The following is a 217,546-nucleotide window of genomic DNA, read 5'->3' on the forward strand; positions in this document are numbered from 1 at the left end:
CTTTTTACCACAACTCAACCTAATTACGCTGCAAACTTCGTATTCCACTATAACCTTCCTTTTTCACTACAACCTTCCTTTTCAACCAAACTACCACCAAAATCATCGCCGGGCCGCCCGCGCCGCCACCATCGCCACTTTCCAATCCGCCCGCTAACCATAGGCTTTTCACCTTCAAATACGACGCCCTCGACGATCTAATTGTTGATTTGGACGAATGGGCTGCTTCTGCACGGTTCGGTATGTGCAAGCTACGAGGCGCCAACTATGCCAAAGACTTCAGCGCAACAAGGGTGCATTTTGGCTCTTACCAAGGGAAAATCGTAAAGTCCAAGGCAACGGAGAACATCACCACCACCGATCACAAGGACTACCCCTGGCAGGACGTAACCAAAGTGCTTATTTCTAATAATAGGAAATGGACCTTCGAGCTTCTTCCTGAGCATACCAGCCATTAAAATCATCCGCCTATCGAGAGAGACTTCAACAAGTTAAAGCTCAGGTGTAAGAGAAGGCAGGTACGCCTGATCAAGGTGGTCACAATAGGAGCAACAAGCAGGGCGAGCAATGACTGGTATTGGCGTAAGACTTCAACCTGGCCTGAGCTAAAGAGGTGTGCGAAGGCCATGGTCTATATACACGTGAAAGGGGTTACGAGTCATCCTTGCGTGGCCAGGGTGGTAGTGGCGATAGTGCGTGGCCCTGTTAGCGGTGGCGATAGTGGCGATGGTGGCGAGGGTGGCCCTGGTGGCGGTGGCCATGGTGGTTACGAGGGTGGTTTCCTTACATCAGGGTAGTCTTTGACCCTGAGTACAAGGAATTTATTGCTTCCTACATCGACCGACCAGCTGTCCCCAGCAGGGAGATTGCCAAAGACTTACGAAAGGCTTTTCTGGGCCTGGATTTTGAGCATTGTTACCTACGAAAATGCCGCTCTTGTCTTCGTAGGCTTACACGCAAGAGATATTCGCCATTCCAGGCCACGAAGAAGATTCTTGACGATGAAAACATCCGTTACAAAGTCCTTTAGTCAGTTGATGAACCAGACAAGCCGAAGGGCTCTTTTTGGTCTCTACTGGTGTGAGGAGCAGTAGAAGCGTCACCCCTGGGTCCAGCTGTACGATAATACGTACAGCACGAACAACAAAGGCCTGGCTCTCTTCCAAGTAGTCCTCAAGAACCACCTAGGTAAATCAGTCAGTTGTGCGTTCGGCCTGATCGATAACGAACGTGAGGAAAGCTTCAACTGGCTGATAGACCGGATCCACGAGCATCGCGAAGAAATCGGCGCGCAACTCCCTATGGTCACGATTACCGACTTTGAGAAGGCTATGAGGTCTGCAATTGCGCGTGTTTACCCTGACGCTCACCCACAACTCTGCATTTTCCATATCAACAAGAATTTGGTCCATAACTTCAAGAAGAAATGGAACAAAGCCGCTGTAAAGGAGGTTGCCAGGGCTCAGGCGCAGGCTCAGGATCCAGGAGGGCAGCAACAGGAAGAAGACAACGAAGACGAAGAAGACAGCGAGGAAGAAGAAGAGCAGGTTGTCTTTCACACAAGAAGACTTCGTGATGGAGAGGAAGTCGACATACGTACCCTACCGGCCAAGACTCCTTATACCAAGGCAGGAATGTACCTACTTTTGGAGAACATGATGTACTCGCGTGGCCTTGATGGCTTCAAGAAGGCATAGGAGATGAAGTCTACTTTTTCCAGCCAAATAGCTGAACCTACATGCCACTTGTGAAGGCAGGCATAAACGAGAGTCAGGGCTGCAATAAGAAATGACTGAATTCGTAAATAACTAAACTAAAGAAAGGAAAAGAAGAAGAAGAAGCCTGCGGTTCCTGCAGGCCGTGGTTTTGTGGTTGGCAGGGGCGATTAGCCTAGTCCTAATCGGGAAGAGTGGGACTACGGGGTGGAACCTGCAGCCAGGGCATGGTTGCGGCACCACGGACCATAGTTCGGCCGTGCCGTGACACTCTCAGTGCGCCACTCATCCTTCTTTTCTTCAACCATATCGATGACTGCTTGGGTTGCTCCTTGAGGTGCCTGTAGCTCGGGAACATCTCTTCAATGTACTTCTCTAGGTCTTGAAGCTCTAGAACACCGAGGTGGGAATTATTCCATTGGCTAAGGTTCTTCTCGCCTAAGAGGGAGACAGTCCCAATCTTGAGGTTGCCGCGGGTGTCGCTTAGCTTCATCTTGTCGGTGATGACTGTGATGACTGTGATGACTTCGTAGCCAGGAATTGGTTCAACTATGTGTTTTTAATAGGCTTCAACGCTCGTTGAAATGTTCCGCTTGACGATCGGGAATGTCGCCAAATTACCTCACAGTCGCTCGACTACGATCTCAGAACGCGGTTTTAGGGCAACTGTGCCTTGCGCGCGCGCTGAATGCGTAGACTACGCGTTCAGGTTGTTAATTGACTAAACGCTCAATACGCTCTTGAATGCACCAGAAAGCAGTTGCGAATAGATTCAATGGAAGCAAAAAGAGGGCTTCATAACCTGTTGGAGTGGACAATATGTGCGTTAGCTAGCTAATTCTAAGAGGAAATCTCCTTACGAAATGTGTGGGCGAAATCTCCAAGGCGGGGCTAATGCCCATGTGATTTATTACGTGTGGTGCAACCCCGCCACAGAAACAAAGTTATACGTCATGCTGATAGGAAAACTGAACTTCTAAGCGAGAGCCTTATACGTCAATGATGCCGCCGAGGCCGCAGCACTAACTAGGCTTCAGTCTAGGAGGTCCGCGGCCATCACCGGACATGTGGTACGGCCGCTCCACCGCGCTTCGACTAATCCTTTCCTTCAAATAAGATATACTATATCAAACAACAACACGCTTTCTTTATACTATACGCCGTGCGTGTCTCCTCCCGTCCTCCTCATAACCTGCGTCAACTGCTCACACTGTCACATACGACCATAGGTGCTAGAAAACTCGGGATCCCGTCTGCTCTCCCCTAGATAAACTGGCGACCGCCAGACTAGTAGTTGGGTCGGTGACGACCAGCGAATCCCTGGTGTTGTATGTTATTTTTGCCACTTCCTTCCTTTCTTTCCACTAAATTTTGCGGGGATAATATGGGGTGGTTTGACTCTAAATTCCCGATTCTTCTTTGAAACTTGGGAAGTTCCCTGTTTTGGGGAAAACTGCAGCCGCGATGATAACGTTTCGCCAATCAACGTCTGAGAAACTATAGAATTCACCAAGCATTGATGAAATAATTACAGGCAATTATGATAGATGGCGATTCTATAGGGAAGTTCTAATCATATCAAATCTGGGGATCAACCGAGAAGACGCTAACGCGAACACTATTGTTAACATCATCCCAGTTATCCCTCCGGCGGCACAAACTCGCCGTCGTCGGCCGTCTGCAGGCGGCGCGGCCGGCGCTCGGCCAGCAGCGCGAGCGACAGCAGCGCGGCGGCGCAGAAATACAGCATGGCACGCATCTGGCCGCTGTAGCCGGTCTCGTAGACGGCGCGCACGCGGTCCTGCACGTCCGGCGCCAGCGCGTGGATGTTCTGGAACGACTGCAGCAGCGCGCCCGTCTGGTCGGCGCTTAGGAATGCGGATGTCTCCGATGTGATGTGGTTGTTGAGCAGCGCTGAGCACACGGCCAGCCCGATGGTGCCGCCCAGCACGCGGATCTGTGTCAGCCAGCCCATCACGACGGCTAAATAAGTGTGAGTTTGTCAGTGTCAAAGCTGAGAGGTTCGTGGAGTGTTGGTGACTGGAGTAAGGAGGGGGTTAACGCAACGTACCCATGTCCTTCAGCTGCACCACCATGGGCGCCATCATGAGGATGGTGCTGAGGTTGAAGCCGAAGCCGAACCCCATGATGATCTGGTATCCGTACTGCGCCGGCTGAATGTCGGGGCCGTGCTGGTCAAGCGAGCTGAAAAGCCCGACGCCCACAGTCTGGAGGACGCCGCCTACGACTAGCACGTACAGGGGCGGCAGCCGGAGCTTGGAGACGGCCACGCCCGCTAGGGCGGTCGAGAAGGGCGAGCACAGCAGCAGCGGCAGCATGCGCAGGCCGGCCTCGATCGCCGTGGTGCCGTTGACGGTCTGCAGGCGCTGTGGGATGTTGATGATGGCGGCCATGAAGGGGAAGCCCGTGAGGAATGCGTTTCTGCTGCCGTCAGTCGGTGCCAGCTCCCGGCGGACGAGGGTAAGAAAGAAAGCCACAAAGGAACAACACCAAAGAGAGAGAGAAAAACTCACAACAGCAACCCAACCACAAACCTGTTCCGCGCTAGCCGCCACGGGAACATGGGCTCGCAGACGCCGCCGACGCGCAGCGACAGCCTGCGCTCCCACGCCACGAAGCCGGCCCACAGCAGGCCGGCGAGCACGAAGCAAGCGACGACGGGCGCGCTGCGCCACGGGTACGCGACGCCGGCCTGCTGCAGGGCGAAGACGACGAGGATGGACGCGGCGAGCGACGCGACGGCGCCCAGCGCGTCGACGCGCCGCCACGCGCGCTCCGCCACCAGCGCGTCCAAGAACCCGCCCGGCCGGCGCCGGTACGGGAAGCTCAGCGGCGCCGAGACGGCCAGCAGGATGATGGCGACGGCACCAGCGGGGCCGCTGAATCAGTGCCAAAGTCAGCGCTTTGCATTTCTTCCTATTCTAGATAGGCAGTTGGGGAAGGAGAGCCAGCGGAACGCACTTGAGGAAAAAGACCCATTTCCACGTTGTGTGGTCGGTGATGGCGCCGCCGAGCAGCGGGCCTAACACGCTGGACATGGCGAAGACGGACGAGACAACGGCGATGTAGATGGCGAGCTTGGCGGGCGGCACGAGCAGCGGCGTCATGACGGTGACCAGCGAGTAGATGCCCGAGGCGCCGACGCCCTGGAACGCGCGGAACACGATCCTAAGTAATTGTTCAGGAACGGTCAAGGACAACCCCAGTGGGAGGGGGAGAGAGAGTGTGTGTGGCTTACAACAGCAGCATCGACGACGACAGGCCGCACGCGATGGAGAAGACGGTGAACACGGCCACGGCAAACATGATCAGCAGCTTGCAGCCGACAATGTCGCTCAGCTTGGCGTAGACGACGAGGAAGCCTAGCAAGACACGACGCAGGTAAATAAGCCGAGCTGAAACGAGCGCGATGTCATCCAATTAATTACCACTTACCGGTGTAGGTGAGGAAGTACGCCGTGACGACCCAGCCGCTCTGGCTGAAGCCGTCGAGCGCGTTGACGATGGACACGAGCGATGTGCTGACGATTGTCGTCTCGAGCGTGGACAGCAGGAGCGACAGACAGAGCCTTCGCTGTCGCTGTCGGTCAGCTGTGTCAAGGCTGATATTAACAAAAGGAGCTCGGCTCGCTTACCCGGCTGTTAGAGTGTGCAGCCGCCACCCTGTGAGGTAGACCCTTTGCTTTTCCTGGTCGGCGCCGTCACTGGCCGCGGGCTCTGGTATCCTGGCGCCATTCTGGCCGTCGGCAGAATTTGCAATTGCGGCATCGCGCTTCTCGTCGGGCTCGGGATTCTGGAGCGTGTTTTCTGTCATCAGGAACCTCCGCTGTTCTGGCAGCTCTGTGTTCTGCTTTGAACTGTGGTTGGCTGATCACTGTCCCCGTTGCTCGTTCGACTGGAAAATACGATTTGGACAGTTCGCGGTCCGGACCCAGAATACGCGGACGCTGGGCGGCAGGGCAGGGGGGTTGGAGACCAGCCAATCAATGGTTGCATATTGACTGTGGTTTGTCCCAGGGGTAGAAGCACATTGACGGCACAAGGTAGCATGCTCTTAAATGACTGTTATTTTTTTATTTTTTTTGCGCGGAATCTTGCCTTACAGCCAACATGCCTTTCTTCGTATATTGAAGTATACATTCTAGTCAATATCTCAGGTATCTCGGCTAGTTCTACTAGTTCCTCCCTGCATCAAAAAGAACAGAACAATTAACCACGAGACATTGGCAGTGGCTGAAGCCGCCAAAACTGGGTGAAACCCTTGTTGATTCGATAATCTTTAAATTCTTGTAAATGCAATGCCGGCGAGGCTGGAATGATCAGATACACACGCCGTCACTCAACTCCACACGGCCGTCCACAGCCACTCGCCTACTTCCCGCTGGTACGCAATCGTCTTCATCTCGGCGTCCATGCGCGCCTCCTCATCCCCCCACAGGTACTTGTTCCGCCATGCGACCGAGTCGAAGCCGTGCACGACGTCGGGCACCAGCAGCCAGCGCGTGCTGCCGCCGCCCGTGTGCGTCTCGGTCCAGCCAAACTTGACTCCACCGCTGTCGCCCGCCCCGTCGTCCAGGCACCCGCGCCACTGGCTCGGGCCCCGCCTCCCCACGGGGACGTCGGTGTCCGGCACGGCGCGCCCGGCCCACACCGACGCGGCCCGCCACGACTCGTGCGCCAAGCAGTCGAGCTCGGCCGCCACCACGAACACGTGAGGCGGTAGGTCGGCCCGCGACGCATACGCCGGCGACAGCAGCGGGTCCGAGATCTCGTGGCCGTACGGGATGTAGCTCCACGCGCTCGACGGCAGCATGCGCGCCATCCAGTCCAGCCCGGGGCCCCAGCCGCGGGGGCCCCGCAGCTGCCGCTTGTACGGGCGCGTGCGGGCCTTGCGCGACGGCGACATGCTGAAGTCGAGGATGCCGCAGATGGATATCACGGCAGCGGGCGGCGGGTTCGAACGCGGCGGCTGCGCAAAGTAGGGGTACGACGGGTGGATGGCGTTGGGGTCGCAGCCGGTCCGCACGCTAGGCAGCTGCGAGAGGCCGAGGGCGAGGTTAGCGCCGGCGTCGAAGCCGCAGAGCGCCGTGCGCATGCGGTCGATGGGCAGCGACTCGTCGTTGAGCACGGCGTGGTAGAGCGCCTCGGCGTCCAAGAGCGGGTTGGGGAACGCTGCCCAGGGCGCCTTGGCGTAGTTGAGCGATATGACGAGCGAGGTGAACGAGTCGCAGAAGTTGCGGTTCCATATGTCGTCGTCGGACGACGCGCCAACGGTGAATCCCCCGCCGTGGATCGTGAAGACGGTTGGGAGCAATGCCGGCGAGGTCAGGTCGTAGAGGGTAGGGAAGAAGATGCTGCCATGTATTATCAGTATCACGTTTTCGTCCAAAAAAGCCGCAACAGAAGAGGCTCATTGTCTTACCGAACTGGAAGCCGCCTCCTGACTGGGTAGGCCTTGATGATATCAGGTCGGCCGGGCGGAGGGTAGTACAAATCCCGCAGTCCGCGATACAACACCACGGGGACAGTCAGCCCCTGGATCATACTGACTGAAGCAGCGTGGATCGCCCTCTCGATGACGGGAGGCGCATCCCATTCGTGTCGCTCGGGTTGGCGGCGTTCGGTAAATCTGCCCCCGCCATGCTTCTGCCGCGTCCTGCTTCGTCTTCTCGGCTTCGTCGGCCGGGGCCCCTCGTCCTCCTCAGGCACGTACGCCGCTGAAGGCGAAGGCGGGATATCAATAGCCCATTGCCCGACACCGGCTCTGCCCGGCTCGTCGCGTGGATGCGGGTACCGGTCCAGCGTCTGCTGCGGCTGGTACGGCGTTGCCACCGCCGACAATTGGCTTCGAGGAAGTTCTTTGAGTGGGGTCCCGTCGAGCCTGGTGTTTCCCGTCAAACTCTGTCTCGGGCCTCGGGTAGACGGTCTTGATGGCAGAGGGAACTCCGGCGCGTAGTCTGTCACCTTCCAAATCTCATGGTAATGCGAGTTGGTGTCATTGGCACTGGCATTGTCGAAAAGCTGGACCGGCGCAGGTGCGGCTTTTTTGGTACGGCCTTGTTCCACTACGGCATCTATAAGCAGATCAGAAGGCAGATGGAACTGCTCTGCGGCCTCCGGTACGGCCTCGTCCTCTAGCCGCCGTGGACCTGGCGCAAGAGCTGTGTATGGGATTTCTTGAGGGGATAATGGGCTTTTTGGGCTCGCTGCCGGGATCTCCGCGGGTGGCTGGGTATGCTTTCGTGGCTGTTCCGGGGTAGCTTCCGGGGTGAGGGGAAGTGCAAAACTCCGGGTCGGAATCGAATCGACTGGTGTTGACGGCATTGACATTGGGGTTGAGGGCTCCTTTTTGGCATCTCCTTTCCAGTCTTGTGCGGGCTCGTCCTTGGTGAAATGAGTGTTTTCGATGTTCGACCGGCGTAAGTCGGGAAGCTCAGATTGCTTCAGAACTGCAACTACTCTGTCTTGATCCTCTAAAACATCGCCCGCTCGAGTTGGACCTGGCGTAGTGTCAGGTGTTGGGATAAAATCTGGAGAGATTCGGATTGGTGTTTGAGGCCGATGCGCCCCTGCGGGCTTAGCCGGACTCGGCGGCCTGGATATAATACCTTGCGGGTCATGAAGATGGCGATTGCCGTAAAGGATGATGGAGTTTTCTACTGCCCTAACTCGCTCGACAGCGGCCGTCTCAGAAGCATCTGACCGATTGAGCGGTTCGGGCAGAAACTTTGTTTCGTTGTCGATTGAACTATCCTCCCACACAGATTCTGATGAATGGTGTACAGCCTGGTCGTGGACATTGATAGCAAGGTGTCTGTTGAGTTCGTTTTGGGTCTCGTACGGTCTGTTGATGGAAGCTTCGGGTGGCTTGCTGCTGTCATCTTCCACTCTTGTTGTATTTGTGCCGACTTCAACTGGCTCCTTCAGCCTGTCGCCCCCTTCTTTTTCTTGCAGCTGCGACAAGACAGCTGCCAGCTCGGGCACCTCGGGGACGACGCTTATCCTGCTCCCAGCACCTAGGTCTCTTACCCTGCTCTTACTGCGGCCCTTGCTCTGGCTTCGACTCCGCTCCTCCCACATGGCAATCTTTTGTCGGGTGCTTTCGCTGGTTTCCCTTCGGGCGGACGGTACCTTTATCGCCCCTAGCTGGTCCTGGGTCGAGCTCCTGTCGCCCTCAATCTTTCTGCTTCTGCCCCTCTCTTTCTCGCCGTCTTGCGCTACTGTGTCACTGCCGCGGGAATGTTGGGCCTGCTTGATGGCACCAATGAAATCGACAGGTGCAAAGTGTGATGCGGGCTCCGCGCTGTCGTGGGTGTCGTCCCCAAACGCTGGTCGGGCAGTGTCGTCAAAGCTATTCCTCCGCGATGCCGACTGCGACACGGAAAGCATCGAGAAGCGCTTCGGTGTGGGTTCGTAGCTGGGCATCTTGGGCAACGTCCAGCGAGCGTCGCCGGCGGGGTCGCATGAGAGAGCAGAGCAGAGCGAAGCGAGCCGTGAATCCTGGCCCCTTGGACGATGCAGCTTGACGCGTTGGTCGGGTTCAAAAGCCGAGTCGGCGAGGCAGGTAATGATACTAGCGAAACTGTCGAAGAGCTATCTGTGTCTCTTTTTTTTTCCACCTCTAGGAATGAATGCATTTGAGACACGGATCGAGGTCGGAGCTGGCACGCACTTGGCGGTGGCATCTGCATTCACGGTGCTGCCTGTGCTGCCTGTGCTGCCGGCGGCTGAAGGCCTTCCATTGTGTCACGAGACACCCGCCATGCTGAAACGCGCAAAATCATGCGTCGCGACCGAGCCAAGGGCTGCAAGGCATGGCATTGGTTCGGCTTCTCCATGTTACGTGGATATTGGCACCCAAGGTAATAGCCGCTGCTCGACAGCCGTTCGCCGGGCGATCCCCTCCACGGTAATGCGGTCGCCTAGTTCCCGTCACCTCAGTGTTCGGATGGAGACAGACCAGACGACGACCACATCTCCAAGCGGGGTTGCGTCTGTCTCACTGCCACTGGACACAGCTTGGTACTCGACCCCAAAATGGAAAGTGGGGTACACTTTGGCTTCGAAACTGATCCGGCCGTCGAGTCTCCTTCGTTTCTACTCAATTCAACTTAGTCCGTCTAATGACAGGTTTCCTTCGTCGTCACCACTCGCGCCTTTGGACAGCTCCAACAGTTCCTAAGAAGAGCCAGCCAACGTTAACAGCACCCGCCCCAAGCTGAGATGAGCCCTCTGACATTCTCCTTGCAGGTGCACGCGGCGATTGCCAAAGACCGGAGCAACGTCACATTATTTGGGTAGGCATAATAAACGTTGTACTAGGTATGCACTGAGAGGGATAGCAAGATGAGTAGAGTGCCTTGATACGAGATCTTTGAGCCAGTCGTTTTACATTGCAGGTGGAGATATCCTATTGGTATCCTCGAGCATAGTGCGATCTAACTCTCCCAAGCGCCTAGATAGCCAAATGGCCATGGACAGTGAAAATAATTTGGGTGCTGCCAGAATGTCCCAGAAGATCGAACATCAACATTCTGGTGCTCGACACTAATGCTGATGATTGTACCAAGTCTAGCTTAATTCAAGGGGCGGCCTGTGGACATCATGTGATGGGTCCACTCACAAGCTTAATAGAACCCGCCTAGAAGCGATCAACTGTTCTGGACATATTTTAGTCATTGCTCTCTGGACACGTGTCTCCTGCAGAAGAGTCAATTCGACCGCGACCTGTTGTCTCTCTTGTCGTCGTACAAAGTGGGATTTCTGCCTCGCCGTATGTTTTGGTTCTGATAAACCTAACCCTAAAAAATAACACTGTCGCCATGAAGCGGCACTCCAACCAAATCTGTCGGTGAGCAGCCACCGACATAAAACCTCGCATAATGCAGCTCAGTAAATAGCACACAAGGAGTAGTGTAGATGTCATCCCGGCGTTAAGTAACGCATCCACAAACGGAAACACTGTTCCTGCAGTGGGTTGATCGGCGGGGAAAGACCAATGGGATGTTTGGGCAGTGGTTGGTTGTTCGGACGGATCCCCACCCCCCACACTGATCACCACCCAAGCTGCCGGGGCGGGCTTGCCGGGAGCTAGGGCTCAGGAAAAAGAAACAAAAAACCACGTATAATAATCTGGAAATAACTCGTCCACGCATTGTTGGAAAGCCCTGGAAAGCGCTGTAATCGCCCAATATCTTGGGCCCTTGCTCAGAGGACCCACCAGTAGTTGTTTGCTCCTGCCCGTCGCCAACGTGTTACGTCACCGGTATTCACCACATCGTGATCCCCTGCGTCATCCTCACTCAGCCAGGCACGTGAGGACTGGCATCCGAATCTATGCATATAGGGCCTCTTTTTCCTTCTCAACCTCTCCTCAACCAAAGCAACTCAAAGCAGCCATCTGCAATCCTACTTGAGGCTACTTCCAACAGCAAACACCACAAAAAAGCACCTGCGAACTTTGCACGTCTACTATCAGCATGGCTGACCACGGCAATAACAACCCTGGCAACTTTGCCAACCAGTGCGTGGCACCGCTGGAGGGTGCGCCTCCTCAACTCACTAACACGCTCTCTGCTTTGCAGTCCCACAGAGGAGGTCCGCGAGATCGCGGCCAAGGGCGGCCGGGCCAGCCACAAGAACGACAACAACGCCGCTAGCGACGAGGCTGGCACCGGCGGCGGCCAGGGTCTCAACAGTGTCTCCGACAACCCAGGCAACTTTGCCAATCGGTTTGCGAGTTCATCGAACTCCTTCACCGTGTATGAATTGAAACTGATCAATGCCGACAGCCCTAAGGAGGAGGTGCGCGCCGTCGCATCCAAGGGCGGCCAAGCCTCGTCGGGCAGTTTCGAGGCTGGCAGTGAGCGAGCCCGCGAGGCCGGCCGCAAGGGCGGCTTGGCGCTGGGAGGCAGTGGCGGTGACGATGAGTGATTTGAGACTGGGGATTTGAGGCTGGGGATTTGATGGGATTCCGCAGGCTTTTTAACGCTGACTTTATCTGCGGTGGCCATCATCTACATGCCGCCTTCTGAAACGGCCTCGTAGGATCATTGACACCGATCACTCGACTTCATCTGCCTTTGCTCATGTTCCCACGATTGAGATGGCGGTGCTATCTATTCTCACAGTCAGTGACCATCTCGCTCCCTAAATTGTATAAGCTGGGAACGATTTTGGAGTTTCTCGCTAGGCATTTCTGCTTGTAGTTCTTATCGAGATTGTAAAACCACGTGCGGCGGAAGCTATCGCAATACACTCTTGTTCGGGACAAAGTCTGGTGCGGTTGTCGAGCTTCGATATCGGGGTTAGGGTTGAGAAAGGCCGCCATCCAGAATTCTCGTTGTTGGGGGTTTCTATCCAGTAACATTTCGTTGTCAACTGAAACCAAATGCCGAGACAGCACCAATACAGCAAACACTGTAACTCATGGTCTTCGTATTGTCACGATATAGGAAGCGTGTTGTTCCGGATTGCTGTGCATCGCTCTTCGCAGCCCTCGGCCGCACCACCAAATTGAAGTGTCGCGGTGGATTACGTAATACACCCAACGACATGCGATTCAAGTCCTCTAGCCGGATTGACAACTACCTGCTGCATAACCCCCCGGGAAATGAATCAGTGCCGTGATAATGTCAAGATACCACTCAATAGATCACTTTGCGTAGTTCTTTCTGGATTAGTATTCCTTGTTGTCGTTGTTACGGTAGCGATAGGATTGGGATGCGACACGTTCTGGGCGCCTAAGGCGTTTTAGTACGCACCCTCTTGCGCACTCGCGACTGCCGCCAGCAGTGTCTCATTTGCCATCCACATTTCCGTCTTTCAATTGTCTGATATTTTGGCTGCTTCGCGTGCAAGTTCAAAGTCGGTGTTTTGTCTAGTTTCAACGATGGGATGACCACATAAGGTAGGAAACCAAGTGAAATGAATTTCTCGAGTCGACGCCGTTTTGTGCTGATCCCATATCGCAGTAGACAACTCAACAATCTAGCCATGACTCTGATATACCCTTGTATACGACACTTGCTCACATGTTTGATGTTTAAAGCCCGGGGCTGTTGGTTGGTTCCATGTTGGCCAAACGCCACACCGGGCTGTGGTGACAGCGAGGATTGGTGGCGATATCTCGCCCGTCGTCGACGTCAAGCATCAACTCTCACCATCCATAAGTTCACACATTCAGTTGGGCTATGATTAGCTTCAATAGTGACGGATGCATTCACCAAAGAGCGGTGTGTCGACTGGCAGACATCAGAGACTGTTTGGGCTGGCCACGGTTCCTCGTGCGGCCATGTTTCTCTCCAAGAAAGAGCTGGTTGTAGTCATGTAGACTAAATCAAGGTGAGCTGGACCAAGAATTACTGTCGGGGTTAACCAGGTTGAGTGTTGAGGCGCAGGAAAAGGCCACCCTATCTTCCTCGGACATGGGACTGGGTGTCGATATGTGGGGCGCGTGTGATGAAGGAGGGACGGGATGGGTCGACAAGTTGGGTGTCAGCCCCCCCCCGGTGTGTGCGTGCGTGCAACGCGGTTAGTGCCAAGCACCCACCCAACACACAAATATCAGCTAGTACCCCTCTTTCGACCACGAAAATTTGATAGGCATCTCTCCGTCTCTTCCTGTGAAATCTGAGAAGGGGCACACCTTTTTCTTGCATGGGACTTGTCAGTGAGTCATTTTACTGCCGTGCCACAGCAATCGGCTCTCGATGCATTCTCGTTATCAACATCGCTCCTCCCCCAATTTTTTTACCAGCCTTCTCTCCCCATCCAATATTTTTATATCATCCAATACCGCACCTTGCCACATTCCATCTCTCTCCTCGAAGCCCTTACGCATCCTACGCATCCTGGGACAGTTGCATCCAACCATCTGGCAACATCATAGGATTTGCCTTTAGAGTCCCTTCGGGCACAACGCCATACCGGTAACTCTCAGTTGCCCATAAGACTCGTCAGGTAGAGTAGCTATGGATGACAATCAAGTGCAACTGGTCTTTGACAGCCTGGCCCAACATCGCCTAGAAGCTGTCGTTCGGATGATGCACGACCTGCGCCACAAATGTGACCAAAACACTCGACAGTCAGACCCCATAGTGTCACTTCGGCAGACATCCCGACTCTTCCAAGCCATTTCGGAACACTCAGCCTACGGCGTAGACCGCACACTAGACCAGGCAACCAGGACCCTACTATTGCAGGCCGTAAGACAATGCCAACACCTTTCGTTAGCCCCAACCAAGACTCACCCCGACAGCATCCGGTGGCTTACGGCATCCCAAGTCGAGCTGAACGGCTACATCGAGGATTTCCGAAGCTTTAGCAGTTACATAATCGGCCGCTCCTCGTTTGAAGACCATCTCGATGACTGTTTGTTCGAAGCCCAACACATGTTACGAAAGCTCTGCCCGAGGATAAACAACATCTCAAACTGGGGCTGCTTGAGTAATAGTGGACCAAAAAGTCTGACGCATATTTCGCCCCTGCAAATTAAGCCATCAAACAAACAAGCACCCTTACAAAGTGACCAAGAAACACAAAGGCCACCTAACGCCAAGAGCAAAAGCCATACGATCCACGAAACCGAGATCAGGAATCCAGAACCACTTCATCAATACCCAGATAATACCTTACCGGCAACTCACAATGGGCAACCCCAACTGACTGCCCTGCAACCGCATCCGTCAATCCAGCCAACCGATATCGCCGTCCCGAACACAAACAGACGGCACCTCTTACTACCCAGAATAACCAAGAAGAGCCGCAAATCTAGAGATTGCTCCTGCATAAAGAGAAACAAAAGGTCCGTCATAGCCACTGCAGTAATGTACAAGTGCTACGACATCAATCCGGGCGTCGTGCTCCAGAGCATCGAGCGGGATTTCGACGAAACCGAGGCACCCGCGCGGCCGACCAGCCCACGTGCGCCCTCGTCGGATGACAACAGCAGTACGCACCAGGCCTCGAGCGAGATGCTGGCCGGCGCGACACAGACCCCCGACACGGACGACAGCAGCAGCAGCAGAAACAAGAGCACCAACGAAGACGACGCCGCACCACCCCTCGCCAAGCAGCGGCGGAGATTCGCCGGCAGGCTAAAGAAGAGCAGCCTGCCGCCACCACCGCAGCCGCCGAGGGCGCGGAGCAACCGCTGCCGCCGCCAGCGCCGCGAGCGCTGCCAGCACCTCCTCGACGAGCCGCGGCGCAACGGCTCGTCGTCGTCGTCGTCCGGGCTCGGCATCCTCTCGTGGCCGCCGTGTCCCATCTGCGGCGTCAACATGACGTTCGACGAGTACACGGCCGAGCTCATGTACTGCAAGCGGTGCGAGGGGTTCCAGGTGCATTCTGGGTGACGCTTGCATTGCAACTGGGGAGCAGTTTGAAGCTCGTGGTTGGTGGCGGCTGAGCATCATGGCGCCCGCGGCGGTTACTGGCGGATGTTTAACTGGCGCAAATGGGGGAAGAATATTACTTGGGTTTGCATACTAGTTGCCTATTTTATTTATTTTCTACGGAGATCTTAGCAAGCGTGCCTTTGGATAGGCGATTATTCAGGAATTCCATTAGTTTGAAGCGGAGAGTGAGAAGTTCTTGTCATTTCCCCTCAGCGCCTTTCTCTATTTAGGTTTTGTTTCCGGGCCTATCTATTTCATCGTTGATCCTGGCCAGTCGTGTCAAATCTCAAATAAAACCATTCTGGGAGACAAAACTCTGGGTGGCGATAACCCCCTCCGACCCGCAGCTATGCATGATGCAGTGACGATTTGGGCCTAGACCAGACCCCATAGAACTGGGTCTAGAACCGTGACTATTGATTGCCTAACGACGCCCAACCCCGGGGATTTTGGGAGTTCTCCGACGACAACTAGACACTAATTAGCGACACATGGTGCACTGCAACTTGCACTGCTGCAACTTTTTTGTCCCTTTTGCGGCAGTAAACCCATCAACGATGGGGGTAACTCTGCCATCGCGCCCCAAAGAGGGCAGCGCTTCGGGTCGGCTCTGCGGCGCCTGTGCAAAGCTCGATTTTGCAGCAATGTTTGCCAAAGAGACCAAACAGATCGCCATGGGTCCCGTATCGGACTACTCCGACCTAAACTGTCCGTTTTGCGGCCTCATTGCCAAGTCAATCCATCTCGGCTGGGAGGAGAAGGGAGATCCAAAGAGCGCCTCTCCCGGCGGCCACGCCCGCTCGCCCGAGCTCTTCATACAGAGCCGCAGCCCCCTGTCCGTCCAGATCGACGGGCATGTTCAACACCCCCAGCCTCGTCTCCTCCTCGCGGTGGACCAGAAGCCCCCCGGGTTCAAGGAGACGCGAGGCGTCATCAGGCAGGTCGACCGGGTCAAGGACCGGTTCATCGTGGCCGAAATCGAACGACTGCCCGACGACGCAGCCAAGCCGGAGTACATCGTGCGCCGCGACGTGGCCACCACAATTGACGTTGAGCTCGTCAAGAGCTGGCTCCAGGAATGCCAGGGTCACAAGCACTCCGTCGACGACAGCAGCAAGACCACGGAAACGAAGGACGCGCTGTTTGGCGGTCCAGACGGATTCCTGCTGATCGACGTCGTGGACGAGTGTCTGGTGCGCCTCAAGGAAAAGACGGACTACGTGGCCCTCTCCTACGTCTGGGGCAAGCTAGCGACCATCCTCCGCAAGAATGTCGAAAAGCCCGACCAAATCCCGCTGCTGCTGACTACCGTCGGAAACAAGGAGGAGCTCGCCAAACCGGGTGCGCTTACGCCGGAGCGGGTGCCGGGCGCCAAGATCGCCGCCTCCGTGCTCGACGCCATGAGCCTTACGCGCGCCATCGGCCAGCGTTACTTGTGGGTCGACATGTTCTGCATCGTGCAGAACGACGGCAATGAGAAAGACCGGCTGATGGCCGTCATGGACGACGTGTACAACACGGCGACCGTCACGCTAGTCGCCGGAGACGGCACCGACGCCGACGCCGGGCTCAGCGGCTGGGCGCCGCCGGGTCGCACCCCGCGCCGCCCTCGCAGCGGCCACCCGCTCAAACCGACGGCCATCACCACGCCCGCCTCCAAAGCACACCCGCCGACTACGCTGCGCCTCGCGCTCTGCCCGCCATCCCTCGTCGAAGAAGTCCGCCGCTCGACCTGGAACACGCGGGGCTGGACATACCAGGAACAGCACCTGTCGCGGCGGGTCGTGTATGTGACAGCGGACGAGGTCTTCTTCGCATGCCCCGCCGCCGGGCAGCAGCGCCGCGAGAGCTACACCACGCCGCCAAATCCTGCCGTGCAGCAGCTGCGCACCGGCCCGCCGTGGTGGACGGGCAGCCTACGGGCGGACCCGGACCCGACGCCGTACCGCTACCTCGGCGACGCGGCCGCGCTCGGAGGCCTCGAGTACCAGGCCGCGGTGCAGGCTTACACGCGCCGCGAGCTCTCGCACGCCGAGGACGCGCTGAACGCGTTTGCCGGCGTGTTCAACCGGTTCCACGCCGCGCCTTCTGCTGCGGCCGCCGCCGAAATTGCCCAGACGCAGGGCATCCCCGCCCACCTGATGCAACACGGCCTGCTGTGGTTCCCGTCGGGCCAGGGCGGCGGCGCCGGTGGTGAGAGGCGCTCGACTGCCAAGCAGCGGTTCGCGACGTGGTCGTGGTGAGTGGTTCACTGGTTCATTCCCCCACACAGCACAGCACAGGAGATTGCTGGCATTCTTACTGCCTACCCATGCATAACTATGGCACCTATGCATAAGTATGGCGAAAAATTGAGCACTAGAGCTAACGCAAGTAACAAATGAACTAGGGCATCGTGGGTCGGCCCCGCCGAGTTTGTCTTTGCCGACAGCTCGTGGCTGTCGCGCATCGTGTCACTCGCGCCCGCGCGCGGCGTGCCGCTGCATGTGGCGATTCCGCGCTGGCACCTCGGTGGCGGCAGCTCTGACGGCGGCAAAAGCACGGCGACGTCGCAGATCTGGTCTCAGCAGTCCTGGGCTGCTGCTGCTGCTGCTGCTGCCGCCGGGGAAGAGGGGAGCGAGTCCTCGCCGTCCGTTCATGGCACGGCGAGTCTGAAGCACGCCGACAGCAGCAGTAGCAGTAGCAGTAGCCGTAGCATCAGCACGGAGGCGTACCTAGGCGACCGCGTCGGGGTGGACACGGCCGCGCTGCTGAAGGGGGGGCAGGCGGCAGTCGAGCCGCCGGCGCGCGGCGAGCTGGGGTTCTTTGCCGCGTATCTGGGCGCCGATGATGTCAAGCTCGCGCAGCCGGCGAAGCCCGAGCGGTTCGTGAGCATGGAGATTGTGTCGGGCGGCCACCGGGGCGAGTTCCGGTTCGACGACAAGGGGGACGAGGCGCGGGGCGTCGCTGTCGACGAGTTCGTGCTGGTCGTTGCGGCGGACACGGTCGAGGGGCCTGGCAAGCTGCCCAAGACGCAGTCCGTGTTTCTGGGCGTGGCCATGTCCCAGGATGCCGCTGGCGTCGTCTCTGCCAGGCGTGTGGGCTTGGGGTTCGTGTACTACGCCCCCGGCGAAGATTCTGCTAAGCCGGCGTGGCGGTACAAGCACTTTAGGTTGACATAATGGAAGGGTGGGCCAATAAGTGTTAGCCTGTGAGGCAGAAGCGTGGGTGATATGGATGGTGCAGGGGTGGGACTAACACGGCAATAATGGGATGGAGTTGGGTTCCAAGAGAAAAAGGGCTCTCCATTCCACGCATTCATTGTGTTCGCGGCATCTGCTTGTAGCTGTCATCGCAAGTCGTATCTCGAAGGTTGCGCCATGCCGTAGCTCGGTCTCCAGGGAGGTGAGTACCATAGGTGTTCATAGTCCAGAAGGGCCGGAAGCCACCGCTGCCGCGCAAGTCGTCTCGAAATGAGAAGTTGAGAATACGCCGGTCGCAGATTACCCTTGTATAAATGTGCAACCAAGATACATGCAATCAACTGTTGGCTTCGGGATTGCTGTCTTCAGGTTTGAGGATAATTAGAACTGCAAGACCAAAGAAGGCAAGAGGAAGATACAACAAACTACTCATTAGAAATACAGAGAGAGGAGAGTATGCAAAGGGAAAATCCTGATATGTGAGACGCTCAGTTTTGCGCCCAAATAAATCCATAACAACGGGTGTAGTGTTCAACCGCCCTGCACTCTCGCTCCAGTCGAAATGGAAGAAGGGTAAATGGATGAATCCGCGCCCCGCACCTGCTACATCATGATCTGGCGGGGAAATTAGGGTCTAGGGCATCATGGAGCTGGGCAATTGGTGGGGCCAGGCACGGAGCCACTAAGGGATGCCATGCTGCTATGCCTCAACTATGGCCCGCACGCAACATGATAGTGGCGAAGAGGAAGTTTGTGATATTCCGAAGAAAATAATTAAATATAGTCTTTGCAGCCATTGCACCACCGCTCCCGGGGCCTCTTTTTCGGTGCAATACTAGTCAATGAAGAGCGCATGAGACATTGGGGAAAGTGAGCCAAGAGTGAACACATACCTATCTAGCAGGTGTGCAGCGCAAGCTGGTGGATTGAGGGGCTTCACTGGATCTAGCCCCGCCATGACTCAACATCGACTTGTTGATTGTCCTGCAATACCTTTACCACTAATGTAGCTGAATAGGTGGAACCTTTGAGTGGCGCAACTACATCACTGAAAGGCAGCGCGAGTAGACCCCATTGGCCTGCGCCGTGATGAAGACAAAGTCATAAAAAAGGGACTGCCCCAGCGCTGGCACAAATCTAAATTAGTCAAATATGGTCCCTGACTGACTGTATTTGAGGGTAAAAAGTGGTTATTTGTTTGCAGGAGGCCGTATTTGACTGATTTGTTGATACTCGCCGGCATCTTCCGCTACACCAAAAAATAGGTAAATACCACAAAAAGTGGCCCTTCGTAAAAAAAAAAGGCCTGAAGTCCGGGAAACCTCATTTACCTACCCAATTCTTCACACATGTGATAAAATTGAAGCTATCGTCGCCTAGGCTATGCCTCTGCGTATTCGCCAGCTCTTTCTCGTGTTGTTAGATCAATTCCTCCTCCTGCGTTACAATTCGCGATGGCCTCTACATGAGGGCAAAAGTTCGCTTTTCGCCCGTGTAGAGGGTCGCGTCATTAACGGTCGAGGCAGACATCTTGTCGGCGGCTCGGGAGCAAGGCAGGGAAGGCCGCTGTAGGATTAGAAGAATTCGAGGCTGTTTGTTGACATATGTGGTGATGGTTACATCGCAGCGTCAACGGCGCGCCGAAGCCTGGCAGTCGGAGATTTTCACGAGCCAGGAAATGTAGGGTTGGCCTTGGGCAGAGGGCGCCTGGGTCCCAGGAAACCCCGAAAACCCCCCGCAAAAAATGGCCCAGCCAGTAGGAAATAATACCTGTCAAATGCCCAAATATTTTTGGACCCATATTTGGTTAAATTTGATCCACAAAACCACATGTTTGGCTGACAAAAAGGCCTATATTTGATCGTTTGATTTGAATATATTTGAGTTGATGCCCGCGCTGGGCTGCCCAAGACTCATAGTCATGAAAAAGAGAAAGAAATAGGTCTTATGGTATGGGCAAAGAGACACGAGTGTAGTTATGTAGCGTCTTGCTAGATCTGCCGTGCCACATTCGATCGATGCCGTTCGACTATAATTGCCCTCGCCGCCAGCTCCAAAACGGTAGCGCATCCCGCCCCGCACGATATCATCTGTGGTTATAACTTTAGGTCCCAAGTGTTCCTTTGAGACAACCACGGGTCAATGATATACGGCGCTACCCATCGCATAGATAGTTATAGGTAATTTGTCATCAGAAATAAATCGTCTTCCCGTTCATGACAGCCGCCGAAGCGCTACCTCTTCGACCCCGACGACGAAACCCTGCCGCGCCTTTTGTCAAGAGGAATACGCAGGTACAGAGCCTGACTGCTAGGCGGAGAGGGCACAAGACTTCTAGGTTTGGATGGATGATGCACACAAGTTGGGAAGGGGTGCGGGGCAAGGTACACACATAGGTTAAAAGTTGCAATTCTATCCCTATCGCCCCTCAACTACCGGGCAAAATGGAGCAGAACCGCAATCGATAGCATTATATCCTCGAAAACGAGTTCTCGGACTTGCTGTTGGATTTTGGGCACGTCTTCAGTTCGCCCGAGGTTTCGAAGGATGTCGATATTGCCATCAAGAAAGCATATGGATCCTACCAGCCCATTAGTAGGGGCTTCAAGAAGTGGAGACGGCCGTTTCTCACCAAGGAGATGGTCTCGGAGTGTCTGGTGGAGCTCCTCGACGTCTGCAACGAGGAGCGCCATCTCTCTTGTACTTGGGGACGGCATGAACGAGACTTTTTGGTTCAAGGCGTCGGGGGCTGTGTCCTGGATGCAGACCCTGCCCAGCATCTCTCGCCGCCCCATCTTCACGGCTAGAGAGTCGGGCCTAAGCCTCGCCCAGGCTGCCTGGGCAAATTTCCTCGCGCCTCCGGCCCCCTGGACCCTACCCCAGTCCAGTCCCCCACCCCCAGGGACCGCCTGCCGCTTCCGAGGGACCCGTCTACCGCTCCCTAGATCCCGCCTTCCGCCCCCTCCGCCCCCTGAAATCCGGATCTCGGCCGTGACAACGACGCGTCAACCGAGGTTGGCAGGCTGGCCCTGCGCTTCGCGCAGGATATCATAATGTACGAGTCCCACTACTCGTTCTTCCTAAACTACGACCGGTACTTTCCCGGCCCCATCGACACGGGCTCAGAGTTCTTCAGCCTCAGCGTCAGGGGCTATTGCGCGAGGCACGGTCCGCATCAGAGCTCCCAGCAGGTACAGCTGGGGAAATAACTAGGCGCGGTTCGCTAGCCCGCTGTCTCAGGTCGTGATTGAGAACACGGCGTGCCGCGATAGTGACTTTTCGGAGCACCTTTAAAAGATCCGTGATAAGATTCGGCAAGGCTCGGAGTAAGGCAGCCAGACGTAGGGTGGTTATGCTGTGGAGATGAGGAGAAGAGTGGGTCCTATAGGAAGGATTATGGGTGTGGTCCAATGTATTGTATTAATATAGGGAACAAAGAAGGGGTCGGCAATATCTAGGCTACTAGGATCTTGAACTTTCATGGTGCCTCTCGGGACTAAGATGTTGCTCGGGGTAGATATTAGCCAGACTGGCGGATTAATTAGTCACGGACTAGAGAGGCTCTTTTTGAGCCAGGATAGGCCCTGGAAGTTGGGTGGTAACTGCAACTGGTTCTAGTTGCATTTAAACCTACGACTTTTCTTGTAGTTATAAATTTTTGTTTCGTTAAGGAATTCGTCGAGGTACTCACTCTGTCGTTGCGTACACCCACTCATCTGCAATGGCAGCTGTCATAGTAGGTGTCGTTTTTAGCTGAAAAATTACGACTTTGGTGAAAACCGCGATATATTGTCGCCCAGCACTGCCAGTCCATTAAACTACTCCTCTCTCCTTCAACGTCGAACGCAAGCTAGATCCACGGACTTTGAACGTATTCTTGACACTATCAGAATTGGCCTTTAATTTTTTTCGATGGCGCAAGATGGGTGCCAAGGTGGGATGGGCATCTTAATCATGGACAGCTAAGCACTCGACATGCCAGACATTGGTACCTAGAATTATCCACTAAAGAGCCAGTCCCCTTGCCTCTGCTTCCACGGCCGACGCAAGCCAGATCCAAGGAACTTGAACCCGTTTTCGACATTCTCATAGTTTGGGTGGGGAACGGATAACCGTATTGCTTGCAGGAAAGAAGTCTAGCTATCTAGGCCACGGCGTAATATATATAGGAAGGTGATGGTCTGGATCAGTGGAATCCATGGATCCACCTATGCCCCGGCTCGGCTGCACCGGGCCGGTCGGCCTGGTATATGCGGGGCTAGCCACACATAGTCTATAAACCCTTCAATGGCGCAGCATAGATAGGATGGGCATCTGAGTTCAAGACAATCAGGCATTCAACAGGCGGATATTGTTTCCTAACTAGCACTGCCTGTCACATGGAATCTCTCTCTCTCCACTCCCAAGCCAAGCCAGGTCAGGTCCCATGACCGTGACGCGATCTCGTTCTCAGTCTCCTCACAGTGCATCTTCCAACCCAGGTCCGAAAACACCCACGCCCCGCAGCCTCCCGTCCTCACGAGGAACACCCACGCACCCCGGCGACGCATTTGTCTACTTCCAACAGCTGTGTGCACGAGGTTAGTCTTCCGCCTCCAATCCTGATTCCTGCCGGAGCAATTCACTTACAGGATCTTGCAGGGGCTGACCATGTTCTCGCGGTCAGCGTACGCCACCATGGCGCCGGGCTAGAACAAAATCAGCGCCAGTCAGCATTCCACAACACCACATACGGGCACGATAGCCACACTGACGAGGGGGAGGACATACAAACTGCGGCCCCGCCTTGCCCGGGACCCAGACGCTGTCGACCTGGGCAATGGCATGGTACAGCCAGCGGCCGTTCTCATAGCCACCGACCACAGGCTGGCGACCAGCCGGCGGCGTACCCGCAGCCTCGCCCTCGCTCGCCGCCGCGTCGACAAACTCCATCAGCTCCGGCACGAACGGCAGCAGATCGTACTCGCCAAAATGCGGAATCTCGTCGCCGCCCCACGGCACGCGGCACAGCGTGGCCTCGAGCAGCGGCGACACCTTGCACGGGTGCACGCCGCCCTTGCCAAAGCCCACCGCCGACGCCATGTACACCGGCTGGCCGGCGGGTTCGGTGCACGGCGCCGCGTGCGCGGCGAACGCGGTGGGCGCGGGGACCGCGGCGTGGTCGGCGGCGTGCAGCCTGGCCCGCGCGCAGCCGTGGCGCGGCCCGTCGGCGAGGTACAGGTGGTGCAGCACGGCGTCGAGCTCAGCCGTGCTCAGGCCGAGGTGGGTCTGGTGCGCGGGCTCGCAGCCGTCGTGGCGCAGGAACGGCGACGCGTCGATCTCGTCCCATGTCTGGCTGTTGGCGCGCTGCACTAGAAGCCGGCCGTTGCCGTCGGGGCTGCAGCGTACCGTCGCGCTGGAGCAGGACGGGTTGAGCGGCACGGCCACGAACTGGTTGTCGGTGGCGTCGAGCTCGCTGAGCGACAGGGTGGGCGAGTCGCAGTAGCTGTTGTCGTCGCCGACGAAGCGCAGCGGCGATTTGTTGTCGGGCGAGTCGTCGTGCGACTGCGCCAGCAGGCTGGCCTTTTCAATGTCGCGCAGGTCGTCGAGGCGGATGCGCCGGCGCGCGAACGCGCGGCTGACGAATTCTGTTTGCGCCTGTCAGTGTGTGGTTCTGTGTTGGTTGGTTAGGCGGGGGACACTTGCCGGCGACGTGGCTGATGACGGGCAGTCCGGCGATAAAGCAGGTTACGGCGCGGCTGGGGCGGCACACGACGGCGTCGACCACGGCCTTGGTCCCAGCTACGACGCTGGCGCACGCCCGCGCCACGCACGCGAACAGCGAGGAAAACATTTGCGCGGCGGTTCAGTTAATTACGGTGCACGAATGGCTGGTACGTTACGGTAGCGCTGCAAGTTATTACTTTTGTTCTTGTTTTTGTTTTTGTTTTCTTTTTTGTTTTTATTGTGTTAGGTTTGATGTTGCTGGCCTCGGCGGATGATCGAGGCTGAAAGTGCGGAAATGGAATCAAGGTTGGAAACAAGCACCCAACGGGCGCGCAGTAGCGTGGATATATGAATGGCTCGATCAATGGGAAACCCGCGGGGTGTTCGATCCGAGGCCAATGGCCGTGGCCCAGGTGCAGCGTCAGCAACGTCCCAAAAATAACGAGGCCTGGAACACGGCCGCCCCGAAATCCGGCCGTCTCGGGCTGTTTTCCAGTGGTCCGTGACCGCCGTTGCAGGGGCCGCAGCGCCAAAATCCGGCCTGTTGGGGGTCTGCAGCGTTCCGGTTCGGCGGGCACCGCCCTGTCTCTCCACCCACGCCGCGCCCACCCACATCGGGCCTGTCTTCCAGACGTCGGGCTCGGTTCCACACGCCCCGTAGTAACACATAGCTTAATTCCTTGGCCGACGCGCTCGTAATCTGACTCCATTTTTCTTAGCGGCTGAACGGCTGTGTAGAAGCTATTAACATGCGCCTTGGCATCAAATCACCGAAAATTGGCATGCATGGCCTGTCTCGCCAGGCAATCTTGATTAATGTATCTCACTAGTTACGTAGATTTATCAGGCTATATTGCCAATTAATTATTCCACCTTGACCGCGACCTCGGCGCTCTTCAGCCCCTTTGGCGGCGCCGTCACGGTGAGAGACCCCGACGCGCCGGCCTTGGCGCGGTCCAGGACGAGTGCGCGGACATTAAATGCCTTGCGCTTGGCCGACGGGAACGGCACAAAATCTGTCGGGTCGCCGTTGTCCGTCGTGCGCACCGTCGCATTCGCCCACGGTTCCCCGCCCTTCCACGTCTCGACGCGCACCCCGCCCTTCCACGTCTCGACGCGCACCCCGCCCGCCGCGTGCCGCACCTCGCCCTACCGGAACCGGTAGGTCAGCGGCTGCTTGGTCTTCACGCCCTGCGACACGCCGTTGACGAACAGCTCCGCCGTGGATCGGCAGCCGGTCCTCGCCGCCGATGACGGCGAACTCGTCCGTCAGGAACGGACCTTGCACGGCCCAGTCGTGCGGCATGTCGACGGCCTCCCATGCGCCGTCGGCGAACTTAGGCTCGGCGAACAACACGCTCGGCGAACAACACGCTCAGCGAACAACACGCTCAGCGGCTGCCCTGCCAAGCGTACTAGCCGCTTCGCCAGGCCGCTGATGAAGGCGTCGCCCGTTAGTAAGATCCATGCCTTGAGCTTGGCGTAGCTGATGTTGTCCGGGTTTGTCTCGAAGCGCTTGAAGCGCACCCCGCGTCGAGACTGATGCGCTCGCGCGTGGTGGCAGCCTGGGACGAAACGTCGTCCCGCGCTGCGTGCGTTGTGAGAGCTGACGCCGGTATGCTGCTCGAGAGTAGCAGAAGCCCCAGCGCGGCGAGGTGGCCGCCGCTGGTCTGCAGGGAGGATATTACCATCTGTCTGGGCAGCTCCTGTCAAACTGGGTAAGACTGGTGATGATCAGCTCTCACCTGGATGCGCTTCCGCTGCCCGTTATTTATGGGCATTTTGTCTCGCTGGATCTATCCCGACCTCTCTCTCGTGGTCCACTGACTTCACTCCTGCCCCTCGTATCCAAGGCACTAGTAGCTACCCAAATGTTGCGCGTGGACGGGGCTGGCTGTGTGGCAGTCGTAGCGAGCGGCCGTCATCGCAGACGACGCGGGGTTGTCATGAGCCCGCTGAGCCCGCTAAGCCCTTTTAATGGCGTCTTGAGGGGATACGTTGGGCCGCTGTCGTCAAAGGATCGTGATAGTCTGTGTCCGGGTGGGCTGTTGAGCTCGATGAGCTGAGAAGGATTCCGTCTTGTCTAGGTGCGGCTCTAGTCTGTGGGGCGCGTCTGAGGTAGTCGGCAGGCCTCGCGGCCGTTTACCCGCGGACCCGGTGTCCTCCTACCGCTTTCGAGTAGCCGGACATGCCGTGTCGTGGAAACATGGGGTTCGGGCTAGGGCTAACGTTGCGTGTGGTCCATGCCTGGGCTGTTGGCAGCCGCTTCCCCTTTTCCTGGGGTTGTGTTTATGCTAATGGCGAGCACATACACAAGTGTGTCTATGTGCAGATCTAAGTTAGAAAGGGCGGGTTTGTTCGTGTTTATTTGTAATTACTGTCAGCTACTTTCACTGACAAAGAGGGCTTCTGGCTGAAACTCAGCGTCATACCTTTTGTACGGTAGGTACTAGGTAGTAATTTTGAGTAATAACATGGTCTTCACTCTTCTGACTGGTGAGAGCGTACCCGTTGGGCAGTTAGCTTGTCGGTGGTCTTTGCGGTGATTTACTCATCAACATCGTACGCTAAAGACCTTGGAAGCGATGACGATCACTTGGCGGATGCATTCACGTTGGCGGTTCCGCCTGCTAGCGTGATGGCTAACCCAACAACCGGAAACTCCAGACTTTGCCCCGGACGGCCCCACGTCCCGAACAAGGATCCCACTCGCGCGGCAGGGCGGTTGCCTGTCACGTCGCCCTATGCCCCGCCATTATTATCCCACACTAGTGCACGTCGTGACTGAGACATTAGACTAGATGATGCCTTCAAAGCCAAAGACAAGCGGCCCTCTTCCGTCCCCCAGACGGCACTGCGCCGCCAGCCAGCCCTCATCCCGTATCGAAGCGCGGGGGCGATATTTATCAATAGGGTGTCTAATTGTGCGAAAAAGACTACGGACCACAAAAGTTAAGAGTGTTCATTATAAAACTTTCTTAACATTTGGCCCCAGAAAGAAAAGAGGGTCAAGAAAGGCGAATGTAAAATACACGCTCCGTAATGTCTAATACTAGCATCGACGCAGTGATCTTCGCATGTCTTGAATCAAGTACAAGTGTAATGCATTACCTTCAGCAACCGATGAAAAGAGTCTCGAAATATAGGACAAAAAAGTTTCCTGACATCCATCGCCACTACCCTGACCAGTGAATTGGCAAGAATGATGGGAATGTCAGGTTTTGCCTGATACTGGAACTGAGCCAGTGGTCTTTGCATGTCAAAGTACGAGTGCAACACACCACTGTGCTAATCAGGCCCGCTTTGATGGAGTTTTACGAAGCAGATGTTCCTTAAGAAGCCGGCTGCGAGATGTCACCGCTCTTGTGTGGAGTCTATTTGCCGTTCAAGCCGGGGTGTCAAACAGTCAGATTAACTCGTGGTCGAAACCTATACAGTTCAGATGTATCCTCCTCCAATTTTATTTAGGTCTGTATACAGAGTCAGAATTTACAGCCTTACAAAGCGGGTTGACACTGAGTGCATGGCATCTGACACAACCTTATAATTAACTACCTAAATTAGACCAAGTTGATGAGTATCACTAATAAATGAAGTTTAGAAGTATAGATGAGATGTACCGAACGTAGCTTGCATTGGCAACTAAATCTGCCATATCCATGGATAAGGAAAATCGAGCGAGAAATGGCGGGAGTTGTTCTCAACTTTGGTTTTTTCTTTTGGCTTTCTTACCCCGCTAACCACTGGAATAGCCCGGCTCATACGGAATAGCCCAAATGGCAATGAAAAAGAGCTATCATCACCGGCGAGTCGAGGTCAATATCCGAATTTGCAGAATCGAACGAACGGGCGCGAAAGCCAATCGAGCCTTGCCGGAAACCTGCGAGCAATACCCGACAACACCGTTGGGCGGACCACTTTACGTTTGCCGCCGCCACAGGCTGGGTTGGCAGGCACTGGGAAACGGGAGCTAGCCGGCTAGCAACAAGTGGCAGCCCGCACAAATCACCGCACGGGAAACACGTGTGGCCGCATAGGGGGCTGAGCTCGGCAATGCAGTGCGGCCGTCTCGGCCGGGGTTGTTTGCTCTTTTGTTTTTGTCTGTCCTCGTCAAGTGGTTCTCAGCGAAAGGGCAGCAGCCTCACTGCAGCAGCTGCTGCCGCGTTCTCGACCAATGGAGGTGAAGAAAGTCGGTGCTGATTGCGCTCACGCTTGTGCTCGTGGCTCGCGTCCAGGCACCCAGCCCAGCTCCCCTATCTCTAGGGCATAACTGCTTGTCCTCACCCTCTCCAAGTCCCGTTCCAGCGGACTTTCTCCCCCTGCCACCGCAGCAATCTACGCCTCTTTGGTGTGCAGCGCCGCCCCGAGGACCATTTCGCTCTCTGGCCGTGTACACGTCCTTTCTGTCACTCCTGTTCCGGGTATACCTACCTAGTTTACCCACTAGCCGAGTCCGTCATGGCTGGCGGGGGTGTCGTTAATGGGGCGAACACAGCGATGGGGGCCACTGCGGACGACTTTGGCGTGTTTCTGGACCAGTTTAGGATCCGCAACGACGAAAATGTTGCTCGGATGGTGGTATGTGTGTGGCTTCTTACGGCATCAAACTAGCTGGCGCTGACCATCAAACTGCTTTCCCCAACAGAATTTTGGTGATCAGCTGCGTACGCTGTCGCAGCAGTACCGCGACACCTGCCTCGACCTCGAGCGCGAGCGTGTTGCCGGCCGCCACGCCCAGGAGCGGGCCGAGCGGTCGGAGCAGAGTCTCGAGGCGCTGCGCGAGTCGGTGGTGAGTACCTAAATTCGGTGCAGGATGGGAGAGAAGCATAAAACAAGCTGCTGACTGGGGGATGTTGGCGATGGGCGGGCGCAGTCGCGTAGTGCCTTTGTGCTCGTGCTGATTGACGCGGATGCAGACGCGTATTTAGTACGTGTTTTTACTTCTATTGCAGGGTTCTTTTCCCGGCTCGCTGACCGCGCGTCTCTAGTTCGACGACAAGTATTACCGCTACGACGACCCGGCTGAGGGCGGCTCGCGCGCGGCGGTGGACCTCTGCGCGGCAGTGCGACAGTACCTCCAGGCGACCGACGCGCGCCTGGCCGGGCTTCCCGTGGTGGCCAAGGCGTTTGCCTCGGGCGAGGGCCTCGCCGACCTGTTCGTCAAGGCCGGCGTTGCCAGAGAGTCCGAAGCCCAGTCCGTTGTATCGCGCTTCACGAGTGGCTTCTCCCAGGGGGACGACATGTTCGACTTTGTGCTGGTCGGGAAGGGCAAGGACAGGGCTGACCACAAGCTGATGGGTGAGGCGGCATTCTTTCCTCCATTGCCGGGATCAAACTGACTTCCATCGGTGTGCGGCTGTTTCCTAGCTTCGTTCCGGCAACTCGTCGAGAACCCGTCGTGCCAGCATGTGCTCCTCGGCGGCTGCCACAATAACGGCTACGTGCGCATGCTCGAGAGGTACGCCCACGTGCCCGACGTCACGGCAAAGGCCACACTGGTCAAATTGTTCCAGACCGGCAGAGAGTTCTCTGCGCTGCCGTTTCCGTCGATAACCATGGAGTCCGTCTTCCGCAGTGGCCCGCTACCTTCTCCTTCTATTGTCGCTCGTAATAGTCCCGTCTTTGTCAGTGCCGTCGCTTCTGGTCCCACCACCGCAGGCAACACAGCGGCCCCTGGCGCGGCCAACCCCAGTACCAAATCGCCGCCGACGACAAACGGCAAGGGTGCCACGAGTCCCACAACGTCCCCTGCAACATATTCAACCTGGCCGGGTCGTGTGGCGGCAGCGGCAGCGGGCACTGCACGTATAGCCACGAGCCGCTGACGGCGTCCGAGAAGCTCGTGCTCCGCCACAAGCTGCGTGCTGAGAAGTGCCACGACCGCAGCTCCTGCCGCGATGCCCAGTGCGCATACGGCCACCACTGCGCCTGCGCCAAGGCAGTGTGCCGCTTCCCGCCCGCCATGCACAATGTGAATGTTTCAACGTGGAGAGAGGTCGTTATCCCGCCGCCGGCGGCTCTGAACTAGCCGAGTGCGATGGCCGCCAGCTCGTCGTCCAACTAGACGGGTGTTGTTTTGTCTTTGGGGTCCAAGTAACGGAAGGGAGTGGAGTTCTCAGATGGCACGTCGGATTTATGGTTGAAAGACAAGGAGGGGCGGATAAGGGGACGTCGCTGTAGGCGGCTGGGTTCTTGATCGGTACTTCACTCATATTAAGGTAGTCTGGGCGAGATGGTTGTTCTTAGGCACCTAGGCAGGGTCGCAAATTGGTTCGAATCGACTCAATTACAACGGGGTGCCTACGTACCTAACGAGCCCTCCGTATTTACATCGATATTAAGCATGTCGAGTCCCTGCACCCTCGCTAGGCTAACGGAAAGACGATGCTTGACCCTGCCAACACGCAGAGGGGACCGCCGCAACTCCTCATCCACGAGAGAGATCACCTGGTCATTATAATGTTTTCCAAGCTTGTAGTTGTCGTGGTCTAGAATGTGAACTGCGTGCAACAGCTACGTGTTCGTACCCATGTCGTCTGGTTTCGCACTGAAGAGTGGCTTGACTAATGTAGTTCATTGGGAGTTCTGGATTTAGATCCTCGACGCTTCCTCGTATGCAGAGACCACGGTTTGCGAGCGAAAGCGAGGCCCCAGGGTTGTCGAAAGGCCTCAGGGCTGCGGCTTCGGCGCCGTTCAGGAAATCTGAAAAATAGCACGGCGAGGGTGCTGGCAGTCCGTAAAATGTTCTCCACGATACTTCGGGATCGGCGTTCCTCCAGGCTAGGATGGTCTGGTCGTCCGACTCGCGCAGAATCCCCTCCTGCAGGCGGATAAAGGCCTTGGTGCCGCCCTCCCCGTATAGCATGGACATGTTGACGTTGAAGATGCCCATCAGACAGTAGGCAATGTCCTCGGGCCGGGTAGTCTGCCGCCTCGACGCCCAGCTCATGTGATCTTTGGGCCTGAAACCTCCCCAACCCTCAACCACATCCCAAAAGTGTAGCCTGCAGTTCAAGCAGAAGCGACAATCTGTCTCGAACGAGGAGCGCCGAGGTTCGTCCAGATCTGTCCGCTCTCCCACTTCCAGATCTCCCCGGCGCTATCCAGCCCAAACAAGCCATCATCCGTGACGGCAAAATCTACTCCGGGCCCGCCAACCTTCTCCCAAGCCTCCCCCACGCCCGTGTATCGCCAGATCTCGGACCCGCTAGGGTCCAGCGCAAAGACCCCTAATCCCCCAGCAAAAATGCGCGAGGCCGGCCCGCCCAACTTTGTCCAGTTCTGCCCCGTGCCCGTCCACTTGTTCACGGCGTCCTTCTCGGGCGTAATGCCGTAGAGCTGGCCCTGGCCGTCGACAGCAAATTCGGCGCCGGGGCCGCCCACCTTCTCCCAGCGGTCGTTTGAGATCCAGTGGTAGATGTCGCCGCCGTCGGGGCTGATGCCAAACAGGGCGTTGTACCCACCACCCAGCAGGTCGCGGGCGGGCCCGCCAATCCTTTTCCAGTCGGTGCCATCGTTGTTCCACTTGTAGACGGCCCCGTAGTCGGGCGTGATGCCGTAGACTGAGATGGCCGTCACGACGAACTTGGCGCCCGGCCCGCCCAGCTTAATCCAGTTGCTGCCTTTTGCCCAGGTGGACACGTCGTTGCTGGCCGGGTTGATCCCTAGCAGGGTGAAGCCGCCGCCATAAAGGGTGGTGGTCGCGTTGCCGATCGGCGCCCACTGCCGGCCGTCCCAGCGGTGGACGCGGAGGCCGTCGGAGGAGATGGCGGCGACGGTTCGGGGGCCCGAGGACATCTTGGGCTCTGAGGCTGGATCGTGATGTTGTTAGTGGGTCGGCGACAAAGGCGGGGTAAATGATATATACCTTGCGAATGCGGCGCCGTATCGGCCTGGTTTGCGGCATCGAAGATCTCCTTCTTGAGCCGGCGGACTGCGTGTGCTTTCCCTTCGCCATATATGAGTGGCATGAAAACACCAAAAATGCCCAGAAGACAGTAAGCCCAGTCCTCTTCATGAGTAGTCTGCCTGTTCTCGGCCCATTTAAACCGCTCCTCGACGCTGAACTCGGAAAGTGCGGCCCCTCGAAGAGCCGAAACTGCAATTCCAGTGATTTGATAGATGTCCTGTTCCAAGGTCCCTTTATCGCCAAGGCGCAGACCATCCTGCGTGAAGAACTCAACTGATGGTGGAGCAACGAGTTCTTGGAGCGTCCAACCACGATTGAACCACCTATGAGAACGAAAGGCTGGCTCTTGGACGATATCAAGTCGCTGGCTTCCTACCAGGCCGGCTGAGGAGATGCCAGAGAGGTACACGTAGCATCGGGTTGCATTTTGATACCAGCGGAACATGGAGTTGATCGCCCTAGATAGCTCATTGTTGTCTGACTTGTTGATACAACAGCTGTCCACCCAGAAGTACCTCAGACCGTCGCGCCTCGCCTGGTCTGCGCAGAACTTGATCTTTTTCCAACCGAGCTGATGCCCGCTCGTGCCATCAACTAGGTCTTGGAAGGTGACCTCTTCGGTGTCTGCGCCCCAGGTGTGGGACAGTATGGCGTACTCGGGTACACCATGGATGTAGTCCTTGGTTAGGTAAAACTCGCCGTCTTTAAACTCGAGGAGTCGCATACTGTTCTGCGGGGGTTGCCATCGGGCGACGCGGGGCAAATGTGCTTCGTAACTAATGTGGGGGATTGAGGGAGGTTGCCCCACTTCAGGCGACCGTGATCATTTGGGCTCCGATGGGAAGCAAGATTGTCACGTGGTCTGCTACTGCGGAGGGAAGAATTGCCTAATAGTAAAATGTCCTTGTTGCTGCGACGCAGTCTGCTTCAGCAAAGGAGCATAGCGAAGCCTTTTTTATTGTCCTCCAACTCCACAAGTCACATGAGAATATATAATCCAACGGCAAGTGTAAATAAGCCTGAAATTCAACTCAATGCACTGGTTATTAACCCAAAGAAAGGGAGCAGAGTTGAGCTGATTTTGGGCAATTATATGGTAGATAGATGACTTAGGAAAGCAAAACTCAGTAGTGTGTTGCAGGTTTGCAGCGGGCGTTGTGCATGGTAAATGAATTGGGGGGCCGACTTATTTGGCTAGCGCCGAAATAACGGCTCGCAAGAGCGAAGTCATAGTCGCAACTATACTCCTTACAAACGATCACGAGTTAAGCTACGTATCCTAAATCTCTATTATAATAGAGAGGAATAAACGCGCGGTGCGCGTTCTACAGGTGTATATCTCTATTGGTAATAAAGAGGCTACTATATTAGCGATACGGGCTGCGGGGTCGTGACTGGGCCGCTTCAGCTAGCTCTAGGAGGTAGCCGAATACGGCTAAAGACATGCAAGGCAGTCACTAATTAGACGTATTACTACTAGTAGAAGGAGAATAAATATATTATAAGTAGAATAGCTCCTCTTCAAGGACACGTGAGTTGTGAAATGTGGTTTATTTATTATGTATGACGAACCCCTGGTTCATACTGGGTAGACTGTAAGAGCTAGGCGCTCCGGGCCTGTGCGGGATCCTGTAGGTGTGTAACTAATAGGGGGTTGCTCGGTGCAGTAGGGAAGCTTAGCACCGAGCAGGGACAGTGCCCGGCGGTCTTGTGGTGCCCAGCGGTCTTGTAGTTCCCGGCGCCTATTAAGGGCTTGGTACTGGGAATGGTTATAAGAATCGGCAGCCATGATCAGCGCGTGTTGGTCTAGAAATTCGAGTACGGAAACTCCCCCTGTTTTGGATGGGAAAGGAGGAAAAAGATATACGAAGATGTACACAGGTCCAGTTACGGTGCCTGAAATATGAGTTGTTGTCTTGAACAATAAAACTAAAACTATCCTACTTAGGAGAGAGCCGTTATGCCGGGATTTTGCTGCAATTATAAGATTCTCGGCCGTGGATCCTATCATAGAGCGTGGATACAGATCGGGGAGTCCCGACAGGTGGGGCATGTCGATTGGGGGGCCACGTCTTCTTATCGGCGAACGCGCACATGCACATGCACATACACGCGCACTGCCACACGTCCTTCAGGTTGGTGCGACGGGGACAGGTCCTTGGGGCGGGGCTAGGATTCCCCGAACGCCAGGTAGAGCAGAGCAGAGCCTTACTCGAACCACAGCGGAGTTGTGGTTGCTCCTCCCTTTGGAGACGGTCCGGTTCGCGATCGCACCAGTTATTTACAGCGGCTTCAATAGCAAGCAGTCCGAGCGTTTTGCTTTTGCAGCCAGAACAAGACAATGGATCCAGTCTCGACTCTGGCTTTCTCCTGCAACATCCTCGACATGGTTGAGCGCGGACTCGACTGTTGCAAGACCTTCAAGGAGCTTTACAAGGCCTCGGATGGCTTGAGCAAGCAGCGCAGCACCATAATCGACGCCGTTGACAGCATGCAGAGCGTTACCGACGACCTCCGCAACACCCGCCTCAACGTGCCCATGTCTCAGTCCGAGAAGGGCAGAGTCGACCAGTCCCTGCTCCAGTCACGTCCCGATGCGAGGATCTGGCCAACGATGTCGCCGCCGCCGTCGAGAAGTGTCGCGTCAAGAAGAGAGGCTCTCTTGTTTCGACTGTGAAGGCAGTTGTCCGCGCTATGCTGTCGCAAGCTAACATCAACAAGATGGAGCTCGATCTGCAGCAGCGAAGCCAGACGTTGCATGTGCTGCTCATGACGTGCACCCGGTGAGCCTGAAGAATTCCAGCCTCAGCATCAGCATCGGCATCAGCATCAGCCACGCACGGGGTTCACATTGCTAACTACCTGATTAGCCAAGTCGCGACGTATCCTTTGTTCTCGGCCAGGTCAAGGGTGCAGAAGTCCAGCACGAGGTGCGCCATGGGGAGGCAGTGCCGTGCAAAGAGGTGGCGGGGTCAAAACGAATCGAGGAAATAGTGCCAAGCGTCGGTAGGGACGGAGATGACGACAATAACGAACTCGACCTCGAAAACGACGGTCCAGGAGAGGAAGAACTGCCCGTGTGTGTCATTTGCTTGACTTTTCCGATGAAGACGATCTCTCGTCGGATTTTACCGAGAGAGAGGAATCCGGAGACCTGGATGACTGGTACCACGACAACGGGTTCAGTGGCCCAGGGTCCAGCTGCGGTGAGATTAGTGTGGTGGATTTACAAGACGGTTCGGATGCGAATGCTGCCTCTTCATGGCCCAGCCGAGGGGCCGTTTCAGGTGGAGGAAGTGACGCCCAGTCTGGCTCCCTATCCCGGAGCGCCTCTTCTACGTCAGAGGGAAGCATTTTGTCCATTGATCATGGGGAGCAAGAAAGCCGAGAAGCCGGCCAAACCACCGAATTCGCCTTGACAGACCCGCACCCCATCCTAGGCTACCGTTTAACACTGACATGGCGGCATTTACGGGACCTTGTCAGGAGACAGGGATCCGACTCCGAATATCGACTCACAGCCTCAGAACTCTACACATCTATACGCGCAGCTTCTGCCAAATCGTATTGGAACCCTAGAACTATCGCTTTGCCACCTTCAGGACGACGAAAGGAGAGGGAGGCGGCTGTCGCGTCGGGACTTGTTAAAAGGCAGGAAGGAATGCTTTCGGGGGACGGTGGGTACCTCTGCACAGGTAAGGATACTACTGTTGGATTGACACCTCCGACACGGCAACTTGTTACCAAGATCGTATCATAGTGGACCACCTTGAACCACCACCTCTCTATCATGCTACACGAACAAGATACCAACCCCGAGCAATTTCGTCAGAACCCCTCCGACTTTCGCGTCTCATTAGAGGATATCATCAATCGCTTGAGACCTCGCGACCAGGAAAACCTGCTGGACCTCTTACATAAGACGCGACTATCACGACGTCCTCCTCCAGGGTTCAGAGACATGGTACTTGACCTTTCCCATACGTATAAAAACTGCTCTGCTGCTAGCAGCGAGGTTGCTGTTGCTTGTAGTGGGAACGGTGATGGAGCTGGTTCCTGTTGGGTTTGTTGCTGTGCTTCTTGGAGTCGCGTAGGGGAAGTAATAGCTGGGTAGTATGGGGGTGATTTTGGGTGAAGAAGAATAAAAGATCTGGCCATCCATTATACATGATGGAAAAAAATGAATTTAAACAAACTTCTAGGTACATCTAGCCCTGAACCAGCGTTACAGAACAAACAAACAAGCAACTCTAAAAAAGTATCAAATATGGTACAGGATGAAAATAAAAGTCCCAAATCCAATCTCCCCATATATACAAAGCCAAAGAAAACCCGAGTCCGAATGTTCCGTCTAGATACACAACGAAGAGATGAACGAAGCGGGTAGAGACAGCCAGAGTAAACCCCCCCCCAAAGAGCCCCTTTACCTGTGGCCAAAGATGAAGACATTGCCAGCCGCATTCAGGTTCCGGTTGCCGTCGAGCATGAACTCGGCCTTGAACGGGCTATAGCGGGCGACGTAGGGCTGGGCGTCGAGCCAGGGCATGGCGACCTGGAGGAAGTCGGCCATGACATCCGGGTTCTCCTTTGGCTCGGGCGCGAACTCGGTGATCCACAAATCCATATCCCGATGGAAGATGTCGTTCACAGTACCATGCGCGCGGCCGACATAGTCAATAAACAGCCGCGCCTGGTCCGCGCCACTGCCCAAACTGGCATCGCCGTACCAGTGCAGCGCCTGGGCGTCGCAGCGGAACTGCTCGGGCCTGTTCCCGCCGATGCTCGCGAACTGGCGCAGCCAGGTCAGGCCCGAGGGCCCGCCGGTGAACTGCGAGCGGTCCGTGTCATAGGAGCTGACGCCGGGGCACACGAGGCGGGCGCCGCGGTCGCTGAAGCGGAACAAGTCATTGCCCCAGGCGTCGTAGGCCTGCTGGGGCGAGGCCGCCACGCCGCCGTGGCCGACGTCGAAGTCGGGCTCGTTGTACCCCAGCACCCACGGCGTGTTGCCCTGGCCCAGCTTGGCGAAGATGCCGTTCACGTCGCCGCCGTTGCCCGGCCCGTGGTACATGGGCACGCCCTGGTACTGCGGCGCGTCGAGCGCGGCTGCCCAGTTGTACGCCCACGACGGGTTGTTGCCGCCGTAGCGGGACAGCGCGGCCGCGGCCCAGTCGTAGTTGTACGCGATGCCCTTTTTGACGCCGCGGGGCGCGTCGCCGCGGCGGGCGAGGGTTGTGTTGAAGGCGGCGCTGTCGGGGGTGGGTGTGGGTGCGGCTGACGCCAGCGCGGCGAGGACGGCGGCGGCGGTGGCGAGTGCGGACTTCATCTTGTTGGCAGGGGTGAGGATGTTGAGGGTAGCTACGTATACAGATATTCAGATATTCAGGGGTGAGACAGGAGAGACAGAGACGGGATAGAATGAATGACAGGGACCAAAGGAGTGAAGTGTCGTATATACAAGCTGACTGGTAGGAAAGGGGTGAAGGAGTGAGGTTCTCAAGACGAGATGCTGCTGAGATGCTGATGATGATGATGATGAAAGAGAACAACCCATCCAAGTTGCGACATGTCGAACATCTTATACAAGTTCTGGCCCGCGACATCGTGGTGTTGACACCATGTCCAGATCCCGAGTCTGCCGCCCTGCAAAGGGCGAGGTCGCGGCCGGCTGCATGGCGTCGGGGGTACTACGCGGCTGTGGCTACGATCCAAGGAGGCCATGCGGCCAACGCGGAAGGTGGGAAAATAGGAGAATAAGATTCGAGAGATTCCTCCGGCCATCCAAAGGGCCCATTTGTTTACCTCGCCGGTGCCAACATCTGTCCGTGCGGGAGGTATCGCGTGCTGCGGTGGCATTGTCATGCCATATTATGAGCCGGGATCCTGGGAGGGATTAGGAGAAGGCCGCATTCGGGAAGCAAATACGCTTCTAGAAAATGTGTGGTCAGAGATCCGGCCTTCTGAGTATACGTAGTATGTTCCTGGCGCCTTATAGGATGGATGCGTGGGCAGACGGGGCCAGGCCGCAGCGCAGACCGGGTTCCTGGATCTGCGTCTGCCCAGTTCGGCGGATTCGGATTTCGGAGCTGCCAGTCAGACTGGGCCGTACGTATGGAAATGGCAGCTGTGTAACTGTAACTTGGGCGATGCAACGCCGATCCCTGCCATGAGATAGTATACTCTGTGCATACACATGTGGACGACTATGCTGATGCGTTTACATAGCCCGGGCTTCCTCAGTAAGCGAAGCGAAGTGAAATGAAGTGAGGTGAAGTGCATGCGACACGTTTCAGGTTCTGAGTGGGATTTTGCATTTCTTGCCTATGATTCCCGCGTGCGGCACGTCTTGGCACTTTCGGGGCGAGCTGCCTCACTGCACCGGGTACGCTTTTCGGGATCCTGGGGTGATTGATGCTGTCCTCGCTCACCTACCGAATGCGGCTTTGGAGTTGCTTGATCGGGAGACCTGGCAACTGCCTGCCCGCAATGCACATGCGGGCCTGGACCGCGGACCACGCCGCGACCAATGGCCAGCGCTCCTCTGTCCCAACCCAGAAAGCGTGGCAATCTACAGACGGGACGTGCCTTTTTGATGCTATTTTGTGAGCGCGACGTTACACGCACCCGATATCTAGTGTGTAACGATAGCCGGGGATTTGTGAGTTTTGACAGGCACAGATTCACGTTACGCGGGAGGTTGTCGATGCATCGTCGACATCGGGCGGGGGATGCGGCACACTCGCATGGCCCTTGTATTCACTACTGCCCAAGATAGGATCTTGTTTCCGCCGTGCATAATACTTAATTTCCGTAGCCCTTCCTCTCCAGACTGATCAGTATCGGCTTGGGGCCTCTTTATTCCCATGTTGTTGTTTGCGGTGTGCGCATCTTCCTTTATCCGGGCTACTAAACGTGTACGCGAAACTAAAAGCGAAAAGCAAAGTCAAGAGGGCGATATAACTCCCGATTTGCGGACCCCTTACAAGTTGGACTCAGCACCCGGGGCAAGCGCGGGTGGCCGAGGGGCAGTAGCAGGCGCTTCTGACCCGCTACACCTGCCAACGTAGAAAAATCCCTGCCGGCCGCTTTCTACGCCAGGGTTGTTCGTAGGTTGCTTATGCCCCAAGTAGAGGCTGAGCTTTTTTTTGCCTTTCTGTCCTTGCTAGTGTCGAGCCATTCAAGGATAGACCGTGGCTCAAAAGCCCCAGATCGCAGTCGAGCTTGGGGCTTCAGTTAGGGTGATGAGGACAAATGGAGCATTGAAATCCGACTTTTTTGAGATGCGGCTTTGCGCTAGCCAGGTACCCGACCGCTCAGGCAGAAAGGCCTACAGTTTTCCCTTCCTGCAGCCCGGGGCAGCCATCACCAGGCAGCAATGCACCATCCGCCCCTCACGAGTCTGCCTCGCCTGAAGCGGGGGTTTCACTTTCGGCCCTCTTCCATTAACGTCCTCAACAGTTGACTCACCCTCCTCACTTCAAGACGAAGCTTTCATCTCGAATTCAATTTTTTTTTTCTCATTTTCGTCACGCATTTAAGCCGGAAGGATCGACCGCGACCATGGCGCCCTCTCTAGTCAAAGCCGTTATTGTAAAGACAGAGACCCATATCAATCTCACGCGCGAGTCTGAGGATCATGCTCGGGGCATCTTAGAGCGGCCATCGACGCCCGAGCCACAATGGCCAGACAGAACTCAATGGTCACCCAACCCAAGCCTGCCTGACACCAATCAAGTCAACGTTCGCCTTCGAAGCATGACGCTCAATTACAACGACGACGATAACGCGAAAAACGTTACTATACAACTCAACATAAGACCCCAAACCGCTCTTGCCACGCCCCCCAAGACAACTGAAAAAGCAAGGGCAAGTGGCAGCGACGCTCGGCGCCGCCGAGTCGTCATCAACTTGACAGAGGATGGAGATCCATTCAGCGACCACGAGTATGATCAGACTCCACCAACACCCACCCGAGCACCGAAACGGCAGTCACAGGTCCCTAGCCCAGGCAGCCTCGGCAGCTCGAGTCGGCCGATTGTGATTTCCTCGTCGCCCAAACCCATCGCCCGACCCCAAACGCCTCCGCCCCGAGTCGCCGCAGTCGCGTCCTCGTCCCGAGCAGGGCCTCGTCCGCTCGGATCACCTCCAGAAACGCCTCTCAAGCGAGGCATCATAGCCGCTGCCCCCGAGACACCGTCTAGCAAGCGCGTGAAGAGTGAGCGTTCTCCCACTCTCGGCATCTTCGATGGCAATGGTGCATTTTTGTCGCAAGTGGCCACGCGGGCGGCGAGTCCGCGGTCGCCGACCCGTCCCGATCGGCACCTGCCGCCGCAAGCTGCTGCTGCCGCAGAAGTCAAGCAGGAGCAGCCGCCACCACCACCACCGCCACCGCCACCGCCAGCACCCGCACTCAATGTCATTGTTCCCAACCAGGAAAACAACCGTTTCTGGGACATCCCGAAGCCGAACCCCGAAGACTACGATAAGAAATATGGCTGGCTGGACGGGGAGCTGGCAGAGCAGGACGTGGCATACCCGCAGCTCCCCGCGCCGCCGCAGGAAGCTGCAGAGTTCACCATGGAAACCATCTGGGCGGCGCACCACGGACTCATGCCGCTACCGGAACACGGGCTCGTCTGCGGGGGCTGCGGCCAGCCCTCGACGCTGAAGCGCACGACGGATAACAACCCCAACGGCAACATCCAGCGGCCTTATTACAAATGCACGCCGTGCGACAGCTGGTTCACGTGGGCTGATGTCGTCGGCGTCGATGAGGGCAACGCCCCATGCTACTGCAATACGCCCAGCCGCGTCAACGTCACCGGCGTCAACGCTCGCTCCGGGCCCGGCAGGCGGTACCGGAGTTGCGCCACAGGGCGGTGTGGATATTGGTCGTGGGACAGTTGAGGCGTGTTGGAGACTCTGTTGTTTCTCTTTCGTGGACCGGAGCAGCTCCTGAAGTTTTGGTATTACTCACTGCCTCGTAATTAGTTAGGGAGGCCGGGTCGGATTTCATCATCCGTCAGTGTTATTTAGGGCAGCAAGCGCTCGTTCTAGTAGAGGCGAGAAGATCGATAGGAAACTGCCTTTTCGTTCAGCCAAACACTATTAGATAATTGCTAACCTGCCGTGCAGCTAGCCAAGTCTTGAGTGTGCGGGGCCGACGAGAGAATACAAATGTGGGGAAGCCGTCCCTGAATAATTAGGGCAAGGAACAAAGTCTCAAGAGATAAACTCCACCCACGATAAGAGAGCCATCCCTGCGGCACGCACACACATAATTGCTCTCGTGGGCCAGAAGCACCGATACTGACTCGTCCACTCACTCACCAAACTAAGCAACAGCGCAACACGGTTCTATAGTGTAGTGGTTATCACTTCGGATTCTGATCCCGGCGACTCCGGTTCGACTCCGGGTAGGACCTTGAGCAATTCATTTATTTTTGTTTTGATGGTTCGTGAAGCAGTGGGTTCTGAGGCGAGCCGGCCCGGCCGTCCCTGCACAAGAGACAGGGTTACCAAGGTGGCTCTAAATCCATTTCCTTCTACAACCCAAAAAGGACTTTGCAAATGCTGTGCCCCACAACTGTGTCAACGAGCAGGGTCTACTTCCTTGCGCCGCTGAAACCTCACTCTGATACCCAGCGGGGGCAAGTTGACAAAGCCGGCGCGGATGGGCACCAGGGCGTCGTTGGAAACCGGCTCAAAGTCGTAGTGCTTGACCACGTAGGCCAGCAGCATCATCATCAAGCGCGCCATGAAGAACCTGCCCGGGCTAACAGTCGCGCGAGCAAGAAAAGTCGATCAGCTCATGCCAGCAAAAGAAGGCGACGAAGAAGAGGAGAAAAGAAGCACCACTCACCAGGCATGCCGCCCAAACCCAAAGAACAGAAACGACTCGCTCACATCCACGATATCGCTATCCGCCTTGAGCCTGTACCTCCGGCCTCCCTCGTCATCATCATCAACCTCGAGAAAACGAAACGGATCAAAGACATGCGGCCGCGGCACGAAGCGCTCGTCGCGCGTCATGGCCTCGGCGGGACACGCCAGCCGCGCGCCGCGCGGCACATGTGTTGTACCGTCGGGCAGCAGCACGCCGCCCGGCGCCACGACCGCGCGCACGGGGATGCTAGCCGCCAGCGGGCTGTAGCGCATCGACTCGCGCGCGAACGCCGTTGCCAGCGGCATTTTCCGAGCTGTGAATGTGCCGCTGTCTGTCCAGGCTGTTGGCTGCGAGAATACTGTGTCGACTTCGTGGCGGAGCAGCGGCATGAAGGCGCGCGCCTCGGCGCCGCGCTGCGTAATTAGGTTGAGAAGTAGCGCTAGCGTGCCGGGCTGCTTCACGTTGGATGCTACGCCGTACTGGTTGGTGGGGGGGGGAGGATTTGTGGGCTTTAAGTTAGTGGTGCGGTTCGATCGGGAGAGGGTGAGAGCAAAGAGGATGGCGAGACACAACGCACCATGATCATAAAGTTGCTAGAGATGGACTCGACCGTGTGCCGCTTAGTGCCGGCCAGTGCCTCGACGGCCCCGGCCGTAGCCGAACCATCCCCCGAGAGCTGGCCCGCCTCGAGCTGTGCCCTGACCGCCGGCTCCCAAATCCTCTTGAACGCCCTCGTGTAGTAGCCCAACGGGATCCGGAACAGCCAGCCGAGGGGCCGCCTGAAGACGGCGGGCGAGAACTGGCCGATGACGAGCCCGCCAAGGCCGGACCAGTTGGCGAGCTTCTGCAGCACGCGGCCGAGCTCGTCGCTGCTGCCCAGCTCGGCGCCAAAGTACAGGCGCTGGCCGACACGCTTCATGATGGTGCCGAGGGTGTCGAACAGGGCGATCTCGGCCCACCGCTCCGTGTCGGTGCCCAGCCCGGCGTCGGTCCACCGCCGCAGCTCGCGGTACATGTCGGCCTGCATGCCGTCGACGCCCGCCGGCGACATGTGGCGCTTGACCAGCGCCGGCACGAACTCGGCTGCCGGGTCGGCGGACGGGAACATGTACCGGATGGCCATGCCCTCCCACAGCGCCGGCCGCTGCGCGAGCACGCTACTGGGCTGGCCCAGGAGCCACTTGACGTGCTGCGGCGGCACGACGATGTCCGGGCTGAGGGACGGGCTGGGGCTGATGAAGGGTTTCCCGAGTCTCGAGAACTACGCGCACGTGTGTGTCAGGACTCGGGAGGCGGAGAGACTGTTTAGTTCGGGGAGAAAAGCTGACCTCGGCATACGCGGCAGCTCGCGATCTGTGGTACGAGGGCCAGGCCGTAAGGTAGGCCACCGTCCGAGACATCAGCCTATTGTTGTCTTTGGCCCCGGGGACGCTGAGCGTGCGGGGGAGCACCCACAGCTGCAGGCATGACGACAGAACGGCCACGAATCCCGCTAGGAGAAGTAGGGACACGAGGGACGTGGCGAGGGCGGTCAAGTAATACGCCATGGCTGTCTCTTCAGGGGAAGACGGGTCTGTTACACGGGGCTGTTTGGGTGGCTTGCCGGTTTGTTTGTACCACATTCACAACTGCATACGAGAGGAACGGCACGCCGTTTTAACTTGTGCGACCTGTGAGCCCGGGGAGCAAGTCCTACGAAGACACGAGTCTAGAACGGTCTAGCTAGGCCTAGACTAGCGAGCACGCACTTCGATCTCGCAACGCTCTTGCATGTGATGTGCAATAACGGTGGTAGTACTTTTGACGGGCGTGGGGGTGAGGCGTCCAATACCTTTTCTGCGATTAGTTTGCAGATTGGCGAGTGTGGGATTTGTTGCAGTCTGAACTCGGCTCGATACGACGCTAAGATATCAAGCACAGGTCTCGGACATCAACGGCATGGGATACACGGGATTCTATATCTGCTATGCCTGCAATAGGCATCCCGAGCCTATTTACAGATCCTTAGGCACATTACTCTACTCAATACATGCCGGGCCTAATCCGATGCTTGTCTCTAATAGCGACCGCCATGCGAAACAACTCTTGGCATTCGTGGCGATATCACTCCCCGATACACTGCGATTAACCGTGGGCAAGAGTAAGACAGACACATCAATCTACCTTTTCTCTCCTCTAAGCGAAAAACAATATCTAGGAGCCCTAATCGAAGTCTCGTTTGACTGTCAACGCCAAACGCTCATTGCCCAGTCTTGGACCCAAACCAGGATTGTCACAGCCTGGAGGCAGGAGTTATTGAAACCAATCTTTTTCTTCTGGCTGTAAGAGCCACACGGTCCAAGGATTCCTATCCGAGTGGTTGGCGATGTCGACGACGGCTATTACCTCGGTACCGGCACTCGCGGTACTCTGGTGCGTCAACTCTGCGTGTTACATTGTTGATATCGTTGCCTAACTAGCGGCACCAAGATTGCCAAACTGAACAGACCATGGGGGGTTTCTAATCGGAGCTGCGACTTAGCCTACGGTGCATGATACGGTACAAAAGCTAAGCAAACAACGAAGGTAAGACATGTTGCTTGAGTGAACGAGCAAGCTGCGGATTGTGGCTGCTGCGGCCTGGGAAAACCTAGTGGTTAGGTGGTTGGTGGTTGGTGTCCAAGGAATCTTTTGAGTGTGCCAGGGGCGGGGTTGCGGTTGGGTAGAAATGAGAGGTTGCACATACACCCGACGTGTTCACTACATGAATATACGCACTACTAATAGTGAGGCCTTTTAAATTTAGGGCGTCCTCTTTTTCCCACTCTCTCCGCATTAATCTCTGGCCTACGTTGACGAAAAGATCAGCGACACTGAGTGTAAACAATGCAGCTCCTTTCAGGTGATGACCTCGTCGTCCCTCACAGGGCCAGCCCTCCACGCAAGACTAAATCTCTTGTAAGCGGAATAGGCGTGACGGGCGCTAGGAAGACCCCTTTCTTTCGGCTGTGTAGACGATATATGGTCAAGAAGCGCAGGATCCGGGTGATGTTTAGAGACTGCACCCGGGACTTCACTCCCGTTGCCACTCCGAGGTTCTCCAAACTCACAATACGGCTTAGGATTCTTGTACGGCCCTTGCATCTTTTCTCTTCTTGTAGGGAGCTAACTGCCGAGGCATCCGACATGCAACAGCCATGGACGGCGAAGACAGTTCGAGGCAATCAACGATCCTTCTCTTCAGGATCCAATGACTACACGGCCCAGGGACTCTTGAACGGGGTCCCCATCGCTGGTCTTGTCGACAACAGAGCCGAGCGCTGCAATGTATCCCTCAGGTTCGCCGAGTCGCACAGGCTCTCGCCACAAGATGGAACCCAGCACACGGTCCAGCTAGGCAACGGGAAGACGGTGTCATCCCCGGGCATCGTCTCCATCCCGTGGCGGTTTTCTGGGGAGTCAGAGTCGTATCTGGTTGACTGCGCCATCATTCCAGGATGCGTCCGGGACCTCGTCCTCGGGGCAGATTTCCTGCGCCTCACCCAGACCTTGACCAAGTTCAGGAGCAGAATCGCCACGGCGGCCCAGGGAGCCCTTCGTAGATTACGCCTTAATCTCCTCGCAGGCGAGAAGCAGCGACTCTGGGGGTTCCTGGACGGCGTCCTGGCCTCAGCGCTCCCCGACACTGGGTCCGACGTTATGCTGGTTTCGGAAGAGTACGCGCGCTCACGGGGCCTTCGCGTCGACTGCAACCCCCAACACTGTCTAGAACTCGAGCTTGGCGATGGCACAGTGGCCTATACGAGCGGCGTGGTTAGAAACCTGGCCTGACCGTTTGGGGACTCTGGAGAAGACGTTACCAGCGACTTTTACGTCCTCCCAGGCATGCCAGCCGACATTATCCTCAGCAAAGAGTTCCTCTTCGGGCTCGACGTCTTCTCCCGCTTCGGCGAGTTCCTTGTCCAGTCCGACTCAGACCTCGACCTCGCAGGCCTGTACAACATCCGGCTGATTGGCGTGTACAGCGCCGAGCTGCTGGACCTTGAGAGCCAATACCTCGACGACTGTGAGTTTCACGCCTAACAATAATTACCAGTTGCTGGATACTGGCCTCATCCAACAGTGAATCTCCTGAAGCGCTTAGTCGGCTGATGGTGCAACTTGAGCTCGTGCGGCGCGACCGGATACGGGACGCCATCGAGAACCTCCCAGAACAACTACAGGATGAAGCTAGACGAAGAGAAAAGAAGCAGTGCAGGTTATGGAACGGGGCTCGATTAAAACACCTTGCTAGGAGAGCGAGTGAGATAGACTTAGGGCTAGGTACAGCCCTAAGCACGAGGCTAGATATACTCAGCACCTCACCAACCACCAGACCGGAGCAAAACAGCCCAGCACAACAAAGCAGCCAAGAACAGACCAAGAATCCCGTACCATTTCTCAAACGGCTGAGATTCCCATAGCGCATTCCCAAACCACGAGTAGCCCCGACGCAAGAAGACATGTGGCCATACCAGGGCCATGAAGCACATAGTCATGTGGCCAGCCCAGGCCGGCCGACATGGAGGTTCAAACCAACACGCCAACTCCACGACCCGCAATGCAAGCCGAGAAAGATAATGCAAGAGGTACGGGGTCTATTACTGTCGGGTTCTTGCCTTCCATCTCGGATCCGACCACTAACTTCGTCCACGGCATATCCCTTTTACTTCTAGCCTCGCGTCCACGTCAAAAACCTGACAGGCTCCGGCTTGCCATCCGCCTCAGCCGCCATGGGCTCGTCGCATCCGTCGGGCCTGGCCTGGAACTTGCCTTGTATTGGTGGGTGGTTTAGGAGGGGGTGCCGTGTGGAGTGTTCTATTCTGACGGGGTAGTGACGATGGTGTGTTGAGTTTGGGAACGTGTTCAGAACATTGCGGTTGCAATTACTAATTTAGTGTACGAGTTGCTCTCAACAACTTTGGGGTCGGGAGGGCAGGCTTCAGTCGAGAGATACCTGCCAGGCAATGACACAACACAGGATTATAGTCTCGAAGGTCGTGTCCCGTTTCGGCTGGTCGAGCTACCATCTCATGCAGCCCTGAAAGTATTGCAGATGTTCTAACAGATAGTCTCGCGCGATGTGGTTAGTCGCAAAAGGGCTCATCGGCCTAATTAGCACCGGCTTTACTCAAATGGTTATTGGCACAATAAGGCGAATGTCTCCGAATTGTTCGAATCATCACAGTTGCTATCTTCCCCTTGGCAAGATGCATCGACAATAACCAATCTTTTCAAATTCCAAGCCGCCAAGGATTTACCTACCTACTGTACACCAAAAATCCACTAAACCCCCCAAAAGCCACAGACTGCAGTTGAAGCATTCCATATTTGATCAGCACGAACCTATTGCAAGAAGGTTGCAGGAACCTCGGGTCCTACGAATTTGTTAGTGATGAGAACGTCGACACTAGACTCGACTCCAAGAGACATACCCCAGACATGGAGGTTGTCGGGCGCGGCTTTGTTGTGGTGTGTGGGCTCGTCCATGTTGAGCAGGTCTCCATCGACATAGTGCTCGAGGATGAACTTGGATGGGTCGAACCTAAGACGATTTGGGCATTGCGTTAGTTACTAGTGGTCGGTCCCCCTGACTCGGACAACACGCGAGTACAAGAGGTGCACTCACCAGTAATCAAAGATTTGGCTGCCCATGACGTGCCTACCCACTCCCCAGCAGTTTTCGTAGCCCTGGTGGCGGAGCCAGTCGTGGCCGAGGACCTGTGCGTCAAAGTCGTGCGTCTCAAAGGACGAGTGGTGGACGTGCATCTTGGGGCCCTCAAAGAAGAAGAAGCAGTGGTGGTCAACCTCCTGGGCGCCACGGTCTAGTCTGAAGAAGACGGTGATGTTGACTCCCTCGTCATTGTGGACAAGCTACGTGCACGACGAGTGTGATTAGCACTCAAGGATCCCATGACATCCTTTAACACAGTAGTCGAGCATCAACATACCTCGCTGGGGTGGAAGTTGAAGTAGGACGAATAAAATTCGTAGGCTTTGGCAAAGTTGGTCACGCACATGCCAAAGTGGCCAAGCTTGTGGACGGGGGCAGGCCGCTTCTGGAATCGCTGGAACTGGTTGGGGCCGCGGTGCTTCTCTTGGGGCTGCGAACACGATGTGTAAGCAATCAATCCTATCGGCCACGGCCGTGAATGGGTAGTCAGGCACAGCACGGAAGACGTACAAAGTTGACCTTGAGCACCGGGAACTTGGGGTCCCTCGCCTCAACGGGCGTCTGGCCATAAACGAGATGGAAGGGGAAGCCGTCGACAGGGTCGTAGAAAGTGACGGCCTTGCCGCCACCTGGTGCGTCCTTGAGCTCGTAGACGTCGGTGGCCTTGCAATCCTTGGGCAGGATCTTGGACGCGTATTCTAGCTCTTCTTCGGACTCGACGGCAAAAGCAGCACCTCCGAACTCGGTCTTGTCGGATTCCTCGAGAGCCATGACAAGTGGTTCGGACCCATAGCCGCGGTAGTATGTCGTCTTGCCAACCTGGGCCGCCTCGTAGAAGCCAAAGTCATCGGCGAACTTCTTGGCCGCCTCGATGTTCTCGTGCTTGTAGTAGACGTGGGAGATGCGCTCGAGCTGGATCTTCCTGGGCGGGTTGGTCGCCATGGTGGGCAGTGGAGCGTGTTTACAGTTGTCAAGACGGCAAGACGCGACCAAGCGGTATCGAACCTCGGACTGCTGAATGGTTTGTAAGTGCCGGTATTACGTCAATTGCGTCGAGGGGCAGGTCTCAAGATGGGAAGAGAAGAATAAAAACATCAATTGTTAAGAGAAGGAGCCGTCACAGCTAGAGGCGGTCTTAAATGGCTTGGTGTCCGAACGCCGAGCTTGGCCGCCAAGGGGCGGGCGAGCTGGAGATTTATCTGGCGTCCGTCTGTCTCACACCCATCGGCCGTCCCAGTCTAGTAAGTGGGCGAACGGGCTGCAGCAGCGCAGTGAGGGGCTTGTGACCGCAGCTAGCGTGCGACCGCGGGGACCGGCGGTGGGGTTGGGGTAACGCCCAGGGGCCGGCGATGGGCGGGCCCAACCATACGCAGTACCTCTAGGCAGGTGGAAAGACGGCAAATAAGTCGTGGTTCCATATTCCCATCCACGGCGGCAGTTATCCATGGCCTGGCCGGTGATACGACGCTCCGGCCCAATGGCGAGCGCCGGATAATATTGGCTTTAATTCACCGTCAGCCCACATGGCTGCTGAACCGCCGCGGCGAAGACGTTCGGCGTCTGGGCGGCCAGACTCGTGCAGTTGCTCTCATCAGGCTGTATTCGAGGTAGATAATTAGAGAAGATTCACTCCCGAGTCCTGCTGTGGAACTCGACACGAAAAGGACGCGCATGGCAGCGGCAAGGACAAGGACAAGGGCCGAAGGCTGGCCTCTGATCACAAAAGTTTAAAACAAAACTTCTCGCCCCCTGTTCACAGTAGTGTAAGCCAAATCTCACCGAGAGCAGCGCAGTTACCATGGCTTGGACGCCAATGGCAGGGCTGGGAACGCGCGCTGGGCGGAGTTACATTTTTTGTCGTCTCGGAGTTGACCCGAGTTGTCAGAACAGGAAGCAGCCACGGTGATTTATCAGAATTTATCAGCACCAACCCTAACCCTTGCCGCACTCCGTCATCGGATTCGCGACGTCCCCGCATTCCCCGCAGTCAGCATGAACCACCAGAAGTCGGGATTAGGGAGCCGGACACTCTTGACGAAAGCCTGACCAAGCAAACGACACGACAATACGGACGACCACGCGGCACAAAGTCCAGTACGACGGCCAGCAAGATCTCTCTCGAGCAAAAGACCGACAGATTCACAACGACCGACCCCATACCCGGTTATTCCCATCACGCAGCCGAGCCGCTGTGCGCCCGAGTGTGCTGCCCCGCTCCCCCACCGACAGCTGTCCGCCGCACAGCAGCCAAGACCACGAACACCGAGACCGCCTCACCACCCGCGGCCTCCCAGCAGCACAACAGCACACAACCATGCGGCCCAGGAAGCTGTCCAAGACGAGCTTCTCCTTCTCCCCAGCCGCCTCGAGTACAGCCTCGCCAGTCCCCGACGCCGACAATAGCAGCAGCCCCAGCATCAACACGACACCGCCACCGGCCTGGCTGCACGACGGCCTGCCTCTACCCCAACTGATCGTGCTGGACCTCGACTACACGCTATGGCCGTTCTACTCTGACATACACGTGGCGCCGCCGCTTAGCAAGGCAGGCTACAGCACGCTGACGGACCGCAACGGCGAGGCGTTCTCGCTGTTCCCGGACGCGCCGCACATGCTGCGCCTGCTCACCTCCCTACGCGGCACGCGCCTCGCCGTCGCCAGTAAGTCGCCCGTCGGCGACCTGTGCCGCGACATGCTGAAGCAGCTGCGCCTGCCCGGCGGCGGGACGCCCGAGCGCTTCCCGTGGTCGCCCGTCCCGGCGGCGGCTGAGGGTGCAGCGGCGCCGGAAAAGGGCCCGCGTGTTATAGAAGTGTTTGACGCAGGGCTCGAGATCTACGAGGGGTCCAAGGTCCGGCACTTTGAGGCGCTGTTCCGGCGCACGGGGATTGCCTTCACGGAGATGCTGTTCTTCGACGACGAGCGGCCCAACCGCGTCGTCGAGACCCTCGGCGTCACCATGTGCCTAGTGCCGTCGAGCAGCGGGCTGTCGTGGCACGCGCTCGACCGCGGGATTCGGCAGTGGCGCGCCAACCGCGGCGTGGAGTGATTCTCGTCCTTGGCTTGGGCTATCGCGATTGTGCGTGCACGAAAATCAGATTGCGGAGGACAGTGTAAGCGTGCGTGTGTGTGTGTGTGTGTGTGTGCGCGTGTGCGTGTGTGTGTGTGTGTGTATGTGCGCGTGTGCGTGTGTGTGTGTGTGTGTGTGTGCGTGATACGGGTTGCCGCGTGCGGTCTTGTACGATACAATCGATGTTTGCGGGCTGCGGGCGTCGTCCGTCGATTAGACGGCTGATATCTGACGTGGTGCTCTATCTCACCACAGGAGAGAGCGAGGAAAAAGGCGTTTTGCATTTGAGGGCAAGGGAAGGATCCGGCGTTATTCGTTACAGATACCCCAAAAACGGGCAATGATACAGTTTTTCGGAACGGAAATATTGCCGTCCAGAATTTTTGATCACGGAAAATATTTTCTAATCATTTCTTTGTTTGTTGCTCCTTGGGCTGAGCTTAGCTGACGCTGCCGTCATCTCGTTTTCGGCCAGCCCCGTGCCCGCATTTTCGGGTAATCGTTCCCGGGCTGGGTTGTTTAGTGGGACAAGAAGAAACGGGATATTTAACCCAATGGAGAGAAGCCTGCCAAAGAACGAGATGGGATTGTTTTGTAACTAACTAATCTTTGAACTTTGTGATTAACGTGTCTGCAGACAACGAAGATATGCGGCAAATTACGGACACAAGTAAGCATCAAGCATCAATTATACCATTTGTATTTCCTCCAAGACCTGCCCTAGCCAAAGGCAATTAATTATCCACAAACCATCTCATGTATGGAGCACTAACATCTAATCGTCATTCCGTGATTGCAAGGGAGCCATCTTCCCACGCAGGAGCAAGAAACTACCTTTCGCTTCCGCACTGCCACACCACACCCTACCCCCCCACTGCCACGGCCAGAATAATAACCAAGGCTCCGTACCGTGTGTCCTCCAAATTAAACAGACATGACGCAGTGCTCTCTAAGCCAAGATGCTAGGACACTATGATAAAGTGATGGGGTGCTTGCTATATGCTGTGCTCCAAAAGCCCGCAGCTGTCCATGCGCAGCGCCAATGCATATTCATAACATAATAAAGGGGTGGGAGAGTGGAAAGACATATACTCTACTGTATGGTATCCAAGCAAGATGCTCGCTTCAAAATCTAAGGACGAGGCGCGAGTCGCTGAACACAGAGAGGCTTCAAGAAGAGACATGAAGATAAAGGTCGTCGGCGCGATTACACCGATACGGGGGCCGCTGTCTTCGCCTCGGTCGCCGCCGCCGTGGGTTCCGCGGTCGCCCCCGATGCGGCTATCTTCTCCGAGATCTCGATCTTGGCCTCGGACGGCGCGCTCTGCTCGTCTTCGGCAATGGTTAGTGTCTGCACGGCAGCCGGCAGGGCCCCGGCCTCGGCCTCCGTGGCGGAAGGAGGGGCGCCATTCGTCGACGCCGGCTGTTCGGCGCTGGCCTCTGCAGGGTCGGCGGCGGCGGGCGGCGCCACGACCACCTCGGCGGACGGCTTCTCCTCCTTGGCCTCCTCGGCGGGCGGGTACACGACGGGGAGGGTGCAGACGCGCTCGCGGCGCTCGACGTTGTCCTTGCGCCCGACGGCAATGCACTCTACTTCCTTGCCGCCCTCGACGGGGAGCCAGTACATGGGGCCCACGGGGAAGGCCGTGTGGCCGTTGGCCCACGTGGCGCGGTCGAGGAGGAAAGGGTCGAGGTTGGGGCGGCCGGGGTAGTCGAACTCGAGCTCGCCGCCGTACTGCTTGGGGATGTTCTTGATGTCGATGAACGACTGGAGCGTCGGCAGCACCTCGCTCGCCGACAGGATGAAAATCTTGGACACGGTGACGGGGTCGAACCAGCGCTTGATCCAGCCCCACACGGTGCTGAAAAAGTAGGGGGCGCCGATGATGAAGATACGGTCGAGGGTCTCCGGGTAGTGCGCCGTGGCCAGCTGCGAGGCGGCCTGCATGTGGTTTTTGAGGTTCCAGAACATGCGCAGCGACACCCCCGTGACGTCGACAATGTTTGTGCTCAGCGTGATGGGCGCGCCCGCGCTGTCGCGGTCCGGCAGCTGCGTGCACATGGGCTGCACGAAGCGCGTCAGGTTCTCGTAGAGCGCAAACAGCCGCAGCAGCTTGGTTGGCGTTGACCCGTCCGTCTCGGCTTTGCTGTCTCTCGCGTCGGCCGCGCTCTTCTCGTAGGCTGCGATGGTCTTGGACTCGAGATGGCGGATCTCAAACACGTAGAGTGGGATGCCTCTGTACAAAGCAAAGCAGCTGTCAGCATGCGCATGCACGAGGGCTTATGGCGGCCGCCGCTGCGAGGTAAGGATACATGGAGCGGGTATAGACAGACCTCTTATCTCTCCGTCCGGTCCATTGGGGATACTGCATTCAAAGTAGGCGGAAGCCGGTCAGCGCAACGTCCTCTTCCCAACAGTTTCAGCTAAAATTTCCCGGGGCCAGGATAATCTCGTACCAGTCCCCTAGCCTGCTCGTATGCCTCCAAGTCTATCGTGTCGTACAGGACGTCGAGCTGGTTGCGTTCCCGCCAGTCCTCGGTGTCTTTGAACTGCTGGAAGGCATCGTGGATGGCCCATTTCCGCGCGCGGAGGAAGCGTCTGTCGTCGACGGCCCAAGGTTAGCAGCAGATTCAGATAAGGGAATGCGCAAACAGCGAGTACGGCGCAATGCTGCCCGTCGCGAGATGCTAGCAGGTCGCTCGTAGTAGGAGGGGGTAGGGGCAAGCAGCAAGCGTACAGGAGGGTCTGGTCGTCGTGCGAAGGCGGCGACGACTTGAAGTAGCCCTTTTCCTCCAAAAAGACCTTGAAGCTGCGCAGCGCCTCTTCCTCCTCCCCGCTGAGGAACCCCAGATGGCCATGCGGATAGCCAATTTTGTCGGCGGCTGCGCTTGCCGACGACTTGTGCTTGTGCAGGTGCGAGTGATCTGAGCTGGACCGTGTCGTGCCCGTCATTGTGGCGGCTATTTCCACCGCGTGGACGATGGAATTTGCGGGGTTGAGGAGGGGCGGCGCACGGAAGAGGGGCAACTCAAGTCGAGCAGCCAAATAGAGCTTCTTTTGGAGATGTTAGATAGTTGTCGCGCCCCAAGTTTACAAAATATATAGGTATGGTATCTCGACGAAGAAATGCTGCAGGTTTTGGCTGCCAACGGCAAGTTGCTGGAGCCGTACCAGCCGGCCGTAATCGCTGCTTACCAGCACGAGGATTGGAGAGATTGAAGACCCACCGCTTCCGATCGCCTAGCCCTAGCAGGCAAGGCGCCAGACAGCCCAGACAGCCCAGACAGCCCAGGCAGCCCAGACAGCCCAGACGCCCCGTCAGCTCAATCTGGTTGGTTGGCCAGGGGAGCTGAAGGCGGAATCCCGAGTCATCGGAATCAGAGTTCGGAGGAACGCCAACCCTGCTGGCACGAATCGACTCTCCTAACTTCAAGTTGACGTCCATCCACGTCCACCTCGGTTTAGAACAACCAAGCAATACAAAACATTGTTATTGCGCGTTCGCTAAGAGCCAAGACCTCTTCACCCATCGGGCCAGTGAGAAAGACAACATTTCCTGTATTTATTATCCGAACACGCGCCTTTTCTGTGATGACCACCGCATGAGCTACCCGGCAAGGGCACCCCGGCAAGCACTTGCTATTACTCCTCTTCCTCTGCTGCCGCATCCTCGGAAGCTTCTTCGCCATCAGCAGCATGGCCGTTAGAGTTGCTAGCATCAGCCGCCTCGACAGGGGGGGCCTCGTTCTCCAATTTTAGCCATTCATCCCACTCGGGAAATAGCTCCTCATCTTCAACCGGGACCCCCAGGGCCTTGGCAACACGGCCCTTTTTGCTCTTCTCCAGACCCGCTTTCCACTGAGCCACCACGCCCGCCGTCAGACTGGGCTTGTATGTTTGGCTGAACAAGGCGGCTTCCGCGAGGCGGCCCGTCTTGGTCAGGATCTCGACGCAGCCTGGCACGTCGCCAAGCAGCCACTTGCAGCTGAAAGCCACATTGTGTGCTCCAGCAGCCTCGGCCTTCTCGGAAAGGGAAGAAAGCCCCTCTCGATCCGATGTCGAGCTGTACACGAGAAGCAGAGAGCCTAGATCCTTTGCATTCACAAAGCACTCGGTAGCGAGAGGGACGTCCCATGCTGCGAGGCCCGCGTCGCCCAAGGTCTTCCACTTGTGATCCACGTCCGACAGCCGCGCCAGTTCCAACGCAATGCTAAGCTGGTTGAGCGCCAGCGCAAGGTCAAACTTGTGCTCCGGGTCTGTCGCGACTTCGAGCGCCAACTCCTTGTGGCCTTGCCCTTCGAGGAAACGGGCAATCTTATTGAGCTGGTCCTGAGGGATGCTTGGAAGCAGCTCCGCAGCGGTCTCCATGTCCCCGCGGAGGACGAGAGTTTGGTACTCGAGAACGGGCAGAGAGAGAGCATATGAGGTAACGGCGAGGTCCTTGTCGGTAAGGTACACCCGGCTGTCGCGTTGGAGATAGCCCAGAATGTACATGGCCTTGTCAAAATGCGCTACCGTGTATGTTTGGTCGCCGACCAAGTAGTTCAGGCGGTTGGTTCCGTTGGTGTAGATCAGAACGTCTCCCAGCCATTCGGCCGACCGGATGCTATTGTACGCTTTAGCAACGGCTTCAAACACAGCCTCCTGTTGAACTCGGTTCTTACCTCTCATTGATATCGGTGATAACGTCAAAAGCAGCTTCAACTCCGTCGTCCTCGATCTGGCCGGATTGGACAGCAGCGGTGTAGTTCTCTCGAGAGAACCTGAGCACATAGTACGTATCCTCGCATGCCAAGGCCACAAGCTCCCCATTCTCGCTCCAGTAGACTTGTTTGGGCTCGACTTCGATGCGCCTGACGAGACCTCCGGTTTGCCAGTCGAAGAAGGAGATGCCCCCTTGGCCCTTGACACCGAGAAGTACGCCGCCGGTAAGCCCTTCGGCGGAGAAGGGGACGTCAAGGCCGCCCTTCTTTTCTTGGAAATTCTTAAACACCTTGATGCTGTTCGGCGACTCGCGGATAGCAAAATCGTTCGAATTCTCCTTGGCCGCCCAGACAAAGTCGAGGGCCGAGCCGAACGCCTTGTTGCGCCACGCCAGGGCGGTGTAGATGATGTATTCACCGTCGCCGCAAATCGCCGCAAATCGCCCGTTGGGGGAGTGGATAAGTGTCTGTGGGTACACTTCGGCAGTCCCGAGCTCTTTTGTGGGGAGCGAAATTGGGTCATTGTCTTTGATAGATGCGTCTGTGAATGTTAGTTCGATCCGGAAACGGGAGCCGTACCATGTACTTACCACCGCCTTTAATCACAGCAGACACCACTTCATTGTGCCGGGCCCAGATTACCTTCCCTGAGCCATCCATCGACACAGCCGGTTCTTCGCGGCCAAGCTTGATTACCACCGAGCCATCGTCGAATCCCACAGCAATGCTCTGCTTGCCCTTCTGGTACGCCACGCACCATGCCCGCTCCAAGCCATAGTTTAGGGACTGCTCGAAGCGGTACGTGTTTGCGTTCCATATCCTTATTGTGCCCTATGTGCCGGTTAGCGCCTGTCCAAGCCAAACCCAGAAAAGCCAAACGTACATCTTCAGACCCAGATATAATGATGGGCAGCTCTGGGTGATAGCAAGCAAACGACACGTTGTTGGTGTGGCCTTCTAGGGTAGCAATCAAGCTCTTGGTGGTGTAATCCCAGATTTTAACGGTCCGCTGTAGGGGAGGCGATTAGCAAGTCATGGCCGAGACCTGAGGTGATCGGTGTGATTCCCTTACGTCGTCCGATGTCGTAAGCAGGTACGGCTTATCGCTGTGGGGATAGTACTCGACATGGTTAACGCCCTTTGTCTCGTGCGCTTCCAGCTGGAAGTTGGGCGTGGAAGACCCCAAGCTCCAGATTTTTACTACCCTCGAGGTTAGACCTAGAAAACCGGCGCGCAGAGAGGGCACTCTACCTGTTCTATCCAAGCAAGCCGAGGCGAACGTGTTGGTGTCTTTGGGGTTGATTGCCAAGGACATGACATAATCTAGACATCTGGTTAGCTTCCTGGTACATGTCGCGTAGCTGCATTCTTGTCCTCGTACGTGAATTGCCCTCGAATACCCTGACGTTCTTCCAGCCCTTGTCCCAATCCCAGAGCTTGATTGACATATCATCACTGGCAGTCAGAACAAAGGGCTGTGTCGGGTGAACCGCGATCGCTCGGATATAGTCGGGGTGGGCCTCGAAGGACGTGATCTTCTCGCTTGTGTTGTAATTGTAGACGCGAATTTGGCTGCAAGCCCAAGTCAGCAACACCTCACCCACGCAGGAGCAAAAACGACGCCCATGTTGCGCCTCTGTGAACGTACAAGTCATCTGATCCACAGACAATCCAGTTCTTGCGCGCAACGAACCGTCCGGCGCGAACGGGCACATCGGTGAGCTCGAATGTCTTGACGATCTGCTGTGTCTCGTGGGACCAGATGTAGACATGGCCGCTGTAAAGCGTCGCTGTTGGGAGATGGTGTCAGAAACTATGTAGTGGGCATCCCAGAGGATACGGGGGCGCATACTGAGAATCCATGGCTCGGTCGGGTGGAAATCGATGCCTTTAACTCGCTGTTTGGATGGCTTATAAGCGACAAGTCGGGCGAAGAGGGGGTTGTTTTGAGAGAGGGTTAGGTAGACCAACCTCAGAGCGAGCAAATAGCTGGCGCTGTATGTTTAACGCCATGTTAGCAAGATGTCATCCAGCACGCTGCTTTGGTCGGGGTTTGTGAAGCTGGCGGTGTTGGAGGTGGCATGCGACCAGCGGGCTGGGCAGAGACGAGCTGTCGAGGGCGAGGATGGATCGTGCGCAGGGGCAGCTTGTGGCCAGGTTGTCTCGCCGTGGCACAAGACATGTCCAGGGAGCCGAAGGTGTCGCAGACTTGCCTTGACGTCCAGCCTCATCTTGGACAGAAAGCGAATAGCAGAAGCGCAAGGGAATTGCGATCAAGCGGCGTCGAGCTTCGAAGCTCAAGCGGGGCAAGGGGGCCGACGGTTCACCGTAATTGACAAGGCCACCTCGATTCGTAACGAAGCCACACCTGTCAACTGCGTGTCGTCGTCTACAGCGTTCGAATGCGAGCAGGCCGGGTTTTCGGGGCAGCAGGTCGCGAGTGGTAGGCCGTCAAGATGGCGTTCTGCGCGGCGTCGTCGTCTTGGATTTCGAGGATGCCCGCCACGTATCTCGACTCCATTCACCTAATTCCTTAATTTCGCCGATGTGGTCTCTCAATGGTAAAGTGGGTCACAACGTTACATAATCCGGTATTGGTGCCTCAGGGGCTAAGGCTGCAACTGAAACCGAACCCCCCTTTTGGGGCTGAAGAAAGTCATGGGGGCATGGGACAAGTTCACGTCTCGTCAGCTCCTTGACGACATCCAACATCACGCTCAACGTCTAATGTAGATGCTAATGCATCGCTCGGCCAACGCCGGTGCATGTCAGGCAGGTGAGTTCAGAGTATTTATTTGCGTCTATAAGCCCATTTTGACGTCTATCAGTCTATTTGGGATTTAATGACTCCGCAGAAATCCCGAAAGCTTTAAGAGCCAACAGGCGAGCAAAAAACTCGAAGAAGAAAAACTGAGAAACGAGAGAGGGCAAATAAACCCCAGATCGCTCCAAACCCAACCGAAAATGCCGGGCATGTCATAATTCCCATGTCTATCATTATACTCGCTACCAATGAACGCCGTGGTCCATGTTCCGCTCGTCCTCAGTTGTTAGCTGCATGCAGACGACCGCAGCGCCAAGTTTCCAGCTTGCAACCCACTCCGATTGTCCCTTGGAAACGGAGGTACCCCAAACGCCGGCTCAAAAAAAACTGTCGGGAAAATTCGCATCTACTCGTCGGACTCCTGCGTGTCGGCCTGGACGCGCTTAACGACCTCGACCACCTGCGGGAAGATCTTGTCGCTAGGCTGCAGGCCGCAGACTTGCTTGACAACGTCCTCGGGAGTATTTACCTCCATAATCTTCGCGAGCTCGGCCGACTCAGCGTCGCCCTCGACGTTCTGGAAACGGAATGCCATCTCGGCAGCGCCCATGAGGGCCGAGCAATCCTTCCCGTGCTCGGCGAGCTGGGCCGCAGGCCCGATGAAGCGTTCCTTGCGGCTGAGCTTCCGGAGCGGGGCACGACCCACACGCTCTACGGCATCCTCCAAGTGGGGGTTGCTGATACGTCGCACGATCTTCTCAACGTACTCGTTCTGCTCTTTCTGGTCGATGCCGTGCTTTTGTGTGATGAGCTCGGCTGTGTTCTTGAGTGCCTTCTTGACCTCGTCCTGGATGCTGCGATCCTGTAGAGCATCGTAGACGGTGCTCTTCCTGCGGTTGTACCCGTGGTACGCAGCAGTGGCGTGGCCCGTGTTGACAGTATACAGCTTGCGCTCAATGAAGGGCTCGAGGTTGTCAACCCAATGGATGCCCTCAATCTTGGGGGGCTTGTGGTCCTTGAACGGAGTGCGGTCGACGACCCACTCGTAGAACTTCTCAAGCTTGACGTCTAGGCCAGCGCTGGGGTCCTGGGCCGGGACGATGCGGTCAATCGCCGAGTTGGCAAACCGAGCGCGCTTGTCGATATCTTCCAACTCCTCTAGGGGAGTGTTCTCCGGGGCCTTGATGAATTCTGCCAACGTGTCCGTGGCGTTGATGGCATTCTCGCAGGCGATGACGGCAAGCGGAGTCTGGTCATTTGATCGCTTGCTGATGCCCTTGGCGATGAGGGGAGCGATGAACTTCAGGACGTTGGGGCCGACAGCGCAAGTGACGATATCCGCCTCGGAGATCTCCTTGACGAGCTCATACTCGTTTGTCTTGGAGTTTATGGCGCGGTAGTTGGTGATGACAGACTCAGAGGTGCCTTCGGAGCCAACCTCTATTACTTTGTATGACTTGATCGAATTGATCTTGTTTACCGTCTTGTCGTTGACATCGGCGAAGATGACCTCGTACCCTGACTGGTGCAGGAAGCAGGCGACAAAGCCACGGCCTAGACAAAGAAAGTCAGCATTTGTTAACGTCGCCACCCCGCAGAAGGACCAGGTGGATGATCTGCATACCGATGTTTCCGGCACCGAAGTGGACGGCCTTTTTAGAAGGAGCACTACTACTGCCGCTTGACATATTGGCGAATGTTGGGTTGGGTTGGGGTTGTAGTTGTGGGTTGGGGCTGCTAGATTGAAGGGATGGGCAGGTTGAGGAGAGGGGGTAGGCAGGGTTCTCAAAGTTTAATGGCCTGGAGAACGGGTGACGTCTAATGGGGATCGTGCTGAGAAAGAACGGTCGGAAGAACAACGGGGCAGCGCAGTCTTTGCTCTTATACAGCTCTGGCTTGCGGGTTTGCGGGCCCATGACATGTCTCGCTAATCGCGGGGCACTACCAAAGGTACTTCGTACTCTAGGTTAGGTAGGATACCTTAGCTGGGCCGTGGGGCCGTCAACCGTGGTGAAGACGGAGCCAAAGCAGGAATGGCTGGCTTGTTGGCATCATCGATGGGCCCGCAGTTTCCACGGCGGTTCATGTGTGGCTTGGCTTTCTGCTAATGCTACTACTAGCAGTAACGGAGAAGCCATAGAATGGTGCTGGTGTGCAGAACCGCCCCACCTCCACCAGGACCACCTTCCCTGGGCCCGCGCATGCGAAGTTTCGGTTGCTATACGTATGTGTACGATTTGCAGGGCCCCCCACCGTGCTGTAACTTCCTGGTTCAAACACAAGAAGCAATTGCAAGAAGAACAATATTTTTTTTGTCTGCAGACCAGAGTCGCGGGCCAGCCAGCCAGCCACCTACGCCTCTCGGGATTGGCTCGCGTCCCGTTAAGCACCGAAAAACTCGTGCACGCGGCCTGCCCTCCCTTGTGGCGTCATGGTCAACATAAAAGGTTCAAACGTGGCAATGGGGCGGCCGGGCAGACGGCAAGCCCCATTAGTCGCGCAGGCAGAGATTGTTGAGGAATCAGGCCCAAAGTCAAAACACTGGCCACGCAATGCCCGACTATGGAAAGCCCGATTCCCGTTTTTCTGCTCGATTTATTTAAGCATTGTTTTACCCCCATGTCCTTCGTGATTGTCGCCGTGCAGCCAATGCACCCATGTTGCCCTGGAACGGGCTGCAAGGGCCTGCTCCCCGGCTGCGCTGCCGTACGCCTTCGCGGCCGACAACCCGGGCAGGTTGCAAGGCAAATTAGATTCGGATATTGTTGACGACGGCGCGGAAGCCGCGAGGCGCATGTAAAAAATCGAAACTGCCCTGTCATCTTTTCCACATTGGCCGAATTCGTGGATGACCGGATACTGTGCAACGTATCACAGACCCGGCCCGGCATCGCGCTGAAATGGCTGCGTGGAGTGGTAAAATCAGGGTCCAAACTGCAAGAACCACCCGCCCTGGAGCGCACCCGAGTACCTGTAAATCCCGTTGCAGTGAGGTGGGGGTTCGTGGGCAGGGTCAGATATGCGTGTCTCGATTCGGCAGGCCCGTAAGGGCTCAAGCCACGATGGCTTGCAAGCCGCTTGCGGTATCGCTTGCGGAAACGACAATAGGTCACTTGAGCCGCTTCACGATGTTTAATCTCATATCCCTCGCCATTGGCTTTGTTTCTTGGCGTGCAAGAGGTTGGACGCCGCCGCCGTCCGAGATTGAAGTCGAGCCTTTCGTCATTACCCACACCCGATCTCCTTCTGTCGGCCCGATGCCCTGTCGATTTTGTCGATTAAAGCCGGACCACGGAAGAGTGACGTCGAAGCTCGAAAACACCAAGCCCCAAAAAGACGTTTCCTCCGTGACGATCGCTGCAAGAAGACGCTTTCCAAATCCTTTTTGCGTGTTACGTAGTACGCAAACCAGCTAGCCACAACGGCTACCTGATAAGGGTCTTCGGTACTTCGTACCTCTGACGTTCCGCCATGCATCCTGTCCGCAGGTCGGTCGACGATCTCAGACCCTTTTGTCGCGTTGCAGCATCGCAAGAACCCTGATCTTGGACTGAAGCCTGCCATTCCAGCCCGCGTGCATCGGTCATTGCTCGTCGTCGAATAAACATCCCTGCTGGCCTGCTAGCAACACCGCCTCAAACAAGCCCTGTCGGCGCCCCCCTCCCCTCGTTCGGGGCCCGGTTGCACGCTTTTGCCCCGTGTTATCCTCGTGTCCGGCCCTCGTCTCTGGCCGTCTCGCGGATCTTGCACCTGCCCGGGCGGCCAAGCCCAAGGGTCCTCTCAGGGTCCATCCCAGACCTGCCCCACTAATGACGACACAGTGGGGTTCTGGTTATCGATTAGCGCCATCGGACCTACGCCCCACCCATCCCATCCACTTTTAGGGGGAATGGGAATGGATGGTTCGTCGCCCCATCGGGGCTGCTTCTGTGGCTAGGGACCGCTAGCCAAGAATTTGTTTCAAGAAACCGCGCCAACACAATTCACAGTTCGACCAGCAGCACATTCCCAACAAGCTGCGACTGCGGAGAACTTGCCGTCATCAAGTCTTTGGTCAGTTAAACGGAATCTTCGCGCGTTTTTTTCCATTTTAGGGGTTGTTTTGCATCGCGCAAAGGTCGGCCGCAGAGGGACACTTTGTCATGGAAGGGTCTTCGGTGCGACTCCAGACTCCAATAGGGCCGAAACACTTGCAGACCTGGACCAGCAGGCCTCGTCGTTTCAAGACCAAAGGACCGTTTCTGTTATTTCCAGTCTTGCGGAACCCTCAAAAAATCCCTTGGACCTTGATGAATCGTTATCGGAATTTGTCCGGCAGGTCCATGGAGAATCCATCCCTTCTACAGGTTCAGAGCACCAGCGTCCTGCGGGGCTCCCAGCACCACCCACTCCCTACCCCCCCGCCAACTTTCAGCGGTGCGAATGCAAATGCCAAGCAGCGCAAATAAAGTTAGCCGTGCCGATACCCGTCGGTCCCCGATCCTTCCATCCATTCAAAGGCCCTCCCGTCACCAACCCGAATCAATTGCAAAACGAAGCAATGTCTATTGCGGCGACGGCAATAAGACTGTGATTAAATGCAATTTTGTCCTTAGATTGTGCCTGGTTAACAAGGCTGTTGCTCTCCTTTTGATCTCACATCAGAGTAATTCCCACGGGGAGGTTTCAAGGGCAGCCTTACTCACCTCCTCGCAGTGAATTGTCATCGTAAACCCCCGAGTGCCCACACTTGGGCGGCCAGCTAATGTTAGTGGGGGTCCTTTCCGTTTCTATGTGAAGCTAATCGCAAGTCCTAGATTAACAGATCTACGAAGCTAGCCAGGATGGAGTGGGTTTATACTAGAAGTTATGAAGATCTCTTTCCTTATCACGCTTCTTCCGCCGCGGGAGGTATCCTCGACGGATCTGACCCGCAACAAGTGGAATACATCCTTGCAGACCCATTCTCACCGACGGCAGGTGGTCAAAGTTTCCATAAAACCTTGCCTAAAAATGATTGCGAACAATCAATGCTCCATGCTTCATATCTGCGGCTATGGAAGCTCCCAAACAAGGCTTTTCTGTGAAGGCAGGGGAGGACGGCCCGTTTCCGCCTCTTGCTAATCGTGCCGAGGCCTGACGACGGACTTTGAAGCAAGTGCCAGGTTTCGATTTTCAACGAACCCATTCATTGCCGAGTATCAAAGGAATGCAACTATGAGACTATGCACCAGTATCCTGCCGCCATATATGCGGGGAGGGAAATGGCTCCATCCGCCATGAATAGTTCGGCAAACCCCCCGCACCCATCCTGGCGCCTCTCTCCGTCTCCCCGACTTTCTCGGGCGTTCAGTTCCATTCCTCTTTCTTTGAGGGAAATATGTCGATCTTGCGCAATACTTGGAAGGAGGGAATTGTGGGGACGGCACCGACCCGTTGCTGTCGGTTGGCTGCCGTGTTCGATATGTCGAGCACATCCGCCGCCAACTTTGACACCAGTAAACAACCAACTTGAAGCAACCACAATTTGAAAAGAATCCGACCAGACTAGCATTGAAACGTCCAATCCAGAAAGTCTGCGGTTCGCAGTGGAAATAAAGTTCTCTTCTAGTTGTATGACGTTATACTTGGGGGGTGCTCTCCGTGGCCGTCAGCAAAGCTGGGTTGCTGGGATCCCCCCCTTAGCGTAAGAAATGCTCGTATGTGCCGGCTGATTTTGAGGCACGCCGAGGCGACAACGATGTGGCTGGATGTCAGATTGTTCAGATGGATGGCCGAACCCTCGCCTTCCCTTCCTTGGCGGATGACTGCCTTGGCAGATAACAGTCTGGGGGAAAAGGACAAAAAAAAGGGCGTTGGGTTTTCTTTTGTGTGTTTGAAGATGGCATGGGGGGCAAGGTTTAAGTGTCTCCTCGATGCAACTTTGCCGCGCGCAACCGGGCGATTGATCCAATTGATGTTCGTCGTGCAATTGCCTTTGTGAATGCGCTCAGAATATCAGGATTATATCGCATCCGAATGCGTTAGTCGAGTGTTGCTATGTGGATGGGTTCGATGTCTTCAATCCAAGCAGCGAAATAAATGCGTCGCGGCGCAGACGAGAACATGCGCGGGAGAGGAACCCGGGCACGCGTTTATGTACACAATGCTAGTGAAATTATATTAGGCCGTGCAGGACTGAGACGGTTCGGTTTCCTTCATCTGTGTTGGTCGCACTCTAGACATACACCAAGCAAATGATGGCTTCGACACGGAACCTGTCAACCAGTCCTGACGAACAGAACCGTTGAAGACCCGATGTTCTCCGCCACTTGGGCCTGAACTTCTCAGCTGGGATGTCTTTTCCGCGGAGGCCTTGCGCTTTGCGTTGATGCAGTGAGGAACCAGTAGCTTTCTTGCCTTTTCGTGATCGTGGCCTGGTTCTACGTTTCGGTATTTCTTGACGCATTGTGCAAATAATCAAGTAGCAGGGTTGCCGACCACCGTGGTTTTGTTTGGCCAAGCCGCGATCCGCCTCAGCATGGCGCCAGGATTATTGAGGCAATGTTACAAGGCCCCTCTTGCCTGCCTCTGGGGGTTGAATCACACATTCGACAGATAGATGCTCAACGTTGCAGTGCGGGTGTTGAGTAAGAGAAATTGGAGCTGACTGAGACTTCATGATGCTGCCCGAGTGGAGTCTTTTCTCTGCATATTCAGCATCTCATAGGTGACAAATACCAAGTATTTACCACGAGCTGGCTCTGTCATCTCATCTTGTCTATATTGCTGGATCACAAATGCATCGACGGCATTCAATCTCTAACCCCAGTCTCTGTGCCTAAAGAGAAAAATTATGCTCTTCAGGCAGGTTTCATGGAGGTGTACGGCCAACCTGTGTTCCCTTTGAATTAAGAGTTAAAATCTTTCCTGGCTATTATACAGCCGTGAAGCGGAGAGGACTACGGGTGCTTTTCATTAGACCCGGCAATGCTCCGAGACGGCTGTCATGGCAATTGCCTAGCCTGTCTCTTGTTCTTGACCCCCAACTACTGTCGACGTAAGATCAATGCCTCTTTTTTTATTTCATTATTTTCTCCGAAGTCGGCCCATATGCATACGATTAATTCCCACTCAGGTAACCAGCCAGTGCAATAAAATAGGCACGATGAGGAGAATGGTTTCGATACTGAGAAAAGTGTGCAGTTGTGAGCAAGGAGCGTAGACAAATGAAACGCATTCGAGTGTAAGCGAATCAATCCTAGGAGCCTCACCCCCCAGCCCCCCCTCCACAAAACATACCTAGCCTGGTTTACACAAGTTCTTTGCGGCACCAACTCCGAGCCTGACGAGCTCGGCCGCTAGAAAAGACGCTGAGGTGGTGTGCTGCCGCGGACTCGCAGTGGCTAGGACCACACTTGGTTGGGAGAGTCAGCTTGCTGATTCCAGCTCGGGTTAGTCTCGAGTTTCATGACCAGAATGGTGACTGGCCATCTGTTGGATGGGCGTTAATTGCCCATCTTGGCTCCAGATGGAAACGCAGAGATCCTTTTTTGAACTGTGACGCAATTGGTGTTGGTAGAAACTGGCATGCGAGATGTTGCCTGTGTAATTAAGGGAGGAATTGTGCGTTTGAGTGCCTCGGGTAATTGTGATATCTTAGTTATTGATGATACTTGATTACCTGATAGGAGAGGAGCGCTTGTTGCTAATTTTGTTTGAGAATCCTTCTGCGCTATTTAGCGATAGTTTGCGCCCACCATGAAGTCGGCAACTATGTGGAGGACTTTCGTCTCTGTCCCGGTCTCTGGATCCAGTTGCCGCCAAGTGAAAGTAGATAAGCGTGCGTGAGTGAGAGCAAGGGCTAAAATACGCGTATGCGGATGCCGTTGGGCATCCACACTCCTTGTTCAACCACACCTGCGCTCCAAGGCGTATTCTGGTTGGCGTGTCGCCGTCGTATTGGGGATTTGACACGTAGTTGTGTCCGTGTTCTTGGCGACAGATTCACTGTCTGTCTCTTTCCTTCAGTGGCTAAATAGTGCCATGCATTCGTCAATGTGATGGCGTGATAGCTCAGCACTTCTTGGCTCTGACCCGGGCGCCTGGTACTGTACTACTTTTTGCATGCACTGGGCTTGAGATATGTCGTTCATCCCTATCCGTTCGCCGAAATAGACTCGGCTAGACACAATAAACCTAAAGAAGCCCGAGAGAAGAGGGAAAGGGGATGCTATTTGGGGGGGGTTTACCTAGTCTCTCAGTATTTCCATGGCAACGAGATCTGATCCCAAGACGTGAGGAGGAAGAGGCAGAACGATTGTGACGATTTTTCTCAGCACTGTTGAAATGCGCGATTCCATTTTCTGGCGGTTCTCCTGCAGAGAGCTAAGGGGGTTAGATAGTCGCGATGCATGTAGGGAATTTGTTGAAGTCCCAACGCCATTATAAAGGCCCATGCCGGGTAGTCGGTTTCCGGGGATGTTAAATTGAGTCTCTACTAAGCCCAGAGTCCCTTGCACAGAGACCCCACCCTGCGACAAAACTGCCTGGACCTTTCTGCAACCAAACTTTGGCAAAGTTTGGTACCCAATCACGCGCGGGCGGGAGCTCTCGTGGCAATGGCTGGGCAGGGGATGCGGAGCCGGGCCGCCTTCGGAGTTTACGGAGCGCGCTTGTTCCACGGCTGGCGAGCGCTAGAAGAGCCCAGGCGGTACAGAAACATCGCTAACAGGACCCGAAAGGGAAGCCTCTACCCAAAGTCCCCAATTACCGGTCCCCAAAATCCAATCCCCCGCCTTGCCCACCTAGGGAGGTCGATACGCAAACCTTTGGGATCTGGAAAGGCAGACATGCCATTCACGATCGAGTCCAGCATGGCGTCTTTTTGCTCCCTCTTTGCCTCCGAGGCCATAAAAGGTTGTGGGGAGGATTTGCTGCAGCTGCTCAACTCCCTTTAATCACTCGTCTTATCATTAGACGTACCCTTTTCTACTCGGAAGCAATGGCGCCTACAAGACAAGGTTGGCAATTTGTTGTGTTTCAAGTTGTGTTGCTAGAGATTACTGACCCCGCCCAGTTGACGTCTTGACTCTCACAGCCGTCGAACTTCAGCGGCTGCTGACCGAGAACGAGATTACCAGTGAAGAGACTGTGGAACTATATCTCGCCCAGATCGCAAAACACAACAAGGCTGGCCTCCAGCTCAATGCCGTAATCACGGTAGCCGACCGCAGCAAGCTCCTCGCCCGCGCACGGCAACTTGACCGAGAGCGACAGCAGGGCAAGATCAGAGGCCCTCTTCATGGAGTGCCCTACATCATCAAGGTGTGCTTGCTCTCTGTGTCTTTCCTCGCCAGCAGCACCAGCTAAAGTCGCGGCAAGGACTCTTTCACCACCGTCGATATGCCCACCACATGTGGCTCGTTTGCCCTCATGGCAGCCAAGGCCAAAGCCGACGCCAACATCATCAACACGCTAGCCGATGCGGGTCTCATCCTCCTTGCCAAGGCAAACCTGAGTGTCAGTAAACACACAAACATGAGCCTCAGGGGGACGCCGTTGTTAAAACATGCCACAGGAGTGGGGATATGCCAAGGGAGTGGGGCTCCAGTGCGGTTGGTCGGCTGTCGGGGGCCAGACTCAGTCGCCGTATGTCAAAGGCGGCGTGACTCCCGATGCAACATTCTACACGACCTCGGTTGGTGCACCCCGGACCCAACGACAATACCGCCCCCACGAGTCCCTGCACATGAACCTGCACTGACACAATAGACAGGGGCCCGGCGGCTCGTCGTCGGGCAGCGCTGTTGCCGTGGCTGCGGGCTTTGCGCCGTTATCTATAGGGACTGAGCTCGACGGCTCCATCATCGGGCCCGCGTCGCGGGCCGGCGTGTACGCCATCAAGCTCACGCCCGACAGCGTGGACCACGCGGGCACCCAGCCCGGCGCGCCGGGGTGTGACAGCCAGGGCCCCTTTGCCAAGACAGTCTCGGACGTGGCCACGCTCTCGGCCATCATGCAGCTCCACGATCCCGGCCACTACCACCCGCTCCCCAGCACCTGGGACGGGCTCAAGGTCGGCGTCGTCGACCCCGCCCTGTGGCGGCTGCCCTCGTTCGTGACCGAGCACGTCGACGACTTTTTCCAGCAGACGGACGCCGCCACCGAGGCGGCGCGGGAAACAATTCAAGCGCTGGGTGGGAGGGCCGTCAAGGGGCTGCCTCTGCCGACCTGGGAAGAGATTGCGCTAGCCCTGCCGGATCCGCAGTTTGGCGATATAGACGATCTTTGGCGTAATGACTCCTCTTTCTACTCCGAGAAAGCCTTCGTTGGCTAATCTTTTTCTTATCGTCCTCCTTGTGGGTATGCAGCCTACGCCATGAAAGCCAACTTCTCCCGGTACCTGTCGCTGTTCGAGGGCGCGCCGCAGACCCTCGAAGAGGTCATCAAGTTCAACCTCGACCACGCCGACATTGAGTTCAACGCGCGTTGGTCTCTCCACCCCCAATACCGGACCCACCTCATCGCCTCTATCACACGGCTAATGCAATGTGTGCTCTGAAACTAGAAAACGACAACCAAAAAGGCCTCGAAGCCGTCCGCGACACGACCATCACGCAGGAGCAGTACGAGCGCAACTTCGCAGCGCTGCGCGAGTTTGCGCGCGCTAGCGTACACAAGGTCCTGGCCGCGCACGATGTAGACGTCATCCTCGCGCCCGGCGACTCCATGCTGGCCGCCGTCGGCGCCGCTGGCGGCTTCCCCATCGGCAACCTGCCGCTCGGCTTCGCCCGATTCAACGGCCGCGCCTTCTCGCTGTTCGCCCTCGCCCCCGCCGGCTGCGAGGCAGCTATCTTGCGTGTCATGGCCGCGTGGGAGGCGACGTTTTCGGAGGGTGTCCGGCCGTCACCGTTGCTATTAGAGACGTAATCAGGGGGTTCAGGTTTTTGTTGTTTTGGTTTCATCTTTCTTCTTCTCTCACCTTTTATATTTTTGTTTTGTTTTGCATGATTTCACGTCTACTTTCTTCTTTAGGACCTTTGCGGCATTCCAGCTTGGAAGCACATGATAAGACATGGGTCAGATTCCCAGTACGCGAGCCGAACTTGAACCCTCGTCGACATAATTAATTACATCTATCTATTTAGCCTGTTTAACATGTCCTAGAGTCTGCGGCTAGGGGCTTGTCACGCTCTTCATTTGCTGGCTTTGCTGGGATTAGAGATTCTGTCTTCTTCGTGATGCTTCGCTCGGCGAGAATCTAAGGCTGGGAAAGCTAGGGGTAGTTTGGTTTTCTTATTCATCAACCATTCAACTAGGTGGGTAATTATGTGCCTTGGTACGTTTTCAATCACGATCAATGTTGGGTTAACCTGGAGCGGGGCGGCCTGGTATTTTTCCGGTCTTTTAAACTTGGTGGTGGGGCAAGGTCTTGATGTTCCATCGCGGGTTCCCAGGTAGCGTCGTTGTTAGAGCGCCACGGGAAGGGCTCTGCAGCTGGCACGGTCAGTATAATCAATCACTAGTCTTCTCGCTTGTGAGGTACACATGTAGTTCGTTAATTACCTTGGGAATCGGCTTCCTCGATGGCGGAAAGAGGCTTTTGGGAGTAGGAGGGCACGCGCTCTGCGAGAAATCTTAGTATGAGCGGTTTCTGCCCCGGGTGCGTACTCGAGATGAGAGAATCTCAGGTAGCGACAGAGAGAATGGACTAAAGTGACAGTGATACCTGGTGCGGATGTAGGGGTTTCACTTGGTCCTGGCGCTCCTGACGTCAATTTCTGCCTCCGTGGCCTTTTCGAGGGGAGGTTCTGGAGAATATCTTCGACAGGCATTGACTCGGTGACATTTATTGTCACTGTTTCTTCGGCTTCAGTCGTGCGAGTTTCCGTCGTCGTGCGGGTTTCCGCCGTGCGAGTTTTCGTCGTCCAAGTTACCTTGGCATTTGTCAGGGGGGCACGTTTGCCCCGTCTGTCAGAATCTTGTCCCCGGGTCCTCCTCTGAGCGATGTTGATCAAAATAGATTTCTGCTCAGTTTCCATCTCGAGTTTCTGTCGAGTAGCTTTCTCCTCAGCTTCCTCGTCGAGTTTTCTTTGAGCAGAATCTCTAGCAGTCGTGATATATTCTGGGCTCGGAAGGCTCCACTCTCCTGAGCCACCGTGGTAAGTTGCACGCTTGAGGACGTTCTTCAGGGGTATCAGGTAGACTGTGTGGGAGGTGGAGGCGATGACGATGCCGAAGACGGATCCCCGGTCCGGATGCACAACCCACGAGCCCGAGTCGCCTTCTCGCACCATGACGCGACCCCCTTCCTCCTCGGGCTCGAGGGCCCACGCCTCCTCCCACTTGCCCGAGGGCAAGCAGATACTCACCTTGTTTTGTAACATATTCATGAAATGGCAGCCGCTGGCTCCGGACAAGACTGCAACCCTTCCTGCTTGTGGCTTTGGCTCGTGGTTGTCACACTGCAGGCTCTCGTGACGGCGGCCACGCTCCAATTTGAAACAGTTGGGGAGCATGAGGTCGGGTTTGCCGACACGGATAAGGCGGCATTCCAGTCCAATATCAATTTCCTCGTCGAACCCAAACGGAATCGGGGTTGTTGCGGCGGCCCTCGGTGGTGCTGCTGCTGCCATTTGCTTTGTCGGGAAGGCCCAGAGTGATTTGATCTTCTTCGCATCGTAATCGTCAGGCTCGATGTCGGAGGCATCTCGCAGCTTCGGCTTCGACACTTCTCCAATTGGCCGGGGAGCATGCTTGGCCGTCAAGGCCCACAGACTACCATCTGCGTTGTTTTTCACAAGGCCGCCAATGGTTGAAACAACGGAACTGTCAGATCCCGACTTGAGCCTGGCAAGTTGGCCGCAGAGAGACTCTGCCACGGCGCCCGGGGCTACCGGGAACACCCCGGGTGTCCCCAAGGTACTGAATACGAGCCTCTCTATCAGGTAGCAGAGTTTGAGCTCATCCCTATACCTGGGAACACAATATTTGCGGGACAAGTTGTCGTGAAGACACAAGGCCTCTTGGGTGGATTCAACCTCGAGGCGGGCCCAGTCTCTCCCTAGGCCCTTGCATTGCCGAATCACATTGAGGTGAACGCCGTCAGGGATGTGATACTCGTTGCTTAGCCAGTGCTCAAACTTCTTGAATTTTTTGTTGGCGGGGTCGTCCGGTTTCTGGTCATTGACTTCGTGAAGCATGGTGTGGTCGATTTTCTTCAACGTTGTCGTCTTCTTGATGATTGTGGCTTGCATCTTCCCCTTCTTTCGTTCCTCTTTCTGCCTTTTCCGTTCCTCTTCCTTCCTCCTCTTATATTCGGCCGGGGAAACCGGGAGTTGGTCTGGCTTTGAGGGAGCACAGCCCATTGTTGGATACGCATATGCGAGAGACGGGTAGAGCGGTGAATTACGTAGGGTGTGAAGATTGGGTGCACACAAGTCCAAGACAATGACATTCCGTCATTTTCTTGACAAGACTCTCCTCTCCGTCTATGTGTGGCCAAGGGGGGAGAAAATGTAACACAGTGAGGCCGCCCAGCGGCAGGGGGGTGAAGCAATCCAGTCGGGCTGCCACGCTTGTTGCTAAGCTGGCCCGTCGGTCGGGTTTCAACAGCCCAGCGCTGGGCAGCACACTGCCAATAGCACCCTGTACTGGGGCATGACGCAGCAGGGGCAAATGAGTTGCTGTAATCCAATGGAATTCAGCAGTCAGCTGCGCCAGAATACGCCACAGAGGTTCTAGGGAAGCGTGGTAGCGAAGGACAGCGCCCACAGCAGCGCGGTCGCCTCGCTTTTCCTTGGTCCTGTATGCATTGGACAGTACATTACATAGGAAGGTGCCTAATCAATCCGCCATCTGCGCAGTTATTCTCAGAATTCCCCGTCCACAGCACGACTTTTGCCGCCTCGAAGCACTAGGCAAACGACGCCATGACAATGGAGGGCGCCCTGGAATCGGATAGCAACATCTTGCTCGAAAACGAAATACTGTCTACGATATTCGCTACCCCACCCGAGCAGCTCGAGAAATACCGGTCTCTCGCCAAGGCATATCTAGATTACTACCGGCGCGATATCGGAAAATTTGAGCACAATGACGTCCTCTTTCTCGTCCGGCGGCTCAGGGACTGCCCAGGGACCAAAAGGAGCGAAATCCAGTCTGACTTGATAAATCGTCGCAACACGCGATTATCAGACCCCGACGACGTAATTAATTGCCCCCAAACGGCTCCTGATTCCAAGAGGCAGGCAGGCACTGTTGACCTCTCGACTAACATGACGCTGACTAACGTGACGTTGACTGACGTGACGTTGACTAACGTGACGTTGACTAACGTGGCGTTGCTCGCAGGCCTCGCCGGTTGCGGGACCGGCTATTTCCCAAACCCTAGCGGGGAATTTGGTCAACGGCATGGCGAAACCTGAGGCGTACCTCAGCGTCGCCGTGCGGGTCATGCTGGCCCTCAAACTCGACGTCTGGGAGAAGGGCGGGCTCGGCATTCCGTGGAAGGAAACAAATTCGCTCGAGGAAACGGTCGGGAAGATATTTCCCTTCGACAAGCCTGAAGACGGCGTGCCTTCCATGCCCATCAAGAACAGCAAATTACGCGCACGCTACATCCGCGATTACGCCTCTGTCAAGCTGATCTGGACCAACTATCTCTCAGAGCATTTGGAACTCAAAACAGACAAAGTGCCCAAGGAGCTCAAAATCTTCAGGTACGCCTCGTTCTTGGAAGCTGCCCTCGAGAGGAGCGAGAATGACGAGCCCCGGACCAACCCCCAGCCGCAAGTGAAGCTGCCAATGCAAATGTGAGCCACTCCGACCATGATCCAGCTAGCCGGTCCGCGAGAGTCCCGACTGACGCGCCGATCCGGCGACCTGTCGATAGGGGCTACTACGACGCCGACTTCCTCTGGGAGACCCTGATGACATACAGGCTGCTCTTTCCGTTCCAAGACCAGAACTGGCTGGAGGCCCTGATTCGCCGAGGCGGGGACGATAGCCCCATGGACCAGCGTCTTACAGAGCCAGCAATCATGAAGATCCCGTGGGACAGGCGAGCGTACGAGCTGCCACTACGAAGATGCGGCGAGCTCTTCAAGCGGTATCCACGCTGGGCCGTGCGGCTGCAGCTCATCTTCGAGGAAGCTGACGACCCGACCCCCGTTACAGCCATGGGCATGTGGTTCGACCGCCACAAGGCATCGCGCCACGCCTTCGGAATCACCGTCTTCGCCTTCAGCGTCACCATCCTCTTCGGGCTCCTCTCGCTGGGCCTAGGAGGCGCCCAGATCTGGATTGCCTATTGCACCTGGCATCCCTCTGGTAACGGCATCTGCTGGACCGCCCCGGCGACTGGGGCGAGTGGGAATTAGATGTAGGGCGGGGGATAGAGCGTGCGTAGGGGGTTTTATTATTTTTAGCCAGGGGCAAAGGCGTCATCATGCGCAGCTTTAGACTTGGAGTTACACCTGTCAAAATTGCTCTTTGGGGCTCGCATCCCTTTCTTTTTTGCTGTCTTGGAAAAATTTTATTAATTCGTTCTTTGGCCATTCGAGCTGCAGTCTGGCCACACACCATTGGAAACCAAACCGAACAAAGCGCCGAATTCTCAATAATTATCAGCAAATTTCGTCACATCCCAGGCATCAGCTGAGGGATGCACGCCCAAGCCTATCAATCAATCAGTCAACCAACCTGGCTTTCTGCTCGTCGAGCTCTCCTGCTGCACTACGCCCCGGTTCGTAGAAGTTCAACCTTGCTGGCTTGAACTACGTTGCCCAGGCTCCTCATGCACTGTGGTGTACAGAGAGACAAGCTTGTCGAATCATTTTTGGAGGATCGTCGCTCGTCTAGTGACCTGCACATGCGCCTACGCATGTCCCTATCATCCCTCTCTACTTTTTTTTTCTGGTTTGCCTTTCTGTCAGCGGAACATTCTGGCATGATCAGGCTTGGGCCGGGGTTGAACACCCAATTAAAGGCGCACTTTCGTGAAGCCCATCCACGATCTAGAGGGAGCACCCCTATTTAATTTGTCGCGACATTCGCATTGAAAAGCATTGACACAGAATTTCAAAAGACAAAGATTACGACAACTATGATTGGTGTTTGTAAATGGCTACGGCACGCCGTGTTTGCTATAGCGAGTGCCTCGAATGTACCTAGGTAGGTAATGAATCAATCGCAGGAAAAGAACGAAGAGAATGAAAGTGTGCGAGAGGGGCCAAAGGATGAAAAAAAAACAGAACAGAAAAAACGAAACCTGTAGCTTCTATCTAGCCTCTGCAACCCAGTGTCTTCAACCCCTCTCGTAATTCCTTTCACCCCGAACTGGATCAGACCATCGTGCACTTGGCGTCATACACAGACCAGAATTAGTCGTCGCCCGCGTCGCCCGCGGCCCATTGCTCCAGCAGCTTGTTGCTCTCGGCGAGCTGCCTGGCGAGCTGGTTGCAGCGGTTCCTCCACTGCTGGATGGCCTTCTTGTTGCTGGCGTCCCACACGCGGATGTGCTCCTCGAGGTACTTGACGTCCTCGTCGAGGATGTCGCGGTCCTCGCGCAGCTCCGCGTGCTCTGCCTGCAGCTTGGCGAGGTCCTGGTTCGAGCCGTCGAGCGCCGCTTGTAGCTTTGTCTTCTCGGCGTCCGCCGCGCTGGCCTCTGCCTTGAGCGCCGCGTCGAGCTGCTTGCGATCATCCTCCGCCTTGTCGATGGCAGACTGAAGTGCCGTCTCAAGCTTCTTCTTGTCCAGGCTGGCATTGTTGACAGTGGCCTGGAGCTTGGCCACGATCTCCTTGCGATCATCCTCAGCCTTGCTCGTGGCAGACTGAAGCGCCGTCTCAAACTGCTTCTTGTCCGTGCTGGCCTTGTCGACAGTGGTCTGGAGCTTGGTCTCCAGCTGCTTACGGTCATCGTCCGCCTTGCTGATAGTGGCTTCGAGCTTGGCCTCGAGCTGCTTGCGGTCGTCCTTCGCCTTGTCAATGGTAGACTGGAGGGCCGATTCCATCTGCTTCCGGTCATGCTTTGCCTTCTCGACAACTGCCTGCACCTTGGATTCGAACTGCTTCCTCTCCGCCTCAATATTTTCTGCGGTAGTCTGAAGCTTGGTCTCGAGCTGCTTCTTGTCCGAATCAGACTTGGCGACGGTGGCCTTCATGGTCTCGATGGTCACTTCCAACCTCGCCACCTTCGTCTCCAGAACTTGCTTCTCTGCGCCGAGTCTGTCGACGGCGCCCTTGAGGTTCTTGTTGGTTCCGCCAAGCTCCGTAACCTGGGCCTCTAACTTGTGTCTGTCCGCGCCAAGCCTGTGCACGTTCTTGCTCAGCTCGACGCCCCGCATCTCGAGCGTCTGCTTCTCCGTTTTCAGCTTGTCGACGTCGGCTTTCAGGCTCTGGTTGGCTCTGCCAAGCCCGGCGGCACGTGTTTCAAGATTCTTCTTCTCGAGCCTAGCTCGCTTACGCCGGCCTTGAGCATGTCGTTGTCGGCCTTGAGCATGTCGTTGTCGGCCTTGAGAACGCCGTTGTCGGCCTCAAGGCGCTGCACATGCTCCCTGAGACTGCGAACCTGTTCGCCGGCCGCATTGGCCTGCCTCTCTTTGTTCAACTGAGCTGCGGGGTGTAATTAGTGTCTTTCTTAAAAGCAAGCAAGAGGAGTAGAAAGCACGTACAAGCCCTGATGAGCTCCTTCTGCCGCTTCATTTGCTCATCGAGCGCGCTGAGCTCATTCCTTGCTCCGGCCAGCCCCTCCTGGTCCGCAACAGGTCGGGCCAGCGGCGGAGGTGGCGGCACATGGAGTTGCGCGGGCATGAGCCGGTCGCGGGCTCGCTGGGGTCTGGCGCTGAGAGACGGGCGTGACGGGGGGGAGGTTGGCGGGGGCGTTGTAGGAACTGCGAGGGCCATAGATGGTATGGCACTGGTAACTGGATCGATCAAGGTAGCCATGACTGGGGCAGGCGGCCCGCGCGCTGCTGAGGCCGGAGGCGGCGATTCAGGCGGTGATGGGGGTCTAGCGCCAACAGCGAGTTGCCCGTTGGGGACATGGACATCGACTGGCGGCTTGGGGGCCGGCTTCACGTCCCAGTCCGGCTTCGCTACCGGCAGCTGTTGATCGGGCAAAGCCTTGTTGGTGGGAAGCTTCTCGCCCGCCGCCCTGTCTCTTGCCGCCCCTCTTCTGAGCATTGTGGCGAAGTGTGGCGGTGTCTGTCCGTTAGTCAACAGAAAATGAGTTGAAAGATCTCCGCGGCTTGGTCGTGTATGTGCAGTGTGATAGTCTCGAGCGTAGAAGAGGTCAATCAGAGATAAAGGATTTGATTTAACCCTGAGATGAATGTGACAGCTTTTCATAGCTATGATCTCAGAGCTACCCACAGCTCAGAGCCTCAGCCGTTGAGGCCCAAAGTCAGCGAGCCTGTGGAAACCAGCCCAATGCAATGCCCAACACGCAATGACTCATTGAACTCGGATACTGTCTGGGAATTGAGAAACAAGGCGCGAGAAACCGGGCGCTTTTGTCGCGTGAATATTGGTCGCGTGAACTTGGGGGAAGGAGGCTTGGGCTTGGGCATTCCGCGAATGGGCTTCAGAACACAGCTGAGCCTTCTGGCTCTCTAACCCAGTGCACGTTCAACTCTGCATGCGTTGGTACCCAAGTTGCAGTGCAGCCTCTCAGTCGAAGAAGCAAGTGATGTCATTTAGCCAACCAAATTATACCTGCAACTTGAGAACTCAGGAATCTTGTCTCCACTTCGAACTCCCAAGTGGTGCGTCACACACTTGTTCAACCGCCGCCCAAAGAGAGCAGAGCTATCCGTCGGCAGCCGGCACCCCGCGTTGCGCCGCCCCCATCTCTGCCCCTCACCCGTGGCCACAGCATCGGGCTGCATCGGGTTGCATCCGGCTCTTTGGCGGAATACCATGAAGTTGCAGATATTTTTATTTGGAGCGATAATTAGGTGTGGGGGCTTTTCCAGTTTAATATACGAATGCCCATCATGTGTACTGGCCCTTAGAATGCATTGGCCCTTGGGACTTTGGCATAATGTATCGTAGGGGATGCTTGGTAACAGGTTGAATACACCACATTGCGATTGTTTCGGCACTATCAAAGGCCGATGTTTCTATCTCCGTGTTGGATCTTCTGTGGATGGCTGAGGACGTGTTAGGAATCCAGACCTGTAAGGTGCGGCACAGCCCCGTCACAGACCGAACGCAACTGGGCAGAATTAATGCCGAGTGATTTTCTCTCATTCTTTTCTTCCCAGGAATGCGCCTCGCAGGCTAACTTCACCCATGCCCGCCCTAGCGTCTCAGACGGTTGTTTGATATAGCTTGTTTCCCGGTCACTTCGTACCTAATTAACTGTCGGGACGTTGAGGGCCATTCCCGAAAGTCTCCCGGATGATAGGTCAATCACATTTGAAGTCCGTGCCCGTCAAAATAATATATCGTCTCTTCCTTTCTGCCCCCATTCAGCGGCGGGAAACGGGTTTCATGCAAGGCATTCTGGGCGAGGGGTCACTTGAGCTCCGCCTTCGAATCTTATCACATACCTATTCAGACGAAGAATCTGGTTGTTTCGTGACCGCGGTCGCCCCCAGTTCTGGTATCACTCATACTGGATGCTTAGTACCTAAAAGGGTGGCTATCTCGAGCCTGGCTCTGCCTAACTCGATGCAGTGCCACGCTGGTAATTGGTTAGGGGGTCTGAATCGGGTACCCGCCCTAGGCTGTCGGATTGATCTAGCTAATAAATGGCTTCATAATTTGATTTACATATTTGTGGTCTACTCTGCTTTGGTAATTATTGGTGGTGGTGTCGTACAAGGAAGCTGCACCCAATCAAGCAGAGCGTCTGGAACCGTTGATGCACTCGAAAGAGGCGCGGCACATGATATTAGCGATGGCTCCGGGGAGGAACGGAGTTCGGTTTTTGTTCATGCCAGTCCCACACAATACCTAAGAATTGGTGGTTTCCTTTGTGCATTGAAGGATTAAACGCATTCACGTGTGCTCGGTTCGTAGTCAGTATTAATATGTCATGAGACATGCGCGACACCCCCTCACCAACCTATCAGTGCTGCATAACTATGTCCTGCGCTGATGCCGATAATGCCGGTGTGATGAAGCCGGTCGGGGTACAGCATAAATACGGCATAGCCCGTATCCAGGACTACTTTCTCCGGCACATGTATTTGCTCGTGCATTGGTGCTCCACTCGTCGGGAGAGGGGAGCTGATATACCGTGACTAGGTCCACACTCCAGTGTACGTGTCATCGGCAAATCCATGGTTGTGCCGAACCTTGACGGCTCCGGGCCGTTCAAATTTCGGGTGTGGGGAGCAGAGCGGCCGGTGTGTGATGCGCCAGTTGTAGCCGGATCCGAGAACCTTTCGTGTTGGACTTGTGCTTCGTGCTTCCGCCGGGTATTGGCTTTTTTTCGTGACCAACTTTAATCTATACATCGCATTAGTAGCTTATCTTAAGGAATAGTAAACCGACCCCACCAAAGCCAGGCAGTCGCAAAACAAACATCCAAGTGTTGCTACCCCGCCGACGTCAGCCAGATCCTTTACTCCCGCCCGACGCAGTTCACTTTGTTCCCTATGCAAACACCAAACCAAACACAACATGAGCGACGAAGACTTTCTACACAACTCAAACGAAGCAATCATCTCTACAGACTTCGAAACTCTCATCAAACGCGTTTCGCGCGAGCACAACGATATCATGGCGAAATGCAAGGAGGAGAGACGCGAAGACGCCATCGCCTTGGCTTCCGAACACGCGAGGGACTCATGGACGGTCGGCGAAAAGGCGGCGGCAATTGACGCAGCTGCACACCACGACCCGCAAATGGTACAAATCTCAAACCACGGGGCCTGGCGCGAATCAAAGCGAGCTCTGGAGGTCATTTTCCCAATCGTCAAGAAATATGCTTCGTATAGGGAAGCCCGGAAAGCGGGCGCGTACGTCGTTTGGCCTCGTATAGACCAAGTTAAAGCAGTATACCTCATGTGCGAGGGCACGCTGCGGGTCGCCTACTCAACGGCGCTCGACGCCGCGAAGTTGAACGCTATGCTGGATGATAATGGTCGCCGCAAATACGATAAGTGGTGGGATGAAAAATGGCAGCTCGAAGATATCACTGCGATCGACAAAGGTTCATACAAGCCCGACGAGCCGCACACCCTGAGCATGAAGGAGCGAAGCCCGAAACCAGTCCTATTGCAGATTGAGAAAGTCTTGACTACCTCGAAGAAGACCGAACTATCGCCTCTATTTGGTACGAAACCGTCGCCTTTATTTACCCCGCCCGACAGACAAGTTACCAAGAACCCGACACCTCCAAAGAACCCACTGTTCATGCCGCCACCCAAAAAGCGCGTCACTATCGCTTCCGAGGACGGGATGATTGGGTATCAGAAGAAACCGCGCGCCCACGACGAGGACGGCAAAGGAACTATCAATCGCCTCGAAAACGAGATCAGAGACCTGAAGAAACGAGCAGACGAGGAGGAGGAGGAGCGTCGGCAATTGTCTGACGAGATTCGTTCTATCAAGGACGAAATGGCGAAACAGAAGAAAAATACGGAGCATTTGAAGATATTGGGAGAGAAGCTCCTCCTCCGAGCAAACAGTCTGTCGGCCAGCTTGACCAATATTACCCTCCTCGGACACGCAAATGCGGTTGACCCTCAGCAGTTGCTGAGCGAGATCGGACAGGCTATCGAACGAGGCAGGAATGACGATTTTGACTACCAAGAGTACGAGGCAAGCCTACAGCGATACGAATGGAAGGTGCCCGAGGAAAGCACAAACTGGATGATTCCGTACAAGGTGGAAAACGAGGAGGGAGCCGACGAGGCCATTGTTCGAGCAGATAAGTTGTTCGTGATCCCAACCATCGGACCACTCCAGGGACGAGAAGTGTTCATCGGCAATTTGAACGACCTACCAAAGGAGAACGCCCAGAAACTTGGACTGATTAAGGTTGACGGACATTGGACTAAGAATAACTAGAGTGCCATCGGGACGATAGTAATTACGAAGGGGGTATTGTTGGCGAACAAGGCTGCTTGCACAGCAATTACGTGATACTAGTACAAGCGCTGGCTCGTACTTGGTACAAGCCGCGCACACGATAGCTAGTATTAGTTCAATCAAGCCTTCTTCACCATCTTTATCTGCCGCCTAATAGGGGCGTTGGAACGTATGTTGAAGGCTTTTGTGGCTTTCTTGGTGGTTGGATTGTTGGGGATCGCTGTTGCTTGTTGTTTGCTCTGATGATCAAAAGAAGGCCTGACTGAACGGAGAGGAACTGGGTATAAATAATTTTTCAAAGACATATTCTGTGTCCTGTGCACCCAGCCAGCCTGCATAGCCAGACAGTCTGTGTAATCAGGCAGCTAATTAGGTCTTGTGTAACCAGACAGTAGGGCCGGTGAAGACCGCAAGTCAGCCTAATGCGAAGATGGGAGCCTCAATGACCAACATGTCAAGGTGCGATCGGTACAGGTTGGAGTCTTGGAGGGCATGCCAAGTTGGGCCATATTTACGTTGTGTTGGGACTGGGGCGCACACATCACATATGTGGTGTTGATACTGCTTGTAGAAGGAAGAGTACTATTGGTCGAACTGGCTGCTGCAAGGGTTCTTTTCTGCGGGCGGGCGATTCCCGGGAAGTCATTATATGAGGAAGGCGAGAAGAAGCGCTTGCTCACGGCGCAGCGTCGGATTCAAAGCCCATAATAAGGATGGTTATTGCTTCTAGTTACTCTTTAGCCGGGGGTTTTTTGACAGCCTGGGCTCCGGGCGGGTAACAGACCCGGCCAGCGAGTACAGCGAGATTGCCAATAGCACTCCAAAGCTGGTGGCCTGGGGTTTTGCTTCCAGAAATTGTTGGTGTAATTATGTTCCATTCGGTCGGATTTCCGAACTCGGTGTCTCTTCCGTTCGTCTTGCCTCTCTCCAAGACGGCAGATCTTTTTCTTTCCAGTGGGGTCTCAGCGTCCAGTTCATCGGTCGACAGCTGGGCCACTCTGACGCACGAGGTACACGGCATCGTCTCCGTAGGCGCGCAGCTTCTCTTGCAGAGTGGCATCGACGGGCTCCGACGCAAAGCCAAAGCGGCCCCAGAACGGCACAGTGCCGTACACAGAGACGAGGCATGTGGTCGGGTAGCGCTCACCCACGGCCAGCAGTGTGGCCATGCACTCCGCTGCCAGGCCGAGACCGCGGGAGCCAGGGAGAATGGCAAGGTCGTGGATGTAGTACTGGTCCGCGTCGGGGGCAATGTCTCCCAGCATGCTATCTAGTGCTGGAGGGTTTCGCCGGCGGATGGGATGTGAGATGGCGTAGCCGCGGATGTTATTATCGCCGTCGGCAAGCGCGAGGCAGCCTTCTGGGAAAAGCCGCACGCGCTCAGCGAAGACGCGTTCGCTCTCAGGGAGGCCAGGGTGCACCTCGTCGGCGACGCGCATGAGGCCTTGCATGTCACCAGCCGACATGTTACGCCAAGTCGCAGCCATCAATGCGGCAACTGTCCCAGCTGTTAGGGTCTGTGGTCAACAATTCCAGTCGAGAACTTCGAAGACCCGCTGCCACCGGGTTTGGGCGGGCATTGCAGAGCGGGGTTGGCCCTGGATACACAGTGCGTCAAACCTGCCAAGGTGCTGTTAAAGAGCTTGCGCAATGTGCACAGCCAACTGCCAACAGCTGCATCAACGTTTTTTACACGGAGAACGCCTCGCTGCCTTTACAGGCTGGGAAGAGTTTCATCGCGAGTTCATCTGGCCTGCTCGCTGGGATATTGGCATTTTAGTTTGGCGCTTGCGTTCAATTTTGTTCTCCTTCAGTTTGACCCGATAAGTTTGGGGGGGGGGGGGCCGTCGAAGGTAAAACGGAAGAGCGAGCGCGGAAAATCGCAAGCGAAAAGTGGGGTTGTAGTATTTTGGGTCCTTCCGTTTCTGGCGTTGGCAAACATTGGAAGTCACGATTCGCTCTGTTCCTGACTGAATCCTGTCCGACGGGGAGCTGAGTCTTGAGGCAAGAACAAATGGACGCCAATGTGGAGCAGGGATTCTTGTTTTGTCCAGGCGCCCTGTCCGGTCCCCAAGTAGTTCAAGGAAACTTGCTCGACAGCCTGGCGCCATCACAAGACCCCTTGCATTCGGTTGCGGAGCGGTTGCACTGGAATGCCGCCCACCAGGATCGGAAAGAGTTATTATTGAACAAAACTTGTTCTAGACCACGGGATCGCGCCGATCTCCGCGCCATTGATTCCTGGATATCGAATATCTGCTTTTCAGCCAGGCGCTAGTTGAACAGTGCGGATCCAGTGCGGATCCAGCCGTTAGCTCAACGCAGTAGAGTCGCATTGCCTGCGGGCTCAATGTTCGGCCAATGGCATCTCGCAATATCTCCAGAAAGAAAGTTTGAATACGGATGTTGCGTGCACCACTTTGGCTATGTTGTTTGTGCACGCGCCGAGACGTTCTGATGGCGTTGGTTTGGGATGCTTCAGTACCCCGAGAAGAGGAATTTGCAGACTTTCTCCTACAAAGCCAATGCGTTCGTTCCCTGGGGCCAACACTCTGGCATCCTTTTCGCAGAGCATTTGCAGCCTAATAAATCACCAACTGCTCTTCTCCTTGGATACTGCTAATTACACAACAGTTGGCACTTATTGCTTATTGCCCCCTCCGAAACTGTCCACGATGTCGGAATCAAGCTGGCGACTCGATGGCTGCCACTACCTCAAGGCCACTGTGTACCCCAAGGGCTCGCCGCAGCCGAGAGAATCGGTCATAGACCTGACTTCTGCCTCCGCCGGACGACTGATTTCTCCCACGGCACCAACTATCTCACATACATTCGCGCGCCTGAAGACGTGGAGAGGCCCACTGCCGATCAGCTGTCCTCGGCCAAGATGTCCCAGGACAGCGTCTTGACCGACCTCGGCAACGGAAAGCTCCATCTCAAGTAAACCAAGGCGTGGCTCGTTAATCGCACTTTGAGTCCGATTTCGACGTGAACTCTTGCATCCGCTACTCGGACGACGAGCGCGTCGAGTTTGTGTATCTGTGAGTTGGCTAGTGTGTTTTTCATCACCATGCGCGTGGTCCCGCATCTTTGTTGGCATCGTGCTAATCAGTCTTGCTCCTTTTCACCCACCTAGACCCTACGTGAATGACACCCCAAAGTGGGCGATGGCCCTGTTCAATGCCCTAGAAAACTACGAGAAGAGCGCGAAACGCGTTGGTGGCATGGGGCCGATTGGGAACGAGCTCGAGAAGCTTCTGGACCAGTTGGTGGACCAGTTGGTGGACCTGTTTGAAAAGCAGATGTTCGAAAAGGATATGGATAGCACGCTCAAGGGGTGGTTCCAGGGTACCTCCGCTGACAAGGACGGGAAGCTGATTCGACGTGGAACTTAATTGATATCTAGGTGCCGCGGCATGTTACTGGCTTTTTTGTATTTTTTAGCTCCGCCACAGGAAATGCATGGTATGCGGTGTTCTCACTTGCAGATCACCGAGTCCTCCATGACTCTGTGTGGTGCCCACGGACTTGGCCGCCCGGGTGCGAGCGAAAGTTGGGCCCGTACACGGCCATGCGCTGGTGGATGGCCCACGGTGACACGGTGTAGTAGAGAGCCGAATGGCCATTGTGCTTCTGGACCGGCAGCTGTTGGCCCGATGGCGACCCCGCGGACAGGTGCAGTGTGACGGGTTTGTTACCGTGCCAGCCGGGCGGCAAAGGGGTGTGAGGCCCCGTTGCGAGGAACCAGCTCACAGAGTTGGACCTGTGCCACAAACTAGTTGGGTCCACGGGGGAGGTCGTTGCGCTGTACCGCCCAGTGCAAGGGCGTCCCCGGGCCCACGGTGCAGTTGAAGTGGGGATTGTATAGTGTGTTCTGTGTGCATATCTGCTCGAGCACGGCGCCGTTCCTGATCATCTGCTGGCCAAGCGAAAGTATGACGTTTGTGCCATTGTCATTGTTGAACCGGAACCAAGACAGCCAAAGCAATGGGTTCTCGCCGCTTAGCGTGCTGAGGCTAGAATCCGCCTTAAATTCGTTAAGAAAGTATGGGACAAACGCATAGTGGCCGGACCTAGTGGCTTGGAGCAGTGCAGTTCCCCCCCGCTCGTTTTGTCCGTTGACGCCCTCGCGGGAGATGTTGGTGTCCAGAACTAGCCCCCACAAAAATTCTTATCTGCCCGGCGTTGCGGCCAGATGGAGCGCCGTGTCGCCGGCGGCTGATACCACATCGGGCGCGACCAGATTCATATGATTCTCGAAAGACGGCGGCTCACCAAATAGTGCCATGCGTATGCCACAGAACGATGTCTGCAACAATCGAACGGCCTTCTCCCAAGCTACCGGTTTAATCTCGCGCAGATGCTCCGAGGCAGTGACGGATCACGGCGCGGTGGCGTTGGACAGCCAAGCGATCCATTGCTCCTCCAAGGCCTTCGCAGAGACGTCACGTTCCTGGGAGGCAAGTAATCAGGGAACCGCAGTTTTGAGTAGGTAGAAAGTAATAGACTTGCCTCTAATCTTACCCCGTTCCCTTCGAGACGCAGTGTTTCCATGAGCGTAGTGAAAATGGGGTAAAACCTGGCCTGTGCCGAAGGTGAACCGGCCTCGGCCGCGCGGCGCAACCAGGACGAGACTTGCCTACACTGGTCCACTCTAGGGATGGCTTGAGGCAGTCTTTTTTTCGGACGAGGACAAACGATCCCGATGCCAGAACTCGGCCGACATTGAAAGAGACACCGCAGGCTCGCACCCTATGCCCTCGATGTGTAGCACCGCGACCACGTAGCAGGCTTCAGCTTTCCTCCGCCTATCTTCGTCCTCGCGCAGCCCGATTTGGGAGAGAGAATCCAGAATCTGGCCCTGCGCATACAATGGTAGGTGGTGCAGAGAGTAATCGAAAAACAGCTGAAGATTTCTTGTAAGGGGTCATGTCTCAGTAAGCGCCCATGGCACCAAGCCACTCACCGGTCGGTCCAAAAAGGCTCCTCCCCTAGGTGTCTGGAGTGACACGTCTGAGAGATCGAAAAGCTAGTCGCTACCGACTGGATGAGCATTATCCACACATAGTTGCGCTATTGACCGCACGTACTTAGCCTGGGAACGAAGCAGCAGGTCCAGAGACCGCTTGTTCGCCGGCCCGAGCAGCGACTGTAGGAGGGCGCGAATTTCTCCAGCCCTCTCGATGCCCACAGATGACGACTCTAGTGCCGTGGCGAGCGCAATGTCATATCGGTATGATCGCCTACCGCCCATGCATCCATACTCACCATCCGTGCTATACAGCTCCTCGTCTGTACCCGCCGTGCCCCATTCGGGAGCCATCCAGTGGCGCGTCCCCCCCGCCCACGGCTCAGGAGACCAGCCTTCGTCCAAGACAAGCGACATGGCGAAGCTCGCGAGCTTCGCCGTGAGCTTTCCGTCTTGTCCCCTCGTCACCAAGACATTTTCCGGTCCGAGGTCCCAGTGAACAATACGGCAGGCGTGCAAGGCGCTGACGCCGCGGGCGATCCCGCCTGCGAGTCGCAGCTTCGCGTCCAAGTCGAGCGGCTCCGAGCGGCTCCGAGCAGCTCGTGAGGCAATGGTTCAGGGTGCCCATATCGGCGAACTCGACAAGGATGGCGGGACATGCCGAGATGACTAGGAGGCGCGGCTCGCTGAGCCATGCACAACCGTGCACGGCGAGGATGTTGGGGTGGTGCCGTAACGCCGGATGGTACATGACGCGCAGGTCGGTGACGATGGCCTTGACCAGTTTGGGGTCCACGGAGCGCTTAGTAGCGGCGTCGATGGCAAGGTTAGGGCGCCGGAGCACAACGTGCTGGCTTCGCAGGATAATCTCCCATCGGGGCTCGACCAGCTTCGTCTCGAACAGGGCGTCGGAGCCCATGACCTTGACGCACACCATGTCGTCGGCCGCGCCAAAGTCGGTGTAGAAGCCATCGCTCATAAAGATGTCGATGAAGGCGACTAGGAAGGATGCGAAGTCGGGGACCGGTGCTGGTGTTGCTCGTTGCGAGATGGGTCTCTTGCTCGCGGTTGCCGCGGAGAAGCGAAGAGATAGTTCATCCTGGGACATGCGGTTAGTTATCGCGACCAGGCCTTCAGTTCTATTGCAATTTTGAAATTCGGTTGTCGGCACTCAACTGGCCTAAGGGTCTGGTAGAAACAGGACGTATGATGGCACGGTGAGAGATATGAGCCCGACCGGCTTCAGCTGATGGATGACTTTACACCGCCACCACACAATCGACCTGCAGCCATTGAGGCGCAAATAGATCCAATAAAAGCCCACTGGCATCTACTACCAAGAGCAACGGCGTCGGCCGACAAATCCCTCATAGCCTGATCCTATGAATTGACTATCGATGGCAATTTAATCGTCGGAGGTTAGAGGAATACTGCATAAGACCACAGTGTGCGAGAGACACATCACCAAGCTGCAGGCAGTGCAACATATTTCTCTATCTTGCTCCGTCCATTTTACAAGTTTAAAAGAATATATTTTGCCATGGACCATATTCGATCATGCGACGACCAACCCGAGGCCAAAAGATAACAACCACCTTGATCATCACCCACATCAGCAGCAAAAGGCGCCATCACCACAGGTTGAATGGCGTCAGCCGGCCAGCGCCGGCGGAGCTAACGACGGCAGTGGTGGGCGGCTTAGAGGGCGTCGCGAGAGTGGTATTGTTCAGACCGCCGCTGGTGGTGGTCGCTTCGGTGGGGTTGGGACCAACAGCCGTGACGCCGCCTGTCGCAGTCAGCACAATGGATATTTCCCATGATTACAAAGAGCACACTCACAGCCTTCGATGCCGGTGGCCGTGACGACGGTGTAGGCCGTGCCGCAGCCGAGGCCGCCGCAGCCGAGCGCGCAGGGGTGCGACGAATAAATGGTAGCAGGTGTAGCAGGGCAGCCGCAGTTGGTGTTGACGGTGATGGTGGCGAGGATGATGCAGTCGGCCGTGACGCAGGTGCTGCAAATGTCCGTGGTGCTGACAACGGCCGCGCAGCCCGACACGGATTGCAGCGACGGGGACGCGGTGAGCGCCGGGCCGGAGACCGCCGTGTTGGTGGCGGCGCCGTCATCGGTGCTCGTGGTGGACGTCAGTGCGGGCTCAGGCGCGCTGACGGTGCCATCAACGCTAGACACGGGCACGGACACGGCGGTGTCGCCAGTGGTGCAGCCGGGAATCAGGGCGTCGCATGTGACATCTTGGGCCACGGCAGCGGCGGCGCTGCAGGTCGGGACGACATGCAGCGGTTAGTTTGACCCTGCAGACTGCGTGCGCAGTGTATTGCGGGTTTGCAGCGGGTGTGTGCATGGCAAATGAATTGGGGGGAGGGGGGGCCAACTCACATAGCCAGCGCCGAAATGACGGCTCGCAGAAGCGAATTCATGGTCGCAATTGTACTCGTTGCAAACGATCACGAGTTGAGCTGGGTGTCGAAGGGCGAGATGGCAGCAAATGTCAATTGAGGGGCCAAATCTCCGTTATAACGCAAAGGAATTGACGCGCGGCGGGCATTCTTTAGGTGTGTGTCTCTGTAGGCAATGGAGAGGTGGCCACTGTGCTAGCGATGCGAGGTCGCGGGGTCGGGACTCAGCCGCTTCAGCCAGCTCCAAGAGGTAGCTGAACACGGCCGAAGATGCACGAGGCAGGCGCTGGTTGGACGTGTCACTGCCAGTGGAAGGAGGACAAATACGTCATGAGTGGAATAGCCCCGATAATTCTGTTCGGAGCTCCTGCCGTTCACTGCATCTCATTTGCCCGACTCGGAATGTGCCACGGTGGCAGCGGGGAAGCCAAGCCCTGTAGCGCCAAGCTCAACCCCGACGCCATTCTGTTTCAGCCCAGGCAACAGGTGACGCCGGGCTTGGTGTGCATGTTCATCTGACGCTCAATGCCGGGTATGTAGTGTGGGTAAAAACGGGACATAACCAGAGCTTCTAGTCTAGAACTAATTCTGCGAACAAGGCCGTCAGCCACCCGACCCTCGCCACTAGCCAGTCAATTTCTTCGTGGCGTCGAGAGAATAACGAAAGTTATGAAAGAGAAGAAATGGAAAGAATTTTTCGTTAGTTATGACAAGTAAATTCGGCAAATTAACACCGCAAACAGACGCAGACGGCAACAGACCTTCAACAGACGAAAGAAAAGGGGAAAAAAGGATAGGAAATAAAAGAACACACTCTGCAAGCCAAGCAACGCAACAGACGACAGACAGTAATGCGAATGCAGAACAAGGTGCCCAGGCCAGTTCCCACTCAGTGTTTCTTCTCCCGGTGACGCTTAACGTTGTCCTTGCGACCCCGGTACCCGCAAACATCGCAGACCATCATGAAGGCTCTGGCGCGGGGGTGGTCGGCCCACACGGTTCCCGCATGGTGTTGCGCGTAGTGGCGATAGCGCTCCTTCTCCTCAGCGAACGTGTTGCTTTGGGCGCGACAGTCGGGGACCTCGCATTTCACCCGCGGGGTGTGGTTTTTGCGGTGTTTGCTAACCAGATGAGACATGTTAGCCGAGACTGTACAGATATTGAAGTCGAACTCATGGCCATGGGTTTGGACGTACGTGAGTTCGCCTGGCCGATCACAGATTGTGTCGCACCGCGTCCCCTTCTTCTTATTCAGCCAGTTGCAGCGCAACTTTCCGTCGTGTGTCGTAATAGGCTCATTGTCTACCTCCTCTCCGCCGCTACCGCTACTACTCTGGCCGCCGCTGTTGTCGTAGGAAACCTGTGCCGGTTCGGTGGGGGTGGTTGCGTATCCGGGCTGTGCGTACTGATTTGCCATGGTATACTCTGGGTTGGCGTTGCAAGAAAATGGAACATGTTGATATGTAACAAAGGAATTTTCAGGAAAGTTCTGGGCCGCGGGCATCCGGTTGCTCGGGTACTGAGGCAGGTTGCCAGCCATGTTGGTCGAGGAACCGCATCAAGCGTATTCGACATGAACTAGAGCTGCTTCATGAGCCTGAGGGTAGTAAGGAAGCTCTTCGGTGCTATCAGAAAATGCTGCTTGAGGAAAAGGGGCATCTGGGGCGGCGTATTGATGCAGTAGCCAGTTTCGCTGCTGCTGCTGGGAGCAGCCCGCAATTGCGTGAAAACTCGCGTCATCAGCCGCCGCGAGCTCCTCAGACAAATCTGAAGACGTGTGGCCCTCAAAAGCGAGGCCAGTGTGGGCCTCATTCTCGTTTCGGGTCAACAGCCAGGGATCAATCCCGAACTCTCCGTCGTAAGAGTACTCATGGGAGTCCTCAGTGCTGACGGGACCTACCCACTGCGGGTTCTGGTCACTTTGTTGGGTCATATTCCGCGCTTTGGTCTTGTCAATCCCGTGGCTTTGACGCACTCTCCGGCAGGGTTGGCATGCGTGATGTGAACGTGTATTGGCGCTGCCGAAGGGTCCCAAGCTGGCAGTTCTAGGCAGCGTCAGTACCACACATCCACTCCTGTTGTTTTGGGACATCATAAGGGTGCCACCAACCTCCTCGCGCTCGAGCAGCTGCGGCTCGTGGTAGTTACGCCGGGATAAGCGAGATGTTGTCCAGGCGGAGTCGAGGCACAGGATTGCGCACGTCAGAGACAGTAGCAAAAACACTTCCATATGCTGCTTCAATAATGCCGAACCTCTGGTGATGTGCTGGACTGACGGGCCTCTTCGAGATATATACGGCCATGCTCCATCAACACAACAGAAAAAAAGACCCCTGCGCCCATAGATGGGAATCGAGCAACAGGATCCCCTCTCCTTGGGCGAGGTCGGGTCTCAAATACTTCTCTCAAGACTGCCTTTAGACTTTGTAGGCAGCCAGCCATGACATGCTAACGAGAACCGCGCCCCCTTGGGGGACTCCCTGAACTCTCCAGCTCTCCCCTCCCAGCAACTCTGGGGGTCGGTGGGTCGGTGGGTCGGTGGGCCTCAGTTGGCCGCAAAGGGAAACACGGCCATGAAATTCCAAAACCAGTTAGCGGGGTGCCTCATCGCAGTTGTCAAGGGGGTCATCAACCTGTCCGCCAATTACAATTGGTCACATCATCGTGAGCTGGCCAACCGTTGCCGAGGGAAAATCGGGTCTCTGCCGGGCGCGAGACTGACCGAGAAAAGCACCCGAAAGGCTTCATCAACTTGTACCAACTTGTACCAACACAGAGGGAGAGAACATGCCCTGCTATTCTTGAACATTCTATCGGCTGCTAGTGTGCGGGTGGCTTGGTCGATGATTGGGTGCAGGGCACTAGCCTCAGAGGCTCACATTGCTGCCTTATATGCCCCTTCAACCATTGGCTCGTGTAACCACATCTGAAGCGAGCAAGAACCAGTCGGGATATCCGTCTGGGCTGAACTCCGGACGAAATACAGGATGATACTGATATTCCAGTTGTCAAGAAAATGCCAGGCTCTCGTGGTCAACTTTAGCAAGTATAAGGTCTCAAGGAACTCCTCATCAACAGAGACTTGTCTGCTACCTCGAATTCGCATTCGCACAGACACTTTTAAGATCAGTATTTTAGAACCTTAATACAGTCCAAGCCCACTGCACCACATCCGACCAACAAAATGAACCTCCCCCCGTCTGACATTATCCCGCTACCGGCGGCCCTCCGAAAGCGCTTCTACGAGCCCGTCGTCATCTTGTGCTGTGTGCCACGGTACTGCATTCGAAACAGCGTCGAGGCGGTGACTTACGAAGTCGATACGCCAAAGAGTCTAGAGCATACATATTGCTGCTTTGTCGACAAGCTCTGCCAAATCTGCGACAGCCAGCGCGGAGGAGAAACAGTCACGTCATTCGGGGTCATCCGGCTTGGCACAGTCCAGTACTGGTTTGCATCGAACCAGAGAACTGCTGCCGAGCTGGGGGCTGTCAGAGGCTACATCACTGGCATCTTCCAAGCCCTTTCCGGCTCGTCTAAAAGCGATGTCAAACTGGCCATCGCAAATCCACGACGCGCGCTGTACTCTGAAATTCTGACGAGGATTGTCAGATTCAACCGGGGAAGGATAGAGCTCTACGTTGAGCGGCTTTCTAAGGAACTCGGAATATGTCTCGACGATATATACGACGCAGACGGCTCCCAGGATGAGAATTCTAACGCAGACGAGTACGGTTCAGATGACTCTGAGGGAGGTTGGGACCCATATTATTGGTACCCATGTTATGGACTTGGACCGAGTAGCAAGACGCTAACCTACCACAGTGAGCACAGCTTCGCGAAGCCTCAGCACCATCAAGGACCTGGCCCAGTTTGCCCAGACAAGGCCAGGGATGAGCGAAGATGAGTGTCTGTATTGCCGCTTCCCTCTCTGCCGGGCGCGCTCTCACCGTGGCCCACAGACGCAACTCAAACCCAGACTCTAATGTACACGCTCGACGATCTCTTCCACGGCGAACTCGAAACCTTTGTTCGCGAGAAGTGCATCGCGACGCAGGCAAAACGTGGCAACAAGGCCGCCCAACGCAGCGTAGACGAGCCGCTCGGGAGCCCTTGGGAAGACGCATACCACTGCATCGGCCGGCTGCGGTCGTACTTTCTTGCCGTCAAAATCCTGCTGTCAGCCCGCAAATACTGGCCCGAGCTGTTTGGTGCCGACGTCCAAGTCGTGCCCCTCCCGTCAAGCCGCCCAGAGCGCGACCCGCCGAGCATCCGCAAATCGGCCGACCGCATCTTGCACAGCATGATCCAAGCCCAAAAGTCTGCTGGCGGCGGCGGCGGCGGCGGCGGCGGCGGCGGCGGTGAATTCAAGGCGTACCGGAGGAACACGGCCGACCTCAAGGCGTGGGGCGTCGACAAGCGCATCCAAGAGGTGACGCACCAGTCGCACTTCCGGCCCATCGTGCACGCCGAAGTCCTCGTCGACGACGCCGTCCGGCGCGCGCAGCGCCAAGCATCGGCGAGCCACTCGGAAGAAGACGAGGAGGAACCGCTGCAGTTCTTCCGCGAGGCCGAGTTTGGGCGGTACATCGGCTCGAGCAAGCCAACGTGCCGGTTGTGCGCGCTGTATTTTGCGGCGCAGGGCGACGGGCCACGTGTGCGGCCGCCGCACGGGAATGTGTACCACAACTGGCGGTTCCCGGACGTGTTCGCGGGTGACGGCGATGAGGACGCGGGGCAGCGCCGCGACGCCGTGCTGGAGAAGATGGCCGCCACCCTGCGCGCCGACATGTGGAACGCCATACGCAGCAAGTCGGTGCCCTGGAAGGCCTGGGACTCTAACGACACGGCCACCAACCCGCTACTAGCCCGCGGTACGGCCACTGCGGCGAGTGTCGTCGATGTGCTGGCCGTAAGGGTTGTGTTGAACTTGATCGAAGTCGACAGCGAATTGAATTGTCTGCTCAAATCAGGTCTAGTAAAACACGAATGAAGGCTTTCTTATACTTCAAGAAAAAGGATAAAGAAAACACCGTTCAGCCGTACAGGGGGTATTCGAAGTTCAACTATATAGGGGGTATTTGAAGTTCAGCTATATATGGGGCATTCGGAGTTTGCCGACTATGGCTTGAAATGTGAATCAAAGCGGCTCAAATCTAGGCGACAGGTTGGCAGTGTGGCCATCGCGGAGTGAGACAGGATGGGTCGCCGTCGTCGTGTTGAGTGTACGGGAGAAGGGCACCAGGAGACAAAGAACACGCAGCTCTGATCAAGCTAGGCTCTTTTAGGGTGTGGTTATGCTTAAACAGGCAGGGGAACATTGAAAGAGAGCAATTTCCCAAACTTGGTCCAATATCCGATGTCATTTCCAGAAATCTGGATCCTTTTTCAAAGTCATACCTCGCTCTCAGCAACATGTTCGTCATTTCATGTAACGTAAAGCAGCCTCTTTTTACTCAATAATATTCCAGAACAACGCAATCCAACCAACGATTCTTAGTCGTTCACACCGCCTCCCTCCAATTCGCACCTGGGAGTTCGGCCGCAGGAATGTAGATGGGCCTGCGCTGGCGCCAGACCTGCGTCGCCTGCTCGAACACGTAGGCAAACCTAACGAGGTCCTCCCCTGAGAAAAGGCCGCCAAAGAAAGAGAGGCCAAACCTAACCCACACATCTTTGGTCAGTACAAAAACCTCGAATGAAACAACCAAAAAAACACTCACGGCAAGCCCGGCCGTCGGCTTCAGCGCGCACTGGTTGCTGCGCTCGGCCGTGCACACGATGCTGCCCTCAGCCTCGGTGCCGAGCGCCTCGCACGCGAAGCCCAGCGCCGTGCCGACGGCCGACCCGCTGCTGCTGCCCCACGGGTCCTGGCCCGCGACGTACGCGGCGGGGATAAAGGGTGGCTGGCTGGGTTGGTATGTTTGGTGTTGAGTTGTTGGCTCTTGAAGAGAGAGAGGGAGTTTAATCTGTGTCGCAATCCGGTAGGGGAGGGGAAATGTGGCAAACTAACCCACAGTCACCAGTGTTAGTTTCACGACGAGGCAGTCCCATTTCCATGATCTCGGGCCGGCAGACAGCCTCCCTGTTTGCCTGCGCGCAGCACAGTGCAGATCAGCTGCCATGGCCATATGTAACGAGCTTAGTTAATCAACTACGGCGTAGATAATAGTTTCCCAATATTGTGACCGTGAGCTACTTAGCAATTTTTGCGTGGGAATATCGGATAGTCGATATATCTGAGAATGGCACAGGCTCGTGCCCAAGGCCGGGAGGCCTAGGTCATGGTGAAAAGAGTGTAGATTACTTCCAAAATAGCTACGAAAAGGAGAAAAGAACGCCCCCCGTTAGACCAGGGAGGGCAGGAGGCCAGTTTATTTAGGGGTGGCGACAAGGAAAGAAGGATAAATAACACTAGATTACAACACGTTAGAGGCATATCCCCTCTTGGTTGTTTGTAAACAACCCTATTATATTGGGGCCCTCAAAGCATTTTGACCTGTCGGCGGCAGTATTATCATCCTCGACGTCTTCCATGTGGTTATCGAGACCTCCACTGAGGTCTTTATGGAGGTCGTCATTGACGTCGTCATTAATGGCGTGTTTCCTCTCTGCATTCAGTTCGCCTTGGTTTGCAGCGTCATCGCCACCGGCCGCGTAGGCCTCATGCCAAGAGCTCGCGAGATTCTCGCGCACCAGCTCTTCTTCCGACTTGTCGAGAATAGATTCAGTCCAGCAGATGCTGTCGTAGTCATCGGTGCGAATATGTCGTTCAAAGTTCTTGTCGGAAACGCTAGAAGCCACAAGCTGGATTTCATGGTCCTGCTCGTCTGTGACAGCCGCAGTCTGTGGCTTCTCGAAAGCGCTAGAGGCTACAAGCTCAATATTATGGTCCTGATCATCTGCGGCTACCGTCGTCTGTGGGACTTTCGTCACCGCAACAACAGAGTCCTCCATGCTAGCCGAAGTGCCTTCAAGGGTGGAATCGGTAGAGATGCTTGTGCTTGACTCGACGATCTAGCCGATAGCAGAGGTGGCGTAATCAGGTCTGATGGCGCAGGTAAAAAGCGAGATGAGTGACCCTGAGAATGGCTTCAGAGATCCTTGACGGTAAAAGGGGCGAAGAAGTCCCCGAAGGTGGAACGGTTGGATGATGCATTGCAGTTGAACAGTCGGCAATCCTCCTAGGGTATTTGGGAATCGGATGACGTCCATTGTCAGAGGTGGCCTCTGACTATGAAGCCCAGTTTCGTACGACTATCAGAAAGTAGTTAATTTGCTGTGTCTTCTGGGATGTAGGGCAAAGGATGTAGCTGATGCCGGACAGGACTTGTGCGCCAGGCGGAATGTTGGGAAAATGTGATGGATGCGAAAGGCGTTGTACAGAGAGTGTGTACTTGGAGTTACTCACTTGGGATTGCCAACGGCTAAAGAAAAGGCTATGCACTGAAGTCGCGTGAAAGAGGGAACTCAATAGGTGCTTGACGTGAGATAGAAGTAAAGTATGTGTCACGTCACACTAATATATTGAGAAAAGTGAAGGTTGGCAGCGCTGGAAAGATGAGTTTGGTGAAGGCCAGATTTGTTTTGGGAGAAGAAGCAGGGCTGGCCGCTGCTAGGGATTTGGTCTTGTAGCTGCGGTGAGGGCAAGCTGGGAGGCGGTATTGGACGGGCAGCAAGAACAATTCTGTTGTTCTGAGAAACTAGGGCTTAGAGTACAAGATGAACAATTAACAACACTGTTGTTCGGGAAAGGGCCTGCGCTGTTCCTGGGAATAGGGGCCTGCGAACTCTGGGGAGACGTTTGTAGTATGTAGCGCATGTTTACACATGGAAGAAGAGAATACGAAGACTTATAAACTACATAGGTCTGTTGAAAGACTATTGATGATCATTCTATCACCAGTCACTCCCATTCTAAGTTGAACCAAGCCTGTCCACGGTTGCGTCGCCACAGGACCGTTACTCTACTTTTTCCGAGTCTAACCAAACTTTTCCGAGTCTAAACAAACTTTTCCGAGGCATGGCTTTTGCTGCAACAAGAAGCCACCATCCTTGAGACACCAAATCATCCATTCCCAAGCCCTCATGTATTATCTACAACCTGCTCATACAGTACCCGCCCTCATGACTAGAAGACCACGACGATCCTTGCGTTCGAAGCGAAAAAGAGAAAAAAGCAGACAAAAATCGAGACTAGGCCTAGGTTGATAGTTTTATGCTGCGCATGGGTAGCCCGGGCCCCAACGCTAACATGCCTGGCCTTCCCATGCAGAATCTTTGAGGAATATCCGTAGCTCGGTGACTCCAGCGTATACGGATCGATCGTTACAACCTGGAATCCGGCATGCGTGCCATTATCGTCCATACTGTAAAGCATTTTGAGCGCCTCGAAATCCGATTCTTGTATGCCTTTGGCGGCGAGGGGGGACATCATGATGGAGTCCGGGTTGGGGGGCGTCAACGCAGCCGAAGGACAATCACCTTCCGCGACGCCAGCGTTATCGTGGCGAAGACCGAGGATATGGCCGAGCTCATGGCGCAGGATTTCGGCTAAGAAGCCGTCGCACTTCACTGACAGAGCTTCCTCGAAAATACGCAATACCCGTTTGTCGCTGTCGGGAAAGAATGCTTCGGCATAGTGTTGGCGCTTCTGGGCACTGTAGGCGACGACGAAGACATGGGGCTCGTCCAGGACTACGCGCCGGAGTTGCACAACCTTTCTCCTGCTCCAGTCGTCTACGGCAACAGTGAGTGCCTTTTCCACACGTTTAGCGTTGTGCGAGGGCGGAAAGCTGCTTTCCCAAAAGGCGAAGCGGAGGTCTGAGCCCGGCTTCCACCGCGGGATGACTTTTTTGTGCCCGACGCAGGCAGAAAGGTACGGGGTCTGATCAGCCCTGGCGGCGCTCTCTGTAGAGCAGTGCAATGTAACCGTCTTCAGCTCATCCTTGGTTGGCTCGGGGGGTTGATGGCTGTTAACGGCGCGCACGATGGTGGAGGGGTCAGGAGAGGGGTCCGGCAGGGTCCGGGCCGAATCTCCTTGGTCGTGAAAAAGTGTCATTTTTTGGTAATCCATCTTCTACCCCACTACCGTTAGATTCAATCAAATTCCACAGACAGGGTTAGGGTATCGACCCTGAGAAACTAGGTCCAAAACTACTCACTTGTCATAAATTAAGTTTCGCTTAGCCGCAAATTTTTCGACTGGCTATTACCTTGTTCACGGCCAGGGAGGTGCGCATGGGACATCTGCTCTGCCCGAGTTGGCGGGGAAAGGGGGCTCGAGATGGCCGTGAGAACTAGGTGGCGCACTTGCCCCTTAAGCTCAACCGCCACGGTTAACAGAGTATTTGGGGCGGCGTGAGAGGGAGAGCGGGCGCTGCTCTCGAGCCTATGATAGAGGGCGAATGGTGACCGAAAATATATATATTTTGACACACCTGATCGCTGATAGTATACTGGGGTTAGGGCGTGAAACATGAGGCGCCGGGCACGGACATGGGTCAGGAGCCAGTCGAGTCACTTCCGTCCAAGGTGCAGGCTGTGGGAAAGATATACGCGGCCAGAGATACAATTAAGAGAAGCTTTCCCGCTGGATGCAGGGGTCTGTGGCTGAGCCGGTGGAGTCCTAGAGGTACTGAACGGGGGAGTGCCCCACGGCAGCACGTCATTGGCCCAAGACCTGGACTGAATTCTCATCGCAACCTCCACCTTCAGGCGGCAAGAACCCGACCCCTCATCCGGTTGCGGACCTGGAACATTTTTGTCCAGTTCCAGCCACGTTGGTTGTGAGTGTGGGGGTGGGTTCGTAGGGATCAGGCCGGAACCCAGCCTAATGCGCCCGAGCCGACGCATAGGTGTATCTGGGATCCACCAGTCCAGGCCACCACACCACTTCCACATATATATTCCACTGTGGCACAGAAATTAGACTTCCTGCAAGAAATCCAGTCATTCTCTTCCTGCCCACAGAAGGTCATCATCGCGTGCACTCAAAGCAGATGGTGACGTGTCGAGGGCTGAGGTTTCTGCTGCAGGTCCCCCCAGCGCTACCCAGGCCAGATCTGCCAGTCAGCAACCTTGTAACGAGAACATTCCGTAAAAACAGCCTGGTTTCCGACTACCATCAAATAACATCCAAAATGAAGATCTCGGGGTCAATCACGGTGCTTCACATAGGCGCTCGTATTGAAGTTGATATTGCTAGAAAGAAATTATTAAACTGTGCGAAGTACAACATGTACCTTCAAGTGCCACCTTACATGAGCAACTGAGAAAGCCGTTTCAGCTACCCCGTGAGAAACCCCCCGAAACCCAAAATGAGGTAAACTCCGGTTGCCGCTCATCATCATGGAAATTTGATCCCGACGTGTTCGTCATTTCAACGACCGCGCCTGTGTGCTCGCCAGAGGCGCCGGGCGTCTGCCACGGTCGGGTGTGGGCGAGGGGGTCGCTGAAAATACAATCCGCATCCTCGCACGTGGACCGGTGATCGTGTGAGCTCTGGACCAAGCCGCTGTCCACTCCAAAGGTGGATGCTGCCAGTTGGGCTGAGCTTGAACGCGTAGAGGAAGGGGAAAGAGAAGGGCCTAGAGAGAAGAACTCCTGGTCTCTCTGCGACAACGCTTCACTGGATCCCGGAGGAAGTATGGAAGTAGCCTCCGGATTGCGGGACCTATTCGGGTTCTGAGGGGTGAACTGCAACGTTGACATGAACTCTGCAAAAACCTCCCCGATTGTCCCGATGCACACCTCAGTCACGCGTCTTTCGAGACCGCCGCCAACACCGCGGGAAATGCGGTTTGGGAGCTCCCTGAGGAGGTGCGTCTGGAAGCTATGAAACGTCGTCAAGTCTGAGGACGGGAGGGTGGTGATAGGATCGTAGCCTGTCAATCACATTATGGACTAATCAGCACACTGAAATGATGGTGATTTCTTTTCTCAAGGCCACCTTACATGGAGATGGGATTTCATTTTCGGGGACATCTGGGAACACCACCTGAAAGATGCCGGCCCAGCGCTCCTGTGCCGCACCTTTCCGGGTGCGTTTTCTAAGCTTATTCTCCTGCTCGTGATTGATGAAGAGTACCTCCTCTTCATTCAACGAGGCGCTCAACTCACAGCGGACGTTCTGTTGGAGGTGGAGATCCAGATGCCCGCTTGTGTCGAATACTTCGCGGCATCTGGGACAAGGAGAGCCTTTTTGCATGTGAATCCGATAGATGTGTTCCCTTTTGAGTGGTGTCGTCATTGTCAGTCGCCATTGGGGCATCATATTTATTATTAGAGACAGTTTCAACTCACTTCACCCTGTGCACTGAAGGCCAGCCCGGCCCAAGGCACGCCCCGGACAGGTTCTCACTGGCGGGGTATCTCTTGAAGAAGATACAAGCAAGACCTCCTTTGGGACAGTCTCCTAACGTCGGTACCGACTGCTTGTTTCTTTCCTCGTCATCGCCATCGTCCGCATCGGAATCATGGCCGTCGCCCCCCATGCCACGGGCTGGCTGCTGCCGAGAGCCTCCATTATAGCTGCCGGAACCATGCGCAGATTTCGAAACCCCGGGTAGGAAACATGAAGCTTGGGAACCGAGATCGGAATTTGATCCCGCGGGGCGCTGCCGCGTGCCCTGCGGATTAGCTACTACTGACTGTAGTCTCGACCTAATGCGATCATCAACCTCCCCCTTCATGCACGTCAAAACATAGAGCAGCTGAGGGGTCAATGGCGCCGTGAAGGCTCGGAATGTCTCGACGAGCGATGAATCGGTGCGGATGGTAGTGTCTGACATGGTGTCGCTCTCGTCGGAGTCGCTTCCTCGGCCCTCATCCAGCGTCTCTGAGCTGCGGGACTCAACTGCCGCGTCAACGCCGCGGACTGTCGGGACCGGGTCAGGCAGAGTCTTGGACATCCTGGAGTGTGGGAAGGGCTTTTGCGCATCAGAGACTCCGTGTTGGTAGTGCCCAGTCGGTACCTGTACCATCGATGGCACTCGCAGTGCAAAGATGCCCTGGTATTCGGACTCAGAGTCGTCATCGTCGAATGTATGCTGAGCCGGCTCGTGTCCAGCGTCTATGTCGGGGGAGGGGGGTTCAGCACGGCCCCGAGTGTGGGCTCATCTATTGGGCAATATCCTTACCACTTTCTGGGACGTCCTCGCGGCAATCTTTGTCACTGGCCGTGGCCAAGATGGAATTCTGACCTTCTTGAAGGCTAGACGTGCTCGGACCTGGCGGGCTGGGAGACCGACGCTGTCCGGGTTCAAGAGGGACTTTGCGCTTTGGCGGATCCATGTTTTAACAGAGGCAACGATAGGTGAGGTAGGCAATTTTGGTCGAAAGAGTCGGATTCTTGAAGAGAGAGAGATTGTGGACAGTCGATAATAGCATGGGGAGGTATGGCATAGAAAAAAACATTTATGGCTATCAGTTTGTCTAAATAAATACATTTGCGAAGGTAGACTCAAGGGCTGAATCTTGAACCGCCTATTGATGACTAAGAGAATGTTCTGTGTTACCATCGGGCTTACCGTCTACAAGAGCCTGCAAGGCCCCCTCCCCTCCACTTTTCCAGTAATAATTAGTAATTGAGGCTTCTTATTTACGCCTACACGATTTTGCGCCTACAACACAATCCGCGCGTTAGGTACTTAAATACGCCCATTAATACCCCCTCGAGGCTATTTGCGCCCCTCGAGGCTATTTGCGCCTATCGCTTTTCGCGCAACGCTAGGTAAGGTGGGTAGTTTTGCGCTTGCGCAACAGTTATTTTTACTCGGGGTAAGAAGGCATCTTAATTGGGACCGTCTACTCGGACTGTAGGCAACGTCTTCTAGACTGTAGGTACATGGCGCCCTGGCGCCAAGCCATTAAACCCCCACTTTTCGCACCAAAAAAGAGGCTAAGTCCTGGGATGAAGCTAGCGCACCCAAGTTAAGAGCAATCGCACATACATCCTCGCACCGCAATTACACCTCGCCGCCGTCGCCAACGTCAACATGCTTCCAAATGCAGTAATTCTCTTTCAGGGCCGTAAAACTCGCTCAAATCGTTCACTTCTGCATTAAAAGCCGGCGGCTCAACGTGTATAATTGCTTACATAACGTGCCCAAAAATGCAATAAAAACCTGCCTTACCTACGCATCGTCAAGATCACTGCTTTGTTGGGCGTCAAACGCTGCAGCCAAAGCCCTAGTAGTACGACGGGCCGTTGCATCGCGTGTAGAAGCCTTTGTAATGCCCCCTCCCCTCATACGCGCCGTGGGCGTTGAGGCAGGCGTCCCAGATGAAGCCCGTGAGGTAGATGTCCGCGATGCCGAGGCAACACGGCCGCCCCGGCTGCCAGGACCTCCTTTTGTTGCCCGGGTTCCCTGTGCCTTACCGCCGCGGCCGCCGCGAGCAGGCGGGGCTGTGAGGCCATTCACAGTTCGTTGTGCCTGCGCAGGAGGATTTCCATGGTGTTTTCTTGGTCCTTGTTGTCCTTGTTGTCTTCCTGTTGTAGGCTGACACCCTCCTATACTGAGGGCTGCTGGCGAATGGAAGGATTCAAGCCGCTTGCCCGGCCAGTCGATGTGGCTGTCGGGGTCTGTGTCGGTGCCGTTGTCGACGGCTCTGTGGACAACGGAGCCGTAGACCGGGGAGCTCGGGGGTCCGGGGCGAATGCGGTCGAGCCTCGCGGCCTGCCCCGTAGGCGAGTAACACGGTCGAATTCGTAGAAGCTCATATACTGGTCCCCGTCACGTATGGATCTCTCCAACCACTAGTATGGGTGAAAATGCAACTTTTGAGGACCAATTTACCTTCCATGCCCTGTTCAATGCGGGGCCGGCCATGCATATATCGTTCAAGAAGGTCATGACTGCACGGCATGCCGTACTGCATACTGAACTGGCTGGTGCAGGGCTGCAGGGGGGCCGGGGACTGCTTTTCCCACGTTGGCACGGCTCCGAGTATGATACTGTTGATGTGGAAAATATAGGTTTGAGGGTCTGCATCAGGGTAAACACGCGCCACTGCATTCTTCATCGCGTTGTCAAAGTTGGTTAAGGTAACTAGGCTTTTTAAGGTGAAAAATCCGATTTTGGCTGGGCTAGTGGCTTGGTGCGATGGCCAATTGTACCTTTTTGGTGTGCCTACAGTCTAGAAGACAATTCCTACAGCCCGAGTAGACGGTCCCTCTTAATTAATGCGCGGGACCGTGATGCAGCGGGGATATACGCGCACGCGCACGCGCTCGGGGGACTGTTGGACAGTCAGAACCAGTTCGCGCAGACCGACCGCTGGTGGTTTGGTGCACAGCGGAGCGCAAGCTTTTTTTGAGGGCCAGACCACCGGGCTCGACCGCACCCGATCCGGGCCACCCCCACCGATTTGGATCACGGCCCGGACTACGTACGTAGGTACGTACTACTGTAGGCTAGCCAAATGTAGTTAGACTACCATATATCGATAAGGCCAATCCATACACGAGGGCTGTCAACGACCGTTGAAGGCGGGCAGTCAGGTCAAGCAAGACGGGCGGAGGAAAAGCGTCTGATCACATCTTCGTCTTCGGGGCCTGAGTTGTAATAATTTTACACCCGTCAGGAAGGCTGTCAGTTGTGGTCGGTCAGTCGGCCAGTCAGTCAGTCAGTCAGTCAGTCAGTCAGTCAGTCAGTCAGTCAGTCTGTCTGTTATAAACGTTACCCCCTACAAAATGAGCTACCTGGCAAGTCAGGAAGGGGTCGCTGAACGTTGCCTCCGGCGGCCCTCCGGCGGGCTGCTCGCCGCGCTCGGTATTCTGCGGCTTAAGGAATCCGAGGTTTATCCGATTGGTCAATTCCCATCTCCCATTTTGACACGGACGTAGGCTAGCTAAATCCAATCCCCATTCGAGAAACATTCGGCAACCTCACGGTAGAAGAGAAGAGGCAGCCTCTCTACGCCACCTCCGGCTCGCAAGCTCGCCTACGGCAGCTCCGTTCAGCTGAATCATTATAATTACATTTACATCGCTCCCTTCCTTACGCGAGGACCCGGCCGCCACAAGTTCAAAAATACTAGACCAGCGACTCTCTCCGAATAGCGTAGCGGTTCCTTTTCCTTCCTCTTACTAAAAGTAAAAAATGACCATGCACCGATAATTAGATGCGTGCTGTCTCGCTGATAATTATCACTTTGGTGATTATTTTATTTTTGCTTCCCTGCCACATTGGGTAATTGTCCCTTATTTCAAGCACCGGCAAGATGGCGCTATTATTCGGTCCGTTTCATATGGGACCTAGTCACGTCCCCCCCACGTGGTGCTTGCTGGATCAGAACCCCGGGTGTCTCGTATGGTATTTAGAGCAACAGTTCACGTAATCGCTGGTGGCTGCAAGGTGCATGGACAGAGACAGGCCCTTTCGACCAGCATCAACAATTTGTGGTTCTCTGGCTTCAGGGGATTGTAGTAATCAAACCATGGGTAGCAGCCATCGATGATTTGCAGTTCAGTGCCATTGGCTTCTTACTCCCCGGTTCTATTGGATGCCTTGCCCTAGCCCTTCAGCAATCCTACGTTATGCTTACCCTAAGTAATCATCAACCCTGATACGAGCTTACCATCGCGTCCAAAATAGGCATTCTAGCCACAATCCAGTGTTGTACCAGCTATATTCTTCTTCGTACGCAAATGTGGATCGCTGAACCACCAAGTGAAAGAGGGAGGCACCTAAGCTCATGAAGATGTTTTCGATGTCTCCACTCACGGCGACGTATAAATTCCAAGCGGTTTCCTTCGTCAACGGCTAGAGGTTTTCGAGCAAAACAAGCCAACGAACTCATCTTTTACCACCCGGCCCCTGATTCTCTGTAGTGATGGCTGTCCTAAGGACGTTGGTTGTGGCCCTAGCGGTTGCCAACACGCCAACCGTACTTGCGCGCCTGCTCGAACCCGACGTCTTCCAGATCAGCGCATTCCCGGCTTGCGACCCAGCAACCAGCTCTGGCTGCATCGAGGGCGGCAAGTACCTGGTGCCCGAGCTCGACTTTGGCAACGAGGACGGCACGGGCAACAACGCGTACATCAAGTACCTGCCCAACCACACCTTCACCACGACGCAGTGGACCAACGGGCAGTGGCCCGAGATCTGCCGCAACATCTCGGTCAACTCAGACAACTGGAGCGCCGCCGACTTTACCGTCTACAACGTCACCTTCTCCGACTGCAGCGTGCCCTACGCCTTGTGTCGGCACAAAAATGCGCCCAAGAGCCTCAACCAGATCGTCACGGCAAGTGAAATTCGCAGAACCCGGAGATGTTTCTTTCGGTGATGTAGTGGTTCGCACAAGAACCGGTATTGACGAGATACATTGCTCTAGGAAATTGCCAGAATTCCCATCGGAATGCGGCAAGCGGTAGCGTAAGCCACTCTTCTCTCACATGGCCATACTCAACTGACCACGCAAGCAGAACGTACATCGTCTACCCCGACGACACGACCAATAACCCGGCCTACGGGGGCTACATCGGCACCATCGCGCAGTCGGGCGTCGTGGTGGGCAAGAGCACGGCCTACTTCGCTACGGCACTGGTGCACGAGACAGGCCACGCCGTCGACACGGTGCTAGTGGGGCCGATGCCGGGCGTGTCGGCCTTCTCAGGCACGCAGACGTGGCGTGCGGCCGTAGACAGCGACGGCTACGCCATCAGCGCCTACGGTGCCAGCAGCGGCTACGCCGAGGACTTTGCCGACGTCGGCCGCGCGGTGCTACTCGACACCATCTTCCCCGGCGGCCTCGCGGCCTGGTCCGGCAACAACCAGAACTTGACGCAGATAGCCGCCCAGCTGGCCCTCTTTAAGTCGACCGCCGGCAGGTACTACGTCACGGGTGGTACCTGCGATCTCGCCAAGAAGTACCCCTTTCCCTCGCGCTGGGTCAGCCTGGGCGCCCCGCCGACCACCACGACCAACCCGGCGACTGCAACCCCGTATGGCCAGTGTGAGTTTTGCCCGTCCAGTTAATTCGGAGGGGGCGACTGGACGGCCGACTAAATCACACTCTAGGTGGCGGCTTCTCGACGTACACGGGTCCGACGGCGTGCGGCCCTGGGTACTCGTGCACGAGTTTGAAGTGAGTGGTCCTCCCGTTGGCCGACCAGTCTCCGACATTGCATTCACTGACAGCTTGCTTGTAGCCCGTTTTACTCTCAGTGCGCGCCGACGCCTCTTCCTTAAATCCTGGTCTTGGCAGAAAGGGATAGTGGACATACGTTGACATTTGGCACGGTGCGAGAATTACACCCCTCAGTCCTTCAAAGCATTCTAGCCATTCATACCGCCAGAGCTGCTCTGTCTGCTGCTTCCGCTACAACTAGACATAGTTTCAACATTTAGACATATTGCCCTCGCATAGTTGAAATAAAGACATTGAGCAGCCCTTTTCCCAGCCTCAAAGGTACCCTCACAGTTTCCTCTCGCCCCCTTGCCTCCCGAGACATGAAAACGTCACGCCAGCTCCAAGACAGCCCGTCTCGACTGCGCCGCGCCGCGCTGGGCGTCCTTCATGGACTCGTAGCGGGCCCTGCCATAGCGACTGCGCAGACGCAACTTCTCGCGCTGCCAGGCCTCGTAGTCGGCGATGCGGTCCTGCAGCGAAGACGCCGACGGCGCCCTGCGCGCCATGTAGCGGCGGCGCAGCGGGCCGACGTGCGTCGCCACCCACCGGCACGGCACGCTGAAGAGGGCCTTGCCGGCGGCCCGGGCTGTCGAGCTGTAGGCGAAGGTGAAGAAGACGGCGATAACCGCGGCCGAGACGAGGACTGTCTGGCTGTTAATTAGAGGCCTGGATTTTGTTGCTCTTGGCAGCATTAATTACTCACCCATGAACTTGACCTCGTCGCCGAGAGACAGCGGCGACTGGGACAGCTCGACCGAGTTCATGCTAAAGATGCTTGACATGAAGGAGAGCGGGGAGCTGAGGGTGCTGGTCAGAAACAAGACTCAATCGTAACGGCGTGGTAAGTACGTACAAAATAACCGTGACAATGGTGAACAGCATCAACGCCTTGCCCTGCTTGGCCGTCTCCTCGCCCTGCCATGCCGACTCGAAAGACCGCACCACGCTGGCTTCTTGCTGCAGGTGCGCCATCGTGCTCGTGAGGTCGTCTAGCTGTACACAAGAGCACATTAGTTTCGTCCCAACGCGTCCCTCCATCCGGTCACGGTTAGGGAGAAAGAAACCGCCAACCTCTTGCTGGGCGTCCTCGGCGGCCTTGATCAAATTCTCAACCACGGCCAAGTGGTGGCCGACCCTGCACAGGTGGTCATCATCGTCACCGGCATGCTCGGCGTGTCTGAAAATTCCAACAACCCGCACCTGCTGTTCCAGGACGCATCGCATGATGCGCAGCTCCCCGAGCACGCCCTTCATGTCCTTCTGCATCTTGATCTTGCCGGCCATCTGCGGGAATGCGGCGCTGGCCTCTGCCACGCGCCCGCTGTGGAACAGCGCGGCCAGCAGTCGCGTGAAGGTCTCGATCTGCTCCGTCAGCAGGTGGCACCGCCGCGTCTGCGTCCAGCAAGCAACATCAGCATTTCCCAATCACACGTCAGACGAGACAGCGGCCAACCTACCACGTCGCTAATCTTGCGCCCGAAAATATCCAGCACCGGAGGCTGCGCGTGCGGCGCGGCTGCACGGCCGCCAAAGAAAACCCCAGCGCACTCATCAAGAACCAACAGCGCTAGGTCGCGCGCCGTCGCAGTGCCCGGAAGGTCTTTCATCTCGCGAGCCAGCCGCCGCCGCACAGCGCCATGCAGCCCCCCGTCGCCATCACCAGCGCGCTCGCCGTAGCGCGCGGGGAAGCAGGTCACGAGCGTGCCCGCGCCGGCGACAAACAGCCATACACTGTCGACCATCAGCAGGCGCGTGTGCGGCGTGCCTGCGGACCAGCGCCAGCGGATGTCGTACGTATCGCCGGCGTACTCCATGACGGGTACCGTCGCCTGCCGTGTGACCTGCCCGCGGTCGAGCAGCTGCGTGTCGACCGTCCAGTGCGCCGCCTGGTGCAGCGTGCGCCGCGGCTCGACGGCGTTGTTGCCGGGGGCTAGTATGGCGCGGTCGTGCTGTAAGCGTAGCGCTTGCGCGGTGTGTGCCGCTGCGGCGAGCGCTACCGCTAGGTCGGGCCGGTTGCGCGTCTGGCGCCAGGCGGCGAGGGTCGAGCGTAGGCGGAGGTGGGGTTTGTCTTTGTGGTGCACGTCGCTAGTGAAGGGCGGGGTGTTGGGATGTTGGTTGCTGAGGTGGGGATTTGGGTGAGAGCTGTATTCCCTTGGGCTCATAGAGTCCTGTTTAAGTTTTTGAGCCTCTTGGGTCCACGCACTCATGTCAAGGTGCTGGCGCTCGTATTCCCAACTCAGATACGGCATCTGTTGTGTAATTACGTTGTTAGTCTTTACCGCGAGCGCGGTGTGTTTAGTTCTAGGCCAGGCTTACGTAGAGTGCAATGTTTGGTTGACTTGGTCGGCGGGGATCGGTGTCTAAGTCCGGAGCCTCAAGTCAGTACTGGCTGTTGATTCCAGTATTCCTAACAGCACAGACAGACACACCTGTTGCTAGCTCCGATTCACACATAGCTCGCATGTGCCAAGATCTTAACGCGCCGTCTTCCTGCTTCGCACGATTCATGGAGCGGTGGAAGAAGGTCCCGCTGGGGCTGTCGGAACCCACAATTTGCTACAAAGATTCTATCAGCGGCGGTGGAATGTATCAACGAGGCTAGGCCCCTTCGGCGGAGACAAACCTCCATCCACTGCAACTCATTAGCTCATGCCGTATAAAATGGAGCCGTTTTACTCAAGACCTACAGCGAGATTGTTATATGGTAGATGGAGCCACCGTAGACCGTCCTCGGGGCACTCGGATCTCAGGGGGTTTCGCGTGTCGCCTGCAAGCAGCCAGGACACTGGGGCGGTCTGGTCCGGCCAGACGCCGCGCAGGCTGTTGTCGGTGTGCGGAGCCAGACCTCCCCGCCCAGCGTCTGCACGCCGGAACTCGACTACGTGCGCCAAGACCCCGTCCTCTAGACTGGCCTTTTCTGCACGCCCATCATCCGCCAGCTCGGTATCGTTGCACTGTCCGCAAAGACATGCCCGTTGTAGATCGCTCCCGTTTTCTCCCTGGCTTGGACCTGCGTCGTCTGCCCGTGTCGAGTGCCGACGTGCTAGTAGGGCCACGACCTCGGGAAGGTCGTCCAAGGAGTCTTCCTCTAGGTCTAGCCGCCTGCGTAGAGTTATGATGCGACGGCATTCGTCCCTGATGGCAGCTTTCTGGCGCGGATCAAGGGTCTCGTAGTACTTGCGGCGATCAGTCTCCCGCAGGCAGCCAAAGTAGTGGTGGACAGGGCTGGTGATGGCGCCTTCGCTGTGCCGTGTGTCACTTGGGCACCGGTTTGCAGAGCTCGGGGGGAAATTTTGAAGTCTCATGCTTGTTGTTTTGGGCCTACGATTTTCTGTCTGGCGAATAGCTCTTCAACTCTTACTTTTAGTGTTTTTAAAAAGAAAACCCGTGCAGTGAGGACGAGGCTCCTCGTATGACAGGGAAGGCCCTGTGGCTCAGACTCAGCCGCACCACAACCCCGACGGGAGGGAACCCTGACTGCTTGGCGGCAATTTATTCCCCGCCATTGGTTAGCCGGCGAGTTTCAAATCCAGCCACCCCCAGTTAATGCGGGTATCGCTTTACTGTCGCACGTGGTGATGATTGTTAGAAGTTTTATCCCTATTGTGGTGTGAATAATTGCTGTGGGAGACTGGGAGCTGTCTCCTCAATGGGCTCGAAAAGTAAATAAAGATTTGATATTTCAACGAACAGGGTCACAGTTTTCGTCTATACTTTGTCAATTTGAGGTCTTGGGATAACGTTCATGATATGCGAGTTAGCCATGATAAGCGAGTTGGCCACCTTAACGAGATTTGGTGGGGCACAAGCAAAAAGATGTTAGTAAATTGTTAGTGATCTTATCAATTTCTTATCGCATTTGGCTGCGCACGCTACCCGGTCTCGTTAAGGTGGCTAACTTGCTTATCATGGCTAACTCGCTTATCAAATACGTTATATGACGGTGAGGGGATTGTGAATGACCAGTGTGGATGACAAGTGAGTGGCTGACTAGTGTGCATATCGGAGAAGTGAACGAAACATCGCAAGCAGGCAGTAGTAAACGATAAAAGATGGTGAGCAGCATCATTGATTTTTGCAGCGGCAGAAACGACTGGAATTGTAGATAGGTATATATCTATGTTCAATCATCATCAATCGTGTCTCGTCAAACATTTCGGCTTCAATCATGGCGGGCGTGCGTGCGTGCAAGTGAGCGAGAGTGCGTTTATGTGTGCTTGCAAGTAGTGAGCGACAGTGCGTTTTATGCGTGCTTGCGTTCCAAGAATCGAAAGCGACTGTCCGAAATAAAAAGAAAAACCCGATCCGCTCGCCATCTCAAGCCGCAGCACCAGCCGCAGGAGTAGTCTTGCCCACCTGCGAGACTCTACACAGCCGGCCGTTCTGGCTGCGCGGGTAGCCGTCGAGGGTCCTGACCTCCCAGGCATCGCTACCGACGGTGGTCTGGGCCCAGAAGACGCCCCAGGGGTCGCGGCGGCGCTTGATGGCGAGCAGGCGCGGGTAGTTTGCGCCGTAGAAGGCCTGCTGCCAGTCGGGCTCTCCGGGGTCGGCCTCGTTCATGTACGCACCGGCGCCAGGGCTGACAGCACGCCACACGCGCATGTACGCCTGGATGCGCGCCTCCTCGTCGCGCGCTGCCTGCGCCGTCAGCCCCGCCGGCTGCGACGTGATGAGGATGGCGTGCAGCACCGCCTCGCGCCACGCTGGGTTGACCGCGGCGGTCCGGCCGGGGTAGCCCGCTATGGCGGCAGTCGGCCCGATGGAGAGCCCGTGGAAGATGTATCGGCCGTCCTCGACGGCGCTGCGGATCGCAGCCATGGTCGACTCGAAGATCGGGTCTGTCGCCCAGTTCGCCCGCGGGAACAGCCGGCTGCGATACCGTGTTGCTGAGAGCGGTGAGGCGGGGAGCGCGGTGAGGCTGGTCACGCTGGCCGGCCCGGAGTAAGGTGTGCTCTGGATATCGGCCCGCCGTAGCGTGATGTGGCCCAGACCAGGCACCGCGGCGAATGACGCGTAGAGGGGCGCGAGCAGCGTGGCGACTTGATCGACCGTGCGGTTGGGAAAAGTGATCCCGACACGGTAGGTAAAGCCGAGGGTGCCGATACTGCTGCTATTGCCAGGAACGGTGCCGTTGCCAGGAATGGTGCCGTTGACGGGAACCAAGGTGCCGTTGGCCGGAACTGGGCTGGCGGTCAGCGGATATAGATACTCCCAGTCTGTGCCTCTGCCATCAACAATCGTTCTCTTGAAGCGGAAGTACACGCCAAGCGCTTTCCAAAACAGTGCCGTGTCGTTGACGTAAAAGGTTCCACTGTTGACAGGTGCAAAAAGCGCTCGAGTGTTTGTATCAGCTGGAGGCCGGCACGCGATGCTCAATGATGTGCGAACTAGGTTGATGGGCGGGTAAACTTTGACGACAATCGAGGTAACGACTCCGTAGGTGCCTTCAGAAAATTGTTAGAAAAAAAAGAAGAGAATTGAGAAGTAGAATAGTGCGTGGGGAAATTTGCCATCGTTGACTTACTTCCACCGCCGCCGCGCAGGGCGAAAAACAGGTCCTCATTTTCCTCGGCGCTCGCAACCAGAAATCTCCCATCGGCAGTCACGACGTGAATCTCAAGGGCCTGGTCAGCCCCGAGGCCGTAGAACGACGCCACATTACCGTGGCCGCCCGAGGCGAACCAGCCGCCGTTGCCTCCCACTGTGAGAACGCCGGCGGCTGCGATGGTGAGATTGCCGTACTGGTACATGTAGTTGAAGAGCTCCCACGTCTCGAGCCCAGACCCAAAGTGCGCCGCCATTCCCGAGTAGTTGCCCTTGGTGTACCGCTGCAGGAACTGGAACTCCTTCAGGTGGTGCGTCCAGATGCTCAGCGATCCGGCGCCGGCCGACCGTCCACCAAAGTCATGTCCAGTGTTCCTGCGGGCATGAGGTGTCTGTTTAGCGTGAAGGTGTGAATGGAGCATTAGTAGTCACGTACTTAATAATCAGCCGAATGTTGTTGTTGCGTGCAAAGTTGACGGCCAACTGCACGTGCTTGACGGACGTGGCGTTCACGACATAAACGGGGAACCCGCCTTGGGTGCAGGTTCCGGTGGCGTTCAAGGCCGGTGGACAAGTATTTCCCTGTGGCCACTGCGTCAGCACCGTCACGGGGTCATCGAGGTAAAAGTGGTTGTTAGTAGCATTCGTGACAAGAAATCTGCATTTAGCCGCATCGTAGTTGGGGCCAACGTAGCAAGCAGCCGCCGGCGGGAGGGGCTTGAGGAGGGCTCCGCCGAGCGTCTGGTTGAAACTGCGCCAGTCGCTGTCACTGGGCCAGTCGTCGCTCCCCGGGAACGCTCTGCACTCCGTCTCGGGCGGTGGGCTTTGGCCAAAGACGAGAGCACTCTCGTCTCGTTGGGCGAAGCGGACGGCGGGGTTGGCTGCAGCATGCTTGCTCTCGAGCTGCACCGACTCGAAGTCGAGAAGAGAGCCTTGAACAATTTGAGCCAACAGAGCCGCGCGCATCGCAGCGAAAAGAAGGGTCGACCCCATCTGTAACCTAAGAGCAAATGTGGTGGGTGTCCGCTTGTAGATGCGTATCTTCGTCTTTCTGTCGTGTCTTTGCAAGTCTGTGGTGGCGGGAAAACTCTCATTGCCTCCCACCATCACCAGGCAGTGGCACACCCTACCTACTTGTAGATGCCATTCTTATGACGCGATTCGACCCGCTGTGGTAATGGTACGACCCTGGATATCCGAGTCTGGGCCCCAATGTCACTCTTGGTCAGCGGCAACTGCAAGTTTCGGCGCTTTGGCAAGCACGAAGCAACCTCGCTGGCGACAAAGATTTGTTTGTTTGGTGACACCACAGGCAACCAAACACTCGGCTCGATCCGATGTGGTAGGGTCTGCCGAACAACAACAACTATAGAAGGGCTTGTATTATGGGCCCTGGTTCTAGACCGTCGTCCTTCGTATCCGCAGTCTTGGGAAGCCCCTGCAGATCTCGGTAAAACCCAGACTGCCGTTTTCGCATTGAGCCTGGCGGGACGATCCGGGACTTACCAAATCATTGGCGCGGAGGCTTCCCGAGCCTGCCATGACGTAAACAAACGACTGTTAACGGCAGGCTTATCGCCAATATAGGTGCATGACGAACGACTTACCAATTGCTGGACTTGGGAAAATCTCCCGCATTCCCTACGTCGTGGCGCATCTTAACCGCGATTGCGTCTTGGCGATAGCCTCAATTGGCCTTTTCGAGTACCAAGACTCATTGCCATGGAGACGGCCGTGTATAAAATCCGCCGTATAACCCCACAAGGCCTCGACGGCTCGACTTTCAGGACAGCGCTTATCGCAGGCTGAAGAACTTCACCTATACAAGTGCGGCATATTGTCCTCGCTCACGTCAGTCGGCCCAGGTCACGAGGTTGCACCTCGTTCAGGCCACGCGTTACGAAAACGAACACCCGCAGGCAGGGGGCTTTATGTGTCGCCGAATAAGATGCGGGTGTCACATCGGCCGCCGATAATAGGTGATGACCAAGCAAAGGCGCAGCGGCAGCGAAGCGACAAATATGCGCGAAAACAATGGGTCGTTAGCGAAACTGTGAGCTGACATGGACGGCTCATATGGTCATACAAATGCTGCTCTCATTAGATAAACCACGAATACGATAAACCAAGAATAAGGGGTATCAACTTTCTAAATACTACGCCAAACCTTGACATACCACGGGAGGTTAGCCTGTGACGCCGAAACCTCCTTTGCCTCCTCGAGATCCCTTCGGCGGCCGGACTGGAGGTCCATCTCCTGCACCTTCCAAAACTTCGTCTTGTTTATCAGTTTGTAGCCAAAGTAGATGACCGGGAAAAGCGGAAGCAGGATATAGGCGTCTACAAAGTCGCCGGCCACGAAGGGGGCGAAGGTCGACCACCCCTGAATGAGGGCCAGGAAGATGTTGGCACCCAGGCCAAAATATGCGTTCCAGGGATACCACAACGACTTGAAGGGTAGCTCCTCGGCGCTATGGCCTTGAGCCTTCCAGCTAGCTCGGAATCTAATGTGGATGAAACTGATGGATCCCCATACGAGGAATGTGGAGACGCCGCTCAAGTTGACAATGTAGCTGTATGCCTTGCTAGCGCCGGTGCTCACGTTCATCATGCTGAGGGCGCCGCAGAGGTTGGTCAGGACGATAGCGGGGATGGGTACTCCGCGTCGGTCGGTCCAACCAAGGAACTTGGGCGCCTTCCGGGACTGGGCCATGAACAAGAGCGTGCGGCTGCCAATGTAGATGGAGCTATTTACAGCGCTCAGGCATGTTACAAAGATGAAGGCGTTGATCAGATGCACGCCATTCTCCCAGCCTGCATTTTGCAGGGCGACCGTCATAGGGCTGCGAAGCGCACGGCTTGCCCCGCCCACAAGGCCTGTCGCGTTGGCAGGGCACGTCAGGCCGAAAAAGAAGGCGCTGCCCATGTAGACGACGATGATGCGGACAAAGACCTGGCGGATGGCCTTGGGCACTGCCACACCGGGGTTCTTGGTCTCGGTAGCGGCCACGGCCACGGACTCACAACCGGCGTAGAAGGTGCTGCAAAAGACAAAGACGGATGCCACACCCTTGAAGCCGTCAACAAAGGCCCCGGGGTCGTTCCAGTAGCTGAAGCCAATGGCCTGCGCACCCTTGACGCCGCCTGCAGCATAACTGCGCGTGAAAGCGTTAGAAAGACTGGTGGACACATGTCGAGGTCAATTGGACAGCAATTCTTACACGATGCTAAAGAGGAAGTAGGCAATCAGGCCGACGAGCTTCAGGAGCGCCAACCAGAACTCGGCTTCGCCAAACGCCTCAACTCCGAGGAGTTGGAAGCCCAAGAATATAAACTAGCCACAAAAACTGTCAGAAACGGGCCGAGCTAGAGATTTGCCCGGGGTTTGCCGGCGCAATCAGGAACATCTTGGACTCACCCAAAAGATCAAAAAGTAGCCATACAGGGGCAGCTTGTCGCTCCAGAAGACCAAAACGCTGGAGGTGACGTTGTACTCGTTGGCCAGGACGGCAACCCAGATGATGTAGTAGTTCCAGCCGACGGCGACGCCAAAGGCCTTGTCGACGAAGCGGTCGCCGAGGTCGGTGAAGGCGCCGCCGCTGGGGTAGAGCGTCGTGAGCTCGCCGAGACTCTGCATGATGGAGAAGGCCAGGATGCCGATGACGCCGAAGCCGATGATGAGCGACGCGGGGCCGCCCGAGCTGAGCGCGCCGCCCGACCCGACGAGCAGGCCGGGCCCGATGATGCCGGCCAGAGCCATCATGGACAAGTGGCGAGTCTTGAGGCCGCGCTTGACGCCGCTGTGCGGGTCGATGGCGCGGAAGTCGCCCGTCTCCTCGGCCCCCGGCCCTGTCGCATACGCCCGGCTCTCGCCGGCGCCGACATACCTGCCTGTCACGGACAGCTCGTCATCCTTCCTCAGGCCCGGTTCTGGGTGGTTTTGGTTGTGGTACGACATGGCGGCTAGCGGGGTGCCCGCAGTGCAGCGGGGTGGGCTACCAGTCGGTTCGCGATCGAGGACGAGGGAGGCAGCAGCACCTCGGTTGTGGACTTGTGGTGGAACCGTGAGCCCTCTTCTAGGTAGGCTGGGTTGGAATGCGTTAGGAGGCACAAACGGAAGGAAGGATTTCTTAAGAACTAAGGTAGTAGAGGGTATGGGTCCAAGGCAATGCAGCGCATACGCTTTATTATGGATCTCGTGCGAGGCAGGCACCAGACAGGCAACACCGCTGCAAAGCTTTTCGGGTCCCCACCATCTGCAAGTTGCTGCAGCTCAACCCACACTTTCCAGCGGTACTGGAGAAAGAGCGCAGCCATATCGGGCATCGTTAGTCGGTTCTGGGAGGAGCTACTTGGTGTATCGAGTTTAGGTTGAGGGAAGTCGCAAGGATAACTTTTCGCGTGGCAACCGCCCCCCGCATGGCACTAACAGTTTTAGTGGCCATCCAAGCGTGGCACTGTTAGTGCATCCGACGTTTTCATCAGATTGGCAGTCGATCGCGCCATTCATGCCGTGGCACGCCAAGAAAGCCATCCCACGCTTATTACAGCTGCAGGCAACTGGCACGTGCGCATTTTCCGATTAGCGCACTGGCGGTGACATAATGGGATCCGCAAAGTTGTTACCCAATTTGCACAGGGTGATCGTCAACCGGGCCCCAGGTTCTTAAAGGTAGGCGGCTGTATTTATCAGATTCTCATCTTCAGGACCTTTCACCGTGAGATGGAGGTTCGAGAAACTCCTCTTTCTTCCGGAAACGTCACGCAATTGACTCATTGAGAGACACCACTGACACCATCCGATCACTCGGAATTAAACGAGAACAAAGGTTACCGATGTGTTGAAAGTTGGGCTTTCGCTGCCAGGCTTTATCTCTCGAGAATCCGAAAAGGATGGAAGGAATCCCTGGTTATGGAAGCACACCCGTTTTTTTTTTCATCTCACACATTAAGGTACAGAGCTAAACTGTTGGAATCACCAGGTAACGGTACTGGAAACAACAGGGCGTGCTGCACGCCGAAAGCTGGTGGTTCAAGTGATGGTCATTGTTGTCTATGTCTATCTAGAAGAAAGAGGTGGCCGTAGGCCACTTATATGGAATCGGGACCCCTACGCCTCCACCGCCACCTGTGTGGCTGATGAATGCGTTGCTACAGCCACCTCTATGTGACTGGAATGCGCGTTGTTCCAACATAAACCTAAATCGAAGAATTACAATCACCTTCATTTTTAAGAGACTTTTCTATGGAGTTTGTGTTATATAAAACGCACTGAGTCTAATTAAGTCGCCATCCATGTAATTATACTGTGATGTAATTAATTGAAGGTGAAATTTGTTAACGTATTTGATAAGCGAGTTAGCCATGATAAGCAAGTTAGCCACCTTAACGAGACCGGGTAGCGTGCGCAGCCAAATGCGATAAGAAATTGATAAGATCACTAACAATTTACTAACATCTTTTTGCTTGTGCCCCACCAAATCTCGTTAAGGTGGCCAACTCGCTTATCATGGCTAACTCGCATATCATGAACGTTAGTGCTTATAAATTCTCAAGACTGTAAGGCTAATTTGTGAGCTGTAACTGAACATATACTGAAATTAAGGTAATGACTCGAGCGACTAGCCCGTCTCCGCCGGTTTAGGGCTGACACGGTTTCCGTCTGAAGAGTGCACAAAATTCGTTGAGTGGCGCCCTTTTGTCCCCCGCCCCGCCTTCCTTCTTTTCTTGTTCTTTTGTATCTTCGTTCTCCCTTATTCTTTTCGTTTCGTCTCGCCCTGTCCCATTCTCCCTTTCTCTATTTTCTGGCAACCTGCACGCTAATACCAGATGGAAATAAAACCCCCTTTGTCGCCCGCGCGCCCTGTCTTTCTTTACCTATGACAGAATAGTAGGCCCAGCACCCAGGCTGATTCCGGATCCGTCACGATAAACTCCTGGCTTTATAACGCGCCTCTGTTATTTAACCCAGTCAAGAAACTACCAAGCATGTCGCGACATCGCGCATCTGGTAAACCAGCCCCTATTCTACTGCATTTACCAGAAAGAAAAACATGGCCGAGAAAAAGAAGCAGCCCACGTGGCGGGATGTATGGACTCCGAGCCTCGCCGCTGACTTCGGTAGTGGAACCGGATCAGCCATTTGGGGCGGGAATGCCCGGCCAAGCTTGCAATCATTGCAAAACTTCTTCCTGCCCAATCACGACGCTGTCGACGTCAGATATGAGGACCTATTCGACGCGGACGACGGCAAGATTAACACAGAATTTGATACTGGGAATTTTGAAGCCGAGTCATTCGTCGAGCTCAACTACGCTCGCGTCTGGCACGGTGAAATCGAGTTCGACACCGACCCGACCGTGCAGTACGTTGGAGACCGAGAACGATGGCGCCACGGTTTGCTTATGGAAGGGCACAACGGGCTCGGCGGCTGCCGACGCCACGAAACGCTTGTTGACGAGGCCTTGTTCACGTTTGCGAACCGACTGATACTCAACATCAACAAAGTCGCCAAAATCCTCCCAATCGGCGCCGCCGGGAACTACTTCATCCTGCCCATTGCCTACATGCTCAAGCAGCCCTGGCCGGGCGAGGTACCCAAGCCTCAACACAGAGACCATATGGTGGTGCCACTCTTAAACACAAATATTGAAGAAAGCACTCTGGGCCCCCTTTTCAGTCTCGAAAAGAGATTCAACGACGCGCTATTTACCCTCCACATTGTCCACTTCTATTGCGGAGTCAATAGCAAGCATAAAAAAAAGGGAGTCGAGTTGGCGCACTACGCACTTATAATTCGGCAAAGAAACACAGGGGACACGTTCTATCTAGACTCGATTTCGGAGGGGAGGCCTCAGCGCGGCGATGTTGCAAAGATGATGTTGGACAAGTTGCTGGAGGATTCGGGCATTCCTGCAAATAATGACAGGCACCACAGGGTCATCGCCGTCTGGCCACAGCATGATGAAGTCAGCTGCGGGCTCCACGTCATTGCCAACATGATCGCCTTCCTCGAGATGGGTGTGCTGGGCTGGGACAGGATTCCGCGCTGGCAGGACAAGCGCGGCCACGGAGACCCGGTTAAAATGATCAGGCAGCTCACGACCTCGCTGCACTATATCTGGGGCCTCAAGCGGAGTGGTTTCGACAAAATCAACCTGGGGCCCAGGCCTGAGGAATGGCAAATGGAGGACACACCCAGCGATCTCCCAAAGGAGAGCGAAGCAGCCATTACCGTCAGAGAGGCGAGAAAAGAAGCAACAGAAAAAGAAGACGCCGTACGAGAAGTAGAAGAGGCGTTAAAAGCATCATCAAAGACAAAATCCAAGTCCAAGACAGGCAACAAGAGAAAACGCGAAGACGATCCCGCTCCCGACGAGGACGACAAAGACGGCGGGAATCCTGACGACCCCAAGGACAATCCCAAAAACCAGCCAAAGCCCAGGGGTAGGCTCAAAAAGAGTCCCAAGACCGCCGCTGCCACCAAGACCGCCACTAAGGCCGCTCCCAAGGCCGCCCCCCAGGCCGCCGCCGCTCCAACCAGGAGCAACGCCGGCCGTGAAGTAAAGAAACAGATCAACTACAAGTCCTGAGGCTGGCGCTAGCGTTGGTGCGGCGGAGTGGAGGGGACGCGCGAACTTTGTAAGTCTTCAAAGCATGTATTGACCGAACTATATTATCTATTCGTGCTTGCATTTCTGTTCTTTTTTTTTCCTTTTCCTTCCGATTCTTGCATTGCTTCTCTTTTCGCGCTGGGGCATGTTCCATGGTTTCTTTCGTCCAGGGGCTGCTTGCTGGTTGCTATTACATAGCATCTTAGGTTTGTGTCCTGGATTACCGGGCCAAGCTGGCATGGGCGTTGGACATGCTGGTGTGGATACCAGTTGCTCGCAATTTCGATTGTTTCCTGTCTTCGGTGTCACTTGATGCCTGTTTCTTTCTTACAGGTCTTGTTCTTTGTGATAATTACATGCAGGGTGCATTTCTCGTCTACTTTTTTGTGCTTTTTCTAAAATTCTGGCTGGCTTGGTGGATGATTACAGTGGGTTAGCTTGTTTGCAATTATTACACTGAATGGTTAGCTGCTGTTCTCCGCTCTTTCCCTGTCGCTAATCTGTCAAGGAAGAACAAAGCGAAAAAAAAGTGTCACAAAGAAAACTTGCTAGCCAGTTTTACTTCAAGTGCTCGTCAAGGCTACAAAACGCCCTGATCAAGAGGGAGGAGTTTGCCTCTGCAATTACGGTGTTTTTGTAGCCTTAACGAATAGTGCGTCCCCTGCATCTTACACCCACGTGTTTTATGACGTTCGTTCTCCTGCAGCGCAATGCCAATTTAGTGCGACGGCCAGTCAGTCAACTGCATCTCCTGAAACAAATGAAACCCAATCACGAAAACTGAAATCGGGGGCCAGTGGGCTTCTGGGGTTGATATATGGGTCATCATCAAGTTCGCCCACAGGCCTTTTGTCCTCGTCTTGACCTCAGCAAAACCTCGAATCCAGATCCTAATAACAACAAAGCCAACACCTGCAAACCGTGCAAGCATACGCAAATAAAGAGATACGTTAAATTTTTTCTAAAGAAGGCAGACTCGAAGTGTCAAATATGTAATAAGATGATAAGGCCTGCACAAAAACAGTCAGTCGCCGAGACACTCAACCGACCAGCACAGCCGTCCGAGCAAGAGATTAATATTCTACCTAGAGTATCTGTGTCGCTGTTTGGGGTGCTGTTTTTGGCAGTCCAGACCTACCAATTTCGGCACCCAAAACACCGAGAAGTACATTTTTGGCGGAGCATATGTACTTCTCGAAGTCTACTGTACACGCACAGTACGCTGAGCACGCACAACGCTGCGGCACAGCTCAGACGCTCGCTACTAGCAGAAATGCGCCCGGATCCAGGATTTTGGTAGCCAGAGGAGAATGGCAAGAATGGCAAGAAAGTAGTTAAGGTCGGCTATGCTACTGTGGTCTCCTGTTTTGTCAATCACATCCGCCGAGATCAGCTTCGAGACGTGTTTTTCGTTAGTTCTCGTGAGAGTGCTAGTGTGGCTTTGCGGAATGCACCTGTAACTAGGAGGTATCTATGGAGCAATGCCTAACAAGAGCAGAATCGGCTATTAAACTCCCCTGTCAAACTCTGCCCAAAGATGCCTTGGGGCCCAGCTGCCCTTCCACCTTCCTTCATCCCCTTCCTCTTGCTTCCAATCGATATCCAGGTCCTTGAATTGTTTCTTTAGACCTCGCTGACGGCTTCGCTCGGTGTATATCGATAGTTGTTTCTTCATACGTATACTTATTCTCCTGGAAATTTATCGTCGCCTTTCTGAAAGGTTTCAAGTCGTGCCTGGAAGTTGACCTTCCAAAACCGCTCAGAGCAAGGGTGTCACTGTTGTTAGTATAACTACAAGCGAGGTGCCGTAGGCACTAACTAGGCGATTTGAAACGTGAGCGACTTGAGAGTAACTGAGCAACTGAGTGACTAGCTGGCTAAGTGACGATGGAACTAATTATTGCAATAAGTTGAACTGCTGGAGATCTAGCTACATATGATACTTCTGGGTAGAGAAGCCTGCTAGTTAATAATATCTGTTGGAATCACCAGGTACCGGTACTGGAAACAACAGGGCGTAACTGCACGCCGAAAACTGGTGGTTCAAGTGATGGTTGTTAGATGTCTGCGGCTAGAAGAAAGAGGTGGCCGTAGGCCACTTATATAGAATTTGGGACCCCTGCGCCTCCACCGCCACCTGTGTGGCTGGAATGCGCGTTGTTCCAACAGTATCCTTGCTCAAATCTGCCCACTGCCCACTGCCCACGAGACCATCCCATACCCAGTCCGGGCACTTGCACACATGAATTCACGTGACTACGCGGACACTTCGTATATCTATCTAACTATAGCTCCTCCTATTGGGAGCTTCTCCCTCTCGCGCAACATCAGACAGTAAGTTAGGTGGGGGGGTAAGCGAACACTACTGATTTAGAACATTCTGTATAAGCAGGAGTCCCAACTAACCCTCCAACAAAAGAAAGGGTGATCTTTTTATTTACAAAACTTCAATACAATCTTTGATATCCTCTGAATCATCCGCTTCTTCCGCATCTTCTAAAACCTCTGCTGCACGCCCTACAGCTCTCTGGGCCTCACGAATAGTCTGAATATTCGCAAAGGTGGTATTTGGATCTTCTTCAACCTTCTTCTTCTTTCTGGCTCTTATTGATTCGAGAGTGTGTTCTAGACCTTCAATCTTTCGCTTCCTAATAGCCAGTTCAAAGGCCTGTTTATCCAAAGCCTTACCAATCTTTCTGAGGAAGAGCTTATCCGCTGGCATTGCTTTGATGATGCGTGCGAACTTCTTTGCCTGCTCAACGTAATCACGTGCCTTTCTAGGAGTCCTCCACTGCACCCGATCGTCTCCATAATCCTCCAGGATTGGCATACGGAGTGTGCGAACCTCTGGGGTAACTATAGTAGTTCTTAAGGGGCGTGAAGTATTAGAATTCTTGAGGAAGAGTGGGCTTCTTAGCGGTTTGTTGACATTCAAGGGCCAAAGGCCTGATGCCTTCCATCCTGACTTAGCATTACTCTTAGTAATTGCCTCTGTGCGTGAAATCTGGTAGCATTCCAGAAACGCACGTTTTCCGGCTACAGAAGAGTCGTCAAAGGCGTTAGCAAGAAGGTCCTCAAGCCGTCTGCGATAAAGTCGTTTTAGGGGGCCAAATATGGCCAAATCTAGGGGTTGGAGGACATGGGAAGTATGGGGAGGCAGATAAATAATGTGAATATTGTTTGTGAATGCCTCCCACATATAATCGGCAGTTGTATGGCTGCCATGGCCATCAATAATAAGGAGTCGTTTCTCAGAGGAGTTTGCTGGCTTGGTGAGAGAAATGAACACATTTTTTAACCATTTGAGGCTTGTCTCATCGGTAGTCCATCCTTTCTCAGTTGCTGTAAAGAACCAATCCTGAAATGGCTTCATATCCAAAGGAAACCATTGTTGTTGAACGCTTTTCCCCTTAAAAATGACCAAAGGAGGAAGGCAACGGCCAGCTGCTGAGATGCATTCGACAAAAGTGGTCCAAGTGCGGGTTCCAGGCTGTTTTTTTTGAAGCGCCTTAAAGGCACGGCTTCCAATGACAAGGCCGTTGGTTCCTCTGCCTTCCATAATACCAGATTCGTCCTTGTTCCAGCGATTCTCTGGCTTAATCGCCTTGATAGCTGGTGTTTGGAAATGGTTGAACCAAGGTCGAATTGTTGACTCTGTAGCGCAGTTGACGCAGACCGAATCGACTCTCTTGGCCCTCTGAGTCTTCAAAATTCGATTGCGGTTAAGAAAGGCACGGCACCACCCCTTTCCAAGTGGTAAGGAGTCCCCCCTTTCAGCTAGAATACGGCGTGCAAGCTCCCTGATCTGTGCATGTGTAGGGGGCAATCCTAAATCTTGTTGAAGAAGAATCCATTCGACTAAACGATCCTCTTGGGTCTGTGTAAGCCTTTGCTCATCTTGATGAGCAACATTTCGAGGTAGGGAGCCATGTAGACGGCCATAAAGGGTGGAGGGTGGAACGTTCCATTTTCGCGCGACTTTGCGTAATCGATGTGTTCTGACGGCTTCCTCGCAAGCCTTGCGAAGGTCTTCTTCTGTATATGAAACCATTGTCAAGAGAAGAATAAAACGAATTGAAGATGAAGAGAATTGGAAAAGAATTGGTTGAGTTATGGGCTTTTTATATAAGAGGGTTGGTTGTGTTCCTCGCTTATCTACAATGTTCTGGATCAGTGGCGTTCGCTTACTCCCCCACCTAACTTATCCTCCAATCGTGAGGTGCAGCGCGGTAGGCCGGGGGGGAGCCAACGGAGCGCGCCCAATCGTACCAAGGGGCACGCGTATTGATTCTTCGATACATTAGTTAGATGTTTCCGTTCTCTGAATAAGATAACCTGGTCAATTTGGAATCCAGGCTCCGAGCTGCACCTAGTATATCTCAGAAACCTAGCCCCAGATACGATATTTCCTGAAGCCGGGACCACGGCCGCAAAGCCGTTCTTTGGTTTTTCAAATTGCGTATCGACCGCGAGCCCCCTTTAGCCGCCTTGTCGTTGGTAGCGGTCTAGGAAAGGCGCGAGCGTTGTGGGTATTGGCGCACACATAGATTGAAGGGAACGAGTTCCCGAAGCAGCAAACTTTGACGGAACACCTGGCTACTTTTAGCGCACATGTGCACGGGCCGTACCCTCGAACCGGGATCGAGGCCTGGGAGATACGCCGGGAAACCGGGCCTTGGGGACGTAGGATCCCCTTGTTAGGGCGAGGGAACGAAAGCACAGGAGAGGGGGGGCGAATACTTGCGTTGTCTGGCATCCCACTCCAAATAGTCTGCTGTGGTTCCATGAGACGACTTGCTGTGTTCCTGGACGATGCTGCTTGCGGAATCATCTAGGCATGGCGAAGAGCGAGTCGACTTACGACGCTCCCCAGACAATCGTGGAGGTGTCGGCGCGTAGGATGGCCTTGCTTGGCCATGGCTTTTGTGGCGATGGGAGCTCGACCGGCGACCGTGCTCGCTAGCGTCTTAGGATGTGTTGTCGTCAGCGTCGACGAAGCTCTGAGGGTGGGAAGTTTGGGCGCTACGGACGTCTTGTGAGGTCGTCTCATCCAATCCCCGGCAAGGCCCGTCTGCAGCACGTGTTTGGGCCTGTGAATTGCCGGATCTGCTGCTGTTTCTGCGCGACGAGGATTTCTGCTTGTCGCTGGCCACGGAACCATCAAACGGTGGTGGGCGAGACTTCGCCGTCTCGGAAGCGCTCTTCCTTTTTTCCTCAAGGATGATATCTAAGGCGTCCCCAATCCGCGTCAGACGCCCATCCTTTCCCCAATCAAGAATGTTTCGCACATGATTGCGAAAGTTCTTAAAATGCTCTGGGCTTGACAACAGGAAAGCATCAACCCGCTGGAGATAATAGTTCAAATTACCTTCCTTCCACGAGATATACAGCTGGGCAACATTATTATCTATAGCAATGCAATAGGCCAAGTTGTCGACACTCTGTGCGCTGTACTCTCGAAGTGAGGTGTTCAACTGCTCGACAGCGTTGAGGCAGGCTGCTGAAGCGCCCGCACACTGATTTGTGGCAACCCAGAGGTCACCTCGCGTACCTCCGGCGGCTTTGAATTCGATGGCGAAGAAGGGAAACCGAAGGCCCTGTGACGTTGCCGCCGAATGGTGTGGGATTTTTGGATGGAGTGTAGCTTGAGCCAGTAATTGTGGCTGTGTAAACGCCGCATTAGGGTTCCCCGAGTACCCATACAACCTGTCTGGTTCGGGTTGAGTAACTCTGTACGGACTAACAGGATTGGAGGGGACGAGATGCTGCGACATGAGAGCGCTGGAGCTGCTCATCAAACCCACGGCAGGTCCATAGGCCGGGTCAGTTTGCTGTTAGGAAATATTGTATCGTTAAGGAAGGTCACCACGTCGTCCTCGTCGCATCCCTCTGCAAGAAGGTCCAGGTGGCCCACGACCTGGTTCATTTCATCGGATGACAGCCCCGGGGAGTCCCGCTTGGCGCGTACTGTATCCATGTGGCTGGATACAACGTCTGGCAACGGGGCAGCAGACGGTTGAATGTAAATATTGTTGAGTGCCAAGTTGTTCTGGCGGTACATTCGATGTCGAACACCAGAAGATGGACTAGAAGTACCAGATGCGCCGGCGGCAGAGAACCGACTGTAGTTATTGTCTGTACTGGGTCGACGGTGCCGCGACCCTGTAGAATCCGGCGTGGGCGGCACCGTAAACCCGTCGGCATCCCGTGTGTAACCCATCTCCGGCGCCGATCTCGTGAGCTGCCTCGAAACGGGGTCGTCGTCCGAATGGTAAAGATGCCTATCCGACCGGCAGCGTTTCTCTTGGTCTGATCTAATAGACTGGAGCCACTCGGACACAAAGGTTTGGAGAGACTCGGGACGGGGATGCGGATGGACTGGGTCGACGAAGTCCTTGAGGAACGAGGCGTATGGCCGCTTGGGCGGCCTAGGCTCTGGCTGTTGTAGATTCGTCTGCATACCTTGTCCGCCTGTTCTGCTTTCTCGACTCTAGGCTGTTGTGCGTCCGTTCGCGTTAATCGGGCACTCTTCGCCGGCAACGGATCGCTCTCGAGTGTCGCGTCGAGTTGCCTCTTCGCCGTCGGTACGGGCGCCGCGTCTTTGGTGAGGCCCTCGTTCACTGAAGATTGCTCTCGATGGCTCTGCGGAAGCCCTGTACTTGATAAGTTAACAATCGTCCGCTTCCACGAAACCTGTTGATGACTGGCCTGCACCCTTGTCTGCAGCGGCGTCCAGCAGCTTCGCGGTTTGGAGGGTCTACAGAGAGCAGTATGACTGCGCCCTAGAAAATCCACCGTCATAGTGAGGAACTAAATTCCACTAGCGCGTAGGCTAGCCGACAGAAAGGCCTGCAGAGGCGTTCGCAGAAGATGTTTTTCGGGTCTGGTCTCGGTGCCGCAAGAGTCCGGCTTTAGGCAGCAGGTCGTGAACGGTGCAGGGCAGTGTAGCCTACCAGTCACGGACTCGACGCTTCTGACCTTCATTTGCTGTGACCGATGGATCGTCCCCAGTGAAGTTTGACATTGCCAATGATTCGCTAGACTTTGCGATTCACGACCATGCCAACAGATCACGGCACGCAAACGGGGTGGACTGGGGCGACACCGCCCCACCCCACTTTGTGAGGTGTCAAGGGTTCGATTTACCGTGCCAGGGAGCTATGGCGCGTGTACAGCACCTCACGCCGTGGGAGGGGATGATTTAAGGTTGAGAGCGACCCCAGCCTCCTACTTAGGGCGGTACTTCAACGGGGCGTTCACTGCGGAGCCGGCGTCTCGGCCTCTAGCCTCCTATCCGCTGAACATGTTCGCGCTGCAGTGAATCCTTCTGAGCCGTGACGTCCAATCAACCTGCATCTATTCCGTTGTGGGGGCCGCTTTCATGCGGCTCGACCCTGGAGACCCGCTCTTTGCGCTGGATCGAACTATGAGCCCTTCCCCAAAAGCACCTACGGCTTAGGCCCGGCCTTTATCCGGTGAGACTTGCTGTAAGTTTGAGTCCATCCAGCACAAGCTAACGGCGAAGAGAGTCCGACGCAATCGGGACATAGGGTGTACGACAAAGGTACGGAGTGCACTTGCGCAGTTTACCATGCACCTTTAATGCTATCAGTCGTGACCAGGCGGCAGCCCCTGAATCGCTATTGGTCTGCAGAGGACGCTCTAGAAGCTCATAAGTGAGATCAGCTTGCCTGGAACTGGGCTGCTGGGGCTGCTGAGTATGTGACCGCCAAGTGCGCCGAGTATGGGACCGCCGAGTGTGCCGAGTATGCCGCCGTCGGCACCGTCAAGGCTTGCTAGCTGCCAGGATTTGGCTCCAGATGTAGAGCTGCGTTTCTATGCCGCTCATGGCGGTGGAGAATGCAGTGTTACTTGGCAGGACTCCATCGTTCTCGCACTGCCTTCGCTGACAGTTAAGGCGCTCACAGGTTCAGCTTTGCCGTGGGCCATCAAAATATGGAGGAAATAATCGAGAGAAAGGAGATATCCACTAGTCAGCATCTTAGCAGCAAACTCGATTGATTACTCTTCATAGCTACGCTCATACTTCGCTCTTCCCCACCAGGCCCGATCCTGTGCCTCCATAAAATCATCCTAGGTCGGGTAATCTAGGGCGACACGTAAATCTTTTTTCTGCATGTCTGGAGCATCCAAAGGGAGCGGCTTCCGCTCCCATGGGTCGCGATAGATACCGGTACTACCGATTGGCTCCTCTGGGTCAATGCAGCGCACCTTGTTCTTATCGCCCAGAATAGGTAACGGACAGGACGTCGATGCCGGGTTGGACAGGAGAAAATCTAGGAGTTGCTGCTTCTGGCTAGCGAGCAGTTGGTAGATACAGTAGGTCACATTATATCGGTCGGAGTGAAAAAAGATGGCGCTGGACTAAAAGGGCTGGTTAGCTAACAGAATCTTCAGTCAAGATATCAACAATCTGGGATAGGTGAGCTCTGTGATCTCTATCGAGTACGTTGGACACTGCGCGGATGAAGAGAGCACGGTGTTTGTCGTCCAAGTTCTCAATCGACAGCTTGCTGAGCTCGTCGACATCATCCGGCTTCCTCAGATCAACAGCTCCCTTTTCTTCTGCCATGATTGTGAGATGACTTCTGAGCGTGTGCGAAGGTTTGGTTGTGTGAACTCATTAAGACCTACCTGCTCTGACCGGATGCCGAGCAGAGCCTCATGATTGGTGAGACTTCTGCCTGCTGGGCCACGTTAGATGCGCTTGCCGCCGATTGGCGGCGGCATTGGCTCGGAGATTTGGCGGTCTCAGAATTTGCTGCGCTGGCGAACACGAGGCAGTATATTCTCAATGCTAGGCTGCAGTCTCCTGCATACAGCAGACATGACGTGCCGATATGTGTGTCGCGGAGCCGCATGTACCCTGGGAATTGGGTGGTTGATGGTTGTTGGTGGCTCGCGCTGGCAGTTTCTGCCTGGAGCATCTCGATTGCTGTTCCAAGATAGCCAATCAAGTCCCGTATGTCGCGGTTACGGAAATGGCGGGCAAGGCCAGACTGCATTCGAAAAACAACTCCTCAGCCTTGTCGCGTGTGTTGTTTTGTCCAAGCATTTCGAGAACTGGTGGCCAGCGCGGGTGGTTAGCGCCTGGGCTGCAGATTGCAGCCCAAACACGGTCCATCTGAATTCCGGGTGCTATTGCTTTTATACGTTCCTTACCCTCGTTTCTCTTCTCGTCTTTCTCACGTATTCGAACTCGTCTCCCTTCCTTTGTTCCTACCTTCGTCTAGGCTTTCAAATCTAATGGCACCAGTCAGCAACCTCAGTCTTTACCGATGAAGATGGCGAGCAAGAGCTCACTATAGGCTCGACTCGGTATGGAATCGTTGAATTGATTATCGATTTGGGTCTATGCCCCCTCGAAACTCCCCAAGGGAATGACAGCCTAGTTCGTATTGCCACTCAAACTATCAACGAGCGCAGGGAAAGGGGTCACGCCCATCTATATGACCGGCCCCTCGATGAAATGCCTGCATGGATCGACAAATTTCTGGATCACTTAGGACGTGACTTCCTAGAAGTTTAGAATTAGAAGATGAAGGATTGAAAGATGAGGAATTGGATGAAGAATTGGAAGATGAAGGATTGAAAGATGAAGAATTGGATGAAGAACTAGAAGATAAAGAATTAAAAGCTGGCACCCACAGACGACCAGGCCACCGTCACCACTCCAGCAGCCGGTCGGGCCATCATAGTGGGGGTTCTTCCAAGACAGCCAGCAGCTCTGGCGAGAGGTCTTTTACTTAGGTATGGGATGGCTCGCAGCAGCAGTATCGCTACTGGGATGGATCGCGATGGGTTTGGCAGTCTGGGAGTCAGAGTAGGAATAAAATAGAGCTGTCAAAGTCGATAGAGAGGTAGAGAGGCGTTTGAAAGCGTAAGAGGAGGCCCAAGGAATTGGTACTGTTGATGATACGCTGAAAGAGCTCAGTCGGTCAGATACCCTTGTGGAGAGGTGAACTTTCGGCCCTGCGAGCCACGTTGGATAACATACAGAAGGTTAATTTTTGCTTCAGGCCTGCTATTTAGACTGAGCCAAACATATCGATCGGAATCCACAATATGACCAACATAACGATACCACACCCAGTATCTTTCCAACACAGCAATAGGTGACCACCCGGGAGTGGAGATGAAAGTGTAGAGGGTTGATTCTTGGGTGCGCCATGAATGAGGTTGCCTGAGCGGATTTCATGGACTTGCCATGTACCTCCGTCTAGTGCAGATATGCATACGCGGCAGTCGCCTGCGCCGACCTCGCGGTTGCCTCTGGAGCTTCGAGTTTGGCTTCGGCAGCGGAGTCGGCCCGTCTCAGCTATCGAACCCAGGCCATTTTCGGGGAGTCCTGGTGCGGAAAGGCGCGTAGCTCCGGGCCTAGACTTGGGGTTAGCGGAGTGTCGGGTAGGGTAGGCTTCGGTGTCAAGTCGCTTTAAACCGCGAGCAGGTGCACTGCTCCGTTCTGCTCCGAGAAAATGCTAGCGTAGTTCAGGCAGAGGGTAGTCGAGGGAGTCGAGGTAGAGGGGTGTCCCGAGATACCTAGATATTTGCGGGTGGAGGTGGAGTAGTAATTCCACAATGCCTCCGCCCACGTAACGCAGAGTGGTAAGGCATCCTTATTCTTCTTCGGTAGATGGAGGTGCGGGAAAGGGGCGCCTTGCTTTACCTCGTTTCCATGAGATAGTCTCGGCCTCAAATGCTGACGCGGATGGCACGTTGCATGTCTAGCCTAGGGCGCGGAGGGATGGATATATGGGGGGAATGGTAGCTCACAGATCAAACCACAAACACATCCCCCATTTTTCAACGAATTATAGTGAGCTTCCACCGGCACACCCTGACACCCGCCCCTGCGGACTGGCGATGAAATTCACAGTCAACAGAATGCAGCATTTTCCACCATCCCCAACCTGTACAATCATCAATTAGACACAATCGTTATTCAGTTACATATATCTCCATTCCATCCTATCAGTAATGCCATTCAACTCGGTAGCGTCCTCCCACCTACTCAGATCGGACAGCCGCGTAGCATGGGGTTTGCAACACCGAGTAATTAGTGCGCTCGCGTGGGGTCATCGATTGATAATTAACCCCCGGCCTAATCATCAGCCTTGTGCTGATACCACCATGAATCGGAATCGGTCTCGGCTACCAGCTCCTTCTACGAGCTCTTGTCTGCCTCTCTCACCCTGGCGTTTATCTCTTTCCACGACATTTTCCCGAGTTCTTTGGTGCGGCGCCGCAGCCACTGAAGCCCATGCGAGTCCTACTTCGGAAATCTCACGGCTGCTAGCAGTTCCGACATGAGACGCCGGTACGTAAGCAATGCGGAATCCTGGCCGCGTCTGGGGACGAAATGCTTGCCTCTCAAAGAGGCATCTCTGCGAACAAAAATATCCGCCTCCTCCCTGGCGGCCGGATCGATGAGCCCCACCTGGATCTAGCCCCGGGAAAGAAGCCGGCTACATACAAGCCTGCGAACCTGACAAAATTTCCGTCTTGGTCGACTACGATATTGCCGGGGCTAATATCTCTAGGGCTGAAACGTGTTATATCGCAGCTGAGCCCGGCATCTTTGCAGTTCTGGACGATGTCGCCCTTGGGCTAGTAATTAGGATGGGTTGCTTCGAGAAAATTGAGGTCTGGCACCTGGCTCCAGTCCACACCGCAGACCTTGTTGCCCCAGCGCCTTGACATCTCGAATGGCCGTCACCACCTGGGCAGAGTTTGGTGCAAATTCGCGTCACCTCCGCGGCCTGGAGCGAATCAAGCGCCGGGTCCTCGAGCCGTCCGGCGTCATCGACTCCAATTGTGCGTTCGAGAAGGGATTTGAGGGTCTACCCCTAAACCTGGGTCGAGACCATGCACGTGACGCCATACCGCTCCATGTAAGAACAGGGTCTTGGGGTGCCTGGAACGTGGTAAACTTCTGGAGTTCAACCCAGTCGTTTGTTCTATTCCCAGATGTGACCGAAGCCTCTTAGCCCATCCAGTGTGTCATTAACGAAAGGCTCACGTGGGGGGCGCCTTCGCCATAACGGGAGAAGTCATACATGCCCTGGCCCCATACGTCGGGGGTTTTAGGAATTCCGGTGACATCCACCACCTCGGGCTCCTAGGTACCGAAATAGTAGCCGCCGTGATTCCACGATGTCTTGTGAATCTGGCTTTGACGGTACGTTGCAAGTTCCTTGCGACGCCGCTCAAAAGTCCAGATGTGGATACGTAGAATCTCGTGCTTAGGAGGCCCGATAGTAACACGGGCCATTTCTTTTAAAAACTCTTTATACTCTTGCCTATATTCAAGCGCTTGTTTTGCTTCATTTCTTTCAAGCTGTTGTTTTGCATCAAGGTCCTGTTTTCTTGCTGTCACAAGCGTTTGAGCGACTTGAATGAGGGATGATTGATCCATGTGATATCCGTCTCTGCTCTACTACCTTTTCCGTCTTTTTTGCGTCTTTTTTACGAGGTGCTTGTGTAAAATTAGCGAATATGCACTGGATGCTGATTACCTTGGAAGGCTGGCCGGTCTGCCGTTTTTATTCACGGTAACTCTGTATCTCTGCGACCCCGCTCGGCTGCGCAGCCCTTTTGTTTAATTGAGCAACAAGAGAACGTACCGTTATCTGGCAGGGAATGGCGTTAAGGTGGATACAATGACGCGGCAAGATTACCAGTGGCTACAAGGCTATTGCACTAAAATAACAGACGCCATGGGCCGGGACAAAGCCTGTCCTGCCTAACAAATCCTTACCCTAGAGTACAAGGAAGATTGGCAGGAAGCGGCAAATGACTTTTTACTACAATACCGCGATAATTATTTAATTATATTCACCCCAGCGCATATTTAGTGATATGTAGAAGCTAGTTCTCTTCTGTAGTATATCTAACAATAGAGGTCGCTCGCAGAGTAATGGAAAGAAAAGAACCCCGTTCATACCCACTTACGTTCAGCCCCTGCCCCCTCTCGCAAGATCACTTAGAGGCTAACTTGGTGAAATTAGACTATCTAGTAGTTACTAAAATTAAACAGCACTATGTCTATGAATGGAAGTTGAGATTTTAATTTTAATCACTTAGCCAGGCCAACCGCTCCATGCCCATGCATAATTAATACAAATCCCATCACTACTGTTAGACTACACAGGCATACAAATCCCCAGCCGGGCAGAGGTCGCCATCTGTCGGCCGCCTCACCGTCCCGGTCCGTCCATCTCGGCATTGGACGCGCGGATGGCATTGCGCCTGCGCACGACGCGGATGTCCTCCCAGCCGAGACCCCAGGCAAAGGCGAAAGCGGCGACGCTGACGGCGACGCCCAGGTACATGACGTGGTCGACGCTCTTGGCGTAGGCCTGCAGCACGGCGTCGAGGGCGTCGTCCGACACGAGCAGGCGCACGGCGCTGGCGCCGGCGTTGATGATGACCTCCGGGTCGAGGCCGATGGCGCCGGCGCGCTGCTGCAGCTGCTGCCGCAGGCTGTTGCTGAAGATGGCGTTGGCCGCGACCAGCGACACGGCGCCGCCCATGCTCTGGCAGAACAGCACGATTGCCATCGCCGTCGGGATCTGTTGGGCCGGTACGAGGTTCTGCACTGCCGTGTACGCCTGCACCATACCCTGTCGTTAGTTGATGCACAATGATAAGAAAAGCAGTGCATTGGGACAGGCTTACCGCTGCCGCCATGGACCCGCCGCCGACTCCGTAAAACAGTTGGTATCCAATCCATCGCGCGGCAGGCGTCGTTGTTTCCAGAGTCGACAGCAGCCCGTAGCCAACGGCGGAGATGCAGCTCCCGGCAAGCACCCACGGGAGATAGTAGCCCAGCGCTTCGACTGCGCAGTGGTAGCGGTATAAATTAGTAGGTATTCCTCTGACAAGATCTGGGAAATTATAGCTACGCACTCAAGGCACCCGACGTCATGGTAAACACGACCATACCGAGGGTAGTGGGCAGCAGATGGACGCCGCTCATGACGGGCGAGTCGCCGCTGACTGCCTGGAAGAAGATGGCAAGATAGAAATCGGCGACCAGCATACTGGCCAGCACGAAGAACATGTTGCCGGCGGCGGACCAGATGACGCGGTGGCGAAGCATCGCGAAGGGCACCATGGCGTCGTCGCCGCGGCGGTGCTCCCACACGAGGAAGACGGCCAGCGTGGTGGCCGCGCCTACTAACAGCCCGATTACCACGGAGCTGTCCCACGCGTGCTGGTTACCGCCGTACATTAGCGCCAGCAGGAACATGATGGCCGCCGGGCTGACTAGCGCGAAGCCGACCAGATCGAGCGCCTTGATGGCCGTGCCCAGCACCGTGCGCACGGGTTGTTTCGGCGTCTGCTCGGGCACGCGGAAGAAGAAGAGAAGCACAGCGACGGGCGCACCGACGGGGAGGTTGATGTAGAAGCCTGTAGTTACGAGTATTGTCAGCTTCGTTGATCACTTGTAATTCACTCATTAGAACGAGGTAGCAAGGCCAGACTCACACCACCGCCACGACACGTATTCAGTAAACAAGCCGCCGATAATAGGTCCTAGGGCCAGGCCCAGCTGGCCGAGGCCGACAGTGAGGCCCATGACCCGGGGCTGGATGTGGGGAGGCAGGGTGGCAGCCACGATGGTGAAGGCGCCCGTGTTGAGGCCCGAAGAGCCCATGCCGGCGACGGCGCGGCCGACGATGAACATGGCCGACGACTGGGCGGCGCCGCAAAGCAGCGAGCCGAGCATAAAAAGAAAGAAAAAGGCCAGAAAGGTCCACTTGGTCGAGAAGTAGGTATAGATCTTGCCCGTCAGGGGCTGTAGGGCCGAGCCGCCAAGCTGGTAGGCGCCACCATACCACCCGACGTCGACCAGCGAGTTGAAGGTGGACGTGATGGACGGCGTTGCCGTTGACACGATGGCTAGGTCGAGGAAGACGAGGAAAAACGCCAGCGCCATGGGCACCAGGACGGCAAATAGCGTCAGCCCCGTTGGATACTGGTGCTCATTCGGGCTGGCCTGGGCAGCTTGTTGGTCGCTCTGGCTCTGGCTCTGCGCCGTCTTTGCCGTCTTTTCCTTGTCGTCGATATTTTTGTCTTGATCGCCATTGGCACGAGGTTCTGCAGGCCCGAAGTTGTCGGGGGCCGAGTTGGACGTGGTACTGGGGGCTGACACCGACATGGCGATGCTGTGCTATTTTGGCTTGTCGTTCGGATGGGATGGGAATGGGCATGTCGAGTCTGGACAGTCTGAATGGTAAGGCATGGTTGCGGTGCTTGTGTCTTTTATTTTATTTCTCGCCATTAATTATATCCGCATCGCTTTGTCCCTGCTGTCTGGGTTGATAATCAGGGAGTGCGCTAGACTGCGGCTCGTATTTGGCCGGGCTTTAGTTCCTCCTTTGTACACTACCACGTGGGATGAAGCAGACTGATTTTTTGGCCAGGACCGGATTTCAAGATTCCGGTCCCTGGCCGGGGACGGGGGAACAGGCCCGCCCTCGGCCCCCACAAGATGCTTGGCATCCTGGCGCTGCTGGTCCAACTGGGGAATCCCGATGAATCCCGTTTATGCTGACATGACGCCGCAGAGCAGGCAGCGCCAACCGACATTGGTGGCGCGATTGCACTCGCTTGTCCCCAACGACCAAAAGCGCCACGCCAGTCCGAGCGGAAAGACGGCGGCATGACATGGAGGGCCTCAGATGATTAATTGTCGACGCTTCGAAGCCGAGCTGGGATGCGAACGTCCTTGGCGGTGACTATCCAGATTCCAGTCTGACAAAGATGGACAAAAGAAAGGCCCGAGACTCAGCCCCCTATGGCAAGGCGTGTCTGAACTGTGTCAAGACCAAGTGCAAATGTATCCCCCGCGCCGACGGCAACGACTGTGAGCGGTGCCACCGCCTCAAGAAGCAGTGTCACCCATCCGATGGCCATCGCCGCCGCACCACTCACAACCACGCGGGTAGCACAAACTCGAACGCCCGAATTACCGAGCTTGAGGACAGGCTCTCCAGTCTGGTTTCACTGCTTGAGTCACGGGGTCAGACTGCGACTCTGACTCAATCTGAAGCCCAGACTCAGCTCCAGCCCCAGGCTCAGCCCGGACCTCTATCGGCGCTTACCCCAGCCAGGCTGCCGCAGTCTGCACGACAGCAGCCATCCGCATCCCCGCGGCCACGACAACAATCACGACCACGGCCGAAGACATGTATTTATGGCGATATCCTCGGCGCCCTCCACGTCGGCTTCGGCGGGCGCAACAAAGACGATGATAACAACACCGACAACGAGTCCGAGACTAGCTCTGACTGTGGCTACGACCACGGCCAGGAACACGACGCTGCCGACGACGACGACGATAGTGACGCCGACACAGTTCGACCTGAGACCCAGAAGACATCAGCTCCGTTCTACTTCAGCCTCGACCCCATCATGAACCAGGTCGCTTCAGCCACGGGCATGGTTAGTAATGAAGCGTTACAAGTCCACACGGACTACGCCCTTGTCGACCTGTTCCGGTCGGGATTTCTGCCCCAGCTTCCCTTCATCCACATGTCTGTCGATTTAGCCTCGCAACTCATTGTGCGGTCCGAGCGGCCGCTGCTGCTCCGCGCCATCGCCTGCGTGACAGCGCCTACGACGCTCGAGAGGCGGACGCGCGCCACTGAGCTGAAATCAATGTTCTGCGAGGTCGCCTTCCTGCAGCGCCCCGAGACCCGCCCCGACATTGTGGACCAGAAGATGGACCTGCTGCTCGGGTTGCTGACGTACATCGCCTGGGGCTGGGATCACGATCCCGCTGTGTCCCGGCTGATGGCCGTGGCCGCGTCGCTGGCAGGCGAGCTGCACCTAGCCGACGAGCCGGGGCCGCGCGACATGCACGCGCTGCGGTACCTCGCCGCTGGGTTTCAGAACCCGCCAGCCGCGCACGTCACGCCACAGGTTGCATCGGAACGCCGGCGCGCCGTGCTGTCGTGTTTTGTCCTGAGCTCGGCCGTGGCGTCCTACTACGGCCAGCCCAGGGCTCTGCCGTGGACGGATTCGTTGGAAGAGGCTCTGGCCGCCATAGCCGCCGGCAATGAGTCCCGAGAGGACGCCGTGCTGGTCCTGCAGGTGCACCTGCAGCTGCTCGCCGCCAAGGCCGGCCGGCTTCACGCCGAGCTTGGCAACGATGTCAACGTGCTGCTCCAGCAGACTCAGGGCCTGCGAGCGTGCCTTCCTCCAGGCCTGGGCCAAGAGCAAGGTAAGACGACATGCCCTCCCTTTCCAGTCAACTCTAGCCGCAACCTGACATACCAAAACCACACAGAAGCCATCCTCATCGCGCACACGCACCACACGGAACTAAGCATCCTGCTCTCGCCGTCCTCGCAGCAGCAGCAATCTGGCGATGACGACAACGGCCTCGCGCGCGCATGGAATTCAGCGCAGGCCATCGAGCGCTGCACCACAGCTCTGCTCTCCCTACCGGCCACCACAATCCCACATCTCACTTTGGTGCAGTGGACGCAGCTGGCGCACTGCTTTGCGGCGCTGCACCGTCTCGACAAGGCCACCATTCCCGCCCCGGTCGCCGATTCCAGCGATGATGACGACCAGCAGGCGCAAACCTGGGACGTGCGCTCAACGGTCGACCTGGCCGACGTGCTGCGCCGCGCGGCAGACACGCTCGAGCGCACGGCGCGCGAGGCTGGCGAACTGGTGCCTCCTCCCGGGGCCGGGGCCGAGGTCGAGGACGGGGTGCTGTTCTCGTGGCTGGCGCGGGGTGTGCGAACGTTCTGTGGCGGGGTCGAGCGCGACCGCGTCGGGGGCCGGGTTGCGATGGAAGGGGGAGGCGACGAGGAGAATCACGAGATGATGATGGGCTTGTCGCTGAACGGGCAGGCCGCAGAGGGGCCGCCGCTGACGTGGTCGCCACCGCAGAAGGGCTTCTTTTGGAAACGGTGGGCTTGACTGGATGAGTTCTGCTAGCTTGGCGGGCCGGGGACGGGATGGCCTTGATGGAAACTTTGTCTTTTGTTATTTTTTCCCTCGTCTCTGCCGGGGGTGGTCTAGCTGCAGCCGGAAATGCACGATATCAGCAACTTTCTCACATCCAGCCACCCTGGGCTCCACCACACCTGTTAGGTGATGGAGCAGGAGCTCTCTTGGTGGGTTGGTTTCGTCCCGTTTCTTTAGCGTCACTATGGAAACGGGGAGATATTTGGATACTGGTTTGGACACTTCCACATGGTGTCTTCCGGCTGCGACCTTCTCTTTCTGAATCGTACATGCACTTTGAACAACATTCTTTTCCGAGACAGCGAGACGAGGCTCTGAAGGCAGGAAGAGCGGGGTGATGGCAGCCAGATGGTGGGGTGTCGAGCCGCAGCCCACCGCCTTTCCGTCCTTCGCGTCGTAGCTTCCACAAGTATCGCACAGTGGACATGAGAACCTCGAACGGAGCAGCGGATTTGGACCAATCGTACGGTGCATGCGTTCCATTGTGGATAAGGCTTACACCCCGGTCGCCTGCGTGCAGGTGATGAGCTGCAGAAAATGGATTTGCAATCGTACATGGCAGCTCTTGCCGCCCACGGCTCCTGTACGGTACACTGCAATCCCTGAATGTTTGCTAGCCGGGGACTTTCCAAGATTTGAAAGGCCTCAATACCTTGCAGCCCGCCCGAAAGGCATTTCACCGAGGGAGGTAAAAGCTGGGTATTAAATTTTCTATTTTAGAATCTTAAAGGCCTATTCCTTCTCTGAAACACTTGGCCGTTTCGTTTATTTGTTGGGCTAAATATACCATCTTTTCGGCTCGAGTACCGTGCTAACAAAGATTCAGGGGTTAGATTGTACCGCTGCGGCCATTCACAGCAGTCTTCGGGGGGGCGCCGGGATTCCTACCAAGCCCAAGCGAGTCCAGCGACAGTCGGCAATCGACACACGACACGCCGTCCACCCGACGATCTGCTCGATCACCATGCGATTCAATTCCAATCCATCCGTGAGAGCCGTCGCACACAGGCCGGAGTGTCAGCATTCTGCTCTGTATTGTCCCTCTAGTGCTAAATCATTCCATTTGCACGTTGATGTTGTCTTTACTGCCGCACAGTGGCTACCAGTAGCCACCTATTACTCTCAACTCATTCTCAGCTTTCAACCATGGACAACCAGTCGGTCTCACTACCCTTGTCACCCCCATTGCCATCGCCACCGCCACCCCTTGGATATCGAAGTCCAGATGCAACGCCGGCCGAGTATACTGCTGATCCGCAACAATGGGAGGTTGGCTTGGAGAATGCGCGGGAGTTGGGCGGCCAAAGGTTGGATGATGCCGCACTGCGGTTCGAAGAAGATTACGAAATGGCAAAGGCCCAGCAGGCTGTGCAAAGTGGGGTGGATGCTGAAAGAGAGAGGCTACTACTCATCCTGAACAGCGAAATCAAAGCCGTGGCACAGGATCTGCTCGCTGCCATTATGCTCGCCCTGGAGCAAGGAGCACAGGAAGATGACATTGAGATTCTCTACGCCAAGCAGGAGCTCGCAGCTGCCTACACCGACTGCGAAGAGTTTGACAAGGCCGAAGAGCAATACACCCAGACGCTCAGTGGTCTGGAAAAGAACCGTCTTTTCGATGACCTGCTGCATTGTCGAAGAACATTGTCTCGGATGCTCAGGAAAGTTGCCGTGACACGGCGGGACCCGCAGAGCACCAGGGTGAGGGCTTTGTCACTGGTCATGCAGAACATCAACCAAGAGGAGAGTTATGAAGACCCCGAATCTCTCGAGAATGACATCAAACTTTGCGACATCTTGGTTATGAACATTATAAACTGCACAGAAAACCACGCCCAAGACAAAATTGTCGATCCCACCGGCGCCGCCTCATGGGGCCATGTTGGCACCCTTCAAAGGACCGCAGCCCTTCTTGCCACGAGCGTCAAGGAAGCCGGACCCATGTTGACAACACTGCTCCTCCAAGTCAAGATTAGAACAGTCCAGTTGCTAGCTGTTGACTTGAAGGCCTGGGGCCGTGCTCGAGAAGTCCATGCGGGGATGAACGAGATCCGGAACCCCCTGAGCCTCCATGACATTACCGATGATAGACTCAAAGTTGCCCTCCAACGCACCTTGGCGGATCTCGAGTACTGGGACGAGAGCTTGCAGCTCGAGATGTACGTGTACATGCGCCAACAAAAAGCGAAGCAGATGTGGTTGACCGCTTTGACCGTTATTCGCGTCCTGTCTCGATGGAGGAAGTTCTATCAGCAGCGAAAGGCAATCGCGCAGAGCCAGAACCGGACTGAATTGATTGATACTGGCGAGGAGATGTCAGACGTGACAGAAGTAAAGCACGTGGAGGATAATCCGCATCAGTCGGACGCTCTCGTCACCGCACAAGCCCCGCCAAAGGAAGCAGGGCAGCGAATCGAAGAAACCCCAAGCGCGGATGATGACTGCATGGCTCAACCTAAGGAAGAAGTGGGGATGCCTGGAGACAGTAAACCCGAAGAATACCTACCCAAAGAAGAAGAAGAGGCACAGCAAAAACCAGAAGACCCGCTCCCCGAGAAAGACGAGCTAGCAGGTACCAAGGTCAAGGATGAAAAACATCTAGCTGAAAAAGCTTGCCTCCCTGAAGATTTCAAGGGAGAGGATAAGACTCAGCCGGTTGGGAGACCCCAATACAATGATGAAACTCGGCTCGTGGATGAATCTTTCTCTCAGCACGAAAAGGAAGAGTTGATTGACGAAGATCATGGGCTGACCCAAGACGAAAGCTCCAAAAAGGTCAAGGGCGAAACGCAGTTGGCAGAAGCCCAACCCAGAGATCAAACACAGGAAATGGAAAAAACTCGGTGGAAGGAAGAAGAGCGGCATGCTGAAGCCGCCCGCCTCGCCCAAGAAGCTCGAGAGGTTGAGCACAAAGTTCAACTCAGATTATACGCCGAGGGTCAAGAAAAGGAGCGACTAGCTCAAGAAGATCGGCTAGCTAAAGAAGCTCGCATGGCCGAAGAAGTTCAGAGGCTTGAGAATGCCGAACGTCAAGAACAAGAGCGGCTGGCTCAAGAGATCCGGGTTGCCGAAGAAATTCGGCTAGCGGAGGAAGCCAGGAAGGCTGAAGAATCAAGGCTGGCCGAGGAGAGGCGGCGTTCCCGAGACGAAGCTCAGCGAAGGGAAAAGGAAGCTAAACGTGAAGAAGAAGAAGAGCGGCTCGCTGAAGAAACTCGGCTGCTGAAAGAAGCCCAAGCCACAAATGACGGCCAGCTAAAGGAAAACGCCCTACCATCTAACGAAAACCACCGAAGCGGAAGCACCGAGGGCACGGGCCCGATTGAACGTGAGCAAAAAGCTCAGGGCGAGAACAACGTGCAGCCAGAGCTGCTTGACTCAATTGTTGACTCCCTTGCTCGAAGTAAGTCTACCACACCATCTGTTGCACTTCGGGTTTGCTGACGGGAAAGGGGAAACTGGATTCACCGAAGTCTTCAGCGACGGAGAAGAGGACGATGACGAGCTTGCGACCTATACGAGCGGTAAAGTGTCTGGGACGCTTTTTGACGCGAACCATGCCAAGTCTAGCAAGTAAGCAATTGAATACCTCACCTTCACATCATGGGGTATGGCTGACATTTGGTGCCCCATGAAGACTCAGTACCCAGTGGATTGAAACAATGAAGGAATTCTCGAGTAAGACGCTGGCAAACACGAACGCGTCTTACCCTCTCAGAGCTCGTGTCGCTGTTATAGATACAGGGATTAGCGCCGACCACCCGAAAATCAGCAAACTCTGGCAATGGAGCGCCAAAGGAGGACAGCCCGCCGACAGACCTTCTCGCTTCCGCGACTTTTCGGAAAGGAAGCCTGGCGATGATGAACAAGGCGAACCGACAGACCCCGGGCTGGATGTTCCCGTGGACGAGGATGGCCACGGCACCTTCATTGCAGGGCTGCTCCTCAACCTGGTCCCGGGGCTTGAGCTGTCGGTTGCTAGGATTGGGAAAACGCGCAGTTCGATCCAGAACGACGATCCAGAGCATCTCTCATACAGAGTCGGCAAGGTTCGTGGCGCAGCTTTCTATGAATCGTGTTTTGTTTTTGCGGCTACCGACAATGACATGTTAACGCTGCTTCACTGCTTCACAACAGGCAATCGAATACGCAGTCAAGGAATGGAAATCTGAAATAATATCAATCTCCTTTGGGTGCGAAAAGTCTGCGTTTGTGACGCGGAAGCTCAAGGAAGCTATTTATCACGATGTCATCGTTCTCGCTGCAACCGGAAACTCTGGTAACAGCAAAATACCGCCATTTCCAGCCATGCAAGACGGTGTCTTCAAGGTCTATAGCTGCACGGCTTTTGCAAGGGCAGACGAGACGACGGGAACGCCATGGGACAGCATCAATAGTTTCCATACCCTGGGCCGCGACATCGAGTCCATCTGGCCAGGGCATCTTGCCAAGAATGCTGGAGACGAGGTACAGCTCAAGTGTAAGACGGCTCGAAAGACCAAGAGTGCCCAAGCCGAGGCTCAAGCCGAGCATTCTTGTTCATCCCAATGCAACACATCGACCGTCATGAGCGGGACCTCATTTGCGACCCCGATAGCGGCGGCCATGGTGGCTATAGTTTATCAGTTCTACAATACGCACAGGGACCAAATAGACCTGAGACTTCTGAGCACGGCCGACAAACTCAAAACCATCAACTCGGTGCGGCATATTCTAACAAGCATGAGCAACAAGTCTGGTGGCAACAGTCCCATTCTCTATCTGCATCCGCCGCGCCATGACACGGGGAGCATCTTCTACTTTAGAACTGACAGCAGGAATAACAAGGTTGGCAGGCTTGGGGAGATGATGAATAACTACGGATTCACGTACGACTTTTTTTTCACACTCCGTCTAACCGAAGCCATCAACGGAGACTACCGATCATAGTTACGGTGGCAAATGAGGTCCTTGCGAGCGTGGCAGATATTGACAGACAAACCCAAAATTGGAAGTATAAACCTATAGAAAACCAATTCCATCACATCAAAGCCCATGCCAGTCAAACGAGCTATTTTTCCAGCCCGGAATCTCGAATATCCATTACTTTGCGCTGACAAGATAATATTTGTCCTCGTCACCGACGTCAACCTCGTCCCTCACAAACACTGCCCCCGGTAATTTAGCTCCATAGTCTTCACTGTCAAGCGAGATGCCCTTGGCGAGGTCCAGAGATGCCGTACTCGCCGCTTCCTCGTCTCCATCATCGCCCGAGCTGTCAAGGTCTTCATCCGAATCCAGGTCACTACCGGAGCCGGCGTCATCTTCAATCCCGTACAAGTCACCTCCCTTCTTCTGTGCGCCAATAGCAGCTTTACCGGTCACGGGATTGACGTTGATTTTGCGAAGCTGGTACGCAAACACGTAGCTATGAGTGGCCTTGCCCTCAACCGCCACGCCGGCTGCTCGAGTCGAACTTGCCTGGAACCCGGCCTGGACGGCGCCTATGGGGTCAACAACAGCTGCCAACTGCGCTGACACGCCGGCTCCGTTGTCCACGCGGCAGCTGACAGGGCCTGGGTTGAGGGCGATCTTGAGGCCCGTGATGACGTAGGCCGACTGCCCGAAGCCAAATCTCTTGAGGCCTTGTCGCACGGCCTTGTTCGCGCACAGGTGTGCAATGAAGCTATCGTCGGCGGTCGGCTCGAAGAATTGGGTCTCGATTTCGGCAGCTTCCCATGTGAGGGTCTCAGCGGACGACTTCTCGGCGGATAGCTCGCTGTTGATGAATTCTAGGGCATGGGCCACAAGCCCGACCGACACGGCCCTGGTCTTCTGGCTCGTGACGACACACTCCTTGAGCGAGGATATCCTGGGCTTGAGTGCGCCTTCGAGCTTGGGCGGAGGCGCCAAGCGCTCAAACGGGAGGGTCGGGTCCTTTATCACCTGTCCCAACTGGATCAAGTCGTCCGGCTGGTAAATGGTGGTGGGGATGGCGAAGTACGTCTTGCTGAACCTGGACATTGTGGTTGCCGAAGCTTTCCTGCTAATGTTGTTCACAGCAACCCAGGGTGCGGTGTTGCTCGTTGGAGCATCGCAAGCGAACAAAGCAAGAAGACACGGGCATACAGCCATACAAATTCGACCGGCACCCACTCCCACAGCCTTGCGAGACGCAATGAATGGAGTGCGGGCACGACCGAGGGTGGTGTGGGTACGTGATCACAACTGCATGATGCAGTCAGACGAAAGAAGGGACGAGCTGCGCCCGCGCCAGCCCCAATGCTCCCAAGGCCGCTTAGCCGACCCTGTGCCACCATCCTGCAGAACAATTGCAGCAGAGACTATCGAAAGGCAACTGCATGACTCCCCACTGATTGGCTGCCCGTCACTGTAGTAGCCAAAATAATTCGCACTGGCTCGAGACTTTGAGGCGAAAGACGGAAGACGGACGGAGAGATGGATCAGGGGTCGAGAATTCCCGGTGAAAAGAGACGCAATCCCTCCCCGACCTGGCCGAGGCTCCCCTCGACCATTGTTTTCCTGCGACGCCGCCAGTGTTCCTTGGGCTTGCCGAGCCGCAAGCCGATGAGCGGCCCATGGTCGTGCTCGGTGGCTCACCGGCAGACGCGACGGTTCATGCCCGCCAAGGGCCTTCTCCGTCGCCAGAGTATACTGTCATCCAAACCATCGTACGCTCCTCAACAACCCAGGTTGCTACCGCTACCTTAGCTGCGGGCTTCCCCGCAACTCCAGCGCCCAGCTCGGACGGAGTCGGCATCACACGCGCGCAGGTCGAGATCATTGTCGGAGTTCTCGTAGGGGTTGGCGGCTTCATCTGCATACTGCTGTGCTGCTGCTTCCGGTCGGTCCGACGAAATGGCTGGAGCCGGCGACCGCGGCACCGGAACTCTCGCCGCAAACGTGACTCGGACGGGTCGGGCGAAAGCCCCTATCGCCGGCCGCCGTCAATTGCGAACAACTACTGGGACAGCGTCCCACTAGGGGGAGAGGATCCAGTAATCCGCCCCCCGCCGCCCCCAGTGTTCCCCCAACAAACAGGCATACGAACCCAGTTTCCAGCCCCGCCGTCGCCCCCATCAAGTCGGTCCGATGCCGAGCGGTCGAGGAGCCCGTCGAGGAGCCCGCCGAGTAGTCTGAGCTCGGCACCACCGCCGCGGCCGCAACAACGACCGCAAAAACAACCAGCACAGCGTCTACAAACCGGAGAATCTGCAGGGAAGCCAGATGAAGGCGGCAAGTCGGGAGGCAAGGAGCAGTCGCCGCAACCGTCGCAACCGCCAACCCAGCAACAGGATGGCGAGCAGCAGTCGGTTCAACAAACGCCGAAGCATCAGGACAAGGAGGAGGATTTGTGGCAGACAAAACCAGCCAAGCCACAGGATGGACAACCAGAGGGGTCGTCGCGAAAGATTCCCAAGGCCGAACCAGGGGCGGACAAGTCCCGCCCAGAAGTGTCTGGAGAACCACCCGCTCCAGGTCCATCGAAAACAAAACCAACAGACGGGGAACCTTCAAAGGAGCCAGCGTCGAGTGGTAACACAAAAGAGTCAGAATTACCAGGAGGGAAAGTGCCAGAGACTGAACCGTCAGGCACAGACAGCAGATACAACAAGCCCACAGTTGACGAGGGAACAAATAGAGAAGCTTCAGAGGGGCAAGGCCAAGACGCGCAGTCTCCGCCTCAGACGATCGGATCTCCGGCAACCAAGCCAACAAGCAAGCCCGTGGTCAGACCAAGCAGCAAACCAGCATCCAGCCACTCGGCCTCTCCCCGAGCAACACCTCGACAATACAAGATTACGGCCCATCAAAAACCTCGAAGCGAGTCGATTGGAAGCCAAGATTTGTCGCAAGACCTACCCAGCACGCCTCGGTCTTCCCGGGGAACACCTCGACAACACACAGCAACACAGAACCCACAATCCCGAAGAGAACCTATCGACAGCCGGGGATCGTCTCTCAAGCTGACTGACAGCCCCCGGTCCCCGCGACAGCAACACTGGCCAGGGCTGGTGCCTAGCAGGCGACCAAGTCGACATGAAGCCGGGGCCTATGTCGGACCACCGGCAGCAGCGACTGCACAGCCACCTAACCAGAACGGCGCGAGAATCCCGGGAATAAACATCGTCGACGCCGAGCCGCCCGACAATAACACGGCAGGCCCGCCACTTCCACCAGCCTACGGCGGATTCCAAGAACAAACAACACGGTATCTCCCTTTCACCATGTCCCCATACCCGCAGACCGGACCTTCTACGGCCATTCCGGCCCTCCCTAGGGAGTACCCCGCCGGGAGTTTCGGAGCAGGCCCGCCAGGGATACCAGCTCTCCCTAGGGAGTACCCCGCTGGGGGGATCGGAGCAGGCCCGCCAGGAATACCAGCTCTCCCTAGGGAGTACCCCGCTGGGGGGATCGGAGCGGGCCCGCCAGGGATACCAGCTTTCCCTAGGGAGTACCCCGCTGGGGGGGTCGGAGCGGGCCTGCCAGCGATATCAGGTCTTCATAGGGAGTACCCCGACGGGGGTCTCGGAGGGGGCCTGCCAGGAAATCTAGGAATAGGGGGAGGTGATTATCCCCCCACCCACCACCATCCAAACGGAATGTACCCGGGAACAGCGGGGGGGTTTGACCCGAACGGGCCCAACCCCCCGCCGTTTGATGGCTACAGCGCCCGCGTCGTCAACGCGACACCGCCGCTCCCGCCCTCAGCAGCCCGCGGCGGCGCCAGACTCGCCCCGCCGCGAGACAGAAGACCCGCGCGGCGCCCGGTGGCCCGCCACCGCGTGTTTCGCGACGACGAGGACAACGTGTCGGTGCTCGACGATGAGGTGGCCACCCAGCGCCACGGCCGGCAAGGGGTTCGCCGGCACGACTTCAGGGAAGGCGGGGACTGGCACGAAGAGCCTGCGCCGGGAGTCGCTGTTCCGGGTCCTCTCAAGGCCAAGGCGGGCAAGGGGTTCCAGGCTGCAGGGATCCGTGCCGCGATGCATTTCATGGCCGGACACCGGAATAGAGCGGCGCCTTGAAGCGATTGGTTTATGAAACAGGAGGGTTTGGAAGACGGACCTACTCCGGTAAGTTGGGTCGGTATTATTGTCCAATTCAAGAGTATATAGCATGTATCTACGTACGAGGTTCAAGGGCTGCCCGAGTCCGAAGTCAGATCCAGATCTGGTCACATTTATCGACCGCCGTAATAACTCTAATGCAACATACATGCACGTCATCTACACATGTACACGCTCATTCACTAGCTACTGGCCTGTGCTTTCTCGGGGCTTTGACGTCACACCTACCCAAGTAATGTAAAGCAAAGTAAGCTCACCTCATCACCCTACCGGTTCCCGTCCGCCTTGCCATAAAGATTCCCCCAAAGCCATTCATGGATGTAATTACAGCACGATGGGGGTCATAGGGACAGGAAAGAAACGTCGAGGAACCTCGCAACGACCGCAACAACGTTCCTTGCCAGCCAATTAGTTCAGGACCCAAAAGGAATGAGAACAATCGTTTGGTAATTAATGTTCAACCACCATGGTCCGCGCTCTCAAATGCCCGCAGCACGGCCAGGCTGACGACGGGATACGCCATGATACGGTCGTGCAGGCCGAAGCGCGGGGCCACCGCGCGCAGCACCCCCGCCGGCGCGCGCCACTCCACCACGTCGCCGGACCGGAACTCGTCGAGCTCGCCTGGCGCCATATCATCGCTCATCGCGTTGGCGGCGTGCCGGAACATGGCCGCCGCGTGCGTCCACGGGATGTCGTAGTCGTCCTGCGCGTGGATCATGGTGACGTGGTACCGTGGGCGGCTGCTCGATCTGATTTCTGGTTGTCGTTTTTGTTCGCCAGATGCAGACACAGACTCAATGAGATGCTGGGCCTTGGCGGCGCGTATAAACTCCGCCAGCCGGTCCGCGCTCGGCCACTTGTCGCGGATGCACGCGTGCAGAAACGCCATGGCGCGTGGGAAATAATACGCCACGGGCCCCAGCAGCGGCACCACGCCCGCCAACCGGTACGTCGCGGTCAGCTGCTCGACGCTGGTGAATGGCGCGACGAGGACCATGCCGGCGAGGAAGACGGGGGATTCGTCATCCAGTCCTTCGACCTTGTCGTTGCTAATTGCACTGGGCGCGGCGTGCGCAAGGCGGTGGGCGAGCGCCGTCGCCACAGCCGTGCCGAGCGAGTGGCCAAAGACGACGATGCGGTCGGGCGGGATGCCGGCGGCGTGCATAGCGAAGCGCGCTAGGGCCAGCGCGTCGGCCAGCAGCCCGGCCTCGGAGGGGCGGCCGGTGCTGGCGCCGAAGCCGCGGTAGTCGATGGCGAGCGTGTGGATGTGACGCGGCGACGCGGCCGACATGGCGCGGTACGACGCCGGGCGCCACCCCGAGCCCAGCGTGCCGCCGGCGCCATGCAGGTAGAGCACTAGCAGCGAGTCTGGGTCGTTGCGGAGCAGACGAAAGGCCAGGCGCCGGGCGATCGCGCTGCCGTTGACGACGCCGGCGGGCTCGGCGCATAGCTGAGCCTCGTGCTCGTGGTAAAGGCCTGGCGGCAGGACGTGCCAGGCGTGCAGGCGCTCGCCGTCAGCGGTGTCGAGGGTAAAAAGGGTGACCTGGTTGGGCAGGAAGCCGAACTGCTCGGGCGCATTGAGGTCGCGGAACCAGGTCAACGATACGCTATGGAGGTATATCACCTGGTCCTGCAACGAAGGAACCGTGAGGAGCGCCACGAAGGAGAGGTAGAGCCCTAGCGCGGCCCCGACGGCGACTCCGGCGTATTTGAGGGTGCGAAGCGACATGTCCGTGGCGGTAGGCAATTAGCAGTCAGATGAGAGATAAGGTGGATGGGATGGGATGGGGGTTGGTCTTGTGCAGTGCACGCATCTTGCTTGTCAGCGCGTGCGGCACATGCAGAGGTTGGAACCAACATGAGAAAGCTTGTTTGGACACAATTGAAACAGGTTTGAATGTCGGTTGCTCCGACAGGAGGGAGGAGAGAACCTGGTAGGTTCTAAAGAGAAATAACGTCCCGGTGTGCAACTGTTTGCTGACGGGCAGACAATGCAGCCCTGGAAATCCAAATCTTTTGCGTGGAATGACATCCGACTGTCATTTTTTAGATTGGATTCGGGTGAACGGGGGCATTTGAACGGACATGCGGGGAAGGAACACGGCACGACACGGCGCGGCGAGCCTCGCACCTTGTCGCGACGGTCGTGCGGCGTATTTGAGTGAGGCAGGTGCGTATCACTGAAGTGGTCTAAATGCCCCAGATCTCTGTCGAATCCCTTAGAGGTAATGATAACAACCAGGTAATAGCTCGTTACAGAATACGTACTGTCCACGCAATTGGCCCCATTAATGTGGTGCCAGAATCCAAGTTCTCCAATCATGTGCGCGATCGCGAACGTCAATTATCCGCAGCTCCGCTTTTTGTCGATTCAATACGGTTACGTACATACGGCAAGGTGGAGATAGAGATAAAGATAATCTGGACTTGATCATCGAACTCCTCTTTGACACCTGGACTGGGTGGGGTGATAACAGTTTAAGTAAGGGCCAGGGTCCAGGAAGTAAGGACAGGGGCCCAAGCCTGCAGGACGCGCTGAGGCAAGCTTTTGAAAAGAAGCAGCTTGGACATGTCCCGGACTATCTGGTCAACCTCAAAAAGGTTACCATACCAATGATGGGCATTTGGGATACGGCATCTGCACATGGAGCCCCATTGACATGGGTTTTCAAGTACTTACAGCAATTAAAGAAGGGCCACCCGCATATGACCGCTATTATACACCGGATACTGGAGGAGATTCAGAAAGAGCGGACCAAGTTTGAGGTTGCCGAACAGGTAGACAAAATGTCACAATATTGGGATTAGTGAGCAAGAAAGATCTAGAAGCTGCTATGTGATTCTTCGCCACCAGCTTTTGCCACTATTCATAACTATAAAAAGAGACTTTGGGACCTGCCAAAGGAAACAAGAGATTAGACCTTTTCAGACAATTCAAGCCTTACCTCCCTGCATTAAATGCTTCATTTCCGTTGCCCTGTGAATGCGCGTGACACAAAAGCACCCCCATCATCTTGCCATCAAATCGGTAGCCCACGGCGTTGCATATGATGAGCATCGCATCAGCTTCAAATGTGTCACATACCACGGAGAGCCAGACCATGACGCCCCAACCGCATTACCCAGACTATATTCCCCGGCTATCATTCGTCGGCCGGCGGAGGACCGGCCTAATATGTCGGCGACACCATGCCATCTGTCACCTTGATCTGGATGGTGTCGAAGGTGACTGATGCCGGACTGCACGTCAATTTCGACTGCCTGGTCGACATGGCCTGTTCTCTACATCGCTTTTTGCCCGCCAAGAGCCTAGTAGACTCGTTCACTAAATTCTTTAGGCTTGGTGGTAGTACCGCGCGTGTGGAGTTATGGGAGAAAGACATGACCAAACTGCACGCCTCGATCAAAATGACGGAGTTTTCGAGCCTCACGGGCGTTGAGAAAACACCACCCCAACTAAGGACATGGCCTCAGCAATAGGAGAACAAAGCACCCGAATATGGGTTCGAGAAACTAAGCCAATTCGAACTAGAAATGCACAAGGTGCTACGGCAGCAGATCAAGGATGAAAAAGATACCGAGGGAATCCGTAAAAGAATAGAAGAAGCACACTATTCTCAAAAACAAACACGCTATATAATAGCCGAGACAAACATGGGGATCAACGGCATCCACCTTGACCCACCCAAGCATGAAAGCGATGCGGCGGCCACAACCGCCGAGGTCGACCGCATCTCCAACAGCCTGGCGTAGCGGCTGGGGTGAAGTGAATGGTGGGTGGCAGCCAATTGCATTCCTTGCCCCCAAGATACCTCTTGGCTTTTGTTCAAAGATTGCGAGCTGTTAACTGGATTTGGAGAAAGGGTGTTGTATCCCGTGGTTCTTGGCCACTTGGCAATATGCTGCCGAGTCACCAAGCTCGCCCTAGACAGGGCGACCCACTTATGCAATCGCCCCCCTTTGCAATCGCCCACCACCATCACCGCCCACCACAAGAATCGTCAAAATACTCAATTGTAGGCCAAATTCTATAGAAAAAAGTACATTCTAGTGCTCGTCAATCGCCCTATATTGCTCAAGCCCACGGGCGATAATTTCTTCAGCTTCCTGGACCAAGTGTGCAGGCCTGGACTTGGTCTTTTTGGATCTCTTCTTGGGAGGCTTTTGACTAGCTTTTTGAGCCTCGTCAATTTCGTCAATAGTAGCAAATCTGTCGTTGGCGTCTATTTTGACCCTTTTACGTGAATAGGGTTTTTTGGATTCCAACTCGTTGGCTAAGAAGTCGTTTTTTGCCTTCAAAGCAGCGATTTCCGTATTCTTCTGATCAAGTGCCCTCCCTACCTTCGTCAACATAGTCCTGACGACCCTATCTCGGGGACTAGTGGCCGTCTTGGCTAAGCCCTGTTGCCTGCAGACGTCGTGACTACCTTGAGGTGTATTGAAGAGGTCGTTCCGGGTTGCCCGGGTCTTCCGGGGTGGTGTGGATGGGGGGACTGGTTTTGCAGCTTCGTCCCGGACCGCCTCGGGGTCGTCAAGTATACGAGCGGGTTGGAAAGGCCAGATTCCAGTCTTCCGGAAGCCGGATATGATATTCCGGGCTGACATACCCTGCGCTGAGGCGTCCCGGTAGCAAAAAAGGAAGCGTTGCTTGTTGATAGGTGCTGAGGCTGTGAAGGAAGCCAATTCGAGGGTTCTTTGGCGAAAATAGGACTTCAAAGCCGAAAAGACAGACCGGTCGAGTGGCTGGGTCTTGTGAGAAGTGTGTGAAGGCAAGTATAGTAGGTGTACGCGGTTTCTTTTAGCTAGAAGCATAAAGTCTTCGTCGATATGAGTAGCGTGTTCGTCGAGGATTAATAGGCGCCAATCGTCCTTCCTTTGGGGCTTTGTTTGAGGAAGATATACTTCCTTGAGCCACATAAGAGCTATTTTGCTATTGCTCCAGCCTGTGGGCGTACAGTCGTACTTCCAGGTCTTGAGGACTGGTAGTTCCTTGAAGTTATCCGGGAAGTGTTGGCCTTGTAGATTTTCACCCGTAAAGATCACTACGGGCGTCAATCGCTTGCCCTCAGCGGTATTCGCAGGTACCAGCTTCTTGTCCTTAATTACACCTTCCAAACGATCAAAAAAATGCTGGAATCTCTCACGGGTAGATCCTTTGACTCGAGACCGTTCTAATAAGGTACCTAACTTGGCCTTTACCCTGGGGTTGCGGGTAAAAAACCGATCTACCCAGCGCTCACCAACTCGCCCAGGGAGCCCGGCTTCGTTCAGGATCGCTTGTGCGAATCGTCTTAGCTGTGCACGACTTGGGGCACGCCCTGCAGCTTCCTCCTCAAGAGCCCACTCGGCGACGAAGGCTTCCTGGCCGTCAGTTAACTTCTGGGTGTTTTTTTGGGCTTGTCGTGGATCCTGTTGTCCACGGCGTCGTCTGCTGAGGGTGGATTCAGGGATCCTATATAGGCGCGCTACTTCCTTCTGCTGAGCGCCCTGATCAATAGCCTCAATAGCCTCGGCTATTAGCCGCTCTCGTACGCGTCGAACCATCGTATTTTGAGCCTATTCCGACCAGTATTGAGGAAGTTGTTGGTGGTGGAAGGTAGAGAGTAGGAAGTTGGCGGTGTGGGGGAAAAATTGCAAAGTGGGGCGATTGCAAAGGTGGGTCACCCTGTCTAGGCCGTCGGACAGGTAGCATGGCTTTTGTGTCTGTAAGTGCCCTGCCTAGATAAGTCGTGTCCGAAATTCCCACCCCCGTCTCCCGCAAATCAATCATTAACAAGGTAGCAAATAGCGGCAAGCTGTATTCTTTTTATTTCAGTCCAGCTAGTACTAATTATCCATATCGGCCTGTCTTTTTTTAAGTCAACCACAACCACAACCACTTCACGAAGTTCTCCTTGTCTGCTCAAGCCGCAGCGGCGGGGAACGGCAGGGCCAAGATCTTGGACACGGCGTGCTCCGAGACGATGAGGATGGCGGCTGTCGGGTTGCTGGTGACGTGGCCGGGGAAGATGGACGCGTCGACGACGAACAGGTTGTCTGTCCCGTAGACCTTGGTGTCGGTGTCGACCACGGCGGTGCCGCCGCTGCGCCCGTCGTCGGTGCCCATCTTGTTGGTTCCTGCGAGAAGCAAATCAGTCAGGCGATCTGGTCTATGAACAACAATAATGCATAGACAAAGAAAACGTACCGATCCAGTGGTTCGAGTTGCGCGAGCCGGGGTTCGCGGCAATCTATTCAGTCAATAGTGTAAGCACAACCAATTTTTCATACAGAGTTAATGAGATACAGGAGAGGATAGGTACCGAGTTGACAAACGCGGCCGACGACTGGCTCGACGAAGGCCGGATCCAGGTTAGGCCCGAGACCTTGGCCAGGCCGTCGCGCAGATTCTGCACGCCCTGGACGACGGCAGCCACGTCGCCGGCGTTGTTGAGGTACGGCGACGTCGACACGATCGTCTTGAGCTGGCTGTTGATGGTCAACCGCCCGCGCGACACGGAGCCCGTGCCCAGGTACTGCGTCAGCGTCATGGATGCTGTGGCTTGTTAGTTGTGTTCTTGGAAGTAAAGTAATAAGCTAGGAGTAAGCAGGGCTTACTGCTGCGCGACCCCTCGACGCGGGCCTGCCAGTGCAGATGGCGGTTGATTCCGTCAGAAGGCGTGATGATGTCCCAGAACTGTGTTTCGGTAATCAGCTAAGCTGTAAAGAAGAAGAGAAAGACGGGAGGACAACTGACCATGGGCCCAAAGTTGGGCGCGGCCTGAGTCAAAATGCCAGTGCGGCCATCTAATCACACAATTCGACACATCAGAAAGATATCCCTGCAACTAAGCCCAGTGCGTGCGACGCTGCTTACTCAGATACGACTGCGAGTCGCCCGACGCGGGCCTGTTGTACGCAGCGTAGAAGTCGTAGTTGACAATGTTGGGGTGGGCGATTTCGAGATCCGTCTACAAAGGCGTCAGCTTAATTGAAACCCTGTTTCGGCGCGACGGAAAAAACTCACGCCGACGTGGTCGTACAGGTTGTACCCGACGGGCAGGTCGATCCACTGGTCAGAAGAGACCATGGTGGCGCCGTCGCCCGACTGCTTGACCACGTTGAGTTGGTCCTTCGGGCCAATGCCGCCTGAGTAACTGTTAGTCAACGCTGATACAGACCGGCGATGGAGAGACACATACTTCGCCACAGGATCTTGGCCGACCCGAAGGTGCCGGCCGAGATGACGACACGGCCCGTGTTGGGGGTGACGTTGATGGTGGTGGTGCCGCCGCTGCACTCGACCTCGACGCCCGTGACGTGGCCGCCGGTGCGGACGACGCGCTTGACGGCCGCGCCGGTCCAGAAGGCAAAGTTCTTGCGCTGGCTGGCGGTCAGCAGGTACGTGGCCATGGGCCCGCCGCGCTCGCCGCCGCTGAAGTAGTAGGTGGTGTGGCTGAAGGTCTTGTTGCGCTGGTCGTTCTGGTCGTTGGCGACGATGGACGTCCAGCCGCCCTGCGTCAGACCGGCGCTGATGGTGTTGTAGCCCTGCGGCAGGTAGAGCTTGCCGTCCATGGACGGATACATGGTGCCGGGCAGGCGGCTAAAGACCTTGGACACGGACTCCTGCATGTCGGGGTTCTTCCAGCCAGCAGGGAAGCTCATGTTCCAGTCTTCGGGGTGGGGCTTCCAGTACAGGCCCGAGTTGATGGCGGCGCCGCCGCCGAGGATGCAGCCGGCCAGCTGGTCGTAGTCGGTACAGGCGATGCCGTTGCGGTCGGCCCAGATCTGGTTGCACAACCCCGGCACGTCGAATCGCGTCAGGTTGGTGCCCGACAGCCATGACGGCTTCATGGTCCCGCCCCACCGCCCCGACGACGCCGGGCCCTTCTCGAGCAGCAGCACGCTGTGGCCGGCCTCGGAGAGCCGGTCAGCCACCGGCAGGGCACCGGGGCCCGAACCCACGACAATGTAGTCGTACGTGTCCTTGGACGACGTGCTGCACGACGCCGGCCCCGCCCTGGCCTCGTTGATCGACGGTGCAGCCGCACCCGTCTGCAGCCCTACAAGCAGTGCCGTTAGCAGTGGAACAACCTCTCTTCTCCAGGTGAGCTACTCACATGCTGCAACAGCCGCGGCGACTGCCCAGTTCTGAACGAGATGCATGGTGACTGTATCAAGAGAAACACCACAGCAGTAAGTACGGTAGAGCCACTACTCGACAATTCGAAGCAACGGCAAGAGACAAGACCCAAGGCCGGCCAAGCGTGAAAAATGTCCGAGTATTTAGAGTCGGCCGTCTCCACGGCGGGCAGCCCATTCATCCGGCTTCCCCTCATTCCCCCCAGCTGGCTGCCCCTACCACAGGTCGCCCCCAACCAGGGATTGCCATGTTAGCCGGAAATGAAGCCCTGGCACTATATGTGAGTATACATGTTCGGAGCAGGAGGACGCCGCGTCGGTCGGGGGCGCGGCACAAGAAGGCGGGGCACAGAATCTGGGGTAATGTGTCTTCATATATTGCCTCGTACCTAGTTGAAGGGGGCAGCTTCCGGACAATGGGGAAATGCTACTCTATCAGGGGCCGGCCGGGTCCTTGCCACTAGTCCGCCAAACCAGGGCTGGGCTGGGCACGCTCAATCAGGCGGTGCCAGAGCTGGATGAATTCTCCGGAGATTCAGCCGGCGCCCGGGGTGGCGTCTCGACACTATCCCCAATTATTAGCTGCCACCTGATGGATTTGGGGAAAAAGGGGGGGATTGCGGGTCAATGACATGGTTATTTTCAATATTACATTGAGAACATTCGTTGCCCAGGTTTCATTGGAATTAGTCAAGAGTCGGCCGGCGTTGGCAGTCGGTTAGGACGAAGGTTGCAGTCACGGGGTCAGACCTAATGTGTGGCCAGTCAACGAATGCCTCGGCTATTGCAGGCTTTTAGACAGGAGTGAAAAGTCTTGCTGTTACCTAAGTGACAAACTAAACACCAGATGCTCGATGCAGAGGCGGGCCCGCCTCTCGCAACCGTGGCGTGAAGGAAGAAGCTCATTTCTGGTGAAAGAAAAAAGTCGTAAATTGTGGAATCTCGCTTTTATGACGAGCACAAGGACTAACGTACTATGAGTGTTCAAATTGGTATTATGTTCTCTTCTTTATTTTATCGCCATGTTGGTATCTGTTGTTTCTTGTCCTAGTCGGGCTGTTCTAACGCGGCAGAGGCCTTCGCGGCGTAGCAGTTATCGGCAACGCTAGGGTTGTCAGGATGCCGAACCTTGATATCTCCCCCATGGAGCGGACCAGGTCCCGGAACGTGATTTGCTCGGCATGGCCGTGTCAGTTTTCTACCTTCTTTTTTCTAGTAAGTAACTTTCCTTTTTCGGCTCGTGTCTTTTTTCAATCTGCGTTTAATAATCCTCCCGGTTGTGTGGCGGCATCTTAACCCTTTTATTATTCTCAGTTAGCATAAGTATTCTTTCTTGGACCTTAATTCGACTTGACACGAAACCACAAGATCATATCACCACCTCCCAGATGGTCGACATCAGGAAGCAGACCGACTGGCTCCGTCGATGGCTCGCCACCCAGCTCATGCCAGATGACTCGGACGATTCGCAGTCGAGCGAGACAGAGGCTGATGGTCAAGAAATTCCTACACAGAGGTGGCTATCCGATCCGGAAACAGCAGATGTCCCGGAACAGCCGCGCGACGAGCCCCCGCCCCCGCCCGACAATGGCGATAGAGATGTCAGTAATATCGGTGTAGCCGACACTCCCACCAACAGAGATGTCGATTGTATCGGTGTAGCTGACTCTCCTGCCGACAAAGACGATATCGACGACAAGCCATGGGGAGATCGAATCCGCGATTAATGCGCACCGAGGTTCACCGAGCTGGAGGCTATTTTTCTGCCAAGCAGCGTGCCGTGCCACCAGAATTACGACTGTGCATCGGCAGGGAGGGATTTGTGCGCATCTTCGACCACACAACTGTGCAGTGGGAAGATGTCGAGCGGTTGTTCCGCATTAACCGAGCGACGTGATATATAGACTATAGATCGAGGGAATTTAGTGCGACCACCCAAAGTGCGCCGTGCCGGAACCCTGTGGCTACTACGCGCGGAGACGCAGCGTGGGCATCGACAGAACAAAAGACGTGTCACTCAAATTCGCGTGGAGTTTTCACTACTCGAGCGCCGATCTAGAGCACGAGCAAGGTTCGGAAAAAGAAAGGCTCTGGGCCGCCATGGCGCGCCGGCACGGGGGTGATGATCCCTCAAAAGTTCTTTACCCTGTCTCCAGATTTGGACCGATTGTTGAAGAGGACTTTCCATTCGTGAACTGGTTTGGACTCAGCTGCAAGTGTTACGACTACTACGGGAGCCCAAAAACACCGTACTGCTTCTGCTCCCGATATAGCTTCTGCCTCGACGTCATTTGTTCCACCGTATTCCGAGACGAGAACGGAGGGCGGTGCGCGACGGTCAATGGATGGGCAACCGTCGACAGTGGAGCAGGGGTCCCGGTTGGAAGTATCAAGGGGAGAATCAATCCTGTGAAGGGCTGGTTTTCCATGATCCACCCAGACTCGTACAATGAGCCTGGACCGATGAGATGGTGTAAAAGCGCTGCCTGCAGGAGCTACCTGCTCGCCGGCGAACCTCATTTGGATGTGGTGTCTGAGCGCGACTGGAAGCTGCAGCGGCCCTGTATCTTGCCCTGTCCCTGATGGGCAAGGCTAATCGCGCCTTCCAAGTCTAATGTGTTGGTTAGGTGCAGACGGGTGTTGCAAGATTAGAAGGTGCAGTTAATGCTTGAAAACCCACGACCTTGAGGAAGGTGCCTCAATCTCCAGCTAGATTTTCTCTCAGATCAATTTCACCTTTGTCTACGTAGCATCTAAGAAACTCATTCTCTCGTTAGATACGAAAGCCCAACCTAATCGCGCAACCATGTCTCTGTGCCAATGCCCCCACCCAGCGTTCTTCAAGGACTTCCTGGACCGAATCAAGATCATAGCACAGAATAGCCACACCGAGTGGCATGTCTACTGCGCAATTGCGGTGGCGATCGCTATGTTTCTCACCGACTGAGGCCGAGGAATTTCTCTGGCCATCCTCCGCGTTGCCCACGCGGCTATCGTCATCCCTGTCTGCGCCTAGGCCCTCTTTCCAGCACACAACTAGGCTCGCCGCCAGATTAAGTGGTACTGGAATATTAACCTGGAGGGAGGGGGGGTGAAAGGGCAGTTCTTTTTGATCAGAATATTTGCTGGGACTACGGGCTGCCCGCATGGTGAACGCAGGCTGACTCTAGGATACGCCTAGGCTCACCTCGGGGGCGAGAGAGTGACCGTGCGCTACTGTTCTGTGCATTAGGCGCGCCTTCCTATTGTGCTACGATTATGATCAATACCTTTACGGCCCAGGATTAGAGGCCACCCAACTTCAATCCTTAAATCTTCTACCTTCCTCCCGTCCTCACTACTCTCAAGGTGATTTCAATTCTGCAACCGGCTTCCCGCAAACTTCCCGCAAACTTCACTTTGTCGTATCGATTGTATTGCATCATACAATCACGAACATGACGGCGAAATATCTACCTCCGCTCTCGCAGCATCACTCGGGGCTGGAGACGCAGATTGAGGGTGCCGAGGACCTCAGTAGCGACCGAAAGAAGTGCTTCGATGACATTATTGTTAAGCTCGGCGACGCTAAAGGCACCGGAGAGGTGCCAGATGCCTAGCCCGAGATGGATTGTGGAAGCGCGTCTTTTCGAATGGCTGGAACAAAAACTGCCCGAACACCCACCCAGGCCCCATCCGCGCCCAACGGGGCGTTAAGTCGATGACCCAGGTAGGGACCTGGGGAGTCAACTTGCCAGCGTCTCCCACAACGTTAAAAAGAAGGCGCGACGGGAATTTCACGCCCAGTGCGCACCGCTTGGCTGGCGCCCCCGCTTTCATTAAGCTCAATATTAATTGGGATGATTTTGGCAGTTCATTCTCTGTTTGCGATGTGAAGGGTTCGGGAGCTAGTGCCAAGTATGTCGCCCTTAACCCGGGCTGGACCCTCTAGCAAGCCAGGGTCGAGGCAATATTGCATTGGGACGAACACTAGGTCGAAAGAATAATCGAATATAATACCAAGCTGGCTGTCTGTTTCGCTCGGTCGCGCCTCCTGACGCTACACCGGGCATCCAGTAGTGGAGGCGCCACTCTCCAAGGGAGTCGGCCGGTTAGTACTCTGAACGAGATAGTCGTCAATACGGACGAATTCGTCAAGCTCGTCACCTGCGCAGATAAGATGAAGGAGATGGCGACACTCGTAGATGAGTCAGAGAAAATCGCGAGCACTCGACCCATCAAAAAGAGAAAGCTAGCCGATAACGCATAAGCGCAACAAGGTATGTAAGCTAACCTTCCGTTGCCGGAATATTAATATCGGCTTTAGCTAATACAATAGAAAAGATGGATTGGCTTAGAGCTTTGGAGGGTAATACGGGACTCGAAGTTTGTATCGAATTCGTAACCAAGGAATCTCCCTTCTGCACCTTTACCTCTTCCGTACAGTTACCAGGTCCATAGGCAGTACGAACAATTAGATCGTCGCCTAGTTTACGTTTGGGGTTTATCCCTCCAAATCCAGCGTCGCGCCTATTATTTAATATTCTCTTATTCTAGAGTACCTTCCCCAAGCATGACTGTGCAATAATTCACCACTCCTAGCAGAAATCATGCCCACTATTGGCAAATCACTGAGGATTTTCAGGCCGTCGCAGTATCCAAGGTACATAGCTCCTTGGTGATGGCAGCTGACTTGATGACCCGCGAGTGCCCGAGGCGGCGGAGTCGCGCCCATCGAAGCCCGCCCTTTCAACAAACATTTCCGCGGCTTCCGAAACCAGTGCCCCTATTGCTACTGACAAGGCAAGGAAGGCCTAGAGGATCTCTGTTGACCATGGATAGCTCGGGTTGCTCGAATTTTTTAGCTCGAATTAATCAGACTCGGTGCGCCAGCGTCTAGGGAATCAAGGTCCCGTTCGCTTCGTCACGGCTGAGACGCGGCGGAGGATGCACGACTTTGGCCATCCCCCGACCGGACTCGGTGGGATTAATACCCCGACTACCAACAACAACCCACCTTAATATTATACACTGGTGCCATTACGTAGCATGTGTCGCTGTTCACTCGCGCCTCGCTATTCAGCTCGATTTCTAATCGTTCGTCCGCCGCACTCGACTTAACAAGTCAATAGGCAAGGTTGGCTCTGCCTCGGTTCAAGTGCCTCGAGTATAAAACAGCAGCAGACCCCAGTGTCATTGTCGAGAAGATCAAGAGCAAGCAAGTCAGCCGGTATTCTCGCCCATCTCCCAGTATAGCCTCCCCAACTCATCAACATCACCATGTTGGCATATCTCACCTCTGCAGTCGTCGTCCTCGGGGCCACGCTCGCCGTAACAACAGCAGCCCTCGCTGAGCCCCATGGACCCCAACCGCCATTTGCCTCCTGCTCACCAGTCTCATTCACCATCTCAGCGACGTCGCAAAAACGTCTTGTTGCTGCGCACGGCGGCGAGGACGCGGTGCAGGATCTCGAGCGGGCTGCTGCCGTGGCTCAGCCGGTTGAGCGCCAGCGTGTGGCAGCCCACTACGTTGGCGTAGCCCTGGTAGTTGTAGCGCGCGCGCCCTGGCCGAGACCCGACCACAGGGTCTTGTCGTACGTCGCGCCGTGGATGAGCACCTGAAGGGTGCCCCGTACTTGAGCCGTGGTTGGCTTGCAGTAGATGCCGGTCACGGCGAAGGTGCCGCTGACTTGGCGGGTGCCGTTGGTCGCGACGCCGGTTGTCGAGGCCGCATGCAGGAAGGCGATGATCTGGCTGGCGTTGTTGGCGACGGGCGGCACGGTGAACCGCAGCAACGCCCTGGGCCGCTCCTTCGCCAAAATCGCCTACGTCGGTCACTCGCTCGGCTCAGTCCTCGGCGCGGCGATCGTGCGCACGTACCCGTCCGACGCCGACGCGCTGGTCTTGACCGGCTATAGCACGGCGTTCGCGACCACCGCCATCGCGGCGCAGGCGTACGCGTCCGGCGCGCTGTTCTCGCCGTCACGCTTCGGCAGCGTCCTGCCACCAGGCCACGTGGTGACGACCATCGAAGCAGAGCGGTCACGCAGCGGCAGCGCGTTCTACGGCAGCGCGTTCGACACCGACGTCGCGCGCGCCGACTTTGCGCGCCAGGACACGGCGGCCGTGGGCGAGTTTGCCGCGCTGCCGGACCTGCTGTTGGGAGGCGGCGGCGGTACCGCGGCGGTCGTGTATACGGGTGCGGTGTTTGTGGCGACGACGGGCCAGCTGGACGCGGTATTCTGTGTCCCTTCGGCCGGCAGGGCTTGTGCGGATATTTTGGAGGTGACGGTGAGAGTTTTCCCACAGCCAAGGCGTACAGGTCCTACGCCCCGGCGGATACGGGCCACGTGCTCAGCTTGCACTACTCGGCGCCGGCCACGTTTCGCGCGGTGCACGAGTTTCTGGAAGGGGTTTTGTGAGGGGGGCTGGCGTGTGTTTGTTTGGGTGGGGATTTGGCGCTCCTGGGTTGGGGCATGGTGTGATATCACGTCTTACGCCCATGTTATTGCATGCTGGTATTAATAGGGGGCTAAGCAGTATTGCAAATGGGGGTTACATGTTGAATCTCCTGGCCCCTTTCTTGAGCAAGCTGCTTACACTCAAGACCAATATATTTGAACTGTACATACTAACCTAGTCGCAGGAAAGCGGTACAAGCCACGTGCCACGTGCGAAAGCCGGAAAATTACCTAACTATTTACATCGAGGTGGCGACATATCCCCCACCCACCCCCAGGTATTCCTCTCGGTGACCTGGTCTACTGTGTATCTAGCCCGCTCTAACCCCTTTCAGCAAACACAACAGAGGCTTGCTACCAGGCCGTCAATCCTTGCCTCAAGCAGCCGAGAGACTGCAGCCGTGTGTCAAGATATGCAGGCTACTGTTGGGTGAGCGGGCGCTCGCTTGCCTCTTCTGTGCCGTGTCTCGGGCAAAGCCGAACCATAGAGCTGCAGTCGTTGGCTTACCACGATGCTGTGCTGGTAGCGCTGCTGCAATGCTAGGAGCCGTGAGACCCGACAGCGTGGACTTGGCGCCGCACCCCGACGCACGTCGATTGGACGGCACGCCGCTCGTCTATGAATCCTCCCGTGTAAGGATGCTCACGGATTGATTGATTAACTCTGGTAGCCTGTCCGTGTGTTCTAAGTTCTCCGGTCAGCAAATTAATGAAGAAGAATTACTAACGAGAGACGTCCTCATAAGGTGCTGACCACCAGACACGCAGTGCATCGACATGAGGAAACGCCGCTTTGAGGCGAGGCCGGTAAGCTGCCCAGACTCGGTGGCCAAAAGCAACCCCCACGGCCACTCTCTCTGTGGCTTGCATATGCGGCCCCCAAAGGATCGCTATGGGGAGCACGCCATTCACCGTTGCTAATTACGACATGCCGCTGATGTAGCCTAAGCCCGCTCACGCATGGCTGCCCTGCCCTGCCATGCGATATAACACGTCGAGGGCCGCCGCCAGAGCCCCCGGGGCCGTTGTGTCTTGCCTTTTGGTTTCGGTCTCGGTTTCGGTTCCGGCCCGGCCGCCCACGGCGTGCCGATCGCCCGCCGAGACATTATTAACCGATTAACCGACACACGTCTGCTGCTTATTAACGACGATAATGATGCTACGCGGCCGGGGCGAGGCGTCGCTCAGCGAGGAGCAGCTGCGGGCGCTGGGCATCGTGACGCGGACCGCGTCGGCCATGTCGGCGCTGGGCGTGGTGGCCATCATCGTCACCTTCTCGCTGTCGCGGCACTTCCGCAACCCCATGCACCGCCTCATCTTCATCAACGCCTTCTACAACGCCTTCGACGTCGTCTGCACCATGATCTCCATCAGTGGGCCCAAGGCCGGCCAGACGTCGCCGCTGTGCCAGTTCCAGGCCTTTCTCAACCAGATGTACGTGCCCAGTCACTTCTTAGTAACTAGGACAATAACGGCTGACGGACATGGTGACCGCAGGTTCCCCGTCGCGGACGTGCTCTGGACTCTTTTCATGGCCGTCAATGTCTTCCTCATCGTGTTCCGGAGCTACGACATTGAGGCCTTGAGAAAGCTCGAGTGGAAGTACATCGTAGTCGCGAGCATAGTCACCTTTGTGCCGGCCCTGGCCTTTCTCTTTGTCCGCAACGACGACAAGGGGCCCATGTACGGCAGCGTGACAGTGAGTGCTTCCGCTGGTGATGAACAACCGCTGTTGATGAACAACCGCTGTTGATGAACAACAACTGCTGTGAACTGGACTTGCTGACCTGTTACCTCGACAGCTCTGGTGTGCAGTCGCCCCAAGCTGGGTGCTGATCCGCATAGTGTGCTACTACGTGCCAATCTGGTGCGCTGCCCCCTATCCATTATTATTTTACTCCGAACCGCCCCTCCCGGAGTGGCAAAGCTAACCACACTGGCATCAGGACAATGATCTTGATAACCATCGTGCTGTACTGCCTCGTGGGCATCGAGATCGTCAAGCGGCGGCGCGCGCTGCAGTCCATCACCAGCGACTCGGTGCCGCTCGACGATACCATGCGGCCTGCTGGTGCAGCGAGCGAGACGTGGAGCGAAGATGCCGACACGCAGAACTACTACAGCAGCAACACCACCCCGACGTCGCCCAAAGACGGCACCGCCGACGAGCTGAAACACACGCACGCCCACGCCCGTTTCTCCCCGTGGCCCCGTTTGCACCCGCACCCGCACCCGCACCCGCCGACGCAACCGCTGCCCCCGTCGTCCACGTCGGCGTCGTACTCCAAATCCTCCACGCCAGCAGCAATCCTCCCACCCATGACCACAAGACCACACCATTCCCAAACACAGGAGCAACCACCCACCACGCCACGGCTCCAACCAATAAAATCCTCCCTCTCCTTCCGCCAGTACATCCTCATGCCACTGTTCTTCTTCCTCGCACTGCTGTCCGTGTGGGTGGCACCAACGACGAACCGCGTCGCGGCGTTCGCGAACCCGTCGTTCTCGTCGTACCCGCTGCTGCTGGTCGTCGGGGCGACGGGGTCGCTGCGGGGGTTCTGGAACGGCATCGTGTTTGTGACGATCGGCGTGAAGTCGCGGAGTACCCGGCGGCGGCAGGAGCAGCGGCGGTGGGCGGTTGATGATGAAAGAGGTGGTGGGGTGCTGAGGTGAGGATTCGGGGTTCTTGGGTTAGGGTAGAGTAATTAGAGTAGTCTGTCTCTGTTACGGGCTATGGTTTGTTAAAAAAGGTAATAATAGTACTTTGTTAGAGATGAGTTCCTCGCTCCATGGTCCGTGTAAGTAACCTTAAGTGACTTCTATAGCCGCCTAGACGAGGCGATTAATAATTACCCGGCTCGATGTAACGTTTTTAAGGAGCGGGTCTTGCTCTAACTTCTAGTAATATGGATATAGGCGTGGGCTTACTAGCGTGCGGTTACTGCAGTGTTGATTATTTTCATTCACTGGCGGTTAAACGCCTGGTTCGGAGCCGGGGCCGCGAAACTTTCGTTTTGTTTCGCGAGTGACTCCGCAACCTCTTAAAGTGGGAGAATATTGTATCATTGAGCGGCGAGATTTAGATGGTCCAGCTTTCTGTTACGTCGCCTAGGCTATAACCTATTTACTATACGTCTCGTTGGGTCTTTACACATCGACAAAGTCCTTAGGAGCTTAACAACCGCCATATGACAAGTATCCGTAGAAACGCTCGTTTACTATACGTTTGGCTACCTATATACTTGCAACCCCAAGCACCATGGGGTAGTAATCTTTCGAATACTATGATACTCTCACTAGCTTTGTCTTGCCTCCATCAAGTTTTGCTAGGCCCAACAGTGAATAACCATGTGCCCCCCGTCCTTGGCCATAGACCGACCCCATCATGCGGTGAAATTCGCCGCCACCATGAGGTTGCGGTTGCGGCAGACCAGGTCCTTGGAGCCAGTGCAAGTGCAGAACTGGTTGTCATTGCAGTTGTTGCGGAATGCCCACTGTCCGCCGTCGCATTCGAGCTGTTTTGCGCAAAGGAAGACAGGTCAGACATGAATTAATCCGATGTGTCTGTTTAAATGACGGGACCGAGTTAATTGGGTCTAGGTCAACTCACGACATCTCGAGCGTTGGTAGCGCTGCAGCAATGCGGCCCGTTCGGATCGTAGCCGCAGCGGGACCCGATTGTGCAGTAGGTGCCCGGGCAAACATCTCCAGCCGACACAAGGCTAATCGAGGCCGTGGTGAGGAGTAGGACAGTGCTGAAGAAGCGCATGGTGGCGGTGCGATTTTGTTGTTGTTGAAGTGATGCTTGATGAAGGTGTCGAAGAGGATGGTGAGGAAAGGGCAGTTCATCACCAGCTGCAGCGGTGTTGGGCGACTTTATACAATCTGAGCATGGCCAGCCGGTCCTCATATTTCTCTTTGCGCTTCACAGCGGGTATTGACGCAGTGAGCAGTTGCTGATCCGGGATATGTGATGCCAACCGACGTGCCACAGCCAGTTCCCGGTACGGAAACAGCATATGCACTAAAGTTGGTCATGAAAAAAAAGCCAATACCCGGCGGAAGCACGAGGCACAAGTCCAACACGAAATGTACTCGGATCCTCCTACAACTGGCCCATCACATGCCGGCCCCGGAAACAGCATATAGTAATAGGATTCAGGCTACCGACCGCACTCTATCAACACTGCTTGGTGGTATTCCATTAAATGCTACCACTTAGCTACGCTCACGTTGACTTGCTGGTTCGTAAAATGCTATGCCTGCCAAGAAGTTCCTTCTCCCACGTTTGTGTGAAGGAGACAGAACTGGAGAGCATTGCCACAATACAAAGTACGGTGAAGAGCCTGTGCCACTTAACAATGTATTGCGCCGCAAACTGGCATATCGTGTCAGCCTAGAACTATGGAACTTTCAAAGGTCCCCCTCTTCAATATTATTGGCTAAAGCCCGATTTACGACACCAGTAGTCGGCAGTGATATTGATGCATCGTTGCTGTATGCTATGGTTCGGTCGATTACCTGGAATTGCTGCAAGTACTATCGACAAGGCCTGGACGGGATGGAACAAAGGTGGTGCCAGTCATTTCGATCTGCATTGAGAGGAACACGCAGAGGCAATTAATTGGCTAGGGCGCAGCCAAAGCATGAAGTGCCTGTGCACCCAATAAAGCTAGATACGATGGTGATGCTGTAGCGCAGCAATAAACAATGGTGCTTTTGTGCCGATTGCCGAGTTCTCCGGATTTCTCCGTGCTGGGCAACGTGTACATGTGTTGCGGGTGTTTTGTTTAATGTTGGGGGATCAGCGCCGCCGCCGTGGCAACGCTTCGCTACCACCATATCCATGTCATGCTATCATGCCATACGTTGGAATCACGTCCCGTCGCCTTTCGCGGGCGTACTCTCGGTGTCCCGAGGCCGATTTCCCAGCACTTCCAGGCCGGGGTTTGGGAGCCTTACCATAAACTATTACGGACGAACAAAGCGGCAGAGCCAAGGCTTTTTCTCCATTGATTGACGCATGGGTTCTGCCTCGTCCCACATCCCGATATTAAAGTGGATGCTTTGCATTTTACCCAACCGCTACGGATTGTAGCACATCAGCAACAGTACAGCCCGCACGCCTAGACGCACAACAGTGCATACGAACATGGTTCCAATAGCGGCCCAAGTCCGTGCCGAACCCGAAACCATTTTTACCACCTTTTGGGCAGCTGGGCGGCTAGGAGCTTGGTTTGCCGCTCCATGTAGGGAGATGGACTGGGAGGCGGCTTGCTTGATTATCTTCAGTCTATCCGGAAGACGAAGACGGCCGATTTCATGTAGACCGTAGGTGGCCTGGAGACTGGGCCCCCAGAGGGCCCCCAGAGCAGGGCGATGGGGTCTAGGTTGCGAGTCAGCATGGCCTGACATTGTCGCTTAGGCTTGACTCGCCACATTCGTGCCACAATCCAAGATTAGGCTAATGGTCTTGCCCTGCTTTCGAGGTTCTTCCCTACATAGTAGGCCCAGGCCAGCCAGCAGCCAAGGGAGTTATCATTTCCCATTACGTACAAATTCTCGTCTGATACACCCGCGTCCAGACTGACTGGTACATCACCAGTGATAGAAGGCCCTCACAGCTTGCGGCGGCGCTTCCACCGCACGAGCCTGGAGAAAAACCCACGTTTAACACGCGCTCTCGTCTGTGGGGGGGAGACGGTCGCCTGCCAATTAGAAGACGAAACGAGTGTCGGAGGAGTAGAAGAGGCAGGGGAAGTGAGATTCACCGGGCGCCTAACACCCGCGGCCGGAAGGAGACCCACGGGGGCGGGGAAATGCGGTGCCTCGAGGTGGGAAAACCCTGTTGAATTGTGACCCTGTCGGTTTTGGAGGCCCTCTGGTATAGCCGAAACCTTGGCTGCCCTTGGAGAAACCGGATGATGTGTTCTCAGAGATTTATAACAGCCCTGGGATATCTATCGTCTGACCCGTACATGATGCGAAGCTTTTGTTAGATGGTGCTACTCGTATGACATGGCCGCGTTGCATCAGAGCCAGCCTCCAGAAGGAGCTTGACCATGTTGAGGCGACATGTCTGCTCTTCCGGGCTGAAGAGTTTCTTAATGCGAGTGGAAGTCCATAGGTCGCCCACGCAGTTGTTCGGAAATTCGACAACCTCAAGTGCCGTTAATTGTTTATTGAGGAGTGTTAACGTTTCGAACTTTCCAGAAAGCGTGTCCACGGCACCAGGACTTCTCTTTACCCATTCTCCCACATCACGTAACATGCGGCTAGCGCTGAAAAGTCAATCTTTAACGGACTGTGAAAACTATGTTCGCATTCATTCACCTGTACATAGCCAATTGTGCTACGGTCTAAAAAGTCGAGGTAGGTTGTCACACGGCCGACACTGTCCGGGTTTCTGAGCGCCCGCGATGCGTATCGAAAACAAATTTGGGCGAATTTCCAGTCGAAGTTCACAAGCCGGTGGTCCGAGTCTGGTGAAGGGCGTACGGACGCAGCACAAGGCAGCGCCTTCAAGAGCACCAAATTGACGTCGAAGTCTCGTGGCAGGCGTGCTGATATTCGTTGCCACTCTCTGCAGATCCAGTCGAAAGCGGTACGGTGGATGTACCGGATATTGCCGCCCTCAGAGAGCTCGAGGAGGCCCTTTATGCGACTGACCAGCCGACGCTTCATGACGAGGTTGATCTTTGCGAAGTCTATCACGTCTAGCTTGAGGTCGTGCGGGGCCTTTTCGTCGGCAAGCTAGAGAAGGGAAGCATTGAGCGGCACGCTACACAAATCGAAGAGGTGGGAAAACTGTAAACCCTGTGCTTCGTGTCTATCCTCCATATTCGCGAAGATCCGCTCGTAGAGGTTCACGAGATCATCCGGGAGACGGTCTAGCGTCGCCTGGAGGTCTGAGATCTTGTCGCCATCGGCCAGTCCAGCAAGCAGCGCTTCAACGACGATAGACACCCAAAGAAATACCCTTGCTGTCTTGTTCACGACCGAGTCAACCAGCCGCTTAGCCTCTCCGGGAAAGACGGCGCTGAGATCGAGGAAGCCTGGGTGTGAGTCGAAGCTGGATCGTACGAATCCGAGGATATCGCTCTTGGTGAGATCTTCCAGCTTGAGGCTCGGGTTCGGCTGGTATGCGTCACCGAACACGTTCCAGGGCCTGCTACTAACACACACCTGGACGCCTTCAAAATAGCTGATCTGCTTGACAAGACCAACCAACTCCTCGTGGCTTCTAGTAAACTTATCGAGATCGTCGATGATGAGGACGATGTTGACGCTCCCGGCAGTCCTGTCACAGGCTGCGACTGCTGGTTGCGTGGATTTTCCGGACATTAGGGTGTCATAGCTGCGACGAAGCTCGGCCGGCGTGTATTCGGGTAGGATGATGTCGTGGCCAAAGATTTCGTACAGTAACCACCTTTTTGCACAGCAATGACGCACCAAGTCTGGCTGCTGTGCGACGCACTGGGAAAGAATAGTCTTCACGAAGCCTTGCAATGATTTTTGAAGTTCCATGCCCGCGTGCCACGAATAAAACATTGCCACGACGAACGGGACGTTGTTAGACCATCTAGAGACTAGGTGTTTGAGCTCGTCACTCCCCGCGATGAATTTTACTAGTGTTAAGATCCGGGTTTCTTGGTGATCTAGTAACTATCGCGCGTGGTTCCCGTGAGCCATTTGGGGAACGAGTCCCACTGCTCTCCTCTAGGTGCTGGGCGAGAGGAGGCGTCTTTCGCGAATATCCACTCAAACGTCGACTTGTGAGCCTGGGAAATTGCCTCTTCGCGGTGGGTGAGAGCTTCGTAGCGGAGACTATCGTCAGCTTATTCCGTCATCTTACGTTTAACCTTTAAAGATGTGTGTCGGTTAAACCAACAAAACAGTAAGCGTCGGAGGTGGCGGTAGGGAGCACAGGGCTACAGGGTCTATATAAGGAAGCCTACGGCTTCGTCCTTTGAACCTTTCTTTTAGCCTAGACACACAATTCAATACGCTGTCAACTTTGATCAAGTGTAACACGCAGCAACTTGCTCATTAGGCTCTGGCAGGCAGCTGCGACCCATGGTCTCCGGAGGAGTGGGCACGTGACGTTCCCCGAAGAGCGCCTTGCAGGCCGCCTAACGCGGACGCCACTTAAGCGCCATATGTCAAATAACAAAATGCTGCAGTGCAGGCATCGAGCGCCAACGTGCTACCACGCGCCAATGTGGAGAGAAGACTGGATCAAAGTTGGGAATCATCCACAACCCGCACAACCCAACCCGCAACCGAGCGATTAATTGTTAGTGCATCAACCAATCACACTCACTCTGTCTGCCAAGTCTCAAACAATATGGAATAATTACACAACCTGAAGTGGATCCGTCGTTTATGATCCGAGACAAAACCACTATGCCGACACCATCATTCGCCACACCGCTTCCACAGTCTGCGCGGTCCGAGATCCTCGAATGGCGGTTCCCGAAGCCGTTCCACAGCTACGTGCTAACCGGCCGATCGCGGGCGGCATGGCACACGTCGTTCGTGATCCCGCAACTCAACCTGCTGCTCGACGCCGGGTTGGTCATCAACCGGCTGCGGCCCAAGCACGTCTTCCTCACGCACGGCCACAGCGACCACACGCAGCTGGCGCCCGTGTTCGCGACGTTGCGGGGCCCGCCCGACGTCTTCTGCCCGGCCGCCATGGCCCCCGCCTTTGACGACTTCATCCGCGCCCAGCGCCTGCTCGACCAGGGCGGCCTGGTCACCGCCGAAGAGTACGCCGCCGCCCGCGGCAGCCTCGTCACGCACGTCACGCACGGCCTGGAGCCGGGTGATGTAGTACCGCTGGCCCACCTCAAGGGCAGCAGCAATGCATCTGCAGCTGCCAACGCCAACGCCAACGCCAACGCCATCACAGCGACGGCATTCGCATGCGACCACACGGTGCCGTGCCTGGGGTACGTGTTCAGCACGACGACGCAGCGGCTGCGGCCCGAGTACGTGGGGCGCGCAGGGGCGGAGCTGCGGGCGCTGCGCGAAGAGTCGGGGGTGTCCATCACGGCGCCCGTGACGGTGCCCGTGTTTGCGTTCCTCGGCGACACGACGCCCGCACCGCTGCTTGATGATTCCGCCGGGTGGCTGCGCAACGGCATCGCCGTCGTCGTTACCGAGTGCTCGTTTCTGCACGAGGAGCACCGCGCGCAGGCCGCCAAGACCAAGCACACGCTCTGGGCCGACCTCGAGCCTGTCGTGCGCACCTGGCCCCGCACTACCTTTGTGCTGACCCACTTCAGCATGCGCTACTCGGACGACGACGTGCGCCGCTTCTTTGCCGGTTTGTCCGACTGTCCTAAGAATATCGTCGTGTGGGTTGATGGGTTGGACCCGGGATCGAGAGGCGGGGGTGAAGGGTTTTTGGCGGAGGTGGAGGTATCCGAGGCGTGAGACGTGAGAGAGAATCGACAAGACATCTATATTTGTTCGGGCCCGGTCTCGGAGATTGTTCTATAGTCCAATCCCTGGATATTTATTGGCATAGCACCTAGATACTTGCAAAGAGTAAAGATCATGGCAAATACACCAGCTAGGAATTTCTAAGATAGAGAAAAACCCCCCACATTCTATAATAGGGATCCTAACAATAACTGCCCCCTCCGAGAAACCTTCGGGGCAAGCCGTACGTTATTAAGGCGTTGCCAACTCTTATGCCGCGACAATAAACATTCAAGGATTGGATTGTACTTTCAATTTAAATTGTAAAAAAACAACCTCTAAAATACCCCCTCACCAATTCCACTCAAATGTAAGTCCTGGAATCGACAGGCCTCTCCCATATCGCGGTAAAATCCCTTGACCCAGCTTCCACCAACAGGCCCTCGAGTTTGAGCTTGAATGCACGAAGGATATCTTTTACTTTGTCCGGGTCGTCTTCCGCTTCACTGTCCTCGTCGTCATCCGCTTCGCTGTTGTCGCCGTCTTCCGCTTCGCTGTCGTCGTCCTCTTCCACTTCGCTGTTATCGTCGTCGTCTTCCAATTCACTATCATCAACGTCTTCCACTTTACATTCCGCATAGGATGGGTGTGGACCTCGAGGGAATAGCCTCACCACCGTCCTCAGGATCCGCAAGGGGCTGTCATGCGCACAGCCAAAGTCTAGATCGGAGGCGGCGAGCTCGTATCCATCCAGCGACCCGACCATGTTGACATCGGCTCCCTTTTCGATTAGGAGCTTGGCGGCGTCGTAGTCCCACCGTTGAGCGGCGACCTGGAGAGCCTCCGGAGATCGAGACGAGAATTATGGAAGAACACTGACGTTTCGATAATTTGCTGCCCATCTAGCGACTGCAGGGCTGCGCTCGCGAGCAACCACTTTCGCCGGCTAATGCATCCGAAGAGCGCTCCTAGCTGGCGGTTGGCTGGCGGTATTCTCCACGGCAAGTCGCCAAAGCCCAACCTCCATGGCCGCGATTGATGAGCTCCGCAAGGGTCGAGAAAGTCGAGGCAAGTGTTGGCCATAGCGGGGGTTTTCATAACATAGTTGCGTCCAAAGTAGCAGAAGTAGTAAGCCACGCATATGCGCTTGTATCTTTGGCCCAGGTGAGTAGTCTAAATTGTTGTTGACGAAGAGTTGGTTAAAATGCAGTTACAGTAATTATCAAGACTATTCTAGGCGTGGAGGGACCATAAAGCCTACAGACAAGTCTTGTTTTGCGCTATCTTGACTCCAGCTATACTCTGATAGAAACAACAACCATGTTTCTTCCTATGTCTATTTCGTCTCTGAAACAAAATCAAAGACGGCCAAAGAAACCAAACACCAATCCTCGTCCAAGCGCCCCAAGTCTTAAGTAGGCATATAGTATATACCTATTATACCCCCCCAAACAACGAACAAGCCAAGCCCGATCTGGTAACAAATCCTCCAGTAAATAGGGAAAGACGACACCGAAACACCCGCCATCTAATTACCACCCATTCCCCACGACCCATTGCTCCCCAGCCCAATGAAACAGCTCCAGGCATGCAATCAATCAATCAATCAATCACCCACCAGCAGCGAGCGAGCGAGCAAGTCCCGAACGAACAACCCACGACGAAACCCAACCCGATCAAGCACGCAGCCCGCGTCTCAGCTCGCCCTGCTCGGCGAACACGCGCTACGAGTCGGGCATGGCGTTAATGTCGATTTTCACGCGGTTGTGCCTAGGTCGCAGCCCACGTCTCAGCTCGTCCTGCTCGGCAAACACGCGCTCCGAGTCGGGCATGGCGTCAATGTCGACGTGCACGCAGTTGTGCCCAGGTCGGAGCCCACGTCTCAGCTCGTCCTGCTCGGCAAACACGCGCTCCGAGTCGGACATGGCGTCAATGTCGACGTGCACGTAGTTGTGGCCCGGGTCGAAGTAGATGGGCAACTTCCATTGCCTGTCATCCTTGCGTTCGGGCAACATTGCCGGGTGGCGGCGCGAGACGGTGACGTCGAGGAAGACGGTGCTGTTGTTGCCGCTAGCGCTGGTTCCTTGCCGCGGCGTCGCGGGCAACTCTTCGAGGGAAACCTTGTAGCTAAGCTTGCCGCCCTTGCGCTGGTCCAGGTAGAATAGGTTGTAGCAGTCCTCGAAGTGCAGAGTGCGCGGGGGGACCTCCTGCGGCGGCGGCTTCAGCTCGTCGGTGGTGAGGACGGAGGTGCAGTCCTTGCCGTAGTCGTAAATGTCCATGGCGTGCTCGCTGTCCTCACTGTCCTCGTCGTCGTCCATGGCACGCGCGGCCATGCGCTGCTCGTAGAACGGGTCGACGATGATGCGCAGTTCGTTCTCGCCATGCACTTCCTCCTCCTGGGAGATGGGTTGGTCCTGGTTATTTGGTTAGCAGGGTGTCTTTTGAATGTGTATTGTAATTAATTAAGAGTTGTTGCGTGTGTTGTGATCAAGAGTTGTTACGGTGGTTAGTTAGTTACCTTGTCCAAAACCATAAGCGCCAAGTCGTCCCACAGATGATTGTTGTTCTTAAGAGTCAGCTTTTGAATAGCAATAGCAGCGCCCGACCTGAGGAACTCCATCACGGTCCGGTTCTTGGTGATGGCCACAGCCGCGCCGTGGCAGTTGGTGACGGAGCTGATCGTGGTTAGCATGTGAGTCTTGAGAATTGAGAGTGGTGGCTGTGATGGCGGCTTACACATATTGAACGCTCATGGCCTCAACAAACTTGATGCAGTGGCCGGGAAGCGGGCAGTCGGCAAAGAAGAGCTCCTTGGCCTCTTTAGTTCTCAGACTACCGCCGGCCACGATGACGCCGATCGTGAAGTTCTCGCCTATCTTGGCTATGCGATCCACCTGGTTCTTCGCTATTGCCATTGGTAACTTGTGGCCCTTCTTGAAGCAGTCGACGATCTCATGGGAAGTCAGGTTGATGATTGTGAATTGCTGCTCCGGGCCGCGAAAGCCGTCTTCGTGCATGTCTTGCCATCGTGTGTAACGAAGCAGGCGCGGATAGCAGTGCTTCCGAAGTCAATGCCCAGAACACTATGCGAGATAATCAATCAAGTCAGCATGGCATGGCCTAGAAGACAAAAGAGAAGCGATCTCGGGAAGCGGGTAGATGAAGAACAAGGAAGACTAGGCACAAGAGAAATATAAGGGCAATGGAGGGATAAACGTACACCCGACGAGGTGGCGTGGACTCGGACTTTGCCCCATACGACTTGCCCCCGCAAGACTTGCCCGGCCGGGAGGGCTTGGCACCGTAAGTCAACATATTGGCCACACTGGTGGTTACGAGAACGGTGCACCACTCGTTTGATTGATACCGAAGTTGATTGAAAGGGAAGGTAAATCAAAGCCTGAAAAGGGCGGCGGGCCAGAGAAGAGAGTAGTGGGGCATGGAGTGCCGAGAGGTGTGAATGCGCAGGAGGATGTGCTCTTGTTTGGCTGATATTAAAGTTGATGGCCGGGAAAATTAAAGGTTGAGAGCGTATCGAGAGAAGAGAGAAAGAGGTGGGATTTTGGGCGGGCGGGAAAAAGGCGCCTGTTTTTTTTGTGCGCGCCGGCCCACTTGCCCTGCGCGGGGCCTAAGGCTGCAATAGAGAGTAAACCTGGCAAGGTAAAAGATGGGAGGAAACAACCGAGAACCTGAAAAATAAGGTGAAGGGAGGAACCGACACATGCACTAGTTAAATGACGTTTTCTTTCGTTGGTGCAAAACCGCCTTGGCAACTACTCGTCCCTGCCAGCCCCTTGATAGCCACTCTTTGATATTCACCTCGTCCCGGTGCCGCGAAACCTCTCGAGTGTTCTATACACCCGGGTCGTTTCTTTTCGGTCACGTGCTTGAAATTGACCATAATTATCAGTTCATCAAGTGACGACCATGTGCTGCAACTACTGTTGTCTAGACCTCTAGCTAACAGACGTCTGTTTCGTCTACTAGATCCAGCGCAGCGGTAGCTTACGACAGTCTTTCGATTATTTGCAAAGTTAGCAATCCCTTCACCTAGAGCGGTGTCACAGGAATGCGAGGCCCCCGTAGGAGGTTGTGGAAATGGTTGAAAGAGCGTTGCTTATTATATAAAAGAAGGAGCAGAGGAAGCCTATATGTACGAGCGGAGCGAACGGTAGCGAGCTCGGTAGGGAGAGTCTGCAGGGCCTGACAGGCTCGCCAGGGCAAAAGGGGTAATTCCTGCGACAAGCGATTTCTCAGGCAAATTCTATTCGGCCTTTCAGCCACTGGTACGTATGCCTGTGTGCCTCGCTCCCTTGTCTTAGATGCGTCAAATTTCGGGTTAATCAAATGAACTAATCTTGTTGCACGTGATCGTAGTTGACAGCGCATTGAATTGTCCGTCTAGGAAAGGTCCAGAGATGCAGGAAAAGAAGGCCCTATTTATACCTAAAAAGCAGATAAAGGAAATCTAGTAGTACTGGGAAGTGAGCGTCATAGAGGGCCTTTTCGAGGTTGAACTCAGATGTGGCTTGGATGTGGCTCAAAGTGGCTTAAATCTTAGGCGACAAACCTCGAACCAGTTAGTTTGAAGAGCATCTCAGCATCCGGAGCTTGTTCCTTTGTAGTGAGTATTATAAATTTATCAGAATGAGATATCCTACGTCTTCAATTTCAGCTCTCTATCACAGTGATCCCGGATCACGATTTCTTAATCTCACCCCATCCTCTGCTACCAAATCAGCACATTGAACGCCAGGTTTATCAAAGTCTCCCCGAACCGCACATAAAGAACTGTAACTATCGGTAACTTGTAGATATTGTTGGAATGACAAGGTCATTCGTGCAAGTCACTCTAGTAACCGTTGCGAAAGGATGGGGGGGGCGTTGTTGGTGGTTGTATTCTGCTATCACTACCTAAAAGGATCTCGAACTACCGAGACAGGAAGAGGGCCTCTTGTGTGATACCCTGCGGTCACGTGCTGGGCGTGCGTGGCCCGTGCGCTGACCTGATTCCCCACTGTTTTACATGTTTGACCAATCACAGCTCTGCAGCCGCATGAGCTTGAATGAAGGCGCAGTGAAATTCGAGTGGCATTTCCTAGTCTCTGATTTCCCCGCCCTCAGAACCGGCATCATCCCCCAATCATTGTCACTAGTTCTCCCTCCATGGCATCATCAAAACATCAAGCGCAAACGTGAGTGACTCAGGTAATTCCATCTCTGGTAGAAGCAGCATTTTCTAGTTCGTTTCCCAGGCGAGCCTCTCAAGCTAGGCGAAACACGTATACTAACCCTCCTTCTCGAGCCGTTTCGACACGAATGCCGTCAACGAGGGCTATTTTGCTCTCTCTTATACGTATAACCCCCGACCAGCCCCATTGCAACGCCATGGCCAACAGGCAGCGCGGAAAAAGGAAACACCTTTCGGGTTCAGAGAGGACACACCTCTCCCGACGCTAAAAAAAACATCATGTCATCGGACAATCCGCGTGGCTTCCAATCAACCCAGACCACAGGCCGCGACTTTGCGAGCCGCTGGGGATGTTGGAGTCGCAGGACGTGAGGATGAAATGGATGACGGCACTTGCCGCACTGCACCATGCGAAAAACCCTACACGGTTGCTCGACCCAGCCCTCCGCCGGCGCCAACAGGAGCGCCTCCACATGCGGCACCACAAGGCTCGGAAGCAGCTCCTTAGGGCCCTCCGTGATTAGACGGGGAAGGGCAGGTATGCAGCAGGGCTAGGGGCGCAGAGAGTATGAACGAGCTGACCCGTGGCTGTGAGGGCCTCTCTGGGGGCGGGCGTGGCCAGCACCATCTAGGGCACGCCGATGGTTGCCGGTCAAAAGACTGCGCTCGGTTCGAAGAGACACCAGCCAACAAGGTCCAGAGCCCCCCTCCTCCTTTGACGGCGGAGCGTCTGTTTGCCGTTCTGAAGAAGGTCAAGCTGTGGCTTGCTGAGCACGAGATCGGAAAGAGCCATCCCTAGACGCAGCAGTTAGGTCGCAGTGACGCTTGGAGTCAGCTCGTGCGCCACCAACAAGGCCACCGGCAGAACCATCAAGTTTTCCGGCCCCATCAGCCTGGTCATGGACCAGGGGTACTCTGTCACGGGGTCGGGCAGGTGGAGCAGCACCGAAGATGATGACGATGATGATGCCGAAGAAACTGTCGCTGACGAAACTGCTTGAGTTTGTCCAAGCAGGCATGAAATGTTAAGTCAGAAGAGGCTGGTCTACTAGCGTTTTGGGAACTTCTCTCGTTTCTGTTGAGCCGCATTCAATATGTGGTTTTTGCAAATCCTTCTCCGTTATTAGGTAACTTCCAGAGAAATTGAATATGACATGGTGTTTTGAAAACCGAGTAGAGTCGGGGAACCCTTCTCCATGGCACTTGTGACACGATAAACACCCCTACCACATGACCTTGTCACACATGTACACGGCGTCGTCCAATCCAGTCTTGCAGCCGCCTACCCTGCAGGTATCGGGCTAGACGCCCACCACTCAAAAAGTTGCAGTCTTCCCTGCGTGTCAGAAAGACCGTACTGTTTTCGGCATGGCCCAGGGAGCCCGGGCAGGGCACCTAAATTAGACCGCCTTTTTACAGGATCAACACAGTTCCCTGCCCTGCGGACGCAGGCCTTTTCTTCTTCCTTACATCAATCAATACACACACTGCGAATACCCTCATTCTTGACTGCTTTTGCATACATTTGGCTTCTGAAACTACCCGATGTTGCAGCCTCGACTGCCGCGTCTTTTCTTGCCGTCTTCTTCACCGCGAGGCTGGCTAAGACAACCCAAACCAGATGGGCATGGATGGTAGATTCACCGGCCCAAGATTGCCCCCAGGCAGGGCATTCGTGTCATCAGCACAGCAGTAGGTACACAAATTAGCAGTGCTAGGCGGCGCGTAAAAGTCTAGACTCTCTCAGGGTACTAGTGCATCTCTCGGCGCATAAGCTTCTATCGACGCCACGCAAAGCCCAGCCCTCGCTACTCATTGCGGGCAGCGGCTTTGCTCACCTAATTACTACATACATAGTATGAGAGGCCCGTGGGGTGGCCGGCGACATCCGTTCGCGAGATGGATACCGAAGAAGACGACGCGATTCCACCCCTCCCCTTGAGTTCATGCCCATCCTCTCCAAGTTCACATATGCAACTATTACGAGATATTGACAATCGAGATATGGACCGTGTTATCATGGGGCAATCTGCCTTGTAAGTACTCGATCACGGCATGGCGGAATGAGCGAGATTGGTCATGCGAGAGAGACCAAATGTGATGGATTTCCCGCGGTCTCGCCATTGAGCTTCGAGCTTTCTCAAACGCACAAAGGCAGTGCGCAACGGCACGATGCAAGTGTTCGATATTCTGGGTTCAGCCCTGCGGTCTACAACACACCCGTCTTTGTATCACTTAGTCCGGCCCAGTAGAGCTCTTCAAAAGAAGGCGGGTTTTTCCGTGTCAAAGTCAAAAAACATCCAGCGCTTATGCAGCCTCACGGCCAGCTCGCCATAGCCGAGACATTGGATCCAAGACGACGTGTCTAATCAACTGCCAGTACTGGTCCTCAAATCTTGTGCCAGTGAACACCTACAGGACTTGTGCTACAGGGGGTGGGGAGTGGCCGGGGGGGCGCTCAGCACGCCACAGAGGGGGCGTTAGGTGTCCGGGCTGCCTTGTTTTGGCTGGAGGGTTGTTGTTCACTAGGCGTTTTATGGCGTGGTCTAGACTGTTCAGCCAGGCAATCTTCCAATCACAGCACCCCACAGGTAGCCCGTTCCAGTGCCGCAATTCATTGCGCTGTCCTGTCTGGCCGGAGAATCACCCCAGACTCCCGTCTTCATGTAGCCAAGCTTGCGTCTTGCTTACATGGCTTTCTTGTGGCTGGCTGAGTACGGGCGGGATGGCGATGGCGTGCCGTCTCTCAACCGAGTCAACTCCCTGGACTTGCCGACGTTGGGCTTGTCGACAAGAGACTCAGTGTCTGGTTCTCGACGCACTTCTCTTCGCCGAGTGCGCAACCACCTTTCGCAAGCGTGCATTGAATAACTCATAGCAGCTAATACCAGTTACAAATATGCTACTACTACGACATCACTGGTCTCCTCTTCCCCAAGCATTGACAAACAAGCAATCGATTGCACGAAAACGTCGAAGTCAGAAGCACGCATTATCTTCTCCTCGGCAAGGTAGTGTCATATGTTCAATTCTATGCTCCCCTCCCTACCAGTTCAGGCTTCGTCTAATCACCATGCTAGAACATGTGTCCCACCCGGCCGCAGATTCCTCGAAGCCCGCTCTTCCCGGCGACGAGCCGTCGGGATACTTTAAGTCGGATGCGAACGGCAACTTCGCGTCGGAATTCGTGACGTCGGTGGGGACCAAAAGATCCTTCAACGGCAAGTTCTCGACGGTCGTCACCCAGTTTGCTGCCAAGGAGCCTATCGTCACCTCCGCCTTCTACCAGCTGGAGGGCATCTACTACATCACGGCCGGCTCGACCGTCGGGCCCACAACGCTCAGCATAACCGCCACCAGCGACGGAGACACGGCAAGCTTCTTGAGATGCCTAGTCGTGCAATAGCACTATGAATACGATAAGGATTGGATATGGGGGTTTCCTTCGTTCTGCCGAGTCCTATTCAACATATGACTTTGCAGGCCCTTCGTTTGTTGGCCACCAGGTTCAGCTACCTACCTTACCTAATTATGTATGAAACGATATGTCCCGAAACTAGTGCCTATCACTACCTTAGCTACGGACTGACCCGGTGCATCGCATTAGTCCAAGGAGACGTAGGTGTAATTACACACCGGCAGCGCAGTCCCGAGCCCGAGGAGAAGCGCCAGCTTTAGGAGCCGTTGCAGTGCCGCTCGACACCAGACCTTTACGCTGGCCCGTTGTCCGACAATAATTGGTAGCCCAATATCACCGAAGCTTTTCCTTGGCCTTCGAGCAAAGTTTGGTTGGAGGCCGCGCCAATGGTTGGGCCCCGCTTAAATCCCTTAATATCAAAACAATCAATTATACAGCGCGTGGCGAGCGGAGCCGGCGGCAGTTATGCTGCTATTCTCGGTATTAACCCGAGCCAGGCTGGCATGTCAGGGCCACCCGCCGGTATTTAGACGTCAGATCCGGATTAGGTATCGTGCAAGCCTGGCACCTGGATCAAATCTTTTCTCTCTCTCTTCGCCTCGCCAGTTGCAACTAGCACTCGTCTCGCCTAGCATGCATTGGACGGCCATCACCCTGGCCCTGCTCGTGCAGCATGGCGTCAGCCAGCGGGCGAGCATGCCCATGATGCGCTTCGAATGCTCGCAGTTGGTGGTGGACCGCATCGACCCCCTGGTCAACCCGGGCCAGATGCCGGCGCCCCATCTCCACCAGATCGTCGGGGGCAATTCCTTCAACGCCTCGATGGACCCGGCGGTCCACGACCTACCCACGGCGTCAACGTGCACCAGCTGCACCTTCTCCGAGGACTTTTCCAACTACTGGACGGCTGTGCTGTTCTTCAAGGCGCGCAACGGGACGTTCAAGCGCGTGCCGCAGTTTGTGAGCTCGGGGCTCAAGGGCCAGGGCGGGATTACCGTCTACTACATCGCCCCGTACGACGGCAAGACCAAGGTGACGGCGTTCAAGCCGGGGTTCCGGATGCTGGTGGGCGACGCGTCGTCGCTGGACAAGCCGAGCGCGGCCAAGGACCCCAAGGTGTGCCACCGCTGCATGCCCAAGTCGGGCGAGGGCAGCGGCGTCGAGTGCGCGGCGTCGTCGAGCGGAGACTCGCTAGCGCTGCCCAAGAGCCCCTGCGCCGGCGGTATCCGGTCCGTCATCACCTTCCCGACGTGCTGGGACGGCAAGAACACCGACAGCCCCGACCACAAGAGCCACGTCGCCTACCCGACCTCGGGTACCTTCGACAACAACGGCCCGTGCCCCGCCACCCACCCCGTCCGCATCCCCCAGGTCATGTACGAGGTCATGTGGCAGACCCAGGCGTTTAGCGACAAGAGCCTCTGGCCCGCCGACGGCTCGCAGCCCTTTGTCTGGAGCACCACCGACAAGTCAGTTCCCTCTCTCCCTTGACGTCGTGGCTCCAACTAACAAGCAGCCAAACAGGCGCGGCTACTCGCAGCACGGCGACTACGTGTTCGGATGGAAGGGCGACGCGCTGCAGCGTGCTCTCGATGCCCGCTGCAACGGCGATGTCTGCTCCGCAATCAAGACGCAGAGCGCCGACGAGGCCACAAAGTGCACCCTGCAGCGCTCGGTCAAGGAGGACATTGACGGATGTGAGTCTCTTGTCTTCCAGACACTAGCTTCCCGCAAGCTAACCGCCTCGCAGGGCTTACTCACCTTCCCGGTATGCCCATGGATGCTTAGATGCTTGTGTACTACGGATCGAGTGTATCCAGCGCCTGTTTGTATCTCTCTTGCCATGGTAGCGCCTGTTATTCCATATCCTCTTTCCGTATCTCACAGAAGTAATTATCACCTGTCTGTTCCCAGTATGTGCGTAGGTGGGCTACCGCCGCACCAGCAGACAAACAGATAGGTACCTAGGTGGCCAACTGGAATACCCGGCACACATAATTGAGGGACATGGGGCATGCGCAACAAGTCTCTCCTGCTCGCCGTCACCAGAGACTACCCGCCGGGAAAACAGGGCAAATATCTGCCACCGGCAGTCTCTCGTCATTTTTGATGATTCATCCGTATGTCTCGACTCTGTACTTGGCATTCTAGGTAACATCTTGAAGAAGTCTCCACAGACCGGCACAAACATGGTAGCTTGTAGTTTGAACTGTGGTACCGTAGCCCCAGTTGCGTTCTGGTGTAACACACTGTGGTCTATATCTTGCAGCTGGAAAACACACTATCAGTTTGTTAATTTCTACTTTTCCATCTCAACAGAAACGACAAAATCCTTCTTGTCTTCTACCAGCAATTACACACCAAAACCGCACAACTTGCCTGTTCGTCACATTCCCGGCCAGCTATTCGTTGCTATCTTGCTCACTAAACACTAACATCCTATCTTTAGACTTTACCAACCACGTAAGTTATCTGCGATGGACAACGATAACAATCAACAGCCGGGCCCGGGGGACACTAAGATGAGCTTCGATGACAACAACACCCCGACGATGAGAGAAATGCTGAGAGCCAACATCGACCGCTTCATGAGGGAATTCCGTCAGGCGAACCCTCCCAGCGCTAACCAAAACACCACGTCCGGCGACGACAAATGGACCCGCGTCTATGATGACGACGCCGCGGCATTCCTAGCACAGCTTACAGAAGCGCAGGAGCGCGATAGGAGGGACCGTCTCCTCCGGTCCCAGAAAGATTCTGTTCCGGCCAATGCGCCTATTAGCGATGGCCAGAAAGCCACGGCTAGTGATGACCAGAAAGCCACGTCTGGCGATGACCAGGACCATATGTGTGTTGACGAGCAGAAGGCCCGCGCCAAGGCTGGGCAGGAGGAAGAGGCAATCAAAGCGGAGATTCTTCGCGCCGTGAACTCGGAAGAGTCTAAGCGAGAGAAGGCTGTCTACGACCAGGAGGTTGAGCCTAGCGACGACCAGAAGGGCGGTTCTGGTGCCGGCCAGGAGAATGTCTAGTAAGGCTTTGCCGGTTCATAGCAAATCACTCGCAGTGGTTAGGAGGCAGTTTTAGGTTTTGGATGTTTTGGGGGGACTGATTTATTTATTTCCCTCGTGTGCTAGGCACAGCCAAGCCTGGCCTAGCCTGGACCACTTAATGGTTCATGCACCACCAGCCTATCCCCCCACCATAGATTTTCGCCTGCGGGCAGATGGTTTAGATTCTTCAAGCAATCCAACACGTTTTCCAGTAAACTGTGCACCTCGCATAGGTTATGAGCTCCTTTTGCTTCCACAACTGAAGCAATTTGCATCATTTGTGAATCGCAGGAATCACCATAAAACGCGCTTTACAACACATCTATTTTCATCAAGAAAAACAGTGTTGCGCGCAGGCAGCACCCCAATAAAGAAGGCAACTTTGGTCATCTTTGGCCCCGCCTGGAGTGCCCCGCCATGTAACGGCATTTTACCACCGACGATTTTAGGATCTTCCACTTCGTTCCTGTATGGAGCTCAACCCATTCAATCCATTGCTTCAGCTATGAACAATTCACAACCCTTTGGGCCTTCATCAACCGAGCAAACTACCTCTGCGATGAAATCGGGATGTCGGGGATCAAATCGACGGTACCCAGGCATTGTAGAACATCTTCTCAGCTCTTCGTGATGCTTATCCCGAAGATCATCGCCTCTGGGAATATCGCATTGAGAGGGATGATATGAAGTGGGGAGAGTTTATGCAAGTCCTATACGCCAAAGCCCAAAATGAGAAATATCTCGACATGGCAGTGGTCACAAAGAAGCCCGAAGAGGATAACAGCAGCAAGCCAAGCAACAAGAAGAAGAGAAAGGACCACAAAGGGCGTCAAGGCGAGACAGAGACATGCTCAACATGCAGCAAAGAAATCGGGAAAGGATATAAATACCACCAATGCGGTAAACACATTCCACCAAATGGAACAGTGTGCTACTGGTGTGACCCAGAGAAAGCCCCTGCCAACTAGCACTTCAAGGCAGAAGCTATGAAGCAGAAAACGGCTACAGCTTCTACTTTTCGGCACCGAGGAAATGGCGTTTCACAGCCAGCTGCAGAGACTGCACCCTCGAACCTGCTGTTCGAGTGGAATGGCCTCAACAACATGGCCCCATTCACTGTTGATGTACAGTGATGAAGTCCAACAGGCTCTCAAGGCAGGAAACATAACAAAAGACTTAGTCCTCTTCGACGCAGCAGCATCACGAACTTCCTTCAACAACGTCAAATAGTTTACGGAGCTTCATCCGTTAATCAGACCCTAGCATCATGGTAGTGTAACTAGGCATTCAGGCTCTTCATACTATACCGGAACAGTGCAGATCACAACAAAACAACCCGACGGCACAACAAAGAACCTTCTCCTTCGCCAAGCATACTTCACGCCAGGCACGCCCTGTAACCTGATCAACATTGACAGTTTGAAGGAGGCAGGCATCACTTTGGACATGGATCGCAATGTCTTTGTGAACAAGATGAGCAGGAAGCTGATCACAAAGCTGAATTACGCGGGTTCTATTCCCGTTATCCTTTTCAAAGTCATCCCTGATCTACCTTCTTCGATCACACCAGTACATGCAATGCTCGCTTCCATCAAGTACTCAACCATGCACCGTCGTCTTCTACATGCACACCACGAAGTTGTTACCCGCGCTTGCAATCTCGGAGACATACAACTCACAAAGACCCTGGGCATTTGGGCCAGAAATACACCCTACATATGGTGGACATTTACTCTGGCTACCACTGGATTCGTTTTCTACAAGAAAAAGGACAAGCCTTCACATAGCTGAAGCAATGGATTGAATGGGTTGAGCTCCATACAGGAAGGAAGATAAAGATCCTAGGCCTTGACGGCGGCGGAGAACTAGGGCAAGCAACCATTTTCGGCTACCAAAGCGAACTCAACAAGTATGCACAAGGCCGAGGCATCGAAGTGTACACTACACCGCCTCACACGCCCTAGATGAACAGAAGCTCCGAGCGAGCCGGTAAAGAGATCATGACACGCGCTCGTACGATCATGATAGACTGTGGCATTCCAAAGCACTTGTGGCCGTACGTTGCAGACACGGTTATCAAAGTACTCAACCTTCTACCTACATCACGAAATCCTGGCTACAAGAGCCCACAACAGGTAATGGCAGAGGCCCTGAACATGCCTCGGGAGTTGAGAATATAACAATATAAGGAAAGATAAAGGCCATTAAGAACCTGCCTAAGGAGAAAGAGAAGGCGAGAAAGCACTGGGACAGACCTATCGAAATCAAGGACTCACGATTCCGCCCGAGAAAGCCTGCACCTACAGACCTTTGTTATAAAGTCCCTGAGACCCCAGAGGAAGTCATCATGGTCACGATAACTACAGAGAAGGCCGCGCATGATCAAACAAGCATAAACAGGCCCTGGGTACCAAAGAACTATCGTGAGGTACGAAAGCTTCCAGAGTTCGAGAAGAAATAGCTTCCGGCTATAGTCAAGCAGATTAAGAGCCTCAAGGACGTGAAAGTCTTTGAGCTTGAAAAGAGACCGAAAAATACCTCAGTACTGCCGGGGAAATGTGTCGATGACGAGAAATTCAACACAGACGACCAAGAATGGAGCCCTAGAGCTCGCTGGGTTGTTTGCGGTACCTTTGAGACAGGAGGCTGGAGCCTTGAAGAGACCTACGCTGCAGTCGCGAATAGCGTCAGTGTTGGAACAACGCGCCAATCAAGAACTTGGAATCACGACAATTTGACTTCAAGACTGCATACCTGAATTCCGAAAGGCGTTATTTACTATACCGAACAACCTCACGACGTTCCAGGAAGAAACCAAGACCTTGTCTGGCTACTTGGAAAAGCCCTATATGGCATTCGAAAGAGCGCCTTGTATTGGTTCCAGACCATCACACCAGTCCTGAAGAAGCTAGGATTTGAACCTTTTGGTTCAGACCTTTGCTTATTCAAGCACAAGTCCAAGGAAATCATGATCATACTCTACGTGGACGACCTCTTGATTACAGCGCCTACGAACAAAGAGATTGATGAAGTCCGCGATACCCTCAACAACCACTTCAAGATCAAAGAAATTGGCGAGCCGAGACGATTCCTTGGGATTGACATAGTCAGGAATATTGAGAACCGAATAGTTTTCCTCTCACAAGAAGCATACACAAACACCATACTACAACAGTATGGTTACGATGACCTCAAGCCTGCAAAATCGCCCTGGCCTTCGAAATTCGGGCTTCCAAAAACTTAGGAGCCTCTCGGAGCAAAAGAAACAAAGGCATACTTGAAACAGACAGGAAAGCTTAACTTCCTAGCGATCAACACCAGACCTGACATCGCGTACACATGTGCACGACTAAGCGAAGGAAATAAAGGTCCTTCAAAGGAGCATTTGGCCCTGATGAAGCACCTATATCGCTACCTGAAAGGAACCACGAGATTTGGCCTCAAGTATGGGGGTTACCTATCCCTGAATAACCTCAATTATAAGGTTTACGCAGATGCGTCATTCGCAGACGATATACCGCGAAGGTTTTCTACAGGCGCACATGTTTTTTACCTGGCTGGATCACCAATTTATTGGAAGACGATGTTGGAATGTGGGTCTCAAAAGGGTTAGGCAAAGGATTAGGCAGAGGATTTGCAGCCTACTTCGCAACCTCCTTCGCAGCCTAATCGCGACCTACTTCGCGGCCTACTTCCCCACCTATTTCGCCACCACAATAGTAGTATAAGAAGGGGGCTTTCTGGCAATGCCAGAAAGGAAGAGAGAGAAGATATATATACGAATCCATCACTTGAACCACCAGTTTTCGGCGTGCAGATACGCCCTGTTGCTTCTAGTACCGGTACCTGGTGATACCAACAGACGAAGAAGCAGACCTTCGTAGCGTATAGCTCAACAGAGGCAGAGTTCACGAACCTGACGCCGGCAGCTCAGACGGCACAATGGATCTCTGAATTGCTTCGCGAATTCGGTATCGTACAGCCTACACCGGTCGTGCAATTTACAGACAGCGTGAATGCCCTCACGACTGTGTTGAACCCGCTCAACGGCGCACGCACCCGCTGTATCGATATACGATACAAATGGATCATCGACAGAGTCAAGAAAGGCTTTGTAAAAGTTGTCCACATACCGGGAGACGACATGGCTGCAGACGGCTTGACAAAGCCGCTAAGTACCGACAAACACAATATTCAGCCCATCGGTAATTAATCAATGCTTCCAGGTTTGGCCAGTATTAATCACCAAACTGGTGGCAGGGTGCTTGAGAACCCCGAACCCGGTTATGCTCCCATTCCTTCTCAAGGCCGTCTCTTCGATGACGCGTTCCATACGCCCGACGGTCCTGGCCACAGCAACCTCTATGTTGGTGGCAACGCGCGCCGCAATAATGCATACGTGAATCAATAGGAGGTCCGACTTCAACAGAACTTTCAGCTTTGTTGCACTGGTCGGTAATTCGCCTCGTTCAGCATGTCTGGGGACTGCCCCTGCGGAAAATACTGGGCCTACTCGGAGGGCGGCCGCAGGGGCGACAACGGCGCAATCAATATCAAGGGGCCGGGCTGCTACAATGTCAATACTAGGTACGGCTAGGTGTCTGGCAAATCCGTGCTTCGGCCAGTAACTTGGGGTGAGGTCCAGAGTTGGGGGAACATTTTGATTATTGCAGGACAAGGGTTGACAGAGTCATCGAGACTTGATACTTGATTACTTCTGAGCACCAAATCACTCTATTCTGCCTAATTCCCAGCCCATCATCTAAAATTTCGCCGCCTAACACATCTCGCATCCGTGCTAATTACCTACCTCTATACACAACATGAAAGTGCTCGTCAGGGCAGGTAATCGACGCGCATGCGTTGCAATTGGAGGCGAAATTGCTAAAATATATCCTATCTCAAAGTTACACAAGAGACCTACTGAGCACACGGGTCCATTCCGGGGCCAGAACGTCGGCGATAGTTCATTCACTGGCTTTCCCTATCATTCTGTTGAACCGTGCATGTTTGTTGCATAAAGAATAACTCGCGGCGGCGATAAAGGGCCGAGAGGTGGATTTGGCGATGCCTTGGCCGAGACAGCTGGTCAGTCCGAAATTGGCTGCTGTTGGGCTGTTAGTTCTGATGAAATGCTCGAGAGTCGGGAAAATGCAGAGTTGAAAGCCCCGTTTGCAGAATACTAAATCGGCTGCCTAAACCCAGCTGGGCCCAGAGGTGGAGGGAGCGCAGTGCTGCTTGAGAGATTTTCCCGTCGGTTATGGGGTGCCAAAACAGAGATTCCTAATCGGACATATCACGTTCGCCGAGGCCCAGTGAGGGCCAGGACGTAGCCAAAGCCAACAAATTCTCTTTTCCCAACTCGCTCTTGCATGGGCAAAGAGTGGTGGTACAGCCTGCAGCATGCATGCCCGAGCAGCCCAACCGGGTTCAGCCGCAGCCTAGTCTTCCAAAGCCGTCCAACCCGCGTGACTTTCGTCGGCGGCCGTTGGGCTCCAGACACAACTACATTTCGATTTAGTTCCTCAACCGCCAACAGCCCTCTTGTTTTCTAAGACAGCGTGCTAACTGGGGCCGCGATTCTCGCCCCTACTTATTATAACATGTCGGTGACCAAGATAACGATGGGGGGTGGTCAGAACCCGGAACTGCCGGCGTACGAATACGAACCCCTACCGGGGCCGGGGCATTTCCGCATCCTGCGACTGCAGTTCGGGGCCAGCGACGACGACATCCCTACGTGCACGCTGGAGACGCACGCGCTCTCGGCAGCACCGGCATACAAGACGCTCAGCTACGTGTGGGGCACAGGCGGGCAGACACAGCCGCTGCTAGTCCAGTGCGGAGAAGAACAGGAGAAGCGCGTCATCATGGTAACGGCGAGCCTGGACACCGTCCTCCGGCGCTTCCGGCCGGGACCCATGTCATATTCCTCAGCGCGCACCGCCGGCTGGGCGCTATGGGTCGACCAGATCTGCATCAACCAGGGCGACGTCGACGAGCGGTCTGAGCAGGTGCAGATGATGCGGGACATCTACGTGCAGGCGGCGTCGGTGCTGATCTGGCTGGGGCCCGACGGCTCCAGGTCGGCGCCGCACGCCAAGGCACTGCTGGCCAAGCTGGCCGCGATCCGCAGGAGCCCCGGGTGGACGCGCTTCCCCAAGGACCACCAGCTGCGCGCCGTCGGGCTGCCCCCACGCGCGGCGCCGGTGTGGGCCGCGCTGCAGGCCATGCTGAAAAACACGTATTTCGAGCGCACCTGGGTCATCCAGGAGGCCGTCTTCGCCAGGGAAGCCGACATCTGGTGGGGGCGGACCCGGATCCCGTGGTCGACCTTTGAGAGCGGCTACGTCATCGCCTCGCTCAACATGATGTACGAGCCCGACGCCGAACCGTCGTGCCCGCAGCTGTCGCTGGGGCGGGTGCAGGCGCTTGTGCAGTCGAGGTTGCAGCGCGAGTCGTCGGTCGGCTGGCTGCTGATGCTGCGCCTGACCGAGCACCACAAGGCAACCGACTCGAGAGACAAGGTGTACGCTCTGGTCGGCATCGTCAACGAGCCCGCCCCGTTCAAGGTCGACTATTCGTTGCCTGCGGCGCGTGTGTACACCCAGATCACGCGGCATATCATCGAGCAGTCCAAGAGCCTCGAAATCCTGAGCTCGTTCCACCCTCTCGACCCGACCTCGCCGGCCGACGACGGGCTCCCGCGCTGGGTCCCCGCGCTGGATCGCCCGTCCGAGACGACTACCGAGGTTGAGTGGTTCGATGCATCTCGGAAAAGCGAGGCGTGGTGGAAAGGGGGTCCGGGAGCAGCAGTACCGGGGGACTGGAAGACCCTGACCGTGTCGGGCCTTTCGATCGACACAGTCGAGGCGGCCAGCGAGGTCATCGGCCAGACCGGGACCGAGTTCAACGACGAATGGCGGCGGAGAATCGTCGCGGCGTTTGCCCTGCTGTGCGAGCACGCAGCGGCAGCAGAGAAAGTCTATGGGGCGGACCTGATCCGGCCGTTTGCGTGCGCCTTTGCTGGCGGCTCAACCATCGACGACAACGGGCTGCCGCAGCCGGCCGACCAAGACGAGCTGCTCCTCCGCTTCGCAATCTTCATCAACGACAACTTCATGCAGGACCTGCTGGGGGACAAGGCGAGCGACATGCAGGGCTTCGGCGCATTCCACCGGCTCGCCGAGGTCGCATTGGACGCCCGATCCGCTTCCAGCGGCCCAGCTCCGAAGAACATCACGCTGGACCCAAAGTTCCGAGAGTCGCTACGCGCGCGTCTCGCGAGAGTGCACCCAAACGACGCCGAGGCGGTCAGCAAGACGGCGGCGCTCATCCTGCGGTGCATCCGCTTGCAAGACCGCGAGGCGACGCAGCGCTTTGCCTACGTCGCGCAGAGATTCGGGTGGCGGGACAAGCGCTTCTTTGTCACCAGCAGCGGGCGCATCGGGAGCGGGCCGCAGCAGCTGGAGGAGGGCGACAGCATCTGCTTGCTTCATGGCGGCGCAACCCTGTTTGTCCTCAGACCTACCCCCTCGCCCGTGGAGGGAGAAGACTGCCATTATTACCTCGGAGAATGCTATGTCCAGGGGCTGATGAAGGGTGAGGGTATGGATCTGGGGAAGCCGAGCGAGTGGTTTAACCTGAGATAGGTGGCAGCTCGCCCGTCGGGGTTCCTCGCGGCCTGCATGGACGAGAGCAGAGAGACTTCGACTCCCAGGTTTATACATATGTAATTGAGCCGAGCTTTCATACGCCAAGTGAATCTCGCCCGTCTAGGTTAATTACACCACACTCGCTTCGGAATGATAACTCGAATTTGATCTCGCCCTACTGCCTTGCTACCTAGCTACAATCAACAGCTTACCAAGTTTTATGTTGAATAAAACTTGACAGGAAGAAAGAAGATCCCTGAAAGATCAAGTCCCCGTCTTCCTGAAGCATGAACGCTCCGAGCCGAGAAAGTCAAGCAGCTTCCGCGCTCTCGGCCCCTTCAATATAAGGTTCCGGGTGTCTTCCCACGACCCAGACCCAATAAAACGAGGCCACCCAACCTGATTGCGATCGCGATATTCCCGCCGACCAAGTCGAGCTGGAACGAATCCTTGCCAAAGTAACAACCATCCACAATGATCATATCGCCCACAAGGTCGTCATTGATGTTGTACATGACATGAGAGTCAACGTCGACCTCGAATTTGGGAACGAGCTGCGACAACCTCCCCCGGAAGGTCTTGATGGCGGGGGCCGCCCACTCGGGGCAGTGGCTGGCGAGAATTGGTCCACGAATTTGCCATACCTCCTCCCCATCCAGCATGAACCTTTCAGCCAGCCTGGTGGCGAAGAAGACGGAGAGAAAAGACACGGCAATCCAGGCTACAACATCGCTTATTAGTCTAAAGAAGCCTGCGGCGTTTTGAGTAAGCGTTGAGCTCAATAATTACCTGCAGAGTAAGGTAGGCAATTGCAAGACTGGATTGGACGACACGGTGAACATGTGCACAGGAAACATAGAGATGGGGAAGTGTATTGAGAAAGGCACCTAGATTAGGTTACTTTTCTTGCTTCTTGCGGCACGAAACTGTCTCGTAGCCAAAAATGACCAGCTGCACCATGTAATGCAGTGCAGGACGCCCGACACTCGACTTCAGCTGTGAGGAAGACACAGTCTGCCCATAGTCACCTGGCTTGACAGACAGACAAGGTAGGCATCAAGCAACCTCGATATCACCGCTGGAGACTCCGCCGCAACCATTCCAGAGGCTTGTTTTTCTTCTTGTCCGCCTCTGGCTCTAAACCTTCCCCGGCGGCTGGAAGAGGCCTGTACCTCCAGTCTTTTGCGCGTTTTGCGTCCTTGCCCATTTGCGTCGTTATTCCGCAGTAGCAGCACATGTCCCCACGAAGCTGAGACTGCACCCACGTGTGGGTCCAATCCTCGGGCTTTATCGCAATCCTGCATTCGATGCAGACCACGTAACCCCCCATAAAGGCTGTCCTTTCCTTCGCCCAGTTATGGTCGCAGGTCTTTTCGCCGTCTACATGTTTACCGCCAAAGTGCTGCTCTGCGCACCTCGTTGGTTGCTTCCGTGACAGGTCGCCGTAGGTATTGAACTTGCAATTGGAAACGGTAAGCCACCATTGATACTCGGGTGAAAATAATTGTTCACTTACAAACTTCCACTCAGCCTTGCATTTTGGACATGGGATTCCAGAAGCTGCTTCTCCTTCAGGCCTAACCCCCTCGGGGTCTGTCCAAATCACCTGGCAGTGGCTGCACAGGATTGCCCGTTGGTCCGGTAGGGCGGGTGCCGGGGGCTTCCCAAGCCAAGTCCGGAATGCCTCGTTGGGACGCGCATCGTTCATGGTGCTCCCGCTCTGTAGGTGCTCCTTTATATGGTCTAGCCGTTGGTAAAAGACACGTTGGTCCCAGGTAACGGGCTCATACGTGAACTTGCTGATTGTCGTGTCGAAGGCTTCGTCGCAATCCGGAAACCAGCAAGGCCAACTTTCATTGAACGGCGACCTGGTGGCAACATGTTCGAAGATGTGCTTGCGCCACAGCACTGCGTCGTTCGTGGAAAATATACACCGCTGATCATACAAGGTTAGCTCACAGGGGAGAATAGGCTTGCTTATGTAGATATCTAGTCTTGCGGGCGTTGTGGCTAGGGATGAAGCCCGCTCCACATTCTCGTCGGTGTTGGAATCAACGTGCTTAATTTCCATCGAGGCTCTGTCATCGTTGGTAGTTGTTTCCATTGCCGGCCTCCCAGATGGCAGAGAGTCCGAGGCACTACTAAAGCTCGAGTCGTCTTCTGCTTGAGACGTATGTGGCAAGGCAGCCAGGGCGACTTCTTGAAGATGTTTACTGACATGTTTGAAGTAGGCTATCTGGTCAAGCTGTCGTGAGACGGGACCACAAAAGGGGCATAGTCGATTGGCTCGCTTTGATGCAAGGTGCGGCTCAAGCTGGGGCCCCATTGTCTCATTGTCCCCCTGCAGCGCCGCGATCTTGTGGTGAACCAACTCATGCATAGCCCACGACCCGGTGCTACTGTAAAGGTCCTGGCCCGCTTCGCAGGTCTCGAACGTGCAACAGTAAGGCCGGAGGTCATCGTAAATATGTTTTCTAATTATGCATACTACTTAGTGGCAATCAAACAACAAAAGGGTCTGGTGACTTACTTCCATGCAGCTCGAGTGGTTATGCCACGCAACTCCTGGTGACATGCCGGACAAGAGAATGGTCCTCCAGCATGGGCGACCTCTGGCAACGCAGGGACTCTTGGTCGGCCTTTGCTGAGTGCTGACGCCGTAGTTGAAAATGATGCAAAGGTTGCAACCGATCCTGTGTCATCGATTTCGAGCGATATGCTCGGTTTTTTCTGATGTGCCTGCCGCGACGGCCCGGCAGCGGCGGGGTGGTTCGTGTCGAAGATAGAGTCTGACCGAAGCGTCGATTTGGTGGTGTCTGTGGGATTGCGGTGGCTCTCGGAAACTAGAGACTCTGTTGGGGGATTCGTCCACGTCTGGTTGTCCCGTGGCCCGAGCGACTTCTGAGTTATTCCCTGCATGGTCGCCGTCCCAGCAAGCCCCGCAGCGAGTTTGAGTCTTTCTTGCTCCAGCAAATGCGCAACCCTGACTGCATTGAGCTCGCCCAGCCGCTCGACCAAGAACTTTGGCAGCTGTGGGTACTGGTCTCTTATTTTGCGACAGTAGTTTACGGCTGGCTGTGACGATACGGCAAAAAGCTCGGCTTCTTGTGCTAGCACGTCTTGCTCGTCAATCAGATCCACGGCCGGGTTCTCTAGAGCCTGGCACAGGTCCATCAGGCAATCCAGATAGACGGTTATGTCGTCGAGCACATCTTCGTCGTCCATGTCGGATGTTTGCGACCCGGAAAGAGACTCGACATCTCCGGGCAGGTCAAAAAAGGATGCGGGATCTTGTAAGACGATATTGACTTTCTCTTGCATCCTCTTCACCTCTGCCAACTCTGCGGCGAACCATGAATCCGCTTGCAAGTCTTCAACACCCGCAAGCCGACCAAGCTCTGTAGTCAACACCCGGCTCAGCTGAAAGAGGAGCGATAAGACATTGGCCCGTAGTTCGGCCGCTCCGACAAGAATCTCATCGAGATGGCCCTCGGCGGCATCGAACCCGTCGCCCCAGAGGTAGAACCGTCGCAGCTCGTGTGTATACTTGTGGGCCACCGCGGGTTGAACATGATGTTCTGCATTTAAAGATTTTGCGTGCCGAACGAGCTTGGTAAAGAGTTGTAGGATAGCTTCGTAAAAGGAACCCGCCAAGCCGAGACCGCTCATGTAGGCCCCAGGCTCAGTGAGCCAGCTCTCGACATCAATAGCCCTTGTCCCGTGGTCTATCGACATTCTGCTGTCATGTTCTTGATTAGCGTTTGGGATTCCTGATCCTAGAGAGGATACGGTGAGACTGGACGTGGGCCAGTCATATCAGATCACGCAGGCGGGGTAATCATCATGCAATACGTAGTTGGGCTCTAGGCCTTGAGCAAATGCGGCTGAACAGAATGCGGTGTGGGTGGCCAGCGAAGCGAGCCCAGTACGTACTCCGCACTGTACAAGACATGCATGTATGGCAGTTAAGCGCCAATGGCTGAAAGGATAGAGGTTTTCTCGCAGCCTCGCCAAGGACGTAACAGTTAGTCGTCTGGCTGCTGTACAGTACCTGCCAAGCACCCAGCCTGCACTTGCAGCGGCGCAGCCCGAACGTCCAAGGCCCCTCAACCCCTCACTTTCTTTTCACCCCTCATTCTGGGCGACACCTGTTCTCAGTAGGAGGCAAGAAACATGAATAAGCTCGAACCAGCCATACAATGAGTGGCGTTGAGTTCATTGTTGGCGTTGTCCTCGGTGCCGTACCAATTGCCGTCCTGGCATTTGAGCAATATGGCAAGCTCTCGGCGCACATTTCGACGTTTCGCAATCCACGGGAAATCGTCAAACTGCAGTCCAAGGTCTCTGCTCAAAGGACGATATTCAGGAACAACGCCATCAACCTCTTGTCAGCTATAACCAACGACCGAGAGCTAGTCCGCTCCATGCTTTCTGCCTTCGGTCAGACAATTGCCGGAGCGAACGATGACAACCCGCAGCGCAATCCTACACAATCCTCCCGACACAAGATTGTGGTGGAGCTGAAGATGAGTGAAATATACCGAAACCGTATTGATTCTCTCGAGGAGAGTCTTGAAAGCTGTCACAAGACGATTCTGCAGATCGTCGTGTCTCTGGAAAAGCTGGTTGAAGAGCTTTCGGGGCTTGCCGGGACGATTCAGAAGAGCGGTGATGTATACACCTCCAAGTCATCATTTGGCAGAAATTATGACTTGGAACTAACAGACATCCCTGCAGCAACAGTCCACGAGCGGCCGTCGAGAATGGCTGAGCCGGGTCGGGGCCCGTTTGAAGCTGGTCGTGAAGAAACCAGAGCTGCTGAAGGCCATTGAAGACTTGCGGAACTTTAACTCGGACTTCAACTTGATGGCGAACCAAGTCATTGGCAGTCTGAACGAGGTCAAGAGGACGGTTCCAGAGAATACCAAATCCCGGCACGGTGTCGAAGAGGCTTGGTTCAGGAGGACGGCAACTAACATTAATAGCATCGAGAAGTATCGCCAGATTCGACATGCCTCGACCCTGCTCTATGAAACGTTGGCCAACAGCTGGACTTGCTCTACGCATCAGCATGAGAGCCACGCAGCGAGCGTCTCTTGTGTTGAAGTTTTTGAGATGAAAAGCGAGGGTTCGGTCAAGTTCGATGTCGCTCTGACGAGTGTGTGTGCGAGCGAGCTGGCACGAGACAACTCCTCTAGCCCGCTCTGGTTGGAGGTTGAACATATCGAGAGTGCAAAGAGCAAGATTGCTATAGCTCCATCGAACCATGGCCAACAGCAGTTCGATAATTTTAACAGTGTTCTCGCCAAGTACTCGACCCCATTCACCGTCCCACCAAAACGACAGAATTCGGCCAAAAAACTGGCCAAGGCCATGAAGAGAGTCCGCTTCAACACCGACAACCTGCCTCAGATGGAGCCCTCGGGCGACGAAGGGCCAGTGATTGATGACGAAGGCATTGACGACATCCCAGAGAGACAACTTGTCAACTTGATGCTTATCGCCGATCTTTGCCAGCACTTCCACACCCAGTACTTGGTGTGCCAGCCGCAGCAGTGTCTCGGGTACCTCGGGGGGCGCTATCTCCAGCGCTTCTACCGGCCGCCTCCGAATCGCCGTTTTGCTGGAGACGCAATGCGACTCGACGCAATCATATCCTGGATCAACGAGAACTCGTTCCAAGGGTCGCTGCCCCTGCCGGCCACTTTCCACATTGCCGGCTCGCTGGCAGCGTCGGTCCTCCAATTCCACTCGACACCCTGGCTGCCCGAGACCTGGCGTAGCCAAGACGTCAACTTCTTCACTGCCCACCAGTTATCGGCAGAGGATGAGCTACGGCTGTCGTATCCTTACTTCAAGGTGGAGTTTGGGAGGCGAGCCAGAAAAGGGAAAGCCGTCGGCTCAGGACCAGGCAGCGAAGACGCCGACATGCAAGACACGGCAGGCGGCAGCGACACGATGGCGGTTGGGGCGCGAAACGAGCTGCTCTTCCGGTTCGGCATCGTACTGCTCGAGGTTGGTTTCTCGCGGTCATGGGCGACTCTGCGGGAGCGGGTGTGCCGAGATTTCCAGATGCCGGCCAAGCGCCAGACGGACTACCACGTCGCCGAGAAGCTGTGCGCCATGCTGGCCAACCAGATGGGCGCCAAGTATCCGCGCATTATCCGGAAGTGCATCGGTTGCGACTTTGGACTCAGGGAGCCGCAGGACGACCTGGAGAAGAGCGAGGAGCTCCAGGCTGGCTTTTTGGTCGACGTTGTTATAGAACTTCAGCGCATGAAGGAGGGCGTCAGAGCCCTCGGTTCGGCATCTTAAACATGATGGAACCTTGGAGCCTAAGAATCGGCTGGATCGAGGTTTCTGCAGAATATGGAGTAATTCGGGGAGGACCTACCTTGCTGTTCTGCCCAGGCCGCTTATTTTGCTGGTTCTTGTCATCTTCCATTCTAGGAAGGCTCGACTTACACCCGAGTTGCCGCAACCAAAACGGATCCTTTTAGGGCACCATCTAATCCATAACTTCCTAGGTCTTTTCCCTTCCGTTTGCAAGCAGCAACCATTTTCAGACCAGCCAAAACTGGATTTTGAGCTCATAATTACACTGGGGTTGCCTGCGGTGATTAAATCCGACGACGACGACGTCGTAGATCTCTACACAACTGTAAAGGAACGAGTCCCAATTATTTCAGCCACAGCTTGGTGGGTAAGTCGGCCTCGATAGCTGGGAGCTGGAGCACTAGGAATAACATCATTAGCCGGGAATTGGCAGGCGTAATGGCACACTGAGCATTGGTAAACCGTCGTGACGCGTAGGTATGCAGGTTCGTGGCTTAGATGCTAGCTGTTGGTCCCTGAACACACGCCAATTACCTTTCATACGTACATATACAAAATCGCGCACTGCTCAGCCGCAGTGGACCTTGTTTCCTCATGAATTAATTAGCAATCAGCATCAATGGCGTCGATTGGGAAGCTCACCAACGCTTTTCTGCAAGCCTCCCAAGAGACTACTTGCCTTTGCGAAGCTGAATTTCGACTTTCGCTCATCAAATACGAAGCGCGTAAGGAATTCCAAGGCCTCGGCGAAGCGCTGTCGACATTAGCAGGAGCCAGCTGGACGAATGGGATGCGAGCGCGCGCGCCTAGCTTCAGACTGCAGACGAGGTCAAGAGACGCGAGCAGACACAGTACGGGCTGTTGGTCGACAACACATCTCTACCAGTATCCAACAAGACCACCGTCCACGACGCAATCATCGAGGCCTGGACCAGTGCCACGAAGGCGCTGGACAGCCTAATCCAGGGCGCACCCCACCGCATCGACAGCGGTGCTGTGCTGCTGGGCCTCTCCGCCTGGCAACTATACCCCGACATCGTCCTGGCTGGCACAGGCCAGTATGTCAGGCAGGACGATCCGCTGATCAGCTCGGGTGGGATTATCACACTCGGCCTCCGCAATCGGGACGACAGCGGCCGGGGCATCTTCTGGTTCCTGCTGCTGTCACTGACTCGTTACTACGGAGACCCCATAGTCGCTATCAGGCACACTGGTGTCAAAGAGTCCCAGATCACCTTTGACGATTTGACTTTTGTCGTCTTGGGTAGTATCATCAGCGGGTAGCAGGCCAGTGATCTAAAACTTGACGTCTGTCTCGACGATATCCACACCATCACTAACTCGCAGCAAGAAGTGTCCCAGTTTATAAGGCTAAACGTCAACGACGAGCATTTGGTCCAAGACGACGATATCACCAAACTCCAAATCGTCAAGGCCCTAGACTCCATCATAGCTCAGGACTCCAGAACCGGTTGCTCTCAGTCACTGAATGCTTTCGGCGCTGCCAAGCAACTTTACTCGGGGCTCGACGGCGCAAGGGGTCGATCTGCAGGTCACATCACGCACTCTCAGCAAGGCTCTATAGTGGAAGAAAATGACTGCTAATTTTTCAAGATTCTTTGCTAGTCACCTTGGTGTGCATCGCATATTTCGAAACCGGCGGGCTGGACATCGACCCCGACTCAATCGGGAGCAACACCTTTGCACTGTGCCATTCTAACTCGATATTCGTACCAGCCGGCTTGCTCGCCGACCCGTCAGGTGCCGTCAAGCTGAAGTTGAAGGAAGACACGTCGCCGAAGGCGAAGGCCCCCCCAACGGGACGGGCAGATGATGCCTCGCCCATCCAGCGGATCACCGGCAACATCGGGAAGCCGGGGCTGGGGTTTCTCGTCACGCCGGCGAACCCTAAAATGCGCAAGCTGGACTACGGGTCGTGGCACATGATCTCGGTCCACCCAGGACAACTTCCAGCACACATCGCTACACCTGTCCTTCACGGGCTTCGAGCTACGCAAAATCGAGCCGCTCCGGCGCAAGGATAAGGAGCTCAACAGCTACGAGCTAGAATCAGAACAGGCCGACGCCGCGACAGGGAGCTAGGAAAGGCCGCGGGAATCCACGAAGCAACTTGGTCAAAACGGACACCACTCAGATCCATCCATCATCATCAAATCCTAATCGGTGAAGACTCCCACCCTATTGATCATGCCCCCGCCCAGTATGACGAAAGAAGCACAACAAGAGCGCAACAGGCAGTATTGGATGGACAGGGAACTGGCCGAAATAACGGCCAGAAACACAGAGTTCAAGAAGAACGTTAAATATGGTTCAACTCTTCCATCAGCTACCCACATCTTTCGATATATACTGACTAACATATACCTATGAATAGGATGCAACTTATTCCCAGGTGCTGGGGTTTTGAGAGAGTAAAAGGCAAAGGGCAGCGGAGAACTGACAGCCGAAAGAGTAAAATAGAGCTTCCTAGATTGTACCTGTTGGTGAGAGAATCCAACGGGTAATTAGTCTATGACGCTATACAGAACCTAAGCCTTCCAAGAATAATGCAAGAGAAGAACATGAAATGGGATAAAATAAATGCAATCTCCATAACTAACATCTCGTTTCTCGGTAACTTCCATAATCGTAAACATCCATTAACTTGAAAAGTTTGTTTCTACCTCTTCGCAGCTCACCTACCTAGGGTAGCTATAGTGAAAAGTACTCCAAAGAGTCCAAACTCGAAAGCATTGGGTGTTGAATGCATTGTATCTCAAGTTAAATAATTAGTAATTAGGCTAGTAAAGCTGGCTGTGACGACCAACCTGGAAGCTCATGCGGCCACAAGAGCCTCACTGTCCACAGAATGTAACCCACCCCCCCTTCCGCTCGGCCCCCCTTCTATCTACCTTTCCGGACTTGAAGAGAATTGTAGATAGGTATTTAGGCATTAGACTATGTTTTAAGTTTAACTCGGTGCCTCCAAATCAATATCAGGAGGTAGGGAGCGCATATGGAATAGTAAAGTACTCTAATTACGTTCCATGAGGAATTCCGCTGAACTCCAACTAGTTCTTAAATATTGGCGAAGTCTAGACATTGGAAAGTCTTGAAGATGAAAATATATAAACTCTCGAATTTGAGGTAAGGTTTAGTATCAAATCCTATTAGAGCTATTTTTAGCTCGGGGTATCTAGACTTGGGTGTTTTACCCTCCTCAGGTGAACACAAAGCCAGCCAAGACAGCATATTACAGTTGTTTACACCAGCAGACACGGCCGCCTAATGGGTACAGAGCAAGGCGGCGTAGCCATCAGTCCACTTCAGGCTGCCCATGATGACGACCAGCAACGCCAGGCCCACCGCGACACTGGCGCCACCGTAAACGTAAGCATGCCGGCGCCTGAGGGCCGCGAGCTCAACCACCCAGGTCGACACGGTGGTCAAGCAGCCGCAGAACCCGTCCTGGACGCCCTGCAAGACCTGGCAGCCGACGGCGCCGCCGAGGGGGACGTGCGCCAGGTCCCAAGCCATGCCCAGCATAGCAGTTCCGGCCATGTTGACGGCGAAAGTGCCGAGGGGGAAGCTGACGATGCGGCCGTTCAGCCAGAGCGACGCGTAGAAGCGGCACAGACAGCCGAGCGGCGCGAAGACGAGCGCAAACGTTGCCGTGCCGCGCCACGTCTCCTGGCCGCGGCCGCCGCGGTCCGGAGGCCAGATGCACAGCAGCACGGCGCCGATCCACGACCCGAAGCCAAGCACCACGGCGAGCCTGTCGACGATTTTCCGGGTGAACAGGCTCGTCAAGGCAGGCGTGACTGGCTCGAGCGCAATGGCGAGGTGGGCGCCGATGAACAGGCCCGAGAGCGAGAGCGACACTGTCACGAGCAGGACGGCCACCACGGCCATGAAGGAATAGCCGCCGTTCCTCGCCGCCTCGGCGCCGGCGCCCGGGGCGGTCAGCTCGTTCGATAGGGCGAAGAACATGTCACGGATGAAGGACGAAAACGACGTGAAGGAGCCGCAGAACCCGGTTGCCAGCCCGATGTAGAGCGGGATGGTTTTCTTTATGGCGGCGTGCTCTTTCTTTGCAGCGGCCAGGTCCGCAGCGGTCGGCGACTCGCCAGAGCCGCCACTCTCCTGGTCTGGCCCCTTGCTTTGCTTCGCCTCCGGGGTCCGGTTCGCATGCAGCGGATCGCGGAAGAGCATGCGGTCCTCGGCAAGAAACCCCATCACAGCACTCCCAGCAAAGTTGGGCCAGAGGGACGCAAAGATGACAGGCTCCCCAGGGTACGAAGACGTCAGGGCCTGGAGTCCCAGCCTAGCAAGGGTACCGAGGATGGAGAACAGCACGAGATAGGAAACAGTGTAGATCTGCGTGGCCAGGCGCGAGATCTCGACTCTGCCGCTTTCTTCTGCCGCTATTTCTAGACCCGGCTGCGGTTCGCCACCGGAAGCCTTCCTCTCCTCAAGTCTCTGATCCCGAGTGTATTCCCGGTCGCGAGCCCGGACCTGCTCTAGTGTCTCGAACCGGCGTGTGGGCTCTTCGTCCGGGTTCTGGACGGGCGAGACGTCAATAACCTCGTCGAGGTTGGCATACGCGTCTGGGTTGTCATAATCCACGCGGGAGGCGGTCGATGCGCGACGCGCGTTCCGGACTTCCCTAGCCGATGACCGACTAGACGGCTGCCGCTGCGGTTGCTGGGCCGTCGTGGCATCCCCTGCATCTCGAACTGGCGCGAGGGCACCGTCGAGATTACGGTACGACTCGGGGGCGCCGTATTCGGCAGACGATCTCGAAGGGCGGCGACTGTTGCAGTCGGTGCTACGTCGTGGTCCCGGCATCGCTTCGTCCTGACGGCCATGCTCGTGTTCGCTAGGCTGCGACATTACGCGACAGCGACGCCGTGCGACGCAACGCGATGTTGACTTGGCCCGAGGCAATGGGCGCGCTCGAGCATTCAGCTACCTAGACCATTAGGACGGGTCGGCTTTGCGAACACATGGCCAACGAGGAAAGCCTCGTGTCCTAGGGTATTTTTTCTGATACGTATTTTTTCTGATACAAGGGAAGGGAGTTGACGTGAGAAGATCTTATCCAGTATCTGCAACGTGGAACCTTGATCGGAGCTTGGCTTTCCAAAATGTCGAAACTCGGAAGCGACGACGGGCCGGATTCGGAAGCGGTGTTCGGTTACCCCCCAGCCGCATCCCTGCATTCTGCCGTCCGTTATCTTATCAGCTCCCCAAGGCGGCTAGTTTAGTGAGGAATTTGTGGCGGCCCAGGTTCGTGGTTTCCACAGCTGACGGGTGACCCCGCGAGCCCCGCCATTCCACACCGCAACGCAACCGTCGTAACGCGCAGGCAGGTACAGGATGCTCAGTTCAACAGTGCCTGGCAATGCCAAGATCCTGGAATGCAGCCGTGATCAAGCTGAGATTGGTGTATTATACATACAAGACCTACACAAGCTAACGGGATTGGCTTAAACGGACAATCCGATTGTGCCAGCTGGCGCACAGCCCAGGCCGGATTGAACCCGGCGAACCGGTCTCTGGCGTCTCAACAGGATCATGGGACGGTCGTGTAAGACGGTGAGTGGCCGCCTGTCCCACGCCTTGCCGGGTTCCGGTAACCGGCGGTTTCCAGATGCAGAGCGTACCCGACCACTCCCTGTCCATCCTCTGAACGGGAATGAAGGAATGCTCGCAGCTTATCGCATCGTCACAGACTAAGGCTGGGCCGACCTTGTTTAGCACGTACGGCGTTGGCGTTATGTAACAAACAACACATGGACCTTCCCCAGACTCGCGGTCAGCGCTGCCGTCTTTTCCCAGACAGACAGACAGACAGACAGACCATCCCGCTATCTTAAGAAAAACACCATAAAATTTACACACACTATTAATTGCCCATTCACACTCACCATTACATCAATCTAGTCTCTTGATTACACCGCGAATCGCACATTACTCTTTACAAATACCGATAGACCTTCACAAGAAAGAAAGATGGACCCGCTGCCGCCCAACGTGCACGTCTCCAAGCACCCGTGCCTGGTCGCCAAGCTGAGCCAGCTGCGGTCCAAGAGCACGAGCGCGAAGGAGGTCAAGTCGCTGGTGCACGAGATTGCGATTATCCTGGGATGCGAGGCGCTGGCACACGCCGTGAGCGCGGCGCCCGGTTCAACTGTGCGTCTTCCTCTCTCTCTCTCTCTCTCCACCCCCATCCCTGCCTCATCCCATCCCAATCCGCGAGGAGAACAAACAAACCCCCCGACATGCCACATGCAGTGTTGGTTAACATGAACGATCAGGACGAAACACCCCTTGGGTTCCCGTACCAGACTACCAGCGTGCTCCCCGAGACCATCTCGCTGGTGCCGATTTTGCGCTCGGGATTGGGCATGGTAGAAGGTATGTGCCCCCTAATCTTCCTTCCAATGCTCCGCAACAGACTAACCACCCCGCCGCAGCCATCCAAACCCTCCTCCCGGCACCCGTCCCCGTGCACCACCTCGGGCTGTACCGCGAGCCGATCTCGCTCGAGCCGGTCGAGTACTACAACAACCTACCGGACCACAGCAGCGCGACGGGGCAGGGCGCTAGCGGGCTAGCAGTCATACTAGACCCTGTGATCGCGACGGGGGGCACGTGCGCGGCGGCGATCCAGTCGCTGCGCGAGTGGGGCGCGCAGCGGGTGCTGGTGCTGTCGGTGCTAGGGGCGGCGGGCGGCGTGGCGCGCGCGGCCGCCGAATGGCCGGCGGGCGTCGAAATCTGGCTCGCCGGCGTCGACGCCGAGCTGACGGACCGCGGCATGCTCAAGCCCGGTCTCGGCGATGTCGGCGACCGCCTGTTCCTGACCATTGGCAAGTAGGACGCTGTCGTGGGCTCATCGGAATGAAGGGAAGATACACTGCCATAGAAACGCGCGGGGGCCGGGATGGGTAGGGAAAAAAGGAAGACGAAAAGTCAGACTACGGGTTGGAAGGATGGAGTGGTGCATGGCATGTGTGCCGGCTACATTGCTTGGTGAAAACCGTATCAAGTAGTAATTACCCGCCGGGGACAAGGTTATGGCAGGCAGGCAGGGCTTCGAGGGAGATGATACCATGTCTTTTTTCCATAAACACATATCCGTATCCGTACATCCACGCCACATCCCGATAATAGGGGGTGTTCAACAAGTAATGTCAATACCTCAGTTCCCACAAACTCTACGACTCGCGTGAGATAATACTCGATATAAACCCCCAAATCATGCTTCGTTCTCTTCTTTTGGTTTCTTGCCATCCATCAAGTCATATTCGTTATCCACACATGTGAACATTCCCCTTGCTCTACGTGCAGAGTCTACCCAACCGAATTCACAGAATATAAGCTACCCCGACCTCTCCAGTCTGTCTAGCTCGGCGCATATTCCTCCTCGTCTACCAGGGTGCCCTCTCCCCAGCAGTCCTCGACCCACCGCTGCGTGACAATGCGGGGGACAGCACTGCGCGCCGAGACGCGGTACCGCACGTCTGCGGCGGCCTCACGCTCCGACGCGGCGTCCTTCCCAATGATGACGACATGGGTGACCGTCTCGTCCTCTACGCCGCTTGTGACGTGCCCGTTGCCGAACAGGACGTGCTTGCGCAGCTTGAGCGCCTGGCCTTCTGAGACGCCCTGGCCCAGAGCGAAATACACGCGGCACCTCCGGAAGAGGAAGCTCTTCAGGTCGTCGAGCCCGTGGCCGTGCTCCTCGAGCTGGTCTAGGAAGCGGCCGGCATCGAACGCCACGCTGCTGCTGTCTTCAAATTCGTCCTCCTCGTCGTTTCGGCCGGTCGTCGGCATGTGGTCGAGTATGCCGACCAGCTCCGCCACGTCAATGTCGCGCGCATAGCTGTCGCCAAAGCAGTCCGTGTTTTTCTCCGCCACCGCCGCCATTGATTCGGTGGCGTGGAGCAGGTGGCCCTTCTCAAAGGGGACCAGATAGCCCTCGCCGTCGGACTGGGCGAGACAGTCGAAGATCCACTTTGGCCGCACAATGTCCGCGTCGCCAGCCTTTTTCAGGCTCGCTACTTTCACGACGTTCTTGTCGGCTACTATGATCATCCCCGAGCCCCTGTCGACGCTCTGGTGAATGCGGCCGCCGTTCTCCTTGATCAGCTTCTCGAGAGCGGGCTTCGACATCTTGGCGGGCTTCACGGCCTCGGACAAGACGCAAAAGTTGAGGCCCCGGAAGAGCTCGCTCTTCGGCTTGCGGATGTCGAACTCGGCGGGCGCCGCCGAAGGGTCCGTTCCTGCAATGACCGGTTCCTGTTTGATGCGCTTGGTGGGCTTGCGCTTGCGGCTCTCCATCTCCATGGCCTTGCGCTCCTTCTCCTCCCGGTTGACCTTGCCCCTGAGCGCCTCAAGCTCGTCAATGTCTAGGCCGCCGTCCCAAGCCTTATCCATGCGGAGCTTGCGGAAGCGCGGGAACCGGAGCGTCCAGCCGATGGCGAACTGATCCGACTGGGCAATGGACGCGGCCTTGACGGAGATGACGACCGAATCCTTGGGCTGGACCCAGACGTCTGGCTTCTCAAACTGGTGGCGTTCGCCGCCGCCAAGCTCGATGAACTCGGAGGGGGGCTTAGCGCTGTCCCAGTCCTTCCACTTCCCCTCGGTATGGTGTCTGATCTCGGCGTAGTCCTCGGCCTTGAAGCCGCCGCCCACCTTGCAGAAGCTGAGACACTTCTCTGGGCTCGCGCCAGTCTTGACAAAGTTCTCGCCGACGCGCAGTCCGCACAAGAAGCTCGACAGCGTCCCGCCCCTGTGGCCGGATCCAAAGTACCCACCGACCACGACACAGTCAATAGACTCGCCAAATTCGGACATGTACTCGGGTTTTACCTTAATCCAGTCGTTGTTGCGGCTGTTGAGCTGGTATCGTGAGCGGGGGTTCTTGAGGACGAGGCCCTCCGAGGCTTCGGCGACCACCTTGCGGAGCAGCGGCTCGATCTCGTCGGCGGATTTGGCCTCGACATACGGGTGGATTTCCAGCCGACGGTCTACATTTCGGACAGCTCTTTCGAGAGCCATGTGACGGTCCTTGAGTGTGTAGTCGGTCAGGGCTTTGTCGTTCAAGAGGAGAATGTCGAAGACGCGAAATAGAGGCCGCGGGCCCGTATGAAATGGATTCTTCTGTTGCTCCAGGGCCGCAGTCTTGAGCGTACCAAAGGCAACCATTTTGTCGAGCTCGGGGTCCCATGTGATCATCTCGCCGTCGAGAATGAGGTTTCGGACCCCGCTGTCGAATGCATCCCCGAGATGGCGTGTCAGGGCGGCATTGTCGTCTCGCAAGCCATTGCCATAGAGATGCGTGTACTCTTTTGCCTTTCGGGACCAGAAGGCAAACCGGAAGCCGCCAGGCACCGAGGCATCTTCCTCCATATGCATCTGCATCCTCTCGCCGTCGAGCTTCTCCTCGATCCAAAAGACTGGATACGCCTCGGTGACGCCGAGATTGGAGGCCAGCCTGGCGAACGTGGGAGACATCTGGAACTGGGCGAGCTGCGGCTGGAAGCACTGCATGAGCGTAATGTCCGTCTTTTGCTCCTCGAGGCGGTTTTCGGGGTCCCACAGCTCCCAGCACACGCGCCTCAGACTCGACGACACACTGAACAGGGCCTCGGCATCGGGGTGCCACAGGCTCAGGAACGTCCTCTCGGTGGCGCCAACCTTCATGTCTTTGAGAATGATGCGGATCAGCCACATCAGCTCCTCGGCATTCATGTTCAGGTAGAACTCGTCGAAGATGGGCAGCTGCTCTGCTTCGCCGCTGGCGCCAGCAAGCCGGTCCAACAGCACGTTGACATCGGCAATGGTAAGGTTTCCGGGCTGGGTGCGCATCTGGCGCTTGGCAACGACCTCGAAGCAGCGGCCGGCAAAGTCACCAGCCTTGGCGCCCTGGCCAGGCAGCTTCCAGTGCATCAGGTTGTAACCATCCTCAGAGTTACGGTCAATTTTCATAACTTTAACCAGCAGCTTGCCGATGGTGTTCTCCTTGAGGCCGTAGACGCCGCGGTCGCGGTCCTTATCGGGCAGGATGAGGCGCATGGCAGGGTAGAAGTCATTGCCGACCTCGTCGCGCCAGCGCGTCATAAAGCGCTCGATGACATGGCGGCGCTGCTCGTGGTATGATACTGTTGAGGTGCCGCCAGCACCGCGGTGCCTAGGCCTGGATCGCCCGGCGGCAGCAATGGGACCAGAGCTATGCGGCTTGCACTCCATTAGGGGGGTGAACAAGGACTTGAAGAGCTCAGAGAACAGAAACGTCTTGGAGTGGTTCCGCGGCCTGTCGTTGAACCTACGATGGGTATCAGCATGCCGAATAGCAACTCGGGTCAGGGCCGGCGTGCTCGCAGCACATGACCTACTGCTTGTCTATTTCTTGAAGGCCAATGGGCCCAGCGCCATATTGTCTGTCATCCTCATCGATTGCGTCCTCGTCTGGGGATTTCGGCCTGTTTGGTCTGCTCATTTTGGACGAGCTTGAGCCTAGTTTAGGAATGGGAACGCAAATCCGATGCAAAGACGGGTTTGGCAAGGTAATTGCTTCTCCTTTAGCTTGGTTGAAGTCACGGTGCAAGGGGCTGGTGTATCGAGTCGAGTGAGCGACAAGTTGTCAATTGCAAGCTACCCGGTTTAGTGGACAAGTTGTTGAGGTCGAGATGGAATTTGATCACCCAGCAGCCATGGCCGGCATTACGACACCAAAAAGTGGCAACTCCGTCAAATCACATGAAGAGAATTAAAACAGAAGACGGCCTTGTGGGAAAAGTAATTGGAAACAGGAAGTTTGGGAAACAGGAAATTTGTGAACAAGTTGGAAACGACCTTCCTGCCTTCCCTGCCTGGCGTTGTGTTCTTAGTGCGGCTGTTGCCTGTTCAGAACCCAGGGTTAAAGCTTATTTCGGCCACGTCCAACCCTAGCCAATTGGAGACGGACCGCAGGGGCCACCTCGGGTCGCGTCAATGTGACAGGCACGCAGGCCGTCGCGACGCAATCGGGGAAATTTGCACTTTTTGTTCGCGATACGGATTGCTTTTTGACCGACATCTCGACCACCCAACGCACGACAGACAGACAACCTACAGACCCGCGCACCCAGCCATCACCACTCCAATCAACCCGAGCACCACCAAAATAGCCCGAGCAAAGACAATGTCTGCTCTTTTTCGCACCTCGTCGCGCGCCGTCGCCGCCGCGCGGCCCATGGCGAGAGCCTTCAGCTCGACGCCGGCCCGCCCCGTCGCGCACATCAACGTCGTCGGCCGCCTCGCCGCGCAGCCCGAGCTGAGGCCGACCAGCACCGGCAAGGAGATTGTGCGCTACACCCTCGCCAGCTCCAACCCGCCCAGCAGGGGCAGCGACGAGAGGACGACGAGCTGGTTCAACGTCACATGCTTTGAGCAGGAGGGGCCGCGCCGCGACTACATCCTGTCCCTGCCCAAGGGGTACGTTCCATTACTACTTCTTCCCAGGACTGCTGATAGCTGGCTGGCTGGCTAACTTCCTTCTTCTCGTCTCGCAACAGTACTCAGCTCTTTGTCTCGGGTGAGGCCGTCGTAGACAAGTACGAAGACTCCGAGGGCAAGAAACACACGGCCTTCAAGATTCTACACCGTAAGTCGTTTTGTCTCTCAATTTAACTGGACTAGCTGCTAATCCGATGAGGGGGAAACAGGGCAGTTTGAGGTTCTGAGGCGCGGTGCCGAGGAGCAGCACAGCGATGAGTAGAGCGATGGCGGGAGGCCTAGAGCGCCACCCCTTCGCTTTTGATGCGGGTGCGCTCTGAAGCTCCACGCATCTCACTCTCTCTCATATTCTCCTTGGGGCGTGTGAACGGGTGTTGAGCAATTGAGCCTGTTGGGTGCGAGGGGGGTGTGCTGTATATTACTAGTGGGAGTCGGGATTTTGGCTAGTCGACGCGTCGACGCTGGGTCGATCACAACCGTCCATATTTGTACGAAACAGCGGTGTTGCATATGCTCTTCATGATACCAAGCAATTCCACTTTGTCAACAAGACACCAGCAAGCCGGGTGTGTGATCAAGTTGTGGTGTTCTTCCTGGGGTTGCATCCCAAAGTTTCCAAGGCTATCACTTGCCTAGGCATGAACGCAATTCCTCTCGTCAAAAGAAACGAAACTCGTGAGCAAGGTGCCAATTAAAACTCAATCCTATTCCTAGAACTGAGCTTCGAGACAGCCCAGGCGCAAAGCCGTTCTCACAGGGCAGGGCAGTGGTGCTAAAGTGCAGGTGTTCCCAGGCGATAGAGGTGCGGCGGTGGGGTGCCGATAGCGGGGCGCGCTTTGCTTGTCACGGCGCTGTCATTTCCTATCGCCGAGTCTGGCAACAAATTATTTTGCAACCCGCATTGATCCGATCGCGAATTCCCTACCCACCCTAGCCTGGAGACATTTACAGCATTTTGGCCGAGGCCGGCACAACCCTCTCGACTAGCCATGACGATGGCAATGCTCCGTCTGCCCAGGGGCCTCCTCTTTGGAAGGCCAATTCGGCCATGCGCCCGCCTCTCAGGCGCAATTGGACAAGACGGGAAAAGGAGGGCGACGAGGGCATTTGCCACGGTTGGCGCCGACTCGAGGTGAGCGACCAGACAGAAGAAATAAAAAATGAAATAAATTATATAGAGGTCCCATTGGCCTCTGCGACTAACCTCGACATCTTTGCCAACCAACAATAGGCCGTTCGATGTCATTGTCGTGGGCGGAGGCCATGCGGGAGCCGAGGCGTGCGCAGCGGCAGCCCGCGCTGGCGCGAAGACGGCCCTGATCACGCCTGACGTCGACAACCTAGGCACCTGCTCGTGCAACCCCAGCTTCGGCGGCATCGGCAAGGGCACCATCCTCCGCGAGATTGACGCTCTCGACGGGCTGGCCGGCCGCATAATCGACAAGGCCGGCGTCCAGTTCCGCGTGCTGAACCGCAGCAAGGGGCCCGCCGTCTGGGGCCCCCGCGCCCAGATCGACCGCGCCCTCTACAAGAAGCACATGCGCGACGAGCTCGAGTCGTACCCCAACCTCTCCGTCGTCCTCGGCAAAGTCTCCGACATTGTCCTCGCCGACAACGACGACGCTGCGAACCCGGCCAAGACCAAGATCGCTGGTGTCCGCCTCGAGTCGGGCGAGGTGCTGCCCACCAGCCAGGTCGTCATCACAACCGGCACCTTTCTCAGCGGCGAGATACACATCGGCCTCGAAGTGTACCCGGCCGGGCGCATTGGCGAGGATGCCACTTTTGGCCTCAGCAAGTCGCTCAAAGACGCCGGTTTCCAGCTCGGGAGGTTGAAGACGGGCACGCCGCCGCGCCTCGACAGGAAGAGCATCAAGCTGCACACGCTGGACGAGCAGCTTGGCGATGACCCGCCGAACCCCTTCAGCTACCTGAACAGCACCGTTGTCGCGACGGAGCAGCTGTCTTGCTTTTCCACCTACACCAACGCAGCTACCCACCAAATTGTGCGAGACAATCTCGACAAGACCATCCACATCCGCGAGACGGTCAGGGGGCCCCGGTACTGCCCCTCGCTCGAGTCCAAGATCATACGCTTTGCCGACCGCGAGAAGCACATCGTCTGGCTCGAGCCCGAGGGCTACGACAACGACGTCGTCTACCCCAACGGCCTGAGCATGACAATACCGGCCGAGGCGCAGGAGCGGGCGCTGCGCACCATCGCGGGCCTCGAGGACGTGGTCATGCTGCAGCCCGGCTACGGCGTCGAGTACGACTACGTGGACCCGCGCAGCCTCAAGCGCACGCTCGAGACCAAGCTCATCCGGGGCCTGTTCCTGGCGGGGCAGATCAACGGCACCACGGGCTACGAGGAGGCCGCCGGCCAGGGCGTCGTGGCGGGCATCAACGCCGGCCGCGCCGCCCTCGGCCTGCCGGGCATCCGCCTCAGCCGCGCCGACGCCTACATCGGCATCATGATCGACGACCTCGTCACCAAGGGTGTGTCGGAGCCGTACCGCATGTTCACGTCGCGCAGCGAGTTCCGCATGACGGCCCGCTCCGACAACGCCGACACGCGCCTGACGGCCCTCGGCCGCTCCTGGGGCGTCGTAGGCGACGTGCGCTGGCGCCACTTCGAGGACCAGCGCGAGCAGGCAGGCGAGCTGCTCAACCTGCTCCAGTCATCGCGGCACAGCGCGCAGACGCTGCAGGCGGCTGGGATCCACGTGCGCTCCGACTCCCGCATGCGCAACGGGCTCGAGGCCCTAACCATGGCCTTCATGGCCAGCCCGGAGCACGACATGGTGGACATCCTCCAGAAACTCAACGGGCTCGTCCCGGGCATCGGCAAGTTCCCGACGCTCCTGTTCGAGCGCATCAGCGTCGAGTCGGCCTACACCCCCTACGTCCGCCAGCACGAGGCCCAGCACGAGCGCCTGGAGCGCGACGAGGCCCTGGGCCTGCCCCTCGACCTCGACTACGACGCCATCGACGGCCTGTCCCACTCCGAGAAGGAGGTGCTCCGCACCGCCCGCCCCGAGACCCTCGCCCAGGCCCGCCGCCTCGAGTCCATGACCCCCGCTGGCTCCCTCGTCCTGCTCCGCCACGTTACCCGCGGAGGCCGCGGCGGCCGCGGCGGCTATGACGCCGACCTCGCCGCCCTGACCGCTACTGCCGGAGGCGACCAGGACCTCGCCGCCCTGGACGCCCAGTCCAGGGTCGCCGCCCTGTAAAAACAGACGTCATGGTTGTGACTTTGACATTTTAGTGAATGGAATGTGTGTCGCTCAGAGTTGGATATGGGGACTGTACTGTATATACAAAATCAAAAACAGACGGCTGCGCTGTGTATTGGGTAATCTCGACGGGAACATCTTTAGACGGAGAGCGGTCGGTATCTAGATGATTGCGGTTGGCGGCGCCCGGTGTATTTTATCCGAAATGTTGTATTTACCTACCTGTGCTCGTCTTTCTTCGGGGTTCCTACTTCCTTGTGTATTTATTTCGAAAAGAAACTACTTCTATCCATGATTATATTCCATGTCAGTATTTATCATGTTTTTTTCTCGTTCATCACCGCAGCACCAAGCCTGAGATCGCTGTCTTCAGTCGTGCAGCGTGAAGGTCTAGACAACCGAAACCCCCGAATGCTGTGTCTAGTAAACAAGGATCGAGCATGTCGATGTTGGGTTAATTACATATACCCACTAGCCTCGCCATAGCCCCAGAGGTTGCATGCGTGTAATGAAAAAAAAATTTGAAAAATAAAAATAAAAATTACATTTATCCGGTTGTGTGTGACTTTGAATATTTTGTAAGCACCACACGGTCCATGGTTTGAGTTTGTAGGCTAGATAGGTGCAGATTCCTCGTGCTGTGAGAGACGTCGAAAAGGGGTTGGACCATCACCACGGCAACTTGTCAATAAAAACAATCTCACATAAAACCTGAGCGCGCGGCGGGACAAATTCTTGGCAGACTAACATGTCAAGATAGAGACATAACGGCCTCCCTACCTACTCTGATCTTGGCAGCCGCCGTTGTTATTACGGTACAAGGAAACGTGAGCTTATCTTTGCCGTTGGAAGTATGTGAAGACACAGTAAAAGACAGTGATCAGGATCCATAAGTGTACTGTGTTCCACCGACCGAGAAACGGCAACCATCGAGAACACACGAGTGCGCCAGCCAGTTACTTTATTCTACACGAGGACTGTTGAAAAATAAGTATATTAAAGAAAATGAGATACACACGCACCGTCACCACGCGACCACGTTCTTCATTGATGATTCAAAAGCTTACCTTGACAACCGTCATGAATAGTTAAAAACAAGTTCCGACCAACAGGTACGACTAATGAGTACGATATACATGTCTGAACGAACCGCCTTCATAAATAATACACGCTCTCTTTATACAATGCTCGCTATCCACGCATGCTATTTTGGTGGTGTTACACGCGCTAATGAGTTATCACATATGCGCCACTCTAACCAAGCTCTGTAGTGGCATAATTATACAGGCAACAGCTGATCAGAGGAAGTAGCGTGACAGCAGCGACAAAAGCACCGCAAATCCAAGACATCCGGAGTATCTTGCACAGGCACCGACTCTTCACTTCTTAGTCTGCTCATTCTCTTCAGCCTCACCTTGTTGTGGCTGCGAGAGTATCTTGACGGCGTCTTTGCTGTAGACATAGCTAGCGCCACTCCAGACGGTAGTCACGGCAACTACGTATCTAAAATGCCAATCAGTAACTATGGGCGGCGTCGAGCTCACTTTCAAGCGCTGATGGAGGGAAAGGGGGGCGAGAGTATAGGAAGGAGAACATAAGCTGGCAATATAAGGGAGCAGGAAATGGAGTATTGATGGGGATTGCTTCGAAGAATAGGACTGGAGCGGAAATGAGAGGGACACTTACTGCATCACGCCTAGCGGTGTGCCTAGATCCAGCGAGGGCACCACGGGAGCGACAGTCGTCAGACCCATGAGCCCGAGCTGCAGGGCCGTGTTGTACTTGCTGATGGTGGTAGGCCGGACCTCGGCAGAGGGTAGGGAGAAGTCCCAGTAGCGCGCCATGGTCTTGGGCGGCGGCAGCGAGATCCATCGGTAGTAGATGGCGGCGATGCCGAGGGCAAAGTCGCGGCCGAGAATCAGTCCGGCAAGCCAGAATGGTAGGGCGCCCTTGGTGGCCAGCGCCACCGTCAGCACTGTCATGAGAATCTTGTCGGCCATGGGGTCAATGACAGTGCCGACGACGGTCCCGAGGTTCCACCTGCGGGCGATCCACCCGTCGAGCAGGTCGGTGATGCCGGCGTAAGCAAACAGACCAAGCGCCCAGGCATAGTGGTCGTGCAGAATGCAGTAGCCGACGAACGGGGCAGCCACTAGTCGCGAGGCGGTCAGCCAGTTGGGGATGGTGTAAATATTTTCGCGACTGATCGCCTTCCTGGCCAACGATGGCAGCACCTTGTTGATGATGCCGCGACGCGGCTCTGGTGCATCATTGTTCTTGTGCGAAGAACCCGGTCTACAGCGGGCAACATGTTAGCATCATTACCGGGACAAGCGGCAGTTGAACAGGTTGACAGAAGGAGGCCACCAGAGCAGGAAAGACAGCCATGTTTGTTAGCACAGGTCCAGTTTTGGGAGTGGCAGGTGAGGGAAAGGCTGTCCGTTGGGGAAGAAAGCTAATTACAAGAAAGGGTCATCATACAATGGATCTTCGGGGTTCTGGGCCCTCGACCTCCTCGAGACGGCAAAATGCCTGGCCTGGACCTGCAGGAGCTGCAGATGGGATTGTGGCTGGTGCGTTGCTGGGCAGGTTGGCCGCTTGAGCGACCCCCGATGCCCATGAATGACACTACATGCTCGTTGGACAGCGCCCGTGCCAGCGCATGATGAGAGTGCCCGATGTTGCCTTGCCTCCTTTTTCGAAAAAGGGGCAGAAGCAGAGAAGTGGGCCTCGCGACGGCAACATGCCGCCTTGTTTGGCAGTAGCAGCAGCAGCAGTTGACGACGCGGCCCAGGACGAAGCAGGGCGCCGGTAGGGCTGCAGCCGTTCAGCCGAGGCATTGCTACGACGGAAGGGAGGTGGAGGCTAGCCTGAAGTCTATCGGATCCTCTTCCAAGCCCTCGATGTGCTCGTTCAGCGGTACCTCACCGTCTCGCCTCGGTACGCACGCAGATGAGGCCCGGATAGACCAGACAGGTCCTGGTAGGTGGGCGGGGCCAATGACTCTCCTGTCCAGATAGTTTGGCTCTGGTCGGGCCAAGTACAAGTCCCTGTTCGAGACTTGAAGCAAAAGCGAATACGAAGTACCTGTGAAGCTTGCCTCGGCGCCAAGCCACCTGCCAGTCCGCAAGATTTTGTCGAGATGCACGAGAGAAGTTAAGCCAAGGGGGTTCTCTCTGGCTGCAGAACCTACAAAACCGGCAGAACTCGCGTGGTTCCTAGATCCCATGGAATCAGCAAGCACATCTCTCTACACACACTCCATGTCCAAGAGACGGGACGGAATGAGGCACAAATGCAAAATAAAATATCGGAGACACCTGGCTGGTTTGGGGTTGGTACCTACACCTTGTACCCTCTCACTCACACACACCCACACCCACACCCACGACTACGTCACGTCACGCGCCCCTTTCACCTCGGCCGCGTCCAAACTGTGTCGCTGTGCTGCTGCTGCGACGGCCGCCGCAAATGACTCCACCGGGGCCCAATGGAGAGGCGGGGAAAAGAGAGAGAAGAAAAATCCGTATTCGTAATCTAGCCGTATCTCTGCAGCTTTAATTGACGGCGCCTTAGCAAAACGATTTTGCGCACGGCGTCACGGCAGTGTGTGTGCACGCACGCACGCACGCAAGCAGGAAGACAGATTGAACTGATGCAAGGCGACGACGATGGGAAATTTCTGGGGGCGCGTTTTAATTGGAGCAACGGCGACGGTCGGCACGTCGGAAGAAGTGGAGCCGCGCCAGTTGTGCACCCACTCCCACCCGCCGCATGCACCAGGGTCAAGTCGCACAAGCCCATCCCCCAAATCGACGGCCTCGTTCCGACCGGGCCAAACCAACCCCGAGCCCGTTGGGATCGGACCCAACAGGCGGCCGCCAAGAGCACCGGCCCGGATTTACGAATCAGGAGGCGACGATCCACCAGACGACCCCAACGGAGCCCAAATTCTAAGGTATACGTATCTTTGGTGCCATATCCAATTGGTTCTCGTAGATTTAACGCGCGCAAGATGTAGAATAAAATTATTTGATGTCTTATCCGAGCGCAGCAAAGCCTCAATCAATCGACAATATCTTGAAGTGCCCTTCAAATGTGATGCTACAGACCGCATCAATGAAGCTCGGACCACCAACTCCAAAACACGGATTTCAGCCAATCATCTGATTTAGTCCCAACCCAATGATACGCCAACCAGACATCAGCCAACCGGAAACGAGATAAAAATTGAAACAAAAGATGAAATGCGGCAGGATTGCTGGCAAGATTGCCATTGCCAGAGGAGAGCATGATTGCTTGCTAGGAAGCAATTCTTAGGTAGGGGATAGGACAAGCAGCTTGAAAACAAGACGTGCTAACTAGTAGAATAGTGAGAGTGACCATTAGGCTCGAGGTCAGCATTGCCAAGATCAGGATTGTCGAGATCCGCGGCTAGTTGTTGGCCCATGGATCCTAGTTGTTGACTCGTAGGACCTGATCGCTGCGCCGTGAGTGACAGGTGTTGCCCCGTAAGGGCTTGGGGTTGCCCTGCGTAGCTGAACGGTACTGACGATCGTCTTGAAGGCTGATCGATGGTTGCTGGTGCCGAGAACTCGGGCCTGGATTCCCCTCTGAGGGCCGATACCGAGGCGTGACGTCTTGGCCCATTGGACCACACGCTGTCATCATATGGCGCGTAACTGTTTAGGTCAGGCAACCCGTGCTGCGGCTGGTGCATCTGGTGCATCTGGTGCATCTGGCTCATCTGGTTCATCTGGTGCATCTGGTGCATCTGGTGCATCTGGTGCTGAGACTGGTGCATCTGGTGCTGAGACTGGTGCATCTGGGGTTGGTTGTGGTAGGGCTGGTTGTATTGAGGCAGTTGCGAGTGCGGCAAGAGTGTGTACTGGTGGTGGGGTTGGTGATGACCATTGGCCCTGTCGGGCTGGTGCTGCTGGTATTGCGATGCCATGCCTCCGATGCCTCCCATAACCTGTTGCAGCTCCCAACCCTCCGTCATTCCGTCGAACTGCGTCGGCAGACCCCGATCAGGCCCGTATTGCATGTCTTCTTGGCAAAGTGGGACCCGGAAACTCTGGGCCGCTATGATTTCGGTGGGTGGCATAAAGTTCCTGTACTCCTCTATCTGCGATATTGGCAGCAGTTTGCCGCTCTTGACATCATCAATGTTGTAGTAAGATACCAGGTGGTGGGGTGATCCTTCCCAGATAATGCTGATCGTCTTCTTGATCAGCCCATTCTCCTTGAAGGGATACGAGTCGACGAGGGAGCCGATCAAGCCGCGATCAAGATCGGGATGGGTCTGGGACAGGTTCGGCAGCTCGCTCCCGTTTGAGGCACGCCTGTCCGCCAGCTTGGTGATGCCGTTCTTATTCTTTTTCATTGCCCTCTTCTTCTCGCCCGGCGCGAATGCTTTCTCCAACTCGCGGTATATGAGGAAATTCCCCAGGATACGGCTTGGGCTCCAGTTGAACCCATCCGTCCACCTCTTTATCCCCGATGAACTCTCCTCGTAGATGAACGTGTTGCCGCTCACGATCAATTCGGCACGCTCTTTGTCGTGAGGTCGGCGCGGAACGTGGTGTAGACGACTATCGGCGCTTAACTGAAAGAGAATTAGGGCGTCCCTTGTCGTGGCAACGTACCCCCTCCATGTTGGCTCCAGATTGATGAACCTCTGGTCGCTCGACATGATAGCGACTGTTGGTGTGGATGGGGTGTGGATGGTGGTGTTGCTACTGAAGGTAGATTGTGTTGCTGATGGTACTTGCTACAAAAAGAGAAAGACGGTAGCGAGGTTAGTTAGATGTAATGCAAGTAACGCAAAGCAGAGAAGTAAAGCAATTAGGTCGTAAAGCTTGGGGAAGGGGCCATGGCCGTACCAGAGTCCAAGCCTGTAGCGGCAGGAGCAATGCGGATGGCGGGAGCAACGGTAACTGGTTTGAGGACTAGTCGCGTCGAGTCGAGCAGTCGAAGAAGGAGCGACGGAGTAGCCAAGCTCTGTCACCCCAGATTCCCTCTTCGTCTGATGGTCCGTTGGTCTGAAGAAATAGCCGTTGAATCGTCTTCTCTTTGCCTCATGGAGGAGGAACTCTGCTGCTTCTTGGGTAGCGTTGTTCGAACACGTTGATGGATATCGACCTTGATCTACCGCGAAGTCTAGAGTGAAGACTGGCAGGGCAGCGGCAGCAGCAGACATGTACCTTTATAGGACAGAGCATGAACAACGAATGCTTCCGCCGTCTACGGAGACCACACCGGCCCAGAAACCAGTGCCGGGTGGCGTGGAGTGGTGTGCTCAACTTGGTCCCAGCCAGTGTTTGGTTCTCCATCCGCCACCCCCCATCTGGCCGTGCGCCTTCAGGCCGTCTCTGATAGCGGCAGCAGCGACCTGCTCGATCGAACCTTAAGCAAGCCACATATCCGCTGTGGGTAACCGGCTCGGTCCTAGCACCTCTGTCTGGCTGCCCTGTACCTGGGTGCCGTGGAACCCAAGTCTGCGAGATTGTTTAGAAGCTTTGGGTGAGGGGGAAGCACGGCGGCCTACGGGACACTCGAAGCTTATGCATTGAAAGCCACAGTACCAAATTCGTCAGGAAATACAACTAATATCGACAAACGGCGGGCAGAGGTCACTCCAGACACACCTCCACCCATATTGCGTCCTTGCTCGGCGTTCCCATCACTTCCACTTCACCCGCAGCTGAGTTCGCAAAAGCGGAAGACAGCCAGCCCATTGCTGGAGAATGCGCACATGAAGCAGTCCTCGGCCAATTCTACAGTCCCAGCACGCAGATTAATTGTTTGGGCTGTGTGGAGACGGTCACTAGCACAAGGATCCAGGACTCCGGCCCAGTTAAGGTGGGCATGTTCGTGCAGCGGCAAAGGTGCCGACGGCAGCTAGGTCACATATGAATGCACAAACCGGCCCCATCACCCACCGCCAAGCCAGCGACGGTGCCAAACCGGTGTGGGAATTGCTCTGTGGAAGACATGTAATCTATGATGGGAATAGCACGGCAGACGCCCCGCTGGAAGGGGGCGTGCCGGCATATCTGTTGTTGGCCTCGATGACCACTGCGACAGCCATAACAACTAGCACAACTTCTTTGGATAAAACGAATGCATTGGCCGTTGGGAACCGATGCATCAGGATATTAGTTACCTCACAAGGACGGCGGGTGAACGAATGCAAGAAGGTAATCACGGGTTTGCTGCTAATGGTTTGCTTCAATCACGCTGCTTTTAATAGCCGTGACTTGTCGAGTCATCCGCCTGGTGAGGATTGCAGTCTGGTTTTGCCAAACATTTCTAGATAATAAAAAAGCACACATGGCTATTTTGGGGTTTTCTCAGGGGCGTATACTCCGGTGGTCAAAGCCGCGACCCAGGGCCTAGGTCTAGTTCCGCGGAAACGAAGGAGGATGGGCCTCAGATCGCACCATCTCTGGGCCTTTCGAGTTCCCCGGTATAGGTCGGGTGCATCTCGATCGGCCTAACTGAACGAGACCGCAGCACGGACGTTTGCAAGACACCCTTGCGGCTCAGAGCCGGGGTAAGAGAAATGGGGGGGTGGGCTTCCTGCACAGGACATTCGAGACCCCCACCATCTCTTTTTCAGATGCCGGGATTGAATTGTGATGCTTGCATGCCACGGAACTCGTTGATTGGAGTCTATATCAAGGCTGAAGGGGCCGCTTTGGTGCGCGCGCTAGTCGAGTTTAACATCCTTCCCTCCAATCCGTTTTTGTCCCATCCTCAGAACGAGGTTAATTGACTTTGAAATGTCAGAACGGGAAGCGCGTCAGGCCAAACTATGAATACACGTTGGGAACTTGCCAACGTCCTTTTGTCTGTTTTGCCCTTGGACGTTAATTAGCAACGACTTGAAGTTTACCTTTACGCGCTACATTCTACCTGCCTCAACAGAATGCCGCTGGCAGTTTGGCTGCGATAATGTGGTCAAGGATATGAAGCCATCCGAGGGAGCGCGTCTCTGCTATTTCGGCCGGAAAATGAAGGGAAGGAATATCCCAGTCACAAAACCGTTTTCCGGGTCCGACGCTACCCGTCTCGAGCTCAAACTACCTAAGGTAGGCTAGCTACAGAACAGCACGGGCCAGTCACCTATGTGGGTATAACAGGCTCGAAAGCTCTTGGACCCTCGGCTGGCGCGTCTTGATCCCCGAGTGATTAGTAGTGACGTCTTCAGCTACAAAGGTCCCAGAAATCTAGTCGTTAATATAGAGGAGAGAAGCGCTTTGCATGTGCTAAGGGATGTTCCCTCCACCCCTTGAGTCCTAGGTACTCCTCCCGCCAAAGGTGAGGTGTACAACCATTGGATCAACCCA

The 217,546-nt window shown here is 55.5% G+C and overlaps 75 protein-coding genes and 1 non-coding gene across 76 annotated transcripts; 35 read left to right on the forward strand and 41 right to left on the reverse strand.

Moving 5' to 3' along the window:
• Positions 1-3,354: 3,354 nt before the first annotated feature.
• On the reverse strand, positions 3,355-5,550 carry B0T26DRAFT_801364 (major facilitator superfamily transporter; the record flags this gene model as incomplete). The annotated part of the gene is made up of 7 exons (XM_060447024.1): positions 3,355-3,698; positions 3,787-4,157; positions 4,271-4,615; positions 4,698-4,904; positions 4,975-5,098; positions 5,172-5,305; positions 5,372-5,550. The coding sequence occupies 7 exons, from the start codon at positions 5,548-5,550 to the stop codon at positions 3,355-3,357; spliced, it is 1,704 nt and encodes a 567-aa protein (XP_060298559.1).
• Positions 5,551-5,857: 307 nt separating this feature from the next.
• Positions 5,858-9,156, reverse strand: B0T26DRAFT_826460 (uncharacterized protein). The gene is made up of 2 exons (XM_060447433.1): positions 7,159-9,156; positions 5,858-7,090 (listed from the first exon to the last, which is right to left on the reverse strand). The coding sequence occupies exons 1-2, from the start codon at positions 9,123-9,125 to the stop codon at positions 6,076-6,078; spliced, it is 2,982 nt and encodes a 993-aa protein (XP_060298560.1). The 5' UTR covers positions 9,126-9,156; the 3' UTR covers positions 5,858-6,075.
• Positions 9,157-11,215: 2,059 nt separating this feature from the next.
• On the forward strand, positions 11,216-11,669 carry B0T26DRAFT_642153 (uncharacterized protein; the record flags this gene model as incomplete). The annotated part of the gene is made up of 3 exons (XM_060437413.1): positions 11,216-11,259; positions 11,321-11,467; positions 11,528-11,669. 3 exons carry the CDS (start codon positions 11,216-11,218, stop codon positions 11,667-11,669), a joined length of 333 nt encoding a protein of 110 aa, XP_060298561.1.
• Positions 11,670-13,708: 2,039 nt separating this feature from the next.
• On the forward strand, positions 13,709-15,091 carry B0T26DRAFT_674320 (uncharacterized protein; the record flags this gene model as incomplete). The annotated part of the gene is made up of 3 exons (XM_060439698.1): positions 13,709-13,942; positions 13,982-14,108; positions 14,553-15,091. The coding sequence occupies 3 exons, from the start codon at positions 13,709-13,711 to the stop codon at positions 15,089-15,091; spliced, it is 900 nt and encodes a 299-aa protein (XP_060298562.1).
• Positions 15,092-15,690: 599 nt separating this feature from the next.
• B0T26DRAFT_642963 (heterokaryon incompatibility protein-domain-containing protein) lies at positions 15,691-18,294 on the forward strand (the record flags this gene model as incomplete). Its single annotated transcript, XM_060437493.1, has 3 exons — positions 15,691-17,372; positions 17,523-17,753; positions 17,820-18,294. 3 exons carry the CDS (start codon positions 15,691-15,693, stop codon positions 18,292-18,294), a joined length of 2,388 nt encoding a protein of 795 aa, XP_060298563.1.
• A 4,575-nt stretch (positions 18,295-22,869) lies between these two features.
• Positions 22,870-24,148, reverse strand: B0T26DRAFT_750013 (uncharacterized protein; the record flags this gene model as incomplete). Its single annotated transcript, XM_060445170.1, has 4 exons — positions 22,870-22,882; positions 22,945-23,003; positions 23,086-23,952; positions 24,008-24,148. 4 exons carry the CDS (start codon positions 24,146-24,148, stop codon positions 22,870-22,872), a joined length of 1,080 nt encoding a protein of 359 aa, XP_060298564.1.
• A 4,530-nt stretch (positions 24,149-28,678) lies between these two features.
• B0T26DRAFT_642768 (uncharacterized protein) lies at positions 28,679-29,360 on the forward strand (the record flags this gene model as incomplete). The annotated part of the gene is made up of 3 exons (XM_060437474.1): positions 28,679-28,810; positions 28,895-28,948; positions 29,010-29,360. Coding segments are annotated over 3 exons (537 nt in total), but the record flags the coding sequence as incomplete, so codon positions are not given.
• A 5-nt stretch (positions 29,361-29,365) lies between these two features.
• Positions 29,366-30,049, forward strand: B0T26DRAFT_228365 (uncharacterized protein). The gene has a single exon (XM_060433878.1). It carries the CDS (start codon positions 29,469-29,471, stop codon positions 29,844-29,846), a length of 378 nt encoding a protein of 125 aa, XP_060298566.1. The 5' UTR covers positions 29,366-29,468; the 3' UTR covers positions 29,847-30,049.
• Positions 30,050-30,756: 707 nt separating this feature from the next.
• On the reverse strand, positions 30,757-32,720 carry B0T26DRAFT_228370 (heterokaryon incompatibility protein-domain-containing protein). The gene is made up of 2 exons (XM_060433879.1): positions 31,889-32,720; positions 30,757-31,832 (listed from the first exon to the last, which is right to left on the reverse strand). Exons 1-2 carry the CDS (start codon positions 32,652-32,654, stop codon positions 31,033-31,035), a joined length of 1,566 nt encoding a protein of 521 aa, XP_060298567.1. The 5' UTR covers positions 32,655-32,720; the 3' UTR covers positions 30,757-31,032.
• Positions 30,773-30,970, reverse strand: B0T26DRAFT_628827 (uncharacterized protein; the record flags this gene model as incomplete). Its single annotated transcript, XM_060436233.1, has 1 exon — positions 30,773-30,970. A coding segment is annotated over one exon (198 nt), but the record flags the coding sequence as incomplete, so codon positions are not given.
• A 1,551-nt stretch (positions 32,721-34,271) lies between the features above and the next one.
• B0T26DRAFT_801370 (uncharacterized protein) lies at positions 34,272-35,140 on the forward strand (the record flags this gene model as incomplete). Its single annotated transcript, XM_060447025.1, has 4 exons — positions 34,272-34,566; positions 34,638-34,713; positions 34,806-35,007; positions 35,117-35,140. The coding sequence occupies 4 exons, from the start codon at positions 34,272-34,274 to the stop codon at positions 35,138-35,140; spliced, it is 597 nt and encodes a 198-aa protein (XP_060298569.1).
• Positions 35,141-36,131: 991 nt separating this feature from the next.
• Positions 36,132-36,744, reverse strand: B0T26DRAFT_703498 (uncharacterized protein). Its single transcript, XM_060441668.1, has one exon. It carries the CDS (start codon positions 36,552-36,554, stop codon positions 36,354-36,356), a length of 201 nt encoding a protein of 66 aa, XP_060298570.1. The 5' UTR covers positions 36,555-36,744; the 3' UTR covers positions 36,132-36,353.
• A 3,793-nt stretch (positions 36,745-40,537) lies between these two features.
• B0T26DRAFT_642407 (uncharacterized protein) lies at positions 40,538-40,834 on the forward strand (the record flags this gene model as incomplete). The annotated part of the gene is made up of 1 exon (XM_060437438.1): positions 40,538-40,834. The coding sequence occupies one exon, from the start codon at positions 40,538-40,540 to the stop codon at positions 40,832-40,834; it is 297 nt and encodes a 98-aa protein (XP_060298571.1).
• Positions 40,835-41,280: 446 nt separating this feature from the next.
• On the forward strand, positions 41,281-41,352 carry B0T26DRAFT_t90. Its single transcript has one exon. It is a non-coding gene; the product is annotated as a tRNA-Gln (tRNA).
• Positions 41,353-41,785: 433 nt separating this feature from the next.
• B0T26DRAFT_644198 (cytochrome P450) lies at positions 41,786-43,074 on the reverse strand (the record flags this gene model as incomplete). The annotated part of the gene is made up of 2 exons (XM_060437608.1): positions 41,786-42,265; positions 42,391-43,074. Coding segments are annotated over 2 exons (1,164 nt in total), but the record flags the coding sequence as incomplete, so codon positions are not given.
• Positions 43,075-44,978: 1,904 nt separating this feature from the next.
• On the forward strand, positions 44,979-45,623 carry B0T26DRAFT_750022 (uncharacterized protein; the record flags this gene model as incomplete). The annotated part of the gene is made up of 1 exon (XM_060445171.1): positions 44,979-45,623. The coding sequence occupies one exon, from the start codon at positions 44,979-44,981 to the stop codon at positions 45,621-45,623; it is 645 nt and encodes a 214-aa protein (XP_060298573.1).
• Positions 45,624-45,677: 54 nt separating this feature from the next.
• B0T26DRAFT_750023 (uncharacterized protein) lies at positions 45,678-45,944 on the forward strand (the record flags this gene model as incomplete). The annotated part of the gene is made up of 2 exons (XM_060445172.1): positions 45,678-45,858; positions 45,916-45,944. The coding sequence occupies 2 exons, from the start codon at positions 45,678-45,680 to the stop codon at positions 45,942-45,944; spliced, it is 210 nt and encodes a 69-aa protein (XP_060298574.1).
• A 1,205-nt stretch (positions 45,945-47,149) lies between these two features.
• On the reverse strand, positions 47,150-48,583 carry B0T26DRAFT_228428 (Glyoxalase/Bleomycin resistance protein/Dihydroxybiphenyl dioxygenase). Its single transcript, XM_060433880.1, has 5 exons — positions 48,016-48,583; positions 47,783-47,935; positions 47,461-47,705; positions 47,267-47,376; positions 47,150-47,209 (listed from the first exon to the last, which is right to left on the reverse strand). The coding sequence occupies exons 1-5, from the start codon at positions 48,445-48,447 to the stop codon at positions 47,178-47,180; spliced, it is 972 nt and encodes a 323-aa protein (XP_060298575.1). The 5' UTR covers positions 48,448-48,583; the 3' UTR covers positions 47,150-47,177.
• A 720-nt stretch (positions 48,584-49,303) lies between these two features.
• B0T26DRAFT_674332 (acid phosphatase-domain-containing protein) lies at positions 49,304-50,551 on the forward strand (the record flags this gene model as incomplete). The annotated part of the gene is made up of 2 exons (XM_060439699.1): positions 49,304-49,349; positions 49,557-50,551. 2 exons carry the CDS (start codon positions 49,304-49,306, stop codon positions 50,549-50,551), a joined length of 1,041 nt encoding a protein of 346 aa, XP_060298576.1.
• A 1,537-nt stretch (positions 50,552-52,088) lies between these two features.
• B0T26DRAFT_608394 (CRAL-TRIO domain-containing protein) lies at positions 52,089-53,444 on the reverse strand (the record flags this gene model as incomplete). Its single annotated transcript, XM_060435858.1, has 4 exons — positions 52,089-52,809; positions 52,907-52,938; positions 53,030-53,171; positions 53,311-53,444. Coding segments are annotated over 4 exons (1,029 nt in total), but the record flags the coding sequence as incomplete, so codon positions are not given.
• A 771-nt stretch (positions 53,445-54,215) lies between these two features.
• Positions 54,216-57,289, reverse strand: B0T26DRAFT_739822 (coatomer WD associated region-domain-containing protein; the record flags this gene model as incomplete). Its single annotated transcript, XM_060443765.1, has 10 exons — positions 54,216-55,179; positions 55,238-55,817; positions 55,867-56,107; positions 56,160-56,285; positions 56,349-56,476; positions 56,528-56,599; positions 56,658-56,848; positions 56,925-57,066; positions 57,129-57,174; positions 57,248-57,289. 10 exons carry the CDS (start codon positions 57,287-57,289, stop codon positions 54,216-54,218), a joined length of 2,532 nt encoding a protein of 843 aa, XP_060298578.1.
• A 685-nt stretch (positions 57,290-57,974) lies between these two features.
• On the reverse strand, positions 57,975-60,340 carry B0T26DRAFT_703516 (mannitol-1-phosphate dehydrogenase). The gene is made up of 2 exons (XM_060441669.1): positions 59,665-60,340; positions 57,975-59,594 (listed from the first exon to the last, which is right to left on the reverse strand). The coding sequence occupies exons 1-2, from the start codon at positions 59,954-59,956 to the stop codon at positions 58,447-58,449; spliced, it is 1,440 nt and encodes a 479-aa protein (XP_060298579.1). The 5' UTR covers positions 59,957-60,340; the 3' UTR covers positions 57,975-58,446.
• A 2,319-nt stretch (positions 60,341-62,659) lies between these two features.
• On the forward strand, positions 62,660-63,185 carry B0T26DRAFT_228631 (uncharacterized protein). The gene is made up of 2 exons (XM_060433881.1): positions 62,660-62,786; positions 62,845-63,185. The coding sequence occupies exon 2, from the start codon at positions 62,889-62,891 to the stop codon at positions 63,141-63,143; it is 255 nt and encodes an 84-aa protein (XP_060298580.1). The 5' UTR covers positions 62,660-62,786; positions 62,845-62,888; the 3' UTR covers positions 63,144-63,185.
• A 33-nt stretch (positions 63,186-63,218) lies between these two features.
• B0T26DRAFT_703522 (uncharacterized protein) lies at positions 63,219-63,931 on the reverse strand. The gene has a single exon (XM_060441670.1). It carries the CDS (start codon positions 63,571-63,573, stop codon positions 63,235-63,237), a length of 339 nt encoding a protein of 112 aa, XP_060298581.1. The 5' UTR covers positions 63,574-63,931; the 3' UTR covers positions 63,219-63,234.
• Positions 63,932-66,794: 2,863 nt separating this feature from the next.
• Positions 66,795-69,183, forward strand: B0T26DRAFT_228654 (amidase signature domain-containing protein). Its single transcript, XM_060433882.1, has 7 exons — positions 66,795-67,021; positions 67,078-67,325; positions 67,383-67,520; positions 67,579-67,698; positions 67,777-68,293; positions 68,372-68,488; positions 68,569-69,183. The coding sequence occupies exons 1-7, from the start codon at positions 67,003-67,005 to the stop codon at positions 68,928-68,930; spliced, it is 1,521 nt and encodes a 506-aa protein (XP_060298582.1). The 5' UTR covers positions 66,795-67,002; the 3' UTR covers positions 68,931-69,183.
• A 689-nt stretch (positions 69,184-69,872) lies between these two features.
• B0T26DRAFT_674337 (uncharacterized protein) lies at positions 69,873-71,368 on the reverse strand (the record flags this gene model as incomplete). The annotated part of the gene is made up of 2 exons (XM_060439700.1): positions 69,873-69,937; positions 70,159-71,368. The coding sequence occupies 2 exons, from the start codon at positions 71,366-71,368 to the stop codon at positions 69,873-69,875; spliced, it is 1,275 nt and encodes a 424-aa protein (XP_060298583.1).
• A 564-nt stretch (positions 71,369-71,932) lies between these two features.
• Positions 71,933-73,381, forward strand: B0T26DRAFT_750031 (uncharacterized protein; the record flags this gene model as incomplete). The annotated part of the gene is made up of 3 exons (XM_060445173.1): positions 71,933-72,208; positions 72,354-72,721; positions 72,796-73,381. The coding sequence occupies 3 exons, from the start codon at positions 71,933-71,935 to the stop codon at positions 73,379-73,381; spliced, it is 1,230 nt and encodes a 409-aa protein (XP_060298584.1).
• Positions 73,382-74,383: 1,002 nt separating this feature from the next.
• B0T26DRAFT_750032 (uncharacterized protein) lies at positions 74,384-76,184 on the reverse strand (the record flags this gene model as incomplete). Its single annotated transcript, XM_060445174.1, has 3 exons — positions 74,384-75,397; positions 75,466-75,614; positions 75,674-76,184. 3 exons carry the CDS (start codon positions 76,182-76,184, stop codon positions 74,384-74,386), a joined length of 1,674 nt encoding a protein of 557 aa, XP_060298585.1.
• Positions 76,185-78,607: 2,423 nt separating this feature from the next.
• Positions 78,608-80,275, forward strand: B0T26DRAFT_703543 (uncharacterized protein). The gene has a single exon (XM_060441671.1). The coding sequence runs from the start codon at positions 78,633-78,635 to the stop codon at positions 80,022-80,024; it is 1,392 nt and encodes a 463-aa protein (XP_060298586.1). The 5' UTR covers positions 78,608-78,632; the 3' UTR covers positions 80,025-80,275.
• A 744-nt stretch (positions 80,276-81,019) lies between these two features.
• B0T26DRAFT_640601 (uncharacterized protein) lies at positions 81,020-81,532 on the reverse strand (the record flags this gene model as incomplete). The annotated part of the gene is made up of 1 exon (XM_060437244.1): positions 81,020-81,532. The coding sequence occupies one exon, from the start codon at positions 81,530-81,532 to the stop codon at positions 81,020-81,022; it is 513 nt and encodes a 170-aa protein (XP_060298587.1).
• Positions 81,533-84,873: 3,341 nt separating this feature from the next.
• On the reverse strand, positions 84,874-86,220 carry B0T26DRAFT_870687 (kinase-like domain-containing protein). The gene is made up of 5 exons (XM_060447907.1): positions 85,658-86,220; positions 85,314-85,593; positions 85,136-85,247; positions 85,012-85,081; positions 84,874-84,951 (listed from the first exon to the last, which is right to left on the reverse strand). Exons 1-4 carry the CDS (start codon positions 86,120-86,122, stop codon positions 85,075-85,077), a joined length of 864 nt encoding a protein of 287 aa, XP_060298588.1. The 5' UTR covers positions 86,123-86,220; the 3' UTR covers positions 84,874-84,951; positions 85,012-85,074.
• Positions 86,201-87,946, reverse strand: B0T26DRAFT_703550 (uncharacterized protein). The gene is made up of 3 exons (XM_060441672.1): positions 87,410-87,946; positions 86,854-87,287; positions 86,201-86,800 (listed from the first exon to the last, which is right to left on the reverse strand). The coding sequence occupies exons 1-3, from the start codon at positions 87,448-87,450 to the stop codon at positions 86,646-86,648; spliced, it is 630 nt and encodes a 209-aa protein (XP_060298589.1). The 5' UTR covers positions 87,451-87,946; the 3' UTR covers positions 86,201-86,645.
• A 372-nt stretch (positions 87,947-88,318) lies between these two features.
• B0T26DRAFT_750038 (uncharacterized protein) lies at positions 88,319-88,969 on the reverse strand (the record flags this gene model as incomplete). Its single annotated transcript, XM_060445175.1, has 2 exons — positions 88,319-88,550; positions 88,626-88,969. 2 exons carry the CDS (start codon positions 88,967-88,969, stop codon positions 88,319-88,321), a joined length of 576 nt encoding a protein of 191 aa, XP_060298590.1.
• Positions 88,970-90,613: 1,644 nt separating this feature from the next.
• On the forward strand, positions 90,614-92,422 carry B0T26DRAFT_771523 (uncharacterized protein; the record flags this gene model as incomplete). The annotated part of the gene is made up of 3 exons (XM_060446549.1): positions 90,614-91,158; positions 91,274-91,338; positions 91,392-92,422. The coding sequence occupies 3 exons, from the start codon at positions 90,614-90,616 to the stop codon at positions 92,420-92,422; spliced, it is 1,641 nt and encodes a 546-aa protein (XP_060298591.1).
• A 511-nt stretch (positions 92,423-92,933) lies between these two features.
• On the reverse strand, positions 92,934-93,560 carry B0T26DRAFT_674347 (uncharacterized protein; the record flags this gene model as incomplete). Its single annotated transcript, XM_060439701.1, has 3 exons — positions 92,934-93,122; positions 93,153-93,335; positions 93,447-93,560. 3 exons carry the CDS (start codon positions 93,558-93,560, stop codon positions 92,934-92,936), a joined length of 486 nt encoding a protein of 161 aa, XP_060298592.1.
• Positions 93,561-93,858: 298 nt separating this feature from the next.
• B0T26DRAFT_674348 (uncharacterized protein) lies at positions 93,859-94,386 on the reverse strand (the record flags this gene model as incomplete). The annotated part of the gene is made up of 1 exon (XM_060439702.1): positions 93,859-94,386. The coding sequence occupies one exon, from the start codon at positions 94,384-94,386 to the stop codon at positions 93,859-93,861; it is 528 nt and encodes a 175-aa protein (XP_060298593.1).
• An 859-nt stretch (positions 94,387-95,245) lies between these two features.
• On the reverse strand, positions 95,246-96,953 carry B0T26DRAFT_826495 (uncharacterized protein). The gene is made up of 2 exons (XM_060447434.1): positions 96,594-96,953; positions 95,246-96,508 (listed from the first exon to the last, which is right to left on the reverse strand). The coding sequence occupies exon 2, from the start codon at positions 96,503-96,505 to the stop codon at positions 95,561-95,563; it is 945 nt and encodes a 314-aa protein (XP_060298594.1). The 5' UTR covers positions 96,506-96,508; positions 96,594-96,953; the 3' UTR covers positions 95,246-95,560.
• Positions 96,954-98,552: 1,599 nt separating this feature from the next.
• B0T26DRAFT_870690 (uncharacterized protein) lies at positions 98,553-99,059 on the reverse strand (the record flags this gene model as incomplete). Its single annotated transcript, XM_060447908.1, has 2 exons — positions 98,734-99,059; positions 98,553-98,660 (listed from the first exon to the last, which is right to left on the reverse strand). Coding segments are annotated over exons 1-2 (297 nt in total), but the record flags the coding sequence as incomplete, so codon positions are not given.
• Positions 99,060-100,784: 1,725 nt separating this feature from the next.
• Positions 100,785-101,554, reverse strand: B0T26DRAFT_703562 (uncharacterized protein). The gene is made up of 2 exons (XM_060441673.1): positions 101,229-101,554; positions 100,785-101,155 (listed from the first exon to the last, which is right to left on the reverse strand). Exons 1-2 carry the CDS (start codon positions 101,445-101,447, stop codon positions 100,943-100,945), a joined length of 432 nt encoding a protein of 143 aa, XP_060298596.1. The 5' UTR covers positions 101,448-101,554; the 3' UTR covers positions 100,785-100,942.
• A 1,712-nt stretch (positions 101,555-103,266) lies between these two features.
• On the forward strand, positions 103,267-105,083 carry B0T26DRAFT_870692 (uncharacterized protein; the record flags this gene model as incomplete). Its single annotated transcript, XM_060447909.1, has 5 exons — positions 103,267-103,674; positions 103,771-103,811; positions 103,862-104,391; positions 104,457-104,523; positions 104,588-105,083. 5 exons carry the CDS (start codon positions 103,267-103,269, stop codon positions 104,625-104,627), a joined length of 1,086 nt encoding a protein of 361 aa, XP_060298597.1. The 3' UTR covers positions 104,628-105,083.
• On the reverse strand, positions 104,898-107,935 carry B0T26DRAFT_801390 (uncharacterized protein; the record flags this gene model as incomplete). Its single annotated transcript, XM_060447026.1, has 9 exons — positions 107,256-107,935; positions 107,192-107,200; positions 106,998-107,124; positions 106,885-106,928; positions 106,026-106,817; positions 105,640-105,960; positions 105,422-105,561; positions 105,272-105,366; positions 104,898-105,211 (listed from the first exon to the last, which is right to left on the reverse strand). The coding sequence occupies exons 1-9, from the start codon at positions 107,871-107,873 to the stop codon at positions 104,898-104,900; spliced, it is 2,460 nt and encodes an 819-aa protein (XP_060298598.1). The 5' UTR covers positions 107,874-107,935.
• A 950-nt stretch (positions 107,936-108,885) lies between these two features.
• Positions 108,886-111,078, reverse strand: B0T26DRAFT_750045 (uncharacterized protein; the record flags this gene model as incomplete). The annotated part of the gene is made up of 3 exons (XM_060445176.1): positions 108,886-110,012; positions 110,093-110,487; positions 110,549-111,078. 3 exons carry the CDS (start codon positions 111,076-111,078, stop codon positions 108,886-108,888), a joined length of 2,052 nt encoding a protein of 683 aa, XP_060298599.1.
• Positions 111,079-112,261: 1,183 nt separating this feature from the next.
• On the reverse strand, positions 112,262-114,070 carry B0T26DRAFT_750046 (amino acid permease-like protein; the record flags this gene model as incomplete). The annotated part of the gene is made up of 3 exons (XM_060445177.1): positions 112,262-113,267; positions 113,334-113,446; positions 113,531-114,070. 3 exons carry the CDS (start codon positions 114,068-114,070, stop codon positions 112,262-112,264), a joined length of 1,659 nt encoding a protein of 552 aa, XP_060298600.1.
• Positions 114,071-115,736: 1,666 nt separating this feature from the next.
• On the forward strand, positions 115,737-118,157 carry B0T26DRAFT_703571 (uncharacterized protein). Its single transcript, XM_060441674.1, has one exon. The coding sequence runs from the start codon at positions 116,166-116,168 to the stop codon at positions 117,702-117,704; it is 1,539 nt and encodes a 512-aa protein (XP_060298601.1). The 5' UTR covers positions 115,737-116,165; the 3' UTR covers positions 117,705-118,157.
• On the forward strand, positions 117,841-118,454 carry B0T26DRAFT_228832 (uncharacterized protein). Its single transcript, XM_060433883.1, has 2 exons — positions 117,841-118,157; positions 118,238-118,454. Exons 1-2 carry the CDS (start codon positions 117,977-117,979, stop codon positions 118,363-118,365), a joined length of 309 nt encoding a protein of 102 aa, XP_060298602.1. The 5' UTR covers positions 117,841-117,976; the 3' UTR covers positions 118,366-118,454.
• Positions 118,455-122,944: 4,490 nt separating this feature from the next.
• B0T26DRAFT_600180 (uncharacterized protein) lies at positions 122,945-123,783 on the reverse strand (the record flags this gene model as incomplete). Its single annotated transcript, XM_060435714.1, is given in 2 exon segments — positions 122,945-123,512; positions 123,530-123,783. Coding segments are annotated over 2 exon segments (822 nt in total), but the record flags the coding sequence as incomplete, so codon positions are not given.
• Positions 123,784-125,819: 2,036 nt separating this feature from the next.
• B0T26DRAFT_674357 (uncharacterized protein) lies at positions 125,820-126,318 on the reverse strand (the record flags this gene model as incomplete). Its single annotated transcript, XM_060439703.1, has 2 exons — positions 125,820-126,110; positions 126,196-126,318. The coding sequence occupies 2 exons, from the start codon at positions 126,316-126,318 to the stop codon at positions 125,820-125,822; spliced, it is 414 nt and encodes a 137-aa protein (XP_060298604.1).
• A 1,578-nt stretch (positions 126,319-127,896) lies between these two features.
• On the forward strand, positions 127,897-128,430 carry B0T26DRAFT_703584 (uncharacterized protein). The gene is made up of 2 exons (XM_060441675.1): positions 127,897-128,123; positions 128,286-128,430. The coding sequence occupies exons 1-2, from the start codon at positions 127,920-127,922 to the stop codon at positions 128,340-128,342; spliced, it is 261 nt and encodes an 86-aa protein (XP_060298605.1). The 5' UTR covers positions 127,897-127,919; the 3' UTR covers positions 128,343-128,430.
• A 2,512-nt stretch (positions 128,431-130,942) lies between these two features.
• B0T26DRAFT_640879 (major facilitator superfamily domain-containing protein) lies at positions 130,943-132,909 on the reverse strand (the record flags this gene model as incomplete). The annotated part of the gene is made up of 4 exons (XM_060437277.1): positions 130,943-131,356; positions 131,424-131,584; positions 131,655-132,158; positions 132,237-132,909. 4 exons carry the CDS (start codon positions 132,907-132,909, stop codon positions 130,943-130,945), a joined length of 1,752 nt encoding a protein of 583 aa, XP_060298606.1.
• A 605-nt stretch (positions 132,910-133,514) lies between these two features.
• On the forward strand, positions 133,515-135,686 carry B0T26DRAFT_750050 (uncharacterized protein; the record flags this gene model as incomplete). The annotated part of the gene is made up of 2 exons (XM_060445178.1): positions 133,515-134,976; positions 135,043-135,686. The coding sequence occupies 2 exons, from the start codon at positions 133,515-133,517 to the stop codon at positions 135,684-135,686; spliced, it is 2,106 nt and encodes a 701-aa protein (XP_060298607.1).
• A 952-nt stretch (positions 135,687-136,638) lies between these two features.
• B0T26DRAFT_801396 (uncharacterized protein) lies at positions 136,639-140,512 on the forward strand (the record flags this gene model as incomplete). Its single annotated transcript, XM_060447027.1, has 5 exons — positions 136,639-139,134; positions 139,184-139,304; positions 139,369-139,780; positions 139,869-140,432; positions 140,480-140,512. Exons 1-5 carry the CDS (start codon positions 136,881-136,883, stop codon positions 140,510-140,512), a joined length of 3,384 nt encoding a protein of 1,127 aa, XP_060298608.1. The 5' UTR covers positions 136,639-136,880.
• A 222-nt stretch (positions 140,513-140,734) lies between these two features.
• B0T26DRAFT_703592 (uncharacterized protein) lies at positions 140,735-142,220 on the reverse strand. Its single transcript, XM_060441677.1, has one exon. It carries the CDS (start codon positions 141,843-141,845, stop codon positions 140,814-140,816), a length of 1,032 nt encoding a protein of 343 aa, XP_060298609.1. The 5' UTR covers positions 141,846-142,220; the 3' UTR covers positions 140,735-140,813.
• Positions 141,912-145,021, forward strand: B0T26DRAFT_228929 (uncharacterized protein). The gene has a single exon (XM_060433884.1). It carries the CDS (start codon positions 142,310-142,312, stop codon positions 144,758-144,760), a length of 2,451 nt encoding a protein of 816 aa, XP_060298610.1. The 5' UTR covers positions 141,912-142,309; the 3' UTR covers positions 144,761-145,021.
• Positions 145,022-145,259: 238 nt separating this feature from the next.
• Positions 145,260-146,534, reverse strand: B0T26DRAFT_642674 (abhydrolase domain-containing protein; the record flags this gene model as incomplete). The annotated part of the gene is made up of 2 exons (XM_060437467.1): positions 145,260-145,545; positions 145,600-146,534. 2 exons carry the CDS (start codon positions 146,532-146,534, stop codon positions 145,260-145,262), a joined length of 1,221 nt encoding a protein of 406 aa, XP_060298611.1.
• Positions 146,535-150,378: 3,844 nt separating this feature from the next.
• On the reverse strand, positions 150,379-152,950 carry B0T26DRAFT_771593 (cellobiose dehydrogenase; the record flags this gene model as incomplete). The annotated part of the gene is made up of 9 exons (XM_060446550.1): positions 150,379-150,922; positions 150,993-151,035; positions 151,108-151,340; positions 151,403-151,481; positions 151,542-151,591; positions 151,662-151,755; positions 151,812-151,933; positions 151,987-152,847; positions 152,905-152,950. 9 exons carry the CDS (start codon positions 152,948-152,950, stop codon positions 150,708-150,710), a joined length of 1,743 nt encoding a protein of 580 aa, XP_060298612.1. The 3' UTR covers positions 150,379-150,707.
• Positions 152,951-154,107: 1,157 nt separating this feature from the next.
• B0T26DRAFT_771599 (uncharacterized protein) lies at positions 154,108-154,794 on the forward strand (the record flags this gene model as incomplete). The annotated part of the gene is made up of 2 exons (XM_060446551.1): positions 154,108-154,141; positions 154,295-154,794. 2 exons carry the CDS (start codon positions 154,108-154,110, stop codon positions 154,651-154,653), a joined length of 393 nt encoding a protein of 130 aa, XP_060298613.1. The 3' UTR covers positions 154,654-154,794.
• A 3,177-nt stretch (positions 154,795-157,971) lies between these two features.
• Positions 157,972-158,810, forward strand: B0T26DRAFT_703608 (uncharacterized protein). The gene has a single exon (XM_060441678.1). It carries the CDS (start codon positions 158,186-158,188, stop codon positions 158,525-158,527), a length of 342 nt encoding a protein of 113 aa, XP_060298614.1. The 5' UTR covers positions 157,972-158,185; the 3' UTR covers positions 158,528-158,810.
• Positions 158,441-159,741, forward strand: B0T26DRAFT_229049 (uncharacterized protein). The gene is made up of 2 exons (XM_060433885.1): positions 158,441-159,615; positions 159,702-159,741. The coding sequence occupies exon 1, from the start codon at positions 158,567-158,569 to the stop codon at positions 159,428-159,430; it is 864 nt and encodes a 287-aa protein (XP_060298615.1). The 5' UTR covers positions 158,441-158,566; the 3' UTR covers positions 159,431-159,615; positions 159,702-159,741.
• Positions 159,742-160,519: 778 nt separating this feature from the next.
• On the forward strand, positions 160,520-162,042 carry B0T26DRAFT_750060 (uncharacterized protein; the record flags this gene model as incomplete). Its single annotated transcript, XM_060445179.1, has 4 exons — positions 160,520-160,800; positions 160,864-161,065; positions 161,169-161,233; positions 161,313-162,042. The coding sequence occupies 4 exons, from the start codon at positions 160,520-160,522 to the stop codon at positions 162,040-162,042; spliced, it is 1,278 nt and encodes a 425-aa protein (XP_060298616.1).
• A 710-nt stretch (positions 162,043-162,752) lies between these two features.
• B0T26DRAFT_750061 (uncharacterized protein) lies at positions 162,753-163,138 on the reverse strand (the record flags this gene model as incomplete). Its single annotated transcript, XM_060445180.1, has 2 exons — positions 162,753-162,884; positions 162,980-163,138. The coding sequence occupies 2 exons, from the start codon at positions 163,136-163,138 to the stop codon at positions 162,753-162,755; spliced, it is 291 nt and encodes a 96-aa protein (XP_060298617.1).
• Positions 163,139-164,306: 1,168 nt separating this feature from the next.
• B0T26DRAFT_870709 (uncharacterized protein) lies at positions 164,307-166,713 on the reverse strand (the record flags this gene model as incomplete). Its single annotated transcript, XM_060447910.1, has 3 exons — positions 164,307-164,755; positions 165,978-166,122; positions 166,240-166,713. The coding sequence occupies 3 exons, from the start codon at positions 166,711-166,713 to the stop codon at positions 164,658-164,660; spliced, it is 717 nt and encodes a 238-aa protein (XP_060298618.1). The 3' UTR covers positions 164,307-164,657.
• Positions 166,714-167,582: 869 nt separating this feature from the next.
• On the forward strand, positions 167,583-169,465 carry B0T26DRAFT_870710 (beta-lactamase-like protein; the record flags this gene model as incomplete). The annotated part of the gene is made up of 2 exons (XM_060447911.1): positions 167,583-168,806; positions 169,225-169,465. The coding sequence occupies exons 1-2, from the start codon at positions 167,755-167,757 to the stop codon at positions 169,463-169,465; spliced, it is 1,293 nt and encodes a 430-aa protein (XP_060298619.1). The 5' UTR covers positions 167,583-167,754.
• A 1,057-nt stretch (positions 169,466-170,522) lies between these two features.
• Positions 170,523-171,815, reverse strand: B0T26DRAFT_750064 (uncharacterized protein; the record flags this gene model as incomplete). The annotated part of the gene is made up of 3 exons (XM_060445181.1): positions 170,523-171,212; positions 171,317-171,473; positions 171,535-171,815. 3 exons carry the CDS (start codon positions 171,813-171,815, stop codon positions 170,523-170,525), a joined length of 1,128 nt encoding a protein of 375 aa, XP_060298620.1.
• Positions 171,816-178,040: 6,225 nt separating this feature from the next.
• Positions 178,041-179,195, forward strand: B0T26DRAFT_739833 (uncharacterized protein; the record flags this gene model as incomplete). The annotated part of the gene is made up of 3 exons (XM_060443766.1): positions 178,041-178,876; positions 178,932-179,104; positions 179,158-179,195. 3 exons carry the CDS (start codon positions 178,041-178,043, stop codon positions 179,193-179,195), a joined length of 1,047 nt encoding a protein of 348 aa, XP_060298621.1.
• Positions 179,196-179,884: 689 nt separating this feature from the next.
• On the forward strand, positions 179,885-180,436 carry B0T26DRAFT_750068 (uncharacterized protein; the record flags this gene model as incomplete). Its single annotated transcript, XM_060445182.1, has 1 exon — positions 179,885-180,436. One exon carries the CDS (start codon positions 179,885-179,887, stop codon positions 180,434-180,436), a length of 552 nt encoding a protein of 183 aa, XP_060298622.1.
• Positions 180,437-185,963: 5,527 nt separating this feature from the next.
• On the forward strand, positions 185,964-188,280 carry B0T26DRAFT_229115 (heterokaryon incompatibility protein-domain-containing protein). The gene has a single exon (XM_060433886.1). It carries the CDS (start codon positions 186,061-186,063, stop codon positions 188,107-188,109), a length of 2,049 nt encoding a protein of 682 aa, XP_060298623.1. The 5' UTR covers positions 185,964-186,060; the 3' UTR covers positions 188,110-188,280.
• Positions 188,281-188,979: 699 nt separating this feature from the next.
• B0T26DRAFT_229158 (uncharacterized protein) lies at positions 188,980-192,116 on the reverse strand. Its single transcript, XM_060433887.1, has 3 exons — positions 190,643-192,116; positions 189,629-190,586; positions 188,980-189,568 (listed from the first exon to the last, which is right to left on the reverse strand). The coding sequence occupies exons 1-3, from the start codon at positions 191,845-191,847 to the stop codon at positions 189,185-189,187; spliced, it is 2,547 nt and encodes an 848-aa protein (XP_060298624.1). The 5' UTR covers positions 191,848-192,116; the 3' UTR covers positions 188,980-189,184.
• Positions 192,117-192,311: 195 nt separating this feature from the next.
• B0T26DRAFT_641362 (uncharacterized protein) lies at positions 192,312-194,427 on the forward strand (the record flags this gene model as incomplete). The annotated part of the gene is made up of 2 exons (XM_060437330.1): positions 192,312-192,785; positions 192,856-194,427. The coding sequence occupies 2 exons, from the start codon at positions 192,312-192,314 to the stop codon at positions 194,425-194,427; spliced, it is 2,046 nt and encodes a 681-aa protein (XP_060298625.1).
• A 1,748-nt stretch (positions 194,428-196,175) lies between these two features.
• B0T26DRAFT_703626 (uncharacterized protein) lies at positions 196,176-196,915 on the reverse strand. Its single transcript, XM_060441679.1, has one exon. It carries the CDS (start codon positions 196,827-196,829, stop codon positions 196,626-196,628), a length of 204 nt encoding a protein of 67 aa, XP_060298626.1. The 5' UTR covers positions 196,830-196,915; the 3' UTR covers positions 196,176-196,625.
• A 459-nt stretch (positions 196,916-197,374) lies between these two features.
• B0T26DRAFT_703627 (CrcB-like protein-domain-containing protein) lies at positions 197,375-199,674 on the reverse strand. The gene has a single exon (XM_060441680.1). The coding sequence runs from the start codon at positions 199,339-199,341 to the stop codon at positions 197,734-197,736; it is 1,608 nt and encodes a 535-aa protein (XP_060298627.1). The 5' UTR covers positions 199,342-199,674; the 3' UTR covers positions 197,375-197,733.
• A 593-nt stretch (positions 199,675-200,267) lies between these two features.
• Positions 200,268-201,328, forward strand: B0T26DRAFT_851687 (uracil phosphoribosyltransferase-domain-containing protein; the record flags this gene model as incomplete). The annotated part of the gene is made up of 3 exons (XM_060447648.1): positions 200,268-200,643; positions 200,769-200,868; positions 200,928-201,328. Exons 1-3 carry the CDS (start codon positions 200,464-200,466, stop codon positions 201,326-201,328), a joined length of 681 nt encoding a protein of 226 aa, XP_060298628.1. The 5' UTR covers positions 200,268-200,463.
• A 527-nt stretch (positions 201,329-201,855) lies between these two features.
• B0T26DRAFT_643067 (uncharacterized protein) lies at positions 201,856-204,958 on the reverse strand (the record flags this gene model as incomplete). Its single annotated transcript, XM_060437503.1, has 2 exons — positions 201,856-204,772; positions 204,855-204,958. The coding sequence occupies 2 exons, from the start codon at positions 204,956-204,958 to the stop codon at positions 201,856-201,858; spliced, it is 3,021 nt and encodes a 1,006-aa protein (XP_060298629.1).
• A 529-nt stretch (positions 204,959-205,487) lies between these two features.
• B0T26DRAFT_703633 (uncharacterized protein) lies at positions 205,488-206,623 on the forward strand. The gene is made up of 3 exons (XM_060441681.1): positions 205,488-205,935; positions 206,016-206,104; positions 206,166-206,623. Exons 1-3 carry the CDS (start codon positions 205,643-205,645, stop codon positions 206,216-206,218), a joined length of 435 nt encoding a protein of 144 aa, XP_060298630.1. The 5' UTR covers positions 205,488-205,642; the 3' UTR covers positions 206,219-206,623.
• A 200-nt stretch (positions 206,624-206,823) lies between these two features.
• Positions 206,824-209,487, forward strand: B0T26DRAFT_703634 (glucose inhibited division protein A-domain-containing protein). Its single transcript, XM_060441682.1, has 2 exons — positions 206,824-207,088; positions 207,188-209,487. The coding sequence occupies exons 1-2, from the start codon at positions 206,946-206,948 to the stop codon at positions 209,187-209,189; spliced, it is 2,145 nt and encodes a 714-aa protein (XP_060298631.1). The 5' UTR covers positions 206,824-206,945; the 3' UTR covers positions 209,190-209,487.
• Positions 209,488-210,571: 1,084 nt separating this feature from the next.
• Positions 210,572-211,856, reverse strand: B0T26DRAFT_739843 (uncharacterized protein; the record flags this gene model as incomplete). The annotated part of the gene is made up of 3 exons (XM_060443767.1): positions 210,572-210,695; positions 210,879-211,406; positions 211,825-211,856. 3 exons carry the CDS (start codon positions 211,854-211,856, stop codon positions 210,572-210,574), a joined length of 684 nt encoding a protein of 227 aa, XP_060298632.1.
• Positions 211,857-214,251: 2,395 nt separating this feature from the next.
• On the reverse strand, positions 214,252-214,887 carry B0T26DRAFT_641336 (Gti1/Pac2 family-domain-containing protein; the record flags this gene model as incomplete). The annotated part of the gene is made up of 1 exon (XM_060437326.1): positions 214,252-214,887. A coding segment is annotated over one exon (636 nt), but the record flags the coding sequence as incomplete, so codon positions are not given.
• Positions 214,888-217,546: the final 2,659 nt, after the last annotated feature.

The sequence above is a fragment of the Lasiosphaeria miniovina genome (assembly GCF_030549165.1).
Source record: "Lasiosphaeria miniovina strain SMH2392-1A chromosome Unknown B0T26scaffold_3, whole genome shotgun sequence".
In the NCBI taxonomy this organism is placed as follows: domain Eukaryota; kingdom Fungi; phylum Ascomycota; class Sordariomycetes; order Sordariales; family Lasiosphaeriaceae; genus Lasiosphaeria; species Lasiosphaeria miniovina.

Bases quoted from the DNA above. Each gene is read 5' to 3' on its own strand.
- B0T26DRAFT_228929 (XM_060433884.1), top strand. From the start codon at position 142,310: ATGGTCGTGCTCGGTGGCTCACCGGCAGACGCGACGGTTCATGCCCGC.
- B0T26DRAFT_703543 (XM_060441671.1), top strand. From the start codon at position 78,633: ATGAGCGACGAAGACTTTCTACACAACTCAAACGAAGCAATCATCTCT.
- B0T26DRAFT_228370 (XM_060433879.1), bottom strand. From the start codon at position 32,654: ATGCGACTCCTCGAGTTTAAAGACGGCGAGTTTTACCTAACCAAGGAC. The intron at 31,833-31,888 runs GTATATATCATT...ATCACGATCCAG, and splicing joins TACGGCGCCGCATTCGCAAG to CCTCAGAGCCCAAGATGTCC.
- B0T26DRAFT_703633 (XM_060441681.1), top strand. From the start codon at position 205,643: ATGTCTGCTCTTTTTCGCACCTCGTCGCGCGCCGTCGCCGCCGCGCGG. The intron at 205,936-206,015 runs GTACGTTCCATT...GTCTCGCAACAG, and splicing joins ATCCTGTCCCTGCCCAAGGG to TACTCAGCTCTTTGTCTCGG. The intron at 206,105-206,165 runs GTAAGTCGTTTT...AGGGGGAAACAG, and splicing joins GGCCTTCAAGATTCTACACC to GGCAGTTTGAGGTTCTGAGG.
- B0T26DRAFT_229115 (XM_060433886.1), top strand. From the start codon at position 186,061: ATGTCGGTGACCAAGATAACGATGGGGGGTGGTCAGAACCCGGAACTG.
- B0T26DRAFT_228365 (XM_060433878.1), top strand. From the start codon at position 29,469: ATGCTCGAGAGGTACGCCCACGTGCCCGACGTCACGGCAAAGGCCACA.
- B0T26DRAFT_703550 (XM_060441672.1), bottom strand. From the start codon at position 87,450: ATGAATTCGCTTCTGCGAGCCGTCATTTCGGCGCTGGCTAT. The intron at 87,288-87,409 runs GTGAGTTGGCCC...CCCGACCTGCAG, and splicing joins GTCATTTCGGCGCTGGCTAT to CGCCGCCGCTGCCGTGGCCC. The intron at 86,801-86,853 runs GTGAGTGTGCTC...TGACTGCGACAG, and splicing joins GGCCACCGGCATCGAAGGCT to GCGGCGTCACGGCTGTTGGT.
- B0T26DRAFT_229158 (XM_060433887.1), bottom strand. From the start codon at position 191,847: ATGTCGATAGACCACGGGACAAGGGCTATTGATGTCGAGAGCTGGCTC. The intron at 190,587-190,642 runs GTAAGTCACCAG...ATGCATAATTAG, and splicing joins ACCACTCGAGCTGCATGGAA to AAAACATATTTACGATGACC. The intron at 189,569-189,628 runs GTAAGTGAACAA...TCCAATTGCAAG, and splicing joins GCAAGGCTGAGTGGAAGTTT to TTCAATACCTACGGCGACCT.
- B0T26DRAFT_703634 (XM_060441682.1), top strand. From the start codon at position 206,946: ATGACGATGGCAATGCTCCGTCTGCCCAGGGGCCTCCTCTTTGGAAGG. The intron at 207,089-207,187 runs GTGAGCGACCAG...AACCAACAATAG, and splicing joins ACGGTTGGCGCCGACTCGAG to GCCGTTCGATGTCATTGTCG.
- B0T26DRAFT_228428 (XM_060433880.1), bottom strand. From the start codon at position 48,447: ATGGCGACCAACCCGCCCAGGAAGATCCAGCTCGAGCGCATCTCCCAC. The intron at 47,706-47,782 runs GTATGTTGATGC...TCGTGCACGTAG, and splicing joins TCAACTTCCACCCCAGCGAG to CTTGTCCACAATGACGAGGG. The intron at 47,377-47,460 runs GTGAGTGCACCT...AAATCGTCTTAG, and splicing joins AGCCAAATCTTTGATTACTG to GTTCGACCCATCCAAGTTCA.
- B0T26DRAFT_228832 (XM_060433883.1), top strand. From the start codon at position 117,977: ATGCTGGTGTGGATACCAGTTGCTCGCAATTTCGATTGTTTCCTGTCT. The intron at 118,158-118,237 runs GTTAGCTTGTTT...CTGTCAAGGAAG, and splicing joins TTGGTGGATGATTACAGTGG to AACAAAGCGAAAAAAAAGTG.
- B0T26DRAFT_826495 (XM_060447434.1), bottom strand. From the start codon at position 96,505: ATGGATTACCAAAAAATGACACTTTTTCACGACCAAGGAGATTCGGCC.
- B0T26DRAFT_229049 (XM_060433885.1), top strand. From the start codon at position 158,567: ATGCCGGTCACGGCGAAGGTGCCGCTGACTTGGCGGGTGCCGTTGGTC.
- B0T26DRAFT_703571 (XM_060441674.1), top strand. From the start codon at position 116,166: ATGGCCGAGAAAAAGAAGCAGCCCACGTGGCGGGATGTATGGACTCCG.
- B0T26DRAFT_703498 (XM_060441668.1), bottom strand. From the start codon at position 36,554: ATGGATTTGTGGATCACCGAGTTCGCGCCCGAGCCAAAGGAGAACCCG.
- B0T26DRAFT_703627 (XM_060441680.1), bottom strand. From the start codon at position 199,341: ATGTCGCAGCCTAGCGAACACGAGCATGGCCGTCAGGACGAAGCGATG.
- B0T26DRAFT_703626 (XM_060441679.1), bottom strand. From the start codon at position 196,829: ATGTTAGTCAGTATATATCGAAAGATGTGGGTAGCTGATGGAAGAGTT.
- B0T26DRAFT_703562 (XM_060441673.1), bottom strand. From the start codon at position 101,447: ATGCAGTGGCGCGTGTTTACCCTGATGCAGACCCTCAAACCTATATTT. The intron at 101,156-101,228 runs GTAAATTGGTCC...GACGGGGACCAG, and splicing joins CATTGAACAGGGCATGGAAG to TATATGAGCTTCTACGAATT.
- B0T26DRAFT_703584 (XM_060441675.1), top strand. From the start codon at position 127,920: ATGAGGTTGCCTGAGCGGATTTCATGGACTTGCCATGTACCTCCGTCT. The intron at 128,124-128,285 runs CTAGACTTGGGG...GTCCCGAGATAC, and splicing joins AAAGGCGCGTAGCTCCGGGC to CTAGATATTTGCGGGTGGAG.
- B0T26DRAFT_703522 (XM_060441670.1), bottom strand. From the start codon at position 63,573: ATGCTAGTCTGGTCGGATTCTTTTCAAATTGTGGTTGCTTCAAGTTGG.
- B0T26DRAFT_703516 (XM_060441669.1), bottom strand. From the start codon at position 59,956: ATGGGCCCGCAAACCCGCAAGCCAGAGCTGTATAAGAGCAAAGACTGC. The intron at 59,595-59,664 runs GTATGCAGATCA...TTCTTTGTCTAG, and splicing joins CTTCGGTGCCGGAAACATCG to GCCGTGGCTTTGTCGCCTGC.
- B0T26DRAFT_826460 (XM_060447433.1), bottom strand. From the start codon at position 9,125: ATGCTTTCCGTGTCGCAGTCGGCATCGCGGAGGAATAGCTTTGACGAC. The intron at 7,091-7,158 runs GTAAGACAATGA...AATACATGGCAG, and splicing joins AGGAGGCGGCTTCCAGTTCG to CATCTTCTTCCCTACCCTCT.
- B0T26DRAFT_703592 (XM_060441677.1), bottom strand. From the start codon at position 141,845: ATGGCTGTATGCCCGTGTCTTCTTGCTTTGTTCGCTTGCGATGCTCCA.
- B0T26DRAFT_870687 (XM_060447907.1), bottom strand. From the start codon at position 86,122: ATGTCCCAGGATGAACTATCTCTTCGCTTCTCCGCGGCAACCGCGAGC. The intron at 85,594-85,657 runs GTCGAGTTCGCC...AGCCGCTCGGAG, and splicing joins CGGCATGTCCCGCCATCCTT to CCGCTCGACTTGGACGCGAA. The intron at 85,248-85,313 runs GTGAGTATGGAT...CCACGGCACTAG, and splicing joins GGAGCTGTATAGCACGGATG to AGTCGTCATCTGTGGGCATC.
- B0T26DRAFT_228654 (XM_060433882.1), top strand. The intron at 68,294-68,371 runs GTAATGACTCCT...GTGGGTATGCAG, and splicing joins CGATATAGACGATCTTTGGC to CCTACGCCATGAAAGCCAAC. The intron at 68,489-68,568 runs GTTGGTCTCTCC...CTCTGAAACTAG, and splicing joins CGACATTGAGTTCAACGCGC to AAAACGACAACCAAAAAGGC.
- B0T26DRAFT_703608 (XM_060441678.1), top strand. From the start codon at position 158,186: ATGTTGGCATATCTCACCTCTGCAGTCGTCGTCCTCGGGGCCACGCTC.
- B0T26DRAFT_228631 (XM_060433881.1), top strand. From the start codon at position 62,889: ATGAAGATCTCTTTCCTTATCACGCTTCTTCCGCCGCGGGAGGTATCC.